This window comes from Crocodylus siamensis, chromosome 2, assembly GCF_052110815.1.
Source record: "Crocodylus siamensis isolate JL-2025a chromosome 2, ASM5211081v1, whole genome shotgun sequence".
Classification (NCBI taxonomy): Eukaryota; Metazoa; Chordata; order Crocodylia; family Crocodylidae; genus Crocodylus; species Crocodylus siamensis.
Genome location: NC_143396.1, coordinates 211,536,574 through 211,763,081, shown reverse-complemented (window position 1 = coordinate 211,763,081; position 226,508 = coordinate 211,536,574). Strand labels below are relative to the sequence as shown.

Sequence of the window (226,508 nt, the reverse complement as noted above, 5' to 3'; positions counted from 1 at the left end):
TGACATCAGTGTTGACACTACCCTTTTCAACAAGGCAGACTTAACATAACTCAGTCCCCGCAATTTCAAGGCTGCTGTTAAAGGCACGAGGAAACAGGCCTTTAGGAAAGATCGGGAGCTGGCTATTGCTATAATCGCTGAGCATTGCCTGATGAACGGAGTAAGTGCGTAGCTTTTTGTTAGTCCTGTGGCTACACACACCAAGGTAGTACACCTCCATGTAGATTGAAATAAACCACTCAACGGAAGGCTGGATTTTGCCACCGTTACCAGTACGAACTGCATTAGTTCCAGGATATAATCCTAATTAATGCAGTCAATGTTACCCAGCATTTGTAGGAATTTAATAATACTGTCCACAGTTACCTTACATTGCATTCAATCTGAATATACTTTAAGGAAATACTTACCTGCTCAGTTCACTCATGTTAAATTGTGAGGCAACTTGTAGTTGCACCACAGAGAAGCTGATGTAGACAACTGTGATATGGTAGCTAGAAACCAGCAAAAAAAAATTAAACCAAACGATTTTGCAGGGGATTATTTTCTTTTTTCTATTCATAAGCTATCTGTAGGTTGTAGCTTGCTTTACTGTGATTTTCAAAATGTTGTGTTAAATAATTTCTGTGGCTAATTCCTGGTCTACAGTTCATCCATAAATAATTTAAAATGCAAACTTGATCAAGCCCCATGGTATGTTTCCTTTCCCTGCCAGCACAAAGGAATTCTAACAGGACTGTTAGAATCAGGTTTCTGGTTTGAACAGTCACAATTATATATTCAATACTTGCTTTCCACGAATAACCTTCAGTATTCACCTTTTAGTGAGTATTCTTCCCATCTCCAGTACACCTCTTCTGCAATAGGTTCGCAGAGGAGAGACATTGTTACAGTTCTAATACATTTTTTTTAAATTCAGACAAAGCATCGTTGATTTTTGCAGTATTTTTCCCAGCTCTGGCACTGCAATAGAAATGTAATGTCTTACTTGGTTCTTAACTTAGCTGTCATAATATATTGCATTTTTTATTTCTAGATCTCAAAGCACTTTACAAAGCTGAGTGAACGTCACTATTGTACAGAAAGGAAAACAGAGGTGCAGGATTGACATGACTAACTAATAAGGTCACATAGCCAATTGGTTGTTGATTTAATCAAGCTGTCCCTGTTTAAGCAATGCCTCATGTGGTTTTATGTGTCTCTTTTTTCCAGATTCTGACCGTAAAATGAGCCAGTCACCTGACATCATGTCCCTACAGGTTATATCAACTGTTAATAATTCATCCTTGATTCAACCAGGCTTTTCTCTTCTGAATTTTGATGGGCAAGTCTTCTTTTTTGGACAGAAAGGCTGGCCAAAGAGATCCTGTCCCACAGGCATTTTCCTCCTTGATTTAAAAAAGAATGAGATGAAACTGAAGCCTGCTTTTTTTTCCAAGGAGTCATGCTACCTTCCCCCTCTTCGCTACCCTGCCACCTGCATTCTTGAAGGCAATGAAGAGTCTGAGAAATGTCAATACATCATCCATGGTGGGAAAACACCAAATAATGACCTTTCCAATAAGATCTATGTTATGAGTATAGTAAGTAAGTCCAGCAAGAAGTGCACTTTTAAATGCACTGAGAAAGAGTTAGTTGGGGATGTCCCTGAAGCTAGGTATGGCCATACAGTTAATATAGTTCATAGCCGAGGTAAAAGCATGACTGTTATATTTGGAGGAAGATCGTATGTCCCTTTTGAACAAAGGACCACTGAAAAATGGAATAGTGTGGTAGATTGTATGCCTCATGTGTTTTTGGTGGATTTGGGGTTTGGATGCTGTACCTCATATGTCCTTCCTGAGCTTCAGGATGGACTTTCTTTCCATGTTTCCATTACTAGAAATGATACTATCTATATCTTAGGAGGTCACTCCCTTGAAAATAACATTAGACCACCCAACCTGTACAGATTAAAAATTGACCTCCCACTGGGAAGCCCTGCTGTGAGCTGCACCATCTTGCCTGGGGGGATTTCTGTATCCAGTGCTATTGTTACACAGACAAGCAACAAAGAGTTTGTCATTGTCGGGGGCTACATGGCTGACAACCAGAAAAGGATGGTTTGCAACACAGTCACTGTAGAAGACAACAAAATAGAGATTGAGGAAAGGGAAGCCCCAGATTGGACACCAGATATTAAGCACTGCAAGATATGGTTTGGTAGTAATATGGGTAATGGGGCTATCTTGCTGGGCATACCAGGGGACAACAGGCAGCTGATTTCAGATGCAAACTACTTTTACATTTTGAGATATAAAGCAGAATGTGAGGAAGAGGAAGAACAGGCGGCACAAACTTTTAGCCAGACATCTACAGAAGACCCAGGGGACTCCACTCCATTTGAAGATTCAGAAGAGTTCTGTTTTAGCACTGAAGCCAACAGGTTTGATGATGATGATATTGACACCTACAATGAGGATGATGAAGATGATGAATCAGAAACAGGCTACTGGATAAACTGCTCTGCCAAATGTGATATAGACATTAACACCTGGGTGCCATTCTATTCAACTGAACTGAACAAACCAGCTATGATCCTCTGTTCCAATGGAGACGGCCACTGGGTCCATGCTCAGTGTATGGACCTGTCTGAAGACATGCTTTTACATCTTTCAGAAGCTAATATCAAGTACTTCTGCAATGAGCATGTGGATTTTGCTAAGGGGCTGCAAACCCCTAAGAAAGTGCTGCCTTTGAAAAAACAGCCCATGAAGCCATTACGGAGAAAAACAACCATGAGGATAACAGCACCAGTGAAAAAATCCTTTCTTCGGCGGTTATTTGAATAGATTTGCACCAATGATTAATGTTTCGTTCAGATGAAATAAGGTCACAGGCCAAAGATAGCCAATGATGGTTGCAAGTATATTGAATATTAGAGATCCTAGTAGTGTGCTCTTTATTATTATTTTTAATCGTAATTATTAGACAATTTCAATCTAATTTAAAAACTCGAGCTAATATATATTATAGTAGCATCCAGGGGTTACAATCAGAATTAAAGCTCCATTGTGCAGGAGCTATAAAAAACACAAAAGGCCAGATCCTAAAAGCCTTGCTCAATTTACATAACTTTAATCCACAATAACCCACTAACTTTAATAGAATTTGATAGAATGGAGAGTAAGGCCCTATCTGGTGTGAAGAATAGAGTTAGACTCTGGAACATGTTGTCACACGTTTAGTTTTGGCATCTCAGTCAGTGGAACTAGAAACACAAGGCATAAATTCCTGGCTTCATTACTTTAGTTTTATGCTAATCTATTGAACTACAATCAAATAAATTATGCTGGCATTAAACTGAACTGATGCAGTGGTGGCTCAGGTCTGTTGTATCAATTTAAGACATTTTCAAAAGGCCTCTAATTTGGGAATCCTTCATTTTAGGGTGCTTAATTTTGGTACCTGATCTTTGATTTTCAGAGGTGATGGGCAGCTGAAGTTAGGTTGCTTGTCCAAAAATCAGACTACCTATTTTGTTTTATTTCATTTTTAAAGGTGGTATTCATGGCTAACTCATGAAAAATTTCAATTAGCTCAACATGTAACTTGTTTGTGTCTGTTAAAGCATATACTGAATTAATAAAGTGTTAATAAAAAGAGCTTTCTATGTTTTTCCACCTACTCTGTTGATGATTAAATACTATAAATTGCAAGTTGGAAATAGCTGTCTTCATTTGCCTGCAAAGGCTAAAAGTTGTTTATAATGTCTATCAGATCTAATAAAGGGCCTGATTTAGCAGCTCCCTCATGCCTAGAATTCTCATTGACTTCAAAAGGATTTGTTTACTTTGAGCAGGACTTTCATAATTTCCTTTGAGTCCCATGCCACAGACTTATCTCATCCTTTAGGAAGGCCTTCAAACCATCTCTCACCCCATTCTCATTAAGAAATTAGGCAACTGTGGTGTTGATGCCTACACAGATGGGTCACAAATTGTCTGGAGGGCCGCACCCAGAGAGTGGTGGTGGACAGGTCATTTTCAACCTAGAGGGATGTGGGCAGTGGGGTTCCCCAGGGCTCAGTCCTCGGGGCTCGCACTGTTCAACATCTTCATCAGCTTGGACAAGGGGGTGAAAAGCACTTTGTTCAAATTTGCGGATGACACCGAGATGTGGGAGAAGTGGAGGAGAGAAACAGGCTACAACTAGATCTGGACAGGTTACAGGGGTGGGGAGATGAGAACAGGATGGGTTTTAATATGGACAAGTGAGAAGTATTGCACCTGGGGAGGAAGAACCAGCAGCATACCTACAGGCTGGGGAACTCCTTTCCCATCAGCACAGAGGCAGAGAAGGATCTTGGAGTCATTATTGACTCCAAGATGAACATGGGCCGGCAGTGTGGAGAGGCAGTTAGGAAGGCCAACCGCATCTTGTCATGCATTCACAGATGCATCACGAGCAGGTCCAAGGAGGTGATCCTCCCCCTGTATGTGACACTGGTCAGGCCGCAGCTGGACTACTGAGTCCAGTTCTGGGCGCTGCACTTCAGGAGGGATATGGACAACACGGAGAGGGTCCAGAGGAGGGCCACTCGCATGATCAGGAGGCAGCAGGGCAGTCCCTATGAGCGGAGGCTATGGGACCTGAACCTGTTCAGCCTCCACAAGAGAAGGCTGAGGGGGGGACCCGGTGGCCATCTACAAACTGGCCAAGGGGGACCAGCAGGCTATGGGAGAGTCCCTGTTCCTCCGAGCTCTACCAGGACTAACAAGGAATAACAGCCATAAGTTGACTGAGAGTAGATTCAGGCTAGACATCAGGAGGCACTACTTCACAGTCAGGGTGGCTCAGATCTGGATCCAGCTTCCAAGGGAAGTGGTGCTGGCTCCTACCCTGGGGGTCTTCAAAAGGAGGCTAGACAATCACCTAACATGGGTCGTTTGACCCCAGCATCCTTTCCTGCCCATGGCAGGGGGTTGGACTTGATGATCTACTTAGGTCCCTTCCGACCCTACCAACTATGAAACTATCCTCCCCACAGGTGACTCTGCAGCATTTGGAAAGCATTAAAATGTAAACTGCAGCTCAGACAAAGCAGAAAGAGAAGACTGAATTCAAACTGGAAAATACATGCTCAAAGTTAATTAGCACAATGTTTTACCAACTTTTTATAGTTTCTTTTATTTCAGTTTATACAAGTTCATAATTTATTTTTATTACTCTTCCAATCACTTTTAACAAAGCAAACTATCAGATCAACATTTGCAAGCCTAAAGTACTCAGAGAATAACCTTAACGTGGAGCTGGCATATGTGACCCTTATTACATAGGCCTCCACCACCACCTCCTTCAGTATGAGATAATAGTCAGAAGAATTACTAAATTAAAATTGGAAGACTAGTCCAAAACTCTCTTGCTACTCTGAACTATAGAGTATGGCAGCTGTGAAGAGGCTGCAATATGTTAAAAGAAGCCCTATGGCTTCTGTAACTTACACGGGGGGGATACATCACCACCCAGAGCAATCTAAAATATACATGAGTCCAGATCAGACAAGCCCTCTCTTAAGCCCCTTCTGACCCCAGCCACTCCTGAGCTGTGCCACCTAAGAAGAGCAGCTCAGAACCTGGCCTTCTCATTTTCCAGTCAAGGAATCCAGTCCATTGTGCTAATAAATGGTATATTGATGTGGAGCCTTTTGTAAATACTGTATACATTTAGTACCAAAAAAAAGAACAAGATTGCTTTGAGAACCATGAGCCAGCTTCCAAGTGAAAATCAGCATGATGGGTATTAAATCACAAGTCAAAGAGTACAGTTAATGTAGAAAAAGGAAGTGATGAGAGGTGTGAAACAATATCCTAAACAGACAAACAAAGAGATCAATGGTCATCAGTCATTATTGCGGAAATGCTCAATGTAGCTTTTAAGGTTAGACAACATAATGAATTGTGTTATCTCTCTCAGATGACACAGGGAGGCAGATGTGTATTGTGGGAAAGCATTGTTAGGCTCTGAAAGATGGCTAATCAATAGAAGATGTTCCTTTTTTATATAGGGTTGATCAAACAGATAAATGCAATAAATCTGTGTGTATAGGTGAATAAATCTCCCCTATATCTGCACCCATCTGACCTATAAGTTTTGTAGCCACAGTAGGCAATATTCTGGCCTCCAATCCCAATTTAGGAACATAGGGTGCTTGTAGATGCGTGGGGACGCTGTTCCAATGCACTGTAATTACAGCATGTCAGATAGGGTTGCCAACTCTGTTTGAACCTATTCTGGGAGGTTTCATTACCTGACATAATAGCATTAAAGCGGGGTGGGCAAAATGTGGCCTGGGGGCCAGATGCGGCCTGCCAGGCCATTCTATCTGGCCCATGGGCCCCCTAAAAAATTTAGAAAATTTATATTTATCTGTCCCCAGCTGCCTGTCATGAGGCCCTCAGTGGCTTCCCAAAACTCAATAAGCAGCTCTCCACCTGAAATAATTGCCCGTCCTTCCATTAAAGTTTTTACATCAGGAAGGAAAATGCACATTACTATTACATTTTAAAAACCCACTGGACTACTATATAAGTTGGATTCAACATTTAATATTTATTTTAATGGATTCCTTATCATTTATCTCCTGGGTGACTTTCAGCAGTATCCTGGAGATTTATATCTGATTTCTGGAGACTCCAGGGCAATCATCCTGGAGGTTTGGTAACCCTAGCACTGGAACAGATTTGATTAATCGAATCTGCTGAAGCATGTTAATTAGTGCACTGCAGCACCCTCTGCATCTTGTGTAAGCAGTGTCCCTGTGCTTCAGAATGGCAGTGGGAGCACTAACTAAAGCTCATTGAACAAGCTTTAAAGTGACCCTGCTGCCATTTTGAAGCATGGACTGCTGAATACATGAAATGCTGCGGGTGCTTTAAATAAATCGGCTCTTAGAGCCACTCTAATTAAAGCACCTCTGCAAAACCCCCAGAGCCCACTATGTTGTTTTTATTAAGAGAATTATTTACTGACTGTAGTGCTTGCAACAAGTGCCTGCAATATGAAGTGTCCTCTCTATCCACAGAACAGGCATAGCATAACAGTGACATTGGAGCCCTCCGACACATCTCCCTGCCAAGGTACCTCCATTCTTATATTTAAAAAATCAGTGTGCTACCAAAAAAAACCCTAAACCCACATTTTCCAAAATGACTAGCAATTCTGAGTGCTCTGATTTGGGGTGCTGAGCCTCAGAGAACTAAAAGGGGCCTGACTTCTGAGAACATACACAGCTGCTACCCTGTGAAAATCAGGTCCCATAAGGTGAACTTAAATTGGATGCTCCAAATGGAGCACCCAAAATCAATGCACACTTTTTGAAAAAAATACAATTGGTTAATAAACTGCCATCTCTTCCATGCATATATATGTATCTGTGGAAGGAGGAAACATTCTACTATGTAAATTAAACTTGTAGCAGTCATATATCCTTCACCCTCTTTGTGACCACTCATAAACAGCAAGCTATTTTGATAAACTGAGTTAAAGTGGTCACTTCTGGACTGATGTAGTAGTTCAAAATCTAAGCATCTTTGCTTCTTGGCCTCTGTCCTGAGATTGCTAACCAGGGAAGTTGTTTTGTGATAGAGCTTTGTATTATAGACAATGCTAACAAGAACTATGGTAATTTAGTCTAATGTCAAAGGTAAAAATCTGCCAAAGCTGTTGGGAGCTACAGATGCTCAAAGGCTTTGAAAAATTAAGCCAAATTGAATAACCTGCTGAATTTGAATCAATGGCATAGATATGATAGACACTGTACTTCATTACCAGCATCTGCTGGTTCCCCAGGATTCTGATGCTGTAAGGATATGCAGGAGAAGATACTCAGCCAAGATATTAAGCTAGTTCAAATTAACTAGGAGATTCTTTGAGCTACACATTTGTTTTTTGTTTTTAATGGGCTCTATTTTTGCACACACTATTTGGATTGTGTGCCCAAGTGTTAATTAAAAGTATAACATTGCATGTACAAAGTAGAGCATTTATATACTTGGTTACATGTCACCCAGGTAACTGAAATTATATAGCTATTGCTAACCCTGTAAATGGTCAACTTTGGTCCCAGTTGATTCCTCTGAATGTGCTTGAAATGTATATTTTTTACACCAAGATATCTTGGAGTCATCATTGATGCCAAGATGAACTTGGGCCGGCAGTGTGGGGATGCAGTCAGGAAGGCCAACCACACCTTGTCATGCATCCACAGATGTATCTCAAGCAGGTCCAAGGAGGTGATACTCCCCCTCTATGCAACACCGGTCAGGCCACAGCTGGAGTACTGCATCCAGTTCTGGGCACCGCACTTCAAGAGGGATGTGGACAACATGAAGAGGGTCCAGAGGAGGGCCACTCGTATGATCAGGGGACAGCAGGGCAGGCCCTATGAGGAGAGGCTACGGGACCTGAACCTGTTCAGCCTCCACAAGAGAAGTCTATGGGGAGATCTAGTGGCCTGTTACAAACTAGTCAGAGGGGACCAGCAGACATTGGGGAAGTCCCTGTTCCCCCGAGCACTACCAGGAGTGACCAGGAATAATGGTCACAAGCTGACAGAGGGTAGATTTAAGCTAGATATCAGGAGGCACCACTTCACAGTCAAGGCGGCTAGGATCTAGAACCAATTTCCAAGAGAAGTGGTGCTGGCTCCTACCATGGGGGTCTTTAAGAGGAGGGTAGATGTACACCTTGCTGGGGTTGTTTGACCCCAGTACTGTTTCCTGCCATGGCAGGGGGTCGGACTCGATGATCTGTTCAGGTCCCTTCCGACCCTAGAAACTATGAAACTATGAGGTAATGATATAGTGAAGGGGGCTCATGGGACTCCGGATGTAATTGTTATATGTAAGTGGCTGCCAGGATGAGGACTTCATCCAGACTGCAATCTATGGGCATCACTGTAGCATGAACACGGACAAATAATCATTTAGGGCTAGGGACAAAAATTACATATAAACTGGTATGAGTGATCAGAAACCAGTTCAAGTATGTAATGCAGAAGTTCAGTACACATAAATCACTTTCAAAGTGACAAAACCTATTTAAGATAAACCTGGATGGATGCAGGATCAGACTTAATTGTGTGGCAGGGCACCTTTGGTGCCTGCCACTTTAAGGGCTAAAACACACAGGACAGCAGCCTGCATGTGGCTGCACTACCAATCAGGAGTCACATGGCCAGCAGAAGGCCACCTGATTGGGAAGAGGGCACAGCTGCTAGTGATAAGAGCAGGCCCTGAATAGTGGAGCCAGCAGTTTGCTGCAGTCAGTTGGAGTAGGAATATTGCATAACATCTTGGAGGTGCAGTGCAGGAACGATGGGAATGGAGAAGGTTCCTGATCCTGGAGAATGACATCAAACTACACCCTGCTAGGGTAGGATGGTGTGGTGAGGCTGTCTGTGGTGGGGTGGTCTCCAGGAAATGCCACACCAGGTGCCTCCCTAGTGAAAAGTGAGTATGAAGTGGCTTATAGCCCCAACCCCCACAACCTGGTGGGTAACTCCATAGCACAGACAGGTTAAGGATCCAGACATGTCTACATTCACCTGAGTCCCATGGGGTGTAAGACCCCTTTGCCCCAGTGAAGAGGGACCAAGTAGTGGCCGCAGCCAGGAGGCAGAATAGTGGCCCTGGTGAGGGGGCAAAGAGTGCATAGTAGGCTGTGCAGAGGAGGGTCACGGGCGGCATGAAGGGCTGCACATGAGGGTGCAGAATAGGGCCCATGTAGGCAGGCCTAAAGGGCTGCACAGGGGCGCACCGAGTAGGGTCTCTGTGGCCTGAGGGACTGTGCACTGGCCAATCCCAAGAATTCAATAATATAAGGGGAGGCCCTAGTGAAAGGGGCATAAGTTGGAGGCCCCAGTGACAGGACAGGAGGCCCAGGCACAAAGTAAGTCTGAGGCAGAGTGTATACTTTTGATATAATTTGCGAGGCATGGGACACTGTATAGGGGAGGTTGGAACCATGTATAACACCTCAGGCATCAGGCCTTTATGGGCAGCTTCCTGCACTTTACGTCAGTTATTCATACATCAAGACATGGCAGGTGAATCAAGGCAGACTGCCCTAGACAGGTGGGCAGGCTGACTTGGTGACCAGCCTCATGACAGCACCCTATCAACAACAACTGTTTTAGATTAACTTGGTTTATTAAACTTCTGTCCCAGATCCCCTCCAGATTCAAGCTCACTCACAGTCCCCCAGCATCCCAGGATGCTTTCCACTTCCCCCACTACCCTTCCCCACTACAGGGTGAGTGGGCTAGCCTTGGCCCAAGCAGTCTGCTCCAGATGAGCAGGGAGGCATGCTCTAGCACCGCCCCTCCACCCCTGGCTTCTGGCCTGGGCCACTGCAGGCATGTAGCTGCATTTCTGAAATCAGAAGTGAATGTCTATTCACTCGCTTATCAGTTAAATATACATAGCTTTGACTAACCTTCAAAAACTGAATCAGTTCAACCTCAGGCTTTTTAACTGTCTGTACTTAGCCTATTGGAATGAAAAAGAAGGATGAGTGAAAACTATCCAAGAAACAGAAAGTCAGAAATGTAAATATTAATGAGAACTTTATTTAAATCAAATATTAAAAATAAAAAAAACTGGCATACAGTAAGTAAACATAAAATATTCTTGACAAATATTGTGTAACAATGCACTGAAAGCATCTTATCTGAGTCAGAAACTAGGTTGCTGAAACTACCAAGAGGCTGGCTCCAAACTCCTTTGCCACAAGGTAAATCAGGAATGATTACACTGAAGCCAGTGATAAAATGGTGCAGGAGCAGACTCCAACCCCCAGCATGCTACATATTTCACAGCAAAACTAAACATGCCTTTACTAAATTCTTATAAAAGACCTCAAATGAAACATGACTGACAAAAAACATCAGAAGTTCAGTACAATTTCTCAAGAAAAATATCTGCCATAAAGAAATCGCTGAGGTATTTATACCAGTTATTAGAGTAAAAAGAAAATATGATTTATGAAAAAACAAAATGAATACAAGTGTCTTCACTTATCTAAAGCCCCTTCAAAATCAAAGGGTTTAACAATAGGCTGAGTGAACACATGGTGCATCTCTCTGCAATCAAAAATTACTTGCATTCAGATGCATGCCTCTGTGGCTGTAATATTGTTTTTCTATTCCCTGTTTACAGAAGCTTCACTTGCAGGTGTTTAGCATTTGAATTCTATTTGTTTTAATGAGTTCAAAACTCTCCAGCCGAAAGTCTCTTGATTTAAATTAGATGACAACAACGGAAAAAGCTAAGAATAAATTCAAGTTTGTGTAAAAAAAATAAGAAAAATGACATTTGATTTTCATGTCATCCACACTCTCCAGATCTGTTATACATGTAGCGTGTCTTGCTGAGTGACTAGTGTGATTTCAACACTGATATATGACAGAAGGATGTGTTTGCATGCTATTGCACATCTAGGTCCCAGTCTGTATACTGTTCAGTGTACTGAATTATATTAGAGTCCCTTTCCTGCCTCCCCCCCAGGCTTATAAATCCTTAACTATGTAAGAAATCTTTACAATGAGGCCTCTTGAGACCTCATTGGATCAAATCCCATTTGCTTGCACATGAGCAGATTTTGAAGGAGCTTTGGGATTGGAGAATTTCAGGCAAATCAGTGAGATCACTTGTAAAAAAGGAACAGAATGTGGCCTGTTGACTTCAGAATTACCAAAGTAAGGACCACTTGTGGTTGAAACTTCTTCCTATGCAGAGGATCAGCCCAACCTCAATACAACACGCAAATCCCATTAAAGATTTAACTGACAGACTGCACAGAGGTGAATTTAACAATGTACAAGAAAGGATTGCTGGCTTGACCCTTGTGTTATTCAAACAAATTCAAGTAGAAAACATAGGATATATTACCATCACAGAAAATAAACATGCAGATGGGAAAAATGGATACAGCTATTTGCATACAGACATAATCCCCCAAAAAACAAAAACATATAAATGTGTTTATTTACAAAAATGTGACTCTATGTAAACCTGATATTTATGGTTCATGGGAAATACTTGTTACCATCAATAAGAATTAAAAGAGAGAGTTTGATCTGGGAAAAATAATAAAAAGTATCAAAATCAGCATTCCCATAAATCGAAAATCATGTTGTGAAATATATAAAAGGTATTATTCTGGGCAGTATTTATGGCAAATAATCTAGAAACAAGAAATTCTAAAAAGCTATTCATTATTGGCACTCAAAGTGCTGAGACTTCTAAAACACTGTTTCAAAACTATATTCAGCATTAAATCTAAATGATAAAATACTTTTTAAAATGAATATTCAGTTCAGCCAATATCACCAAATTATCCACATGTCTAAATTACCAACACTAGTTCTATGTATACATTGGCCATAAGTGATAAATACAAAATTCCTAAAGATATAATATACAAGCACAACAAACTACTACAAAAAAGCCAAAAACGAATCGGCTTCAATTATTCATTTCTACTTGGGAATCAACAACATATCAAAAACAGAAAACAAAAGCAGAATTTAATTTAAGGAAAATAGCATATGGTGTAAATATTTGTGCATTTAATCCTGTTCCAAAATTAATTTTCCAAACATTAAAATGCCTCAATAAATCATTAGGTATTAGGTGGTAAGAGTGAGAATTTAAAAACTGCATAAGTGATTTAGGAGCACAAGCCACAGTAACTTAGGAGTTTTCAATGATATTTCCTGATAAGTTATGGTATACATGTTATGATTTTCTAAAATGAATTAGTCACTGATTTTAAAAAAATCATAGTTATAAGTTCCAATCAACAAGTTTCTGGGTAATCACATTACGTACAATGAGACCAATCACATGCTTAAATTTAAGCATGTGCTTAAGAGTTTTGTTGAATCTCAAATTTAGACATTCATTCACTGAGTATGTTCAGGAATAACTGAAGTACCAAATCTCACAATACTGTTAAAACAAATTACTCAGTATTTCTAGTTGCCTCATGGTCATTATTAAAACTTGGGTATTTATAACCTGCAAGAATTAAATTTCCTGTATTATCTACTCAAATTCTCTTTCTTTATATAGCACGTATAGCTGTATCTATAGCTGCATGTAGCGATATCACTATGAAAGTAAATAATTCATACTAATGGTGCCTTCACTATAATGTAAACTGCTTCTCTGTGTTGACTAAATATTGAAGTAATACTACTTACCACATATAAAGCAGTTTAATTCCCAAAGACTATCAATATTAACTAATTCTCACAACGTGTCTTTGAGGTAGGTAATTGTTATATTCCCATTTTAGAGACATGGAAACTGAGGCAGAGAATGTAAGTGAGGTGTCCCAAGAGACAAAGAGGGCCAATATCAGAAGGAGAGTTAAAACACAGTAAAAGTGATCTGTGAAATATGTCCCTATCAGATAATGTAATGGAGCTGAGCAACCACAATAGACTGTCTATATGAAGCCCGTGTATATAAAGGAAACTCCATTAACATCAAGTGGTGAAATTCTAGTCTTTTTGAAAACAATGGGAGGCCAGGATTTAACCCAGAAAGGTTATATATACCCACCAGTTAGGATCTAACTCTAGAAATCTAGAATGAACAAACTTTTCCTTGTGGTTGCCAGCTGATAGCTAGGTTTATAGCATCACTTGAATGCAGACAGTGCATAGAAAAAAATATACTCTCTTGTAAAGTCTGATTTAGAAATACATGATCAAGCCTGATTTTTAGAACATATTGGCCTGTATTTTAGATATTATTCTAAAATTCTGGCTACTTTTCCTGTACTTAGATGTGCATCTAGGCACTATCACAAAATAAATGTTAATTAAAAAAACATTTAATTCAATAGGTAAGATCAACTTTTGGACCTTTAGTCAATTGTTTTATACAAAAATAACTGAGCCTTTATCTCAAAATGAATGTCTAAAAGCCTCCATGTTACATCCCTGTTTCTAAAAACCAAAGGTCCAATGATTAAAAAAGAAATAAAACCAGCTTATAAGTAGATAAAATGCAATAATGTAAATAAAAGAAACACCCATCCTAATCTTTTCAATCATCATAACTCTTCATAATTGTGTTCAGCCTGCATCACCTTGTCTAAAACCTTGTTCACTTTGGCTATGTATCAGACAAATATCTGAGACCAAAGAAGAACTTTTCTTTCCACTTTTACCTGACACAATGGCAGGTAAATAACACCAACACTGATGCATCATATTTTTCTGGCACCTATTTTCCAGAAAAGAATTGTGCCAAACTCCTCAAAGCAGGGACAGATTCCCTCAAATGCCCAGTGTAAAAGTGGAATTTGCAGACATTACTGCACCCCCTTAAAGGAAGACTTCATTGTTAACCAATTCCAAATGCTCATTGCATTTAGAATTCCATAGAATTCTTGGTTTCCAAAGAGTCTTCCAATTCCAGGGAGTCTTCTAAACTGTATTCTGGATCAACTGTGAAGCCCTGGCTTTTCAATGTTTTATGAGCATTCATGAACTTCTGCAGATACTTAGATGTATACAGCCAATGGTGCTTCAGGACATCCTCCATTTCATAGCATTTTGACTGCCTGGCATTCATTTTTCGAAAACGTCTAAACAATTTGTTCCCAGATTCATTTCCTTCACTTGCCCAGGCACCAATGGACCCATCTCTTTCTATGATTTCAGGAACATGAGCAAGAGTTTTATGAAAGTAATTTGTAATTTTGCCCTCATATCTATACTGGAACTTTGTGGATAGGAGCTCAGCAAAACGCTGTGAGTTGAAACTGTACTGGCATAACAGTTCTGGGCACTCCTTGGCAGGACATGAAGATCTCCACACTGGTTTCATCTTCAGGTAGAGATCCATCAATTCTTTGAGGGCTTCGTGCCTTTCCTCGCACTGGATTAATTCACAAACTGCTTCCACTGTCTCTTTAGTCATGAGCTTTCTAGCGAAGTTTCCATTCATCCTCATTATCGGTTTCAGGTTCATCTTCTTCCTCAGGTGCTTGTCAAGAGCTGATTGCCACCTCTTCCTCTCTTCTTTAGATGCATCAGGGTTCTTGTAGACTTCACCTATCTCAAACTGGAATATCTTGTAAAACTCAGCTGCATTGCCAATGTCACAGTGCAATGCATCTATAGAGGGAACAGTCTCAATAAATGGTTTTGCAGAAACACCCTTCACTCTATCACGGAGCTCATCAACGGACTCATGGTATGGGTTGGACCTCCATACCTCGTATCGCTCTAGATTTTCAGCATGACTCCTTGTTATGGAGTGGAAGACCAAATTCTGAGAGGCTTCCAGGCGGGTTGCATCACAGAGGGTACAAATGTAAGTGGAGCCAGAGGCTTCAAGGCCTTCCACCTCACGCACAAGTTTCTCATCATACCCCGTACCCCTAAAGATGAATTTGAATGTTCTGAGGATGCCTCCCATTTCAAGAAGTAGTACACTGTTTTTCATGGCCTCTCTTTCTGCTATGAGAGGGCTCAGGATGGCTGTCAGAGTCTCATGGTCTGACTCATCAGCCAACATAAGACACAATGGCTTGCAGCATAGCTCTGAATTGGGCTTGACTTCTTCAAAGATCCTTACATTTGCATTGCCATGAGTGATAGTGATGGTCATGACGGTGAAAGAAAAGCGAACTGCTTTTTCTGGGACTGCTGGTCCACATCCATGCTTCTCACTGACATCTCCCATCCCATCACAAGACTCCTTCACCACCACAGTGAAAGGACCATTCAAATAGTCATCCAGGTCATGTGCTTTCATGCCTTCCAAGATGTCTTCTTCCATATCCATTAAGGTAGAAACCAAGGCTGCATCATATCGAAACCTCTTTGCAATTGTGTCAATAGGGTAGTCATCAACTGAGTGTGGCAGGCCTGAAAGCCCATCTATAATTCCCACTTCTGTATTGGCAGACACATTTTTCAAAGGAGGCTTCCACTCAAATGGATGATAACCTGGGAGCAGGGCTTTCTCAGCAGTGCGAAGAGCATGCAATGGCTGGAAGATCTGCCTCCCAGTGACAGCTTTTACAGTTCTGTACATTTTATGGTACTGACTACAGCTGAGAAATGTATTGACTCGAATTGCCAAACAAACAGCTGGGTGAAGCCCTGAGCCCCTCCCTTGCATTATAGCTTCCAGCTCATCTGCTTGCCGGTGTTCATTTTTTGCTCTGAGAGCCAACAAAAACAAAGTCATGCAAACAGCCTTTATATCTCCCCCTTCTTCTTTCTCAGCAAATGTTTTGACTTGAAGCTTGAGTTCTCTCAGACGATGTTTTTGAGCTCTTCTGGTCAAGGACAGAAGGTGTTGTCTTGGTCGCCCCCCTTTATTTATGTGCGTGTAAATCTCTTTCCCTTCCATCTCCTTGTGGCTGGAGAGATGCTGACCATATTTCCCCAGCAAGATCTCTTCATCGCATTCTTTCACTGGGCATCTCAGAGTCAGAGAGTCAAGGATGTTTAGGAAGGATCTCACTGGGGTCACTAGGTCAGTAGGGAAGCAAGGGTACAGGCAGGAGGGGCAATAACTGCCCATAACTTTGAGACATTTAAGGATGCAGGTTCTGCAGAATAAGTGCCTACACGTTGTTTCCACTGGATCTGACAGAATATGCTCACAGATCTGACAAGAGATAGCCTTAATGAAATCTTACTGGATAGTCAACTGCAAGAAGCTTTGTGCTAAGATGTATCTTCTTGCAATTGGTAATCTTTTTCATGAGGTTCTTGTTGTTTAGCTTTCCTTGGTTCTTTCCACACCTGTTTTTTCGAGCACGTTCTGCAATGATCTTCAGTCGTTTTGCAAGCTGTAAGTTGGGCAGCTGCTTCTTTCTCTTGATCCCCCGACAGCTAGTGAGACAAACATCACAATTTGGGGAGTGAGGTTGCCATTCCATGGTGCTGTTCCTCGGGAAATACACTTCATATGGGGAACTGCTGAACTTTCTCTGAATGATACTCCAGCAATTGTGACAAAATCGAGTAGGGTGAATTGTGTCAATATCTCCTCGCACATCAATCTTAAAGATCTTGGCAATAAGATCTGGCCAAGATGTTGCTTTTTTCTCTTTCTTTCTCAAAAGCCCCTGAGTTTCATTGTCCACTGGTCCATGCACTGGATAACTTCTTCTGTAGCGGTCAGTTTTGAATGAAACTCCACAGATGCGGCAAAGCGCCTCCAGATTTGCTTGATGAGTTGCATTATCTTGCATCTTCAGATTGTTGGCATCTTTTTCAAGTGTCTGCTTAGTGCCGTTTAATTCTGCTTGTACCACAACTGGTTTATCCATCACTGGGATTACTACATCCATATGTACCACATTGCCTTTGTCCAAAGAGGATGCCTCTTCTGCTTTATCTTTATTTACCACTTGGCTATCCCCAGGAGGTGTCTTTTCAAATGATCTTACTTTAAACAGCTTGAATTTCCATTCTGAAAACTTAGTGTATGGATGCTGGATTTCTTCTGGCAGGTTCATGCTTGGTGGTGGTAACATCTCCATTCTTCCAGGAACTGGATCACCTGAAGAAAAGAAAGAGAGAGAAAAATAGAAAGAGAGGATTTAAGTAAGTGAAGTATTCAAGCATGAAAAATGATGCCAAGGTGTAAATCACATGGATTATAATTGGCATGTTCCTTCATACAATCTGACTTGCTGCTTTGAAGGTAAATTACCTCCTGAAGTATACCGTATTATTGTAGAAATAAATATAAAACGATGCGAATACAATGGAGACATGACAGTCATAAAAAGGGAATGTCAACCTGCACAGACAGTGGAAAATAACCTGTCCACAATATAGAGGCTAATTTAAGCAAGATCAAGAATTTAAAACAAGATTTAAGTGAGACAATGCTAACAACTGAAGAAGATTTATTTTAACTGAAGTGGTAGAGCCTAGATAGTTTAACAGAAAGATTCCAGTTTTACATGTAGCACCTTTTCTTCAAAAAATCTTAGTGGCCATACCCAGCAGCAAAATAACTTAATCCTTAGGTAACTCTGGATTTGTAGCTACAATTAAAAGATGCTGGGAGAAATACCCAATACTGGATGAGTTTGCAGGTGAGCACAGCAAATAACAGTTTTAGTGTAAACTGTCATTGGTTAAATATCACTAATGACGTGTAAAATTTAATGGTATTTAAGGGTAGTTACTAGCCATGTCAGGCTGGGATCAGGCAGAAGGTAGGGTAGACATGTACCTTATAGACTAACCAAAGATACATATAAAAAGCATAAGCCTTTGTCAACTTGAGCTCACTTCATCAGGTGTCATATATACCCAGATTATTTACTATGCAAGCCTGTATCAGAGGCATCCCTCACCTATGGAATGGAATCATTACTGTAGAAGAAGGTACACTGGCATATCTGTGTAAAGGAAGTTTGCCATGGGAGAGAACCTGAGCTGTGCTTTTAGTATTTCCCTCCAACCTCCAAACTTTTTAAAGCAGTTAACTCATTTTGCAGTGTAATAATGAATACACAATCATCATAACTAATATGAATTTTTTGTCCAGGAGACAGGGTTCAATCATTGTTAAATACACATAACAGGCACAAGATTGATAGCTGTGGAAATGGCAGCCACTCAGGTTCCTCACACAACCCTGTTATGTGCCTCAATCTGATGTAGCCCATTTGTCCCTAGAAACAGCATGGAACCACTTGCTCATTTTATATACAGTAGAGCAGCTAATACCTATTAGATAACAGCATTACACAATCTTTGCCACTCACTCCTGTACTACATGCTCACACGAGTTATTTTACTGAAATCAAGGGAATTCGTTTCTAAGTGAGGACTACAATAGTACGTGACTGGTCATCACTACTTAAACTGGGAGCTGAGAAATGGAAGTCTTCATGCCTTATACCATATTCTTTAAGTCATCAAAACAATCATTTCTATTTTATATGTTAGGCTCTGAACCTAAAATGGGATTGCTTGGCTGTAGTTTCTTAAAAGGGTTTTGCACAAGTTGAGTGATCCAAATGCTGAGTAACCATATCCTGATATGATATCTCCCAAAACCAATGCAGAGTCAGGATTTCCTCTTCCTGTTCAGCAAGACACTTAAATGCATTCTGAATTTAAAAAATAAAGTTAATGGGGTATATCCTCAGTTGTGACTTGAACAGAGCTCTGACAGTTTAGACTACCTGAAGATCTGACCCATAGGAACTATTCTTGTGCTTAAATTTGGGAAGCTGAGCTGGGTTATTTAGAAGAACTGAAAGTTGAAAATGTCTGGTCACATCTGGCTTCTATTTCGGGTTTTGGAAGAATAATCTTTTATCAACTATAACAGCAATATTGTTGCCATTAAAATATTGTATTTAATACACATGAATACAGAACTTTCAACATCCTTCTAGGGAAGGAGACCCTGAAAAGAAAATTGGCAAGAGAAACAGATTAGAAACAAAATTGAAAAGAACTAGCCCATTTTTCATTGCCCAGCCAGAGGAAGTGCAAAAAGTAAATAAAGAGCATAGTGAAGAGTAAGTTAGATTTGATCATTTATTTTGTTTTTAACAATTTAGGTCAATGTTAATAACAGAAGTGGGAAACTTTTTCTTCAAAATATATAATTTTCATTTGACATTACTATTTAAAAATGCTCTTTATTCACTTAGCTCCCATGCTCACTATCAGCCTAGATTCTGTGTCAGTTCCAAGGATGCTTTACATAAGAACACACTCCATTCAATGTCTGAAGTTTTGATCTGTCTTTCAGACAGTATTCTTCAAAGATTATCACCTTTAAAAAATTAAGATATAACCTTTCAACGGAGCAACATTTCAATGCAATCTTCCAAAGTCCAGCTGGAAAGGAGTACTTGCTTTGATTAAGTTCCAGATCCAGAGTGACATGTCATCCCACTCAGCTCACAACTTAAGAGCTGTGTTTAATTTCAAAATCCCCCGAGTGGACCTCAGCAAAAAAGTTAAGATTTGTTTTCTTCCCAGCTTCTCTTAATTCTATCCCGCTGAGAACAACTTGCCTGTATTGCTGTACCCATCTGCCTGCACTGCCATACCCAGCTGCCTGCAAGGCTGAATATCGCTGCCTGTATTGCCATCCCCTGCTGTTCTTTTCAGCTGCTGCCTGATGTCCTGCTTGCTTTTACTCTGCTGCCTACAAACTTATCCACTACTATCCTACACAGCTGTGCCCAGTTGTATAGAGAACTGTACCCACTGTCTTGATTCCCTGGCTTTACCATGCTCTGGACCCATCTGTGTTGAAACCTCCTGTTTACACAGCAGTATCTGGCTTGCCCCAGAAGCAAGATTATAGAATAGTACTCCAATGCCTGCAGGGTAACTGAAGAGCTTGTCTACACCTACCCTATACTCCTATGCAATGAACTACCTTCTCAGCATCTCCAGCAGCAACTTCAGTATATATCCAGCATGAGAGAGCAGCCAGCAAGCAACACCCCCTATAATCTACCCACACATTTATTACAATGAACCAGCCTGCAATGGGCATAGTTAAACCAAAACCTCCTCTCCTTGTCTAACCCTCCAACAATGTATCTTAGCTCCATACTTATCCCTAGGGTCATGGCCTAATGCTTGCTGTTATTCTGCAGCTCAAATGTATTAAACAGATTTTACCCACTGCTGAGGAAAAGTTCAAAAGTTCATTACTTCCTTTTGGCAAATACATCCTAAAAAGACAGACAGCAAACAAGCCCTCTTGGGTCATCTGACCACTCATTTTGCCAGCACAGAATTTTTGCCTACACTCTATTCATCAAACATTTGGTCTAGTTAACTTCTGCAGTTCCCAGGCAATTGGAAGACTTCCAGATACCTTAGGGTTAAGAATATAGTCCTCATATTCCATTTATTTTTGTTTTTTCTTTGCTTTTCTAATTGAGGCACATTAAACAACCCTCCTCCTCCTTGTTTACTCCTGTCAGGTCCTTGTCTGTTCTTGTCCCGAACACCACCCCCCAGCTGTCAGATACATTGATAATTAATTGGATCTAACAGCTGTATTTAATGTCACCTCTTTTTAGCTTGGAAAAAAATATTCCTCTTTTTACTATATCAGAAGATCTCAGTTACTTCTGAACAAGGATCAGATTACACTGCCTGTACTCACACCTGAGTATCACCTTACTCCAAGAGTAAACCCACTGAATGAATAGGGTTTTCAGTAGTAAGGAGGAACAGATGTAGTACAATCAATGATATGCATGTTCAAACAGGAAAATTAATCAGTTTTTGCAGGTCTCACAGGCAACTGGAATGCTGCCATTAAAACTGTCAGCCTACCTGTCACTCACTGCCAGTTTGTAGCGCCGTTTGTCCGTTCAGTTTGTTCCAAGATAGACAGATTGATCTCTCTCTCTCTCTTTCTCACTGTTCCCTCTGCTTTTTAAAGCTCACTGTGGGGCCGTTTATCTCACCCTTTCCCTGTCCCTCCCAGCTCCCAACACCGCCCTGGTGCTAACCACAAGCTACTGTCGGCCACATGCAACACAGAACTCTTGACTCCAGGTGGCACCTGGTAATTGATGAGGCTTAACCATGAAATTTATAAAAACGGAGTCCTCTTATGAGATACTCCAAGGCTCTGAGATGTGTATGCAGAGTAATTCCCCAGGGCATCTGCCCCATTACTTAGCTGAAGTTTTGTATTTGGATGATCTCTTTATTGCTGCAGAGCTAACTTCTTCACTCAGTTCTGAACTGGGTAGGAAAATCTGTGTCCTTTCTTCACAAAAGTAGCCCTATTGAAAGACTGGCTTGTATTTTCAGTCCTGTTTAAATCGTGTTTCCATTTGGCAAGTGCAATATGAAGCACAAAGTGGTGTCCTTTCTTTTTTTGCACCAGCATCCCATAACAGTGTCACTCTTTGACAGATAATAGCAAATGACCAGTGTCTTGTAAGTCGGCTTTCTTAGTCGAGGAGAAATTGATATTTAAAGACGAGGTATAATCACTATGTAACTTGTTTAATTTATACAATATAGCAGTGCTCAATAACACGCAGTCACAAACAGCATGCAGGGCAATCCCCTTTTTGAGAGCATCATCCCAACACAATTCCTGGCTTAAGGAACCTTTCTGCTTCAAGAATGAACTCTAAACAGAATGTAAAGTATGGAGAAAACTCTTCTTTTGGTCACACAACGTCTCCATGATCACTGCCTCTATACAGAACCTCATACAATAGACTCTAGCAACAACACAGCAAGTTTCCCAAAACAGGACATTTGTTCACAAGCCAAGAATGAGAACTTGGAAGACTAACAAAAAAGAAAAGCAAAATAAAACCTACGTCCCTTCACATGCAATGGCTCTTCCTCCAGGCAGAGGTATTCCACAGGATTCCAGTTTATCTTCACACTTGCCCACATCTTAGGGGCTAGTAAAAAACACAAGCTACAGTCCATTCCATTATTGCCTGAGGTCTCTGTTTATATTGACCCAACTTATGCAGTCAAGTGTCTCCCACAGGGCTTGGGAGCTAGTTGGCTGGACTTGTCCCCAGGACTCTCAGGCTGAGGGCTTGACAAGTGTTGGGGATGAGTTTGGAACAGACTCCCTAGACACGTCTACAGATTCAAAGAAGTTTAGGGCTGAAACGGACTCATGAGACCATCAGGTCCAGCCCCCCTGCTCTGGACAGGAAAGACTTCTGGGGTCAAATAACTGCTGGAGTCTAAACATTCAACATAGTTTCAGGACATTAAGTTTAGTACCTGTAATAACAGGCATTAATTTAATGCACCTCAATCAGCAGTACTGCGCATTAGCATAGATGAACACTTTTTAAGTGACGCTTAATGCCCATTGGACTAAAGCTACTGCACATTAACACAGATGAATGCTTTTTGTGTGACTCGTAAAGCCCATTGGATTAATCTATTGCACATTAGCGCATTAACGCGGTTTTTGCCAGTAACAATAATGCATAGTAGAAGTAGTCCAATGCAGACGTAGACAAAGCCACTGGCAAATGTTTGGCTCTGGAGTGCATCACCAGACAAGGGCAGGCAAGCATACCCAGACCTGTGATCTTTGAGATGTATGGCTGGTATGGTATAGACAAGCCCACTTGTGATCAAGACCAAAGAGTCCAAATTTGAGCCCAAATTTCCTAGGCTAGTTACTAACAGTACCTTGCTCTTTGTAGCAATTTTTATCCAAAGAACTGAAAGCACTTAAATCAAAGAAAATATTGTTATCTTCATTTTATCGAGAGGGAAAGTGAGATATGGAGAGATCAAGTCACTTGCCCAGATAAAGCAGACCACTGGCAGAGCCAAAGGGAGTCCTGGGTCACCCAGTTTGTATTTTCCAGCATTGCCTCTATTTCAAACTACAGTGTGCTCCCTAAGAGGGTATTTAAGACTTTTTATACAAGGCCAGAGAGCAACTTTCTTGTTACTAGAAAATTAGATAGGAAAGTTGCAAACTTCCCAGTTCCAATACCACAAAAGAGCATTTGCCTTTGGCTCTGCTAAATGGATGACACTTAGAGAAGTGTAGCTATTTCTGAGTAATCAGTTCAAATTGCACCATGTACCAGAGCAGATGGCAACTAAACAACCTTCAGCACCCCAGTAACTGGGCTCAATGAGCCACCCCCAAACAAATTATGCACAATGATGCAGACTGCATGCAGAGCCAAATCCTGGCCTCCCTACTCAAACTCTGACTGAGGCAAAATTCTCCCTGAAATGAGAATTAGCACTTGGTGATGCAAGTGCTATTATATCTCATGCTTGAGAGGCATGTGAATGGAAAAGTCAGGATTGGGTCCATAGCGAAAAAGAAAACACATAGATTCTTCGCAGACTAAGACAAACTATAGCAAGTGTCAGAAGGAAGTGAAATCTTGCAGCTGAGCTATTAACCTCTGAAAATGTTAGACCCTTCACCAGAATGGCTCTCCTGGGCCCTGCTGCCTTTCCTATCTCCCTTCTGTCTGGATTTCCTAACAACCTGACTGATACTATTCACCCACTAGCTCTTGCAGAGACCTTTTCAAAGGCTTTTCAAGACAGGCTGAAACAGCAGATATCAATCAAAATCTCTCTCCATAGACACAGGCTACACTCTCCAGGTTTATCTTGAAACAGCAGGTGCAGTTCACTGACAATGCAGATTGTTGGGTTGTGAGGAGTGGGGGGAGGTTGGTAAGTAGTTTAACCAATCTGTCCCTCTGAGGGGCTCACTCAGGACTTCGCTGATGTAGTTAGCTAACTGCTCCCTCTCCCTGAAGCCAGAGTTTTAGTGCCAGCCATAAAGCACTCTACAGCAACAATTTGTTTATCAAATAACCATTTGAGTTCCTATATGTGTAGCCAAACGCTTTACCTCCCAAGCACACATGAAATGACAGGTAGGGAAGCTGGCTCATGTGGATACTGGCCCCAAGTCAAGATTTTAATTCATCCTGAATTGCTAGAGCTTGGGCATCTACTGTGGTTAAATTCCAGCAAAAACATAACTGCTAAATTTGTGCAGGACTACTGCAACGTGGGTATCTGTTTTTCTCATGCAACTGGCACCACCAAGTGGCGAACATAGTTGCTGCGTCGCATTAGGTTACAGCATAAGCATTTAGCAGAGGTGTCAGCTTTCCATAACTCATTAGGAGCTCAAGATTGTAATGAATATGGTTATTCAAGCTAGATTCAGAATACAGTTTCAGATTAAGTTCTGATTTGGATTTTGTAATCAGTTCAGAATACAGATTATTCCCATTCTTGCAATGGATGCCTGCATTCCTATTAGCTTGCAGTTCGTCATAACAATAATAATATTTTTCCTATTTAGAGAGATTCTCATCTTAAGCCCTCAGAATGTTATACTAAGCTAGGTAAGGATCTTTATCTTCATTTACAGTTAGGGAAACTGAGGCACAACAACCAGAAATGACTTATCCAATGTCACACAGTGATGGAAACTGTTGTATTTTTGCTCTTTGCACAGCAAACAACCTGAAACAAACAGCCAGTCAGAACCAAACATATGTAGCTAGGTAAACCCTAGCTACATATACACACTGTTCTCTGACAGGGTCCTGGTGACTTTTGAAACACAGAGAACTATGAAGGTCATGAAAGGATGCAAAAGCTATGAAAGGGATAACGCTTACTGAGCGCATCTACACGTGCTGCTATGGTGCTGTTCTTACTCCGCCATGCATGCCGTGCATGGTTATTTTTAGGCACCATGTCGCTGTAGCAACATGCTATAATGAGGGAACACATTGCTATGGTGACATAACTGCATCGTCACGGGTTTTGTCCACGGACGTTACAGGTTTTGTTGCCATAGCGTATTGCTGCGCTGATATACAGTCACGTATAGATACGGCCATTATTTACTATTATTCATTATTTATGTGAATTAAGTGCTTACGAGTCTTTAGCACATTATTTATGTGGCTCCAGTGCTCCTGAGTTCCTCTTCTAACTCCTTGCTAATGCTGCCATTCATTTTGATGTAGGGTGCATGCTCACTCACCTCCTTTAAGCATCTGGTCTGGCCAAGATTAATTCTGATAGCTGCTGTGTATACTGCTATACTGCCTGTATAGTGTACAGGTACTATGGGAGGGTACTTCAGTAACAAGCATAAGATGATATTCAGGTTTGAGTTCCTGGAAGAACACATGAAACAGTTTGAAAAACTACTTGGGGATCTGGAACCAGAAGCTGAGCATCACTCACCTGAGACCATTGTTTTTCATTATTCCGTTCATGGGATGAAAATGTCTTTCCCACCAGCAAATGAAAGGCCATTTCTCAGTCATTCTACAGTACCATTTCTGTATACATGCAGCTCACACAGAAGTCAACAAGACCCTTTGTACAGATCCCCAAGGTATGTGGTTCAAATCATGCAGCTCAGTCATTTTTGGGGGACCAATTTCAGCCCTGGAGGAAGTGAGAACAACTGACTTCAGTGGAGCTATAAACCAGGTTGAATTATCCATAATGAGTATATTAACCTACTCATCACAATCAGGGCCATGGCAACATCTCACAAACTTATCCTAATTAATTGCATTAGCTTCACAATTGAGCATTGAGCTCAAACCCATTTACTGTCAATGATCAGCTAACAGATTTGAATTACAGATCAGGTACTAGGGTCACACCAACTTAACACTTAGCATAATATATATATCCTGCCTATGTACACTAGGGGAAACTGTTCTCAGTGTTTCACATGATCCTAGAATCATAGCAAAATAGAGCTGGAAGAAACCTCAAGAGGTCATCTAGTCCAACCCCTGGGTCCCTGTTTTTTGTTTGTTTGTTTGCTCTACGCTGGATTATTTCTTATCTGTCTACACCTTTCTTGAAATGTAGAGACCAAAAAAAGACACAGTACTCCAGGTAAAACCTCATGAGAGCTAAATAGAGTGGAACGAAATAGAGGAAAATCACTTCTTTGCAAGTGACACTCCTATTAATACAACCTAGTATGCTGTTGCCTTTTTTTTTTTTTTTTTGCAAGAAAAGCACAGTTTTGGCTTATATTCAGTTTATGGTCCACTGTAACCTCCAGGTCCTTTTTTTGCAGTTCTGCTACCTAGCCAGTCATTCGCCAGTTTAAGTTGTTCCATCGTAAGTACAGGACTTTGCACTTGTCCTTACTGAATTTCATCCAATTGATTTCAGATTATTTCTTCAGTGATCGTTTCCTGGAAGCATATAGGCCACTTAAAAAGCAAATGTCAATGTCTGGATTATTCTTTATTTTTTATCCCATTAAATGCAGCCCTAGAATGACAGTGATCATTTTTTCATTATTTGTCTATATACATCCACTCATGCATGTGCTCAGCAAAAGGGCCCTGGAGACTGAAGATTTTTCATCACAAACAGAAGTGGCAATGCAATCTTCTCAAAGGGCGCATCTACACAAGACACTTACTGCACATTAGCTAATAACACTGCACAGTAGTGTGGCGGTTAAAAACCATGCTAATAGCCTACTGTTCGGTGTTATTAGGCCAATGTACAGTAAGCATCACAAAATAACCGTGCACTGGTGCTACTGTGTAGTAACTGTAGTTACTGCACAATTAGTTAGTACTTTATTAAGCAAGTACTAAACTAAATGTGGAGTATCTGAGGTGCCTTAATGAATGTCTAGATGCATCTTAAGAGGCTGTTCCATTAATCTACCTCAGCTCTGCTGTGGAAGGCTCAGCTCTTTTACTTAAGGCATCAGACTTAAGTCAGTCAGATTCTCTCCCAAGCAAAGAGATATTGGGTGGGACTGAAACTAGTCTGGCACAGTACTAGTAGATATTGCAGATTCCAGACTTGCCAATGTAAATCCTGCATAGAGGAAAACCTTCTCTGATTAGCTGCCTGCTACATTTGTTCACTTCATAGGGTGTGCCCAGATCTGCCTGCACGTACCTCTTGCAATGTCTCAAACTCCCTTGAGAAGGCTGCAAGGGGCATGTGCAGGAAGAAGAAAATGTGCCCTGCGCTACAAATTTGCAGCTCGGGAGTAAAATTAGTCCCCTGGATACCCAGGGATCAAAAAACCCCACAGAGAAAAAAAGCCGTGCAGGGCAGGCAGCATAACGGAAGGGAGCTGGACCTAGGCTCCAGTGTGGTCGGGGGGCAGCTGGAGAAGGGGAGAGAGGACCATGGGGGAGGATCCCTGCCAGCCCTGCCAGCGCCCTCAGCCCTTGCCTGGCCCCATCCCCCGCCTCCCCCTCCCCACCACAGACTCCCCTATCACTGCCGCACCCAGTCCCTCTTCTCAGCCAGACTGGCTACCTGTTCCACCGGGCTTTAAACTAAGCCCGCTGGGGGACAGGGGGATTACCGCCACTTCTGGCCTGCTGAGCATCCCTTGCAAAGCCAGTGGGCCAAGGCACTTAAGGGAGCCCACCCCTGCCCCAGCCCCAGTACAATCTGTGGGCAAGGCAAGAGCCCCTAAGGGGACACTTGCCTGCCTGTACACAAATGCCAGGAGCTTGGGGAATAAGCAGGAGGAGCTCATCCTCCTGCTCAATGCAAAAAATTATGATGTCATAGGGATAACAGAAACCTGGTGGGACTCCACCCATGACTGGTCCATGGGTATAGATCGCCTGTACAGGAGCGATCAGGTAGATAAAAGGGGCGGGGGTGTAGCGCTCTATGTTAAGGAAAGCTACTCATCCCTGCAAGCTAATATTGGTGACCAGGGTGGATGACTGGAGACCCTCTGGGTTAAAATTCGTGGGGAACACAGAACAAGGGACACAATGGTGGGAGTCTACTACAGACTCCCACCCAAAGTCCTGAGCTTGACCAGGAGTTTGCCTGGGAACTGGCTGAGGTCGCATGGTCCATGGTTGTCATGGGTGATTTCAATTACCTGGACATCTCATGGGAGGATCACTCAGCAAAATCCGAGCAGTTACAAAGCTTCCTCTTGTGCATGGATGACCTCTACCTGACTCTAAAAGTCTACGGGCCAATGCGAGGCAAAGCACTGCTTGACCTGGTACTGGCTACTGGGGATGACTTAATCAACAACCTAGTGATCGATGGGAAGCTGGGTTACAGTGACCACAAGCTGATCACCTTCACCATCTGCCGTAAAGCTGGTAAGTCAGTCAGCAACACGGAAGTCCTTGACTTCAGGAAAGCCAACTTTGACAAGCTCAGGAAGCTTGTCATTGAGGCCCTAAGGGACCATGTCCCCAGGGGAGGGAGGTCCAGGAAGAGTGGTCACTCCTCAAGGGTGCAATCCTCAATGCACAAGCTAAGTCTATTCCATCTCGGAGGAAAGGCAGCAAGAGGGCACAGCAGCCCCTCTGGCTCTCCAGGGACCTATCAGACTTCCTGAGGCTAAAAAGAAAGGCCTACAAAGGATGGAGGATGGGATTCACCTCCAAGGAGGATTATTCTGCACTGGTCCAGTCCTGCAGGGAGCAAACTAGGAAAGCCAAGGCTGCAACTGAACTCCAAATAGCTTCGAGCATCAAGGACAAAAAAAAAGTCCTTTTTCAGATGTGTGGGGAGTCAGAGGAAAAGCAAGGGCAACATTGGACCCCTGCTGAACCAGATGGGGTAACTGACAACTGACGCCCAGGAAAAAGCCAACCTATTAAATGGGTACTTTGCATCGGTCTTTCATCAGTCCCATGGGACGCCCATGCCTGCTACGGGACAGGGAGGTTGGGTGAGGGAGATCCGGGTGAGGGAGATCCCCTGCCCTCCATTAATGCTGACCTCATGAAGGAACACCCTGAGAAGCTGGATACCTTCAAGTCAGCTGGCCCTGACAATCTACCCCCAGGGTACTCAAGGAGCTGGCGAGCACCATAGCCCAAGCTCCGGCACGGATCTTTGACAACTCCTGGTGCTCTGGTGTAGTACCCGAAGACTGGAAGAAGGCCAATGTGGTGCCTATCTTCAAGAAAGGGAGGTAGGTGGATCCGGCTAACTATAGGCCCATCAGCTTGACTTCTGTCCCAGGGAAGAGCTTAGAAAAGTTTATTAAAGAGGCCATCCTTAATGGACTGGCCGATGCCAACATCCTAAGGGATAGCCAGCACAGGTTTGTTGTGGGTAGGTCTTGCTTGACCGATCTCATTTCCTTGTACGACCAGGTGACCTATCACCTGGACAAGGGAGAAGAAATTGATGTCATATATCTTGACTTCAAAAAAGCATTCAATCTGGTATCCCATTGTAAGGGGGCCAGGACCCTGAGGGGCCCGGCCCGAGCGGGGAATCCCGGAGTTCCGCCCCGCTTCCGGGTCCGGGCCCGGAAGCCGGGCAGGGAAATTAAGGTTTCCCGGAACTGGAACCACGCCGACGCGGGACCGGCGCGGGGAGATAAAAAGGAACCACCTACCCTGAGCAGGGGAGGATGGAGGCTCCGGTGGGAGCCTGCCCCGGGAGCTGTGGAGCCGGGAGCTACGAGGACCGGAGCTGCGGAGCCGGGAGCTGCAGAGCCGGGAGCGGCGAGACCGGGAGCTGCGGAGCCGGGAGCGGCGGAGGCAGGTACAGCCGCGCCGCGTGCCATGCGGCGGGAGCCGGCAGCGGCGAGGCCAAGTGCCAGGGAGCCGGCGGCGGCGAAGCCAGGAGCCGGAGGTCCAGAGGCAGCTGGGCCGGGTGCGGTAAAGCCGGGAGCCAGGCGGCGAGGACCGGCGGCAGTGAGGCCGACTGCCGCGAAGCCAGGAGCGGCGCAGCACCAGCCAGCCAGGCCGGAGGCGGCGGAGCCAGGGGGCGCAGCAGGCCCCGAACGGACGGAGGTACAACAGGGACCGGTGGCCATTGCACCGGAGGAAGCCGGGAAGGGAGGCTGGGTCGGAGGGACCCTCCTCCGGCGGCTGCGGGCCGCTTGGCCGTGGGGAAGACCCGCAGGCAGTGGGGCAGAGTTGTAGAGTTCCCCCGGGTCGAGAGAGTGAGACCCTGAGTTAGAGACGCCTCAGGACGAGTGGAGCGATCAGCACCAGGGAGACTAGGTGCTGATAGGACTCCGGGGGAGGGCCCAGCGGTGTGGGGTACACCCCCCCACTGCGGAACTAAGACGAAGGCAAGGGAGCCCCAACGGAGGCTCCCCACCCGGAGGACCGGGCGAGGGTGTAAGGGAGGAGGAGCCCTCAGGACCCCTGGACCTTGGAGGTACTGTACCCCACGTGGACCGCCATCTTCCCGGCAAGGGTGAACCCCCATATTTCCATCAAGTCGTGGCAGGCGAGAGCGGCAAAGCGGAACGGTCCAATGCGTACCCCTCCTCTCCAGGGGACATCCGGGGATCGGGGTCCCACGGTAAGTGGCACACCCCCATCCCCTTACACCCATGATCACCTCTTGGCAAAACTGGCCAGTTGTGGTCTTGGGTCCACCACGATGTGCTGGCTGGAAAATTGGCTCCGTGGTCGGACTCAGAGGGTAGTAATTGATGGCAGCCACTCATCATGGTGTCCTGTGACCAGTGGGGTCCCCCAAGGCTCTGTCCTTGGACACATATTGTTCAACATCTTCATTAATGATGTGGACATTGGAGTCAGAAACGGACTAGCCAAGTTCACCGATGACACCAAATTTTGGGGCAAAGCATCCACACCAGAAGACAGGCAGGTCATCCAGGCTGACCTGGACAGGCTTAGCAAATGGTTGGATGAGAACCTGATGGTGTTTAACACAGAAAAATGCAAGGTTGTCCACCTTGGGAAGAAAAACCTCCAGCATCCTTATAGGCTCAGCAGTGCTACGCTGGCTAGCACTACAGAAGAAAGGGACTTGGGGGTCATCATTGACCACAATATGAACATGAGCCTGCAATGCGATGCTGCGGCTAGTAAAGCAACCAAAACGCTGGCTTCTAAAGCAAATCCTGGGACATCATTCTCCTTTTGTACTCATCCTTGGTGAGGCCACAGCTGGAGTACTGCATCCAGTTTTGGGCTCCTCAATTCAAAAAGGATGTGGAGAAGCTTGAGAGAGTCCAGAGAAGAGCCACGAGCATGATCAAAGGTCAGGAAAACAGATCTTACAATGACAGGCTGAGAGCCATGGGGCTCTTTAGCCTGGAAAAGCACAGACTCAGGGGTGATTGGATGGCCACCTATAAGTTTATCGGGGTGACCACCAGTATCTGGGGGAACATTTGTTCACCAGAGCACCCCAAGGGATGATGAGGTTGAACGGTCATAAACTACTACAAGACCGTTTCAGACTGGACATAAGGAAAATTTCTTTACTGTCCAAGCCCCCAAGGTCTGGAACAGCCTGCTATCGGAGGTGGTTCAAGCACCTACATTGAACACCTTCAAGAGCAAATTGGATTCTTATCTTGCTGGGATCCTATGACCCCAGCTGACTTCCTGCCCTTTGTGCAGGGGGGCTGGACTAGATGATCTTCCAAGGTCCCTTCCAGCCCTAATGTCTATGAAATCCCCCCAAGCCCCTTCCCCCAATCCCTGCCCCCCACCCCAGCATCCCAGGAAATTAAAAAATTAAAAAAAAAAACCCTGGAACTCACTGGCAGTTCCAGCAGCCCACCAGGGTCACTGGGGCCCCCCTGCACAGCGCAGAGTGGGGTGATAGCCCCAGCCTGGGCCCTGCTGCCCCCTGCTGTCCCGTGCTGCATGGGGGGGCTCTGCCAGGAGGCCCTGGAGCCCTCACAGCCCCTGCTCCTGCTGTAAGTAGAGCTTTTCTTTTTAAGTGCGTGGGGGCAACCATTTGGGGGCTGGGGGTGCAAGTTGGGAATGGGGCTAGGTGGGGTATGGGGCCAGGCTGGGCAGCAATCCAGGGGGATGGGGGAGCAAGCAGAAGGTGGTAGCCCCCCTGTGGGGGGGCTGTAAACCCTATGATGGAGTCATAGCCCCTGTGGGGGGGCTGTAACTCCTGTAGGGGTCTGTAGCCCCTGTGGGATGGCATAACCACTGGCGGGGGGGGCTGTAGCCCCTGGGGGGGGCAGCAAAACATATATTCATGTATTCATGAATTCATGAAACATGTATTTAGAATTCACGTTATTGTTATGATAGAGACACTGGTAGTCTTCCAAATTGCTTTAACACTGTAGATATAGCAACAAAACATTGCCCAACTGATCACTGTCTCTCTAGTGCTCTTTTGTTTTAATTGTGGAGGAACATCTATTTTGGGGTATTTTACAGAGTGACTTTGGGATTTTTTTATCAGGGCTTTTTCAGTTTTCCAACAGGGAACACCAGAATTCCTGCTAGGGAGGCCAGTGGCAGGACCCTGCCTGCTCAGAGCTGGCACCTTGGACCCAGCTGGAGGTGGCTGAACTCCTGGCCAGTTGGGGCCAGGAGGACATGCTTTGACAGTTCAAAGCACGCCACCATGCCAGGAACATTTTCCAGGCGATAGCTGCCCAGATGGCCGGGCAGGGGGCACATGTGGCAATAGTGCTTCACAAAGGCCAACTCCGCAGTCACAGCCCACTGGCAGCTGGCCCAGAGGGGCAGATGCCTCTACTGGCTCTGCAGTCCCCATCTGGGTCTGGCAGGTGGCAGCAGGCCACAGCCAGGCAGCCGCCCCCACTGCCAGACTGCTGCAGTGGGTAAGCAGTACAGGGAACTCTCCAGACTGCTTCAGCAATCCAGCTGGCACAAGGGGTAGTGTCCCCAGGTACCAGTTGGCTGGGCCCCAGAAGATCCTGAGAGCAAGTAGCCCTGAGCTACTTGACAAGGCAGCTTTTTGTACTGCTGGGGCCATCACAGGTGCTAGCCTTGGGCTCTAGCTTCCCCTGGCTGCGGATCCAGGAGGAGCCAGGCAGCTTTATTTTGCCCCAAGTGGCACAATTTGCCCCACACCAAAGTGCATGTCTGGACATGTGTGCTGAGGCAAAAAGCCCCGGCTCAAATTTGCACCACTTCTATTTGAACAGATGCAAGCACATATGCCTGCCTGTGTGGATGTGCCCATAGAGTAATTCAAACAGCCAAAGCTGCTACAGATAATAGGCAGAGCTCTTTTTCTCCCTCATATCAACAGCTGGCATTATTCTGGTAGGCAGAAAGGCTAGTGGGAAGGAGAGAATAGGAAAATCCAAGCAGCTCTAGGAGACTCCATCTCTTTCTTCCCTTTCCCCTCCTGTGAGGAACACAAATGACTTCTCTGCTCCTCCCCTTCCCTTTTCTTTCCCAATTCTCCTTGCAAGACCCAGTCTGAAAGGAGAAGGGGACCATGCTGCAGATGCTTTTCCTGGACCTTGGAGAGGGGCATAGAAAACCACATGTGAGGTTGAGGAACTAGGCATTAATTTGGTAACAGAGACAAAGGGTTACCAAATGGTTAGCAAATGTCTTAAACAAGGTCACCTAAGCCATTTGGGTTCAAGATGCATGCTGCAATTTGATAGAATAAACCCATTCTATGCCGTTTTTAAGGGTTTTATTAAAAAAAGATAAACAAGCACATTACTAAGCCACACTGTAGAATTTTCATTTGAACTCAATCAAGCTAAAACAATGCAGTGGTCAAATTGAGGTCATGACTAAGACTAAATCAATAAATCAGTTGGTTCAAATTTTCCAATCTCCAGATTAATACACTAGTTTATTAAGCCAAATTACAAGTTTAATATTTAAAAGAATTAAGTTATGCTAAACTTGTCTTGAGAGACATTACAGAGGATGCAGATTCCTTTCCATTTTAGATCTCAGCTGGGGCTGCAACTAATTCAGTGTCAACCTAAGTTGTTGGAAGATAGATAGTCATAGAACATAAATGTTCTTCAGGCCTAACAGCCAGTTTTTATTCTATCCCATACGTGTGCAAGTGGAGGTCAGAGCCTAAGTGTGATTCTATTCCACTCTGAAAAATGGTTAATGCAAAAGGCAGGTGGTCCTCCTCCTCACTGCTTTTTTCTGACTCAGCCTCATGAGTAACAAAAGTAGATGCATTAATGGATTTTCAGGGACTGGACATGGGTAGAATAGAATCAATTTAGGCACCAAAGTTCACTTAGACACCTAACAGGTAGAACAGAATCTAGACCTAAATGTCCATTCTGGTCTCAGACTTTTGTCAAGGAAGTTGTTCACTGCAGAGGAGTTTTACCTTCCCACTGAGGAGAGGCAATAGCCAGCACAAAATTCTACTTGATAGAAACATATGCAGCTGATAAGTGAACTTACCACCACATCTCTACCCATAACAGTGGATTTCTCTTCAGGAAGAACAGAACTATGAATGTTTGCAGAACTCTGCCTTTTCACTACCTCTTCAAATCTCTCTGTCCTTGCATGCTACTCAATGCTCTTCTTAACTACATTTCCCTCTTCAAATAACAGCCTTTTTTATCTACTTTAGCACAGAACTCTTGAATAGCATGCCTACTACTTACCCCCCAAAAAATGACTAGACCAGTGGTTCTCCATCTTTTTAGACTCAAGGGACCTTTCATGAGGCACCCCTTGGAAAATACCAGCTTTTACCTTTTGCTCAACTTTTACTTTTCATCCATTTTTTTGACTGAAAAACTAATAGGGCAATTCTGCCGCAAAGAACTCAAGACAACAGTTGGTTGGAATGTTATGGATATTATGGATGCCTCTTGTAAACTTCTGGGTTTATCTTACGAATCATATGCAGGAGTTTGTACATCTAACAGTGCTAATATTGCATAGTGACCTTGAGAGGATCTTGTGCTTGAGAATTGCTGTTCTTGACAAATTCACTGACAGTGTAGGATTTCTTCATAGGAAACTACTAAGGCTCCAACCTCCACCCATAACACACACACACAGAGTAATGAAAAATAACAAAAGTGTGACAGGCTAGCTGGCAGTGACTTAGCCCAGGGGTTTTGAAAGGGTAAAAGATGATTGGTGGGTTTGGGATTCCCTTTCCTCACCAATCAGGCCCCAGAGACTCATCCTCCATGTCCCCTGATTGGCTCCTTGGGTCACCTGGAAGGGAATAAAAGGGGCACCGTGGCCAACTCAGGGGAGACCAATGAGGGACTACAAGGAAGGAGCTTCAAAGAGCTGGCAAGAGCTGGGCCAGTGGGGTGGGAGCAGTTGCCCCAGAAGCACCTGAAGGACTGGGACCTGCAGGCAGCAGCTGGACCCTCAGCAGCATAGCATGCAGCTAGCAGGAAAGGCTCCCCGCTGGGCTCCAGGATCTCCTATGAGAGGGTGTGGGCAGCAGGAGAGGCTCCCTATCTCCAGCAAAGATCTTAGCAGCCACCTGAGAGGTTCCCAGCTCTGCTTCCAGCTCCCCCAGCAAGAGGCCAGGCAGCTCGATGTGAGGCAGGGGCTCCAGAAAAGCCAAGATCCCTTGCAGCTTGGCACAGTACCAGCAGTGGTGACTGTGTGGTAGAGTTTCTGCCTACCATGTGGAAGATCTGAATTCAAGTCCCATTTGGGGTAAGTGAAGTAACAGGGAGAAATTCTTGTTGCAGTGGAAAGGGGTTATTGTGTTTTCCCCCTTTCTCCTTCTCCAGGTATCTAGGCCCTATATTCCATGTTATTTGACATTTTGTATTTTGTGCCTTTTATATTTCACCAACCAGTATTGTTTGTTCTGCTCTTTGTGTTTTATATTTTGTTAACCCTGTCTTTTGTCAACTAGATGAATATGTGTATAATTTAAGTGTCTAACCTTTGTTGAATCCTACCCCCTCGGGGCGTTGTAGTGTCCCCTATACCCCCTGGTTTATACTGGTTATGTTCCCAGTACTGTTCTCTCATTAAAAGGTATATGGTTAAGTCCCCATTGGTGATCTGGCTCTGCTCTATAGGGGGAGAAGAGTCCCTACACCTGCCACAGTGCTTGTGCACCTGCTTTGATCCCTTCAATTGGAGAGGGGGTACCTCTTGGAGTACCACCCAGGTTATAAAAGAATTTGAAGTAAAAATGGCTTTGCCAAAGCAAAAGTAAAAATAAAGAATTTCAATATCTGCTTAAATTATTGGGGTCCCTGATGTGTATATTTGTAGTTATTATCTTGACCCAGACTTTGGTCTACATTCTATTATACCTAATATATGTTTAAGTCAACTTAGGTGCCTAAGTTAATGACTCTACCCCATTCCAGTCCCTGAAAATCCATTAATGCATCTGCTTTTGTTACTAATAAGCCTGAGTCACAAAAAAAAACAATGAGGAGAAGAGGACCACCCACCCCAGAGGGGTTTACATATGCCACGCCAAACCCTGCATCCTTGTACCCCAAACCCTGATACAGGGCAGGCAAGATCCAGAGCGTACTACCTTGGCATATGTCAGGAGGGGAAAAATTGACCTAAGCCCTCAAGATCTGATTTTTCAGACTGAATTTCAAGGACCTGCAACCAGGGAGAGGGTCCTTTGGGGGCCACAAGCAGCCACAAATACCCTGCTTATACCTATCAACCTCATACTCAGCCTCAGAGATGCTACTCAGGCCTGTACAGCTGCCCACTTATACCTGCTAGCTTACTCTTGCCAGCCTCATAGCCTCAGAGATGCTATCCAGGCCTGCACAGCTGCTGGCTTCTTACCTCCTAGGGCCTCCATGGTCTTGGCTGCCCCAAAATTAAAACAAGAAAGAGAAACGGATTTTCACCAGACCACTCAGTCATCCTCACAGACACTACCCGGGATCCAATCAAAGCACAGGCTACAATCTGGGGCTTTGTGTGGCATGCCAAAATCCCAAAGAGTTTTCCGCATGCCATGCCAAGCCCTGCAAAAGTCAGGTGAGCCCTGGGGTTTCTCACCTTCAAATGTGTCACAGGGTAAAAAAAAGAGGGCAGAGGCCTGAAGCACTTTTTTTCAGACTGAACAATAGGGCTCTCCAGCCACCTAGGAACTCTCAATCTTTTGGCCAATAGCTCAGAACCCACTGCCCTGAGCCGCACATCAGGTAGAGCATCAGCCTGTTGGCCAAAGTTCAAGTATACCTACCAATATATACACACCCTGCCCTCCACTGTGGGGTTTTGGCATGCCATGCCAAGGCCCAGATTGTGGCCTGTGCTTTGAGCAGAGCACTGGCAGTGTCTATGAGGATGAGCGAGTCAGTCTGGGCAAAACCCCTTTTTTCCCCTTGCTTTAATTTTGGGGCAGATAAGACAATGGAAGAAAGAAACCAGCAGCCCTGCAAGGCTGGGTAACATCTCTGAGGCTGAGCATGAGGCTGGCAGATATAAGCAGGGTGCCTGTGGCTCCTTGTGGGCTTTTTTTGCTAGACACAAGGCCCTGTCACAAGTTCTACAATTTTTTTTTTTTTTTTCATTCATGGGTTGTGTGTATGTATGCATGGCGGGGGTGAGGAGGAGGGAAGGATGGACATGCCATACCAAGCCCTGCATCTTTGCACCCCGCAGCCCTGAAACGTGGCAGGCAAGCTCTGGGGCTTCCCATCTTGGCATGTGCCATGGGGGAAAAAAGCATCCAGAGGCCTCTGTTTTCCCACACAGAACTAAAAAGCTCTCAAGCCAGTCTAGAGCTTGAATCCTTATGCCTTATAGTACAGAACCTACTATCCTAAGCCTCACAACAAGCCAAACCACTGGCCTGCCTACATCTTGTTGACCAAGCTACCCCCATACTGGTATATATGCCACCTTCCCCCCAAATATACACACAAATCCCACAAATGAAAAAAAATTAATAATTACGTAACCTGTGACAGGGCCCTGCCATGCCAAGCCCTGCATTGGCATGCCATGCCAAGCCCTACATCTTTCCAGTCCACAGCCCTGGCACACATCAAGTGAGCTCCAGGGCATCCCACCTTGGCAAGTGTCACAGTGAAAAAAAAGAGCCAGTGGCCTCAGGCACTGTTTTCCCAGACTGAACTGAAGCGCTCTCCATCCAGCCTGAAACTCTCAACCATCAAATGACCAGCTCAGGACTCACAACACAACAGACTAAATACACACCCTACCTACAACCTGTTGGCCAACCTACCCCCAGACCAGTATACACATCCCCTGTCCTACTCCATATACACGCGCATACCTCAAGAATGAAAAAAAGTAAAAATAACTACTATGTGAGGTGCTGTATCCAGCAGAAATGGCCCACAAGCAGCCACAAACACCCCGCTTATACCTGCAGCCTCATGCTCAGCCTCAGAAATGCTACCCAGGCCTACAAGGCTCCTAGCATCTTTCCTGCTAGGGCCTCTGTGGTTTTGGCTGCCCCAAAATTAAAAAAGGAAACAAAACGGGTTTTGGCAGGACTTGACTCACATGTCCTCAGAGACACTGACTGCCAGGGCTCCAATCACAGCACTGGCTACAATTTGGGACTCAGCATGCACAGCGTTCCCCTTCATCAGAGACACTTTGAGTGTTCTGATTGAATCTGGGACTCAGCATGGCAAGCTGAGTACTACAGCTTTCAGCCGTGGAGCCCCGGCACTGGTCCACTGGGTTCTGAAGCCCATTGCAGCTTCCCATGTGTCAGAGTGAAAAAAAAGTTTCCTTGTTCCCCTCCAAGGTCAGACATGTCACCTGATCCTCTAGGTGCAAACACACACTTGAAGAAACAAACTTCAGTAATCCAGCACACAAACTCCCCAACCACAAAACAGGACCAGCTGCCAAACATTCCTGACCTCCCTGCTCACAGTAGTGCCACACACACATAAAGACATATGAAATCCACTACCCCAAGACTTAAAAAAAAAAAAATCAGTGTCCTGAGGCCAGATGCTGTGCCCCACAGGCTGCTAGAGGCCACAGACAGCTAGAACCAGCCCCCCTTTCCCTGCCAGCATGATGCTAAGCCCCAGAGATACAACACAAGCCTCCAGGGATGCTGGCTTCCTCACTGCTCAAGCATCAGTTGTCTTGACTGCGCCAAAATTTTAAAAAATCAAATAAATTTTAGCCGCACTGACTTCCCCTTCCTGAGTTCCCCTTCCTTCCGTGTGCTCTTGCATGTGCCTAAATCTGGGGCTCTGCTTGGCATGCTGAAATGCTGAGCCCTTCAGCTTTTGCCTCCACAGCCCTGGCACTGGTTCAGTGGGTTCTGGAGCCCATTGCAGCTTCCCTTGTGTTTGGGTGGAAAAAAGGCTTTCTTGGGCCCACACCTCCAGGCTGAATCACTGGGTCCACTCCCAGATGGCTGTAAAAGCTTGGACTAAATTAAAAATAACAGTGCCTCTTGCACAAAAATGCAACACAGTGGCTGGGGCAAGACTGGGTTGTGGTGGCAAGTCTGCCACAAGAAAAATCAAGTCTCCGCTATGGTTGCAACCCATTAGGCATAAGAGAAAGTGGAGCTTGCGGCACCCAATACCAGACCCGTGCCATAAAATGATAGTAGTCATGATAACAGTCCTCAACCTTCTACCATACCTGCACCAAAAAAATTAAAATGATGGTTCAAATTATTGGCAGAGACCTGACACACTCATTACATGTATATAACAAGACTTGGAGATCAAGCTAGAAAGCCAAACAGCCTAGGAGGATCTACAAACTACATGTAAATCTCAATAGAGCTAAGTGTGAATAAAGGAAACAAAAGAACTACAATATCAACTTCAAAGCAAAGCCTTTAAGAGGCAAGAAGCCAAAGTGCACTGAAAACATGACAGTAAATATATCCTGGTTAATACATTTCCCCTTTGATTAAGGCATATTTCCCATAACAAACATCCAATATCCATCTAAAGTTTTACAAATGTCAAAATATTTATTATGCTGAACAAGTGTATTTTCCTGTATTCTCCTGAAACTCACACCTAGTGTATCCAATGGCCTCTGATCTTCACTATCCCCATAAGCCATTTGATGCAACTATTTATTAGGCACCATTGTTAAAATAAATACTGAAAGATAGTATTCTGTGATTAGCTTCCTAAAGATACTTCATTCAATCAATATCCATCCCATTTGATTCCAATTGATCAAAAGCTTGCAGACTTCACACACACACAAACAAGATACAATTGTAATATGTTAATTCTGACCTTGCCTGCTCTATTCGGACTTTGATTAACCAACTATCAGGAAGGTATACTTTGAAGCTATACAATTAAAACAGTATAAGAATAAGCAAGACAGAACTGCCAGCAAGGTGTGCAGTCCAGAGAAGATCAAAAAGCCATCCTGCATCCAGGCAAAAAATGAAGGAACCATACTCTGTGAAGCAGTACAGGAACCACTTCCTGCCTGCTTGGGTAAAAATCTCCTGCAGCTAAAATAATACAAGGACTGTAATAGCTCCTTTATTGAATATTAATAAGAAGTATTTTGTTTTTCTGTCATTCAGTTTCATAGCTTGATGGTAGTTATTAAAATAATAAATTAATCAAACAGGTGTTGTGTCAGTTCTTAAAGCACTAGGTTTAGAAATTCAGTTTCTAAGTGCAAAGAATTCACAACCCTCCTGCCGTGAGCCCAGCACACAAACGCATGAGGCATACAAGACCAGACCTGCTGCCTTCCCAAACTCTCTGCCACACCTGCACCACATTCATAGACATACGTATTGCACACTACTACCCCCACACTTTAAATAAATAAATAAATATTTCAGTGCCCTAAGGTAGGGCCCTCTACTTCCCAAGAAGAGGTCACAGGCAGCCACAAACCTCCCTCTTTTCCCTGCCAGCATGCTGCTCAGCCCTAGAGATACAAAAAAAGTGTCCTTGACCATCCTCACAGACACTGCCAGAGCTCCAATCAAAGTACATGCTACAATCTGGGTCCTGGTGGGGCATGCCAAGCCCTGCATCTTTCCAGCCCACAGCCTTAGCACACATCAGAAGAGCTCTGGGGCTTTGAACTTTGGCATGTGTCATGTGGGAAAAAATAGGTGGACTGCTGTTCTTGCTGACTGAACTACAGGGCTCTCCAGCCAGTCTGCAACTCTTAACCTTTTGTCTGACAGTTCAGAAACCAGTGCCCTGAGCCACACAACAAAGGATCTGCCCCCTACCTACAGCTGGTTGGCCAACCTACTGCCATACCAATATACATACCTACCCCAACCTCCGCACCCCACCCTACCCCATACATACACACACATTTCACAAAAAAAATTTTTTTTAAATGATGGAACCTGTCAGAGGGCCCTGTGTCCAGCAAAAAGGGCCCACAAACATCCAGAAACACCCTACTTATACCAGCTAGCCTTATGCTCAGCCTCAGAGATGCTACCCAGGCCTGCAGGGCTGCTGCCTTCTTTCCTCTTAGGGCCTCCATGGTCTTGGATGCTCCAAAATTAAAAATGGGGAAAAAACAATTTTGGTCAAACAGACTCGCCCATCCTCACAGACACTGCCAGGGCTCTGATTGAAGAACAGGCTACAATCTGGGGCTTGGTGTGGCATGCCAAGCCCTGCATCTTTCCACCCCACAGCCCTGGCCCACATCTTTCCACCATGCAGCCCTGGCACACACCCAGGCAAGCTCTGGCTCTCCACACTTTGGCATGTGCTGCGAGGGGGAGGGGGGAAGTTTGGAGGACTCAAGTGCTGTTTTTGGTGACTTAACTACAGGTCTCTCCAGTCAGTCTGCAACTCTCTACCTTCTGGCTAATCATTCAGAACCTACTGGCCTGAGCCGGACAACAAGCAGAACAACCACACTGCCGACAGGCTATTAGCCAGCCTACTCCCATACCAGTACACGTCGCCTTCCTACCAGCAGCCACAGGCACCCTGCTTATACCTGCCAGCCTCATGCTCAGCCTCAGAGATGCTACCCAGGCCTGCAGGGCTGCTGGCTCCTTACCTTCTAGGGTGTCCATGGTCTCAGCTTCCCCAAAATGAAAAAAAGAAAAGAAAAAGGGATTTTGGCTAGACCGACCCAGCCATCCTCAGACACTGCCAGGGCTCCTATCAAAGCACAGGCTATCATCAGGGGCTTGGCATGGCATGCCAAGCCCTGCAGCTTTCCACCCCGCAGCCCTGTCACATGTCAGGCAAGCTCTGGGGCTTTGCACCTTAGCATGTGTCACAGCAGAGGCCTCAAGCACTGTTTTCACTGGCTGAACTACAGGGCTCTTTAGGCAGTGTGCAACACTCAACCTTCTGGTTGACAGCTCAAAACCCACTGCCCTTAGCCAAACAACAGGCCAAGTCACCACCTGTTGGCCAACCCACAGCAGCATACACGCCACTCTCCCCCCTTCCCCCTTCCCTCAAGACACACAAACAAAAGAACATATTTTAAATTATAGGAGCTGTAACAGGGCCCTGTGTCCAGCAAAAATTTGAACATAGTGACAGGACTTGAGAAGAAGTAAAAAAAGTGACTAAAGATAGCTTCTCTGTGAGTTCTGTCAGCATTTCCCATGGCCGTTCCTCCTTCTGGCTCTTTGAACTGGGAAACAAGCATTTCCCCTAAGAACCAGAAGTTCCTAGAAAACTTTTATCCTCAAAAGACATCACTTAAATACCTTAAAATATTTCCTCATCTTTATTTCCCTATTTTGTTCTCGGGGAGCATGTGCATTGTTCAGGTTATTTGTTTCCCCCAGACAGACAACCTGTCTGACAATTTTTGGTGCTTTTTTTATCTTAATTATATTCAAAGAAGACAGCAATATACATATTCTCCTAGTCATATTTCCTCACCTGTTCCTTATTTTATTCAAGAGGGAGAGACATAGCCCCTTAGCATGAGATTTCCTCTTGCTTGAAACCTGATAGATGCTTTACCTTGGACATAGTGGCTACATGAGACGCTGACTGCGCAGTAGTCCGTGACTACTATGCAGTAAGGTCACATGGCAGGAACTGTAACATGCTGCTATTGTGCAGTAGTCATGAGTGTCACAAAAAAGCCATTCCTTGGTGCAACTGTACAGTAACTCCAGTTATTGCATAGTTATTTAGCACTTGTTTATACAGCAAAGAGAAGGGCTTAGGAATAGATGAGATTGTTATTAGAAATAGATAGATTGTTATTTGTTTTTTCCTTTGGAATGCAATCAGCTATTGTTTAAGGTTTAAGCTATTGTTTAACAGATATGCATGCTAAAATCATCTCTGGTATGCAGATAGCTATTGTCTAATGAGGACTGTTCTTGATACCTAATCAAGCCATAAATTCCCTACTGATCTTTTGACAAAGTCATATGACAAAATACAAACATACATTCATACCAAAAACCATGACTTATGCAAAAATGAACTTAGCTTGAAGATAGCTGTGAATAGAGACCAAACATTTTTGCACACATATTTTCCCAAATCCAATTTGGGAAAACACATGTATAATACGTCATACCCCGACAATGCTTCCCCCCTCCCCCAATTAATCACTCTATAAAGGATACCCATGACAGGGTCAAACATTATTTCAAAGCCCCCTGGCTGGAGAACTGTGAAGTCACTGCAAAGGCAAGCTCCCTAGCCAGGGGCCAATAGGGTCATAGGAAAGCAGAGCCAGAAGGAATCTCATACGATCATCTAGTTCAGCCCCGTGTTCAGGACAGAGCCATTCCTGACTGAACCATCGCAGTCAAGTGATTCACAACACAGCTAACTACCTCTCAGTTAGGGTGTTGCGGTGTCTTGAGATCCTTTCAAGGGGTGCCACAGGGTCCTACAAATTGTTGGTACAATTAAGTGTGCAAACATGATTCACAGGATAAACCCAGAAATATAAGCTCAGAATCCATAGTGTCAGAAACAGTCTGACCTAATGTGGTCTTTCTGAGTTCTTTGCAACAGAAAAATTGCTGTATTCCTTTTTACTCAGACAAAAATGAGTGAAAACAAAAAGCTTGTATTTTCTGTGGGGTGCCTTCAGTATAATGAGGGATGCCTGGAGTCTAAAAAGATTGAGAATCACTGGTCTAACCTTTCTAACCTGGTCCTGAAAATGTCCAGGGATAGAGATTCCACATCTTCTTTAGGTAGCCACCATCATCATAATGAAAGTATGTCACATACATGAAAAAAAGTTTGTTTTGAGCCCTGCAAAATAGAAACAATTTGAGCATTTCAAAAGTTCTTATGATATTCTTCTTCAAATATATTTCAACCAACTCTGTCCGTTTCCCCAAGTTCCCCAAAGATCTCCCTGGATAAGAAGGAAATATTAAATATTCATAGGTTATACTTATTCAGGTCAGAATCAGGGACTAGAGCCTAATGTCTACAACAGTTCCACACTTCCCTATATACTCCCATAAAGAGTTATCCTGCAAGGACAAAGAAAGTAACGTCACTTATATTAGATGACTGTAATTTTTTTAAAAATGAAATTTTCCATATTACCATTTCTGTTACCCTTGAAACTTCACATTTTGACAACACGGACAATTTTTTAAATAATATTTTTATTAAAACAAGGTTGTTGTTTTTCATCAGCTTGAATTTAATTGCTCTCCCCACAAGACCTGAAGAATGTCCTGCATTACAAAGCTTGTCTGACTCTGTTCCAACCATGCAGTTGGTTCAGTAAAAAATATCACCCTAAGAAAGACTTGACTCACACATTTGCCAAAAAAACGAAATCTTTGATTAAAATCTATGCAAAATCCCCAATCTACCACTAGATGGCACTAGAGACATGTAGAAGTGGCTGATGTGATTAAATGCTGGGGGTGTCAGGACAGCAGCTCTTAACTGAAGCTAGAGCATACTGGGTGCATCTATACATGCGCTTTAATGTGCATTAGCCTATTTTAATGCACATTAAAGCATCACTGAAGAAAGTGCTATTTAGTTAATGCACATTAAAATAGGCTAATGTGCATTAACAATCGCTTAAAAACTGTGCTCCTTAATGCACATTAAGATAGGCAAACTTATTTTCCTAGTACCTCACAATGGAGGGTGCCTATACATGAGCGCGGAGCCTGCTCTAACATGCTGGAGAAAACTTGATTAATCAAGTCTGCTGGAGCATGGCAATGTACCATGCTCCAGCAGCCTCCTGCACCTCATGTATCAGCATCCCTGTGCTTAAAAATGGCAGCAGGGGTGCTTGAACTAAAGCTCATCGAATGAGTTTAGTTCAAGCACCCCATCTGCCATTTTTAAGCATGGGGACGCTGATACATGAGACACGGCACTGCTTTAAATTAGAGCGGCTCTTAGAACTGCTCTAATAAAAGCAATGCTTCACATCACCCCCAGAGCATGTGTAAAAGCACTAGATCTAATGCACATCAAGTAAAGTGCATTAATGCATGTGTAAATGCATGTGTAGACACACCCACTGCCAGGCCACCAGAACAGCTGCGACAGGTCAGAATGTTTTTTTTAACTCTTATTTGAAAGCTCGGGGTTTACCTAGCAGGTCATGTTTACCCACCGAACAGTGGCAACCCTGCATGCCACCCTCACGAGGCTCTCAAGGCAGCCTAACAGAGGAGCCCTGTGCTAAGGGCAGGCTGAGTGACAGACAAGCAGGGCAGGAAGGGGGCTCAGGATCTCCTTGGCAGGATCATCCCTCTCTCAGCCCTTTGCAAACTAAGGCAGAAACCTTCTGCCTGTGGCCCCTTCTCCCTGAACCCTGGTGCTCCTTCCTCAGGGCTTCGGGAGGGGGGGCAGTGATGGCCCCCCCAACACACACACACACACACACACACACACACACACACTTGCAGTATTGCCAGGTTTCAAGATTTCTGGCATTTTTCTTAAAGCCTACGCTTCAGGAATGACACACTTAGCTTTTTCTTTTATATATATAAAAAAAATTAAGAATATATAGATATACAGATAGTTATATATAAAAGAAAGAGCTAAGTGTATCACATTTCCAAAGCGTAGACTTTAAGAACAATTCACGAGAGCTGGCAACACAAGCCAGGGAAGCCCCCAGGACCTCCCGGGCGCTGGGCGCAGACCTGCCCGCAGTCAGGCCGCGCGGGACGGGCTGCTGTGGCAGGGGAGCGCCGCGCACCTCCAGCCGCAGGGGGCGCTGCGCGCAGCCAGGAGGCTTTTTCTTGCTGTGAGCGGGGCCCTCTTGGTGCTGGTGCAGTTCCTCGTCCTGCGCCCAAGGCGGAAGTGGTGATCGGGGGGGGGGGCTCCGCACCGACGGCGGCGGTCTGGCCGGGTGAGTACCGGGCGGGACGGCGGGCGGGAGCGGGAGCGGGAGGGGAGCGGAGCGGCCGCGGGGGGAGGTGGGTCCCAGCCCCGGGCTCGGCTAAGGTTTCGCTTCCCCCGCGGGCCCGGCCCGGCCCGGCCCTGCCCTGCCGGGGGGCGCGCAACTTCCGTAGACCCCGCAGGCACAGCGCCGCGGCGGGTCGTGCCCGGCCTGAGGGAGCTTCGCCTCTGGGCTGCGCGGGAGGCTCCGGGTCGGGCCCGTCCTGTGTGCAATAGATCTCTCTATATCTATATCTATAGCTATAATAATGTATCTGTAATGTATAGCATATTAACATATAGGGTATATAATATATAGTGTGTATATAGTGTGTATGTGTATCTACATGTTGTACAGTATAATATCTATCTATAATGTGTGCGTGCATGTATCTATATATTGTATGTATACAGGGCATTCATAAAGTCCTTGTGCACTTCTAAACTTCAGTAACTTAGGTTGTAGGTATGATAAAGACAGTCCATAAACAGCATTTTAAAAGCAAATTTATTAAAGTTTTAGGACAACTAGAGTCCGCAGTGCTAGACTTCAACGTATTCACCATCCATCATGATACAGTGCTCAATCTGATCTTCCAACTCCTTGAAAACATTTCCCAGTTGCTCCTGAGTTACTGCACTAATTGCATTGGTGCAGAATGTGGTTTTGACAAGTAAACTACACTTTTAACTTGTCCCCATAAAAAGAAGTCCAATGGCAACAGGTCAAGTGAACAAGATGGCCAAGAAATTGGTCCACCTCTGCCTATCCATTTCTCTGGGAAAATGTCATTTAGGAACTGTCGTACATTCAGAGCATAGTGGCACTGAGCTCTCTCTTATTTAAGGATAAATTCATTATTACTGATGAAGTGTAGCATTGTGTATTCTAGTTGTCCTAAAACTTTAATAAATGTGCTTTTAAATGCTATTTACAGATTTGTTTCTATCATACCTACAACCTAAGTTATTAAGTTTAAAAGTCCATAAGAACTTTATAAAGACCCTGTACATATATGCCTAAATGTGACTTCACCTAGTGCTTAAGCTGCTTAAAGTAGTGTGAATATAGAGAAGAAACCACTAACAGTCATGTCTGAGCTAGGCACTGGGCAGTGTTTCTCAACCCATGGGTCACGGGTGGCACAAAGGTGGGTGGCAAGGGTACATGAAAGGCTTGTTGACAAACTTTAAAAATGGATTCTCTTTTAAAGGAGAAAAGTGTGGTTTTTCCCTTGCGTGCCCATCCCTGCTGCCCCATGCACTGGGGAGCTGGGGGTGGGGGGCAGTGGGTTGCGACTGAGGGGCACTGGGTCGGGACTGGCCACCAATGGGTCCTGGTACAAAAAAGCTGGAGAACTGCTGGACTAGACTAGACCTCTGGCGGTCCTCTCTGGAGTCCCTGCAGCGACCTCTTTCATTTGCAGGCAGCTGTGCTCCCTCTTTGTTTTTGCCCCATTTTTAGTTTCTGTTCTTTTGGTTGCCAGGACTCAGGCAGGCCACAGTGTGGCAGGGTGTTCCGAACACCCTGTGTTCATCTCTGACCTCTGGGGTGAGTTTGTGCACCAGTGCTGCCATTAGGTGGTGGTTGTGCAGCCAGAAAGCTGCCCCTCTGTTTTGAGGGCTGGGGTCTGCCAAGTCAGTCATTCTCAACCTTTTTCTCTTTTTTTATTTTTATAAGGCTCATGTTGAAGGCGAGTTTTGGTTGGTTTTCACCTTTTCTGACTACAGAGAAATGCTAAAGCCGTTCCTTTTGCTGCAAGGAACTTGGAAAGCCCTCTCCCGATCAGATTGTTTTTGACCAAGTTTAGATTATGGATTTGAACAGAAAGATTTGGATCAAGCTGAACATGCTTCAGGCAGGGGTTGGCTGCCCTAGATGACCTCTGGAGATCCCTTCCAGCTGGACTTCTCTGTGCTTCTCTGACACTGTAGATCCCTGTTTGAAAGCTGTGAGTTTATCTGGTCGCATGGCATGGCATGGCATGGCATGTTATGCTGGCATGGCATGGCATGGCATGGCATGTTATGCTGGCATGGCATGGCATGGCACCTTGCAGCAAAACAATCTCGAGGCTCATCAGCATGCCATTTCCCCCTGGCTGAGAACTGCTGTGATAAGGACTAGATTTGATTTTAAGCGGAGTTGAAATTTGTTGTAGATGTGGAGCCCCTTCTGGTGACTTCTGATGATTGACTTAAAAGCCGGTATGCTTTTGTAGGTGCGTAGAATATATGGGTGGTTAATGCAGCTAAATGGAGCATTTCAACAGGCCTTGTGCTGAAGGAATCAAATGACAATAGAAACAGTGATGAAGTATGTGAATTCAATATAAGTCGATTTTCACCTTTTATGCCAAAAAAAAAAAAGCATCGCAAGATGTAGTTTAATATACCGTAGAAAAAATTTGCATTTTTTTATCTTAGTGAAGCAATAGAATTTGTTTCCATGGCAGTCGGTGGAAAAAAAACAAAACTCTTGCCCATGCTACATCTGTGCTATGCCATAATATTGTAAACTAGCAATGCAGTATGCTCTCAAAAGTATGCTACAAACTGTTCAGATATATAAGTTCCAATCTGTGAAATGTCTGGAGGTAAGCGTAGTCTGCCTTCAGTTTTGTGAATTTCCATGAATCCAAGCTGTCCAGAAAATTACTTCAGTTGTAGCACAGTGGTAGGCAGTTGTCAAAGTTAATATCAGAACTTTATTGCTATAATAACCCGTATAAACACAATACAAGGCCAATAATGTTAAAACATGTCAAATAGAGAACAGAGACTGTTTAACAATGAATGCACAATACACCCCTTCATATTCAAGAGCCCAAAACATTTTACAAATACAAATTAAATTTTGAAACTACTGAATGAGGTAAACCATGACCCTGCTTTAGAGATGGCAATATGCATGTCCATAGCAGAGCTAAAAGTATAAGAGTCCTCATTTCAGCCCTAATTGTGCAGCATGCATATAGTTCAGTGAGACTACACACCGACTTACATTTAAGTCAGCAGCATTTGTTGTGCAAGTAAAGCTATCGCCTGCATATGCATCTGTGAATCAGTCTAACAGACTTGGCCCTTTCATTTCCTTGGTCCGTAGGATCTGTCTACTCCTGCTTTCTGCACTTCCTCAGTATTTATAGCATGCACATTACAGTAGTTTCTGAAAACCTCATGCTCTTTAAATCCTCACAAACCTTGTATTCGGTCTTCCTATTTTACAGAGGAGAGAGCTGAGGTTCAGGGAGAATCAGTCGTACAGGAAGTCTGTGGCAGAACAGAGGACTGAACCTAGCTGTTGTGTCCAAAGCTAGCAGTCCATGGCCTTTGATTACTATGTGCAGTCCATTTAATTGATACAGTTCTTAAAAGCATTCTTTGTGAAGCTAAGAAGTATTTCACCTTAATTATAATCTGTTGATCCTATGTTTAAAATTAAGTTATCAGATGTGGGTTTTTTTCTTTGTTATTTACTACCAATGTAATGCTCAAGGCAGTTTAAACTATATTCTGAAGAAGAGAAATACTCTTTCCTTCATATTCTGCTTTGGATACCAATTGCATTTTTCTTCATATTTTGCCTCCAGTTGAAAAAATGTTTCATGTGTAAGAAAAGCCCTGTGGTGGAATATTTTTTGAGATTAGTTGGAAGATGCAGTAGTTTGAACATCCAATAAAATTCAGCTCACTCTGATATGATAAACATAACTTAAGCCCACAAGGGAAAGAGTATGTGCATAACTGAGTGGCTCCTATCTTGTCTCTTAAGTAACACTAAGTACACAGTTACTTAATCATAAAAGTATGTCACCATTCTCTCCAAGCAAAAGAAACCAGCTAAAAAGCTTCAGAAATTCCCAAAGGCCTGTTATACCCAACACCAATGATTTATAGCTGCACTGAAGTGTTAAATACTTCATTATTATTATTATTGCTCTTTGATGGGTTTCATATTCAAAGCAGATACCTTTTCTCCATTTTCAGAGTCTCACGTTGATGAGATAATAAAATTACATCGTAGCTGTTGCCGAACAGACTTGGGAGATTTAGCAGGCATTGCTTATGGTTCAAGAAAATGTATGAACAAAAAATTACTGTCACTAATGGCATTACAAGAAAAATTAATAGTTTCTTGTAGTTTTAGCTCTGGTTGAATCTAATATTGCTTTTTGTTTCTCTAGCACCTTCCAGCTGAGGATCTCAAAGCATTCTAAAAATATGAGTGTAAACTTGCAACACCTTATCCTATTATCCCAAGATGAGGGAAATCTGAGACGCAGTGAATAAGCATCTGACCTTGACAACACTGCTGAGCACAGTGCTTATTAGTGGTGAGTATTCTCTTTGATTAATGGGCCTGGTAGTGAGTGTTTACCAGATTGAATTTTAAGTAAGTTGTTGGAAGTTGCACAATAAATCCATGTCAGATTCAGGAATTAGAATGGCATTTTCTGGATCCCCAATTCCACCTATGCACATAGGGCAAAATGCTGTTAAAAATTCTTCCCAGAAATAATTGTATTCCTTCCTTGCACTGATAAGGATGTCCCCTACTGAGAACACTCTAGATGAATGATTATCAACTTTGTCAGACTGTAGGTACTCCTTAGAAAATGCCAGTTGTTAGCTTTTGCTTGTTTTTTGACTACAGAAAAATAATAGAGTGGTTGTTCTTTTGCACAGAACTCAGATCATAACAGGTCAGAATGTTTTGGACACGATGAATTCCTATTTAAAATCTCTAGGTTTGCTTTACATGCCATGTGTAGGTGTTTGTAGATGCCTATAGCAGCTAATATTGCATGGCACCCTTTAAAAGATCTTGTGGCACCCCAGTTGAGAATTACAGCAGTAGATAGACTACTGTGATGAAAACAAAAGGGTAAAATTTTTGTTTTGTAACTACAAATAGGGAGACAGTGTTGTCAATAATCTGTATTGGTTTTCTTTTACTCCTGCTTTCCTTGTACACAAAGGGGATAAATAATGCTAAAACATCTCTTGATAATGTCTATTGCATTTAGTATTTAAGTTTAAATTTGTTATACTGTCTAATGCATTTTGTGTACTGTGTCTGTAGCCACACAAGTTGTCACCATTATGTAGGGACTGGCAATAAGCACTTTGATGTCCATGCCCAACAAGGTGTAGAATTAGAATTAATTGTTACTTCCATCTTTTTTTCTCCCCCTAGTCACTCTAAAGCAGGGGTGAGTAAAATATGACCCATAGGCCGGATCTGGCCTGCAGAGGAATTTTGCCCAACCCACGGCGGGTCCCTTGGTCCCACACAGCTCTGGTATGAGGGGCAGCCTGAGCCATTGCACCTGTGGCTGGTCCCACTGCCCCCCAGGCACACAGCAAGGTAGGGCTGACACAGTGGTAGGCCTCCATTTCCGGGCAGCTCCAGCAGCAGCATCTCCTTCCAGCTGCTGCTGCCAGACTCGGCCTTGCTGCCCAGACACTTGCCCACCCACCCCACACCAACCACTGGAGGCAGGACCCATGTGGACAGGACACTGGGCCAGGCACTTGAGATGGGGTCCTGGCCTCACCTGACCATCCCCCTCCCAAACACCACTCCCTGCCTGCCTGCAGCCCCTTCCCACATAAGGAGTTTTGGTGAGCTGTTATGTTGGGGTAGGGGGGAAGTGCTTACCTGGCCTGCAGCAGCTCAACAAAACTCCCTATGTGGCCTGCTTGCCCAAATAATTGTCCATCCCTGCTCTAAAGCACATTCAGATACTCTTTACATGTTTAGGCACTTATTTATGTTGACAGGATTCTGGGTGCAAAAGGAATCCCAGAATGCCTATGACATGTACATTAAAGTTGGAAAACTTAGCTTAACTTGGAGTTTTCTTTACTGTTTTACTTAAAGTTTTTTTTTTTTTACCAGGTTATGAAAGTATGCAGGTCAAAATACAGGTACAATAGCTAACATTGCCAGGTACAGTAGCTAACATTGTGATTAATTTGAATTTTAAATGGGATTATTTGAATCTTTATTGTTAAACATAAGGTCTGATGCTCACACTAGAGCCTGTTCTTCAGGTCTGACTGAGACCATCCTAAATTAACCTCATTGCTTCATAATGCAGAAGTAGAAACTGTTCCATGGCATCAAATTACCTAGTGCTTAAAATTTCTAATGCAGTTCGATCATAAATAGTGATGCCTCTTAGAGACCTTAACTATACCTTGGGCTTGCTTAGTTGCAGGGTGTTCCAGCATTGCATTTAGTAATTTTGGTATAAATTATGACAAGAAAGTTGTTAGAAAAATCCTGTCCTCCCATTCTACTTGGAAAACACCTCTTCATGTATTGTCACATAAACTGTCCCCTTGCACAGAGATGCCACCCCCAGGGCCAAAGTGGCTCACAGTTGGGCAAAATGAGTGCCTCAGTCTTGCATGCTAGTTAAAATCATTGAGTGCATCCACACATGCAAGCATGCAGGCTTGCAGCAGCTTAAATAGAAGCAGTGCAAATTTGAGCCAGGGTTTTTTGCCTCAGCACATGTGCCTGGACATGCACTTTGATGTGGGGCAAATTGTGCCACTTGGAGCAAAATAATCCTGCCTGCCTCCTCCTGCATCTGCAGCCAGGGGGAGGGAGCTAGAGCTCTAGGCCAGCACCTGTGTTGGCCCCAGCAGTACAAAAAGCTGCCCTGTCAAGTAGCTCAGGAGCTTCTGGGGCCCAGCCAACTGGCATCTGGAGAAACTAACCCAGAAGCAGCTGTGAGAGCTCCCTGCACCCTCTACCCACTGCAGCAGTGTGACAGTGGGGGCTGCTGCCTGCTATGACCTGCTGCCACCTGCAATAGTATGTGGCCCCAAGGCTGCACGCCTGCCAGACCTGGATGGAGACTGCACAGCCAGTAGAGGCACCTTCCCCTTTGTGCCAGTGGGTAGTGGCTGCACAGTAGCCTTTGTGCGGCACTACTGCCATGTGTGCCCCTGCCCAGCCACCTGTGCAGCTGTCACCCGGAAGATGTTCTCATGTAGTGGCCTGCTTCAAAGCTGGGTCCCAAGTGCCAGCCATGAGCAGGCTCTTCTGCATGGGTCCTGCCACTCATCTCACTAGTAGGAATTCCAGTGTTCCCTATTTAAAACCTGCAAAATCTCTGAAAAAAGTCCCAAATTAACTTTTTAAAATACCCCAAAATCTATGTTCTTCCACAATTAAAATGAGAGAGATGTATCAGCTGGACAATGTTTTATTAATATATTGACAATTGTAAAGCAACTTGGAAGCCTACCAGTGCCTCTATTTTCATAGTAAAATAAATTCTAATAATCTATACAGTTTGGCATTAACTTTGGGTTTCTCTGTTATGGAAAAATTAGAGCTGCCCCTACCACCTTCTCTCACCAGGATATGTGCTGTTGAGCAGCACTGATATACCACTGTCCTGCCCCAGCCCTCATTCTGAACCCACAGCTTACACCATGACCCATTTCCCTCATTCCTGCCCCACAGGGCCAGGAATGCGGGTGAGGAGTTTTTGGGGGTTTGTGGGCATGGAAGGGGCTACAAGTGGGGGCTGCTCAGGAGGGGTCAGTCCCCTGTCCCCCACAGGGTGTAGACCCCCTGCACACCTAATGGACTGCTCCCCCACAGTGGTCACATGCCCCTCACAGAAATCATAGCAGCTGGGGCCTGGGCTCTGTGCCAGGGAAGTAGGGGGTGGAGGTAAACTACTGAGGGTGCAAGAGACCGTGGGGAGGCAGCTTGGGAGGGGTGGGTCCACTGGCCGCCCCTCCCCCCCCGCATGGCTCTAGCTCCTCGCCCCCCCCCGACTTGCCCTGCAGCCGGTTGCGGCCCACTGCTTGCCTCCCTGCTCGACTATAACCCAACTCCCCACTGCGCTCCAGCCCCCTGCTCAGTCCATGGCTGGGTGCAGCCCTCCCCTCACTGCTCTGCCTGAGGCCAGGTACAGCCCCCCAACTTGCCTCCCTACTCAGGTACAACCCCCCAACTTGGCCTGTGCCTGGCTCAGCTCCAGCCCCGCCCCCCCCCTTGGCATGTGGCTGGGTGTGCAGCCTCCTCCTAGCCTCCCTGTTCAGATCTCTGCCCCTGCCACCAGGTATCCATTCAGCCTCTACCATAGCACACTGCTTTGGCCTGGCTCAGCACAGCGTGGGGCTGTGTGTTTTCAGGCAACTCTGGGCTGTCACCCAGGGCTGCTCATGGGGACCGCTGGCCACACCAGCCTGGGTCCTGCATGCACAGAAGCACCCTGGCTGGATGGTGGAGGGCTCATGCAGGCAGGACTCAGGCCGTATGGCTGGCAGTCCCCACAAGTGGCACACAGCCCAGGCTGACAGCCCAGAGCTATCCAAAAGCACACGGCCCCCTGAGCCAGACCACAGCAGTGCACTGTGGCAGAGGCTGCATGGATACCTGACGGATGGGGCGGAGCTGTGCCGCCCCCTGCTGTAAAGGGAGGCTGTGCCACAAGGCCAAGAATGTGGCTGCTGTTGCTGGTAAGCTGCAGGGGGGGAGGGTTGGAGCCAGCTGGGGGGGGGGGAGGGGACTGCAGCCAGGTGGGGAGCACACCGGGGGGTGGGGGGAGAGGGGACTGCAGCCAGGCTGGGGGGCTGGAGCTGAGCAGAGGGGCGAGCGGGGGGGGCTGGAGCCAAACAGGGAGGGAGGGAGGGGAGGAGGGCTGTACCTTGCCGCAGGGCAAGCAGGAAGGGCTGGAGCCATGCAGGGGTGTGGCTGGCAGACCCACCCAACCCAAGCTGCCGCCCCATGGTCCCCTGCATCCTCAGTAGTCCCCCTCCTCCAGCTTCCCCCACTCCCTGCTTACCTGGCACAGATCCCAGGTCCCCGTCGCTGCAGGAAAGGGCCAGCCACAGAGATGCTCTGGCAGGCTACCAGAGCATCTCTGTGGAGGACCAAGCCCCTGGTTGCCCCAGGGCATGGTCCAGGACCATGGTCTGCCCCACTTTTTTCTGCCGCTGTTTTTTTGTTTTGTTTTGGTTTTTTTGTGGGTTTTTTTGAGGACTTTGAGACACTGCAAGACGCACATGAGCACTCATGTGGATGCGCCCATTCTGCCCATCAGCAAGTCAGTGCTTAGAACTCAATGACTCGCAATGGCATGTTGCCATGGCACCCTAGAGTGATGTGAAATCCTTACAGGGGTGCCACAGGTTGCCACACAATGTTAACACTGTTAGATATGTTAACTCACAAAGTAAATCCAGAGATTTTAAATAGGAATCCATAGCATCAAAAACTTCCTGACTTGTTGGGGGGGTCTGAGTTCTTTGCAACATAAGAACTGCTCCATTATTTTTTTTAAAAACGAAACAGTGAAAACTAAAAGCTGGCATTTTCTGAGGAGTGCCTCAATTCTAAAAAGGTTGAGAGCATCTGTTCTAGCTTCTTGAAAGGGCTAATCAGGAAACATCATTAAATGTAATGTTTAGGTTTGTTCCAGTTCGGGTACTTCTACATGAACAAGGGAACAAGCTACTGTTTGGGTTTTTTTTACATGCAGATTTAATTTTCGATGTTTGGTTAATTGAGTAACGTGCATTATGAGCTGCTTAATTTGGCATTGCCTTTGTAGCTAAGCTGCCAGGCATAAGTGTTCTAAATGGCATAACTCTTCCGCATTATGAAAGATTGCAGAGATTCTGGTGCCTCTCATGTAGAGAAACGACAATAAATGTTCTTGGAAGAGTAACTCATCTTATTTTTAACTTCCATGCTTATGTCGTTATGAATAAGCACATTCCTTTGAACCTTTGCCGTAAGCAGTAACGCTGAGCCAAAGGAATTAAATGATTGGCAAATTATTCATAATGCCAAACTCTAGTTTGAAGTCTTACTGAACCAGGAGAAGAAGGGATATAACTCAAAGTAATTGAAGAAAAAATGGTCTGGTTTGCAATGTCTCTGGTTTTCCTAAATTTTGACTAATGTGTGAACTCTTAGTTAAGTGTAGAGACAAACAAATTAAACTGGGTATTGGGTCGAAAGTATCTTTCATTTTCAAATGCATCCCCTTTTCCTGGCCTATGGCTTATTTTAAGTTTATCTTTTGTGAGGAAATTTTCCAGGAACAAATCATACTGGTGCTTCTGGACTTGGATGCAGTACTTTTCCCAGGAAGATCGTAAATTCCAGTTAGTTTATTTAATTATCTCCTCAGCTGGTCCAAGACAGAAGCCTGTACCCTTCAGTGCAACAGAATAGGTGTCTGCTCACTAGGTACTTAGGTGTGCATTAGTAGAGGCACGGCCGCTGTTCCTTTGAAGGAGAAAACAGATGCAAAGATGGACTTAATATCAATAAATAACTAAAGGACTAAAAACTAGAGACTCCATTTAAAAAAAGTGAATTATTTTAAAATACAATGCAGTGATCTAATACGGGTTTTGGCTATTGTATAACAGTTCTACTAGACTTCAAGGCTCAGAAAGGTCTCCTATATCTGCCTTTTTTTAACGTGTCTAAACTTTCCAATTTATAAAATGGAGATAAATGTACTTGCCTTCCTTTTGTAAGCTTTTTGGAGATGTGCAGGTGAAAAGCTCTGGATAAAAGGGGACTGTTAGCATGTTGCAGAAGTACAGGATTTTTGATGGGACAATGACTGGTTGCTCTGACTCACCCATTGCAATGAATATATCTGGTGGTTGTTTTTTGTTTCCATGAACTAAGTGGTGCACAACTATTGTAGTTATAGGAACAATTCATAGTTTCATAGTTTCATAGATTCAAGATGGAACGGAATAAATTTTCTGTTTGTGCAGCACTTATAGCTGTTAAGTACTGTAAATATCAAACTATTAAGATTATATAGCAAGATGTGACCCTTTATTTAGTTAGATAGTACTTGCAATATCTTGCTGAAGTACTGCTGAACAAGGATTTTAAAAAAACAAACAGAAGATGGAGACCTTCCTTTAACTGTTGCTTCTCTCTGGAATATATGTGCTCATCAAACCTGACCTGTTTGTCTGGCTTGTTCCTGTTTTCTCTTGTGTGGCCATGTTGGGTGCTTCTTGGGCCTTGTGCCTTCATTCCTCTGGGAGTAGAATCACATAATTCTGTCATTCCTAGACTGGGCCCAGGGTTGCGGTGCCTCCAGCTTGGTTTCCTCTGTAGTTATTTCCCTTTAGGAGCTTCTTACCAGTGGATTAGTGAGAACCAGGGTGGATTTGATTTAAATCACTGGTCAGGAAGCCTCAATGTAATCCTTGTTTTCCACAAAAAGTGCATTCTTGCTGTTTGATATCCTTTATTCATTTAACTTCTTGAAATTTTGCATTTTAGAGAGAGGTAAGGACTTGACTGTGTACGCAGACCTGTAGAAAGACAATAGGGCTGATGGGTGGGTAATCAGGTCTGTTATCTCTGATCTGCATATACTGCTCTTAACGGGGATGTTATCTCTCAAGATGGCAAACTCTCCCTGTGCCTGAAGAAATGTGTTTGTATCCAAAAGCTTGCAAAGAAGAATTTTGCCAACTATTTAGTTAGTCTAATAAAAGATATCACATCTACCCAAAGAGCACTGTGTGCCTATGATTGCTGGAGACACAAATCCACAGTTTGAAAACTAAAACTAAGCATCATGAAGATGCTTAATGGGATCTTCTAGACTGAGCACTGAGTCCCATTGGGTAGAGTGATTTTTTTTTATTTTTTTTTTTTTTTCCTCCCCCTGTAATCTTTACTAATCTATAGAGGAGCCTCTGGGAACCCCATAAAATTGGACCCCTAATATAGTCATGGCCTCTTGTGAGCTATTTATAAAACTTCCAAAAGGTTATGCAAAATATATTGTCTCAAATATTATATAATTAGAAGTCATAATCCCTATTCCATGATATCTTTGAGCTTTAGCATATCTTAAAGTTAAAACTATCATTATATAAGTTTAATTTTTTTTTAAAAGCAGCTTAAAAAAATCAAAAAAATGATTAAATAAACTGGCTTAAATTTTAAAAATCAGATTTTTAAAAAATATTTTTTAAAAAAGAATTGATTTTTATCCACCCTGGTGAGAACATCTGCCCTAAAACAAAAGTATTTATTTGACAGTAAAGTCTTACCTTGAGTCTTAAAGGGTCTTACAATTAGAAAAAGCTTGCACAAGTCTACCTTCTTAAAGGCATACCACTTCTTGTTAGGACCACAGTAAGTATATCTTCATGTATCCCCATGCAGTATGCTCTGAGTTCTCAGTTTCAAATCTGTGCCCCACTAAGTGTGTGTCTGATTCTTCATTAACAGGGGAGTACTTGGTACTTGGGGAAACCTGTCTAGCTAATACAGTTGGGGGTCACTTCAGAGCACTAACATGAATGAATAGTTTTCTCATTGTTTTCCAAGCAGTTGCCAATAAACTGCTTGTTTATATATTGCTGTATTTGGGAGGCCTAGTTATATGAACCAGAACCCCATTGTGCCGAAGTACTTAAATATGCAAACCACTTCCTGCACTGAATTAAATGAAACCCAAATTAAAAATCTGACTAGAACAAGATGGTGCATCATATCTGTTAAGGTGTTAACATTTCAACATGTTGACTACAGCGCAAACATGAATATTGCACTCCCAGCTGAAAACTCATAAATGCTACAGATAGAATCCATGTGGTAATGGGAAGCCCTTTCTTCTTGATGGAAGGTATTTCTATAAGGTGTAACCCATGTAGGTGGTGGAAGGGGGGGCTAATGGGGCTTAGCCCCCCCAAAAAATGTGGGGCAGCAGTAGGGCTGCAAAGCAGCCTGCGTGTGGGCTTCCAGTGGCTGCAGCAGGGTGGGAAAGGGCACATGTGCAGCGGTGACAATGGGAGTGGGGCTGGGACTGAGGGAGGGACAGATGTTGCACAGCTGGGGTGGGGCAGGGTGCGGGACTGAGCAGTGAGTGGCCCATCTGGGGGCTGCGGCTCCTGCTACGCGCACTCCTGCAGCCATGGGGGGCAGTGTTCCTCCAGATCTGCTGGGGCCGGGGCTGCGCCGGGCTCCCCAGCGGAGGCAGGGCTGGGCCAGGCTGTGCTTGTGGTGGTGGTGTTGAAGGGGGGCTTCAGGTGGGGCTGGAGCCACCCCAGTATTTGCCATAGCCCCCCCAAATCCTTCCCCACCCTCAAGTGCTGCTGCTGCCTGCCCTGAGTGCAGCCCATCTCAGCCTCTGCAGGAAAGAGCTCAGCCCCAGCCTGCAGCAGCAGCCCACCCCATCCCATCCAGATCCAGGGGCACATGCCCTTCTAGGGCATGTGCAGTAACAGAGGAGCTGCCACCCCCTCCATGAGCCCCCCAAATGAGCCTCTCCTGGCTCTGTCCCATGCCCTGCCCCACCTATGCAGGACTTGCCTCAGCCCCACTCCCTCCCCCAACATGGCCTTTTCCCCTCCCCCCACCCCTTTCCCACAGACTTACCTGCTGGGGGTTGCGTGTGCGCACTCATTCCCCCCAAATAATTTTTTCTCCATCCACCTATGGTAACCCATCAGGATTATATCCAGTCTAAGATTAAGTGACCCAAACATTTCATTTCAGGTATTCCAGTCTAATAGATTTCATCATTGGATTTTTTTATTCATTATTGTTTTTAGTTTTGGGCCAAATATGACCATTTTATCCCATTATTATAGGCAGTGTCATCTGTTCTGCCTACAGTTAAGGTTGACTAAAATGCACTTCTGTGACAATATATTCAGTACATGGCTCCAGATTACTTCAGTTGCATATCTGAGTGCTCAATACTTCTGCAAATCTGCTCCCATACCTCGTACTGTATGCCCAGAAAATGAGGAACATGGGTAGTAACAGCCAGTGAATGTTTGGTTGAAGTGACTCATGGGACAACTCTGGCAAAGGCAGGGATAGAATCTGATTAATCAGGGTAACATTCAGTTTCCTTAATACCCTGGCTCGTTTAGCACTCACCTGCCAGCTTCTGCAATAAATAATACGTGTGGGTCTATAGGCAGACTTACTGCCCAACTCTGATTAAACTGCAAATTTCTGTCTTATGTTCTGAATGAGGTGGGGGAGCTGTAGCCAAATGGTATGAAGCCATGACATTTAATCCTCCATATCCATAATGCTTGTGGGTATGGATACCATTTTAATGTTACACAGGCAATCTGAAGTCTGCTATTCCCTAACAGTAAGTGCTCAGTTTTACAATGTTAACATAGTCACACTCCTTAGTGACTGCATACTTAAGTATATTTTGTATTGGAAGCAAACCACAAATGGATCCAAATAACTTCAGTATAAATACAGGCAGCAAAATTGGTCTTTGATATCATAAAGGACATCAGTAATGGAACAAAACTATTTTTAAACTTGTCAAATTATTGCTAAAAGGAATAGAGGGCTTTAAAGAAAGGTGTAAACTATGAATATTCCAGTTGCTGTTGAGTCCTTTTGGATAAATAGACTTTACCAGCTTTGTTGCTAAATGAGTTCTGTATGTTTGAGAGCAGTGTTTAAGAAATTGACTTTATTAGAAAATTCTGTCCTTTGCAGAAAGAGAGAATTCCCATTTCCTGTTTTAATATCATTTTTCCAGCTACATCAGAAGGTGGGACAGGAGATCAGGAAAGAATTTTGGAGTACTATTAGTATGTAGCTAGCTTTTCTAGCTTGTACTGCAGAAATGGAGCCCTTATCTCGTATTTTATAGAGTCTAACTAAATTGAAATTTTCTGTTGCCAATATGAGAAAATCTTATCAGCATTGTAATGTTTAACTCACATTTTGCAGCTCAGTATCTACTTTCTTCAAGTTATTTGAATTGCATTTTATTTGGAGGCATATGCCCAAAATTCTCTTATCAAATAAATTGAAACTTAAACCATGGGTCCTGCTTTACTAAAAATGTCAGGTGTGACGCATGGTAGCAAAGGAAATGTAAAGCAAGGGATGGATTGTAAGAAAACATTTTGGACAGCATTTTTTCATTTGAACAATCTTGAAATACTTTAGAAATACATAGTATGAAAACAAAAAAGGGGCATTCTTAATAGGCACAGCCAATGGGGAAAATAGGTTTTAACTAGAATTGGAGATAGAGCCAACATCATAAGGACTGCATTGGTGTTTGGTGTAGGATAACCCACCTTGCTGTTCCTCAGAGGCTGCATGATGATGATGATGATGAAGGATGGGAAAAAGAGAGAGCAAGAGTTCATAAACTAAAAAAAGAAAAAGAAATCTGTGAAAGATCTTACAGGTGCCATGATGTTTGTGTTTGGGGTGGGATTGATGTCTTGTTGGAAAGCAGAATCCTCAAATACTTAAATTAACACTTACTTTCTGCCTTGCAGAGCGCCTCCTTGGCACTGAGCCAGTTACTATGAGCTTGTTACAAAGTGATAACAGCTGCGGAGCCAGAGAACTGGAGAGTGGCTGCTGTGCAGCCATGGCCAGCACATGCAGCGCTGGAGCAAAAGAAGACAGTGCAAGTGTCAGCAGTGGGACTGGAAATGCACCAAATTCCTTCACGGAAGAGACCCAGGGATATGATGTGGAGTTTGATCCGCCCCTGGAAAGTAAATACGAGTGTCCTATCTGTTTGATGGCTCTTCGGGAACCAGTGCAGACACCATGTGGACACCGCTTTTGCAAAGGCTGCATTGTCAAATCAATAAGGTAAAGGAGTGCTTATGGTAATTGAATCTACAAAGAAAGTACATTTACCAATTTGAGTACAGCTGCTTAGGGGCAACTTAAGCACAACGCAACTTGTGAAGGCACATTACGTGTTTGTGTTGATGCTGCATAATGGATTATGACCTGTGAGAATCACCAAAAATACCCCAGAATTTTGTACTCGATCAATTATAGATGAGTAATATAGCTACATTAATGTATTTATATTGTAAATAGCAATCGTATTGATTTGTAAGGACTTCTTTGAGGTGACTTTGCTGGACTTTTTGAAGGGTTCTTGGCTGGAGTCTTCTCGGGAGTCTTGGCTGCAGATTTTTCTGGAGTCTTGTCTGTTTTCTTAAAGAAAGTGTCCAAGCAAGTTTGAACGGATGTTCTCCAGGGAGATGAGTGACACAGCAAACTTGCATCAGATCAAGCACTGTAAAGTCTAAACTGGTGTTGTAAAGTTGAAACAGGGTGTCAGTTTATAAATGTTGTAAGTTAAGGACTGCCTGTGCTGTATCATATGCAGAGCAGGTATATTTAGGTTGCTCCCTAAAACCACCTTTGCTTATAAATGCCAAACTTCAGCTGTTCAGGCCAAGTACCTGCCTCAAAATGAGCATATATTTTTTCTTTTTCCTTTGATAATTTTAGCATAAATAGTAGCTTCTTTTTCAGAACAAGGTTAGTGGAAAATAAGTTGTCAATCCATAGTTTAAATACAACTCTTTGGGTTCTGTTGTTGAGATGCTCTAGCGCCTTCCTGCTTAATAGTCTGATATATTCAAGGTGTTTTTCTCTGTGTTAAAGACAGCAAAGGTTTGAAATTTGGCTAAAAGATGGACAAACATAAAGGCTTCTGTAAATCTCTCTGGATGTGCACTGCAGAGATTTGTTCATCAGTTAAATTCTCCAGAGATTCTATCTGTGCTGATCATGCTCCAGGCCAAAGCTATGCAGGCCATTCACTGCAGTGGTTCTGGGTACCTGGAGACTACTATTATACTAGTTGCAGGAACAGCAGGTTTCCAGTTCTCCCCCTAATGATGTCCAGGCAGCAGGGAGTAAGCAAGGAGGCTGATCTGAGGAGAGTTACAGGGGATTACACTGATCCAAAGAGCTGGTAGAGGCTCTACCTGAAAAACCTGAGAGGGTGCAGAGGAACAGATGGGCTTGGCTAGGAAGAATGATGAGGAAGTTGGAGGTTATCCAACTACTAGACCACCCTTCTTTCAGAACCTAGAATCAACCTGTCAAACATGTGATATCACCCTGTAGCTCAGGAGCGAATTGTCCTCCTTTTATTTGTTAGAATCATAGAAAATTAGGGCTGTAAGGGACCTAAGGAGGTCATCTAGTCCAACCCTCTGCTCAAAGTAGGCCCATCCCCAGCTTTGTCCAGCTGGGTCTTAGAAACCTCCAAGGTTGGAGGTTCCACAAACTCTCTGGGTAACCTGTTCCTGTGTTTTACTACCCTTGTAGTGAGAACATTTTTTTTTTTTTCCTAATATCTAGCCTAAACTTCCCTTGCTGCAGCTTGAGACCATTGCTCATTGGTCTGTCATTTTCCCCCACTAAGAATAATCCAGTTTACTGTTTCTTAACCTGGGGATTACAACCCAAAAGTGGGTTGCAAGAATGTTTGCGACCCTTTCATACAAACTTTAAAAATGGATCAACACACTTTTTAAAAATGGATTCTGCTTTAAAAGAGAAAACCAGAAACCGTGGCTTTTCCCATGCAGGCTGGCAGAACTGCAGTCTACCAGGGGCTGCTTGGAGGCATGCCCCACACACCCGCCCCCCAACCTCGCACAGGGGGCCAGGGGTGGAAGGCGGTGGATGTTTACAAATGAGTCCCAGTACAAACAAGGATTAGAACCGCTGATCGAGCTGCTTGTTCCCTTCAAATAGAATTCTGCCATTTGGGCTTTAATCCAAAGGGTCCAACGCTGCTGACCCAGGTGGGACTCAATATGGTGCTACATGATGAAACCAATTTGTCTTAGTCTACTTTACAAAAAAAATTGGCCTTGGACATGGCATTCATAAAAGCGATATGGGTCACAGAGCTGTTCATTTGAAAGTAGAGAAACACCAGAATTGAGTTTAATGCAACCTTCCAATGTAATAGTTGTGAAAAAGTGTGCACATACCGTTTTCCCATAGGAACCTGTTTCACTTACAGCAAATGCTGTATAGTGCTGTTGATAAGCCTCTACCCTGTATTTTATTTCATCCTTATTGTTCAGTGTGTTGCCCACAAAATGCCTTATTTACTGCACATCATACAAACTCTTCTCTCAATATAAAATTTTATTCTCCGTGGTTTTTCTATGGCTGCCACTACTAATGTATAATGTACTAATACATTTATCTTCACAGTGCCCTTTTGAGTTGCATTAAATGAGGCAAGGGCCTGCAGAAATAAAAATCTGCACATATTTAAGTACTAGAACCAAATTAAGGTTGTACAGATAAAAGAAAATACCAGAACTGAGGTTAAGTGCTTGACTTTCCAACCTTAACTCTTTTATAATGTCGCTCTCTTACATAACTTCAAATATGTGCTTCTTCCTGTGTAATCTAACATGGGAGCAACTCTTAGTCTTTAAAACGAGACTTTAGCATTTCTATAGTAAGTCTGTGTAATATTAGTTGGATACATAGGAAACCAAGCCCCCTTGATATATTCCTACCAGACTTGCTTTGTGTACTGACACCAGTACCTATCCTCTGCTCACACGAACTTTGGGATTTTTATGATGAAATTTATGCAAAAAGTCAAAATTGTCTCTAGAGGACATAAGTTATTGGATCTTCCAAGCTGATAGCCTGGATGTTTGGTTATATGGAGCTTTAGAAATATCTTGGTCATCTAGCCAGTTCAAGAGAGAACTCTTTTATAAAAATACCCATCAGTAGGATTCTTCATCTTTCCTTTTGAGAGAATCTCCTAGTATGACCATCTTTTTTTAACTACTGTTTGTGACAATCTGCCAGTTCATAGAGATTTCCTATGGCAGTACTTAACGAGGAAGTAGGGGAGATGTGGTGTTCAAAACAACTACATTTTTCTGCCAAGTGGAGAAGCTTCCATTTTAAACCCCAGAGCCTGGGGAAACAGTTGCCTTTTCTTTTAACTGCAGTACAGATAGTCTGATAAGTGTCACCTATAAATGCTGTTAATAACTACAGGTTTTGATTCACAGCTGTGGAACTTCCTACTTCTGTCCTCTTTCAGTCTAGTATTCATTATTTCAGTGACTATAAAACACTTGCAGATGTGAGAAACTGTTGATCATTCCCATGATTTTCCAAGGGCTATCAGTAACTTTTTATTTCCTTCAGTCACATAGCCGAGACAGATTTCACATGGAGCGAGTATTAATGAAAGCAGAGAGTTTATAGTGCAGGTGTCCAACTCCTTCAGAGGAAAGTGCTGAATTCCTTGCTTAATTGTGATCCATAGGTTGGATTACACATGGTACCTACTGTTCACAGTGAGGAAGTAGGGACAATAAGAACCCCAGAAGGGGGAAATGACCATTGTGTAGTAACAAAATGTTCAGTAGACAGATGTTCAATGCAATTGTCACAAGCAGTGCTTAGTGTGGAAAATCTGCTCAACTTGAAAACTTCAATATCTACCTTTCTTTTCTCTTCCTTCCTGATCTCTCTTTCTTCCCTCTGCTTGTATGCATTAAAGTTGACACCAGATTGTCATCACTGAGCTTTAAAATTGATATTCCAGCAAGATTTAATAAGGAGCTAGTGAGTTCATATCTCTGAGTCACTGTTTCAAGGCACAAGCGAGTTCACACCTCTGAGTCATTGTTTCAGTCTGTTGGTAAACTTGGGTAGACCATGTTCCATTGGTTAGAACTGGTCCGTGTTTGGAAAACTGTCGTCATCCATGAGGTATCAAAAAATGTTAACTGAAATGTTAGGCTATGTCATGTAGGCTACACAGATAACATGGATGGGATCACAGTCAGCTAAGTTACTTCTTAAAAAGCTTTAGCCTTGTTGTAAGTAAAGGTAATAGCAGATGAGGTTGTGATCAGCAGTTGCAAGTTAACTGACTTTCTTAGGTGTCTGCTGGTGTTGGTTTTCAGCTTAGAGTAATTGCTTTTGCTTTGTTTTTGTTAACAAATTTTAGAAGTGAATCCCTAAACACAAATCCAATAACTAAAAAAAATAAGAACCCTATATCTCCTCTGGCCACAACATACATCAGGCTTGTAGTACATACCAAAAGTCAGAAAAATCTTTTTGCTAGGCCAGCAGAAGTATTACGTAGGAGGGTCTGAGTTCTGGAGTCATGCCCTTTATTGACACACCCACAAAAACTTTCTGTCCCGTTTCAGTTTGGGGAGACGAGCGCATTTTGGCTAATTAAAGGTGCTGTAATTTAATCTAAAGAGAGGCTATTTCTAATTGAACCAGTAGAGTTGGCTGAAAAGTGAGACTATCCTGATTACTCCAAATGTGGAGGTAATGCTAATAATATTAAGCAACCTGTAGTGCTGGGCAGTAGAAAAAACAGTGTCTGCAAACAATTCAGTTATCAGCTGAAAGGAAAAATGAGTCAAGCTGTTTGCCAACATTGTATCAGATGTAATGACCTTGCTCAGAAAGTATGTCTTAGACTGTGGCCAGAGGTAATTTCCAGGCACTTTAAAACGGAGCATTATGATGCAGCTATTACACTTGCATGCTCCTAGTACAAGTAAGCTACTCTATTTATTTGAATCCAGGATGAGGTTTTTTTCCCCATTCAACATAGAGGAAAAAAAAACCTGTCTTGGATTCAACTACAGGTGGGGGGCAGGAGAGCTGCTGCAGCTCCAGCTTTGGCCCCAACTCAGGATTGGAGTCAAAGCTGCAGCTGTTGCCTCTGTCCAGACCACCTGTCCGCCAACCTCTGCCCCATGCTGCCTTCCCACCCCACTACGACTTGCACTCCCCCCTACCTCCTTCCCATCCTCCCCACCTGCACCCTGCCATCTGTGCCCTGCCACTGCTTTCCCTATAACAGTGATAGGGGAGGGATGAATTTAAAATGATCCTCCAGTAATTTGATTCTAGACTTGGAAGATTATAACAAAATAATTGGCAGTGGAAGGGAGGGGGGAAAATCAAACTAGACCAAGTGTAACAATGCCATGCTGGAACAGCACCCTCCTCTCTCTCCCTTCCCCTCCCCCCTTGCCCATGTTCTGTTTAAAATGAAATTTTATGGGCAACTTTGGGGGTGGGAGGAGGGCTGCAGTTCTCACTAGTATAGCCTGTGGCTCTCACTAGTACAGCCCGTGACTACTTAGAAGTTGGACAGACCTATACTATAGCAACAATACTCGAACTTTTGAGAAGCTTATTATTTAGGAATCTGAATATTTAATACACACAATGTCCTCAAACAGTCTAAGAAGGGAGTAAATGCTTTTTGCCAGATTTCTTAAACTTACATAATTTTTTTTAAACATTTTTGGAGTAACTGTTTGAAGCAATAGCTTTTTACCATCCAAATAGACTAGTTCTCTTACTTTGCCTTCTTCCTTTATGCTTGTTGCATCCTTCCCAACCTACATACTCTGATAAGCATTTAAGATACAATGCACTTGATGACTTCGATTAAACAACAGCCTTGTTATTACACTTCTCAGACAAGCCGCCCCAAATGCTGTAGCATTGTGGGTCAGTTTTTTAGTGGTTCGGTGGTGGTGTGGCTTTCCTTTCCGCATCTGAATTTAGGTCACTAGTAAAGCTAGTTGAATGTTCTAAGAATACTTCCTAATGGATTTTTGCTCATGTTATGTGTAGAGACCTACCGAATTTGGGGTAGTTGCCTCCCAGTTTCGTGGTCTGAGCACAGTGCCAGTTGCTATTTTTGCAGCAGTGTGGCGGGCCCTCCATGCCTCTTACTGGACCAGGAGCCTTGAATGTCCTGGCCCTCTGGGGAGGGGTAGGACTTTCGGTGCCCTTTGGCCAGAGACATGCTTCTCCATGAAAATTCCCCCCACCCCCCATGCTTCAGGACACCAGGACTTTCTGCTATTTTCTGCTTATAGCTCTCCCCCCTTCCTCCACTGCTCCCAGCCCCCCCCCCCCCCCCACGCTGGCCTTTTTTGAAGTCCCTGTGCTTTTTCTCAGGGGGCCTACTGATTCTCATGGTTTCTGCAAAAATCACAAAATCGCAATTTCAGTAGGTCCCTAGTCATGTGCACCATCCAAGGTGATGTAACTTATCTTGTCGGGCAGTCATTTCTCAGAAAATCCACCAGACTTGAAAAACAAGAGGTTCAGATTAGTAGAGGAGTGTGTAAACTGAATTATGCAGGAAACTTGTGTGGTATCTTCCCAGTGTGAGTTTTTTTTTTCTTCTTTTTTTTCTCCTTGACATCCATGTTACATTCTTACTATGGTTTTTAAACACAATATACATTCCTGTAAATGCTTAGCATTTAGCTTGTCCTTGGCAGTCACTGATTAAAGAGTCATGTCTGGCTAAAATAGGCACGTGTGTATTATCCCCATTCTACAGTTGAGGCAGACCCCACTCCTCTGATTAATGTAAAAGTTAGAGACATAGATGTTGCTGCCTAGCATTAACTAACAATAAATTAAGCGTTAGCACAGTATAGCTTTTTACATCTGGAAACAGGCGGCTCACTTCTGAGGCCCTTCCCCACAAGTTGCCCATAAACTTCATTATAAACAGAGCATCGGCAGTGCATGACATTGCTATACCTGGTCTAACTGCTTTTTGCGTAAGAGGTCTGTTCAGTATTACAAGACGGCTCACTGTGTTGAGCAAGCTGTAAGATCTGAAATAGTATACCACTGCTTTGTTTTTCTGCTTGTTAAGGAGTACGAGAGCCTTTTGACAAGCCACCTCCTAAAAGCAAAACTCTCAAACAGGAAGTTCATAATCTCTTTCAAGCCTCAACTCTGCCCTACTTCCCCTAACAATAGTAGAGCTGCTGATCAGTGATTTCTTTATTCAGCAAGGAACAAAACCTTCATATCCTTTCCAGACCCCTAGGTCAGTAGTTCTCAACCTTTTTAGACTTGAGGCATCCCTTGTTCGATTTGAGGCACTCCTCAGAAGTGCCTGCTCATTGTTTTCACTCATTTTTTGGCTACGGAAAAATAATACAACATTTTTTCTGTTACAAACATCTTGGACCACAACAGGTCAGAATACTTTTAACACTATAGACTCCTATTTGAAGTCTCAGGATTTATCTTGTGAATTTTGTGTGCGTGCCTGACATTACATGGCACCTGTGAGAGGATCTAAAGGTACCCCTTTAGCATCCATGGTAAGAACCACTGCAGTAGGTCTCTGCTAGCAAGAATGTGAGAACTAAGACAATGGTATGGCCTTTGATCTTTGAACCACACATGCTCCTTGTCTTTAACCCAGTCATGTGCAACTGTGTGTGTTGTTATAGTAGCAGTATCTTTTAGTAGTATTACACTTCAGAAGCATTGATCACAATTGGCTATTTTACACATGTGTTTAGTTTATTCTTTGCTTACTCTTGGCTATTTAACTATATTACTTGTAAACGTGCTTAATTTATTCTTTAAATATGACAGTAGTTTCTCACTGATGTGTAAGAGGATTTTAAAATAAGGGCAAGAGAAGAATTATGAAATCTGCTGTTCTTTTACTTTATACAAAAATACCCTTTGTCCTCCTCTTATGGTAGAGATGCAGGTCACAAATGTCCAGTAGACAATGAAATTCTACTTGAAAATCAACTTTTCCCTGACAACTTTGCAAAGAGGGAAATCCTCTCGCTAACAGTGAGATGTCCCAACAAAGGGTGCCGTTTGAAGATGGAGCTGAGACATCTAGAGGTAGGAATCATTTTATAAATACAGATAAAGTGGTTTCTATTTCTAAAAGTTTCTTAAAATCCCTAAATGACTTCAGTTAAGCAATTTTCATCCTACTGATTTGTTGTTCAAATCCATTGCTGATTTTATTCAAGTCTGCTACTGTTTCTTTGAAAGTGGTTGATCTAAGTTTAAGTGACCCAAGTGTGTTTGGCATAGCTTATAGGCAATACTTTTTGCTACATAAATAATACTACTCTCTTAAGCACTCTGGTTGCAAGGTAGACTGTCTCTTGTGAGAGATGATTTTGATCAAGTTTTATCACGCATGTGGCAGTTTTCTATCTACAGGGTGCATCTACACGTGTAGTTAATATGATGCAATAAACTCCAGCACAGTTCACACTGGAGTCTACTGCTCCTGGGTGCAGCATTTACATGTATGCTAAGGACTACAGCATGTTGAGCCAGGTCATAACAGCCCCAGTTGGCAGAGAGGAGTCACTCACCTGCCAATCCAGGACTTGCTCCAATCTGACTTAACAAGATGCAGAGGGGCTGCTTGGGGCCACTGAAGCACCCTCGTGCCCCAACCAACCCCATCAACATCTACACGTGCATTGCAGTGCACTAAACAATGCCGCCATAGGATTGTACTTGTGTTGACAAATACTGACCTATGGCACCGTTGATTAGCTTATTGTTCCCTAACAGGGATTCACTGTAGATGCTGAGACTACTGTGGAGCTAATTAGTCAGCTGCTCAGTAAATGTCTTGTGTAGATGCACCCTCAGCATCCAAAATATCTGCTAGCAGCAATTTGCAACAGCTAAAATAATGGATGATTTTTTTTTTTAAATAATTCTTGAAGTTTGATAAACAGTGGCTTACGTAGTAATTATTTTATTGATTTGTATAAGTCCAGTGTTGAAACACTGTCTAGTCTTTTCAAACCCTAATTCTATTACCGTTTCCCTTCCTCCCCATTCTCCTCCCTTCCCCCCCTCCCCCCCCAAATGCTGGCTGTCATTAAAGTCAGTGGTGCCCTGCCAATGTGTATAAGTGTCTGTGTAGACCAGTCACTCTGTGGGCTGGTTGGGCAACAAAGAAAGGCCTAAAAGTGCTTTTCTATTATTTTCAAGGCTAATTAGAATGTGGTACCTGAATTTTTCATTTTGTTTTTAATACTATGTCCTCTTATTGCTGTTATATAGGAGCATCAGTTGCAGTGTAACTTCTCATGTGTGGAATGCCCGCAGTGCCTGGGCTCCTTCCAGAAGAATCAGATGAAAGAGCACATGACACAGGAATGTCCACGGCGGAAAGTCTGCTGTCCCAACTGTGCCACATCTATGGCTTATGAAGATAAAGAGGTGAGGATGGAATCAGTAAGGGATGTTTTTTAGTTTGCTTCAGAAAGAAAGCAGTTTCTTCTGCTGTGCTTACCATACAAAAGTTGTGGGCTCCTAATTGTCTTTAGGTGTTTGTACACATCGTGTTTTTTGCCCTTTCTTGCAGTGCAGTGGCATAACTTTGCACAAGCAGGTTTTCCAGTTGCTTTAAAAGTCTTTCTAGTGCATTAAACTGAAACCCCTTGGACATAGTTTAGTATGGTTTGCTGCGAATTAAAGCATTGTGTCCATGGATTTGTTGTGTGCAAATGCAAAGGCAATGAAAGACATGTAACGAGCCTCTTCGTCCACCAGGTGGTGATGTGGCTTTTTTGAAGTCCACCTCTTTGAATTACTGCCACTTCTTTTTTTTCTTGTGCCATGTACCAGCTCCCTGCTCCCACAGCTGCATAGCAGAGCCCAGGGTGAGGGTCCCTGGGCCAGGGAGGCAGCACAGGGCCATCCTACTCTCCTGCAGCGCCAATCAGGAACTGGGCTTAATTTGTTTGAAAATCTAATATGCACAAACTCTGATACGATGGTCCAAAATAAACAAGTTTAAATTTTATAAACCTATTTAAATTAATATGGATTAAACCCCATCATGAGTACAGGCGCCCTTCAAGGGTAGGTTAAAGAGTAGCCTTCTTTTGAAAAGGGTCATACTTATCTCACCATTCTTGGGGACTGTACAGTGCATAGATAGGTAAAAGTGTTTGCCTAAAAAGAAATCATCAACTTTTTTTTTTTTCAGCTTTACTAGGAGTTGCAACAATGTCACTATCCTACAGCAACCTTTTTAAAAAGACCTGAAATAACCAAAAGGCAAAAATCCTGATAGATATGTTTTCTTTTCCTGCGCTCACTCATGCACGCATGCTCACTCATGGCCTCGCTCTGTCTGCTCAAAATAAGCATGGTGCTGAGGGAGCTGTTCACCCATCTATAGATTTATCCTTAGCGTAAGAGACTAGAAATAGTTCTGTGTTATGTTCCTAGCTCTAAATCTAATGTTGGTGATCTAGGACACATTACCATTTTGGGGATCCAATTTCCTTACTTGTAAATGGGCCTGGCATTTTAGCCTTTTTGAAAAAAACAGATTTGAATGGAAGCTGCTATGTAAATGAATGTTATCACATTTGTGGTGTTTGTTGAGTAGTAAGACTTTTTTTTTATTAATTTAAAAACTAATTCTAATACAAGAACAGAATAAACCCCTGAAAGTGTGGATACTTGTATATTCAGGGAGAAGAAAATGAGGAAGGAAATCTGTTCAGTACCTTCCTATTTCCTGATTTAAAACTACCAAAATATAAAGCTTGCTTAAAAAACAATCAAGAATTGGTCATCTAGAGTACAGGGTACTCAGTAACAAATTCTTTTTAACTTTCTGTGTTTAACTAATTGGTTCTTATCTTCTTTCTCACCTCTTCAACAACTGAAGCATCATGAACAGCACTGTCCACTGGCAAATGTGTTTTGTGAATATTGTAATACTGTGCTCATTAGAGAACAGGTAAGTGGCTGTCTTTCTCCATATGTCCGTATTGACTCGGGAAGCAGTCCAAATATGAAATAAATACCTTAATGTCAAATGGAGGTAATGGCAAGAAACAGCCTATTAATTGGAAATGATTTAAGATTTTTACTTTCCCATTTAAATTTCTGACTTTATTATAGGTCAAATTGTTTGTGCATGTAAGTGTAACACCACTTTTGTTTGAAATTCAAGGAAAATGTAAATGTTGTGTTTTGGCAGCAAATTATGCTGTTCAGAAATCCTTCCTCCTGACAAGGCTAGTGAGTGTATTAATATTCAGGCCTGGCAATAATGGCAACAGAGTGAAGTGAAACAGGAATCCAAGTAGACCTTCATTTATCTACTGTTTATGGTTAAACCTGGAAGGACCAGTTGCTTCAAGGCTATAATAAGTCCTGCTGTCATGTGTGCGTTTTTGGCATTTGTACACATGCACGCACCACAGTGGCGAGTGCTTTGAGAAAGCACCTGGCGCTGTGATGCCTGCAGTTATATATGTAGTCATGTGCACGCCACCACTGAGAAAATGGTGGTAGAGCACTCTTGAACTAAAATATATCAGAGGCACTTGCATTCAAAAGCACACCGTCCCCACTTTCTGCACACTGACGTGCATTTCACCACTTATACAACTTGCACCACAGCACAGTGCACATCAGCTTGCGTGTGGAGCAGACTCAATTAATCCCTGCACAAAAATGTATGTGTTTGAATGCCCATTGTGTAGAAAGTGTTCATTGTCACTGTCATTGAAAATCTTCTGTCAGACCTTCTTGGTCAGCAGTTCATGCAAACAGTGACTAAGATGCAAGCTGGTATATGATAATGATTACCCTGTACTGTTAAAATCTCGTAAAGGATAGCCACCTGTTCAGGTTTTGATTCATGTTATCAGTTGCAAGAGTGTTCCACCAGTTGTCAGAAAGCTACGAGAGGGGCAAATACAATCCTAGGCATAACCTGAAAGAATTTGGCTTGCTTAGGCTTTTAGAATAGAGATTGAGAGAGGAGATGTTTGCTTTCTGTATATGTATCAGGGATGAATACAAGAGAGGAAGAGAAAGTATTTAAGCTAAAGAACAGTGCTGGCATAAAAACCATGTCTGTTAACTGACTGGGAATAAATTTATGTTTGGAATTATGAGGAATGAGATTTTGGAACAGTATTTCCATAAAAGGACTGGAGTAAAAATACCTAGCTAATTTGAAGGTGGAACTTTATCAGTTTATGAAAAGGGTTATAATGTTATGATGCTCTAGCCTAGGGGTGTCCAAACTTTTTGAATGTAGGGCCGGATCATGAATATTTTATCACCCAGAAGGCCAGCGAGCTACATTCAAAGACCGCACAAGAAGCAGTATCACCTCAGGAAGTGATGTCGCATGACCTTTGACACCAGTGAGGTTGCAGGAAGTGAAAATGAAATGTGGCTTAAAATCCAAATAAAAACAATATAAAAGCAACAATGAAACAATACCAAACACTTGACTAAAATAAACACTTCCGCTTCTACTCGCTTCTCAATGAATGAAAGAAGGAAGCGTAATGCAAGTCGACAGATCAGATGTGGAAAAGATATCAGCCAGAGTGGAAACTAATCAAAGCAACAAAATATGGGCATTTTTGAGAATAATCTTCAAGAAGATTTACTTTTATTGAATTAATAACTTGTTAGTAACACATCTTTAACAAGCAGTAGCAAGTTGAACCCCCAATCCTGCACAAAGAGAAATGGAAGCAAACACAATATGAACACTGGACAGTATTTTTACAAAGATTTTTACCTGCTCCAAATTTACGTTGGAGCCCAGATAATTCATGCTCTATTCTTGAGCATATTGTTCAGTCTTAAACGAGCATACAGCACAGTTGCAGGGGGCTTAACCACAGCTTTCCCCCCCTGTGCAGCCCAGGCAGCCCATCCCGTCCCCTATCAAGCAGTGGCTTCCCCATGTGCTGCTGCACTTCCCCCTACCTGCGCCAGCTGGTCCCAAAAGACAGGAGGCTCCACCATCGCTTCTGCTGGCCAGTGCCGACACAGCCGGATGTGCCCAGCAGCACGTGGGAAGCTAGCGTCAGCCGCATGCTGCTGTGGATGGGATGGGCCCAGCCAGGTTGGCACCAGCCAGGAAAAGCAGCATGCAGCTGAAGCCGGCTCCCCACATGCTGCTGGGGATGGGAGGAGGCTGGCCAGGTTGGCACCAGCCAGCAGAAGCAGCGGCAGAGCCGTGTGCCACTTGGGACTGATCTGCGCAGGTAGGGGGAAAGTGCAGCTGAGCCCCTACTGCCCCAGCTCATCCTGTCCCGAGAGGCACATGATTACTTCTCTTCCCACACGTACCGCGTCAGCTGTCAAGCTGATGCCGTGTATGTGGGAACCTTGTCCCTTCCCCAGCCCTTCGACAGCCATTAGGAATCTACTGAGGGGTTGAGGGAGGAACAAGGGGTGGGAACGAAAGTAAACAGTGTTTACTTTTCATTTCCCGTTGCAGCACCTTGGGCCTTGGAAAATGCCTTGGCGGTCACATGGCAGCCCATAGACCGTATGTTGGACAAGCCTGATCTAGCCTGAAACTGGATTCATTAACCCAGGAGATGCCTCCTAGTCGCATGTACTTAGTTGACATGTGGGTACTTCCACATGTCAGCTAAGGTAATCATATCTTTTCTGATATTAGAAAACTTTGATCTGAAGAAAATATAAGATTTTTAATGTGAGGTATTTTAACCTTAACTCTGACTTTGTTTTTAGATGCCAAATCATTATGATAATGACTGTCCTACAGCCCCAGTACCGTGTACTTACAGTGCCTTTGGATGTCCTGAAAAGGTAGGTCTATTCTTATTCCGCAGATGCAAGGAGCACGTTGCTCTCTTACCTGATGCTAGGTACAGTTGATCTTGGCTTGATTTTGAGTGGCATTGTGGAAAGGACCAAGTGGTGGCCTGACTTTGCTCCTGTAGAAATCAGTAAGGGCAGGGTAGGAACATTGACAGAAGGTTTTTGAGTGCTAAGTTGTGGTGATTTTTTTTTTTTCCTCACCTGTGTTGATTCATAAGTATATTTTGTACTTGTACAACTCCTGAAATATAAGGGAAAGAGAAATTTAATGATGTGAATCGCATCTCCATGATCCCCAAATTATTTTATTTCATTTTTGTGAAAATACTAATTTGCTAAAATATTCCCATGTTCTGTGGTCACCTTGCCTCCTTTTAATCATGTAATTTTTCTCTTCACCTTGCTGCTCCCTAGCTTTTTTGAGCATCTTCATATTTGGGTTTCCCATTACAGCAGTGCCATGTAGGGACTGTAGTGCTGCAGTATAAGAAAATATTAAATCCATTTGTCTGAAGGAGAAAAAATCACCAGCACACTTACAGGCTAGGGGAGGACCTTCTTAGCAGCACAGCAGCGGAAAGGGATCTCTGAGTCATTGTTGACACCAAGATGAACATAAGTCGTCAGTGTGACAAAGCAGTCAGTAAAGCTAACCATGCTTTATCATAGATTAGCAGGTGCATGACAAACAGGTCCAGGGAGGTGATACTTCCCCTCTATGCGGCATTGGTCAGGCCACAGCTGGAGTACTGCGTCCAGTTTTGAGTGCCACGCTTCAAGAGGCATGTGGACAACCTCGAAGGTTCAGAGGTTGTATGGTTAGAGGCCTGCAGGCAGAGTCCTACAAGGAGAGGTTGAGGGCCCTGGATCTCTTCAGCCTCCTCAAGAGAAGGCTGAGAGGTGATCTTGTGGCCACCTACACATTCATCGGGGGAGGGGGCAGCAGCAAGGAATAGGAGGTGCTCTGTTTACCAAGGCACCCCTTGGAGTAACTAGGAACAATAGCCACAAACTGACAGAGAGCAGATTTAGGTTAGACATCAGGAAGAACTTCTTTATGGTAAGGGTTGCCAGGATCTGGAATAAGCTTCAAAGGGAGGTGTTGCTCTCCCTTACCTTGGGGGTCTTTAAGAGGAAGTTAGACATGCACCTGGCTAAGGTAATCTAACCCCAGCACTCTTTCCTACCCAGGGTGCAGGGGGTCAGACTTGATCTTCTGATATCCCTTGCACCCCAAACATCTATCAGTTCTGCAACTTGTCTTCAGTTTCATTGCATCTGATAGTACTGACCACATTCCTATTATGTACAGCTGTTTGGTTTTTTTAAGCCAAATATTTGTGATTCAGTTGCATGAAATGTTGCCAATTCTTGTTATGTTCATAATGTCACATCTCTTTAAACTCTAGATGCAGAGAAATGAATTGGCACGCCACATGCAGGAATTTACTCAGGTTCACATGAGAATGATGGCTCAGACTCTCCTAAGTATCAGCGTGACTGCCGCAGTTCCTGTATCCTTCTCCAATGGCCCATCCTTTGAGCCAGGCCTCTTCTCCCACCCTTCGTCTTCCCCATATGAGTGCAACCCGGAAGTAGAGAACTTCAAGGAGACAATTCAGCAGTTGGAAGGTCGCTTGGTAAGACAAGATCACCAAATCAGAGAGCTGATTGCTAAAATGGAAACTCAGAGTAGTAACATGGTTGAGCTCAAACGTACTATCAGAAACCTAGAGGGGAAAATTGCTGAAATGGAGGCACAGCAATGTAATGGCATTTATATCTGGAAGATTGAGAATTTCTCTTCACTTCTGAAAGCCCAAGAAGAAGAAAGGCCTGTTGTGACACACAGCCCTGGCTTCTACACTGGAAAACCTGGCTACAAACTCTGTTTGCGTCTGCATATCCAGTTACCAAATGCTCAGCGTTGTGCTAACTTTATATCCCTTTTTGTCCATACTATGCAAGGGGAATATGATAGCTACCTGCCTTGGCCGTTCCAGGGCACCATACGGCTTTCTATTCTGGATCAGTCTGAAGGACCTGAAAGGCTGAATCATGAAGAAGTAATGGAAGCCAAACCTGAGCTGCTAGCCTTCCAGAGACCAACAGTCCACCGCAACCCAAAGGGTTTTGGTTACGTGACTTTCATGCACCTGCAAGCTCTGAAACAAAGAACCTTTGTAAAAGATGATACCCTTCTTGTGCGCTGTGAAGTTGTAACACGATTAGATTTTAACAGTCTCCGGAAGGAGGGATTTCAGCCTCGTAGTACTGATGGTGTAGTGTAGTCTGTACTTTAACCAGAAGAATCCTGCTTCCCTTCCACAACAGACTATAGGGACAAAATGTACGGTCAAAGAGATTTTCCGGTAATGTAAAAAAATTTCATGAGAAGACCTTATGACTGAAACAGCGTGTCTCTACAGAACAGTATGGTTGTTTTTTGACTCAATAGGACCTGTTTGACTTTGGTATAAGATTTCATTCCCACTACCCTCTTCATATGTTGTGTGTGTAAATACTCATAATTGTTCTTTATTAACCTATTAAGCTAACTGAATGGAGCAAGGATACATTTTCAAACTTAAAACTTCTGCAGAGGAATTTCATTAAAATGCTTTTTGCCATGAGGAAAATGGGTCTGCTTGGCTGGTGGTGGTGATAGTAGATGTACTTGTTCCTAGATGCCTAAGTGATACACTTTACATATACAGCCTATAGAGAGCGTCCTAAACTATTAAAGCCAGCCCTGTTTTGCTACAGACCTCAAGAGAGATTTTACCATGGAGTACAAACAGTTTCTAAATTGACATAAAATCTAAATGGCAAGAATAAAGGAAGGAAGCTGAAGTTTCAGCCTTTATAGTTTAGCAAGGGAATTGACTATGCTTTTCTTGGAATCTGGGGTGCAGTTAGTATTTGGCCCACACAGCATCTAGGTAAGACGAGAGAGATTTGCCTTCTCCATTCCTGGAAAATACCATTTAAAGTGTTTGGTGTAGATGCTTGGATTTCTGAGAAGCATTCTTATGCAGTACTGCCCTGGAGAAGAATAAGTGATTCTTGTTTCTGGTGGATGTTCTGAGCTCACTGAAGATATATCTGTAGAAAACAAGACTTTCAGACTTCCCTATAAGTCTCTTAGCCTTTTGTTAATTAGTTAATTTTGTCAGTCTTTTGTAAAAACATGGCTGACGTTCTTGTTCCAAGCTACTTTAAAGTGCTGATGGACAGGTTGGCTCACTAGGACTATAGGCCATTTTTCTGTGGTGTTAGGAGCTCATCCTAATGCCAAATGTGTTGTGTTTTGACTTGATGCATGAATGAAGAGGAGGGAGCTATATACTGAGTGGTTTACATTTTTTTTTTCTTTTGATCACACATGACATGCACCCAATTTAAACCAAAGACCTAAAATCATTCCTATGCAGGTGGCACGAAGTGCCTTAGTGAACATGTAATGGCTGGTTCATTCACTAGTTCTCAGCATATAGTTGCCCATTCAACAAGTAACAGTTGCATTTGACTCTGATTATACAGTGTTCCTGGGCGTAGTATCCAAGTCCTACTCGCTTCCCAAAAAAGAGGAGGTTTGTAGTCTCCTAATACTACTGTGTGGGGAAGCTTACTTGTTCACAAAATAAACTACCAAATTCTGGCTTCCATAGTAAAACATTTCATAAACACTAAGTTAATTAAAAGTCCCGAGATTTTTAAGGAAGTGTCCATTATCTAGGTTCAGTACTGATTTTCCTGAATCCTGTATAAATTATTTATCTTAAGCAGTCAACGTTTTTAAGTTCTCTGGTGCTAATGGAGTTTAACATTTTACAGAAACTTACCAGTTTCATAGTCTTAGTCTTGTTATCCATACATGCTTCTATAGGTTTAAGAAGAAAAACCCAAAAAACCCTTTTCTTTTCTTCTGAAGGCTGTGTAAACTGTTAGACAATATAAGGCAAAAGACAGACCTAAACTGCACCCAAACCTATATCTCCAATCAGCTCAGGATATACTTTTCCAAGTGCAGTCTGACCCAGTCACTCTTTGTGCAGATCCTGATAAGGGTAAGCTAAATATTGGGTCTTTTCTAAGCAACCCCCCACAAAAAGCCCACACTGGAAAGGAAGGTCAGTTAACGTACAATAACCCCAGTAGGGTAAGACGCACTATATTATCACAACTTATTTTTTGCCTGTTTGTCTAAGATCAGAATTGTGAAATGCCCTGGCAGAGCACTGAGTTCATGGTGTCTCAATGAAGTAAAACATGCTAGTAATTGGAGCCTACCAGTGGTAGGGGAACACTGGTGTAGCCACTCGGTGGCTGTACTCTTCAAACATAGACACTCTTGACAATGGGGGAATGCTGGTGACTTGTTTGAGTTGGTATTGAAGGGAGTGTGCTATTTAACTGTGTTTGTTTGTTTGTTATTTATGTAGGGGCCTCTTGTGTTCAAAAGGATGACCTCCCATTTTGAATCCCTTTTAAGAAGTTTGGCCGGGTAGAGTAATCGTGCCAAACTAGATAGATAGTATGTAAAGCAGCTGCATTATCACTTGCACAGTATTTTAAGACATATTAGTTCTCTCCTCTTAGAGCTGTCCTCCATGTCCCAGTACAGATTTCTCTCCCTTTTCCCAGCTATCATTTATAGAGTCATATATTTTTGGAGATGGGGAGAGAGGAAAATTTCGAACAGATTTTTGGTACCTTGTCCTTCCATTTTCCCCTCTGTTTGATAACCTTAGCTGTAATTTAAAGTATCAATGCCTGTGCCTCTTATTATAGTGGTCTTTATGGAGTTTGTTTAACACATCTATGAGTTCATAATCCATGGTCTTTAAAGTCTCCTTGCACTATCCTTTTAAATCTGGTGAGACAGTCTTACAAAAGTTCCTGTATTTACAAGTATAATAAGCTGATTTTTAAAATATTCTACTTTTTGACATAATTAAAATACAACTTGGTGATAGTTCTCTTAAATATGTAAGATTTTATTATTTAAATTGGAATAGGATTGTAAATGACAAAGCATAATAGAAGTAGGAAATATGGTGCGTGTGACGCATTATACTCTGCCTGTGGATCATTAACACTAGCTGCTGGTATTGTACTTTCTGCGTATTTAAAGTTTCTAATGTAGAGTTTGAACTCGGTACAGGACTGATGCAACCACAAAGAAAGCCTACATGGGAGACATTCAGAGCTGATACCCTTAAACATTGGTCAGATTACTTCTTTTAATCATCCTTAGTTGCTAATACAGAATTAACTCATCCGATTGACTTTTACAAATGCTCTAGCTGCAGTTCTAGAATTGTTTTTGCATGTCACGCGTGAGAATGTAAGTTCAGTTTGTGGAACGAAATGAATACAATTTAAGTGCTAGACTACTGAGTTGCCATCTCAGATATGTCTTGATTGTGAAATGTTAATTTAACTGTTTTGAAGTTGTTATTGTTGAAGAAGTGAGAACTCCGTGCTGAGGTATATAGTGTTTAAGTGTAACTGCTCCACCCTACCAGTCTAATTTTTCTTTTGAGAAATCATTTATGCTGTGATTAATAGAATCAAACATGAGAGATCCAGGACCAGAAGCAAAAGAGCTTGTGCACCGCAACTGCCACAAACTTCTAAAAAATTCTGAAATAAAGCTCATCTAAACCAAATGTGAAGCAACGTGTTCACTGCCCTAGTTTGCAGCTTCACACTTTGTTGCACAATGTCAATGTAGGCTTAGTACACAGTGTTCTCTATTTATGATTATCATGCCATTTTACAGTATTGTAAATACATCAGATCTTATGATTTTAGAAGCAGGTTTTAATTTCCTTTTCCTTTAAATGTCTGTTGTCTCTCTGGAGACCTGAAGTATATTTATAAATTCAAACAGCCTTAATGTGTGTTACATGCGTGTGCTTGCCACGTTGCTGCTGTCTGCATTTTCCGGTATAATGTATTGCAAGTGCAGCTTTCTTTTTGCCCCTCAAGGTGTCGCCCTGCAGGGCGGGAAGTAGTGGAGTTACCACTGCTATATATGTGTATATATGGTCATATCTGTAAGATGGAAAGACTCATTCCATTAGCTGCCTATAAACCCAATGGTCCTATTTCCTGAGGGATTTAAATTTGGTATTAAATAAAATGAGGGTAGCCTTTTGGTTTTGATTTTATTACATACTCTTTATCATAAAGTATACTGATACTCCGGTGCAAAACAATGGTTGGTGTTATGATCTGACATGTTTGAATGCAAATCATTATGTATGTGCTTCTGGTTTCCTAGAAGTGTTGATAGATTGATGTTTAATATATTTTATAACTAATGCACAGCCATATTTCTGACCAATATTTTTAAATAAACTAATTAAACTTTTGCAGTAGAAGTTGCATTTATATTCATACCTAAGACTACCTAGAGGAATTACTAGTTAAAGGATCTAGAATGAATTAGCATAGTAGTCTCCAAACTTGTGGATTGCAAAGCTCTTAAGGACTGGCTCGCTCGTATGGTGCATGATCTTCTTGATTACAACTATCAAAATCAAAAGATGCTGAAAAATAAATTTGAATAACCAGTGTCAGTAATTACCATAAACTAGTGGACTGAATTTGTCATCAGTGAGAGAAGAGGTGGTATGCATGATTGTGAATGGAAGGCAAGGTAGCCATGGGGAAAAAGAGACATTAGGAAGTGGTTTTTTGAGGGGCTAAATCTGCAATTTAGCACCACCTCCTCTGCATGCTTATTTATATTCACAGTACTACTCCAGTGGGTTTACCCACATCTCAGGCCCTTGAGCTCAGAGACCTTGGCGGGGGGAAGGGGAGGTCCTAGCAATACCTACGCAGCATGCATGTGACGTGTATCAAAGTTGTAAGGACAATACATTATGTTCTTGAGTTCTTCTTAACTGTCTCTGTCCATACTGTCATGTTCTTTCTAGTCTCACGAGGATGCATTTGTCTTACAGCCCTTCTTAAAGCCTTTTGTCTTAGAGGTCTGTTTGTTTCTTTTGCTGGAGGAAGCAATCTAACCTCTCTGTACTCAAAGCCATTTAGTGTTGTACAGTGAGGGGGGTTATGTTGAACATCTTTGGGACTCCTTATTCCTCTGAAATTCAGACACTTGTCAAAACAATCTTTTGTAAGTGTAAAGGGGGGTGGGAGGGGGAATTATGGTATGCAGAGGGGGGGAGACTACTTCCTGGGCAGCTCTAACCTAAAACTTGAATGCTTGAATCATGCTTGAAACCTTGAATCATTTTGATGCTCTTGCTAACCCATAAACCAATGTTTCTGAGCTGTTTTATGTGCAGTACAGCCAGAGAGGCTGGAGTTGATGCTCACCTACTAGTCGTGTGTTGCCAAAGTGAAGTCTTAATTGCTGTCCCAGAGTTTGCTGGTCTCTGCCATGAGTGGATTTAGCTCAATTTACATTTTCACTGATGCTTTCTTGCGTGCATACCGGCCTCTGGCTTCTTTACTATTCATTCCTTGCAGGAAGAGCACATATCAATTGCAGATGTCAGCCTGTCGAAGAGTTTTTAAACCTGGAAGCTTGCTAAAAGCCCGCTGCGCCCCCACTCCCCCGAAGCCCCCCAGACACCCCCTCAGCAGCTGCCAAGCCCCTTGCCGACCCCCAGCACAGCCAGAGGTAAGCGGGCTCGTGGTGGGAAGGGGTTAACTCCTCGCTTGCTGGGAGGAGGCTGCTGCCTGGTGCCAGGCCGGGTCAAGCCCCCGCCCAGGACCCTACTTGGCCCAGCCCCCCAGGGAGCCACGCGAACAGGCTGCGTAAACAGGCGCTTGAGTTAGCGCAGAGTTCGCGCAGGGGAGGGCGTGGGAGGGCACGAGACCCTGCCTGCGACCCGCCCCCGCCAGCCATAGCCAGCCCCAGCCGTAGCCAGCCTACCAGAGGCATGACACGGATGGGCATGTGCCGCACCCCGAGGGTCCCCTTGGGCTCTACAGCCCCTCCACTGGGCACCTCAGAGACGGCCACCCAGATGGAGCCCATGGTTCCGGGCTCCACGCAGACGGAGCCCCTGGCTCTTGGCTGCAGGGGCTGCCTGTCCCTTTTTCAGGCTCTGGGGCCCGGGAGCATGGCCACCTCCCCTCGTGGGGTCTGCTCCCTACTGGGGTCTCTGGCGCGCCAGCTGGAGGAGCTCCAGACCACAGTCCAGAGACTGCGTGCCATCAGGGACTGTGAGCAGGAGATAGACTCCTACTGCCAGGCCCTTCTCCCCCGGGAGCTGCAGAGGAGAGCTCCGTCTCCCTCCGCGACTAAGGAGGACTCTGGGACCTCCCGCTCTGCCCAGTCAGGGGCATGGACCAAGGTGGTCAAGGGCCCCAAGGCCTGCCGCACCAAGGCCCCTGCTCCGCCGGAGCTTAGCAACAGGTTCGCACCTCTTGCAGCCCCAGCAGAGCCCATGCAGTTGCCAGCTCCCGCAGGCAACCCAGGCTCGACCGCAGCTACTGGCCCCGCTCTCCCCAAGACAAAGCATAAGGTGTTTATTATGGGAGACTCCATCCTGCGGGGCACTGAGGGGGCAATCTGCCGCCCCGACCCCTTAGCCCGGGAAGTCTGCTGCTTCCCGGGGGCCCGCATCCGAGACATTGCGGAGAGGATCCCACAGCTCCTCCGGCCCATAGACCACTACCCCATGCTCCTTATTCATGTGGGCACCAATGACACGGCTCGGCGCACCCCCAGCCAGGTCATGAGGAGCTACAGGGAGTTGGGAGTGGGGCTTAGGGGTCTGGGAGCTCAGGTGGTGTTTTCGTCGATCCTCCCAGTCTTGGGCTATGGGCTGAGGAGGGAGAGGAGGATCCACGCGGTGAACCAAAGACTGCGGCGCTGGTGTTATCGGGAAGGCTTTGGCTTCCATGACCACAGCCCGCTCTTTGGAGAGAGAGGCAGCGAGCTGCTGGGAAGAGATGGCCTCCACCTCTCTCCCCTGGGGAGGAGGCTCTTCTCAGCCAGGCTGGCTGACCTGCTCCACCGGGCTTTAAACTAAGCCTGCTGGGGGATGGGGGGACTACTGCCCCTGCTGGCCCGCTGAACGGCCCTTGCAAAGCCAGTGGACCGGGGCACTTAAGGGAGCCCACCCCTGCCCCAGCCCTGGCACAATCTGTGGGCAAGGCAAGAGCCCCCAAGGGCACACTTGCCTGCCTGTACACTAATGCCAGGAGCCTGGGCAACAAGCAGGACGAGCTCGTCCTCCTGCTCAGTGCAAAGAAATATGATGTCATTGGGATAACGGAGACCTGGTGGGACTCCACCCATGACTGGACCACGGGTATAGAGGGCTATACCCTATACAGGAGGGATTGTGTTGACAAAAGGGGCGGGGGTGTAGCTCTCTATGTGAAGGAAAGCTACATGTCCCTGCAAGCTGATGCTGGCGACCGGCATGGACAGCTAGAGACTCTCTGGGTAAAAATTCGTGGGGAATTCGGCACGGGACACAACGGTGGGAGTCTACTACAGACCTCCCACTCAAAGTCCCGAGCTTGACCAGGAGTTCGCCCGGGAACTGACTGAGGCCACTTGCTCCAGGACCTTGGTTGTCATGGGTGACTTCAATTACCCGGACATCTCGTGGGAAGATCACTCAGCAAAATCCGAGCGGTCGCAAAGCTTTCTCTCATGCGTGGATGACCTCTACCTGACTCAAGAAGTCTATGGGCCAACGAGAGGCAAAGCGCTGCTTGACCTGGTACTGGCTACAGGGGACCTAATCGGCGACCTAGTGATTGATGGGAAGCTGGGTGACAGCGACCACGAGCTGATCACCTTCACCATCTGCCGTAAAGCTGGCAAGTCAGTCAGCAACACAGAAGTCCTTGACTTCAGAAAAGCCAACTTTGACAAGCTCAAGAGGCTAGTCAGTCAGGCCCTCAGGGACCGTGACCCCAGGGAGATGGGAGTTCAAGAAGAGTGGTTGCTTCTCAAGGAAGCGATCCTCAGTGCACAAGCTAAATCTATTCCAACACAGAGGAAAGGCAGCAAGAAGGCACAGCAGCCCCCCTGGCTCTCCAGGGACCTAGCAGCCTACTGTGGCTAAAAAGGAAAGCCTACAAAGGATGGAGGATGGGATTCACATCCAAAAAGGATTACTCGGGTCCTGCAGGGACCAAACCAGGAAAGCCAAGGCTGCAACTGAACTCCAACTAGCTTCAGGCATCAAGGACAACAAAAAGTCCTTTTTCAGATATGTGGGGAGCCGGAGGAAAAGCAAGGGCAATGTTGGACCAGATGGGGCAACTGACAACTGACGCCCAGGAAAAAGCCAACCTATTAAATAGGTACTTTGCGTCAGTCTTTCATCAGTCACACGGGATGCCCATGCCTGCTATGGGACAGGGAAATCTGGGTGAGGGGAATCCCCTACCCTCCATCAATGCTGACCTCGTGAAGGAACACCTTGAGAAGCTGGATACCTTCAAGTCAGCTGGCCCTGACAACCTGCACCCCAGGTTACTCAAGGAGCTGGCGAGCGTCATAGCCCAGCCCCTGGCACAGATCTTTGAAAACTCCTGGCGCTCTGGTGTAGTGCCCAAAGACTGGAAGAAGGCCAATGTGGTGCCGATCTTCAAGAAAGGGAGGAGAGTGGATCCGGCTAATTACAGGCCCATTAGCCTGACTTCTATCCTGGGGAAGATCTTAGAAAAGTTTATTAAGGAGGCCATCCTTGATGGACTGGCCCAGGCTAACATTCTAAGGGACAGCCAGCACGGGTTTGTTGCGGGTAGGTCTTGTTTGACCAATCTCATTTCCTTCTATGACCAGGTGACCTATCACCTGGACAAGGGAGAAGAGATTGATGTCATATATCTTGACTTCAAAAAAGCTTTTGATCTGGTATCCCATGATCACCTCTTGGCCAAACTGGCCAGTTGTGGCCTTGGCTCCACCACGATCCGCTGGCTGGGAAATTGGCTTTGTGGTCGGACCCAGAGGGTTGTGATTGATGGCAGTCACTCATCGTGGTGCCCTGTGACCAGTGGGGTCCCTCAAGGCTCTGTCCTGGGACCCTTACTGTTCAACATCTTCATTAACGATGTGGACACTGGAGTCAGGAGTGGACTGGCCAAGTTCGCCGATGACACCAAACATTGGGGCAAAGCATCCACGCCAGAAGATAGGCGGGTGATCCAGGCTGACCTGGACAAGCTCAGCAAATGGGCAGACGAGAACCTCATGGTGTTTCACACCGAAAAATGCAAGGTTCTCCACCTTAGGAGGAAAAACCTGCAGCACCCTTATAGGCTCGGCAGTGCTACGTTGGTTAGCACTACAGAAGAAAAAGACTTGGGGGTCATCATTGACCACAAGATGAACATGAGCCTGCAATGCGATGCTGCGGCTAGTAAAGCGACCAAAATGCTGGCGTGCATCCATAGATGCTTCTCGAGCAAATCCCGGGACGTCATTCTCCCCTTGTACTCGGCCTTGGTGAGGCCGCAGCTGGAGTACTGCGTCCAGTTTTGGGCTCCACAATTCAAAAAGGATGTGGAGAAGCTTGAGAGAGTCCAGAGGAGAGCCACGCGCATGATCAGAGGTCAGGAAAACAGATCTTACGATGACAGGCTGAGAGCCATGGGACTCTTTAGCCTGGAAAAGCGCAGGCTCAGGGGTGATCTGATGGCCACCTATAAGTTTCTCAGGGGTGACCACCAGGATCTGGGGGAACGTGTGTTCACCAGAGCGCCCCAAGGGATGACGAGGTCGAACGGTCACAAACTCCTGCAAGACCGTTTCGGGCTGGACATAAGGAAGAATTTCTTTACTGTCCGAGCCCCCAAGGTCTGGAACAGTCTGCCAGCGGAGGTGGTTCAAGCACCTACATTGAACACCTTCAAGAGTAAATTGGATGCTAATCTTGCTGGGATCCTATGACCCCAGCTGACTTCCTGCCCTTTGGGCAGGGGGCTGGACTCGATGATCTCCTGAGGTCCCTTCCAGCCCTAATGTCTATGAAATCTATGAGAGAGAATTTTTCCAACTATTTAAGTTGGTCTAATAAAAATATCAGATTTACCCAAAGAACCTTGTCTCCCTATGTCCTTAGACTAATATGGCTATAACCTGTACCCCTGGATCACATTAAAGAGTTTGATTATGGGCCTCAGTTCTTGTGCAATGGTTTGCTTTCTTATGAAACTGTTACAAGTTATAGTGTCTGTCTTTCAGCCAATTGCCAAAATGTTCACATATTACAAACTGATAGTACAGTTGCTAAACCCCAAATTAGTCCTGGGCAACTTTTTAAGCAGTGCAATATTGAAGAAGAGAGGACTGTTACCTGACTGAAAAAGCAGGGGCAACTTTAGATAATTTGATGATAAAGACCAAGGTGTTTAACCAAGCATTGATGTTAACATGCACAGCCCTCTTGCTGCTCTATTAAAGTTCTGTGCATGTAGTTAGTACTTTAGGACACAAATTCATAGTTTGTTGGTTGGTTGTCTGTTTGTTCTTGTTTTTTGTCATACAGAGTTTAAAATCTAGACAGAGCATCACCAATTTCTTTAGTGAGCTAGAGCATAAATTGTTTGATCCTTGAGAAATGCAGCTTCAATGTATCTGTTTCTGCAAAGCATGGAACTTGTTTCAGGAAAAGTAATGAGTTGCAACAGAATATTCCCTACTGCATGTGAATAACTGGATTTTTAATGATAATCTTAAGTGTTTGTAGGCCTCTAGATTTCTTTGAAAGTTGAAGGGTTCCTCTGAAGGCTTAGGGGGGCTTTTGCATTGGAATCTCTGCTCAGTTGTAACAGACATATACATGATTGGGGTGACACCTAAGGGGTGCGTGGGCACCCCCTACAAAAAGGGAGTCTGCGATTCCCCACTGGCCACCACCAATGCTGCAGGTGGTCACCGACCCTTGGTCAGCACTTGTCACCATCCCTCCCACCCCCAACCACCAGAGGCTTGCATCGTTCATGTACATGATATTACAAGTTGTCAGTCAGTTGAGGTTTTCCTCTGGAAAAAAATACTCAACTTCTATATTTGAAGTTCATATGCACATACATAAAAGAAGCTAAAGGTCCACATTCTGTTTCATCTTTCTATGTCTAAATGCTACTTATCCAATCCTAGGTATATAGGCTTCTGGAGTACTTGCAATACATCTCACTACCTTTCTACATGTATACCTACTCTTACCTTTCTGAGCATGTACCACCTATGCTTTGTGGCAGAACAGAAGTAAAGGAACTTTTTAGCCTAACGATTAGGGCATCCACAGAGAGTGGGACACCCGGGTTATAGGTCTGCCTTGCCTAAAAAGGGGTTGTAACCTGCAGCTCATTTTCCTGCTGTTAGAGTTCTTCCCAGGCCAGGGGCTACAATGCTGCCCACAGAGTTCTCCAGATGTCTTTGAAGTGACCCAATTGGGCAACCAAACAAGGAATATGTTGGGCCAGAAGGAAGGTAAAGCTGACGGCTGTGGCTCAGTAAGATAGATTCTTCTGCAGCAGGGTGAGACTATGGGTTGTAGTCTCTGTTTCCTCTGACCTGCCTGCATCTCAAACTTCAATTTCTTTGACTCAGAGCGTGTGCTTGTGCATGTACATGGGGGGGAAGCTGCTTTCTTCTAACCACTTTAACTCAATTCTCCAAAAAATAGACTTGGTCAATACTGAAAATTACAGATCTGGTAATCTTCACTATCCTTTGTCTGGTCTACCTTCCTATTGCTCCTGGGTTGGGTTTAGGGACCATCTATGGCATTCAAAGAATCATCTTTTGGATCTTCTTACCAGACTGAAAACCAAATTTGAGTTAGCAACCTAAGTGTCTTAGCAGGGTTTAGGGGCTGGATCCTAATTGCCCATTACAGGCTGCCTCAGGTGGCCAATCAAATACTGTGGGGGTTAGGTATCTAGGCTTCCTGTACAGTCACTAGGGAAAGCTTAGGTACTGCTTAAAGCTTATCAGATTATCCAGTTCCTCACGAGAGAAGATCCCAGAGTGAATCAATAGAAATGCATGGTATTAAGAGGAATGTCTAAGAACTCCTCTGCTTCCACAGAGCTTAGGGCTAGGGACAGACACTCAAAAAGCCTGAGCCTGAATTGATGCAATCTTTGCAGGTTAGTCTAATGTGCCTAAGCTATATCAGGTTTGTAACTGGACAGACATCCCAGAAATACAGTCACATGTCTGCAGTGGCTCAGGCTAGAAGTTGAGGGGCACTAGAGCAGCCCTCCCTCCCTTCCACAGCATGAAGCTGAGGGGGGCGTGGCCAGGCTCCAGCAGGAATTCTGATTTAGCCCAGCAGGAAATTGATAACTGTTTTATCACCCCATTAAGAAAACAACAGAAGGACATTACCAGCTACTTGTTAATTCAGCACAGATCATAGCCACCATGTGGTCTGCTAGCTAATGCACAGGCACCTCCTCTGGGGAGGGAGGAATTCCTGTTTAACAGGGAGTTGTGAGGGGAGGGGGGAAGCAGCTGGCAGTCTATAGGGAGCAGAGAGCCCCACCCAGTCCCGAGAGGACTCCAGGGACTGGGACAGACGTTGCATAAACCGGTTTGAGCCAAATCAGTTAAGTCTTGATACTACATTCAACCAGGTTCATCTCAAACCAGTTTCAACCAATCTCAAACTGGTTTTTGTGGACTGAACATCTGTTTTGTTACAGGTTTAAATCAGTTTCTGATCACCTAAACCAGTTTATGTGCAATGACTGTCTCTAGCCTAAGTGTCATAAACAGGGCTGCTTTAAAGACACTTTTATTGGATTGATGTCCTAACCACCCTTATTGACACCAGCATGTAGCTCAGTAATAAAGTACTGGAGGAGACATGGGCCCTAGAACCTGAAATTAAGAGCGTTTGCCCAGGAAACCAAAGACCTGTGTTCTAGGCCTTCCTCACCTGCAGAACATTTAAATTCATATCTCCCAGGCAAAAGTTATAGTCATCAAGCTCTGAACAATCAAGGCCACAGGTTTAGCATGGAAAGCTTTTCTATCTCTTCCAAAAGCTCAGCATTCAAGTTCTGATAGAAAGCACTGTGATGATCCACACTGCAAACTGAGTAGGTAGAGCAAGATTGTCAGGAGGTAGCTGACTATGGAACTGATACAGCACCAAATCAGTCTCACCGTAGTGCTACACATAAGAGCTGTTCAAAGTAACCTGGTACCCCAAACTCAGCAAGACATGCTTTGCTAGTTATGAATGGATTCTCAAAGACTGTCACTAAGGACCTCTTTAACCAAGAAGTGCTAGCCATTTTGTTCCTGAGGTGGCATGAGTCCAGACTGCCTTCCAGTGGACCAAAACATGATGTGCTTTCCTGTCAATCCTGTTTAAGCTTCCTTGTCTTCCGGAAAGTAAAACCAGATTAAAACCCACTAATACTGATAGCATCAGCTATGCAGATGCTATCAATATTAGTGCTATTATTCTTATTTGATATACACACACATACCAGCTGGGTAAGTATTATAGGCAGGAGCTGTTCTATACAAGTGCAAGATTGAAAGCAAGACTGATATTCAAATGTAAATCCAAATTTTTATTTCTGGAGTGGTCAATGTCATTTCAACTTTTAGAGGCATTTATCCTTGTAATCACGGATGATCAAATATGTCTTTCAAATATTCAGTCAGTTGTGTTATGGTTCATTTAGCAGTAGTAGTTGCCTGTCACCCTCCGAATTCATACTCTTGCATCCAGATGTATCTAAAATTCTCAAGGGTCTGTTTTATCTCATGTGCAATTTATTTTTTCCTCTCCTTGGCCATTCATTATTAATGCACTGTAATTGGCGCTACTGTACATCAGCACAGATGAACGGGTGTTTTTTTGGTGACACTACTGCACGTAAGACTAAATCTACTGTGCATTTCCCCACCATGCTAATGCACAGTAGAATTAGTCTTCTGCACCTTAAGCAACTTGTGTAGATGCATCCCTTGTTCTTTAAATATTGTAAACCTGGGCCTAATGAATCCCTCTTTGGGCTTTTAGCAGAATGCTTTTTAGATCACCTTTCTAACCCAGCATTTTTGGTGGGTGTCTTCATCAGGTGAAGGGGCAGCGAGAATTGAGTGGTAATGTCAGGATGTCTTTACATGCCTTTTCAAAAACAGAAAGCAACTCCCTAAGGCATTGATTTGAATAGATGTTCATTTCCTACTGTTCCCCCTGAACCAGGTGTTGGTAATTCATGGCCCACAGGCTGGATGCAGCCTGTGAAGAAACTGGATCCAACCCACGGCAGCTAAGGGAATTAGCAGTATGTGCCAGGCAGGGCAGTGGAGGTGACATCCCCAGAGTCCTACCAGCTGCTTCATTCAGTATTCTCTCCCTCCATAGCATCTGCTTCTTGGCAGCTAGGGGACAGTGCACAAAGATCTGTAGCCTGTAGCAGGGGCTGGGTTGGCAAAAAATTGCCAAGTCCTGTAACCTCATTCATTTCTTGGGGAACATCTACATGTGATGCTTTAATGTGCATTAGCCTAAGTTAATATACATTATGGGCACCTGTCTACATGTGTACACCCTTAACACTCATTAAACATGGCAAATGTGGGCTATTCATGCCTAAAAGTAATACCTGCAAATGCAAGTATCAATTTAGGCGCAACTAGTTAAAGGACACTAACAAACATGTAAATGTGTTAAAGTGTCAACTGACTTGGGACTAACTTTAGTCCCAGGTTGGGCCTTACACAGGGTTAATACACTTTAACACCTGCATGTGTAGAAGCCTGCTAATGCTCATTAAGCTAATACGCATTAAATTTATGTGCACTTAAATGCACGTGTAGACATGCCCTTAGAGGAGAAAACCTTGCACACTCAACTTTAGGACACTTTCCTCCTCCTTTCATAGAACAAAGCTCTTTTGCAAGTCCTAAGGGTTACTTGTAGTGTTTGTCAGCAGATGTAGAGGGTTAGCTGTTTTAACTCTCCATAAATATATCTGCTGACCAGCCAATGGAACAAGTACTCAAAGAAGGAACAATTATTTTACAGAGCCATCTACTTGCCACTTGGGTCCAATCACCTGCATTGCTTTTTCACTGCTGCAGCATCCTTTGGCTTGGAGATTTGTGTGGGCAAAGAAGCAGAAGTTGAACCTGGTTCACCCCTTGTTGCAAGGATGTGGTGATTAAAAGAATCTCTAACCCTTAACCAGCTCACAATTACACAGTAACTATTCTTTTACAGGGCACATTCTTCCCTGACCTCTTTATAGCCCCTTGCATTCAAAAATGAATGTTTAACTGTTGGGTGCCTGTTCCTAGTGTCAAAATTCCCTATTTTATAGATGTGCTGAGTACCCACAATATCTACTGATGCCACTAAGTACTGTGTAGTGTGCTGCTTTCTTCATTATGACTGTCCAAGCATCATTGAGGGCATAGGTTGGCTCTCCAGTGGGAACTAAGTTCATCCTGTGATGACAAAAATGATTTAGGAAGAATATCTTAAGACATACTACCCTCTGCCACTGTTTTGTGGAAAAGCGAGGAGGGAAAAACATTGAGGGGTCAGGTTCTGCAGCATGGTTAGACAGTATGATGGATTCATATTTGTAGGCACCTGGGTACAGGGACTGACATGAATGTTTGCAGATGGCTCCCTCTCTTTTCCAGAGAGGCAGTTGTTTTGTTCCTATTGGTGTCATCTTAATGAGGCTGCATTTTGATGGCTGGGCTGGGAGCGACAGGCATCTATTCGTGCCAATAGACTGAAAAAATAAATAAATAATAAAGCAAATGTGGCCTGACAAAACACTGGACATTATACAGTAGGGGACAGCTTCTTTTGACATGGGAATGATTAAATGACTAAGTTCTTTAATGGCTGTCAGTTTTTAATGACAGAATATTAAGGATGAGCCATTAAACCATTTTAACTAAGATGATCCTCACAGGCTTCTAGGCAGAGCAGCAAAAACTGCAACCTGCATCACCCAGCACACCAAAGTTAATGACTTTAATGTTAAATTTCAGCTTATTCATGGAGCTGCAAGGACTGCATCTGACTGCAGGGGGCAGCATCAGTCCAGCCCTCAAGCTTGGCCTACAAATACCGTATACCTGGGAGGTCTGCACAGCTATTGCTTTAGCAGTTTGTTTTACTTTATTCGGTGCAATTGTGTATACAAAATAAGCCAGGAAATTCTCCTAGAGTATGTGCTATGGCTTTTTAGCTATTTATTTTTATTTTTAATAGGTTTCTTCCTAATAACAGGTTTTTTGTATTATCCCCATTGATTATATCCAGAAAATGAACGGTCAAGTCTTTAACCGCAGATGGAGAATGTTTTGCAGCCAAGAGACAGTAGGCATTAAGTACACTGCCTGAGCAGTCATAGAGCACTCCCAGAAACGTTGTGTTCCTGTGTCAATAGGAATTTAATCCAGAAGGACTAACCACTGATCTTCTAGTAGAAGAGGTAACATAGCAGCCACATAGGGGCATTTTGCAAAAGAGAATGTCTCTGCTCGACTTTCAGGCCGGTGGTATGAGCAATGTTTGTGTTTTGTGCATGGGAGTAAATCATTAGCCCTACACGCTTCAGCTGGTCTAGATGCAAGGTGGGACTAATCTAAATGCGTTTTAGACTTAACTTTTGAATAGTGGCTTGAATTTTGGGTGCGTCAAATTCTCGGTGTCTAATTTTAGGCACTATGGCCTAGATCAGTGAGGACCAACCTTAGGTCTGCACCCTTCCCAAGTGCCACTCCAATCCCCTTCCTCTGCCTGCTCTGCTTTCTGCTTCCTGCCTTATCCCCTCTGTGCTGCCTGTCCCCTTTCCAGTCTCCCATGTGCCACCCACAGAGGCTGCCCATGCACTTGTGGCATGTGGGCCACATTAGCCTCTCCCCTAGCCTAGATGATGTACTCTATCTGCTTGACATACTACTCAGCTTAAAAGCAGCAGTGGAGCCAGTGTATGAAATTGCAAGAGGTTTGCTTGGTGCCCCTCTGACTCTGGGATGGGGTAACCAAAATACAAGTGCTGTGGGCAGTTTTGGGGCTTGCTTTAATAAAATCCCATTGCTCTTCAAGTGCTAACATTCCTTGAGCATAGAACGGTCCGTATGGGAAGTATGATCACAGCCGGAGGGTGCTACCTTTGAATTTGGGGCATCTAAAGTTAAATCTCTTGCTTGGCACAGACATCCTGTGTGACCTTGGGCCAATCCCTTAGTACAGTACCAATAAAAGGGCTTGGATGCTTCATTGCTTAACTTTCAAATGATTGGTCTCTGGAGTGGAAGTTATAATCCTGAGCAATGCTCTCTTCACAAGGCAGAGAGAAGTAGGCACCTCAGAATGTGATCCAAGAGTTCACAAACTGGATGGCCACTTGCCTGAAGTTAGATTAGGCAAAAGGGAACTACCCAAACCTGAAGACAGGGATAAAATTAAAATTTCACCTCTCAGGTGCCTCTTTCAGGACCGTGCATACCTCTCCTGCTGGCCTTTCAAGGAATTGAGCAGAGCTCACACTTTCTTTTCAACCCAGTTGGGTGAAGAGCTCCTTTTGTATGGCCTAGCAATTACTTCACTGCGAAACGTTGAAGACTTTTCTCTGCCTGAAGGGGAAGGTTCAAACCCATATCTCTAACCCCTTAGCAGACGTCTTGGTGGCCCAAACACCAAACTTTTAGATTACACTGCAATAAGAGTACTCTCCACTCCACCTCCAATGACTGTTTACAAATTAATATTCAATGTGTAATGTCAAATTGAGACGGTGAAAACCAGAAGCCATGTTTACCATTAGCAGGTGCAAATCATTTTAAATGCCATTTGATACTCAACATTCAGGAGTCACTTTCTGTTCCCTCAGCTAATATTGGCACTTCCATCCTGAGCAGTTCAGACATGACTTGTACTCTCTTTTAGGAATATGATCAGTTTGAACAGAATTTGAAACATCAGTCTTTAAGACGTAATGATACATTTTAGTGCTTCTTACAGTTGAGGAACACTTTTGAGAATGGCCCAATGCAGCTCTGAAAATTGTACGACGATTATAAACCTCCAGTCTTGAATATACTATAAACAGCCTATACGAATTACTACAGAAAAAGCTATAAACTTTACCCCATTCAGTATAATTAGGGGTTAATATTGAACTATAATGATATCAAAATGAAACTTCATTTTATTGGTGATAACTATAGATGTAGACTGTAGATAATTGTGGCAAGAATGGGAACTGCCCCTTTCAGATGAAACCACCCTGTTTCAGGGTGACAGGATCTTCTCTTTCCTGCCATTGTAGGAATGTGGGAAATGATATAGAGTTTATAATATAAACTATAGTTAATCCTTCGTAACAGTTATCTGGTCCTATGAAAAGGGATTCACGTGTTTACCTGAGTCAATATATGTATCCCGTCTTCCCAAGCAGACGGTTCAGAAAGGCAGAACATCATCATGCATAGCTAGTACCTTACCACTTCTAGATAGTAATTTTTTACCTCCTCTTACATCTCTGGTAAAATGGCAATGCTGCTTTATCCTCCCAAATTGTCTTAATGGTGTGAGAGCACAGCGACCCAGTGGGCACATCTACACATTCATTAATGTGCTGTGGTTACTGCGTATTAAGTTTAGTACCTGTAGTAACATGTAGTGCACAGTAACTGGTGCTACTGCACCATAGTGCCAGCGCACAGTTTTTTGTGACTAATTCTACTGCACATTTAGCATCTCAGGTAGTGGGCTGATGCAATTCTGGTAGTTAAGTAAGACTGTAGCTGGATGGAAGCAGGACACTTCCTGTGAGAGAAACTCCATGCAAGATGCACATATGCTCTAACTGATGCCTTTTACGGAATTTGGATGTAGATGCAAGTGGTTAGGAAGAAGCCAAATGCCGCAGTAGTTCTAACAGGTGAAGAGTAACAAAATATGTAGATCCTTTACTGTGAAAACCACATGGCTACTTTAGCATACCAAAGGAAAACAGCCTCGGAGAAATTGGGGCAACTGTTATTTAGTGCTGTAGGAGTCGACATCAGGTCTTAACCATGCCTTTCTGTAACACGTTATGGAACAGAAAATAGCCAGCCCCAGGTGGAAGGTGGCAGTTGCTTTATAAAGCACAATGTCAAATAAGCTAAAAAAACCCCAAACCACAGGGCACTAATTCTCTAACTCTGGACCACTGTGAGCCGGCTGGTCTCCAACTGTTAGCTGACTCTTGAAGAGAGCTGAAAAACCTGTTCCTGATACTATTTATTCAGCTAAAGCAATTGCTGCTCCCATTAGCACGGGGCTGCTACAATTGCAGATAGAAAGGTAGGTGCCCTGTGCAACCACTTATAAGAGGAGTGATGGTCCATGCACCACTGTACTCAAAGCTGTTTTTCAAAGTGCTAAAAAGGCTTAAGGCATCCTGCTTTCTCACTGAGGAGGTGGTAAAAATTTAAGGGTGTATTTACATAGCAAATGCAGAGCCACACACTGACATGCAAGCTAGCTCTAAACAGGTGAGCTCAGGCACTATTATAAGCAGTGCAGCTACATAGGAGAGCAGACTGCCAAAGTTAATTGGCTTTGCTGAGAAGCACGTTATATTGCCCAGGCAGAGCACTGTGCCAGCTCGGCTCTGCTGCTTGACCTCAGCTAGCTCGGGTATCTCCACACGCCGCCGTGTTATAGCCGCACTTGGATGAAGGCAGAAGCAGTGAGGTCAGAGGGTGGATTTTGAAAAGCACTCGGCTCCACCCCAACTCCGCTCACTTTGAATTACCAGTTAAAATTTCCACTAACTTTGAGAAGGAGGAGTAGTGCAAACCCTGAGCACTGAAATCCCATGTACTTGATGAAAGGGAAGCTGCCCTTTAGGAAATTCCCTGAATATTGTGGTAGTTGGGTGCTTTCCAGCAGCAACATGACTCAGTTGGTGACTTTAACTGTGTTAAGATCCAGTAGAAGTGTCAGACATGGTCCTCAAGGACCTCCTTTGTTAGAGTAAGGCTTGTTTTCCACTCACTCCGTCACACGGATCCTGATCTCTGCTGACAGGTTGTTTTTTTCTTCCACAGGAAGCGGCAATTACCAACAGGGCTCTAGCTTTTAAACAAACGCACCAAGGCAACAACAACAGACAGTTACAACATCTAAGATGCAACTCTAGAACAACACAGAGCAGATCCTCCTGCTGTTTTGATGCATACCAAACAGCTATACAGGCATACCTCGTTTTATTGCACTTCGCTTTATTGCGCTTCGCAGATATTGCGCTTTTACAAATTGAAGGTTTGTGGCAACCCTGCATCAAGCAAGTCTATCAGCGCCAGTTTTCCATCGGTGCCATTTGGCTCAGATGATGGTTAGCATTTTTTAGCAATAAAGTTTTTTTAATTAAGGTATGTACATTATTAAGTGTGCAATAGCATGATGTCTAAAAAACAGACTACAGTATGGTGTAAACATAACTTTTATATGCACTGGGAAACCAAAAAATTTGTGTGACTCGCTTTTATTGCGGTGGTCTGGAACCGAACCCGCAATATCTCCAAGGTATGCCTGTACATCTGGAGGGATGCAGGATCTTTACCCCCTGAAGCCTCCCAACCTTTCCAGGCCTCCACACTGAGCAGGCCAGCTGGACACCCCTCTCAACCATGAACACTGCTGCCTCATCAGAAAAGGCCTTGTTACTGAGTACTGGACCCATCCCCTGCCAGGACAGTATAGCCTTTCATGAGGACAGAAGAAAGCACTGATATTTGCCAGAGCAGAAACCACTTGAGGACACCAGATACAGAAAGTGTCTATGAAAACCTATATCTTTCTTTGCTTCTTGCTGTTGCTTTGAACTCAGATGCAGCTGGTACTGTTGTATTTTGGCCTTATTCCTCTCCCAAATCCTTCCTGTTCACCCACAGTCTGATACTGCATTTAAATTCCTCACCTTTCCTTTCTAATTTTACATCAGCCTCCACCTAGCCATGGTGTCATACTTCTCCATTTTTCTAAGGCATGAAATCTCCCCTATCCCCAATGTGTCAGGCACTCTCCATCTCCTCAATCTCATCCCCATAAGTACTTTCAAGACAAATATCTCCCCAACCCCTATGTTAGAAGGGGGAGGGAAAAGAAAGAAAACTACCATATTTAAAAAGAGCAAGATCCTCAGCTTGTGTCACGTCTGTTCATGTACTAAACTATGCTGATTTATACCACCTGATGTTCTGCTCCATGGTGAGGGTCTCTCTTCCTGGACCTCCCAGTGTATTTTCATCATTGTTGTATTTTTACATCCGTCTCTTCATCTGTGGAGGAGCTACTTCCCTTATGGACAATGAGTATATAATAAACAGGCTCTTCCTATATGTAGTCTATGGGCGTGTCTACACGTCACCCTATGTCACAGTAGGGACACACTGCGTCACCATACAATGTGCTACGGTGATGTAGCAATCACGTGCATCTACATGTGAATAGCAGCTACTTTGCCATAGTGCCTCCCCCCAATTTTAGCATGCCGCTACGGTGAAGCAGTGGCTAAAACTACATGGCACAGTACAGTTACCGTGCCGTGCTTTAGTACTTTTAAAAGGAAGTACTAAAGCACAGCACAGTAACAACATCAATGTAGGGCAACATGTAGATGCATCCTATATGTACCAGAAAGATCCAATAGTAGGGTAGCTTTAGGTGGGCCCATAGCAGGAGAAGGATCAGGGCCTGCTGTGCTGAGTAAGTTTCACTCCAAACATAGAGGGTGCAGTCCTGATTGTAGTGAAGCTAACGGTGGAGTTGTGCTATTAAGTTTCAGCAAGCATTAGGTTTTTACCTCTTAGAGAGACAAATTTGCCTTTGGGGGGTGAGGGAGGGAAGGGGAGAACCACAGGTCCCTTTGAGGCTGCAACCGAACTGCAAAATTAAATAGGTGTAAATAAATAATTGTAAATGTTACAGCCAAATGAAGACAAGCAATTAGCTAAAAAATTGAGAGAGAAAGCATTTTGCAAGCACACAAGTGGTTCATACAAACCAGAATATTCAGTCCATGGATTAAACATTTATTGCAACCATCACAAATGTTACTCCCAAAGAGATCCCAACCAGCAGGGAGTAGGACCTAAAGACAAATGCTACATGACAGACATTCCAAACTCTGACGCAGTTGTCACAATGTGACAATGACAATAGTGCATTAGTAGCGATGGCATTTCCTGGGTGCATTCAGATGCACAATTACAATTTAAATACAGGTTGCTGCCCATCCTGGCAGGGGATGGGGAGGAGCTAAGCTTGCTAGCACTAAAACCACACGGTTTGCCTCGTCAGGGAGGTAGTAAAAGAGCATGTTACACTAATATAAATTAGCTTTCCAATGGACACCCTTAAATAAGCCTATAGTACAGACTTCAGCACAGTTTGTATGGGCACACAAAAGTGACAAAAAACAAACCACTTCAGCCATCTTAAAATGAGAAGAATGTGGTAGTAAATCTTACAGGAGGAAGACAGAGGTAGTGAGGTGAGAAGTGACTTCATCTATAGCAGTGGTGTCCAACCTTTTTGGGTAGGAGATCATTTTTTGAATTAAAAAGCAACCCAAAAATCTACCGTGCGCTGCTGCCCTCCCCCCTGCAGGTCAGTCTGTGTGTGTGTGGGGGGGGCAGATCAAGGTGGAGGGAGAAAAAATTATTTGGGGTTGCACCTCCCCAGCAGGTAAGTCTGTGGTGGAAAGGGCAGGGCAAATCGAGGTGAGGGAGGGAACGGGGGCACAGGCAGAAGCAGGCGCTGGGAGGAGTGGGGCCCTGGCAGGGCTGGGTGGTGCGATAAGCAGAGGCCCAGGGGACACATGTCCCCAGGCCTCCACTTGTCCCCCACTCCCTGCAGCTCCTGTTCTTGCCTGTGCACCGCTCCCTCGCTTACCTCTGGGGCCTCAATCTACCCACGCCCCCAGCAGTGGGTGAGGGAATGGGGCTGGGCAGGCACTGCATAGCTGGGTGGTGAGCAGCTCCTCAAGGGGTGCAGGCACACAGTCTGGAAGGGCATTGTAGGCACGTGCCCCCCCCATTCTGTCCGCAGGGCAGGACAAGCTGCAGGCTGGGTCCAGGATGGCTCCAGGCTCTTCTCAGTGCAGGGGGTCGTGCTGGACAGCAGCCGAGGCGCTAGGAGTGGGTTGGTGGGGACTATGGTAAATTTTTGGGTGCCTACAGCCTTGCCTCCAGCTCTGCTTCCACTGCCTGGCCCAAACACCCATGCTGGGAAGAGCCTGGTGCTGCCCTGGCCCCAGCCTGCACATGGACAGATCTGGGGGCATGCGTCCCCCCCCATGCCCTCTCAGGCTGTGTGCCCTTCCTTGCCATGCCTCCTGGATGAGCTGCTCGTGGCTCCATCCTGTGCCGCACCCTGTGCAGCACCTGTGCCAGCCCCACCCCCTGCACTCACTGCTGCATACATGTCCCTCCCCACTCCTGCTGCAGCCACGGTGGCAGTGGGTGTGGAGGGGGATTGTCCCACTCACCCAACCCAGCCCTGGCAACAGGGCAGTGGCAATGCGTAGGGGGTCCATGGGGGTGCATATCCACCACTTGCAAGTGTTGGTGTATCCCCCCCCGACAGGCAGCTCTCCCTACTTCGGCGACGGGCAGCCGGGAGCACCAGTGCCCCTGTGCGAGCACCGAGTGAAGCGCTGCTGACATGTCCGGGATCACCACTCATGATTCCCAGCTAGCGCGATTGCTGCGGCGGGAACCCCCCACTCCGGTTGGTCCAACTGGCCACAGGGGTCCCCCTTCCCCCCCAGTTGCTGACTGGCATGTGCCCCCCCGCACCAATCACCCATGCAACAGGGGGTGAGGCTCAGCCCAGCCACATGCATCCTGCTGCTCCCAGACTGTGTCCCAGCCCCTCCCAAACATGAAGCCTCTGACAGTCGATCTCAGTCTGGGAGGGCTAGCCCCCGCATACTGAAATCGACTGTCAGGGGCTCCCCGATCGACCAGTCAATTGTAAATCGACCAGTTGGTGACTACTGATCTATAGATTAATCCAACAAGGGGATAATGTACAAGCTTTTGGGAATGGCAAGGGAAAGCCTTTCATAACCTGGCAGCAGCTTATGCAGAAGGCATGAATTAGAATGATAGGACACAGGAGGGAAAAAAGGACAATGCTCCTTTCCCTACAAGCTATGTCCATACCAGATTGTGAGTAGACAGGACCCATCTTGGACACTGTGGCATCAAAGTGGCCCTTTCTAGTAGCTCAGAACAAGCTAAAACATTGCATGCTGCTGGTCTAGGTTATCATCTGCACCTTTTACTCCCAAGGCTCCTTGCCCACAGTTAAAATAATCCTTCACTGAACAAGTAGAGGAAAACCCTTCTGGAGGCTACTGCCATGTCTAGAGACACCTATATGCTGTCACTCAATGAAATCCTCTTCTCTCAGATCAGTGCAAGTCACTCTAGAGCTTTTGGCAAGTCACATAAGCTGCTGACAAGGGATGTGGGCCCCTTTACTTCCAAACGCTTGTGTGTACTCAACATTTCTGGGGTGGCCCAATAAGTATCACTTTTCTCAATCCTTGTCTAGAGTTACTTAAGCCTCATGTTCTGTTTACATAACGGAAACAACAACTCACCTACCTTTAAAAAAAAAAAAAAAAAAAAATCAAACTACCTGGGAAGTGCATCAGTCACAGTGGCTAGGTGCAAATTGTTGCAAAGTAACACACACATTAAAAAAACCAAACAAAAAACAAAACAAACAAACCAACCAACCAAGCAACCAGACATGTTGGTACTTTAAAAAAAAAAAAAAAAAAAAAAAAATATTCAAGTTAAAATCAAGACTGGAGTTCATAATGCTCAAGCAATTCCTCCCCCTAGAGAGGGAATGGATGGTTATTCTGGAGTCTGATAGACAACAAAGTGACGTTTGTCGTTTTAGTTATATAAAGAGGATAACGCCCGCTACCAAAAAAAGTTTCCTGATATTTGCAGAATGGGGGAGGGGAGAGAGAAAGAAAGTGAAACATTATTAAAAAGTGATCTGAAATACTGTGGGGAGATGCACCTGATGATGCATATGGCTATAATAAAAAGCACCACAAGTGACCAGAGGATTCCTTCAGTGCAGGAGTAGCGCAGGGAACATTTAATCAGGCTTATGTTGCCACTTGTTCAAAGAGTTAGGGAACACATTAAGGTGGGAGGCATCTTTGCTGCACATGGCATCCTATGGAGGTTCTGGGCTCAGCCCCCAGCCTCCCTGAGAAAGCCATCTTAAATTACAATAACTACGAGGGCAATTTAAATTTATCCTGGAGAGTAGCCTGCCCCTGCCCCCCCGCTCCCCACAAGCCAGCCCAGAATTCAGCTAAAGTATAGTTGGCTTAAAGCCGCCTGTGCCCATCTCCCCCTTGTTCTCTACATTTTGTGGTATTCTTCTTGGCAGGTTCAGAACCCAGCTAAGTCCCTTGCTCTTCAAATAGCAAGGCTATGGTAATCAGAGCAAAAGCCCATAGCTAAATTCCAGTCTCCTTGACTAGGGGCAGGAACAGGCCATTGTCAAATATATCTACCTACATTTCTCAAACACAGGATGAAAAGCAGTCCTTTCATTTACAAAAAGTCTCAGGCTTAGGACTTGGCATTAGAATTTCTTGTGCTTCCAGTAGCCAGGGAAGAAATTCCATTTCCTCTACCCATCAAACCCCAGCTCTGAAAGATGGCAAGGAGACAACAGGAATGAAGGTATGTGCCAATTCTTGCAGAATCAGGTCTTACACAAGGTTATTAATTAATTATGGCATGATATACACAGAGCCCTGAATTCAAGTCCTGGCAAGTAAAAATACCTTTCAGTTCAGCATTGGGACAGATTTATTAAGAAATCTGTGTGTTACTGACTATTGGGGGAGGTTGTGGAGTTGCACTCCTTTTTCATGGAATTTGATATTTAAAGCAGTATATCAATTCCCCTTTATCATTACACATAGAATTTTATCAGCAAGACATCAGCAGAGTCTCTAGGGGGATTTCTTGAGCAGGCTGGCTCCACTCTCATGGAAGTGGCATTTGAGTACCAAATAATAGCTATTAAGTAGACAGAGGACTACTGTACTAGTATCTGTCTGCAAAACATTGTATCTCTTAAGAACTCAACCCAGTTTTAGCTTTCAATTTTTTTTAAATGGTACCTAGCTGCAAATTGGACAGACAAGGATTAAAAACAAAAAAGAGTCAGATCAGCCAGCTACAAAGGGAGGTCAGAAAAAAGTGGCATAGATTTGCCATTTGCAGCAAGAAGTTCCTGTCTCAAAGGCCAAATGATGCTCTTTGGTGTCATAAAATTTGCAAGATGGGATTCAAATGGGGGTTGTGTGTCAGCACTAGGGTAAGAAGTGTGGAGGCCTGGCCTTGAAAAAGCATTTGAAGCCACCTTCATGATGCAGATGTATACCCTCGGTTACCACAATGCCTCTTTCCTTTCCAACGCCACCAGTTTCAGTTTCTCCTTATGGTGGCACGCTAAAAATGCTGACATTCTTGACAGTACACATCCTGCCAAACCCCAAAAGCTTTAGGTAGATTCTGCCCAGAGTTTCACCCCATGTCTCAGTGGGTTTGCATAAAAGCTGAACCGGGCCCCTGACATCATATTCTACTCATGTGGATAGGCAACGGACTCTCGGTAGAAAAAGTCATCTGCCACTCCGGTTTGTTTGAATTCAGGCTATCAGAATAGACCCCTCCCCTATACGCAGAGGGAGCCAAGAGAAGAAAGAAGATCCCCTTCTCCCTTCAGAAACCACAAGACATCTGGGCTGAGTTCTCCGTGAGATGCAAGAAGTTTCATCCCTGAGTACAATAATATATAAAAACAAAAACGCAACCCCAGTCATTACCATCCCACAGTCCAAGGCAGGACCAAAAATGTTTTTAGCATAATCCCCTCTACTTGTTGCTGCACTCAGGGAGATAGAGCTCCATTTTATGAGTTAGACATGACAAGAAAGAGAGAAGGGGGTGGGGGGAAATGGAGGCAGAGAGAAAGAAGGGGATTCATTTCCTTCACAGAAAATAGAATGGTACCCGAGGCCAAAGCAGTGGAACACTGCACAAGAAAACCTTACAGAAGACAGAAAATGGCATTTAACAGCGACACCCTTGCAGCCCCATGTGCTGTGCTGAGAGCAATGTAGTACCTCCACTGACAACGGTTTTGGAAAGTAAAAGATCAAAAAAAAAAAATCTATGGAACATTTCCAAAGAGACAAGAGAACCCAGACCATTCCCATGGTATCAGCAAATCCATCCCCAAAGCCTGTGTTCTCCATTGTTCCCAGCAGCAGCATAACAACTATTGTCCAGTTTAGGGCACATGACTCTTCTCCCATGGAAGGATCCTTCCTAGCCGACAGATGTGCAGTTCAGTTCTGTAGACTCTTGCCTGTCTGTGGCTACCAGTCCTTCTGGCCCGTCAGCAATACTGGGCTCACTGGAGCACTGACGGTGGCTGAAGCTGGGCTGAAGGAGGAGACAGTTATCACTGCTATCTGATTCTTCTATTACCATCCCTGTGTGCATCATGGAGGCCATGGCCAGAAGTTGAATATCCGAGTGGGCATTGGCAACAGTATGGCGACGGATGCTGCCACATTTTTCCAGGTAAGCCTCACCCTCCTGTTCTGTGAGTGGTGTCAGAGCCGTTTCGCTGGGCTGCCGACCAGTCATCACGTGGGAGTTGTAGCTCAGCATACCGGCCTTAGCACGGGATCTGGAATATCGCCTCTCTAGAAGACAGAAAGGAAGCAGGAAAGGTAATCCCAGCATGGACAAACCCCCCTGCTGAATTTGCCAGGCCTGTCTCAAGGTCATGTGCAAGTGAAAGCAGCAGAGCTGTTGCCCCTGCTGGGGAAGTGGGGCTAAAACAGGTCTCAATGCTCCCCTCCCTTACAATTATCAGAGATAAATAGCTATGTTAGTCTGAAGTTAGGCAGAAGGCAAGGTAGAGGTGCACCTTATAGACTGACTGAATCAGAGATGCATAAGCTTTTGAGTCAAAGCTAACTTCATCAGAATCTGTGACCCTTCTGCCAGGCATGGGTGGGGGTCATCCCTTTGCTCTAGAAAATGCTCTGCCATGAGAAGTCAGTGGAAAGCATCCTACACTTGCACATGTCCTTGCCCTTGCCTCTGCTTGTGGTGTAAGGAAGAAACTATTTCCCCAGGTGTTACATGCCCCTGTGGTGCCAGAACTATCCTAGTGCATGTTATACCATACTTGCCCACTATCAAAATGTATCCACTTCTGCAGCAGGGATCAGAAAGCATCCAACACTCCATAACAACACTGAACAACAGGTTAAAACAGGAGGTAAAGAAGGATACTGCGTGTGTTTAGAACTGCTGGGGCAATTTAGCAAGACAGGATGGTATTACTGGCCTGGACTCAGGTTCAAAGCCTGCAAAATAATCAAGGAGTACTTCATTACCAAAATGCACCCCCCAGCAGTTTGGGGCACTGATTCAAAACTGACTCAGCTACTTTTAGGACAAGCAGGGATCTTAACTTGTGTCCTGGCTCATTGCCATTCAGGTAATATCATACTGCATTAACTACATTCCTTCAGCAAGTCTAAGTGAACCCAGTGTTATTCTTCACCTCCTACCCTTAACTGTTGTGCAATGGTGCTGTGTACGTATTGAACACCCGTTGTTTCCTACAGCTATTCCCTGTAATTTTCTTACCCTTTCCTTTGAGTGCTGAGGAGCAAGGATCCGTTAATATTTAGAAAGTGCTTTTGAGACGTTATAAAATCCTCCCACCTGAAAATAGCAAAGCATGAGGCAAAGAATAACAAAATGCAAAGCACTGATGGCTATGAAACACTCTTGGAAGCTTGCACTAGTAAGACAGGCAGAAAACAAACTCTATATTGTTACGAGGAGGGATGGATGAGCAGCCAAAAATCCATAACTGGCAGCAGCCAGGTTATGACAACACTTTACCCTGCTGCTGCCAGTAACACATTCATTTGGAAAGGTTCATTTTGTGCTTAAAAGAATGTTCAAATTCATTTTGGGCATGTTATGGGCAAATAAGTGTGTTTTTTTTAGAAGCCGGCTCCAGCTAGCCCCACAGCAAGCTATGTTCCAAGTAAGGGAGGAAAGAAAAAAATATTTAAAGGTGTACCCCCACTGGATCTTTTGCCCTGAAGCATCCCAGTATTGCTACCCATACATGTAGCTTGTTGAGGGTAACCAGAGGTGGGAGCACTAGAGTAGACAGACCGCTGCACCTTAACCATTGTATCATCTAACCCTGTTCAGAGTGCTGCAGCACTGCTGCTTGTCACTGCTGGGTTTGCACTAGCACTCCCCCAAATGGAGGATGGGAGATTTTATTTGAAGAAAAGTTGATCTACCATAGGCATAACCTAAAGGACACAGTGGTAATTAACAACAGCTGCCCCTTCACCATCCTAGTATTCACAAGGGCTTCTGCTTTTCTGACTGAAGAACTGCAACCCAAGGGCTGACACAGTGGGAGAGAAAAGCCAGTGCAGAAGTCCCTCAGTTTAGTAACAAGTACTAATACTTAAATACCTGGACCTACCACTCCCATTGACTTCAATGGAATTCAAGCTTCTAAGCATCTCTAAAGGGCCTTAGATATTACTAAGTGTTAAGCCTCTCCTGTCAGAAGTCTTCAGCTCAAGAGAAGATATGGCTCGGTTGATTTTTAGAAAGTAAGCTAATCTCCACCTCTAAGTTTACTGCAGAACTACAGAGGGTAGGTGTACATTGCAGTCATCGTGGTTTGTGTAGGGATACCCTGGGTGGCTTTAAACTAGTTAGTTGCTGTTCTGCTAGCAGTCTAGAAGTGGCAGCATGGAGCAGGCTGGCTGCTCAAGTATCTATACAGCTTCTCAGTATTTTGTAGCCCGGGCTGAGCTCTGCACTGCTGTGGTTACACAACACAGTACCTCTGCTGAGATCTAGTCACAGCTCACAAATTAAACAGTGCCAGGCCTGATCAGAATTTGAGCAGGGAGTCCTTAAAAAAACCCCTACAGATACTGCAGGTTTGAGGGTAATTTAACAGATCGTGCTTTTCTCTCTCAGCACTCTAGTGCTGAAGCTAGTATGGGAACATGACTACTTTGCAGCTGTCTTTAGGGCAAGAAAAGAACCAGAAGAACCAGATTAAATAGCTAGCTCAGGGACAGCAGTCTACTTGCCACAGCACAGCTCAGAGCCTGAGAAGTTGGGGCAATAGCCCAAGCTGAGCTCCAAGGCCGCTGCAGTCACCCTACTACTAGCACCCACATGTAAGGTCCACTCAGGCTACACTGTCACACTGCAGTCACAGCACACTGAGGTGGAGATATTCCCTTTATCATCATTCCCTGTGGTGTGTTTTTTAGGCACATGGTGGCCAAATTTCTCCTGTGCCTGAAAGTCAAATTTTATGAACTCCCCCTGGCTAAGAGTTGTGGTGTAATGCTGCTGGCACAAATAAGCTGCTGCATGCTAATCCTGGAGAACCATAGCTCACCAATTCTTTCTTGCTGTCCTCAGTGCTTTAGACTGCAAGGTGATGCTCAAGCTGGTGTTAAGTGTCAAATGCAGTAGAATGCTACAAAATGGGGAGGGGATGACAGCAGAAGAGAGACCCAAGCAAAATAGGCTTTTACAGAAACAAACAGCTTCAAAAACTTACCAAACCAAGTGTCTCATTCTGCTGGAATTTGCTGGGGCTGTCTAAACTGTAGATTATTTATTTCCGTCAGCTGGGATGAGGAAGGAGCTGAATGGCAGCATTCTGTTGGGCCAGCATATGATTCCACTTTTCTAAATTAGATTTTGCAGTGGCTTCATGTGTGTCTCATTTTTTTAGTGATCTGCATTCTATACCTTCAATTACCCTTTGCAGCTGCTAGTTTGTAAGAACAGCAACAAAGGCAGATAGAAAACTTCTGTTATTTCAGAGTGGTGAGGAGGCCCCAAAGAGATCTCTTCAACTCCCATTCCTGCAAGCAGACAATTTGGCCAGATGGAATCAGGTGAAGATCTCTCTTGGGACAAGCAGAGAGGCAAAAAAGAAAGATGATCCAGTGTTCAGGACACTAGTATAACCTCTAGGAAACAGTGGTTTGCTTCTCCACTGTGCCTTCGCCATCCTTTGTGACCTTGAGGGAGTCACTCATGGCTAGCTTCTCCAACGTGCTCAGTACTGCAACACTATCCCCTAGGCTCCTGACAGCCCCAAGGAACCCTGAGCCCCTGGCAGGTGTCTAAGCTCATCACAATATATGGTAACAATTCAGCAACTAAAGAATGGGAAACCAGCTCAATACAAAGCTGCCTAAATTAGCCAAGAGTGATATGCAGGGAAAAAAGAATGAGAGTTAAATGCCTGAGAGGCAGAGTGGACAGTGGCATAGAGTCACCTCATTGATGAACTTCCAGTTCTAGTGCGCAAATCAGGCATGGACAGATGTGTACAGTTCTGTCCTCTCTGGGACTGGCTGCTGCAGGCACACAGAGAAGCTCCATGAAGTGGTCAGACATTGGGATGATGGTAAGATACAAGTGCCTTAGCTAGCTAGGAAGAAAGGATTAGAATTGATCTTCTGGGTCACCAGATCCACTCTCCTGCTATCATAGCAAGTAGTCCATACAATCCCTTTCATAAATGAATATATGGGATCACAGTGTAGCATCAACCAGAAAGGAATCAGCTCCAGATTTCTGCTACACTGAAAGAGCCTAGAATAATTCTTTGCCCTTGCTTGTATCAGTACATGTTTGGCAGCAAATTACAGCTATGAATGAAAAAGAGAGAAGCAATCTCATCTGAGCAGATAACATATGGTCCTTTGGTAGAAGAAAGTACTAAAAACAGAGGGAAGGGAGTTTGGGAGCCATTAACTGGAGTATATGATCTGCCAGGCTGAGGAACACACGTGGCTTTCAGCTTCAGGATTTGCTAATCTAGAGCAAAACAAAGATCCATTAAATACGGTATTTTTTCACCAGCAGGAATGACTGAAGCTCTTCTGCCTATTATACTTGGTTCTCCTTGCAGACATCATGCAATGTACCACTGCCAGGCTCAAATCCATATGCTACAAGCCAGTGCCAACTGGGATGTACCAATAAATCTTTAAGTCCATCATGCAGAGAGGCAGGGTACAAGAGACCTTCCTTCTGATCCTTAGAGGGGAGAATATGAGAAGGGCATATGTAAAAGCAGAGATGCTCTGCCACATGGGACACCACAGTCAATCAACTCTTTTCTCACTTAAAAATCTTCCCCAGATAGGCCTCTGGAGAAGAAAGTTGTCCTGGGTTCTCCATTTCTGAAACCCAGTCAGCTGAGGTTACAGCCAAGAGCTTAAAGCCAAGACACTCCTGGACGGAAATCCACCACAGCCAGCTTGCTGCATGGAAAGCAAAGGGAATGCTGGCTCTGAATATGGACAGCATTACTCATGGATTTATAGGAAACGATTCAAACCAAAAACCAGGCTACATCTTGTATCATCCCAGCAGCCACACAAGATGCAGCCCTCAGGAAACTATTGTGAATAGTTTAGCTAGGATTTTAGATCAACCATGGTTTGTTAAAAATGAAATAGGAACATAAATAGAAAAATTTTGAGGGAGACCCTTGTATGCAAACACAGATCAACAGCAAAGCTCGTGTCAAACACACTCTTTGCCTGTTGGGGCAGGCATGCAGTTCTAGCTGGGGAGCAGGGAAGGTGTGGTGGAAGTATCTCCTTCCCCATTTATAGCTTAAACATTTGGTTTCTGAGACAGCTGGGTGTCACCAGCATACTGCCTTTTCCTGGAGCAGGCTGTGGCTGATTTATGTGGGGCAGAGTTAAAAACAGGAAGGATGGTAGTAGAGAAGACGAGAGTGTTATAGAGAAAGAGGGAGCTTGAAAAATTGTGGAGGCTAATCCTGAACATCTTTAAAGCCATGGCCAAAACCCAGCCTCATTCACAATGGCATGCTGCTGTGAGAAAGGGTAGAAGTAAAACAGCACATAATAATAAAGGGCATAGTCCCTTCTCAGCCTGTGATTAAGATTTCTTACTGAGCACCCCAAGCTGGCTTTGCAAAATGTCACCCTAGGCATTCTAATACTTCACTCCTTCTAATGTTCCTAATACTCACTCTTCAGCCTCCCCTTCACCTATGTTCCCACTATATTCCTTTCTTTTAAACCAAGTTTAAGGTGGAGTAATGTGGCTGGCTGACAACGCTGCAAGCTAAAGTCCTTTCTTTATCCATAGCAAAGAAGGGAATCCCATTTCTCCTCCTATATTATATAATGCTGAGCGACCAGCACTAGAGGGAGACGTCCTGATAACAATCAAGTCACTGGTCAAAGGACATGGTGCCATCCTACAAAAGTGAAATGTGGCAGGGTCCCTTTATTACTCTGTATATCTCTTAGCTTTCCAGAACCAGAGACAGACAGACAGAGAAGGCTGCAGATTAGAAAAGGTATTTTGCAAAATATGTGTGTGCTTTTGAAATGCCAACACTATCTGGGGAAAAGTTCTGCTCTGTTGCCAGCATTGTGTAATGCAAACAGAAGTTCTCCCTTCTTCCCCCTTTCCTCGTGCTCAATAAAGACAAGGGCTGGGGCTAAAGGCCACATGGGAAAAAACACACACAAATAAACAGCAGCTAAATCAAATCAAATGCAATAATTTTAAATCCCATAAAACTTTACAAGGCCAGACTATATGCAATGGTTTTTTGACACTAACTCTTTGTTTGGTTTGCAGAGAACAGTATGGCCCAGAATTTTCCACGGCTCTGTTGACTGTTTCAAATACTTTCAGTAGCATGTGTACTCCCATAAATGGCCAAACACACAAACTTGTTAGGGTTGACCTGACTCTCTCACTGTGAAGCAAGGTACATGGGTTTATCATGTGGGATGAGCAGTCAGGTTTTCACTCAGATGTGCAGACTAACCACTTCTAGTCGCACAGATTGCTCCTTGTCCTCCCCTGGAGCACCCTAGTGAGTAGTTTTTCTCCCAGCTCCCAATATTCACCCCCTACATACTACTTATAGACAGTCACCAACTCCCCCCTCACTCTTCTCTTCCCCAGAGTGTTAGTGGATGGGTCTGTATCATTTTGGTGGAAGGTGGCCAGTGGTGCCCACAGGGTTCAGTTCTTGGCCCAGTGCTGTTCAACATCTTTATCAATGATTTAGATGAGTCTCTGGAAAGCATGCTGGCCAAGTTAGCAGATGATACTAAGTTATAGGGAAAAGCAGTTTTGCTAGGGAATAGGACACGGATCCAAGTGGACCTGGATAAGCTGAAAGGTGGGCAGAGCAGAATCAGCAGCAGTTCAATAAGGATAAATGCAGAGTGCTTCATCTGGCAAGAAGTAACTTGCAGCATGAATACAGGTTAGGAGATGTCCTGGCTAGCACAGTGGTTGAAAGGGACCTCATGGTTATGGTTGATCATAGGATAATTTGAGGCACCAGTGTGATGTTGTAGTCAACAGAGCTAATAGCATACTGGGATGCATTAGTCAATGTTTCACAAGCAGGGCTAAGGAAGTGATACTTCCTCTCTACTAGGCATAGTGAAACTCCAGTTGGAGTGCTGTGTCCAGTTCAGGGCCCCACACTTCAAAAAAGTTGTGGAGAATCTTGAAAGCGTCCAGAAAAGGGCCACAAGAATGATTAAGGGCCTGGAGGACAAACCTTATAAGAAAAAACTAAGGAATATGGAACAGTTCAGCCTGAGAAAGAGAAGACTGAAGGGGAACTTGGTGGTCATCTATGAATATGTTAATGGTGAATACTGGGAGCTGGGAGAAAAACTGCTCACTAGGGCACCCTGGGGAGGACAAGAAGCAATGGCCATAAACTGTTAGAATATGGTTTCATGTTGGATGTAAGGAAAAACTTCTTTATGGTAAGAATCTGGAATCTGGAATAGACTTCCCAAAAAGGTGGTGCAGTCCCCAACCGTGGAAGTCTTCAAGAGGAGACCAGACAGACACCTTGCTGGGATCATTTGATCTCAGCAGTATTCCTGCCCAGAGCAGCAGAGTTGGACTTGATCTTTTGAGGTCCCTTCTAGCCCTTAATTTCTATCGTTCTATGAAACAGATACAACAGTTATGTCAATTTTGATTTTGGAGAGTGATTTTGGAGAGTGAGTAGTTCTTAGCACTTCCACAGAAAATATTAGGTACTTTATTTGACCAATAGCTGTACTTTATTAAGAAAGAATAAAATGCCTCAGAAATAACTTGACCAGAGGCCATATAATGAATTTATGGTAGAGCCAGGATACATAACCATCTTGCATGATACTGGTCTCCTGCTTTCCCTGCCTTTTTGTTAAGCTCCTAAAATAAGGCAGCTTTCTGGTTCAAGGGGTTTTGCCTGTAACAGAACATCTCCTAGAGTCACACAAAGTGTGGTGCCCTGTGTAACAAGCTGAGTCATATGAGTCTAAATCCTATTGACCTATAAGTCGACGTGTAGCTTCCCTCAACAATTGTGATCTAATGGTAGAAGGAAGTCTCTGTATGAGTAATGTAGTCCTTGAGAAAAAACACCAGGAAACTCATTGCCAGTTCACATTTCCTTGTCTGACATTACATTCCATTACATTGCATTAACCAGTGGAGGTGTCTGAGCAAGAGCTGCAACAACTTCAGCGCGGTGGGTCTTACCAAGCGCACAGGTGCTACCAGGGAAGCTGTGATCCTCACACAAACCCAGGTATGGTGAAACCACCTGCTTAACCAGCTCCTCCAGCTGCATGTAGCCCTCACTGGGACCCGTAGGTTCATGGACACTCTGAAATTCAAGCATTGAAGCAAACATTTCACCTACAGTTTCAAATCATATAATTCTATATTTCTAGAAGCCAAAAGAACTGGAAGGGAGACATAAGGGAATACTTCCTGGACCTGGACCAGGAAATGGCTACAACATAACTCCAACACTACCAATAATGATGGCTGGAAAACTAAGAATTCATCTGCAGAACACAAGCTTCACCACTTTCCACAGTGCCTTCCTTCAGAAAGGAAAATCAAAATCCATGGAAACTAAAATGTGGGGAAATACAAACTAGAGGGGTCTAGGGCTAGGCAAGGGTTTGGAACATGGATCTTTTCTATGGTTTTCATTTCAGATGATACAAGAGCTAATATGCTTCACTGTATGCTTGGATCATGGTGTATGCATGAGGGCCACCCAGACCTTTGATACATATGCCTGGGCGGAAATTTTTTGCAAAGTGGAGGCTGCCCAGACCTTCCATCCTCCCTTTAGGCCACTGAGACAGAATCTAAAGACCAGACTGGGTCCAGATGTCTGGTGCCTCCATGGCTGTAGTTGTATAAGTGTCTGGGAATTGAACCCAGGTCTCCTGTCAGGTAGACAAGGATTCTATCACTGAACCACAGGGGACTCACTGTATAAGTAACACTTGGAAACTACTTCTCTGTCCCCTTGAGGTCTAGATTTGAAGGGTGGTCCCCTTCAAAAGTCTATGCTGCTTGGGAAATGTCCTTGAAAGATCTACTGCCAGAGGTGTTTGTCCCCTCACAAAGCTGGACCCCAGCTGAACTCCCTTCTTAGTTGAGGCAATCTGTATTAAAGACTGTGTTAGTAGCCAGTGTTCATCTGATTTCATGAACTCCTCTGAGGCAAACCATCCCTGCCACTATAAAGCTGTTGAAACAGATGACCTGGCATATGACATTGCAAGTATGAGAAATGAGATCATTTAGGGATGCTAGAAGATGATGATTGGTTAAGTGAAACAAAAGCACTGAGATAACTCATGGCTGTGAAGATCATATACCAAGGAAAACATGCCAAGATCAAACCCGGAAGGATAGTTTAGACCCACCCTTCTCTCTGCTCAGGAAAATTCAAGTGACAAGGTTTAATGGTCAGTTTAGCTCTATTTTCATATGAAATGTCCCCAAGTGAATACATACAACTCCCTCCTCTCCTCCTTGTCCTCTATCCAGGGACAATATGAATTAGGTAATTGTGTGCTTATGTGGTGTCTTTGAAAGAAAGAAAAAAGGCTTTTCCCCACCTGTAGAATTAGCAGCATCTGGACAATGGAAGCTGGGATCTTTGTCTGGACCAGGGGAAGAATTTCTTCCAACTTCACTTTTAACAGGACCAAGTCTCTGAAACCAAGTAGGGCAATTTGGCGGATGGTCAATTCCTGACCCTGAAAAAAAAATAAAACACAGTGGAAAACATGTGCACAGTATGTATATAGCACAAGTACACACACACGGGCAGCCTGTCTTGCAAGTTACTGTAATGGTAGAGCACTCGTTAGGGAATTTCTAGTGCTCCTCAATAGCTTATCTGAGTATCACTGCCTTACTCTATGTCTGATCTAGGTGGCAAAACCTCAGAGCTCCGGCTTCAATCCAAATCTAGTGGGAGTCAAGCAAAAGTGAGCCACAATCTCAGCAAGAGGTGTAATGGTTGCAGTTAGGGTGGGCAATGTGAAGTCAAGGGCTACTAAAGCAGTTGTGCTGCCCCTCAGTTGTGTGGGGTAACTTTGCATATAGTGTACCTGAATTATGCCTATTTCTGATCTGTGTCAGATCTCATATTTAATTCAACTTTTAACTTTGGAAATTGCCAATGAAAACACAATTTAATTAATTACTTAGTTATCTCTTCAGTTTGGCCAGACCATCCCGCCCAACTCTGTCCATCAGGATGAAGAAAGCAGTGGCTTTGGTTTTCCAACATAAATATTTTTTCTTCCCAATATTATTTTTTTGCATTAATGAGCTGTTAAACCTTTTTCATGTGCACCATCAAGATGTCAAAATATTTCACAGTACATTTCTCACACAACAAGTTAACCTAATCCAACACTGATGTTATTGTTAGCCTGCGCTAGGCCTGGCACACAGCTGCTAATCTCCTGCACCATCAAATCAGCTGCAGCAAAGGTTTAACTGCTGATATTTTTCCCCCCTCCTTTATCCTGTCCTATGTGGAGACTCTCCAGCTCTCTACTGCAAGTTAACCTCTGCTCTATGTTCTGCTGTGGGATCATTTTACAACCTCCATCACACACCCAGTGAAGCAAATATGACTGGTGGGAATAAATGCCAGTTAATCATTAATTCATAATGGGTTTAATGCTGCAATTAGCAATTACATCAATATTCAAGTAAGACCTATAGCCGATGGCATCAAGTTTGGCCTGGCCATTAAACAACTGCTTTGCTCTTTTAAAACATCAGAGTGTTTATTTGGAAATGCCAGGGTGTTGAGAGCAGCACAAAGGACTGAATTGTATTTTTGCAGTAACAGGACACTTTTTCCTATTTATTTCAGTTTAATACCTCTATTTAAAGTCAAAGCACCACAAGATACCAAGGAAGAAAGGTGATGCCTTCTTTTTCTGCCCTTGCCTAGTACAGCAGTCAATTTGACCTTAGTATCTCAGTGGAAGGCAATGACCTCTTTAAACTGTTTTCATCTATATGGGAAAGTTAGGTCTCCGCGTGGTTTAAGTTCATATCACAAAAGCCATAATTATATCCCCATAGAGGCAAGGAAATCACAGCCTAGTGATGTATCAAAACTGACTGAACCCTCTCAACAACAAAAGGCAGCTCCTGCAGACCCGTATGAAGCAACTGTGTTGAGGAAAATTTGCAGTCCAATCATCAATGTAGTACCAGATACGGGGACAAGTACAGTTTATTTGTGTAGGAAAGGCACTGGAGTGGGATACAGCTGATCAGGATTCAGTTTCCAGCTCTGCCACAATTTTTTTTGTGTGACCCTGGGCAGGTCACTTAGGCCCAGATTGCTAAAGGTACTTAGGTGCTTAGATTTCACCGTTTTCAATGGCAGTTATACACCTAAAGAACCTGGCCCTTCCGTTTCTCTGTTCTCCTTCCATTACTTCCTTAGCTTGTAGGATCTTTTATGAGCAGCTCAGATAATGGTGCTCCAAAGAAACACTAAAGGAAAGTCTATAAATAAATTTAGAAAAGGTTGTCAATATTTTAATCTTGATAACATCTTACTTTAAGAAGCCACACAGCACTGCAGAGACTTTGGCTCAATTTCTCTCTAGAGAGAGAAACCCATTCTGCTGGTAGGATGCCAAAGCCCATAGGGTCAGTAAATGTCACTGCTCAAGGAACCAAGGTATCTCTACACTACACTAAAGTCTTCAGTGGACAGACACATCCTTACCCTGTTAGGGTAGGCAACTCCAGGCCTCCAAATTAAGCACAACAGAAGAAGTGCAGACCTTTCCGTTGCACACTTTCCCCTAGCTCCACCCTTGTCCCCTTCCCCACAAGCTCCTCTCCCACACATGTGCACATACCTTCTAGCATCTGCAGCAAGGAAACAATAAAAACAAATATATCAGAGAAGTTTCTTTATACAAATCCTTAGTCCTTTTAGGAAATGCCAGCTTTACTAGGATAACAGGAAAGGGCAGCCTTCAAGTCTTACCTGCTGACTTTCAAGTGATAAAAGAAAAAAAAGGCAAATGTATCTACTCCTGGAAAGACCATCTCTGGCTACAAGCCAAAAAGGAAGGGTAATATTGCATTTTCCTTTCTTCCCCTACCGCAGTTAAGGCACTGTCTGTGCCAGTTAGAGTTTAAAAATGTCAGGTTGTGGCTTGGACTAAATGGACTTCTAATACAAGTAGTCCATACAGTGTTGACTGTTATAAAATAGGTACCCTGGGGTAGACCACAGTGTCTTGACTTCAGTTTGATTCAATAAGACCTGTGGATTTCTCAGCCACTGGGGTGCCTCTGGCTCTATCCGGGGCTCTGCCTTTGGCACTTCACTGACTCTGCAACTTCAGCGACTGGTCACCAAAGGCTGGTTGGCATTAGGGTAAATCCAAGTCTAGTAAATCCAGGAAAGCATTATCAAAGGAACAAATGAAGGTATGTAACTTCCACTGCTTTTAATTTTGGAAATGGGACCTTCAAAAATCTTCCATGGCACCTCAGATGTTTTATTAGTAAGGGGCCACATAAATAGGGAGAAATCAATGATGCCACTTTAGACCTATTTACAAGTACTCAGCAGCTGAGTTTAAAAATGAAGCATCCTTCAGAAGTGCATATAAATTTGTTTTGCTGAGTTTTTAGCATCAGAAATTCAACTGAGGAACTCTAAATGAACATATTTAGCACTTTTCTCCAATCATGAGAAATTGGAAAATGTCCAAGAAGTTAAAAAAAAAATGCCTCTTTTGGTTAAAGTGATTTTTTTTTACATTTTGTTACATTACCTCTTCTCCCTGCCCTCAGGTTGTATGTTAAACCAGTTTACCTGGACTGGGTAGAATATCGCTTGGAGCGTAGGAAGGGTCTCGGTGAAGAAGTGATCCCAGATCTGAGAGAGGAGATCAATGCGATCTTCACCTAAATGTCAGGAATTTGGACAGAGAAAGTCCTTTTAGCCACCAGGTTAATGTCTCCAGGCTCTTTGCCCTTCCAAGTAAGTCCTGTTAGGCTCAAACTCCAAAACAGCTAGCTTCAGCTAAATTTTTCTTTGAATGACAGAGACAAAAGCCAGTGGCCAGAAACTGCTGAGATGTTCACAGTCCTAAGAGCAGTTCTGCCCAAAACATTAAACAGGGCCAAAGTATCTCCTTAGACTTAGGGTCTAGATTCACAGGCAAAGAACTTTTCAGTTTTGCATCTAATAACCAGAAGCTAATGTCCCATTATGGTCCCACTGCAGCAGCTGGGAAGAAACAGCAGGAGCCAGCCACTACTGTGTGTTTTGCAGAGGCTGAGTCAGGAGACTGTGCTGTATGGGTGGCTCTTTGAAGAGCAACATCAGTTCTGATATTTTTGCTGTCCCAAACATGGAGCCATAAGTCACAGACCCCTTGTGCACATAAACATCCATGGATGTGTGGCAAACTAGAAAGCCATACAAATGAGAATGTCTCTTCTACCAGAGTTTTTCGTCAGACACCTGGCAACTCAGATTTCCAATTGAAACTTGTTCAGTTGTATCAATCCGGACACAACAAAAGCCCCTAATATTGGATCATTAAAACTACAGACTGAAAGCCATGCTACCCAGAAACCTCCTCACAAGAACGTAACTTGACCACCAGGGGCCATAAGGTGATACATCAGCAGTCATACAGCTGGTGAATGTAGTAGTGTAGGGTTTGGGGGGGGGGTTCAGTTATGAGAATACAGAATTTACAGCACTGCTCATGTTTCCAAATACTTAAGCTGTGATCTCCAAGCTACTTAGGATAAGAGTTGACAACCTGCAGCTCACAGGCCAGATCCAGTCCACCAAGGCATTGGATCTAACCTGCAGAGCTGGGGCCTCAGCAGCAGTCAGCAGCAGGGGGCTTTGCCCACATTGTGCCATGGCTGGGCAGCAAAGAGAAGCAGCAGCAGCAACCAGATCCTAGTGCTGGCCTGTCTCAGACCCGAGCTGGGGCATGCTGCTGGAAAACATTGCTGATGCTGATTGCTGACTTAGGGGAGTGGCACTAAATCTTTTGGCCCCGCAAGACAGGTAGTCCGTCTGTGGGCTGGACTGGGCCCTGTGTGCAAGATTGGAGCCCATGCTGCCCCTGCACGCTCCAGTTAGGGCTCGTGGTGCCTTGGTCCAATCTCACATGCCAGGATCAGCCCTGCCCTGCCCTGCCCAGCCAAGCTACAAAGCTATGTGGACATATGGCTTTATGGCAGACTATGTGGAACATGGGAGCGGCAATTAATGGTGCCACTGCTCCCCTGCTGCCAAATATTCAGACCTGGGGGTAGGCCTACAGGTCAGATTACATGGCTCTACAGCTTTGGAAACTCAGCCTTAAGCCTGTATGTAGCAGCAGTATCAGTTCATGGTACAGAGACTTTAATATAAGCTGCATTTCCTTGGAGTGTTGCCGATTAGCACCCAAATGTTTTCACAAATAAAGGGAAGTTTTACAAAGAGTCTGTTTGTGCTTTTATGTTTCCCATAGATTGTTCCCCTGGCACACCTGTAGCACAGCACCCTTGCAAAACAGGACTTACAGAAGAGAAACTACAACAGTCTAACTTAACTCTGCAAACAGGATTTAAAGGCCACGTCCAGATGAGCATGGATATTTGGTTCCCCAGGGACAACCAGCAGTGGGACATCTTGTGCCACTGCTAGTTGTCTCCGGGGAAAGCCCATGCCATGCACCATTTGGCATACGTTAAGTAACCCTGGGTGGGGTAGAGGAGGCTGGGACCAGCACAGTTGCTGGTCCCAGCAGCCTTATCCCAGGTCCTGGGGCCCAGGGAAGCTACAGCCAGGTAGCTTCTGCAGCTTGGACCCTGCCCGACAGCTGGAGTGTGGCTCCAGTTTTGGGTGGCTTGGCTCCAGTTTTGGGTGGCCTGCACTGTCCCCACATGAGCTGCCCTGCTTTTTTACTGCACAGGGTTTTTTGACCCCTGAATCTCCAGGGGTCACCCCCTCAGACCGCAGCGAAAGGCAGCAGCATTGGAAACACCTGAATGTGTATGGCTGCGCTCATCTTGGACACGGCCACAAGGAGTAAAGGTCCTATTGACTTCAACAAGATTGTGAGGTAGGGTTTATGGAATCAAGCCTTAATCTGCTTTTTAACCACAGTGAAAGGGATATAGCCTACCCGCCCATCCGCCTCTGAGCCAGTAACATATTTAGCAGCACTGGCTACTGAGTAAAAAGAGAAAGATGGAAATGTATGTGGTTGAGTTTCAGGATTTCCTCCTCCCTCACACCCACTCCCTAGAACTATGCTCTTGCTTTGTGGGGGGGCTAGAATTAAATGCTCCAGAATACTTTCTCTTACAAGAGAGGGAAATGATGTATTTGTTTTAGAAGTCATAAATCCCACTGAAATTAAATGGAAAGTTTTTAAGACTGTGTCTAGGAAAACAAGGTAAAACTGGAAGTTCTGATTACAGAAAACATGCGCTGAACTAAGAATGGTGCCATATCCATAGCACAGGCGTTACTTCATCATCTCCAAACTGGCCCAAGAGGTCCCTTTGTGGAATCAAAACTTACAGTGAAGTGTGCACAAGCAGTGACAAGAAGCCAGATTCCCTGGAATAAGAATTTGGATAGTTTTATAAAAGATATATCCATTTAAAAAAAATCTATGGGAAGAAAACAAGAAAAAAAAATCCATAAATGATCTGAGTCCTAACTGCGGCGCAGAGATCATAATGTACCACGTCTACAATACTATTTCAGACACAGGCCATATAAGGGAGCATATTTGCATCGTTAGGTAGGAGGGGTTGCTATCAAACTAGAACAGAAGCAACCATCACTCTTCCCAAGTCATTCCAGCTGGATCTTCACTTGTACGTGAAGTTGGGTAACTCATGAATGTGTGATAGACTGGGGCTTAGCTTTTTAAATCTGAATCACAAATTGCAACAGCTTTACATAGAGGCATTAGGATTTGGTCGGTTGGTTTGTTAAATGATCAATGTTTGTTGAGGAACTGGTAGCTAAAATAAATGCCCTTTTTAGGACACTGAACAGAATTTCACATTTAGTTTTAAGATACAGTCATGTGAACAATTTAATGCGAAGAGAAAAAAAAAGGTGGGGGGGGTGATAGCTGTCCATGTACATAATCTTATCCCATGGGAAATGGAAGCAGTTTAGCTCTCAATGACAGAGCCTGGGGAAACAAAAGCATTATAACAAATTCAGAGGGATTGGAGCCATATCCAGGTGTCTGCTGTTACACTTTGGTAAGTGAAACCAGGACAGCTTAAACCTGAAAGAAACAGGGCTCAGCTACTGCAGTTTAGCTTTCACTTACAATAGGATAAGACCAGGCACATTGACAGTAACCATAGAGCAATAAAACTCCAGCCCTATTCACACCACAGTAAATTGTTCGTATGTCCATAACCATACTTTGCATATTCCATTCCTTCCTTCCCGTCCCGTCCCCTCCCCTCATCCAAAGAGGCAAGCAGTACATTAAGGACACTTAACTGACTGCTTCTTATGAAGCACATCGGACCCTGGGAAAGGGGCAACTCATGCTGTAGCTCATGCATTGGATTGCAACTGCTCAAGTCCCATGAGTTCCTTGTCAAGCTGAGAAATCAGCTTAAAAGAGAAGTACCAACAGTGATGTGAGAGTATGTGAATTCACTAGTGTTTAATGACCTACACAGAGCGGGTTAGTGGGGAGGCTGACTTGTGATCCAGTGTTGTGTCCTCTGACTGGCAAGTGGCAGTCTAGTTTTCAAGAAGAGCTGTCCATACCAGTCTGATTGAGCAAACCTATAATAAACATGACTTATCACCACAGACCAACCCCGATGGTTGCTCTGCCACTGCCGTTCCCCCACCAGACATCTAGATGCCACAGTCCTGATTAGGAACTAGTGCCAGCAGCTAACAGAGCCACCTGCTCCTCGCATATGGAAATATCAGTCCCCACTGAATTTTCATCCTCTTCCAGGTGCAACACACATTCCTCTACATTTGCACAATGCCTAGTAGTTAAGCATTCAAAAGAAAGGACACAAAATCACTGGCACCAGAGTTACAGTCAGAGATATCCCTTGGCCTTACAACAAATATTTTCAAACCATCTCAAGGTATTAGGCAAGAGCCTGAGAAGCTTAGTACTCTGTTTGAAAGAAGTACCCACATCAAAAAGCTTTAGTAATTGGGTTCCAAACTGCATTTCAGAATGATATTTGAACCCGGTGAAGAAAAGGGCTAATGGCAGAGTCTTGTATGTACCTCTGATTCAACATAGTCTGACATCTGCCAAGCAATGTAAATGATTCACTGCAACCTCACTCCCAAAGGGGAGTGTGGACATCCTGTCCAGATAGGATTTTAAATCTTCCAGCCACATGAGTACTGTGGAGATGGTATTTTTTCCCCCAAGACATGCATCTCAGCTGTCCAAACATCAAAGGGTGACTCACAAGGGCCCATCAGGACCAAAGCAGTCTCTCAGTACTTGCCTTCACACAGTTTAACCTTCTCCTCTATAAACAGCAAGCCCTTCACAAGGAGCTGGTTCTGCCAAGAGAGAAGAAAGAGACATGCATTTGCCTTTTCCAAGACTTAAAATAAACATTCAAGACCGTGCATGGTTATGCATGGTATTTACTTTACATGCAGGAACCTAAAAATTAGTCATAGCCTCCCAGTGCTGCCATCTGAGTGGGTCACATAATAAAGCTCACACAGGCTAACTTGCTTGTCAACTGCAGATATTTCTGAGCAACAGAACAGGTGTAGAAAAAAATCATGGTATTTATAACACTATCACACTTTACCATATTAGGAGGAAGAATGATTTTGGGTTTAGGCTGCAAGACTAGGAGTCAATGAGAAGTCTTCTGTAAGAAAAATAAATCACTAAAGGCTAGATTTATGAAGTCATACGTGCATCTTCAGGCATCTAAATATCTTTGTACATCTCACCCATATGTCTCTATATTGTCTTGGTTCCCCATTTGTAAAAAGGGATTTATAGTATTTATCTATCTCTTAGTGCTATTGGGGGAAGAAAAATTAGTTATTCTGAAATGCTCTGACCATCTCAGATGGAAATAGCAGAGAACCATAAATAACTGTTAGCATTTCAGAAAAGCTGGGCCCCACCACAGCCATCACATGGTGTTTTTCGGGCTCTTTGGAAATGCTGCAATATCAGAGCAGCCCTGAATACTCAGGGACATGCTTTTCATGATGAAATTATGTCGCTCACTGGTTTTATTTGTTCTTTTCTAAATGGCATGATATCCCTGCGACCTGGTACAGAGGTCACAACTGTGCAGAGGTCACAACCTTCGTCCCCAATTCTTCTTTTACCAGTCTTAATGCGCAGTACACAATATTCTGCCACAGAGAGACAGACCTCACACCAGCTGGAGCCAATGGCCTCCCTACCACATACTCAGATCCACACCGTCACTCTGGATGCCAGAAATGCTTTTGCGGTTATCTAATAGGGTGCGCTGGATCATGAGGTAAGCAAAAGGTTACAGCATGAATCAGCTCAAGCTAGGAAGAGAACAGCATGTCTCTGCATCTTCCAAAGCCAAGAACAAAAAAAAAACAATAGAGGACTGTAGTATTGCTGATCATGTCTGTTGCTTTGTGACCCTTTCCTTAGTGCCCTGTTTCTACAGTAAGACAGGCTTGCAGAACAAAGTCCTATATTTTAGTCTAGGGCAGGACAGCCCTTGAGGAGTGAAGTTGAAACCCATGAGCTCCTGCTCAACCACTGCTCCTGCTGTACCAACAGCTGGGGGCTGCAGACTCCTCCTTCCTCTTCCTGCCTCTGCCCCAAAGGGTGGCACAGCATTGCAAAGCATGGGAGGGCATGTGGTACAGCAGTGTGGAAAGGTGCCCACATAGGCACATGGTGCAGCAGTGGGAGGGGTACTGAACAGACGTGTGGTGTAGTAGAGTGAACGCTAGTGCAGCCCACAGGGTGTACAGCCCCTGACCACTTGCAAGTTGGACAGCCCTAGTCTAGGGCATCATGAGGGAAGGAGGGCATCATTTTTGTAATGTTAATAAAATAAGTTCCACAAGTCTTCAGCAAAACAGATTGAGACTAAGGGTGTGAAGAAAGATCTGCATCTCTTATTAATAAGGCAATGTCTGTGTGCACTAGCCTAGACAGGCGGGAGTGGGGAGGGGAATTTATTCTTCACAATGCTCTCAAGGTAGCAATAGCGTGAAGTGCTCCAGTAAGTAAATACTTTTTTAAATTCAGTACAGCAAACAGCTACTTTTGCTCCTGATGAAAAAGTCACATTTCCCCCTCGACATCTTTGCCAAGATTTCAGACTGAAGCAATGACCCACTGAAAGACCAACAGTTCATAACTTGCATACGAGGAGGCCTCAAACCGCTCCATGCAACAGGAATTTGCCCCAAATAAACAGTCAAATGTTGTTCTCAAGACAATGAGGCTGCATGGGATACAGATCAAGACATAATTTACCTCCAAAATATATACATGCCAGGAAAAGCTTGTTAGAAGAATCATATTTAGATACAAGTCCAGTTAATGCAGTTTACTTCACAAACGTGACCTAGAGACCAATGCTTTAATGCACATCCAAATGGGAAAAACACAGGTGGAGTGTATACAGCCCTCATACTTTATTATTAATAACACAGTAGTAGTGTCTAAGGCAACAGTTCCCAATCTTGGGGTTGCGATCCCATCTGGGGTTGTAACAATAAAAAAATGGGGTTGCAAAGACAATCACAGATTTTCTCTTTTAAAGGAGAAAAGAGCAGAAAATGGTGGGTTTCCCCTCGCTGGATGGCAGAGTTCCAGTCTGCAAGGTGCTGCTTGGGGCTGGGAAGAGCAGGAGGACAGTGATCAGGCAGGGGGGTGCCACATGTATATGCACACACACACACACATACACACATGCACGTGGCTGCCAGGAAGCATGAAGAGCAGCTCTGGCAGCTCCTTCCAGGTAAGTCTATGGTTGCAGGGCAAAATTGAGGCCCCCATGGTGAAGGAAGGAGGAAGGGAGTGGGGCAGGGCTGGGGCTGGGTTAGTATATGGGACCTGGGGCCAGGGTGGGAATGTGGGGCCTGGCTGGGGAGCAGGATGGAGCCATGGGAGGCTCATCTGGGGGGCATCAGGGCGGCTGGCTCCTTGCTGCTGCATGCACTCCTGGGGAGGCATGGGGGGGCATGCGCCCCCCCCAGATTTGTGCACAGGGCACAGGTGAATGTGAGATGTCTGTTGCAGGCTTGGGACTCCCCACCCTGCTGCCCTCCCCGCAGGGCCTCCACAGCAGAGCGGGGCAGGAAGGCTCAGTACCACTGCTGGGAGGCTCACACTGGCCACACTGCCATGGTGAGGCACCCCCTGCCCACCCAGTAGCTGCAGCGGGTGCAACTCTGCACTGCCACCACCGCTGCCACTGCAGGCAGTGCCTCACCCTGGTGGCACAGCTGCCATGGGGCTCATGGCAGCAACACCAAGCCCTGCTGCCCTCCCACACTACGTCCCACCTGCTGGGTCATGGAGAGGGCAGCAAGGCAGGGAGCCCCGAGCCTGCATCAGGCAGGCCACATCCACCCCCACCCATGGGCTCTCTTCCAGCCATGCCGTCCATGGGGGAGGGGGCAGGGCACTGGCAGGGTCAGGGCCTGCAGGTGGACAGCCAAGGGCACCTAGAGGGTGGGAGGCTGTGGATTGGGAGTGAGGGTCCATGCTGAGGAAATGGGGTCATGCTGAGGAAAAGACTGGGAAGCACTGGCCTAAGGTTTGGCTTTTGCTACTGGACACTCACAGTAGTTTCCGTGGACCAGCCTTTGCTACCACCTAGTCCCCTCCTGGTGTGAACTGTAACATATGCATCAAAACTGACCAGGGTAGTTCTGCTGGTTTGTTCCAGGGACTTGAAATTGTTGATATACATAGGGGTGAGCATGTGAGGAATGGAGCCCTAAGGAGTTTTTGCAATTGAATTTTTCATCTATTTGCAAATGAAGCACAAATGACTGTCGTTAACGTTAGTTAAAAAGTTCCAAATGCCGATAAGAGAAAACAATTCTATAGCTAGCAGAACCATGGTTCTTATGCCTCCGGTGGTTCATAGCTTTCAGCTTAAGAGTATTTGACTTTCTCAATGCTACTGATATTCTTTACCCTCTGTAAACCACCAGTTCACACCAAAACTGGCAACGTTAGGAGAAACTCATGACAAATGTATTTTTAAGCACTAGAATAGCCAGATGTGCTTTGAGCAATCAGATAATATCATGCTTAAATGACAGTCTGCACCCATTCATAGTGTAGCATGCAAGATTGCTAACCAGAATCTGTTAAAAATCTTCCCCTAAAACACTTTTTGAAAACCCAACACTTTCTGTCCAACTAGGCTGAATTTTTCATTGGAAGTACTTGCTTTCTGCTTCTTTTTTTCAACAACAACAGAGATTTCCACGAAAAAAGAATTCAATTTTTTGCCTTGCTCTATTCTTAAGAATCAGGAGAGATGAACATTAACAGCTGCAGGGAAAGCTGTTCAAATTTTCTCTTCTAGGAAGGACACTATCATTGTGTTGTTGCATTTTTACCAAGTTTCCCTAGAAGGAGGACATGACCTTGGAGACAATGTGTTGGCTTGTTGGGATGCAACGTTCAGTTTGGACTCATTTAGCAGAATAGGTAAAATTGTCTGTTGCTTAGGTCTAGGAGAGAGTTTATTTCACTGCCAAAAGATACCAACAAGCCCTTCCAAGCACTCCCTTCTCCAGATCGTGCACTCAGCCAGGTATATATGAACTAATACTCTATAATTTGCTGAACAAATCCATACAACCTAATAAACACAGAGTGAAGGTTTGCAACAGACTGCTTACACATCTTGATCCTGCTTTTTCCCTGGTTGCTACAGGCAATATAGCAAGACATAGCCTGAGGAAAAAAGCAATCTAATACAGTTACAAGCATGACCAAATAAAGATCTATACCTAGGGACATCACTTGAAGGACACTGCTTTATATGAAAGGGAACTTAGCTGTCTTCTAATGTCCCTTTGCTACTACAGCAGGATTGTGTGCTAGCATAAGAGATAATTTCCCTTCCCAAGACAGCTTTCTCTTCAGCCCCACAGTGAGGACTTAACCCTGTAGTTAGGATGCCACAGGCTGTTATGGCTGTAGTGATGGAGGACAAATATGGCATTATGACTTCATTGTGGAAAGAAGAGACTGACTGGAAAGGACCAAGGCCTTGAGTTTACCCCCACCTTTTCCAAGCACTTAGAGAGTTAAGCAGGTTTTTCTTCTCAAGAAAAATCAGCTGGGCACCATGTGTTTTCCTCCATATTGGGTGCATCTACACAAGCAATTAACTCAGAGCAATAAACTCTGGCACAGTTTGCACCAGAGAAATTTGCTCCCAAGTCCAGTATTTACATGTGTGGCTGTGATCACAGCAATACGAGCTGAGGGGGAGCAGCCCTGGACTGGTAGTGGCACTGGGAGGTCAGTCCTGGGCTCTGGGTCACAGCATCAGGTGGCGGAGGGGCTGGCTGGGGTACGGGAGTGCTGCAGTGCAGGGCTAGCCACTTGGCAGCCCTTGCACCATTGCACCCTCATGCTTCAGCCAACCCATTCAGTTTACTTGTGCATTGCAGCACGTGTTACCACTCCACCATAAGATAGTACTGTCCTGGACAATCCTATCCTATTGCAGAGTTAATTAACTTACTGCGCCCTAATACTGATTCACATCTAGACTGTGGCACTTTACTGCAGAGTTGACACTTTACTGCACAGCTAATTAGTCGACTCTGCAGTAAAGTGCATGTGTAGATGCACCCATCATGTCTGTGGAGGGAGCTCGTTTTTGTAAGATCTCTACCATTAAGTCTTCTCTGATCTGCTTGGAAGATATTCATATAAAAAAGGATCCAAAAGTGAGTCATGTGCCAATGTGTAAAAAACAGCCACTCTGCAGGTGACAACATCTTTCGCCTAGCAACAAGACACAGACTTTTTTTGTTGCTGTTTGTTGGGTTTTTTTCCGCCTTCCATGAGGGGAAATGAAGCAAGCTTCTCCAATTGTATCTGCACAAGGAATTTGAAGTTGGCAGATTGCCACTGCCTAAACTGGAAATTGGCTAGGATGTGACATTTAACACCCAGAAACTTACAAAAAGTGTCAGGGGAATCTTTAGATACCACAATCAGTTTCAGATCTTGTCCAGTAGACATGCCTATGCCCATATCCCTGAAATGTAGGTAGATATGGAGGAGTTTTCTAATTAACCAAAGAAAGAAACAACCTTTCTCCAATGTACACTTGAATGATTTCAGGAACAAAAAAAAAATTCCTTTCAGCACTGGACATGACAGTTATTTCTATTAATCAGATTGAGATAGGCATAAAACATATTTGTTAAAAACAAAAACTGTTCAAAATACAAGTCTCTTTTTTTTCCCAGCAAACTCAAAAATCTTGGTTTCTTTGCTGGAGGAAAACAAAAGAAATATTTCACAATTTCTGAAGTCCAAACTGGGCTCCATTTCTGACCAAAACCAGGTTTCAAAATTCAGTGCTAAGCATATGATTTTACAGATTTTTGTAGCAAACTTTTAACAAATGCATGAACTTTTGCAGAAAGCAATTCTAGTGCCACTCAAAATTGTTTGCCTAGGATTTTTCAGCAAGATGATTTCTGGTTTCAAACAGTTCTAGGCTGAAGCTTGTAGAGATGCTTTAAAGCTTCAATTAGGCTGGTGAGGAGGGCAGGAAATAGGTGCTTTTATTGTCCCAATAAAGCAGACCACATTCAGAATCAGGAGAGAGATGCCAACAATCACAAAGGGGCTCATTTAATGCAAGGAAATCAGAGAGTGAAAGTAACCAAATGTAGGTAAAAGAAAAAAGCGTGCCAGGCAGGATAAATACACTTCTCTGAGGGGGCATCACGATAAGAATCTAGACCACAATCTTTCAGGTCTGCAAAAACTGCAGGAAAACTCAACAACACTCTAGCCCACACAACTGCAGTTAAGAGTAAAATGACTGGGCAGGTCTCACATGTCACGAAATTTCACATTTAGTTTTAGTGGTAACCACCACCCACAATCCAGAGCCCAATGGTATATTCATCAAACCCACAAACCAGCCTTCTGCCAGTGTTAAAGCGATAAGCACTCTTTACTTTTATCTGCACCAGGCAGTATTAAGCCTTCTATTAGATTCACATCCCAAATGCAGCTTACTGGGGCTGATCTGCCTATTGAAACTCTTTACCTTAACAGACCTGGACAGCTGCTAACATCTCTGGAGAAGCAGCCTTAAAAGAACTCAGTTGCAAAAAGTACCAGATGGAGGGGACCTGGATCTACATGAACAGGACTAACTTGGGATCCTGGCCAACCCACATAAAACTGCAATAATAAAGACCAGTCTGCCCCAATAGGCCACTGCAGCTACACAGCTGAACTCTGTTAGAGAAAATGGTGAATTCTTCCCTTTTTAAGTGACCTAACTACTCCATCCAATAGCGGCCCTAGCATTTGATCAAGATAATGGTCAGCTATATCTTTATCTGCTTGGAACATGCACATCTACACAACCAAACAATCACTTCCCTTCTTCAAGGTAATAGGCAAAACAGAGCACGTAAAGGAAAGCAGTATAGACATCTACATTTTGCAATGTGAACAAAAACAAAACACAGGACAAAAGACTATTTCTGCTACTAGCAAGGCTTTACAAAGGCAAACATTGCTTGAGAAGGGATCACAGAAGGAAAACAGATAGTTGGAGAGACTGTAAATAGGATAGGGAACCTTCTGCTTCTACTGCTGGTTACTAGGACAGACCTATTCCAGGGCCTTTATAGTTTATTAGTATTCTTATTCAGCACCTCAAGATTTTAGCTTTGTGTGGTATTAATTTATCTAGCTGGGTGTATGGTACAAAAGAGCTGAAACACATCAGATTAAGAGCTACAGAAAGTTTAAGCCAACAATATTTTTTTTTCCTTTACAATACATGAGCCTGGGAAAGAGGGGGCAAGACCTCCTTTTTTTGAACAGCTCCATTTTGCACCTGTCTTTTTTCTTTAGCGACCTGTACACTTTAATGGACACTTTATTATCTTGTACATTGGTTATCCACAAGACCCTGCAACACATCACAGGAGACTAAACTTAAGATTTGGAGCAAGGTCCCTGCTGCTGTATTCCTAGTGTGACAGACTGGAAACTTTGCAGCAGCTTCATCTGAATTTTAAGCAACTTAGATTTTCATTAAATTAAATATGAAACTATAAATCATAGAGCATGTGTCCGTTCTTGATACCAGCATATTTGGCTCAGTGTTGTCAGTGCACCACACTTACTGTACTAATGACATATAGCTAAAGATAATTGTTTGGGTTTCAGCATCTCAGGAGGAGCCAGTTGGGACAAGCACACTACTGGCTGGCTCTTTCTACTAACATGATCAGCAGTGAAATTGTTAACATTTATGTTTTCATTTTTAGGTTTCAAAGTTAACTACCCATTGGACATGAATAGGGAAAGTCCCCCCCCAGCAAAGCCATCAGTTCAGGCTATCTGAAGACTCAAAAAGAAAAGGTATTGATATATCAATTTGCAGCAAGTTCATATTTTAAAGGCTTTCTTCAAAACCAAAAGGGCTAGAGGGATTATAACTGAAATATAATCTGAAGCCTTCAGAGTGACAGAGAACATGAAGTACATCCATAGCTGCAGAATACAGAATACCAATTACAGTATTTAGTTTTTATATTCATAAGTCACTGTCAATGTTGTGGCTTACAGCTCTGCTACTATTGCTAAGGAACCAGATTTGTAACACATACTTCCTTCAGAATCAAACATTTGAGTTTCCACTGGGCTCTTTATAGAAGTGGGTGTAGATCTATTGTACTTCCATTTAACTACAAAACAGAGTAACACAGAGGACCTGGGGCTTTGGTAACAGAGATAAAAATCCTCCTAGAGTCTATGAAAATAATCTGAGAATTATGAAGAAACCCAGTAGCTCGTTCTATTCTTGAAATTTAGAACTGGTCATTCCAAGAGCGCTGGTATAAAATTACTTCTGAGCAATGAATTCAAGTGAATCACAAAGTTAGCTTTGTCTTTGAATGTGAAGTCTGTTCCATGGAAAAGTTCTTAACCTTCAGTGGTTAGAACAATTCTTTACAAAATAATGTAAGAGCCAGTACTCTTAACTCTGGAAAATGTGATTCGAAAGTTATCTTAGCACTTACTAATGGGAGCCTGTATTCCGTAAGAAGACGGTAAAATAATAAAAATAGCTTAAACATTTCAAGCATTGGTAGATTCAGTGAGTTGTTCTACTTGCTACTAGAAAAGCATCCACTTTGCACGTGAGAACCTTGGGAGAAAATGGGTCTGTCCTTAGGGAAAGAAGAGGTCGGAGAATAAATGGTGTCTTGCATTTGAAGAAAAATAGCAATGTTAGTTCAAAGATTAATAAAGCTGTCTTCTTTCTGTCTTCCGTATTCCCCATTCCTGTGCCTCCATGCTTCTTGTTCAGGGATCTATAAAAAGTACTGTCAACTTTTCAGAGCATACAAGTGCATATTGCCGAATTTCATTAATACAATATTTCAGTACAAAGTGGGAGAAAGACCTCTTATAATAGCCCACGTCTCATACCACTTATCCCCTTACAGCAGGGGTGGAAAAAATATGGCCCGCAGGCCAGATCCAACTAGATCTGGCCTGTAGGCAGGCACCCACCAATTAATTGTATTTCACCCAACTGGCAGCTGCTCCTGCTGTGCTCCTTATACGGCTGAGTTCCACCCACCCTGTCTGGGGTGGTACATGCTGCACTCCCAGCCTCCCCAGCCCTGGCCAGCGGGCATAGCTTCCAAGCAGGGCTACTCCTGCAGCTACCTGGGGAACTGCTGGGCTCCCCCAAGCTCCCGCACTCCGGGCAGCACATAGAGAGGGGAAGAAGTTGTGGCATTGAAGAGAGTGGGACAGGGGGCATACTCTGCTGGCAGCTTGCTTTGGTCCTGCACCTGAGCCAGGGGGCGCACAGATGAAGGTAAGGGTGTGAAGGAACTCAGCTGCTTGCAAAGCCCTGCTGGGCAGGCACGGTACAGGCAGGAAGGGTGGGAGCAGCAGCAGCAACAGCAGCAGCAGCAGCAGCAGAAGCCAGCGTGGGCTTGGCTGTAGCCCCAAGGCATGGGACAGGCAAGTGGGATGGGAGCAGCAGAAGCAGGAGTCAACATAGGCTCAGCTGCAGCCCTGCCAGGCGGGCCTGGGACAAAGGCCAAGAGAGCTGGCAGTGCTAGGCTTGGCTCCCCCCACCTACCCTCCTGAGGGCTTCCCTTGCTGCCTGCTGGTGCCAGCTGCTTTCCTGCCCCATTAAAGCATTCTGCAAGCCAGACAGGCAGGGCTGATCCCTTGTCCCCACCTCTGCCTAAGGAGGGGGTGGGCTCAGCCATGTCATAAACAGCAGGTAAGGAGAAGCCCCCCCACACGCACACACCCAACCTACCCACACCCCAGCCACACACACCCACACCTCCCATCCCCACCACATCCACACACATACACACACAAAACCCTCCTATATGCACCACACCCCATCCGCACACCCCAACCCTCACCATACCCACATACACATGCAACAGCCTCCCTCATACACCCCACCCACACACACCCCTCCCCACCCTGGTTCTAGGTAGGAAGACAACTGGGGAACGGGGGTTAGGTGACCCCAGAGAGGTATCACAGTATCATAGTAGCTAGGGTCAGGAGGGACCTGATCAGACCATCTACCCTGCCACAGGCAGGAATGAATGCTGAGTTCACAAGACCCCAGACAGGTGATCACCTAACCTTTTTTCGAATTTGCCCAAGGTAGAGGCAAGAACCACTTCCCTAGGAAGTTGGTTCCAGATTCTGGCCACCCTAACTGTAAAATATTGCCTCCTGATCTCTAACCTAAACCTATTCTCCATCAGCTTATTACTGCTGTTCCTTGTCACCCCAGGTGGTGCTGGGGAGAATAGGGCTCTTCCTATTTGCTGATGATCTCCCCTGATGAGTTTGTAGGCAGTCACCAGGTCCCCCCTCAGCCTCCTCTTGATGAGGCTGAACAGGTTCAGGTCCCTCAGTCTCTCCTCACAGGGCCTGTCCTGCTGCCCTCTCACCAAGTGGGTGGCCCTCCTCTGAACCCTCTCCAGGCTGGCCACATCCTTTTTAAAGTACGGCGCCCAGTACTGGACGCCGTACTCCAATTGCAGCCTGACCAATGTCACATAGAGGAGGAGTATCACCTCTCTGGACTGGCTTGAGATGCATGACAAGGTATGGCTGGCCTTGCTGGCTGCGATCTGGCATTGGTGGCTCATGTTCATCTTAGAGTCAATAATGACTCCAAGATGCCTTTCCGCCTCTGTGCTTTCAAGAGGGGAACTCCCCAGCCTGTATGTATGCTGTGGATTCCTTCTCCCAACATGCAGCACTCTGCATTTGTCTACGCTGAACTCCATCCTGTTCTCCTCTGCCCACTTTTGTAGTCTGTCTAAATCTAGTTGCAGCCTCTCTCTTCCTTCAAGTGCGTCCACCTTGCCCCACATCTTAGTGTCATCAGCAAACTTGAACAGCATGCTTCCCACCCCCTCCTCCAAGTCGCTGATGAAGATGTTAAATAGTGCGGGCCCAAGGACTGAGCCCTGGGGGACCCCACTGCTCACATCTCACCAAGTTAAGTACGACCTGTCCACCACTACTCTCTGGGTGCACCCCATCAGCCAATTTTTTACCCATCCAACTGTGTAGGTATCAATGCCACAGTTGCCTAATTTATTGATGAGAATGGGGTGAGAGACAGTGTCAAAGGCCTTCTTAAAGTCTAGAAAGACTACATCCACGGCAACACCATCATCCAAGGATTTAGTTACTTGGTCATAAAAGACAACCAAGTTGGTCAGGCAGGACCTGCCTTTGATGAACCCATGCTGGTTGCCCCTGAGCATGATCTCCCCTGCTGGACCCCCAAAGATGTGCTCTTTGATGATTCTCTCCAAGATCATCCCAAGGACCAAGGTGAGGATTACGGGCTTATAGTTACTTGGGTCCTCCTTCCTCCCTTTCTTAAAAATTTGGACCACATTAGCTAGTTTCCAATCCCCCAGCACCTGGCCAGATGACCACAAACGCTCATACAGCTGGGCCAAGGGCTCCGCGATGACCCCTGCCAGGTCCCTCAACACCCTTGGGTGGAGGGCATCTGGACCTGCAGATTTAAAAATGTCCAGCCCTTCCAGAAGATCCCTAACTACATCTGCACTGACTGAAGGCCTGACAGAGCTAACCCTGAGATTGTCCCTACCTCTGGTAGGAGGGATGTCCCAGTCCCTGTTGAAGAAAACAGAGGCAAAGAAACTGTTAAAAATATCAGCTTTCTCATCTGGCATAACCACAAGATTACCATTTGAGTCTTGCAGGGGCCCTACATTGCCTGGTGCCCTCTTCTTCCTCCCCATGTACTTGAAAAAGGACTTTTTGTTGTCCTTAATCCTGGACACTAGCCTGAGTTCCATCTCTGCCTTGGCCTTCCTAATAGGCTTCCTACACTCATGGGCCGAGGCAAAGTACTTCTCCTTGGTGACAGCTCCTCCCTTCCACTGATTGTATGCCCCACTTTTAGTCCTCAGGCATTCCTGAATGCCCCTGCTGAGCCAAGGGGGTTTCTGAGCACTGTTACGCCCCTGGGTGACCATCTAGTTTTGAGACAAGGGCCATTGCTTCCTCTGTATTAAAACATATGAAGTGCCAATTCTGACAGTGGCTTTCAAGTGAAATATCTGTCACCAAGCTCTGCTATTACAATAAGATATTGCACACTTTTGTTTGAATTCCAGGTTTATTGACTGATAGCCCTGGTACCAGATTCCCTGAACTGCATACAGGATAGGCAAGGTTCTCTCTGCTTGCTAATAGCTTAGTCCTGATCTGGATGTCCAACCTACAAGGATGAGAGGGTCCATTAAGCATTTGTTCTACTATCAAGATGCCCAGTGAGTGTCAACTAATAGCACTGGTGTATATCTGAGCCTACAACCTGGAAGAGGAAAGCTGCATATCCTGTTAATAACCCTGCAAGTCATTGACTTCCAGGACTTTTCCACTTGGTTCACATAATACTAGTGTAGCTTGTTAAGAGTCAAACAGAAAACTAGCCACTTCCAGAACAATTTGCCTTTGAATATTGTACCTTCCAATCAGTGCTCATATACTACTTTACACTGCAGTTTCTAGCATGCTTTATTGTTTGTAACGTTAAAAAAAAGCCACCTCCAGTTACACTAGGTTTCCATTCAGACTAACCACTTTATACTATAAGCTCAGTTTCACTAAGCATTAGTTTCACAGTTGCTAGACTCTTAGCTCACGTTCTAGGAAATGCCCTGCCATTAAGTGAAGGAAAGGGCTTTCTTCTTCCAGTAAATTAACTGTATAGATGTGGTCTGACAAGGTGGAACATTGCATTGGCGTTCATTTCTCACTCAATAACACAGCATGGGGTTTTTGGTTTGTTTTTTGGGAGGAGGTTTGTTGTTGTTTCTTTTTAAAGTCTTGCAATCTACTACCAATAGGAAATGAGACCGGTCGGTTATTTTTCTACTGCTGGCACAGTACACGGGCTGCTTCAGTCACCTCAGGAAGTATTGCAATTTTCCTCTCTCTTTTATTGGTAGATAATAAAACCAACACTGAAATCCCTGTTGCTTTCAACAGCTTTATTTACTTATTTTTGTAATGCTGCCACTGAGTGACTGTGGTACTAAAATCCAGCGGCATTCTCCTGGAATCATCTAAAACATGCTTTTATGTGAGTATCTGAACCACAAGGTATAGGGATATTATTAGCCAATGGTAATTACAATTATTCACATTTGTGACTAATCATCTGTTCCCCACGCTTTACATTTTTGATCCTCCACAAACTGGAGTTATTTTCTGGGAGCCAAACAGAAACTATGACCAGACTGATTTTTGCTGATAGAAGAGTATTTCTGCCATGCCATTTGAGCTCAGAGAGAGACTTGCAGCCACTATTCCCAGTTTATTTTTAATAATGTTACACACACAAAAACTGAGCATGTGTCTTGGAGAGAAAATTGACAGCATACATTTATTTAATCCAGTATTGATCATGATAATGATGGTTAGCCTTTACGTAGCTCTTTTCATCTGGGAATAATTAATAAACAGTAGTAGTTAAGAATCAGTTCTATTTTGCTGAGAGAGGGATGATCTCTCTTCTATCTTGCTAGGATCCTATGACCCCAGTTGACTTCCTGCCCTTCAGGCAGGAGGCTAGACTCGATGATCTTCTGAGGTCCCTTCCAACCCTGATGTCTATGAAATCTATGAAATCTATCAAATTGTATATAGCAAGTAAAAGAGCCAGGAGTGTATCCCCTTTTCTCCCCTACTGCAAAACCTCCAGTCCACTCCTTTCCGTACTAAACTGCTAACCCAAATCCAAAGTGCAGCATAAACAAAAGCCCAGTCTTATATTGGGGAGGTTGTGAAGGGTATTCCTTTCTCAGCCCAGCAGGTAAACTGCCTGTTGCACAAAAACACAAGAGCTGATAATCCTTAAATTAGCGCATATATATATGAATTTTATTGAACCTGTGGCGACCTTATTTTAAAAAATCCACTGATATATTTTCCTGGAAGAAAACACTGCATGCCAGCTACCTGCTTTTAGGTAGAAATTCTCTGCTTTTTTGCATACCAAGAAGTTTAAGAGAACAAAGAGAAAGAAAAAGATTGGAACATTTAACAAGCTGTGAAGGAACAGATGCAGTACCTTACCTGGAAATAATCTGTGATGAAGGATCCAAGTTCACTCTTCAACAGACGCCTGAAGAGAGAGAGAACACACCCTATGAACTAAAGGTTTTGCTGGTCATCTCTCACAGATCTATTTGCACTTCAATCACCCCCTGCAGTTATATCAAAGATGTAAGGATAGGTATACCAGAAGGAAAAGAAATCAATCTGCTCACAGCAAGATTCCTTTCACATTGATTCATACCTTCTTCAACACCAACAGAGTCTAGGTCTGGGTCAGCAAGAACATTATACTCCCTACAAGTCGGTTTATGTGAATCTTAGTAACAAAGCTGATGGAAATTTTGGCTCCCAAAAAAGATTTCAAAAGAATTAACTAATTAGTTGAAAGCGTATTTTCATTTCATTTGAATTAAATAAATATTTGTAAAACAAAGGATTTTTCCTCCCCCCTCTACTCACCAACCATGACATTTCAATTTACTATACTTCTCCATCCTTTCCAGTACAAAAGAAGTTGAAGAATGAGGTACACAATGAAAGTAAAATAAGAGAAAAAGTCCCATTTTTTTCCAGCAGGAAAACAAGAGAGGTTTTTGTTTGCTTGTTTGTTTTCCCTCAACATGATTACCTCCAAAACCAACAGATTTTTAAGATGGACAGTAGAGTACACAAATTATTGTTATCATTATTGAAACTTGCAAAATGGATTTAAAAAAACAAAACTTTTGAGCATCCTAATAATAATTAAAATGCCAGCTATCACCCAGCTACATTAATACTTGCGTATTAATGAGCAGTGCTGATAGCTTTCCTTCTACGTAAGGTTACCCGACACTTTCCATTATAAGTTCTTGTTTCCTATTACTATATTTACTCAAATCTAAGATGAGGTGCTCCCCCCTAGCAGTATAGTGGGAAAAGCCCCTTGTCTTCCATTCACATACAAAGCAGAGAGAGTGGGAGGCAGGCGGCTGCTGCAGCTCTTACTCTGGCCCTGAACCTGGGTTGGAGCCAGAGTGAGACCCACAGTGGCCTCTTGCCCCCCACCCCCATGGGCAGGGAGGAGGGGGAGAGGAAGAAGCAGAGACTGTGGAGGGGACATGGAAGGGCAGAGGCTATGGGGCTCTGGAGGTGGGAGGTGCCCATAGCAGTGGAAGAGGCAGAAAGGCTATAGGGGGAAGATGTGGGAGGGCAGAAGTCGAGGACCAGCATGGGTTTGTTGCAGGTAGGTCTTGCCTGATCAATCTCATTTCCTTTTATGACTAGGTGACTTATTACCTGGCCAAGGGGGAAGAGATTGACGCTGTATATCTTGACTTTAAAAAAGCCTTTGATCTGGTATCCCACAATCACCTCTTGGCTAAACTGGCTATTTGTGGCTTCAATCTCACTACGATCCACTGCTTGGGGAATTGGCTCCGCAGTAGCACCCAGAGGGTGATGGTTGACGGAAGTCAATCATCTTGGTGAGCTGTGATCAGTGGGGTCCCACAAGGCTCTGTCCTAGGACCCATACTATTTAACATCTTCATCAGAGTCAGAAGCCGGCTGGCCAAGTTTGCCGATGACACCAAACTCTGGGGTAAAGCATCCATACCTGAGGACATGAGGGTGCTTCAGGCGGATCTTGACAGGCTCAGAAAATGGGCAGATGAGAACCTGATGGTGTTTAACATTGAAAATGCAAGGTTCTCCACCTTAGGAGGAGAAACCTGAAGCATGCTTATAGGCTCGGCAGTGCTATGTTGGATAGCACTATGGAAGAAAGAGACTTGGGGGTCATCATTGACCACAAGATGAACATGAGCCTGCAATGTGATGCTGCAGCTAGTAAAGTGAGCAAAACACTGGCTTGCATCCATAGATGCTTCTCAAGCAGATCCCAGGACGTCATTCTCCTGCTGTACTCAGCCTTGGTGAGGCCACAGCTGGAGTACCATGTCCAGTTTTGGGCTCCATAATTCAAAAAGGATGTGGAGAAGCTTGAGAGAGTCCAGAGGAGAGCCATGCACATGATCAGAGGTCAGGAAAACAGACCTTATGATGAGAGGCTGAGAGCCATGGGACTCTTCAGCCTGGAAAAGCGCAGGCTCAGGGGTGATCTGGTGGCCACCTATAAATTTATCAGGGGTGCTTATCAGGATCTGGAGAACGTCTGTTCACCAGAGCCCCCCAAGGGATGACAAGATCGAATGGTCACAAACTCTGTTGTGACCGATTCAGGCTGGTCATAAGAAAGAACTTCTTCACTGTCCAAACCCCCAAGGTTTGGAATAGCCTGCCACCAGAGGCAGTTCAAGCGCCCACTTTGAACGCCTTCAAGACACATTTGGATGCTTATCTTGCTGGGATCCTATGACCCCAGCTGACTTCCTGCCCCTGGGGCAGGGGGCTGGACTCAGTGATCCTCCGGGGTCCCTTTCAGGCCAAATGTCTATGATATCTATGATACCCTTCCCCCTCACCCCCAACTTGCAGCTATGGGAGGGAAAAATTCCAGACAACCCTCTGATTATTCGAATCTATACCTGGAAAATTATCACAAATTCATACATTTTCCATATATAGAATCTAATTATTGGGAAGGTCATCTTAAATTCAGGGTCAACTTCTATTTGAGTAAATATGGTAGAGAGACAATTGTCAGGCTCAAAATTCCTCTGCCAGGTCTCCACCTCAAGGGTGAATTTTTCTTGAAAAGTTTTGTTTAGTTCAGCAGTATCCAACAGCAAGACGGGGGAAATGTGCAATTTTGCCTTAATGTGAACTGTACTGTTGAAACAGTGCAATATTTCGGTGCTTTGGAGCAAGGAGCCTAGAATTTGGTGACAGTGAAGGGAGATCAGAAAGATGTGGTTTTTTGCTGTTCCTATAAAAATTAACCTCAAAGCCAAATTGAATACCTCTAAAAACATCACAGTTGTTCATGTTCAGTAGAGACTTGTTAGAGTTTGACAATTGAATTCTCTGCCCTGAGTATGCTGCATCCCAGAGCTACAGATGCATGCAGGAAGGCGGAAGACCTGTGAGAACCCAGTATCACAGGAAAGGCTTTGCAGGCAGGAGATGCCCATGCCAGGCTTGAACTGTACAATGAGGACATACCCACAGAGATGTAGAACGACTGTCTCAGAATTAGCACAGAGAGATTGTGATGGGACTGATATTAGAGCCAGCGAGAGGTCCAATCCCGAGGCCCATGTTCTAACTAGCTGATGACACCACTACAGATTTTTTTCCTAGTCTTCATTCAAAGTAGATTCTCATGATAAAATATTTCTTTCATAAAAATTGAGCTATTGGTGCTTGAATTCCTTCTGAACACTCGTATAGATCCCTCCCAGGACCATATGCATTATGCAAAGATTTCAGTCTAAATTGTGTGTCGGGAGGGTGGTTTGGTGGGGGAAAAGAGGGGAAAGAGGAGGGAAAGAGCACAATGACAAGAGCAGTGTTGTGACAGCAATCCAGAGCAAAGTGTTTAGTAATCACTTGTGTCGTAATTCAGTCATCACTACCCTAGTCGGAAAGTCCCCCCTGCATTCCCAGAATCATGTAAATAAGATCTGTGGAGAATCCAGGGGATGTCCTTTGTACATTTTTTTCAAATCATGCACATTAGGTGGGTTATGAATGAGGAAAGGCTGCCAGTTCAAACTCAAGAAACACAAGAGTTGGCTTTTCCACAGGTTTGCTTTTTCGCCAGGTCTCAGCTCCTCATGCAGGCAGAGCTGACACTGCTGCAGTAGCATAACGTTGGATGGGCAAGTGGGGTACATGCCCTGGGTGCTGCCAAAGGGGAGGAGGGGTGCAGAAGGATGGAGAGACTGTACCTCACTCTCCCATCTCATATTGCACCTACATGGAGGGCTGAAGGAAGCAGTTGGTGCAGGCAGTGTATATCGTAGAGCACAAGGCATTCTGGGCATCAGAGTTTTTTTGTAGAGTGGCTGGTGGGGGAAAGAACTGAGGTCTATTTTTCCCGCTGAAATCAGCATTTTTTTCTGCCTTCTTCACATGGACTTCTGCAGCAAAGAAAATGAGGTGGAAGTTTGCCCCTAGCGGCAACAAACTCTATTGCCACTATAGAGAAATACAGTTCCCAGAAAATCATGCACTCCATCACACGTTGCCTGATCATTGCTCCTGCCTCCTGCCCTGTGCTGAAGTGAGAGGCAGTGCAAAGGATGAGAAAGTACTGAGGCACATTCTGCCAATGTTACATCTCTGGTTTGTTGAACAATAGATGGAGAGTCACAGGTGCCAAACTTCAAAGCTGTTTGCGTACATGCCTGCAGATGCAAATCTGTTGCTTCCCTAAGTTGAAATGAATGTACTGTAATTTTTAAAGCTGTTTATTTAGGAGCTGACACTTTGAGACATAACCATCATTTGAGGCACCTGCTCAGATCGTCAGTCATTTATCTCTAGACATGTGCTTTGTCTGTATATACAGGAACACGCTCCCTGCTAAATCTGAGCAGACAATTTCTGGATTTCACAAAAAAAAAAAAAATTCTGTTCTTCAACCAGCTCTTTACCATCTATAAAACTTCAGCAAATGAAAATGAGGTCACCATGAACTATGCTATTCAGAAAGACTTATTTTTAAACAATATTTCTTCATTTAGTAATGACGGCAGCTTATCTACTGGAGGACTAAATTTCTGGCAAGCATTAAAAAAATGAAGTTGAGTTCTTACTCCAGTAGCAGCACATGAAGCAGTCATTAGAGGCATGAAAGGAATTGTCTAACTCAATGGAATTGCTTAAACTTTTACCTTTGGGCTGTGATTAGGTCAGAGAAGTTTCATGATCTCTAAATTGTATTTCTTTGGAAAGTGGAGAAAGGGGTAGTTAGACTGTTGAAAATAAGAGCTAGAGCTGGAACAGCTACCTGAACTTTAACCTATACCAGTGCACAGCAGAACTACAATAGGGTCTTATGATTCATATTTTATACTAATTTAACTTTCCCTTCTCTGAAAATGTTCAAAGTGAATGAACATGGGTGTGGTGATAAAGAAGGAAAAATGAGATCACACTTTTCATGACCTCTGTGGACATCTGCCCCTGAGAAAGTATCTTAAACCAGTCTCATCAGGTGCTGGGGCAAGAATAAAATGGTCTTTGTGAGGCAGACAAAGACTCGTTTAGAATGCACTCCTACCTTCCTATATTAGGAAGTTCACCTACTACTGAAAAGAGTTTTCAAGTAATAGATCCAGTTGCAAAGGCCTGTCTACATAAGGGAAACTTTCCTAACAACTGGAACCTATTTTAAAACCAGTTCAGAGAAACCAATTTTAAAAACAGCTGGAGTTATAATACAGCCCATGCTTCTGGCAGCTAGAACCTTTTCTACTGAACCCATTCCAAATCTGTAATCAGTAAGTTTTGAAACAGGATTTTTTCTTCGGTGTTGGCCAGGCAATGAAATGAAAGGGTAACTAGGTTTTACCTTTATTCTCTAGTAGAGTCAAGATGCAGTCTCATCTTTTGAAACAATTATTGAAAATAGTTCTGTTCAGACCCCATAAGCAAATAAACCATAAGCAAAGAGATCACATTCAGCAAAGATTCTGCCTGCTTAAGAGAGGGTTTCAAGATGCCTTTGATAAGGCTGTCTTAACAACATCTATACTGCCAACTTCAACTTTTCAAGCACCCGTGAATAAGTCCAACCAAAACCATACCATTTTGCTTTACAGATGCTTGAGAGAAGGTTAGGTCTTCTTATTATTTGCCTTCCAGGTTTTGAACCTTTAGGGCTTTTATTTCCTAAGTTTTACTCAACATTCACAAGGTCCAGCAACATGTTTTGTTCATGAAACTGGAGAAACTGATGTAATCTTACATCTGTAGGAGCCTGGGCTTTAGGGAAAAACACCAATCGTTACAAGGTTCACAGCACAATTGCAAAATCGCTGCAAGGCTGCATTAGTATCCAAAGGGGAGACAAACTCCTCCAGAGAACAGAAATTCCCTTCTACCCAAATCAGCACAAATCGTGCCCTATACCCAGGCAAGCTAGAGGAGGAGATCCTAGAGCTTAGAGCTACAGGACACTTTTACGCATGCTCAGACGTGTTCTCATTAGAACGCGTCAGAGCAGGCTCAATTAATCGAACAAGCTTTCGTTAAAGAGTCCCTGCCACCATTTTGAAATGCAGGACACTGAATACACAAGACGCTGCAGGCGTTTTAATTAGAGTGGCTCCCAAGAGCTGCTCTCACTAAATTTCCCCCGCACCCCCATCCCAGAGTATGTGTGTAGCCCCTCTTAATGCCTATTTCTTCCCAACCAATGGCAGAGGGGAAAAAAGAGTTAAAATACAGTTTATGCACTTAAGAGCCAGATCATTGTCTCTCACCCACCAATCCCCCCACCTGACCCAAAAGTCCCATTCTGCTACCTGTGCTGTAGATAAAACGCTGTTCAGCGCACAATTCGACATACCTGATGTTTTCATTGAGGGCGTAAAGTTCGTTGTTTTGCAAGCCTCCCCCTTTGAACACATTTATCACTGCTGTTTGAACACTGCCAAAAAGAAATGAGACAGTATTACAACCATAAATAACACGTGTCAGGATGATTTAGTACATGGAGCAATCTGAACCAGCAGCCAAGAGCCAAGTGGATATAATGGGGTGGGAAGGTTAATTGCACTTAGATACTTCCACTTTTTCTCCCCTGGAAATCATCACTCTTGTTTGCCTATGTCTCTCATGGGAGACAGAGCAGAACAAATGTAGCCTGTGTTTACAGTAGGTGAAGGAAAGCCATTATAGGCACCCAGAATACATCATAAAACCAAGGCTGCATGTGAGCTCCCGAACTGCTGCCGGACCTTTCCCACAGTACCCAGGATAAGGTGTCGTTAAACTCAGTTCTTTACAATAAAATGGTACTGGGAGTACAGGCTAAATCTCTGCAACATTTCTGGGGCAAGTTATGTAGGTCAAGGATGTCAAATTCATCTGGCTTTGTAGTCTGGATAAGTCACATAGGGTTGATCCACAAGCCAGATCCAGAACCATGTCATCAGGCCCACAAGGGCTGCTTGTGGGACTGGAAATTTGGCAGTGGAAGCGTCAAATCCCGCAGCTTCTCAAACCACAGCAACCGCCACTTTTCCCATCGCCAGATTTCTGGGAGCTGTAATAATTAATGCTGCCATCATTCATCCAGCCACCTTACGCTGGCCCCATGAGAAGCTCTGCAGGCCTAATGCCATGGCTCTGTGAGCCATATCTGTTTATATCTCTGCTGTAGATAATAACAGTTCAGTCAGATCCAGCCTTCTGCCATGTATTGCAGTCACTGCTTGTAAAATGTTTGCTAGTGTGCGCTCAAAAGTAGTCTCTTAATTAATATTTCATTTGCCTACTGTAGACAAGGTCTTTCCAGTATCTTCTGCTTTATGACATGCACTGGAGATGCTTGATTATTAGGGAATACTAGGATAAGTCACATACAGCTTCATGACACCAACAGACAACTTTACCAGCTTTAGAAACCACCCCAAAAGGCTAAAGATTTCTCTAGGCATTTGAAAACTGACCTTTTGTTGACATTGTTTGCCAGCCATGGGTCCTCCTGAACTCCTGCCAAAATGGCTTAACTGTTAGTGCATATGGACACAGTCTCTCTCAACACACTCACAGAAAGCATGGTCAGATCAACCAGTCTCCAATCTGTATCGATGATGGGTCAGTCCCACAAATGTAGACAAAACTGGAAAAGTTCTAGAAATTCATTCAAGCCTACTACCAGACTAGCTAAGGTGTAAAAGCCTTTAAGTACCACATTTCAGACCCACAAGGTCAATACCTAGAGACCTTCACAAACCAAGCCACGTTTGGCCTAGGCCCACTGGACCCTCCTCACCTGTTCCATGCAGAGTTGGAGCAGAGCTGCAAAGCCTGCCGTGCTGCTTGAAACCGTGGCAAGTCACTGAGCACTGGAGAGCTCATGAAGCGAGGCCTGGGTCTTCGAAATGAACCCATCTTCTGGAATGGGAAAGCAAAGGGTGGGACTAGGGTGGAGCCCCCAGTCATAGATTCAGATGGAGTAGAAGCAGGTTGGCTGGGAGCTGTCTTCTTCTGAAGGTCAGACTAAGGAGGGTGCAAAGGACACAACTGCGCTGGCACAGACTGGGTCCCCGTTCTTCAAACCCAAGGGTTCAAACTGCAGCAAAAGCAAAAGCAAGTCTTCAAATAAGTGTTTCCCAAAACACAGGTTGGGGACTAGTGTAATCCTGGGCTTTAAAAATGAAGACAGATAAAGGGCAGAGAGGGGGAGGAAGAAAAACTATTTAAAGCCTTAATCACCATTCCCATAATGAATAAGGCAAAGCTGATAGCTCTTCAACAGCATTGCCCTCTTGTCTTGCCCCTGCAGTAGCCAGTCTTAAAAACAAGCCATGGTAGAAACCTGCAGGCTTAAGCAGCTCCTTTCCTCTTCCTTCAATTTAGCCTGGTGTTTCTCCTCTCCTCCCACTTCAATTTAGATCATCTTTCTAAAGTACAAGAGGGACTTTAGAAATGCCTTAATTATAGTGCTATATATTCATATGCCTGCCCTAGGGAGCATGAAGTTGGGAGGGGAAACTGCAGAGACTACAAACAAAAAAGGAAAAAGATGCATACCAAGGGAAAGGGACAATAAACAATGGAAGCTGTTCTGTGGCAAGAACATGGTGAGAAGGAAATAAAGGTACCCAAACATGAGTCTATAATGAGTAAGAAAATAAGGGGCTTCTACAAAAGATGCTAGGGAACCAGTGATTTAATTAAAAGGCACATTGGGTTTTTGATCCATATAGACTAGCAGTTGCTTCTGTCTATCTACAAAGCATACAACTCTTCCCTTTGATTATCATCTTCATACAGATGAACAAGTAGCCCTCGGTAAACCAGTTAAATGTCAGAGGTTAAGCTGGGTTTGGATAAACCCATAGAAATTCAGAGTTGAGCCAGAGCTCCTGTTGTATTTGGCTGGATAGTATTTTAGGAGTTTGCAGTGGGGGGCCACTGAGCTAGGTACTTAGGAGACAGAAGGCAAACAGCTCTTTCTTTTCTATTACCATCAAGAGAAAACCAGGAAAAATAAATAAATTAGGATGCCTATGGTAAAACAACAACATTCCCACTCAATGATTATCCCCTGAGGGCACGATTCATTTCTAGCAGCTTTGGGAAGCTTTATTGCCCCCTCTGCCCCCAACCCACACATTCATTTCTTGAATGTCAGGCTTGGCAGGTTTCTCCCTACTGAGCTAGTCCCATTAGGACCGAGCCCTTCTCCCTACTCCCATCCTTGACGTCCATTCGCTAGATTCTGACCAATTGCTCTAAAACTAGCATGCACTCTGCAGTTTGCCCCAGATCATATTATCCCAGACTCTAAGGAAGCGTGAGAAACTAAAAAGAACTAGAAAACCCAACGATTTATGTTGGGCCTCCCTCAAAATCCCCTTTTCCAATCAGCCTTACATTGTATTACAAGGGTATCGGGATCTTGTGCTTTGACCAGAAATTACTGAAACAGACCTCATTTATGAAGCACTGACAATACGTTCAAAGGAATAAAATCACCAAGACATCATCCCAAAGCCCTACAATCTGTAACCCTGTCCACAAAACTCCAGGTACGTTATTTAGACACATTTAACTTAATTTGGATAAGCTCTTTCTGGTGCAAACAGTGATGCTCAAATCCATTTTTTCTGACCTGAATCTGTTAACGAAGCAAATCCCCTGATAATCTGCTGAATGTTGGCATGATAGGGTGTATTGGGATAAAGTGCCTCTAGCTGGATGTGTTGCTAAAAACAAGGAAAAAAGTTAGCAGTGAGAGAGTTAACTGTGCTGACATTTTTCATCTTTAGATTTAAAAACTAACAACTCAAAGAAGTGAATAAACACAGTTCATACCTCTCAGAGGTATGACAATATAAAGGCTAGGTAAAGGGACAATATAAAGGCTTGAAGGGAAAATACATATTTTTTTTCAGAACCAATGCAATGCCATTAGTTTAGACCAGTGTAGGAAATAGGAAAGTTAGGCGAAAACTTGTGTCGCTCTGCATGACTTCATATCATTAGTAGCATCCCACCTACCTAACAAAAGAATGCCCATGTGTATTTAACACAACTAAATCACAGCATGTCATTAGGCCATGTTCAGTTGACATTTTTAATGGTTTTCTTTGCAGTCAAGAGTGCTAAAACAACTAAATGAAATCTTAGATCCTGGAGCACAAATCTGTGAAGAGAGATCTGCTAGTGTGAATTTCTTTGGCTGGATTCTACAGATTTTTAAAGCCACGGGGGATCTTTATGATCCCCTGGCCCTACTTCCTGCAAATTCATTAGCTAGATTCCCCAGCAAATTCCACAGCTGCAGATTCATGAGATAGACAGGGTCCTGTGACAAACTTCCTGAATGGCTGTTATTAAAAGAATATGCTTGCTCTTGCTCACGGAGACTTAGGTGCTGTTTTGCTTAACCTTCTGTCAAAAAAAAGTCACCCAGACAGATAGTACATGTTCTCATCTAAGTCCAGAAGATAAATACATTCCCTTCGCCCACAGCCATCACTACAGGTCACCATCAAGAACTGAACATAAGACATGCAGCATGAAGGGCCTGATCCAATGATCTCATAGATCAGTGGGAGCCTTTGCATTGCTTTAGGACTCAAATACATGAGGACTTAAAACACTTTGGCTAAGAGAATTAGTAAGCTGTTTTCGGCATATGGCCCATCCACTAGGAGGCATTACAAATCATTGGCAGTGCATTGGCCATTTCCGACTGGGAGTGCTAACAATTACTTCTGCCTCCAGCCTCTCCCCACTGCCTTCTTTTGCTATGTTCAGGCCATCAAAAAGCAACAGACAACTCACAAGAAAGCGTATTTTTGCTAGAGCAAATGTTAATTTTGCAGACCTAATTTATATCAGTGATTCTCAACCACGGTCCCTCAAAATCTTTTCAAGGGTGCCCCAAGGTGCCGTGCAATGTTTCCATGGTTAGGTGTGCAAACATGACTCCGAGATTTCAAGCAGGAATCCACAGTATTAAAAACACTCTCACCTGTTGTGATCTTTCCAAGTTCTTCGCAAATGAGAAACTGCTTTATTATTTCCCCATAATCAAAAAATAAGAGACAGCTAAGAGCTAGCATTTTCCAAGGAGTGTCTCAAGTCTAATGAAGTTGAGAACCACTGAGCTATAAATCAAGCATCCAAGTGAGGCCCCTAGCTCCTCCTTATTGCTCTGCAACATCTGCCAAAAGCCATGAGACCCAATTTTTCCTTCCACAGTAACTACTTTATACCCAGATATCTTAAGACAAGGTTCCCTTGTAAACACTATCTCATTTTCACAGGCATATTTTGTTAGTATTTTATTGGTTGTGTCTCTTTTATGTGTTCCATAATGTGCAATTTGTAGAGGGTTTTTTGCTGAGAGAGGCTATCTTTGCGGTTGGAGAGGCATCAATGTAGTTATAGGTTTGTAAGGAGTCTTCATGACATTCTGGCTAATTTTGGCTACCAGGAATGCGGAGTATGTAACAAATTGCTGAGTATGACAAGTTTATAACTGTTCCCCCTCCATTTTCTATGAAATCTAGTAAAGAATTATACACACACACACAAAGCATTTCAGGAAAAGCCATTCACTTCTGATATTCCTTCAATCTTCTCCAAACATGTCCTCTTTCCTCCTCCTTCTTCAGCAATCCCTTACAGTCAAGGATGATTGTCCTCTGTTATTATCTTATCTGTGTGCCCAAAGATGGCTGATCAGGCCTATCCAGGATTGACAGCCTCTACTGCAACTTGGGCATGTGTTTCCGTATGGGTTGGGTCGTGCTGGATTCTTGATTTGATGTGCAACACACTAGTTTTATTGTTCAAACACTTCCATCTCCTGTTGTTGTGAGGTTTCAAAGTACTGAGATCCCTGCAACAAACTCTTCCTCCATTTGGGGTGGTCTTGGGTAATGACCTCCCATGAGTTGATACTGATGTTGCATTTTTTTAAGGTGACCTCAAGGACATCCTTGAAGTGCTTTCTCTGGCCTCCTGTTGAGTGGACATGTTGACTGAACTGGAAGAATAAAACTTGTTTCAGGAGTCTGGAGTCGGACATTTGGCTAACATGGCTGGCCCAATGAAGTTGATGTCAGATGATCTCACCTCAATGCTCATAGTGTTTGCTTGCAGGAGGAGGCTAATGTTGGTGCATCTGTCTTCCCACTGGATTTGAAGGGTCTTCCACAGGCAGTGTTGATGATGGTACTTCTCCAAAAACTTTAGATGTCTCCTGTACACTGTCCATGTCTCAGGTCTGTACAGCAAGATGGGGATCATGAATGCTCGATAAATCATGAGCTTGGTTTCAGATCTGATGTTGTGATCTTCAAACACGCATTTCTTCAGGCATCCAAAGTCTACACTTGCACATTTAGGCAATGTTGGATTTCTTCATTGATGTCAACCTTCTGCAAAAGATGGCTTCTGAGATACGGGAAATATTCAATGTTCTGTACAGTCTCACCATGGATCTGGATTAATGGAACTGGGGACTGTTTATTAGGAGCTTGTTGGTGGAAGACCTTAGTCTTCTGAATGTTAAGCATCCATCCCATTTTCTTCCATGCTTCAGTAAAGATGTCAACAATTATCTGAAGGTCTGCTTCTGAGTGAATACATGCTACAGCATCATCAGTGTACTGGAACTCAGTGATTGAGGTCATGGTGGTCTTGGTTTTGGCTCAGAGTTGGCTGAGGTTAAACAGCTTGCCATCCATTCGGTAGTTTAGTTCCACTGCAGCTGGAAGTTTGTTGGTGGTCAGATGTGACATCACGGCAAGGAATATTAAGAAGAATGTTGGACCGATGAGACAGCCTTACTTAACTCCCCCCATTTTAACCTCAAAGGGATCTGTGATAGATCCATTACTGAGAACCACCGCTCACATACCATCATGGAGCAGGCAGAGAATGGTGACAAATTTTGGTGGGTATTCATACTTCAGAAAGATCCTCCACAACCCTTCTTGGCTGACAAGAGTCAAGAGCTTTCATGAGGCCATAGAAGGCCATGTATAGAGGCTTAGGCTGTTCCCAGCATTTCTCCTGCAGCTGGAAAGATCATGTGAGTTGTGCCTCTTGATGCCCTAAATCCACACTGAGATTCCAGGAGGAGCTCTTCAGCAAGTGGAAGGAATGGCTCAGGAGGGTTTTCACAATGTTCTTTCCTGTGGCGGACAGAAAGGTGATCCCTCTGTAGTTTCCACAGTCAGACTTGTGTCCTTTCTTGAAGACTGTCACAACTGTGGCATCCCTGAGGTAGGCTGGGATGTCCTCATCATTCCAGATCCTTAAGATGGGGGCAAGAATCTGTGATGTGAGCTCCTCTCCCTCCTGCTTGAAGATGCCACCAGGGATTCCCATCCACTCCAGATGCCTTGTTCCTCATCTGCTTGATGGCTTTCCTCGCCTCATCCAGGGTTGGAGGATTCTGAAATCAGCTCTGACTGGGTGTTGTGGGACGGAGCTGAGAACCCTCTTGTCAACAACAGACTTGATTGAGAAGATCTTCAAAATGTTCATTCCAATGCGCATTGGTGGCTCCTCTTTCCTTGATCAGGTTTATCTCATCCTTGGAGGAAGCCATCTATGGTCCAAACACTCAGGGACCAAACCTTTCTCCATCAGGTTTCCTCCATCCTTCCTCTATTGGCAGTGGGGTTGGTCCTTGAGTGCTTTGGGTTGGTCCCTTAGTGCACAGACCATAGATGGCTTTGGTGGCAATGAAGAAACCACACATATCATGGATATCAGCAAGACATAACAATATTACATTTATGTTTACAACAATAATGCCCAGCTGTAATAATACTTACCACTTGTTATGCATGGAACCCAAAATACTTTACAAAGGAGAGAAGCATTGCTATCCTTTCAAATGAGGGCTAGCAGATGAAGTAGCTTAGCCAAGGTCACCCAGCACATCAGTAATAAAACTAAAAAAAGAGCTCAGATGTCCTGAATGACTAGTATTCTAGTCACTCAACTATGTTGTCTTATTTTTGCTAATGTCCACATCTGAGTACTGACTGCAATACAAGGACAGCACTGGTCAGCAGAAGTGTGTGCCACATGGTCCAGTCCTGCAGAACACCTCCAAGTGCAACAGAATAATTCAGCCTTCATACCAATTCCATCATTGTCTTCCCCAACCAGATTCCCCATCCACCCATCTAACAGTACTTCAGACAGGAAGCTTGCTGAAGATCAAGGAGATGTGATATTGTGTTCCACTCTACCCCCCACCCATTGCCCAACACCTGAACTTATCAACTAGTCCCAAAAGACAAGCTTAGTAACCTATATGCAAAAAGCCTCCAGAGCCCAAACAAAGCAGATTTGCCTTGTATGTACAGTCAAGACAGTCAGATTTTTGTTGTCTTCAATTGGTCTCCGACTGTCTGAACGGAGGAAATGCATATAAACTAGCAACAGTGTAATTGCATCCGTCTGCAGGAAGTTACACGTGAGAAAAAACTTCCATGAGAGATCTAAAAGAACATAGGACGTAGGAAAACAGGCAGCTCCTGGACCATCCTCTGAATTTCAAAGCAAACATTTCCTGAAGGAATCCTCAAATCACCACTGACCATGAGCAAGATCAGGAACCTCTCAGGAAACAACCGCATATATACTGGTATATCTCTTAGGATCTGGTTTTTTAGTTTGTTTTGTTTTTACCTTTTCTTAAAATTTAAAAAAGATAGCCTCTCCCCATAAGCAAACCATATCAGTGCTCCAAGTTTATAGTTGATGGTTTACAAAGCAAACAAAAGATAAGGAACTGATTATATAACTATTTTAGCAAAAGGCATCCCTTCAACAGACAAAAATACATTTGACTGCCTAGAAGATTAGCAAGATCAGCCAAAATAGTTGTTCCTTATGGGAAATGGTGTCCAAGAGATAGAGACTGGCAACACTTTGTCAAAAATATGCATTTTTTTGACGATCCAGGGTTCATTTTAAAAAATGGCAGGTCAACAAATACTTAACAAGAGTACAGACTCTTTGAATCTTGAGTAATGTCAAATTTCCCTTGATTTTTTTCTCTACAAGATCCAGGGAAGGGGCCAATATGCACTGGAATCAAGTTATTTGGCAAAGGTAATGCGAGTATTGGAAGAGCTGCCAGTGGGAACGCTGGGGTAGCAATAAGGACTGAGGGGCTTGCGATAGGGTAACTGGCACCACTTGTGTTTGTCAAGACCATAAGCAAATTCACACCAAATTGCCACTAGACAAAAATCAACTTTAAACCCAATGCAGAAAAATCAAAAAAATAAAATCAAAGGAGCCTTATTCACTCAACCAAAGCTTCACATCACTCCTCAAAACTAGCCAACACAACCCAGATACTGTAAGTCACACTTTGCACTTTATGTCACTCAAGAAATAAAATAATGAAGACATTCAACTTTTTAATGTGATTCTTGTAAGCAAGAGATCTCCTTCATTCTCCTTCTCACTTTATATACTTTTGTGCCACTGTAGGATAAGGTTAAACTTAGTACTGGAAAAGACATGACGTGCCAGAAGAGTTTAGGACTTTTCCATAAAGCTCTAGGAAACATAAATAATCATTTAAAAGAGAACGTCCCACTGTCCTAGATTTACAAATCCACATTTGGATCTCTTTAGTAAAAACGTAGCTCTGTTCCATGCAGTCAGTCTATTTAGATATGAAAAGGTATAGAAAAAATATCTATCAGCTGCTCCTCATTCAAGCCCAGTAAATCTTTAACAGAATGTGTGATCAGTAAATCCTTGATCTGCGTTCAACAGATAAGGTTCAAAGATGGTTTTATTTCTGAATCACGCTTCTTTAAATAATTTACTGACAGATGTGAGCAGTTCACAGAATTGTACCATTCAAAACGGTGTGCTTGTGCATGGGTGTAGTTCACATGTTTCAAGTGAATGCAGATCGAGTCTGCTACTGTTAAGTTAACAATCCAACTTCCATTCTTTTTTCCAAATTATTCAGTTTCCTCAAGAAAAATCTGTAAGAGGTTTTAAGTTATGAAGGGTTGGAACAATGGAGGAATGATAATTAACTTAGGATGTAGTCACATAATTATTAAAACCCCACTCTGAAATTGGTTCAGATGAGAAAATGTGCCTTAATTCAAGGATAGCTGAAAATAGTAACTTTGAAGTTTAAAATCTAAATCAGGAGGAGTCTTCCGGTGACTTCTACAGGATTTGAAGTATGATTACAGGAGCAGATTGATAAAGGTATTTAGACACTCCAAACTTTTGGTGTTTTCAAAATCCCCAAATCCCTCTAGGTACCCACAGGACCACAGAAATTTGGCACCTAGATGCTTCTGAAAATCCCCCTTGGATGCTTTACCTACACCTTACACAGTTCACTTTTGAAATGCTGACTCATTAAAATGTTGGGCTTGGTCCAACAGCCCTGCAAAGAAATGGGCACCTTACCATGCATCTCAACCTGCTTGAACCAAAGCAAGACAAGAACATTTACTCATGTAATCAGTGTTATTCACTTAAACAGGACTTCTCATGCCAAAAAAGGATTACTCATTATTTATTTACTGTCACATGCTATTTCCAAATATTGAAGAAAGACAGCCCATGGACAGAGGCACTTCAAATCCATGGGTGTGAATAAGAATGGTGAGGACTAAACTACAAGGCTAAATAAACACCTTTGATCAGATTGTCAAATCACGCGCATCAAAAGAAAGTATCTTCTGTGAGTACGTTAAAACTTTGTTTACTCTGAAAATCTCAGTGGCAAAAAAAAAGAAGAAAAAGAAAAACTTGTAAATTCTGCAAGCAGAAACTCCAGACGAAGGAACTAGACTTCACTTAGGACACCAGACTATGAACTTAACAAGTATTTGAGATTTCAATCCCCCAAAACAGAACCTGAGTCAGAAAAACTACTCCACATACGTTCAGCTTCACTCTTCACCAGGGTTGCTCTAGCCCCTGGAAGTCATAAACCTATGCCTAGCTGACTTTTTCAGTGCCAGTAGCAATTTGCAAATAAGAGGACTTCGACCAGCCCACAAGTGCAAATCCCATCTCCGCCATGAAGCTCCTGCCTCTGATAATCACCAGCTTCCCACCAATGCCTACAGTATAAGCCAGTAAATGGCATTTCTTAAGGGGCACAGATTTTTTTTAGCCTAGACCCTGAATGTAGGAGCATGTGGCATAGCAGCATCTCTTTCTCTTTAGCATTAGAAAGGGAGTTGAATTTTTCAATCGCTTGTCAAAAATCATCTTGTAAAAATGCGTGTAAGGAAATTTGCATGATCAGAAAATTATGTATTATTGTATTATAAGGAAAATATGTAGGACTATATTATATTTGTATTACTATTCTTTGTATTAAAACCTAAGGAAATATTTGTATTATCAGAAAAATCAAAAAGCAAAACTTGCTTTCACAAGTTGCTATCACTTATGTCCCCCCACCGCCCCCTCCCCATTTAAATTAAAGCAGACGACAGCTCTAAGCGCAGGCTGACCTTGCCACTATATTTTCTTTGAAAATGTTTTTGCAGCAGCTAACAGCCACAGCACCAACCCTTCCTCCCCTTGATTCTGATCTGCTTTCATGTAGACAGTCATTCAAAAAGCCCCAAACTGAGACAAGTTGAGATATAAGCTTCAGCTTCAGCAGGTCTTCATTTGGGTAATACCTACACCCCCTACACAGACATGCTGATAAAACCCTCCGACCTGCAATGAAAAGCAATGCCCAAACTGGATGGCATGTAGGAGTTGCCTCAAGGGCTGGTAAAGTTAGTGTCTACCCAGTGGTGCTACACTGCCAACCAGCAGTGGCATAAAAAAACCACACAGCCCCAACGGCTGCAGAAAAAAGTGTCCAAGGTGCAAAAGCTAGGGGTGCAGATTTATGGATAAGATGGGCTGGAAGGGGCCTCCAGAGGTCATCTAGTCCAACCCGCTACCTGAGGCAGGATCATCCCTATTCAAACCTTCCCATACACTCCATCATCTAAACTCTACATAACACTACTGTCAACCCTGACACAACACAGACATAACACCCTAACCTGCCATAGGTGAACCACGGCAGCCGATGTCCTGCTTCTACAATAGAGTCATAGACTCAAAGGGTGCATGTAGATGGAACGAGGCCCCTAAATTGAAGCAGTGGATTTTTAAAAACACCACTTTAATTTAGGGCCAATTAAAGCCCCATGTCTTGTGCACACTCAACTTACCTGCCTCTCCGGTGGTGAGGAGGGGAGGGCAAGGTGCTGGCGGGGCTGCAGAGGAGGTCCCTGGGCTGCAGAGGAGGCTGGTGCCTCCCTCCACGGAAGTGGGGCCTGCCCTCCCCCCCCAGGTAGGCTCCGGGGCAGGGGAGAAAAAAAGATCAGGCTCGCTGCTTTTCTTGGGCAGAGCCTACCTTCCTGGGCTGCTGCCAGGCTGCCTGCAGGGCTTCCTGCAGAGCCACGGAGTTGCACGGAGCCCGGTGCTTTGCTCTGCGCCTGTAGCGGCAGCAAACTTTCTGTGCCCCAAATCATTTAAGGTGCATTACGCCGCCAAATTTCCTACAGCGGCTGGAATTAATGCACCATACGCAGCCAAGGCGTGGAAACACTTACACCATTAAGGCAGTGCAAAAGCATTTAGCCTACTTTAAAGTGTTGTGCACACACGTCCCTTGTTTTGTCTACACGTGGCCAAAGACTCCCCTTCTGGAGCCGGTTCCTGCAGGTCTCGTACCTCTGATCATAGTACCTGATACCCAGACATCTGCTCACTAAATGGGCACAGCACTAACTGCTACCTGCAGTGTCACAGCTGTGGGGAGGAGGAGGGCTAAGAGAGAAATGGGATTCCCCCTCCCAGCAGCCCTCCCTTTGGCTGCCCCCAGACCCTGTAGCCTGAACTTGCTGCTCCAGCAACTCTTACATCCAAAATCAGGGAAGGACTAAGACAAAGTGAGTGTAACAGAGCAGTGTTATGTGGGTGCTCAGACAGCTCTGTTCATTCTCAGTACTTTCATCTAGGGATCTCCTAGCATTTTATGAAAGAAAGCAAGGATCCTTATCTCAAGATTACAGATATGGAAATGCAGTCAGAAAGCCAATGACTCATCCAGATGAATAAGTATGAGTTGGGCACAGAACCCTTCTCTTAATCCAAGGCCATATTCACTGGACAAAGCCACATCTCCAAGTGTTCCTAATGAGGCTATCCCTCTGGGCGTGTCCAGAGAAGCACACACGTGTGGTTTGCAGCACTGCAAGCCTGTTTATAGCACTGCAAACCACACATGGTGAGTGTGCAACCATGTACTGCACTGTAGATTAGCAGCGTGGTGCCAAAATTCGACAGCGGCATGTCCTGGTATAAAAAAAAACAAAACCACTGCAAAGAGTAGTGTAGCACATGCAACAGCAGGGTGCACTGGCCATCCAGAGCCTGGCCAACTAAGCCTGGCCATCCACAGCCACACTCTCGCTGTCAGCCGGGCTCCATGATGCTGGGTCAGCAATGCTGCTACCCAGGACCCCAGGTAAGACTGCTGGGGCTAGCACAGGTGCTGGCCCCAGTCTCCCTTACTCCACCCAGGACAATTTAGCATGCACTGGAGCATGCGTGCAGGGGCATGCCCTGGGGCACAAAGCAGTGATATCTGGAGACGTGCCCTCTGAGGCTAAGTACAAACAATCAAAAGACCCAAGGCTGAATCAATTCAATCTTCACAGGTTAGTCAAAGCTGCATACATAGAACTGATGAGCAAGGGAACACACCTTCACTTTTGATTCCAGAAATGCAGCCGCAGGCCTATAGTGGCCCAGGCCAGAAGCCGGAGGGTGCTAGAGTATGCCTCCCTGCTTGGCTGGAACAAACAACTTGGTGTAAGGCTAGCCCGCCCACCCTGCTGGGGTGGAGGCGGGGAGGGGTGTTACAAGGGAGGTTCAAAGCAACCTGGGATGCTGGGGGACTGGGTTAACTTGAATCTGGAGGGGATCTAGGACAGAAGTTCAAGAAGCCAATTTACCCTAAATCAGTTAAGTCTGATACTACAGCCATCCAGCCTTATCCTAAACCGGTTGTGGCCATTTTGAAAGCAGATTAAGCATGCTGAACTTCTGTTACAGATTTGAACCAGTTTCCGATCACTTGTACCAGTCGATGGGTAATTTCTGTCCCCAGCCTGAGAGATTTCATTGTCAACGCTGAGACGGTTCAGTAGAAGTTCTGGATCCTAGGCCCATGTGATGAAACACATGCACACAACGTGCTCATGCATACACCCACAATTTACAGAGAAACTCAGGGGCATCAAATCAGCAAGAAGCTGGGTAAGTGTGGTAAGGAAATGTGTAAGAACAGAAGTGAAAAACCTTTGCATTTGACCCACTGCGATTTGATGCTTCCCACTATATTTCAGAGACCACATCTGCCTCTGAAGTATATGGTATTAAATAGGTACACTTCACAGACATGCTGCACTACTGGCAATAACATTCCTTATGAAAAGTCTAAGAAAATAGTTACCATGCGGTAGCCAGTTAGTTTAATTTTGAGTGAGAGATAGTGAAACATGCTATCAAGCTTACAGAGAAAGAACTACTTTGTAATGAATGCATGAAATTACTACACAGGAGAACTAGCTTCTGTTCGTGTGTGTCACCAATTGCGAACAATACCTTTGGCAAATTACTTAATCCTCTACTTCAGTTTCTGCACCTGAAAAACGGAAAATATTGCCTACTTTTCACAGGTGTGAAAAGGGTTAAATTGCTTTTATAACATTGTGAAGTGTGTGAATGGAACATGCAATAAAAGAACAACTCAATCATTTGGTCAGGTTATCATTTTTAATTAAATTTATTAAAACCACTAAATTGATTTCAAGTGATTTAAGGCAAACTAAATTTCCCGCATAAGCAGCAACCACACTACAAGACAGGTTACAGCCTGTAGCAAAACGATACAGCATTGTTTTTAAACACATATATTAACAGACCTGATAGCAAGGCTTGAAAACTCACTGCAGCATTTGCAAATGCCAAGTAAGAAATTTCTCCTAGTGAAATAGCATGGGGGGGGGGGGAAGAAAAGCAGGAATACTAAACCATTAATTTCTGCAGAATTTAGTTTTAATTAAAAAAATAATAATTATAAAAAGTAGTTCCCTTCCAAAGGCACCCAAATCCTCTATTGTGTTTGACTGCAGAAAGTATTGCAATCTCTTTTCTAAGAGGTTTACCAAGCAGTAAATTTATCTGCAACCAGCTATTAGAAGTTCACCTGTCAAGATGTAGGTAACTGAACAGGGTTATAATGTTGACTTTGACTATTTACACTGCGGTAAAAATTACCAATACCTTGTCTCTGCTGGGGGTGGGGGTTCTTTTTTTTTTTTTTTTTTTACAGGAAGATCACTCACTTGAGCTATTTCGATGTAAAATCACACCCTTCGAGGCAGTGAAAACACATAAAACATCTTAGTAATCACTCAAATTCTCCTCCAGCCAGACTCTATGCATGGAAATTCAGTGCAGCTAACATACATTGTAGGCTTAGCCTACACTTGAAAGTCACAACTGTTCTGGTTATGGGAATTATTTTGTATCAATATAGCATAAGTATCAGCGTAATGTATTAGTAATAAATTAATGCCTTTGAACTCATAAAGCAAGGTGAATTTTCAGTTGCTTTAACTCGTTTTCAGTCTCTCTTCAACAATACTAGTAGCATCCACAAGACACATTTTTATTTGTTAATTTAGACAAAGTGTACTGTCCTAGGCACAAAATAATTTCTGCAGATGAAAACAGGTTTGTTCTGACTACAGAGAAAATTATTTTTTGAGAAAACAAGAAATGTACGGAGGTGCTCAGTAAGTCAGCTACAAAGTAATTCATTACAAAAAACCCCAACACAGATGCAAAACAAAGGAAGCCATGTCAGTTAAATTTAAGAGCATGATTAAATCCCTATGAGATGGTAATGAGAGAGCACCAAAGATCTTTTTAGACATGATCTAATTCAGTTTAAATAACCACAAATCTTTTAGGAGTAAATCACAGGGTTGGAAGGGACCTTGAGGGATATGTAGTTCCACCTCTTGCACAAATGCAGGATGCATGTTTAATATAGTAGAAGTGGTCCAACATGGTTGGGCCGTCTCTGCTCTACATCCTTTATTAACATGTCCCACTGTTGCACCCACTCTTTCACTGGCAGTAAAGAAGAGTGGACATGCTAGCAAGGACCAGTGACCAGCATTTTAACCACTCTGGGCTAGAAAATGTAGTGGCTAAAATACTCATGGCTGCATGAGACCTATTTACCTATTGAATCCCCATATGTGTTTTCAGCGAGAACTTCACACGGCTCATTTGAACCAAGGATAACCCCTTAACATATAGAGGCAGTAAGTTTTTATCCCTTACTGGACAAGGAGCAAATCATGGCATACATTTTGCTACTGTGCTAAAGCTAGATTTGCACACCCTCAGTGATGAATCATAGAAATTAAGGGCTGGAAGGGACCTTAAAAGATCACCTGGTAAGAAAATACACTTAATATTGACAGGTTAACCCGAGTTTAACCAGAATTTATGGTTAACACAGACACCAGCCCTAAACCATGCTCAATCATGATTATCACAAAATTGGCCAAAAATGTTGAATTTGGTGGGTTTTTTAAAAATATATATATATGTATATATTTGTTCTTTTGAGTTGCCTGCTGGCTTTCTTAGCCTTGAGCATAGACTTGGGTCATGTTCTCAAGCTTTTTTTCTTATACAAGAAGAGCCATAAACTTTTTCTGTCCTCTCCCTCAAATTAAAACTGCAATCCTCACCTACCTTTGGGAGATAGAAGTTCAAGAAAACCTCCATATAGCACAAGAGCGGACAACACTGAATCAGGGACTTGCCTGTGCCAGTGCTTCTTTTTACTTTTAGTGTAACTGAGTGTTTCAGTTTTGAAAACAAACCTTGAAAGCCTTATCATTGATCAAAATTGACACAGCAGACTTGATAAATATTATACAACACGATTAGATGGGCCTCTATCTTGAAGGGCAAAGTGCAATCAAGATAGATGCACTGGCTGTTATTTTAACTACACTGTAAAATAAGTAGAAGAAAATATCCATGCTTCTGCTACATTTACATGTTTAAGCAAGGAAAGTCTCTCTAATGGGTTTTGTTGCCTGATACTACAGGAAAAGCTCTTTTAGGAACTCCACAGCAAAACCCCAACTGAAAATATTCATCACTGAATAAGTAAATAAACAGAATTCACGAAAATACAACTAACCCATGATCTCTCTAGTCAAGTGTCTCATCCCTAATAACAACCAGAATCAATTGCTTCTAATCAAGGTACAAAATACTCCCAAATTATGGCATATTCTCTCCATGGTGAAGTTCCTTCCCAGTCTCAGCTAGTGTTTGGCCTCTGATCCGACTACAAGAGTTTATATTCCAGAAACACATTATAGCCCATCTGTACATGTCGAATCCCTTTTGAAACCCTACTAGGAATGTTGCCACAGTAGCATCCTGCAGCAATGAATCTCACAGATTAATTATAATGCATGCTGTGGGTGGGAAAAAAAGTTTTCTTTGATCATTTTTAAATCTCAAGTCTTCTTTTTCTGGTGTTATGGGAAAGGAGAGCCCAACTCACCATGTTCTGATGAGCAGTATTTTAAGAATTAAAGGAGAAAAAAAGAAATCAATTGATGTCTTTATAAAAACAATACTATCCCTAAACCCCAAACTGTCTAACTAACATGCTAACCAAAGGATTAGCATGCAGCCCCACGCTTAACCACCACTCTTCCCTGAGTTTCTTTGGCCCAGTGGCCAAGAGGGGCTGGAGCGCCCAAGCACTTGGTGCAAAGAAGGCAGCTGGGCAGCCCACTCCGGTGAATGGTGCATGCAGTCAGAAGGGGGGCACAGGGGGGTGTGGGGAAGGTGGGCTGCCTGTGCAGGGAAGGGACTGGCCAAGTGGCATGTGCAGCTGGGAGAGGAGGGAGTCAGCCTGCCCAAGCCATGCCAGCAGCCAAGGGGGCGCGATGGGCACTCCAGAAGCAGGGAGCCAGGGGACACCCACCCATGCAGCAACCAAGTCTGCAGACCATGTTAGCACAACACCGCCCAGCTACCTGGAAGTTAGACAACTCTGCCTACCACAAAGAAATAGGCTTAATACAAGAACTAAGTGAGCTCCTATGGCTCATGTTATGCAGGAAGTCAGTCTAGATCACAGTGGTTTCTTGCCTCAAAATATATAAACAGAATTAATGAAAGAAAGAGATCCCAGCTTCCACCCGCCCAAAAAAGTAGAAGTGTTTTTTGTCTTGTGTGAGTTAAAAAAGCTAATGTAATTCCGACTTTCTGTCTTACATTCTGCTATCCCATTTGAAATCCTACTGAACCAGCTGGTGTGTGTGCTGTTTCCACTGCAGCAGAAAAGGCAGATTTCCCTGCAGCTCATTAGGGGGTAGGTGCTTATGGACCAAAAAGATCAGAGTTCTGCCCCTGCTGTAGCTGAGGTTCCCATAAACCAAGGTGTGCAGCATATCAACAGCCATAAACTCATAGATGGCCATGGAGTTTTTGCAATTTATTTCACCCTGGTCTTTTATAGCTCTTGTCCAAGGGTTACTTTATAGCCAACATGCTGGACACCTGTGATGAGGCCATGCAGTACAAAAATAGAACAGGAAAAGCATCCACATTTTAAGCAATTCCTAATAGGAAGGATAAGCATAATTATATTGACATGGGAAAAACCTATTTAGCCACAAAAGCAGCCTAACAAGCCCATGCAAATAAGCCTATAAAAGCTATACCTGGAGTCCTCATTGATAGTAGTTAATGCAGGAAGAAGCAACATTTTCTCCAACCCAAGCAGGCTAATTTTAATTTGGATAACTTATTCCATCTGCTCTAGAATGGCACAAACAATTTATAACCATAGCACATAGCTCATTAGAAAGAGACAAGCTAAAAGTAAAGTCCATTGTGGAGGAAGAGATCTCACCTCCGAAACCTACAGCCAGCATTCTCAGGGGAAAATATTATTTGGTGATAAAGACAGAAAACCAGGACATGAGCAAAACAAACCAAAATTAAATAAATGAGGGATCCAAAAAGGTTTTCATGCCACTTTTTCCAGGAAAAGAGGAAAACACTGCTTATTGTTCTTGTGAGTTTTTTTAAGCCAGTGCCACCCTTCTTTCCACCGCTGGTGACGTTACAAATCCTTCTCTGGCAGAAGTCACTAACACTGTCCAGATTACCAGAAATTTACCATTGCTGAGGGCCATTGAGGTTAAATGGGTGCTGAACACGAGTTTGCTGAAAGTATTAGGCGCTGCATCTTTGTTGCTGTGCAGTCAGCAGCAAATCATCCCCCATGCTGTAGGTAAAGTTAATGAAACCAACAGCACAAATTTCCCCACAACTCATAAACCTAGACTGTCTTTGCAGAAAGACTTTGCATGCATATTAGACCAGGGGTAAGCAACGTTTTTTGGCCGGCGTGCCAAAAAAAACACAATATCTACCTTGGAAGGTGCCCGGGTGCCGACACGCTGGAGCCCAGAGCAGCTGTTTCCAGCCTCTTGGCTACAGCCGGCTCATGGAGCCGGGTCTCCTCGCAGCAGGACTTGCAGCCTCCCAACCGCCTGCTGGGACCAGCCTGGGCTTCGTGGCTGGCGGCAGCTGCTTAGAGCCCAGGCTGGCAGTGGTGTGCTGAGCAAAATGGCCTTGCATGCCATGCTTGGCACGCGTGCATGGGGTTGCTGACCCCTGTATTAGACCAAGACAGACATCAAACTAGCAGTACCTTCTGCTATCATGGCCTGCTGCCGTTTCAATGTGGCTTCTGGAACTGGTAGGGGTAAAAAACCATGTGTGATTGCACACCGTCCAGTTGAAGCCACACTACACATTTTAAGGATTTAATAGCAGTCAGCTACCTGAAGGGTGGTTCCAAAGAGGATGGAGCTAGACTGTTCTCAGTGGTGGCAGATGGCAGAACAAGGAGCCATCAAGTTGCAGCAAGGAAAGTTTCCATTAGATATTAAGAAAAACTCTCTCACTAGGATGGTGGTGAAGCACTGGAATGGGTTACCCAGAGAGGTGGCAGACTCTCCATCCTTGGAGGCTTTTAAGACCCGGCTAGACAAAGCCTCGGCTGGGATGATCTAGTTGGGAATGATCGTGCTTTGAGCAGGGGAGTTGGACTAGATGACCTCCTGAGGTCCCTTCCAGCCCTAACTTTCCATGATTCTATGAAAGATACATACACGCTGTAAATGCAAGATTCAGACACGTTGCCAGTTGAACCATGTACTGGTGAATAAAACCTTTCACACCACAAAGTTGCACCATGGTCTGTTAATATTCTCAGCACTTGGCATTGACCAACACACCACATAAAATCAGAGGACATGTACAGATCTGGCATATGACTGAAGGGACAGAAGGGAGGAAAACACTAGGATCTTCTTTTCAATCTAGACACTTATGAACTGCCCCACACCCAAAGTTTGCATACAGACATTTGCATTTCTACCCACCCGGGCAAGTGATAAGAGTTGCAAATGCTGGGGGATTTCACAGTCGGGGGGAGAAAGGGGGTTGGATTCTCTCTACTCATGGAAACTCTGAAGGGTCAGATGACAGATGTGTCTACTAGGTAACCAAGTCTCAGCTCTGAATATTTTTCCCAGTCATTGTAGCTTATTAGGGAAGGACGAGTCGCGCAGCTCCATTCACAAAACGATCAGACAAGTGCACGACCATGGGGGAGCGGGACAGGGGAAGGCTGCTCAGCCTCTTCCAACACACCTCTGCCACTGCCATGGTTTCGGTCAGGCTCCAGGCTGATTACATTCATTTAGGGAACTTGGAGAGCAAAAATGCCCCCCCCCCCATACATACACCGCCCCCTCCAAGTTTCAGCCTGCTGGTGTCTCCAGGGGAAGGGTTAGCATGAGGCATTCTGCTTTGCAAATGACTCACTCTTCAAAAGCGTCTATTTTGGTTTCTTTTTGTATAGAGGGAACTTAATTGGGTTGTTTTTTGTTTTGACTCAGAGCGGCTCCGCTCTCAGCACACGCACTGCCCGGTAAAGAGCAACCGAGATGCCAAGGGTCCGGCTGAGCAACCAAGCCCCCCCTCCCCCCCCCGTAGGAGCTGGGGCACAGCTTGCTTTTGCTCTCCCGGCCCCCAGCTCCAGATCCATGTCTCTTCAACACAACAAAGCCCGTTTTCAATGGCAACAACCTTGCGAGGATGGCCTCTGCCCGCAAGACGGAGCCCCCTGAAATGGGGGTGATGGCAGAAGGCGGGGCGGGCACCCCTGCCACCGACCCGATCGCCCCCCCTCCCCTCCCCTCCCCTCCCGTCTCTGCAGCCGGAGTGAGCCAAACCTACCTTAGATCGCTACTTGAAAGACCAAAAAAAGAAGTGCACTTTCCACTCACCCTCTCTGGATTTTAAGTTAGGGCTGCCTCGAGGTTTGGGGTTTGGTTTTTTGTGGGGGGGCGGGGGTTTGGAGGAAAAAACCCCATTCAGACAAACAGGAGGTGGAGCAGACTGCTTAGCCCTGCTTGCCCAGCTCCCCCCACACTGCTCGCGCCAGGGAGGGGACTCGCTATTTATCCACCGCGATCTGGCCCCAGTTGCCACCAGCTCGAGTTTTACACCCCCTGGCTCCAGTCCAGTTGTGGTCGGCACAATGTGTCTTTGACTGGCTCCTCCCAGGAGAGACAAAAGGGGCAGGGGGAGCCCCGTAAAGAGAGGGAGGGAGGGAGACTCCTGGCTGCTCTGCCGGCTGCGGAGCCTTTCCTGAGCGGCTGCTTTCTGCCTCTGGGGGTAGGAAGAAAAAAACTCCGCTCCGATCCACTCCAACAATTTCAGGAAGTTGAAGATCTTTGACCTTAAAAAGAGGAGGCAGAGAAGGATGCCGGAGTTTGGATTGCGTTGAGCCTCCCGTGCGTGCAGCGCGGCGGGGGGGACTGCCGGGAGGCGAAACTCCGTGTCTGTGTCTTTAAGAAGGGGGGAGGATCCTTAGCGAGCTGCTGCTTGGATGCTTTTCCTTTGAAAAACCAAAATGACATCCAAAAAGAGCTTCTCCCCACCGAGGGGAAAGGTCCTGCTACAGACAGAGCCCAAGCTCCCTGCAAACCTAAGTGGAGAGTCTGTAGCACTTGCTATTGGAAAAGAGATCACTGACCTATGGATCAAGGGACTGGCTAATGAAGGGACTGATCGCCTGGCGCACAGCGTTTCCCAGGTCGCCACCCAAAGCAGGTGGTAAGAATATATGAAAGGGTCACAAACAGACTTTAGAAATGGATTCTCCTTTCAAGGAGAAAAAACGTGGGAAACAGCGGACTTTCCCTTGCAGGCTGGCAGAGCTCCACACCCACCCCTGGGGTGCCCCACATGCTAGGGGGCTGGAGCCAGAGGGCAAGGGGCACTGGGTCAGGACTGACCATTGATGTTTAGGTACAAAAAAGGTTGAGAACCACTGTCCTAATGCACCTTGCAAAAAAGAGTTTGGCTGAAAAGATATGGAGCTTTGCAGCTCACTTGAAGTGAGGGTGCCATGAAGCTAGACCTATTTTTCATCTTTAAAAGCTAGACCTATTTTTCCGATTGCTGCAGGTTCATCTGCAGTCTTTTTAAATTCAGCTGTAGTAATCTTAAACTGGGATCAGGCAGGAAGCTGATGAATTGTCACTCGCCTGTGCAACAAGGGTCTGAAAGCGAGGCAGAAAAGCCACAATCACACCCGATTCTGCAGACACTTACATGCCTGGATGACTATGCACTGAACTACTCAGGCTGGGCTGTGCAGATACTCATGTGGTTCAAGTTACTCAGATGGCCAAGTATTTTCAGAACTGACCCCAAAGTTTGTAAATACGGAGCATCTTGGTTTGTTATTGTTTCATATATATTATGAGACATAGCTAAAATGATCACGTACTTCAAATACAGAGTCCGGCTTAGGGAAGGCACTGGATGCTGGGACTCTGAAACTGAGTTGGCCCAGATATTGCAATCTAATGAAGCAAAAACCCAAATCCCTGTCAGAGTATCTGGATGTCAGACAGGGAGCTGTGTACCAGTGAAGCAAGTCCCATGAGACACAAACCCGTTCCACCACAGATGTTAAGAATTTATTTCAGTGGATCAGGACTAGGCTTCTAATATCTCCATTTACCTAGTAAATAGAAATATGAATGTGCTTAACTTACCTCATTTACTTAAGAAGTATAATTAAGGACCCTCTTACATGAGTATTAGGAATTTTATTTCATTCCCCTTCTGACTTTGCAATGAAAGGTGTTCAATAAATGTTCTGTAATACTATAATCCACATTTCTGTATCTAGCAGGCTGCTATTACAGCGTATAGCTGAAATCATACAGCTGGTCCCTGATCCTCCCCAAAGTTTCTTTACTATTATTTCCTACTACATACCTGATGACGATGATGATGATGATGATGATTTAGCACTACAGGCCCTAGGCTGCCTCCTCTATCTTCATCCATTCCTGTCTGCTACCCACATAGGATTTTATAATATTATAAAATCCTAAGTGGCCACAGCCCATGCTCAGAATTTTATTATGAGCTATATGAATGTATAGAGATATCTTTTGCATCTCAACAGAATTAACAGCTTATGATAACATCTGACACACAAAAGGTGAAGAATACAATCAAATATACACAATGTTATATCCTTCTGTATTTGTTAATTATTGCAAGGAGATATAGTGTCACCTAGATTTCATTTGCCCTTCAAACCAACTATTCTTCATGGCAGAACTGGGTGTGAAGAAATTTGGATTTGAAGGAGAAGCGAGTATTGATCTAACATACCAGGTCAGGAAGAACATCTTGTGCAAGGAGGAGTCCAGCGGAAGATGCAGAAAAGCTTGTGCAAAGAACGGGCAAACAGTTGGACAAAGCTGGCACAGGGCCAAATGAAATCTTAGCCATGTCTAGGGTCCTAGTAGTTTCTGGAGGATAGTTTCTGGAATTGTGAATATTTCAGAATCACAGTTTTTATTTTAAAAAGTTAAAAAAAAACCCAGTATTTTAGCCCACATGGTTATGAAAAATCCTTCAAAATGTGACTTGAATGTGGCTGCAGTGATAAATACTAGTCCCTTGAGAACCTGAAACAATAGCTCTGCAGGGGGTAGACTGCCACAGATAGCTGTCAGGTGCTAACTCCAAGAACAACTGTAAGGGAGGGTCTGAGCCACGCTGCAGCAGTGGCCTAAATATCAATGTTGGTAAGTTAAATACTTGGGGAGGGGGCTTTGCCTGTTTGGGAGCAGCTAAAGAGGGTCCTTTTTATCACTTCTAAGGAAAAATAAGTACCCTCTTGCTTCTCATACTGGGAGATGCAGGGGCATCCCTTGTGACTGGCAGTCCAAGTCAGCATGAGATCACAGTGCAAGGGACTGGGCCCAAGTGGCTATTGTCACTCCGGGCTGGAGCTCTATAATCGCCTTAATCCAATATGAAAGGCTTGGAAATGGAAGACAAGAAATTTAAATTTGAGTGAAATGGGAGCCAGTAGCATAATGATGGGTGGCAGAGGGGAGCAGGAGCCCCAGGCACTGCCTAAGGGGAGCACTCACCCCCTCCGCCCCCCACCTTGCATCTTTCCTGCAGTGGCTCTGGCTCCAGCTGCAGCACAGGCAAAGAAAGGGCTAATAGGTCACTGGTAGGGGAGATGTCACCAAAAAAAAAAAAAAAGGTATTTTTTGGCCAAAAAGGAAGGTGCGTGGGTCAGATCAGTTAGCAACAGGATGATCACCTATCCCTAATTGGGTGGAATGGTCTCAAAACATGAATATGAAGTCCCAGTCCCAGGCTGAATGACTCTAGGACAGTGTTTGTCCCAGATTCCCCTGTATACAGTCAACTATCATGCCAGTAACATGTGCGGGAACCCGGCTTTCCATTCTCTGCAAGAAAACCATGGGAAACCCTGGGTTTTCCTTTGCAGGCTGCAGAGACTGCAGAGTTCCAGCCTCCAAGGGGCTGCTTGGGACTGGAGGGAGTGGGATGCAGGGGGTGCCACATGCTTGTGTGCACGTGCACACATGTATGTAGCTGAGAATACAGCCCCAGGCAGCGGTGAAAAGCAGCTCCCCCAGATGCCTGCAGGTAAGTGCCTGCAGCTGCCTACAGGTAAGGAGGGTATGGGGCAGGATTGGTGGCTGGGGCTGGGATTGCTGTCCAGCCAAGGCGGTGCATGTGGCCCAGGGCCAGGATGGAAATGCACAGCTGCAGGGCCCAGATGGGGAGTGGGACAGAGCCACGGGCAGCTCATCCAGAGAGTAGCAAGGGGGAGGCATCGTGAAAATGTGGTCACCCTAGCTAGCAAGGATCATCTTAGCAGCTTCATTTTCCCTTTGGGGGTTGGTTATAGACGAAGGATACTGCTCCTAGTGAAAACTTCTTACTGTGCACATAAAAACAATCATCTGGGCCAGGTACAGACATCATACTTTTACCGGTATAAGTGATCTGAAACCAGCTTATACCCAAAACACAAGTTTGGCACACACAGACTGGTTTAAAAATGGTGAAACCTGGCCTAAGATTTGCCTCCCCCGCCCCACCAAAAAGCAAATGTACGTTCTGCTCGCTATTGAGCTAAACTCCTCTGCTTACAGAAAACCACATAACTTGGATCAATTCTGCCTTGGCCTTTTTGAATGTCTGTTCATAGCCTTAAAGATGATTACTCTTAGCACACAGTCAAACCGCATGATACAAAACAGACTACAGTCCAACCTTTTGGACAGAGAAGTTTAATTTTCCTCAGGTCCAGTTGAAAACATTATTAAAAGATTTGAAGACTAGCAAATCAATGGTGGCAAAGGTGGTGTTGCAGACCTTCCCATAGCGAACAACTACACTTGAGCTGGCTGCAACAGAAAGTTTATTTTCTTATTTCTTGACTTTATGCCATGTGCCTTCCCCACCAATGCAACTGCTTTAGTAAGTCAGCCCTCACACACACAGATGTCCCGCTCTCATTCAGGCAGTTGTTCTAAAGACAGCAAAACCACAAGTGTTGTGACTAACAAACATGACCTTTAATTGTTTTCTTTTATTATGCATTTTCAGTTAGGTCTCAGAAAGGATCCATGTGGATGTCAATCTTCATTTCTGATGTTTCATCCAACAGGTCGTCTGAATCAGAGGCTTCCCAGAAATCACCTCTATAGACAGTGCCACAATGGAGTCCAAGAATTCAGGCAATGAATAAGAGGTCACAATTTCCAAGTATTGTTTCTAGTCCTGCCACTGATTTTCTGCATGAAGTATGGAAGTCACTTAAGATTTCAGTTTCCCCCTACTCCTACATACGTGTAATAAGACTGACTTGTACCAAAGGAGTGTTAGGAGGTGTCTTGCAAAGGGGGAAGAAAGGGGGTTTTGTATCTTCTTGTGGGATATTTTCTATTATAGCAACACTGGTGTTCAAGGCCAGGGAGCCATCATTAATGGCTGGGTATGTTTTTTCAGGCAAGGAGCATTGCAAGTCAAAATTCTGGCACACAATGAGATTTAGGAAACAAAATATAATTTCACGTGGCAAAATGCAATTTTATTATGTCTGGTGAAAAACAACCCAAATTGCAGCTATTCACTGGGCAGGGGGATTCTGAGAAAGAGTAATGCTGAAGGAGATCCAAAGTAGCCGGACTAGACAGCAAACAAGACATGCTTGTAATGTGAGAAAACAGCAAAAAGACCACTGGGACTGCAAGCTGCCTAAGCAGAAATTATGTAACAGAGTGAATAATAGTCCCTCTCTGTCTAGCTCTGGTGTAAACACTGCTGGAATACTGCCTTCAGTTCTAAGCACCCTGTTAAGAGGGAGTTCATAGAAAAGCGACCAAAAATGCTTATGGATTTGGAGATACTAACCTCTAAAGTGAAAAATTAGATCTGGCTAGGGATTACGATAAGAATCTGGAAAAGTGGGGACTGGCGCAGCAGCCCCTTCCAATCCTACATCCCTAAGCATTTGAAAGGGGTAAAAAGGCAAGGATGCAAAGGAATTATTTACAACTGCACAAGGGGATGCTGAAATTAGCCAAAAGCTTAGGAGGAGTAACATAAAAATGATGTGGCTATTAAATCAAGTACTGTAAAAATAATCCTCCTGTCTGAGTCATTTAAAATGACCACAGACTAGTAATAAGCAGTAAGGTGCAATCTAGCATTGTCTGATGGTATGCAATTAGGACTACCTCAGTGTTATACAACTTATCCAGCCCCGGGGGCTGAATAAGCGGCATGAAGCTGGTCCAGAAGTCAGATCCAGAGTACGGGGCCATGTGTCATCTGGCTTGCGGGGCTGGAATTGCTGTGGCAACCACTGCTCTTTCCACCACCAAATTTCCAGCCCTGGCCAGGTGACACAACTCTTTACTCCAGATATGGCCTGCGGGGCTCCCCATGCATCCAAATTTGACAACAGGTTGAGAGGCACCCAGGTTAATTGCTCTGGGAGCCATGGCAAATAACACTCCCACTGCTTACTATGACACATTTCCAGACCTATGAGGAGCCCTATTTAAGTAGTATAACTGGGGGAGGGGGGAAGGGGCATGAGCAGGGCACTCACCCTGAGCACCAACTTAAAGGGTGCCTAAATCACCCCTGGGTGTCTTTGTAGTAGCATATCTATGGTTGGGGGAGCAGTGGCAGGTAAGACAGTCCCCAAGAGACAGAATAATGTAAAGCGGCTAAGAACACAGACTAACATTTGTTTCCCCACGCAAGGGAATAACTGCTGACTATTCAGTGCTTTAATCTGTCCCATTTTTTAAAATAAAATCAACTTCGCGTGATTTCACTAGTCCCTCCAAATACCACGCGGTTTCCCTTCTCCCTTTCATCTTGAAGCTCCCGAGATGTTTTAGATGTTCAGGTGGGACACCGTAAACACTCATCAGTAACAGACATCGTGCAGGCAAGATCGGAGTTCTCTCGGGCTAGGATTTCACTAGGTTTGGGTGAGGAAGGGGTCTGCAGCAGGGGTGGGCAAAATATGGCCTCTGGGTTGGATTCGACCCATGAAAGGATTTTATCCTCCCTGCAGCAGGTCCCTCCCACCCAGCCCAGGCACAGGGGGTAGCCCGGGCTGTGACATGTGTGGCTGGTCCTGCCCCCCTGGGCATGTGTTGGGAAGGGGGTGGCACAGCAGCCCAATTTAGCTTCCTGGCAGCCCCCATGGCAGCATTGGTTTCCTCTATGCAGCTGCTGCTGCCAGTGTCTCCACTGCTGCTGCCAGCCCTGGCCCCCACTGCCTGGGTACCCCAATCCCTCTGCCCTGCACCTACTGGTGGGGGCACTGAGTGGAGCAGGTGAGTGGGCAGGGTCTCCAGGGAGATAGGCTTTGGACTGCTGCAGGCAAGGCACACTCGGCTAAGCAGATGGGAGGAGGTGCAAGCAGGTGGGGAGTGGCATCTGGGAGAAGGACAGGTGCGCAAGGGCCAGACGGGATCAATTGCACCCCACCCTTTCCCCCACCTGCAACAGCTCGCCAAAACTCCTTAAATGGCCCTCCAGCCCAAATAATTGCCCATTCCTGGTCTACAGCACGTATTCAGACTGTGAAACCCATTGCCACAGGAAATTGTGGAAAACATAAGGGTTAATAAAGAAGAAATTAAGTACCTGTAACAAGGATATCAAGCATTATAAAAAGTTAATGCCAACAAACTATGAAAGGAATATTAATCCTCGTATTTTGGAGTCCAACCAGTACCTAGTTTTTCAAATTGGGTTGCTATAGCTCCAACAAAAAGCAGAATAAAAACACATTATTTTGTATGTGACTGATCCCACACAGCCTTCTGCTCTCAGTCAAAGAGGATTGCATCGCACGTGTGCACGTATTCCCATTCCTCAAACAAGGCTGCTATACAACACCCAGGCTCTTCCCAGTGCCTTTCCATCCATGGCTAAGAAGAGTTTCCACAGGCCATTTTTGTTCCTTCATGTTTCTATTTAATACTTCAAAACTGGTGAAAGACACACCTCTGATGAGAGCCCAGGGGACTGTGCCCCCAGTGCAACTGAAAGCAGTCAGCAACCATTCTCCACAATCCCTGCCTGCCAGGCTAGGAACAGACATTACACATAAACCAGTTTAAGTGATCAGAAACAGGTTTAAGCCTGTAACTGCACATGTTCAGTGCATATAAACCAGTTTGAAAATGACTGAAACCAGTTTGAGATAAATCTGGTTGAATGTAGTATCAGACTTAACTGATTTGGCTCAAACCGGTTTATGCAATGTCTGTCCCAGACCCCCCTCTGTTTTAAGATAAATCAGAGTCCCCCAGCATGCTCTCTGGGCTGGGCCGGGTGCTCTGTTCCCCCCCGCTTCTAGCCTGAGTCACTGCAGGCATGTGCCTGAATTTCCTCAGTCCAGAGAGAACGTCTGTCCAGTTACAAACCAGTTCGGCCTAGCCCGGTTAGACTAACCTGCAATGATTGAATCAATTCAGGCTTTTTGAATGTCTGTCCATAGCCCCAGTGTACCTCAACTCTGCTGTAAAACGAATAACCCCAATAACAAGCGGGTTGTTTAGGCCTCTTTAAAGCAATTGGGAGTTTGGTGCTTAGCACATTATGCACCACTTGGGGCATAATGCAGTAAGCATTTTTGTCATGTAGACTGAGGCCTGTGTCATGACCCAAACTGTCTGCTGGTAACAATTTTTGCTCACTGTGTTTTATTCTTTCCTTTTAAAACTATCTATGTACAGGAAAATGGCTTTGGATCCAGCTTAAATGAGATGATTCAATTCTCCAGATGAGCAGGGTAACTGACTTAGTGGGAGTTAGATGACTCTAACTGACAAATGAATATTAAATCACCCTGTGTCATAACACCCTCATCAGTACAAATAGCCCCCAAATTACCTTTCCTTACTCTCAGTGCCATGATGTGATTTATTTGCACTTCTGTGCCTAGAGATGACTTCGACCATACAATGGCTGCTTTGCTTTTGTAGGTGGAATTGCTTGTATCTAGTCCTGAAACAGTATTTTGCAGCAACAAAAACAGTAATTCTGCCTTCGGTGCAAGTGATTTCCCCTTGTCTGAAACTCAAATTTTCTTAAGTGAAAACGATCTATGTGAAGCAAGTAATATCTGTTTGTTGAAGTTTTAGGACCAGCTGAAACAGGCAAGGATGTGTGTGTGGACTACAAGGCCATATTCACCTCTGAGCTAAACAGCACAAAATGTTCATTTAGTCCAAGACAATGATAAACAGTGTGTCATACTGGAAATGATCACAGTGTCCCCGGCTAGATTTTATTCAAACCAAGCTGGGTTAGTGACTCAAGTTCACTGGCCTTTGCACTGTCAGCAGGATGATTAGCAAGCACTTATTTCCTACCTGAAGCAGGCTTCTCCTTTGTTATCACATTGCACAGACAGCAATGCTGGCACCTCTACCCAGATACATTAGCTTTACTTCCCTGAAATGAATGGCTTTTCTGATCAGAATAAGTCAGTACAAAAAAAAAATGTAGGCAGCTAGTTCAACCCAATTATAAGAGACATTAATTCACTGGAACAAAATATTTATCAGGCCTGCAAAAAACAAAACTCTTGCCTAAACCATGGTTGCTAAGAGCAGGTCAATTCCACCAGATTTAGCAACATTAGATCCCATCTGCAGCCAAGAGAAGCTGCCGCTTCTTTATGCCCCTTATCTAAACATTGATATGCCGAGACTATATATTCACTGGCAATGGAAGTAAGCACTATAACACAGGCAGCTGAAAAGTGGAGCCATTGCAACTCTATGGTTACTAAAGACATCCATGGTTGCTGTACATTTCAGAACTGAACAGGAGTAATATTTGTACTTCCCCTCATCTGCTCTTTAGTGGTTTAATAACTCAACTTTTCTTTACCTAGGTGGGAAGCAGGTGGTGGGGTGAGGAAGGAAACCTCAGTCACTTAGGCCCTGTCTGCATGGGGAAGTTGATAAGCTGAAACACTGTGTTATAACTAGGGCTGCCTAGCTCTGTTCCTTAGTGGATATTCTACTCTGAAATAAAAGTGATATTTTTTTCAGTAAAACATATTACTTTGCAAGTAGCTGTATTCTGAGGTGACCTTTTTGATAGAGTAGTCACATGGGACATTATATTGGTGTAACAACTGTTATACAACTGTACACTATAGCGCTTCTGGTCAATTTTCCCTTTTGGCAAGCTTTTCTTCATGGAAAGGTGGAAAAGCTATCCATAGAACTCTAAAGAAATGGGTCTTAAAACTTTGTGTTTATGTGTTATTTTTCAATAAAGTTAAAGACCATATCATGAAAAATATGCGGAAAGGACAGGATAGAGTTCAGATTAAGAGAGCATTCCTTCTCAGCTAAGCATTTCCAATGACTGTTGTATTTGCACAGGGGGGATTGTTTGGTTTCTAGGGGGGGTTGGGGTTTTTTTTTTGGGGGGGGGGGTCTCTTTAGCTGTTTTTTGCCTGGAATTTCTTTGGTTTAGAGGGGGGAAATGTGGAAAGACCCCAGGAGGAGGGAGACAAGGCTGAGCTATTCAATGAGTTTTTTGCCTCAGCGTTCCTGAACAGGGCTCAAGATAAGCCTCCTAATGGATTCTTAGATGGGCACCAGAGAGACACCAGCCCACCAACTATTGACGCTGACTTGGTGAGGAGTCACTTGGATGGACTGGAGATGTTCAGGTAGCAGGCCCGGATGAGCTGCATCCGAGGGTACTGAAGGAATTGGCTGGTGTCATAGCAGAACCACTGGCACGGCTGTTTGAGCACTTGTGGCGCTCAGGTCAGGTCCCGGAGGACTGGAAACGGGCCAGCGTGGAAAGATTATGAAGGATCGTATTTGTGGGAGTCCAACAGGAAAAATAATGCAGCAGGGAAACCAGCATGGATTTGTGGCAGGTAGATCATGCCTGACCAATCTGGTTTTGTTTTATGACAGGGTCACAAAATGCTTAGACACAGGAGTTGAGGTGGATGTCATTTTCTTGCATTTTATCAAGGCCTTCAATATGGTATCTTATCCTATTCTCATAAATAAATTAAGAGGCTGTGACATAGATGTTTACATGGTCTGGCAGGTGGCAAATTAGCTTAGCGGTCATACCCAGAGAGTGGTAGTAGACAGGTTATTATTGACCTGGAAGGATGTGGATAGTGGGGTCCCACAGGCTTTGGTCCATGGGCCTGTACTCTTCAATATTTACATCAGTAACTTGGATGTGGGTGTGAAGTGTACTCTGTCCAAGTTTGTGGATGATACTAAACTGTGGGGTGAAGTGCACAGTCCGGAGGGTAGGGAACAATTGCAGCCAGACCTGGACAGGTTCGAAAAGTGGGCAGTACACAACAGGATGCAGTACAACAAGGAAAAGTGCAGAGTGCTGCACCCAGGGTGCAAAAATATCCAGCACACGTACTGGCTAGGAAGTGACCCTCTCAGCAGCACAGAAGCTGAAAGTGTTCTTGGGGTCATAGTGGACTCCAAGATAAACATGAGTTGTCAGTGTGATGAAACATGAGTTGTCAGTGTGATGAAATCATCAGCAAAGCTAAGCACACTTTATCATGCATCAGCAGATGCATGACAAACAGGTCCAGGGAGGTGATACTTCCCCTCTATGAGGCATTGGTCAGACCACAGTTAGAGTACTGCGTCCAGTTTTGGGCACTGCACTACAAGAAGGATTTGATAGATTCGAGAGGGTCCAGAGGCGGGCCACTCGTATGGTATGGGGCTTACAGGACAAGCCCTATGAGGAGACTGAGGGACCTGGACCTCTTCAGCCTCCACAAGAGAAGGCTGAGAGGTGATCTTGTGGCCACCTACAAATTCATTAGGGGGATGCAACACGGGATCAGAGATGCTCTGCTCACCAGAGTGCCTCTTGGGGTAACAAGGAACAATGGTCAAAAACTGACAGAGAGCAGATTTAGGCTAGATATCAGGAAAAGTTTCTTCACGGTAAGGATGGCCAAAATTTGGAATGGACTTCCAAGGGAGGTGGTGCTCTCCCTATGTTGGGGGTCTTTAAGGGAAGGCTGGATAGGCATCTGGCCAGGGTCATCTGACCCCAGCACTCTTTCCTGCCTAGGCAGTGGGTCGGACTCAATAATCTTTTGAGGTCCCTTCCAACCCTAGCATCTATGAATCTATGAGGGGCACACTGGCAATAACCATAAAAGCCTCTTAGAAAAACAGGTGGATACAAGGAAAGGGAGTGTTGAAGCTGCTTTAACATGGATGGTGGCAGAGTAGGGGAGGCACACCAATGACATAAGACCACCTTTGTTCCCAGCCCACACCTAAGATCTTGAAGTGGTCAGCATGTAGAAACATCAATGAATCAGGCCTAAGAGGTCCCCTGAAAGCATATGCCTGAGATGGTGCATTTCAGTTTGAGGATAAGTATGACTCTTTGGTGCACGGTGGGTCTATACAGGTGAGCAGAATCTGTATACCTAAACATGTATACCTGGGATGCAGGTGTTGTCGTGGATGTTGTCTTTCTGGACTTCAGCAAGGCCTTTGACACTGTCTCCCATCCCATCCTCATTAAAAAATTGGGCAACTGTGGCACTGATGCCTACACAGTTAGATGGATTGCAGATTGGCTGAAGGGTCGCACTCAGAGGATGGTGGTGGATGGGTCATATTCGACCTGGGGAGAAGTGGGCAGTGGAGTCCCCCAGGGCTCGGTCCTTGGGCCCGCACTGTTCAATCTCTTTATCAGTGATTTGGATGATAGGGTGAAAAGCACCCTGTTTAAATTTGCTGATAATACCAAAATTTGGGGTGAGGTGAGCACGCTAGTAGGGAGGGAAAGACTGCAGCAGGACTTGGATAGATTACAGGGGTGGGCTAGCAAAAACAGGACACATTTCAATACTGACAAGTGCAGGGTGCTGCACTTGGGCAGTAGTAACCAGCGGCACACTTATAAGATGGGAAATGCCCTTCTTGGGAGCATGGAGGCAGAAAGGGATCTTGGAGTCATTGCTGACTCCAAGATGAACATGGGCCGACAATGCGAGGTCATGGTTGGCAGGGCTAGCCGGACCTTGTCGTGCATCTACAGGTGCATCTCAAGTAGAGCCAAGGAGGTGATCCTCCCCCTCTATGCAACACTGGTCAGACCACAGCTGGAGTACTGCGTCCAGTTCTGGGCGCCAACATTGAACAACATTGAAAGGGTCCAGAGGAGGGCCACCCGCATGATCCGGGGACAACAGGGCAGGCCCTACAATGAGAGCCTGTGGGACCTGAACCTGTTCAGCCTTCACAAGAGAAGGCTGAGGAGGTACCTGATGGCCTTCTATAAACTCACTAGGGGGGACCAGAAGGGTTTGGGAGAGACCTTGTTTCCCCTAGCACCCCTTGGCATAACAAGGAATAATGGCCACAAGTTGTTGGAGAGTAGGTTTAGATTAGATATCCATAAGAACTACTTCACAGTTAGGGCGGCTAGGATCTGGAACCAACTTCCAAGGGAAGTGGTGCTGGCTCCTACCCTGGGGGTCTTTAAGAGGAGGCTTGATGCCTACCTAGCTGGGATCATTTGAGCCCAGTTTTTTCTCCTGCCCTGGCGGGGGGTCGGACTTGAAGATCTACAAGGTCCCTCCTGACCCTACTTCTATGATTCTATGATTCTATGATGATTCTATGTAATTCAGCCTGTGATTGACCAAGATTTTTAATTAATTAGGGAGCACTCCTTCTTTATGCAAACTGTTTTCATGGGGATGCATGTGTTGTTTGAGCAACCGTATAAATGTGCCGTCTTTTAGGAGAGTCAGTGTGAATGTGCTGATACTACTTGTGGAATCTGTGTCTGGGAGCATGTCTTTGTGTTGGAGGACTTAGTCATCTAACTACCATCATAGACTAATACAGTGATTTTTGTCACGCCTCCAAATCTGCACTAGTGACTAATATTTCAAACCATGAACACCCAACAGAAATAGTCTCTTAGAATTATTGTTTAAAACTCTCCAAAATGACCATTTCTCCATAGGAACTACTTACTGCCAAGCAAATCTGACATTTTCAGTCACTTGTAAGGGAAATCCAAGAAACACTTTAATTTTTAATACCAGCCAAACTTAAAACAGACAAGTTATTAATGTTCTTCTCAGGCTTGGAAGAAAAACAACAAAAGAAAATGAAAAACAAAACAAAACACTTTTCTGGTGTACCCAAATGTGAAGTCAGAGGGCAAATGGAATTGGCAGAGAAAATGTCACGCAAGATAAAATAGTAATTTATACTAGATTATCATTCATAACATTTAGAGATTAATGCAACCAGGCCCTAAGAACATGTACTCCTCACTGCCTCCAATCAGAGGTGTAACCAGTAAGGTCAGGACTGACTTTTTTCTCTCTAAGGTAAACCATTACTTCTTAGCATGCCACAGAAAAGTGATGAAAATATTGTAACCCCTAAGCGACTGCTCTGCTTAAAAATGAGTTGCCTGTCTATTGTAGATGTCTGTCAGGCAACCTTAATTAGTCATCCATATCCTTCTCATTTTAAAAGTCTTCGAGGTAACTGAAAGCCCAAGTTTCTTTTAATCTTTTATGCTTCCGACTAAACATGTACATTAATGGTGGTTCTCACAACAGGATTGAGATCTCACGAGGGTGGGTACTTTCCAAACATAAGAAAGAGATAATCATTTCCCTGAAGGGCTTACAATCTGCAGAGACGAAGTGCAGAGGCTATGTATCTAACATTTTTATCTGGTAAAGTATGCAAATTCACCAGCTACGGTATTGGCATGGCTTTGTTACATAAATGCAGAGCCATCCCTAGGGGTGTGCAGGGTCTATGCAAGGCTGTGGGGGTCATGAATGGCTGGAGCACAGCGGCCATGGCAGGGCCTGTAATGGCCCTCTCTGCAGGGCCCCCCAAAGCATGGGGCCCAGGGTGGTCGCCCCGATTCGCCCCATGTTAGGATGGCCCTACATACATGTATTGGATACTTAGAGGAGAAACTACTAAGTGTGTGTTAAATATTGCTCACTCTGAGTCCACACTCTTTTTAGTAAGTGCTTTAATATTGTTGCATATTTTAACCCAAACTTCAGTACAAACTGTTAAACTCATGCTCACAAAACTGTGGCCTCTAGTCAGACATTATTGTGCCAGAGAGAACAGCTTTGATACACCCTACTAATAGTCTAGAAGTACCTAATTTTTCCAGCCTACATAAATAAACTTACGTTGGTACTTCATATGCCATCAACATGAGCTCTCTGTCCTGTACTATGGACCAAGTAGGACCTGAGGAAGAAGATGTCCTGAATCTCCCTCCGTTGTTTTGGTACCATACTCCTACCATAAGTGTATATTCTTGATCAGACTAAAAGCCAGACAGGTTTTTGACTCTGCAGTGGATAATTTTGTTCTCTGGTACTACTGTAAATCGTATCTTTTCTGATTTATTTACTGGTTTAGTTCTCCTATTCTTGAAGTGGGGATAAATTTATTACTGTAATCCCTGAATCTTGCCTATTTACTCAAGTTTGTGTACTAGGGTTCAATTTAGAATTAATAAATACCCATTTGTTTTCAGCCCAATTATCTTCTGCTGTAACACTGTTACTTGTTCCTATGAAGAACACCTTACAACTGGTGCTTTTGTCATCCTGCTATGCACAGTTTGCTTGGGCTTGCATCTTTTTTCCAGATACGAGGCACTACTATTTATTTAGTATGTTGTTTTCTACATAAGGATCTGTTTTCTGGGGCCTCTGACTGAATTATGCATATTTATCTACCACAGCTCTCCAAGTCTCCATGCAGTATTTTGGATTCACTATCATGTCACAGCGGTGTCAGAGCAGTGTCCATACTCCATCTTCCATGATCTTCAGTCTGAACCTGGGGACTGCAGGGTCTAGCAATTGTTTGCTTTTTTTTGTTTAATTTTCACAATTAGCCCCCTCAGCTTGAGTTAACCCAAAATCATTTAAATTATAAGGGCTAGGGACAAATATTCAAAAAGCCTGAGCTTGAACTGATTCAATCTTGCAGATTAGTCTAACCTGGCTAGGCTAAATCACCTTGTAACTGTACAGACATCCCAGACATGCAGGCACATGCTTGCCATGGCTCAGGCTAGAAGCCAGGGGGCAGTGGAGCAGCCCTCCCTTCCCTTCCACAGAGCTGAGCTGTGGGGGTGTGGCCAGGCCCCAAAAGGATTGGGGAGGGGTTCTTCCCACTTGATAACAGAGCATTTATCAGCTCTGCTATCAGCATTTATCATTACATCAGAAAACAAACAGTCTCTCTCATTAGTTTAAGCTCTTCTTAAACAAAGAAGGAATGGAGGGAAATTACCAGCTGAGATGTTAATTAGCTCCAAAAAGACCTAAGCCAGTGGCATACCAATGGGGAGGGGGGGCCCTCGGGCACCAGCCTGGAGAGGGGCACTGGCTGGAAAGGCGGCAGCACCTCCCGCGTTTGGTGTGTAGTCCGCCCACCCAGTGGATTGTAATTTCCTTTAGCTGTTCTGGCTGGAAATTCTGGCCGCTGCCCCTCCCCCCGCATCTGGTGTGCCACGCTGTTATTTTTGCCGTGGAAGTGCCATGGGATGGGAGAGGGGACCCTGCACAGGCTGATTTGCCCTGGGTCCCACACCCTGCTTGGGTTGTCCTGGGATGAGGGGAGGACACAAATGCAAGCATTGGCTCCTGGGCACCAGAGACCCATGGTACGCCGCTGCCCTAAGCCAACACTGCTGTCTGCCACAGCACAGACCGTAGCCAGCTACCTGATGCTGAGGTGTCTGTGCAAGGCAGAGGGGATGGGGGATCCCTGCTTAGCAGGGAGTGGTGAGGGGAGGAGGAAAGCCAGGCAGACTCTGCTGTGCCCGCAAGTCTCTGCCAGAGCTGCAGGCAGGGAGCAAAGGGGAGGGCCCAGCCCTGCTGTGGAGCAGAGAGCCCCGCCCAGCCCAGACAGCATGCTGGGAGGCTGGGGGACTCTGGTTTATCTTAAACCAGCAAGGGGTCTGGGACAGACGTTGTATAAACCAGTTCGAGCCAAATCAGTTAAATCTGATACTACATTCAACCAGGTTTATCTCAAACCGGTTTCAGCCATTTTCAAACTGGTTCATGTGCACTGAACATCTGCTCTGTTACAGGTTTAAACCAGTTTCTGATCACTTAAACCAGTCTGCCTCTAGCCTAAGTGTTTCAAAACCAGGTGTTACCAGGAAATGGGCTGCTGTCCAGTTGTCTTCCTTTTTGCTGGCACCATCACTTCCAGATACAGCGCATCCCTATTTAAATCTTACCCAGTCCTCCATAACTCTCCAGAGAGTTAAAGTATGGGTGTGGTATTTCCTTAGTTCATTTTACTCTTGGTACTATGTGTGGTTCAGCAATCACTTGGAGCCAAAGTCTGACAGAGTTCTACTTCCTTCAGCATCTAATTTCTTGCTAATCAGCACTGTTTAACCAAAGCCATTACATAATAATAGCAAATGATTCCTAGAACCTCTTAAAAGTGCAGTTCCCCACAGACATCACAGTAATGTGTAGTCTTTTGCTACCTAATATTGCATGCTTTTTGAGTTCAGTATGCACAAGAACTGGCCACATCAGCACACTAGGGTATTTATTTTCAGATGTTTGTGTCTCTGTATTTCTCAACTGCAAAGTCTAACAGAAGCATGGATATGTACCATTGCACTAGCTTTAATTTAGCTAGCACGTATTACTGAAAATGTAGCAGCATGGGTTAGTGATCCAAGTACATCCTCAGGTCCCCTAGCAGGCTTGCCTTTGGGTTATTAGACAAGAGAAGCACCTTTGCTGTCGGCACCTTTGCACCTTCACTGCTTTTCCTATAAGTACTAAAGCCACTGATCTACACTATACTTACACTTTCACTACAGTCAGCGTGAGTACATCTTCTCCCATTTCTCCAGCTTCGTTTTCTCTGGTTTGAGAAACACACACCCCCTCACATTTCCCTACAAAGTTTGCATTGCAAAGCTCAGACCGTTTAGAACTATCTGCAAGGCGCCAAATGCCAGCCAGGCTTTTTATTACTCCTGTTTATTTAAATTTAGCTTAGAGAAAATGGGCCAGTTCCTGAATTTTACTACACGCTGGGCTCTTAAGGCATAAACTCCCTGCTAGCTATTATGCTATTTTATAATACTGATTTATATCGGCCTTCCCCCCCACCCTCCCCCACATCAGAAGCAACCAAAACATCTTCCTGTAACTTTTCTTATGCATAGAAAAAGCATACACAAGCACAATAGCAGAGAGGCAAGCATGGAAAATTCCAGCCCACAAAGGAGACTCTTTAAAATAGTTAGGAGAAAATAAAAATGGGTCTTTGACCAACAAGAAAAAACATTTTTACTACCTTAAGGACAGGTTTTCTACTGGCAAAACTTCCATTACATAGTTGTGTAGACAGGGAATAAAAGCATGTAAATACATAAGTTCTTGTAGGAGCCTGGCAAAAAGGAGAAATAGTACAGAAAGAAGTAGGAGTACTAGATGATGCCAGGAAGAAGAGGAAACCCATAGCTGCAGTGCATTTATTACAGCTGCAGTGAGTTGCCTCTGTTTACTGTGTACACAAGGAGTAGCATGCAAGAAGATGGCCAGTCTGGATAAATAAACAGAAACGGCCAGGGTCCAAGTTTGGCTGAACAATAGCTTGGGGAGAATGCAAGCCACTCTCTGACTAGACTTCCCTCCAGGAAACCCAAGTCGTAATGAAGTTCTCCTGTTTCCTGTCCCTTAGTCCAAGGGCACTGGCTCTGTTCCAGCCTATCATATAGATCACATACATAGTTAACACCATTCTAAAAATGTTTCAGGCTGCAGGGGCAGGGAGTGAGGTAGCCTCAGTATATTGGGGAGAACGGACCTGTGAAAAATTGTTCTCATTCATGCTGCCCACATATCACCGACCCTCTCCTTAACCCTGTCACTGCCCATAGAAAACATGTTAAAGGACTGAAATACTCTGTCTCCAGCAGAACTGCACTTTTTTCAAAATAACTACTCCAACCCTGACCTCTCAGTCTTTGCCCTTAAAGGAAACACACAATATGCAGGCCAGGGACCAGCAATGCATAACTTTGCTGGAGCCTAAACACCATGGACTTAGAGATATTTGTTTTATGATTTATTTTAACTTACCTTTTAACACCTCTCTCTACAAATGTTTCTTTGCTCCTCGGTCATAATTGCTCAGTTCCAGTGATCAAATCCATCAACAAAAGCAGGTTAAACTAAAGCAACTATACTAATTCATATTTACCTTGCACCACAACTGCTTCTTTTCCAAACCCGATACAGAGTACTTGATGCCTGAGAGCTTGTCTGACATCTCTGCCAGCTATGCAAGCTGATCCAATGTAAGATATCACCTCACTTCACAAGTCTTACTTCTCTCCTATCCCTGGACCTTCATGGCCAGCAGCAACAAACACTGCCACCCACAGGGGTCAGCCTAAAACGTTTGATTTCTTCTTGCCCCCACAAGAAGCAATGTAAAGGCTACTTATTTAGCATCCGTTTACATTTACCAGTCTTGGAGAAGCGTTTTGCAAGGGGCATTTATATAAAAAGGGAGAATTCTAGGACTTGTCCTGCAGAAGACAAACCCCACCCCCCACACATATACTATACTGTACTATACTGTACTTGATCTGAGCCTTCAAGAGGCCGAGAAGTGATACTATACTATACACCAGAGGTGGGCAAAATATGGCCTGTGGCCAGACCCAGCCTGCCAATTAATTATATCTGGAGCCCACGGTTGCCCCGTAGTACTCCACATAGGGCTAATCCCTGCCCGCTCCTAGCTGAGGCAGTCTGCACCATGCTCCTGCCCACACCTGCCAACAGTCCCGGCCCTGGCCAACATGTTCAGCCAGGCAGGGCTGCTCCTGGTGCAGCTCTGTCCCAGGTAGCTCCTGTCCCAGCATGTGGGACTCCAGCTCCAGCTCCCAGCCATCTTCCACCCATCTAGGAGCTGGAACTGGAGCCCTGTGCACTGGGGCAGGAGCCACCTGGCTGTAGTTTCACACCCACCTGGCTGGGCGTGTGGGGCCTGGTACACATCCCCATGGCTACTGCCACCACTTCCCTGCACTACCTACTACCTGGAGCAGCACAGACAGGCAGGAGGAGAAGGAGGATCTGCTGGAGGTGGTGTGACCTGAGCAGTACCTAGGCAGCTGCAGCAGCACGAGGAACAACCCCAGTGGAAAGCTATGCATGCTGGCTGGTGCTCGGGCCATTGGAGGGTGTAGGTGGGAGCATGGTGTGGGCTGACCTGAGTGGGAGTGGGCAGAGCACTGCAGGGACAGCCATGGGCCAGATGGTGTGCAAGGGTGGACTGTACCACACTGGCTGGGCAAACTCTGCTGCATGTGGCCCTGCCCCCTTTCCTTCCTCCCACCCCTGACTGGCTCCCAGACCTAGCATGCATGCACCCCTCCAGATGCATGTACACCCCTCCACATACACAATATACAAGAGTAATATTTTATTGTGAGCTATTATCCAATCACTAGGGCTGTGCTAAATTTCACCCAGTGTTTCGTTTCGAAGTGTTTTGAACTGAAAATAGCAAAACTGAAATGAAACAAAAGCCTTTGAAACAGCTTTGAAATGAAACAAGGGCACTTGAAACATTCTGAAACATTCAAAAAGTTTCGAGTTGCAAAGCCAGGCTTACTTGGCTTCAGAGCTGGTCCCAGGCAGCAGCACCAACCTCCTGTCATCCGGCAAGCAGATCAGGAGCTGCCTGCACCCCTGGGAGGGCTGCGGGGCTGTGCCAGACTCTTTGTGGGGGTGCGTGCCCCGATCTGCCTACTAGATGACAGGAGGATGGTGCTGTCAGCTGGGGCCAGCAGCAGCACCAATCTTCCTGGCGCTGGATGCGGGCTGTGCCCAGCACCATCCCAGGCGGCAGGAGCAACCTCCTGTGATCTGGCAGGCTGATCGGAGCCCCCCATACCTCCAGGAGGTCTGCAGGGCTCTCCCAACTCCTCCTGGGGATGCGGGGGGGGTCCCCAATCTGCTGCCAGCAGCACCAGCCTCCATCATCCGGCAGGCAGGTCGGGGGCCTACACACTGGGGAAGGCTGCGGGGCTCTGCCAGACTCCACCTGGGGGTGTGGGCCCTCGATCTGCCTGCTGGATGACAGGGGGCTAGTGCTGCAGGCTGGGGCCAGCAGCGCCACTGATCTTCCCAGCACTGGGTGGCTGAAATGTTGAAACAGCATCAAAGCAGCAAAACAGTTTCAATGAAACCAAATGGAACTGTGCTTTCGAAAATAAACAAAACTTGAAACGAAACACTGCCCCATTGAAACGTCAAAACAAAAGTCAAAGCAGAACGGTGCTGTTTCACACAGACCTACCAATCACCTCTATATACACTACTCAAAAAATCACAAATCAGGACAAACACTATTTTTTAAATAAAATTAAAGTATATTAGATGTTTGATTTTTAGTATAAGATTTTTTTTAATCTGTAATTTGTTAAAATGATATCTTCTGAAAGATTTTGTGTGTAGCCCTCGACAGCTCACCAAAACTCATTAAGTAACCCACCAGCCAGAATAATTGCCCACCCCTGTTATGCCCAAATGCATACACATATAAAAATAAATGCACTACATACTTATTCTGGAAAGTTTTGGACTTATGGTGGTTTACGTTATCTTTCATGACCTTTCTACAGATGGGCCAGCAAGGATCGAAAGGCTAAGGCCCATCTCTCAAACTGGCACCCAAAAATCAGAGGGCAACTTTTGAGATAACTGAGTTCTGACTTTGAAAGTTCGTATTGGTGTTGTCAAAGCAAGCTGGATTTGCAAGTGAAAATGAGCCACAGGTCAGACAGCCCAAAATTTAGAAGCCAGAGAGAGTGAGAGAGTGTCAGGCTCAAAGCTAGAGTCCAAACCCGTCTCTTGTTCTTGCTCACATGGAAACCAGTTTGGATGAAGGCTCTGTATGCCTTAATCTCTTCCCCATATGGCACTTAAAAAGGAACAAATGAGCATGTTTATATCTGAAACTGATTAGTCCACAATGCTTTCACATGGAGAGCATTGACATTTGAAATCTTTTTCTTTCGAAAAAGAAGTAGTCTTGAGATAAAAAGTAGTTTTATTCTTACCTCCCACTGTCCCTATTTTTACATTTCCTGTCCCAGGAAGGAAAGAATTTTTTTTTTAATTACAGGCTTTGCCTTCCTGGGTTGAATCAAACCAGAATTGATGTTGAGCCTTGAAGAATTATGCATCTGAACTTCTGCTGCAGCAACGAAAAAACTTCCCTGCTTCAATAAGCCGCATATTTCTCTGTGATCCATTAACAGCCACTTCCTCCATGCTAACCTTTTACCTGTTAATGTAAAGACCTTATGTTGACCACTATGTCAAATGATCATTTGTTTCTTATGGAGAGCCATAAAAGCAAAATATCAAAGACAATATGATTATCTCCTTTCCCACTTCAGAGACCTCTCACTAGTAGACGTTTTCTTCCCTATTTTTAATGAGAGATTTTTTAGATAATCTATTTTTCAATCAATTATAAAAAACAGCATCCTGACTCTCTAAAGGCATATTGGCACCCCTTTTTCATAATGCTGACAAACTGGCCAAATTCCAGTTTAGATTGTTATATTCATTCTTTTTGGATAGGGCATTGTTCTTTGCTTCTCATCTTACACACAATTGCACAGTTACCTCTATGTGCTGATAAGTTCCACTTCAGAAGAGGTTCCATGTCACTAATGTGTGAAATACTTAGAAGTTTGTCACTTATATACAAACATCTAGAACTCCTAGTTCAGAAATGATACCTTTTATTAGACCAACTAGGAAATTGCAAAAAAAAATATATCCTTTCTGCAAGCTTTCAGGCTCAAAGGCCCTTCATCAGGCTCAGGGAAAATTAAAGATTAGAAGACCCTGTAGGTAGGAAATGTCTCTAGTGCGTTATGGAATAAAGAAAGATCCCACATAATTTACTGATTCATTTGATGTGCCTGGCTGGGGAAGTATTTGGTTGATTGCATGACTTCACAATGATTTTACACTTAATTCATACAACACAATTTAATTTTAAAGTTCCTTGCTACACATATAACACTGCTTAGCTTTAAGAAATCCTTCCCAAACAATGCTATAAGAATTAGTATTACAAAAACAACTACAATTACAAGTAAAGGTTATTTCTCATGGTATACTTACAATCCTAGAATTCCTAGAACCCAAATCCCCAGCTATACTTTCATTCTTTAGTTATGGTTTTAGGGTTGGTCTCAGCAGTGATAGAAACAACTCCCCTTCCTTCGATCCCCCTAGGCTTCAGCATGAACGGGAGTTCTTGTTCACGGAGACGGTGGTTCAGGTGATCAGTCTGATCCGGCCTACACTTGCAATTCTTCCTTCAGTGTTCTGCAAGTGAGGTTACCTCCAAATTACCCGTACCTACATTACCTGTACCTACGTTACAGTTTTTATTGGGTGAGTTGCCATCTTGGGCCCCTCCTACCCAAACCTGTCACTACTCCCAAATTTGGGCTCGGATCTTTTACCCAACAGATTCCTTTCTTGGGTTGTCTTTGGGAAATTTTCCACACCACTGCTGTGACCTCTTTTGCCAACCCCTTTCCAAAAGCCCCTAGGTTTCAATCTCTCAGAATGTTTGCCCAAGGGTCACTTTTAGGTTAACTTTTTTAAAGGCCTCTAGAGATAAAATTCAAAAACCAAGGCATTCAGCACGTTCGCTGCAAGGCCTCTAAAGATAAAATTCAGAATCAAGACATTCAACACGTAGGCAGAAACAAGCAATGGTCCTAGATAAAAAGATGAACCTTGCCTTTTTTCTAAACTGGCTAATGGGTATTTATTACAAAAATTCAAACTATTACATTCAATATGACAAGAAATAAACTTCGTTTTTGCCCAGAGGAAGCTGGAAATCTGTCCCCCTGGGTCCATGAGAGTGTCTTCATGAGTTGTTCAGATTAAGAGTTTCTGATACTTCACCCCAGGCTCAGTCCACTAAATTGTGCAGTTCTTTCACATATTATATCTACAAAGTCATCAGGTTTAAAGAGAGCAGCTCTCATAGCCTTAGGATTTTTACTTTTCAGGATTTTTTTTCAGAACAAAGAAACTGTACCCACACTAAAAGTACCACAGAAACTGTGGTAGGCTGTGTTCAAAGATACAACAAGTTTTGAATTGTTTTTTTAAACCCAACATAACCAATGACAGAGATGACTTAACACAAAAAATCTGTGTACATCTTAATTTAAGCTTGAGTTTTTTAGAAACATAAGATGGGAGGGAACCAAGGATCATCTCTTCCAACCCCTGCACAAATGCAAGATTCACAGTTCCTAAATCATCCCAGGCAGATGATTCTTAAAAACCGTTAAAAAAATTCCACAATAACCACAAGACGTTTGTTTCATTGTTCTGCTCTTCTTACAGTCAGGAAACGTTTTCTGAAATTTGATTTAAATATGCTTTGCTGTAGTTTATGCTCTTGGAAATAGAATAATAGCCATGGCGTGGCACTATCATGTTTGTGTCACTGCATAACAACATTATATCACAACATTGCACTGTCTTTTAATGACTCAACACCACAAGGTAAAGATGTAGCCTGTGGTCTTCCCTTGTAGTACTGCATCAAGAGAAAAGGAGAAATACAAGGCACTACAGAGATTTGTTGACAGAGGGTGCATCTACATGTGCATTAATGTGCCGTAGTTACTGGCATTAAGTTTAGTACCAGTAATAACAGGTAGTAATTCAATGCACAACCAGCACTAATGCATAGTAGTGTCAGCGCATGCCTTTTTAGTGATGCTTGTGTTGTAGATTCATTATACTGCGCATTAGCACAGCTTTTGCCGTGACACGCTAACACACAGTAGAATTAGTCTACTGTGTATTTAGGCTAGGTACAGACATTACACATAAACTAGTTTAAGTGATTAGAAACTCGTTTAAACCTCTAGCAGAGCAGATGTTCAGTGCACATGAACCAGTCTGAAAATGACTGAAACCGGTTTGAGATAAGCCTCATTGAATGTAGTATCAGACTTAACTGATTTGGGTCAAACTGGTTTATGCAACATCTGTCCCAGAGCCCTTGCTAATTTAAGATAAATCTGACTCCCCAGCATCCTGGCATGCTGTCTGGGCTGGGCTGGGCTGGGCTGGGCGGGGCTCTGCTCCACAGCAGGGCTGGCCCTTCCCCTCTGCTCCCTGGCTGCAGCTCAGGCAGCTGCTCTCCCACCCTTTCACCACTCCCTGCTAAGCAGGAATTACCCCCTCCCCTCTCCATTACTGAGAGGTGTCTGTGTTTTAGCTAGTAGACCACATGCTGGCTACGGTCCATGCTGTAGCAGACAGGACAAAGGGAGAATCAACAGGTCATATCTCTCTGTTGTTTTCTTACTGGGGTGATAAGCACCGAGTTAAGAGAGATAAACACTGTTATCAATTCCCTGCTGGTCTGGTCAGAAGATGGGGAAACCTAATCAGAGCATCCTGACAAGCCTGAGCACACACCCCTCAGCTCAACACTATGTGAGGGAAGGGAGGGCTGCTCTAGCACCCCCTGGCTTCTAGCCTGAGCCACTGCAGGCATGTGCCTGTATTTCTGGGATGTCTGTGAGGTTACAAACTGATTTAGCCTAGCCAGGTTAAACTAAACTGCAAAGATTGAATCAATTCAAGCTCAGTCTTTTTGAATATCTCTTCCTAGCCTTACAGTCTCATGTAGACATGGCCAGAGTTGCCTTTTGTCACAACAGGCTTGGATGTGTCCGTATGCAAATCTGATGAGAACTGGCAAAAACTAGCCTTCTGTTTCTGCTAAAACTACATACCCAAAATACAAACAAGCCCTAAAGCTAGTCCATTGCCACTGGTGTAATCCCAGTAGGTGTGCTCCAGTGATATAGCTATCTCGGCAGCTGTAAGCCCTGGTTGGACATGACAATGTTGTGGTAGTGCGTGATGTTATAGTTGTGACGGTCCAGGACTTATGCAAGGTGCAAGGATGTTTTGTAACATACTATGATTCCTACACATGCCTTTCCCAAAATGTGATATACCTGATCTAATACACCAAGTGCCCTTATGGCAACCACGTGGGTAAAACTAAAGAGCAACTATACACCAGAATGAATTCTCAAAGAAAAAAATATAAAGGATAGAGACCTGTGCACACCATTAAGAGAACATTTCTTATGGAACAACTACTCCCTGTCTGACCTCACTATCCTCATGCTCAAGGGAAATCTACCCAACACTTTTAAAAGGCGAACTTGGGAACAAAAATTCATAAACTGACTGGACACTAGACAATGATACTGGTGTTATAGACATTATATTTATCTGACTCCTGAATTCTTTCCATACATGAAAGGTAAGAATGATCTTTCTCCCTTTTGATAGGCCTTGATCTCCCCGTAATCAGCTTCTTTTCTTCTGCTAGTTCTGTGTCTGTTACACCTGGGAAATTCTCTTACCCCATCCCACTGCTGTTCTTTACTACGCTTTGCCTGGTTCTTATGAGCAGGTCTGAGGAAGATTGTCTTGGGCTCCTGACAGATGTTAAAGTAAAGGCATGATGGGATCCAGTGCAGGATCTCAACAATCCTGCTTCCTACCATGACAGAAGGCACAATTGTACGATCCTGCATCAGATACTTTTGTGCCATATTGTTGGTGCAGAGGAGACTGATCCTGGGCTCTCCTTGTGCCATCAAGAAGTAAGATTGTTTCAGAACTGGGGGACTGCACCATGCCCTCCCCTGGCTGGAAGCCCCAGTTATCTGGGTGCAGTCCCTAGCTGTGAACCCCAATCACTGGAGGGGCCTCGTAGCCGCTGGAGCACCCAAAAGTCTTAAAAGTTTCTGGTATGCTTCGAAGGCTGGGCACTGGCTCCATGTTCAGTTAAAGATGGATTAGGAACCAAGGAACCCATCACAAAGTATGCATGTTCTGTGTAATAACTTTGTGGCTTGCTCCTTGTTTTATCACACCATTACGTGATTGAACATGCGGCCAGGTTACCACTTAAGACACAATTAACCACTTTATCATGTTTTAAGTGCAATGTCTGTCAGGAACCTTGCATCTGAAAGCTTGTCTAACTATCTCCATTAAATAGTTGGTCCAATAAAAGATATCACTTTTTACATCTGCCTCTTGCATCCCCTGACAACAGTCTCTTGCAGTGAAGATAAAAATTAGCAAATGCAGCCACGTGGACACATATCCAGAGATATAGCATTATCAGCAATTGTGAGCTGACAAAAATCTACAGTACTATAGAGAGTTTTACTGCCAGGATGTGGGATAAGGCATACTCATGATAACTGTACTGAATGTCTTGAGTAGAGGCAGGTGATGGCTCTATCTCTGAATTATGTTTAAATCTTCTAGGCTGGATAATGATGATGAAGGGTGTTAACAAACTGAAACTTTTTTAGGGTATAGAGACAAATTCTGTAGCTAAGAATACCATTTTTAATGCTGTGCCATTCCTCCTTTTGATTCAAGCTCTGGTACCATGAGGTGTGATTCCCACTGCTGAACAATGACTTGTGTCTGCACTCTTTGTATAATGCTCCCTTTGTGAAAACTGGGAACGAAGTCTGCTTGTTTGCCTGATGTGTCAGCCAGAGGAAAAAAAACAAGTGTTCTAGTGCTCAGGTGCTCCATTCGCAAGTCAGAGAATCAAACTGATAGATCAAGATATATGTGCATGTATTTCTGAGGCATCAGGATTAGAAGTCAATCTTCTGTAAATGCTTTTTGTCCTTTTTGCTCAGTAAGTCCCCTAACTGAAAAGGACTGCAAAGGCCCATCAGCCATAAACTCTTGTGAGGGCAGTTTGGTATTTTATCATTTAAACTGAGATAACCCCAATGTAGTCAATGGCTTGAAACTAATTCAATCCAAAGAAAATGAGCATCAAATATAGCCACAAACAGAGGTGAAAGCACTCCTTGTGATATTAGTCCTGGACATTACACAGTCCTACCAATATACATCACTCATTTCCCAAAGCCCCCAGTTCCAACAGAGCTCTTCCTCCCCACTACCCCATGTATGCATCTCATTCTTGGTCCTCATTATCTGCAGCTGTTACAACACTGGGTCCCACATGCCTCAGACTGCATCAGACAGTTAGATTCTTGCCTACTACCATTTAATTTTCCTTGGGATCTAGTTCATTTCTAATTGCTCAATATAGGGGGCAGCAAAATAAACAGCTGAGACTGCAGCTGAGACTGTTTGCAGAGTGGAGGCCTTGCCCAGGTAATGAAGGGAAGCGACAGCACTGCCTGAAGAATTGATGACTGGTGGCTCTGGCTCCAGCTCCCATGGTAGCAGTGTGGGCCAAGTTGGAAGTGGCCTGTGCTTAGAACCAAGCTCAAATGGCTCCTCCACTGCAAAATATTGCTGATCTACCATAGACTAGATCTACCATAGACCATTTAATTCCTGTCCTAATCTAGAGTTGAACTTGTTTTTCAAAATCATACTTTTTAGAGTTTAAAAGACACAGGCCTGGGATAAAAACCATTGGAGTTTTATTCCCAGCAATGCCAACAACTTTCTCTGTCTTTGGGAAAGTCATTTCATTTCTCTGTACTTCTTTTCTTGTTTGTATAACCAGAGACAACCGAGTAGGGTGTGGGTCCCCACCTGCAGACGTGAGGAAGCTGGCAGTGGATTCGGTGGCGAGGGGGGAGTTAAGCAGCCACACGCAAAGCTGGCAGCAGCACGGAGTCCCGCGGCTGCTTCGCCCATTCTGCAGGGCCCCACAAAGTGCAGAACCCAGGGTGGTCACCCCAATTTATACCCCCCTAGGGACGGCCCTGCGTATAACAATACCCATCCCAGATGAATGTTTCAAAGGCTAACTACCCTCTGAAACCCTTACCCCGTCACACTACACTCTAACCTTCCCAAAGAAGACAGCACTGACTGGCCCATCCTTCAAGACATCCTTCTGTTCAAAGTGTTTCTGGGATATTCCATTTGAGTACATCCTGTAGCAGAGCAGTCACTGTAAACTCCAACCTCCATTCCCCTAATGCAAACGAAACATATGCAGAAGAAAAGTGGGTTCAGGGCTTCAGTGGGCATGTGTACACATTCACTAATGTGCCATAGTTACTGCACATTAAGTTTAGTATTTGGTTAACTAAGAACTAAATCAATGTGCAGCATAGGCGACACACAGGGAGGGCACGGGGGGGGGGGGCATGTGCCCCCTCCTGACAGAGCTGCCACCGACACTGCCAGCAATGTCTGTGGGCGCCCCCGCCCCTAGACTCAGGAAGCACCAGTCACCGATGATGCACAGTAACGTGCTACTGAGCACATAGTTATTTAGGGATGCTTACTGTGTGGTAGCCTAATACTACTGAGCAGTGGTGTATTAGCACGGTTTTTGCCTGGCATGCTACTGTGCAGTGTTATTAGGCTACTGCACAGTTAGCATCTTGTGTAGATGTGCCCAGTGTGTTCAAATGAAGCTCATGACATTCATATCCAAACCACTGTTTTGGTAATGGGAGGTGTGGTAGATAATTAATTCATAGACAGTGGTTATAGGTACCTCTTCTGGAGAAAATGCTGTGGTATTAATTTCTATTACACATGCTTCATTTACTATGTAATGGACCGTGCAGAGTGGGGGGTGGGGAGGGGAAGTATGTATTCATGCATCTTGTGTACTCCGCTTGAACAGCTTCCTTTAGAAGAGAATTAATTGTTTCATATGGTATCATATTCCAACCTTGTACTATTGCTAGAAGGCCAACAGAGATTTAGATGGATTTGATTTGTTTGTTGCCTAATGTTTCAGGCATTCTTAGTCTGAGGTCTTAATAAAATTAATTAATTTCCACTATTCTGAGCTAACCAGAAATATGCAGACTGAACTAGCTCAGAAAGCGTGCTTGGTGCCAACTGTGGAAATCCCATGAGGTAAGGATATAAAATATGCTGAAATATAGGTAGGAGCAAAGTCAGGCTGCAGCTTCATGCTGACTTAGAGAAGGCTTCATTTTAGTTTGCTTGTTGTGTTGTACCAATGTTTCACATACCTAAATTCCTTGGCTGTAGAAGATGCACAGCTCTGAACTCCCCAAGTTGCCCCAGTATAATTGGATAAGAGAAACTACCGTTGCAGAACAGATCACTGGTCCACATAGTTCATCAGTCCGACTCTGACAGTCCTCGGTAGTACCAGCTGCTTTAGAGGAGAGCTGTTACTGTCACAGCCCTTCGGCTGCAAGGACTTGGGTTTGGCAGTCCCTAGGCTCCCACACAGCTGCTGTTCCCTACATCACTCCAGTGCAGTAGCAGCAGCGAGTGACTCTAGGCTTCCCCTCCCTCTGGTTTCTGCTTCCTGTGCCACCCCTGTTTTAGAGGAATGTATACAATACAGCACAAAAGGCAGGGACAGAAAAGGTAAATCACAAGCCCAAAGCAAAAGTTTCTTCATAACTCACATTAACTGGCAGTTGTTCTTGAAGTGACAGATGGAGAAATACAACTGTATTGATGCTAATTCTTGAAAATGAAACTTTTAAAAATATGTATGTCTGTGTATGTACATATAAACTCCCAATGAAGAGGCACTGCCCATGGCCCAGAAAGTGAAAAGAAAAAACCATCAGGTAAATAATGATAACTCGATGATATTATAAAGAGCTCTTTGAGTTTTAATGATATATGAGGCTGTTAGTAATACAGGGATGGACCTGTTTCTAAACATAATTTTTTAAAATTATCTTGACACTTTCCCCCTTCAGAGATTTGCTAAATTAAGTCATTCAGCATGATGGATTGGAGAAAGAGAGACAGCAGGATTTTTTTTTATATATTACAAGTTCTAGCCCTATAGAAACCCTACTTACCTTCTGCTTTAAAGAACTGTTACAGAAACTTTCTGAACACTCAGGGCATGCCTCACTTTCCCTGTTTATTCACATCTTTTTGCCTGCATTTTAATTCAACCAGAATTGGGGACAGACATGGCTTTTGTTTGATTTTCAGAATCACATGCCTGCTCCAGCATTATGAAATAAATGGAAGCTTTCCCGCTTACTTTATTATTTTTTTTTATTGGTACTGTCGTATTATTCTCCTTTGTACTAGTTACAGCACAAATCAAAAACAGATCAAAAAAGGCAATCCTTGCTACAAACAGGTGCACAATCAAGCCCTTAGTAAAGATAATCTGGGAACTACGGGTGGGGCTGGATAACTGTCTGTGGGATGTGGATCCTTTCGCCTCAGCAATCAGATGGCACTTCCTTAAATCCAATTTAGGTTGGGGGTTACCAAGAGATTTTATGTTGTCTTTTTAGTAATATATGACAATGAAATGTTGGGAGTGTGTTCTGATGTCCAAGCTACAACACCACAACTACATCTGCCATTAGCTTGCACCACTTGAGACAGCAAGAAAAGAGAGGTTAAAAACAAAATGAATGCAGATGCTGTGATGTCTATTGCTCATCCAGATTAAGGCGGGCACTTGAAGGATCTGTCAAGCCAGCACCTTGTACCTTCCACCTTCCAATTAAACTAGCGACATAATTAACTACAGAAACCAAACACATCTAAAAGGAGTAGGTGGAAACTAGCCTCATATAACATTGTTTCCTTGACATCTGCTGTATGAATGTAACACATATGTAAAGAATTCAACAGTTTATAGCAGATCTACCTAGACCGCACATTCCCATTACATTAAGAAGCACTGGTACTTATTGGGTTCCTGGAGCATGACACAATGACACCTAGTGGTTAAAGCACAGCAGTGCAGAGAATGTTAAGTGAGGCTGGGTCACTTGGCAGAGAGGAAAAGTGCAAGAAAAATCAGTTCAGTTGACTGACAACAGGTATTTTAAATGCCCATAGGTCATGTCAGATAGCTTGGGCCTGAAATCTGGAGGCTAAGATGTTGCAAGGAACTGTAGGGTGGCAAGCTCTTGTAATGAAAACAAGACACGTGATTGGCTGCTGTCTCTGAAGTCCGTTCACTGTCAGTATCCACCACACTCCTTACAGATGCCAATACAAGGTTTTACTCAATCCTTGCACTGGTGATTATAAAGGAAGGCAAAGGGGAAGTTAACAAGTGCTTTCAGCTCTTTTGAGATACTGGACTTTTTTTTTTTTTACAAAAAGAAGGAAGTTACATTTTCAGTGAGCTCGAAACATTTCATTTACTGTTACCAGTTAGGCTTCTTGTTTATTTTTCACTTCTGTCTTCACAAGGAAGACGAAGGACTTCTGTCCTTAGACTCTTGCCCTTTCTGCCACTCCAGCAGCAACTTGCTCCAAGGTCTGGGCTGCAAACAAAGAAGGGAAATGTTTAAATACGAACAAAATTCACCTTTGCAAAAAATGGAAACATTTCTCTTGATCCAAGCTGTATTATGCTGAATGTTCTCACAGGAGTTGTGCAGTTGTTAAAGTCAGGATGAGATCTTGGATAGAGGCTTTGAAACCTAGCAATAGCTAAAAATAAAACCTGCGCTTTGTCTGTTTTTGCTTGACACCTTGCAACTACGACAAATTTATAGTCCAGTGTGGAATGGCCTGACCTGCCAATCACATTTTAAATAGGCCATTTGCAAGAGTTCAGTGGGGCCAGGGGAAGGTACATTGTATTGAACAAGCCATTAACTTGTAACGTCTGCTTCACAGTGACATTAAGTTGATCATTTCCCAGGTACAATTGCAATAACCCTGGGCAGTGTTATATAGCTCAGACACTTACTGACATCTGGGAGCACCACTGGAGTCTTATAGGTCATCACCAGATATATTAGCACTCCCTCTGTAACAGCTTCAACTGTCAGCAATTGAAATGGAAAAAGGCAACAGTTGTTTTATCTGAGAGGCCAGAGGAAGAGGGTTAAAGATAAGATAGGTTTTAAATGGGTACAAAAGCAAACAAGCCACAGTTTGGGCCCTTGCCTATATAGAAAGGATTTTAGGATGGGATCATTCAGGGATTAGATGGGCCCAAGCTTTACCCCAGAGAAGGTCTAGAGAGCATCAAGCGTGATTTTTCACTGTTTAGCTAGTTATGTATTCCCTTGCTTAACTAGTTGTACTAATGCAAAGCACAAGCAGAATTCTGTCCTCCTCACTCCGCAGCATTTTATACCCATTATGCGTTTGTGTAAGGCTAGGGACAGACATTTAAAAAGCTGGAGCCTGAATTGATTCAGTCTTTGCAGGTTAGTCTAACTTGCCTAGATCGAACCAATTTGCAAGTGTACAGGCATTCCCTCTAGACTGAGGAAATGCAGGCATGTACCTGCAGGCACTCAAGGCAGGAGCTGGGGAGTGGAAGAGCATGTCTTCAGCTGCAGAGAAGCTGTGCTGGGTTGGGGGAGGGGGTGGCATGGCCAGCCCTGGCAGTAGCCTGAAGTAAAGTATCTAGTGAGGGGGTTTAATTCCCTCCTCCCTCTCCCATGGACCTGAGCTAGGGTCTGCCTAGTGCTCCCCACTCACTCCTGTAGCAGCAGGTGCATAACCAGACGTTGGCCAGCATAGCCCCTTGAGGAAGAGGGGGCAAAGAAGGGGGAATAACCTCCCTTCCTACCTCCTCTGCTCCCAGGGGACCACAGCCGGGGTCTGCACACCCCAACTGCCACCACTGCCATTTGCTTCCTGTACAAGGCAAGCGGCAGGAAGACCCTCCTGCCCCCTCCACCAGACGGTAGATGCCAGAGAGATAGCCTCTCTGGCTGCACCCCCACCACTGGTGCAGCAAGGTGGGGAGGGTGACCATGATGAGGGCTGTAGCCCATGTCACGGTGTCCCAGAGCACGAGCCTCTTCCTGGTAGTGGCGGCCATGCTGTGGGGTGCAGAAAGCTGCCACAGACTCTGTGGCGTGAGCAGCAGCGGTGTTGTGGGGGCTTGCTACAACCACCACTCTGCGTCCTGGTGCTACCGCTCACCCCACCCAGTCTGCAGCAGCTGTGAACCTCTGCTTGTGGCCCCCCATCGGGAAAAGGTTCACGGTCCCTGGACACCATGACAGGGGGTGCTGCTCCCCTCAAGGGCCCCGCCCCCTCACCAGCAGCAGGGCAGGGGCATGGCCAGAGGCTAGCCAGCATGGCCAATTAGGTGAGGGGGATTATTCCCCCACTCTCTCTCACATCCCATGATCACCTCTTGGGGAAACTGGCCAATTGTGGCCTTGGATCCACCATGACCCGCTGACTGGGAAATCGGCTCCGTGATTGGACTCAGAGGGCAGTAATTGATGGCAGCCACTCATCATGGTGTCCTGTGACCAGTGGGGTCCCCCGAGGCTCTGTCCTTGGACCCACATTGTTCAACATCTTCATTAATGATGTGGATATTGGAGTCAGGAGTGGATTGGCCAAGTTTGCTGATGACACCAAACTTTGGGGCAAAGCATCCACACCAGAAGATAGGCGGGCAATCCAGCCTGACCTGGACAGGCTCAGCAAATGGGCGGACGAGAACCTGATGGTGTTTAACACTGAAGAAGGTTGGGAAGAAAAACCTGCAGCATCCTTATATGCTTGGCAGTGCTACGCTGGCTAGCACTACAAAAGAAAGAGACTTGGGGTTCATCATTGACCACAAGATGAACATGAGCCTCCAATGCGATGCTGCAGCTAATAAAGTGACCAAAATGCTGGCTTGCATCCATAGATGCTTCTCGAGCAAATCCCGGGACGTCATTCTCCCTTTGTACTCGGCCTTGGTGAGGCCGCAGCTGGAGTACTGCGTCCAGTTTTGGGTTCCACAATTCAAAAAGGATGTGGAGAAGCTTGAGAGAGTCCAGAGAAGAGCCACACACATGATCAGAGGTCAGGAAAACAGACCTTATGATGACAGGCTGAGAGCCACGTGGCTCTTTATCCTGGAAAAGCGCAGGTTCAGGGGCGACCTGATGGCCACCTATGTTTATTGGGATGACCATCAGTATCTGGGGAATGTTTGTTCACCAGAGCGCCCCAAGGGATGACGAGGTCGAACGGTCATAAACTACTGTGAAACCGTTTCAGGCTGGACATAAGGAAGAATTTCTTTACTGTCCGAGCCCCCAAGGTCTGGAACAGCCTGCCATCGGAGGTGGTTCAAGCACCTACATTGAACACCTCCGAAAGCAAATTGGATGCTTATCTTGCCAGGATCCTATGATCCCAGCTGACTTCCTGCCCTTTGGGCAGGGGGGCTAGACTCGATGATCTTCCGAGGTCCTTTAGCCCTAATGTCTATGAAATCTATGAAATATGAAAATCTGGTGGAGAGGCAGAGAGGGGGCTTATCTCACCACTTGCCCCACGCAGGGAGCAATTGGTGGTGGTGGTGGTGGCAGTCGGGGCAGGCAGACCTCATCTGCAGTCCCAGGGGCAGAGGAAGAATCCCCACTTCCTGCCCCCTTTGCCTCAGGGCACCATGCTGGCCAGTGTTTGGTCATGCCCTCACCCCTGCAGCAGCAAGGGGTGAGCACCTGATAGACTCTGGTTTGGGTTCATGCCAGTTGGACAGGGAGGAGGGAATTAAACACCCTCCCTGACCAGTTCACTCCAGGCTACCGCTGGGGCTGGCCACACATCTGCTGCTGAAGCAGCCAGTGGAGAAATGCGGGTCCATGCTGGTGGGACAGGAGAGGGTGGGGGAATAAACCTCTTCCCCGATTTCTTCTGGGGCCAGCGTTCGCCCAGGCCCCTGCCCCTCTGCCCCTGCCTGTCCCTGCTCCAGCTACGGAGCAGAGAGGCAGGGCCAGCCCTGCTCAGCTGAAGCAGAGACCCAAGCCCAGAGAGCTGGCCAGGATGCTGAGGGACTCTGGTTTAACTTAAACCAGGAAGGGGTCCGGGGACAGACGTTGTGTAAACCGGTTTGAGCAAATCAGTTAAGTCTGATACTATATTCAACCAGGTTTATCTCAAACCAGTTTCAGCCATTTTGCAAGTGGTTTACGTGCACTGAACATATGTTCTGTTACATGTTTAAGCCAGTTTCTGATTACTTAAACTAGTTTGTGTGTAACTTCTGTCCCTAGGCTAAATGACTAAACAAAGAGCAGTGCAAGGGAGAGTTGGGTTCTGACATCACAATGACCAGTGGAACTGTACCAACAGAAACAACTGTGGGAAACTTTAGCAGGAGCGGGGTAGAGGGGGCAAGGAAGAGTCTGGTATGGACAAATTCTTGAGCCAAGGATTATCTGTCAGCTACTGTAATCAATAGGGAAGCTTTCCTGAGTCACGCGATCCCAACCAATGAGTGTGCATTACAGTAACAAGAACTCAGGTGTCAAGATGTTAAATACAAGAGCTTTGTTTTTGTGCCTGCAAGGATCTTTGAATCGATACACGTTCAAAGTCTACTGTCAAGTAGTCTTACTAGTAGAGATTTTCAATATTTTTAACTTCTTCATGGCTTACTGAATAATACTTAGAAGTTTTCAGTACACTTCCCAAGTTTAGATTTAAAAATTTAAAAATGCTCTGCAAAAGGTGGATAAGCATCTTTGTCCTTTGTCCTAGCTAAGCACCTTTTGTCCTGAGAATTTAGAGGCATGGCCTTTGTGACTTGAATTGTAGAATTCTATGCCTGTAGTCACAGAAGCTCCCCTTGGCTTTAGTGGTCTCCAAGATTGTTCTGCCTAAACTGCACATGGGCAGCAAACTAGAGTCTAAACCATCTGAAAGGTTAACTTTAATTAGAATGAATTAAATGAGGGCCAGGGCACAGAGAAGTGGAAAACTGTTCTTTCATTAATGGATCCAGACACAATCTTTCAACAACAATGATGATCTATCCCCCATCCCTTTCCCCAAAGCTGACATGCTAGAATACGCTGGAAGCCACATTTTCAGAATAGATACATCAGAGGACCTCTTCACTTCATTGTAACTGGGATCTGAAGAAAGATGCTGAGATTTCAGAAGCAACCTTTTGGGTGTGATACCTGCAACACAGGCATGCAAGTTGATGCCATACAACTCCTAGACATCGTATGTCTCTATGCATGGGCAGATTCAGGATTTTGGAAAGGGGGGTTGTGGGAGCAGCAACCTGTGCTACAAGTGTAGCTGCACCCCTGCTCCCAGCCCTCCCTCACTACACACACCAGGGCAGGTAGGCCACAAGGCAGCAGCAAGTCCCTCAAGAAGATAGGAATCTTCCCTCCCCCCCTCCCTTCTGTGTTCAGGAGAACCATTCCTCCCTGCCCCTCCTATTCCTCCCCACCCCAGCTCCTGGCTTGGAGACTGGGAAAGGAGGAGGGACCTGCCTGCTACTTCCACTGTCCTTGGCTGAGCCTGGCTCCACATGGAGCCCAGCTGGAGTGGGCAGGAGCAGCTTTGGAGTGCTTCCCCTAACCCTCCCCGGGCAGCTGGAAACAGCAGTGGGTGGAAAGGACTGGGAGGTGCTCCTGGGTATTGAGCAGAAGAGAGTGGGGATTCTTACTTGCTTCTGGCACTTCAAAAAAAGTCCCTGGCAACTGCTTCCATGACATGATTGACTGGAAGGGGGTTCATCCACACCACTGCACTCCTCTGCCCCACATCCACCGCAGCCTCTATACAGACTTCCTTCCTACAACTCCACTTGCCACCCTATACCATTTACAGCTGATAGCTCATCCTTTGCCGAGACAAGGAATACAAACAAACGTCCTCTTTTTAAGATCAGAATCAATTATTCAGGAGGAAGGCAACGAGAACAGCACGGCTTTTTCTTTCAGCAGGGAAGCCACACGCAGCATGGTGCAGCTAAACAGTACAATCCTGACTTGCAGCAGAAGGTATGTAAAGAAGAGACCATTCCTCCCAAATGCAGACTCCAGTGCACACACGAAGGAGGGCAACTTCTTCCCAAGAGTCTTAAAAAAAAAAAAAAAACCAAACCCTTAACGTCTTGTGAATTTCTCTCAGTAAGCCTCTAGTTCCCAGCTGCATCTTCCAAGAGGAGCCTCAGCAGCAGGCTCCTCTCCCAAAAATGGCAAAAATTAAAGTGTGTCCACACAGTATTTTAAAAAAAAAAAGTAATATTTTTCCTTCATACTTCTGATGAAGAAAGACAGACTAAGAATTTTTTCTTTAGAAGTTACTACATACTTGTTTTTAACTGCTCCTATTTTTAAACCTTAGACATATTAGGAAGAGCAAAATGTCCGGTCCCCATGCTCTTTCCTGTGGACCTCTTGACTCTCAGATGTGTTTATTATGAGCTCACACCTTGTTCCTGGGGCTGGAATGCTGAATTTGTAACAAAGATGACATTTCCCGAAATGTGTTTGTTAGTCATTGGGGTGATATTATTACATACAATATTAAACATGGAAATATTTACACATTCTGATTAGAATGATTTCTCCCCTCAATTATTCAGCTTTCAGTCTTTAAATTTTGTGGTGTCAAGTTCACTAGTAACAGTACTTGCCTACAATTTCAAGTAACAATTGTCTCCTGTGCTAGAGAAGTTATAACTTTCTAACATATAATACACATACTATGTATGACAAAATGCCTCCAGGCCTTCTTTATCTATTATTAAGAAGCATAAAGGGGACTAAGTCCAGTTTTACTTTGCAGGAACATACTGGACTCTACTATTGAATTCCTTGTCGCTATGTTTACTAATGATTTAGATGCTGGCACAGGAAGCTTCTTGAGCAAGTTCGTGGACAACACAAAGCTGGAAAAGACTAGAAACGTGTTGGAGGTTGTGAGCACAATTCAGAAAGATTGGGAAGCTGAGCTAGAGCTAACAGGATGAAGTCCAGTGCAACAAATGCAAGGTGCTACCCCTCAGGAAGAATAATCAAAAACAAATATGAAATGGGTGACAGCTGGATGGATGGCAGCACTATGGAAAAGGACTTGGGAATCTTGGTAGACCACTGACTCAATACGAGTTTGCAGCATGATGCATCTGCACAAAAGGCAAATGCAGTTTTGGGCTGTATCAATAGAAGCATTAGGTACAACACACAGGAAGTGACAGTGCCTCTACTCAGCACTGGTTAGGCCTCACCTGCAGCACTGTGTGCAGTTCTGGGCTCCACATTTAAAAAAAAACATGGAGAAGTTAGAGCGGGTCCAGAGGCAGGCAACAAAGATGATAGAGAGCTTGAAAAGCAAGTCATACGAGGAGAGGCTGAAGGAGCTATGCAAGTTCAGCTTGTAGAAAAGGTGATGGGGTGAGGGGACATGATGGTGCTTGACATAACAATACTTGAAGGACTTCAATAAAGAAGAGAACCAGCAGCTTTTCTCTCTTACTGCAGAGAGAAGGATACTGATCAGAGTACTGATCAGAAGTTGCAGCAAAGTAAGTTTAGATTGGATAGCCAGAAAAATATCCTCATTGTTAGAACAGTGAGGCAGTGGAACAGACCGCCCAGGGAAGTTGTGGATGCGCTGGAGGTGTTCAAGAAGAGGTCGGACAGCCACTAGTCAGGGATGATCTAGGCATAGCCATGCCTGTGCTCTTCCATGGGTATTTCCCATGCTTCTAGACTTTGCTGGCTGCCCCCTCACCCCCTTTTCTGCTATGTGTCAGGGTGTTTGTAAGACTTCCCAGAGGCATTGGTTGTTGGCTACAGCCAAGGCTGAAGGCTTTGACTGAGCCGTGCCAATGCTCCTGCTGGGACCAAAGCTGGAGGTATCTGGCTAGAGAGTCTTGCCCCCCCTCTCAGTCAGGCCAATCATCATATTTGGGGTCAGGAAGGAATTTTAACTCAGGGTCAGATTGATATAGACTGTGAGGGATTTTGCCTTTCTCTGTACCAGGGGGCATGGGCCTCTACTCAGGGCCTCTTAAGCATACATTGACAACATCTTACAGAAGCAGGACATTGGCTGTCATGGTTCCTCCGCTTTACCTGTGGCAGGTCAGGGTGTTAGGTCTATGTTGTGTCAGGGATGACAGTAGTCCTAGGTAGTTTAGAAGTTTGTATGGGATGGTTTGGATAGGGATCATCTTGCCTCAGGCAGGGGGTTGGACTAGATGACCTCTGGAGGTCCCTTCCAGCCCTACTGCTCTATGAGTCTATGATTTCACATTAAGTCCCCAGTCCTCGAAAAGATCTCCAGGGAGGTACCTCACTAACTTCAAGAGGGTAAATCTGGCAGAGAGTTTTAATTCCCTCATGATCCCACTGAGAACAAGATACGTACAACCCAACCCACAGTCAATTTCATATGGCTAGTAGTTGCCCAATGCAATTACCCATATTGCACTATAACTATAGGTAGGGATCTACCCAACTCGAGGAGGCAGCTGGCTGATTTTATGGATAGATCACTGGGCCAGATGCCATTTTCGAAGGCATATTGTGGCTGTCCCTCCTCCCACGCCTCTGATTGGCTGAGGGACCCTAGTGGCCTTGCCTCTTGCCACTGATTGGTTGCAAGGGCTGGTCATCATGTGGACCCACCCTTCCTCATTGATTAGTGAAGAGAAGCAGAGCCACACGACAGGCAGATCTCAGCCAACCAGCGGCAAGGGGAGGGGCAGCTACCATCTTGGGCTCCCTGTGTACCGGCAGGCCCTCCTTCCCCCTTCCTCCCTGGCAGGCTGTGTGGCCGAGTGTAACAGGGCCCTGCTCGGGGCTGCTTTCCCAGCGGCCTGCCCACCTCTTCCTGGGCTGACCACCCGCATTCTCTCCTGCCACACCTTGATGTTAATAATTAATTAATTGATACTAATTAGCGGGAAGCTGCCCATTTACTGCCCCAATGCCAGGGGGCACTATCTGCGGCTCCATTCCTCCCCTACGCCGCAGCCCAAGCCTCGCAGATGGCATCGAGGTGTTCTCGTCATCACCGGCCCCCAAACTGGGCCCCAGAATCCTTCTATCAGGACCCCTCCATGATCCCTTCATTCAGGCGGACTACCCCGCCTTCATTCAAGCTATCTAGCTTCTCTCAGGTGTGGTCCCCCCTGGGACCTTTGGCTACCAGCCCTGGCTCACCTCCAGGCAAGTCAGGACCCCAGGCCCTCGGCTCTTGGGCATCCCTTGCGGTGGGCCCCTGGCCCTTTTGACCGTCCTCGTCCTGGCCACAACATGGGCCAGTTGAGGGTACTCTCTCCATCAGGTCCGAGTCTCTAGCCCGTCTCTTTCTCGGGGTCTGACCTCCAGGCCCTACAAACAAAGGGATTATCCACCTGGTCATGGGGGCTAGGGGTTAAAGTGCCCTGACCTGCCTTTCACCGAGGTGGTAACTTGCCTCGCATTTCCTGGGGGCTCCTGTGCCACTGGGAGCCCCACCAGGCCACCCACTCCTGGCAGGGTGCAGTTTTAGGTCGTATCCAGGACCAGAAGCCTCCTGTCCATCCCCTACAGCTCCTCCCTTACCTCCAGATGACAACTAGTAGCTCTCCAGCCAGGCGATGTTGTTGCCTGGCCTCTAGCAGCCGAACTGCGCTGTTTATATTGGCAGCCCCTGATCCCAAAATGACTGTCCTCATCAGGCACCTGGCAGCTGCAAGCTCCAGGGCCTTAAAGTGGCAGGCACACACAGTGCCCTGCCACACCGAGCCACAGTGCCATGAGGACGCTGGAACGTGCATGTGAACAACCCAGAGTCACACTTCTCGTGTGGACATAAATCTCATAGCTAACACAGGTTAGCTACAGAAATCTCGGCCAGCCTTGTACTTAATGAAAACAACCGGCTTTTCCTAAATTCCTACAAGAAAAATCCCTCCATGAAAATCAGTAGCTGCTACCCATTGTTCCTGTGCCTACAATCAATGAACTCTGTACTATACGTTCCATTTACATGAAATTAAACCATTCAGAAACATGCTTATTATTCCCAACTTGTTGCTTCTTTCTTAGATTATAGCAACTATTGGTAACCATCCATCATATCCAGTAAGTGCATGAGTTGCTTAAGTGCACAAGAACAGCAAAAAGGCCCATTCCAGCCCATGTGCTTAGAGCATGCTGGACATTGACAACAACTGAGTTAAGCTCCAAGCACAGAAACCTGAGGAAGTATGAAGCCAGGAATACAAAATTCCGGGACTGGAGAGAGATAAAGCAGGAATGCCCAGGAGTCTGTTACAAAAGGGGTTGTAGTCTTTTCTAGCAGTAGTTGGGAGGTGAGAAATGTGGGTTTGAATCATTTCAGGCCATGGAAGGGCTAGAAATCAATTGCACGCTTCCAAGAAGAATGCTTTAACAATGTTTTTAGGTCAAAGGCAATCACTTTACCACTTCCACCGTCTTCCTCCAGTGGTGGTTGCCAGTTAGTGGATGGAGATACTCCTCTTGAATCCAGACACCAGTGAGGGTGAGGGAGGTCAGAACACCCCTTAGTTGGTTAGCTCTCTATGGTTCCCCAATCAAGGTGCAGGTTTTTGAGGTGTTTAATTGCTTGGAAGCCTAAATCCTCTAGTCTGACATCCTTTCAAGAGATGAGACGCCTAGAAGCTAGGCACAGTGGCACCTAACATTAAAGGTGCATGCATCCTTTTTTTGGATTTTATTGGTGCTCATAAGGAAGTCAGTGCTGGAGCAGGGAATCAATCCAAATTGCTAACCCTAGAACCACTGAATTGCCTTTCCCGAAGAAGACAAGTCTTGATCATTGAACTAATTCTGAACTATTTCATAGAAAAAAAAATAGATTTTAGATTGTTGTTTGCTGAGAGCAGCTGGAAAGAGAAAGTACCGAAAATAATCAGGAGCCAGTCCACCCAAACTGAAGCAGCTTTTGCCAGAGGCTTTTCAATCATCTCCAAGCAACGGACAAAGCATTTCGATTTAGATATTAAATCAATGGTGTTATTATTTCTCCATAATTAGAAGGTTCCTACAGTGAGGAAATAATGACAACAGGAGGTGGGTTGGAATATGCATTCAGTACAAGGCCAGCTGTGCTTACTGGCAGGCAGATTCTTTGTTCTGAATATGCGACTCAAAAGTAAATGTTCTCTTTTGTCATACACTCATTAATGCCAATGGTAGTCATCTGACCCCTCTTTCTATTGCTCAGCCTCTCCTCCTGTTTGTCTAACTGGAAAATACTTTGTGTAGTACTAGTTAACTCCTTAGTCCAGTGATGTGTTTGCCTGGTTTCTGTGTCAGGGAAATCCTTAAAACAGGGAAACAGAAACAGTCCTATGTCATGCATTTCTTAGAAGAGCTCTGCCAAAAGACAGCAGCTCTTCTTTCCTGTTGGGTACAGAGGGGTTTTTTTTCAGAAGTTTGAGATACCTAAATATTTCACTTATCTACAGTTGCAGAAAAGCAGAGTTTTAGAAGTTCTGAAACAGAATAATACAGCACTCTATAGGAAGCCTGAAAAGAAGTGTATGTTCAGCTTGCTAGCACAGTGACAGCAGTAATATTTTCCTCTTTTATAATGCCTTTATAAAAATTTTATTCATGCCTTCAGGAGCTCCACGCTGTTTAGCAATATTAATTAATGAAGGCTCACAATACCTGTATTTGTGTGTGGGACAGAAGTATTTTCATCACCTGCACACACACGACAAAAGCGAGGCACAACATCACTTCCAAGGCACCAACAGAGCCAAGAATGAATTCCTAATAGCCTGCCTTTAGCTACTAATTCCTGCTTCCTTTTTAATGTCATTACTCAGCTTCTTAACTCTTCATATTTCAGATGCTGGAAAATAGTTTAGGGCCTACCTAACAATTTTTTTCCTTCAGAATTGGTCCAGTGTATAATTTGCAAGTGCCACTAGCATGACTGCACATGGAAAATAACAGTCTGGGTGCTGGCAAATGCAATTCCTTTCCCAAAAAGTTTCCTAGACATTTCCACTTGTGGAGGAATAAATGATGTGGCAGTTCATCTAAGTCCGTTCTGACTCACTAGTGCTCCCTTTCTGATCAGGGCAGCTATATGGATTGGGCTGTATAATTTGAGTTTCCATCTGGGCAACTGTCAGTAAGAAAAGTTGTGTGTCTGCACATTGCCACAGCTGCACAGCAGCAGACTAGTACTCTATGCAGAATCCGTCCACCGTGGTAGATATGCACAGCAGACCAACTGCTTCACATGATAAACAAAATACCTACAGTGGGTTAATTTAATGGTAATGCAGTACTTAAGAAACTGGCACGACTAATACAGCAGCTCTCCAAACTGATCAATCATACTAATTAACTTCAAGAGGCCACAGATGGTAAATTCACACACTGAAATAGTTCCATATACACCCCCACCCCAAGAGCCTCATTTCCTGTTGCTCATGAAAAATGACAGAAAATAAAACCATCTCCCCTAAGATTCCCCTGCCCTTGAAGGATTCCCAGCACATGAAAGTGAAATCAGTTCCTCTAATAAGAGTGGAAGTTCCTTTCCCTTGCCAAGCGTTCTCCATCACAGTGCGAACAACACTGGCACACCTTACAACTTATAATTTTTATTTACAGGAGAACAGCACAAACAAAAACTGAAGTGGCAGTCAGTGTTTGGGCAGAGATGTAGAAATGAGGGAAGTCCTTGGATTATGCAAAAAAAACCTGATACCAAATGTGTGAATCGTGCAGGACAAAAAAGAAAGACTGCTTTTACTTGAGAGGAAATGTATTTAAAATTACCCTTACAAGAAAAAACACACAATAAGCCAAAGTAATGGCCTATGCCACTGCAACAGCAGTATGGTCAATCCAGTGCCCCCTCTATGTGGGAAATGACAGTCTGAACACTGACCAAAGCAATTCCTTTGCCAAGTCCCGCAGATATTTCCACTTGGGCAGCAATAAATGGTATGGCATTTTCTCTCATTTTATTCTGAATAGCTAGTGTTCCCTTTTCAGTCAGGGTAGGTCTATCCATTGGGCTGTATAGTGAAAGTGTCTGAGCAACTGGATATAGGCAATGGAAATTCCACATTTCCCAGGATCAAGGTCTTATAGAATCATCAAAAAGTGGGGCTGGAAGGGTCCTCAGGAGGTCATCTCATCCAACCAATCTGGTCAAGGCAGGACCATCCCAATCAGGGGTCTAATGTGTTTTTAAGAACTTTAGGAACAAGCCTCACATACAGCAACCAGGCATAATGCCCAAAACATCAAAAACATGTGTAGCCCAGGTAACTCAGGTATATACTCCCATTCTCCAACTGAAGGGGATTGTTAGCTGGCAGGTGCGCTGTGGGGGAACTACAGACCGCTCAGTTTCTCTCCGTCCCTATAGAACCAGGCCAGGACAGTTAGGGGACTTAACTATATACAAATTTATTTACATTAACTTATCACAAGGAAAAGAAACATGGATATAAACATATGTACAATATATATTTATAGGATATCTAAACAATTAACAAACAATACCCTCCAAGTAAATGCTATAAAACCTTACACCAGTGCTCCAGATACCAGTAAGCATCTGATCTGGAACTGATAAACCTCAAAATAAACATAGATAGCCAACAGCTAAACTACAGATAAGTATGGGTGAACAACAAATAAGCCACAAATAAATACAAATAAACAACAGGTGAAATAATAGCAACAGGGGTCCCAGCAGAGCCCTAGGATTCTACTCATCTACAAACATGAGAGTTCAGAAAATATAAGGGATGACATCACACCACTTATGGCACAAGAACCCCAAAGATAAACTTAATCCCAACAGGAAACCCCAATGTCCTGGGACTTTTCCCAAGCTCTACAAGGAAGCTGCTAACTTTCGGGCAGAGGTGTCCAACTTTTTTAAATGTGGGGCCGGTTCACAAACTTTTTATCACCCAGTGGGCCAGTGACCCATATTCAAATACATCACAGGAAGTGCTATCACATCAGGAAGTGATGTCATGTGACCTTTGACAACAGTGAAGTTGCAGGGGTTGACATGGTGCTGGTTGACATGGCATGCATGCCCGGGGTTGACATTGTGCTACAGGAGCCTCTTGGTTACAACCGGGTTGACCTGGTGCTGGAGAAGCCGTGGGGACAGGCCAGGGTTAACCTGGGGCCTGCCAGTGCCATTCCCGGGTTGACATGGTGCTGCAGGACCCGCCTGGGCAGAACCGGGTTGGCACCAGCCAGGAAAAGCAGCATGCAGCTGAAGCCGGCTTCCCATGTGCTGCTGGGGATGGGAGGAGGCCAGCCAGGTCTGCACCAGCCAGCAGAAGCGGCGGTGGAGCTGTGTGCCACTCAGGACTGACCAGTGCACGCTCGTCCCATCCTGAGCAGCACACAGCTCCTGCGTGGCTTCTGCTGGCCGGTGCAAACCCAGCCGGGCTCCTCCTGTCCCCAGCAGCACGAGAAGCAGCCCCCTCGGAGCCTCGCGCACGGATGGCCAGGCCCGGAGAGCCGCAGCGCCCAGGGGGAGACTGGCCAGGGGAGCAGGCACCGCCTTGCTATGGGGCAGGGCAGGGCAGGGCAATGGGGCTGGCTTGAAGTAGGCACGTGGGTGAGGAGGCAGGCGTGGACTGGCAGTGCCAGTGGCCACTGTTTGGCCTCCCGTATGGGGCCACTCCAGCAGTGCACAGCACGGGCACCGGCAACCACACACCCCGCAACCCTGGCCCAGCCCAGCGCCTCCAGCTGTGCGTGGGAACTTACCTCTGTCTACCACGTGCCTCCACCTGCCACGTACGCGGGCAGGGCACAGGCCATGCTGCAGCTCCCCTGGTCATGCGCTGGAGCAAGGGGTGGAGTCAAGGAACAAGCTGCACATGCTGTCCCCATTGGTGGCAGGACCCGGCTCACTGATGAGCCGTCGCTGTCCCCTGGAACAGGGCTCTACTATGCAGGGCTTCTGGGGCCTCTGGCTCAGACCTGTCTGCTGGCTCAGTAGCCCGGGCACTGTCTGGCTCCCTAGACTCAACCTTTTGCTATGGGTTGGAGACCTAGGCTGCCTTGCGCAGCACCAGGCTCAGTCTGCTCCTGGACCCTCCATGCAGCGTCTCCTGCACTGAGCTCCCAGCCTCGTCCCGGGGGTTGAGGACCTGAGCTGCCCAAGCACTCCAAAGATCACGCACCGATCTCTGCACTGTGTCTCTGGCTGCATGCAGAGGTTGCAGACCGAAGCTGCCACATGCAGCTCCTAGGGTCTGGACACTGTGTGCTGTGCTGGAGCTGTCTGCCATTCCCCACTGATGGAAGTCATCAGGGGCGCTTCTGGGCTACTGTTTTGCCCCACTGAGCAGCTCTCCTCAGCTTTTCTAACCCCGCTCTTCTCTGCCCTGGATGTGCTCCCCTCATGCTGGGCACGCAGCTCTTTTTGTGCACTCCAGGGCTCTGCCACTGAAATCTGCCAACCTGAGTGTTGCAGTCTTCAATCAGGTCGGAGAGCTCCTCTCGCCCTCCCCTCAGGAAAGGGGTGTGACTCAACTCCTCTTGCTGCCTCCTGATTGGTGGATGGGCTCCACCAATCAAAACAGCAAGATTTCTCCACCAATCAAAACAGCAAGATTTCAAGCCTGGGGCTCAACCCAAGCTCTGAAAGGCAAGTGAGCTACACATGCTTCAAGTTAACACATGTAAAGCAGGGGGACAAGGGTGCTGTCAATGTCTTACCACTGCTAGGACAGCAAGTTTTTTGTTAAAATACTGATATTAGCTCTCTCTAAGCTATGCATCTCATAGAGAGAAGATGCCTGGATCTTTAGGAATGGGAGTAGCCTGGCAATTAGATCAGAAAACTAGGAGTCAAGATTTCTGAAGCTCAGTCTGTTTCTTGTTCTGCCCTTAACTCGCTGTGAAACCATGGTCAAGTCCCAGTGCCTGGATATTCATCTGTAAAATGGCCACATTATGAAAATGAACATGTGTTAATGATTTTGTCCTGATGTTCCCCTTTCTCGAAAGAGCATTACATTGCTTAAAATAAGTTAACAGCTATAAGGCACTTTGTAACTCATGGATACAGGGCAAAGATACATGCAAAATACTGTACTGAGGCTCACACTATACTAACCTAGATTCAGAGGAAGGGGTGGGTTAGCGGGGGAAACAGATGCAGAAGATAGTGTGCATGTAGAAAGGCCAATGAAAAGCAACGAAGACACTTTCACTCCTGTTTGGTTTGGTTTAAATTTCACTTTTAGGCCCTGAGTGCGGTGACCCCTGGGTGCCAAACTCATTTCAGCAACTGCTTGTGTTACTTGTTTTTTTCAGTTGTAGACCTATGCGAATTGGCAACAGCAAAGCTTTGAGTCCAATTTAAGATGACCACGTCTATAAAAAGGGGTGGCCCCAGCCCCGCAAACATACACACGCATGAGGATCTTTACTTACGTGAGCAATACCGTGGACTTCAGTGGGATTACTCACCGGGGTAAAGCTGCTCCTGCACAGGACTGCTTTCAGGATGGAGGCTCCCGGAACAAACCCTGCCTGGAGTGCCATGCCACGGCAAACAAACAAAACCCGGTGATCATTTTCCTATAACACCAGGCTTGACGTGACCGCCAGGCTGCACGGAGAACTACAGCGTCCACAATGCAAAGCAGCAGCAGCAGGGCCCATCATGTGATTGACCCTCCACCTCTTATGCTGGTTAGTTCCTGTGGTCACGTGCTGGGGTGAAGATGGCCGCAGTGACAGAAGAGCAGTTTGCAGCCCTGCAGATCTTACTGAAGGTGAATGCCGAGTCTCACAGGTTGCCGTCCTTTGCATGATACCGCTTCCTTTTTTAAAATCTGTGTATGGCAAGACAGCTGCTGAAGCGTGTCCAATGCCTGCATGTGTTCTGCAAAGTGTATAGAGAGCAAATAGCGTGCGGGGTTCATTAATAGTGAGAGCGAGAAGTAAAGCTCTCCATTCCCCTTCTCTTTCCTGAAATCACTTTGAGAGCTGCGGCTCTCGGAGGAGAGCTGAATGCAGGTACTTCCCTGAGCTTGGGGAAACAAGGCAGATGAGATGTTTAAAGTGGAGAGGGTTTAGAAAGGTGCCACCTGCTTAGCACAAGTGCTCTGCAGCCATATTCATATCACAGAGCTCTATCAATCTCATAACGTCCTAGCAAGCATCCGCAAACTATATGAACAGAGGGCGTCGCCCTCATTTTTTTTTCCAACTGGCTTCATGCTCTGCAAAACAAGACTTGCTATCCTGCTTTGTGGGTCTTAACAGCAAAGGGCCAAGGCTTGAAAGGCAGCATGCAGGGGGAATGGGACCACGCAGCATGTTCTGACTTCTAAACCCCCTGCTGGTACTGACTCTATGCGGCCTCATGCAAATCACTTCATTTCTCTGCTTTCAAAGTCAGGCTGATACCAAGCTGCAGGATAGGCAGACCACACAGATTTAGCAGTTCAGTGCTTTGAAGCACTACCTGAGTACTCTGCTGGTTTTATAAGCAATGATTTCTTAACACCCTCTTTTCTCCCCTTGTTATTTTGCAGGCTTCCTCAAAGGATGTAGTTAGACAGCTGTGCCAGGAGTGCTTTTCTAGTTCAATAAGTGGCTCAGACAGGTTAATTGACAGCACCTGTTCCAGTCTGTCTGTAACGCCAGAAGAAGCAGCTCAAGTAAGAATGCTATGACATTTAGTGGATGATAATGCTGTCCTACTGATGAAGGCCTGATATAACAAACAGGTGCTTCTCCCTTCATCTCTCTTCAAACACTGAGGAGAAGCCAATTGCTTCACCTCACTGGCTAATGAGTTTGTCCAGAGGCTTCAATGCTGTAGTCTGGCTTGTCTAGAACGTGTGCGCGTACCAGTCTCTGAGGCCAAAAAAATAAATACAGCATATGGTTATCAGTACACAAAATGGGAATTACTGCTCTCCAAATACAAGCAAAGTAGATGCACATTCAGTATACACTAGAGAGAGTAACATTCACTTGCCTTGCCGCAGGGGTGGTGAGAATATAAGCAAAGTGCTTTGAAGATGTAAGGTATAATGAAGCAATTGCTATGTTTAAGAATAAACATTTAAACACTTTGAAATACACCTCAAAATTATTTCCTGTGGTAAGCTCAGAAAGCACCTGGTACAATCAGGGTTTTTTTTTTTTTTCACCCCAGGCTTCATAGCAAAGGCTTTAATAAATTGTGTGTCTTTTGAAGTAAATCATTGCCCATTAAACATACTTTTCAAGTTAAACTGCAGCCCAGGGCTGAGCTCCAATCCTACATCAGAATCACCTAGAACAGCTCTATGCCCTACTGGACCATAACTCATGGATTTATATCTTTCAAGCTTGGGTTAAAATTTTCCACAGCGCTGAAGTAACTTAAGACCTTCAGTCCCATTGATTTTTTTTTTTTTTTCTTCAATAGTCAAATATTGAATAATTATTATACAGTGCACATAGGGATATTCTGTAGGAAGCAAAGCTCCCATAGAAGAATGGGCCAAGGTACCTAATGGGTGTATTATATTTCACGGATTTCATAGACACTAGGGCTGGAAGGGACCTCGAAAGATCTTTGAGTCCAGCCCCTGCCCGAGGGGCAGAAAGAAAAAAATATATTTATACTTTTTATAATTTCCTGTTCTAATCCATAATTTCCTGTTCTAATCCATTTAGCTTTTTCTGTAAAAAAATAAAAAAAAACCATGACTCATTTGAACCTGACTTTCAACCAACTTAGATTGAAGCCTACTGGCTCAATCTGCAGATGCTCAGCAGCTCTGAAAATCAGGGCTTTAGTGTTTTAAAAGGTTTTTAGGTTGTATAGTTATAATACCTAGTAAAAAGAACTGTTTGTTGGATGATATAACCCAGAATCTTTAACAAGAAGCTGGAAATTTGATGGGTACAAATTGAAGCACAGTGGATATATGAGCAGCATATATCAAGGTGTTTGTCCTTCTTTACATAAAAAGAAATACTTTGACTGCCATCCTGTAGATGGATCCACAGGGCTTTTCTGTGCTGATCTGAGTGCAGAAGGGTGTACATTATCCTGTCCCCCATCTGGTTACCCAAGTTAAGTCACTTCCTGTGCAACATGTGGTGCTGTTCTTCACTGCAGCTTCCTTACTATTATTGGTTCCTGTCTCCTTTTCCTGCAGCTAATCTGCTCTTTGCACAGCCTCACCAGGCATGTTGTATATCGAGGCTTGACGTCACCAGAAGAAATTCTCCCTCTTTTCCCAGGAAATTTCCACCAGAATTTAAAAAACCTCTTAACCAAGATAATCTTGGAAAACATGTAAGTGTCAACACCTGCTTTTCAGTTGATTTTACTTGAGGACATAGAACTGGAGTTTATCTACCCATTCCGATACATATGTGGCTGGAAAGTAGCAGCAGATATTAAGTTAGCAAAGGGAGACTTTGTCACAGTTTCTGAGCACCTCATCATGGGCAGGTGTAATGTGGTACTGAGCTTTTGCCTGAGAGTTCAGAAGATGTCTTAAAAGATCCTCCAACCCTTGCACATAACTAGATCCCCTGACCATGTTCTTTGAATCCCTTACAGTCACTAATGTTTTTATTTTTACAACTTGTCCCTTGGACAGAAGAGGGTTTTCTCCATTTTACAGATGGTTATCAGATGCAGCAGGTTAGATTCATAGAGAGATTCAGAGATTAGCACTGAATTATCTAGCCATCAAAAGGCATCTAGCCTGCCTTTTGAAATTCACAGCACTGAGTTAGGCACCTCCACTCCTTGACAATGCATGGAGAGAATCGGGCAGATAAGAATGGGTTCATGAAAACCAGTAGGCTGAGTGGAAAATCACTTTGGGTGTTAGTATGAAATAACTAGACAGTATGTGAGCACAAGAATGACTAGTGGCCTAACTAATGTTCTGCAGACCCATACTCACTCTTTCACTCCCTGGTCCAGCAAATATTTTACTGTTCTGTATAGAGGAGCAGCTTCAGCAGAAAGAGTTAAAAGTACCCCACAGAATCCCCTACTTGTGAGAGCCTCCTGGAAAGTGGGAGGTATGCCCTATCTCCTCAGGCAGGAGGGATTTGAACCTTGCTTCTCCATTCTGCATGGGGGATCTGACTACTGAGTTTTGAGGGGATGCCATTTCTGCCTCTTCTTGTTATAGTTATTTTGGATTATGTGGTTCATATGTGTGTTCTGAGAAACTAGGAAGCAGGCATAAGTGGAGAAAAGGCTGGCTTGTGGATGGTAGCATGAGCTGTGTGCCAAGCTGCTCAGGACTGTTTAGACTTGAGTGTTGTTGGACACAATACAGGTAAAACTTTAAGCACTATTGGTAAAAACTTTAACCCTGCACTTTACAGACATCTCCAGGATTAGGCATTACATTTTCAGAATCTACACTGAGGACTTGGGTACCTCTCTTCTGGGCTAGATTCATAAAGGAACTAAGCAATAGATCTGCAAAAGGATTAGGGTGCTGTAGCACACAGCATTGCAGCATCTAAACTGCGAGTATGTTGTCACCCAGTGAACTTTGCTGTCACGAGGGAAGTGCCCAGGAAAGGCAGGCACCTGAAGAAAGGATCTGCAAAAGACAGCCGCACAGCAGAACTTGCCTATGGAGAGGGTAAAACTGAAACACTGCCCCTTTTGGGGATTTTGGTGCCTCCAGCTAGGTTGCAGGGAGGAGCTGTCCACTGAAGAGGCTTCACAACCCACTGGAGTTGGGGTGCATTTAGGTACTCTTCTCATGGGTTAGAGCCAGGAAGTAGAGATGATAGCAATACTCTCCATTTATTTTAATATTGGAGCATTTAGCTGTGGGAGACCCAAATTCCAACACTCCTGTCTAGCAACACTCCTGCCCTTTGAGCAGCCAGCAGGGAGAATCCTGAGACTGTGCATGCAGATGTCCCTAATCAAAGCATCCTGCTGGAGCCTGGCCAAGCCCCCTCTCAGCTGAGCTCTGTGCAAGGGAAGGGAGGGCTGCTCTAGCACCCCCCAGCTTTTAGCCTAAGCCACTGCAGGCATGCACCTGAATTTTCTCAGTCCAGAGAGAATGTCCTGTTACAGACCAGTTTGGCCTAGTCAGGTTAGATGAACCTGCAAAGATTACATCAATTCAGGCTCAGGCTTTGTGAATGTCTGTCTCTAGCCTTAGTGGTTCTATGCCTGATCTTACAAACCAGCATTGTTTTTGTCAGGGGATCAGCTGTGCCAGGATATCTTGGCCCAGCCGATCAAATTAATTAGCAGGTACAGATGTCATTGGAACTGTTGTTTGGCAGGATTGGACTCCTGCCATTCCTGGGGCATCAGGGGCTTGATCTTGGGGCACAATGGCCCCAAGTGCCTGGCCCCATTCTGGGGCACACATCTACAAATGCACAGTGATGCACCCCATGGAGTCTCTTGCTCTGAAGCATGAAACACACTCTGGAATCCTCTGTCCAGGGTGGCTGGAGAGCATGGACATCTCTGGGCTGTGAGGACTATGCCATAACTGAACATACCTCTGCAGTGATAAAGCAACACAAAATATTAATGGGAATTGTTGCATTCCATTTTTTGGACATTTGAGGTGTGACAAAGGGCAAAGACATCTGTTCGCTCATGTTTTGCAGTTCTGTGGAACAACAAGGGTGACATCAGTTTGCAGATGTGACCTGTCCAGGGTCAGTCAAGATGTTTGGCAGAAATTAAATTGGAACCCAGTTATCCTGAATTTCAGGCTGGTATCCTAAGCAAAGAACCATCCTGCCTTCAATCAGAATATCTCAAAATTTGGGAGAAAGTATTGTGTTTTACATGTTAGTTTTTATTTTTCTTGGTTGTCAGTTTCCAGGAGGAGCCTGAGGAGAAATATATATCATCCATCTATTGCGCTGATGTGCTGATGGCATACCTGTATTAATTCTGAGTACCATGGGCCAGCATTCCTGTTTTATAGCGCATTCACCCCATGGACCTCTTTCAGGTGCAGCAACAGAGCTGCTATCTACTACAGTGTGTAGTCTCACTGGCACCTTCCTGCTGACCTAGTGGAGACAGTTCTTTACTGCTGATGAGTTGTTGTTTTTTTCCCTCTCTCTCTCTCCATTCCACAGCTCTGCCTGGAGGAATGAAGCTCAAGCAAATCAGAGTAAGTTGTTAATCGCATTTTGTAGCAATTTAATATTCCTAAAATGGTTTACAAGGACTTGGAATTTAGAACAGTGAGTTGCATTAAGACAATATGACCTTGACTACTGAAGCATAGTGTAGAGAAACTTAAGTTTAGCTTTACAGTGATTTAGCTAACATACCAGAAATGCATTAACCCACATGGAGCTCCATGGAACTAGCTTGCTTCTGGGTACACAGCTAGCTCATTTTAAAGCAAGCTCCTCTACCCCATGTTGCAGGCTACAGTGGAGACGCACCAAGTGTTTTCCCCACTTGTCTCTTGCTGCTTCTTTTAGGAAAATTAAACCATGCTGCCATCTTGCAACCTTCCCAGGGGTTGCTAAGGGACTCGGTGTAAGCATTTCCCTCAGATACCTCTTCTGGGAAGTGGCACTGTAGGCGACTTAAAAAAAAATACAGTTGTTCTCCTTTCATACATGTTTTGATCTTTCACACAGTTAACAATAGCAACACTGCAAGTCCAATCCATTTTAAGGAGGCACACAAAAGCCATTTGTTCTAACTCTATACAACCTCAAGGAGATGTAATATGGATGCAGGCACTTGGTTCACTATTTTAGTTTGATTGACAACCTTAACAGCTTTTATTCTGGAGAACTGTTTGGGTTCTCTGAGGATACTACTGGCCCCTTACTGCCTCCCTGCAAGCAGATAAGCCAAAATTTTTGGTCAAACTGGAAGAAGAAAATTTCCTGGAAAGAAAATCTCACTTAGAAAATCTTAAAAAGGGGGAGTCTTTCACAGCTGCAGAATCTTAATGGCAATTACAGCAATTGCTTGCAGGGAACAGTAATGTCAGGACAATAGTTAATGTAGCCTTAACACTGCAATGGGATCTAGAAAATGAGGAAGAGAGCCAACATGATGTAACTAATCCACTTTCCAGGGGCTCTGGACTGATGGTGACTCTTGGACCATGTTCAGGAACCTCTGCTCTAAGGTTTCTGGGTTTTATTTCAACTAGTGCTAATTGGTGAAAAGAATATTTCACCGTGTCTGAAAGGGGATTATTTTATGGGAAAGAGTGGATTACTTTAGCACTATATTTATGAAGCAGCTGTCATGCCTTACATAGGGGCAGATAATGATTTAAATAGCGGGCGTTGCAAAATGATCAATCAACATAGCCATAAAATTTGGACAGTTTTCTGCCCTTCCAAAGGCGCCAGCAATGAAGCCTTGCAAATTAAAACACAAGATTTAACAGATGCATTTTGTGTTGTGCTGTGAGCACTGCCAAATGCTGGCTCTGGTGGACCGTACATGGGAGCTGGTTCCAGTCGTGGGCACTTGTCAGCCAAGGCTGTGCTGCCCCTGGAGGTTAGCTCTGGGGAGAGATGGAAAACACCACTGTAATGATACAAGGAACAATTTCTCCTTGAAGCATCAGTAAGCAATCTATCAGTTGGAGTCAGAGCAGGGAGGATGGCTATATATAGGCAGAGTCTTCCAGTCTTGTGAGGGAACCGAGGAACATTACACTAGAGCCTCTATACAAGTAATCGGAGTATTAAAAGCCACCTCTGCTTATGCAGCATTTGAGAGAGTTAGGTATTGTGTGAAAATCCTGGTCACTGTGGGAGGAAAGTAGTGCTTTGCGAGTAGGCCTGGTGCCATTAGTTTTTGTGTCTCCAATTCTTTCCAGTGCCTTCTGTTTGTTGGGGAATCTGGAAACCAGAACTCATAAAACTCTGAAAAAAATCACTATGTATGAAAGCTGTACAGTAGCAAAACCCTAAGATCATTAAGGATAGGACTTTAAAAGAGCCTCAGTGCAGTTCCCACTGCAGTTCAACGAGAGTTGCATCCTTATGTCCTTTGTAGGTTCCTTTGAAAATCCTCAGTCAGAGTCAATAAGGACAGAAATTCACTTGGAAACACAAAATGAGTGGTTCCAATCTAAATAATAGAGAGGAAAAATAGAGGTTAGTAAAATTATCATTGTTTCTATGCATCTGATACAGTGAGAGCTGCCATTTCTCCAGGAAGAAGTCCTGATGATGATGATGTAGTTTGGAGCATAGGACATAATGGCCAGTGTTTGTGAGAAAAGGGATTGAAAAGTTCTAAGTGAAGTTGTATTTCCTATAAATATAACCATGGCAAAATGTGCCATTGAATAGTCTAGCTTTATCCATTTATTTAAAATTGGAACTTACCTGATATCAGTGTTGCCAGTCTCCTGGACTCTAGTGCTGAATTGCCTTTCTTGTATCAGGCAGACAAGTAGGCAGCATCTTTATCTCTTACCTTCTATTTAAAACCGGTTTCATGCTGTCTTAGCATTCTGCTTCTTGGGGTGAGATATAGCGAGCAGCATTTCATGATTTACTGAAGTTTTCCTCTATTTGTAAAGATGGATTATAGCACAGCAAGGCTGATGCCATGCACCCCAGATGGGGAAGTCTGTTTATCCATTATTGGCATTTTGTTATATAAGAAACCATAACCAATTCAAAGACATTGCAGCAGTACCTGCCCAAACAATGTACTGTATGCAGAGTCTCAGTCTAGCTGCTGATAGTGGATGCAGTCGCGGGTGTGCGTGTGGAGGGGTTCTGTTTGCAAGAGTAGGAATATAATCGGTTTGGGTAATAATCTCCCCACCTAAACCCCCTTTGTACTTTCTTTTGGATAGCCTAATGGTTTTAGCAATATTGAAAAATTGTCCTTGATTATCACATTGAAAGATATTATAGAAAATGCATAATGGTACTGTGAGCTAATGGGGCATTTGTGTTCAGGTGGTTGTATCTCTTTGGTAGACTTCTCTGTGTCAATTTGTATAAAGCTTTTGCATTTTTCTGGATGATATGGATATACCATATTGTTTTCACTCTTACCCTCCTAGCTGCATCTCTGAAAAACAGTAGCACTCCTGTTACATAAACTATTCCCACCTCTTCTTTCTCCTACCAATCCACTCTGGATCACAGTTTTTTTGTGGCTATCTGAGGGCAGCTGGTAGTTACTATATTTCTAAGACTTCCCACAAATCTGTAGGTTTTCATCATGAACACCAGATCACTTTTTGTGCCATTATAGGCTTGTTGTATCATTGATGGTTTTGAGCTCTGCTAGCCCCTGGCTTCTCAACAACCTTGATGGAAAAAAGACACCACCAGGTGACACAATCGCCACCTTTTTTTTTTTTTTAATTTCTCTTAGGTGAAATACAGTTATACAAATAGCTTGATAAATCAAGCAGGTTCAGAGAGCCTCAATCTCCTGAAAGGTTTATGGCATTTCAGGTCTCTTAAGCACTTATGTCGGTGTTGCACTACACTGTTGAATTCATTAGATGCAGTCCAATAGAAATAAGGTCAGGCTGACATCCATTAGTCATTCATCAAATGGAAGTGTCTCAGTGGTTTTAATGAATTGGCAAGGATCACAGAGGTTGCAAGCCCCTTGCACACATGCATTGCCCTGGCATTCCTTTGTTAGCAACCATGGGAGCTGAAATCATGTACTTCACACTGGTTGGTTTTCAGATTGTTCTTACGTGATTTATCTTCAGCTGCAGGATGAAGTGACATATGCTGTAGGTCCCAAACCAGGTTGGGCTGAAATGCTGCCTGCTACAGGGATAGTAGGATAGGAGTACAGCTTAGTAGGATGGCTTGATGCTGGGCTGCCTTTGGTGGGTGGATAGCAGAGAGTTAATGAGCTCTGCTGGTCCCCTCCCCAGATGTTAATATTCTTTCCTAGGGCTGTAGTGTGTCTTGTCATTCTTGCCTGTGGTGGTGGAAGAGCCCTTTGGTGCCATGGGAAGGGACAGCCAGCTGTCTGCAACTTGCTTGTGGAGGAGAGCAGAACTAGTCCCAGCAGATGGGAACAAGAGGGCAAATTGTTTCTATTAAAATTATGAACCTTTTGAAGGGGTTTGTGCAATTTGTCATCAGGGAATGTGGATCTCTCTCGTGTAGAAAAGCCAGAGATTACTGCAGGTCAGCAAGCCTGGCTGAATCAACAGTGCATGTCACTAAATTAAAAAATGTGTAACTCTTAATCCTGCAGTCTCCTTACCTCGACTGGTTGATATGGACTGGAGAGTGGACATCAAGACTTCTTCGGACAGCATCAGCAGAATAGCAGTCCCTACCTGCCTGCTACAGTTGAAGGTAATGTTAATTTACACCTACGTTAGAGTCTGGGTTACAGCATTTAAGTGACTGAGTTAGTGGCAGTGAAGAATTGTTCAGTGATAATGGTAAGAGTGATCAAAATGGCTGTGCTTTTTCAGGGCATGTTTAGAAATCCTATAGCTGAGGTCTATATCAGTAGCGATAGACTCTTTGCTTTAAGAAAGAGTGCTTTACTATTACAATAAGGAGCCAGCTGACTAGGCCCTGGGTCAACTTGAGTTGTCTGAAATATGGGGACAGGATAAGGACAGTAAATCACAAGAAGCCATCTGCTCATTTTTCAAAGTCGGTCAATTCAGTAGCTTCTTTACTAGACTTGTGTTACTCAGGATGCAGGGTTTGGCTACCAGTGTACTGGCAAAAAGGCTTCTCTCACATACTCACATACCTCTGTCAGGTTTGGGAAGGAAATGGCTGGACTCCTTGGACCCAACTACAAATAGAGTGGGATTTGAACCTTCCGTTTTGCACAAGCACTGAAGTTGGGTTTGGGTTGAGTCAGCTCTTTTTTTGTAGAAGAGAAGAGTTGAGGTAAATGTAATTGCTGTGTAGACGTTAACTATCCCATGCTATTTCTAGTGACAGGATGCTAGTAGCAGATGAGATGCTTATTAGAGATGAGGTTTGTCCTGGTGTTACTCAGAACTTCTCCCTTGCCCCTTGTGTTGTTTACTGTTTGTGTTGGAAGAAGCTGCATTGCTTTGGTTTAGAAAATACTGTATTGCTCTTCAGGATAAAAAAATTACCCTACAAAGTCATGGATGTGTTTGTTTTTTTTGTTGTTGTTGTTATTTAGTCAATGCCTTGCTTTTCCATTCAACCTTGATTTGCTGCTGGGGGCTGTGTGTGTGTGGATTTCTCATGTGATTTCAACCCATGTTTCTATTTCAGATTCAGGAAGATGCTGCCTTGTGTGGGAATAACCCGATAATCTCTGCAGTGACTGTGGAGCTGAGTAAAGAAACCCTGGACACTATGTTAGAGGGCCTGGGAAGGATCCGGGACCAGCTCTCTGCCGTTGCAAACAAATGAATGCCTGGGGTGTACATTTCAGCTGCCACTCAAACCTGGAAAGGACCTCTCCTCCATCTCAATTCCAGCTCTCTTACTTTCTGGGATCTTGCTCTCTTTGTTAACCAAAAATTTTTTTTAATGAATTGTTTTGCTGATAACACAGCTTTTCCCAGGCAAACACTTAAACGTGCCCTTGGTCCAGTGCCAAATGTATTTACTAATGTTGAATGAAAACTGGTCTGTATTTCAAGGAAGGATTTACAACCTCAGAGTCTGACTTTAATCACGAGGGCTGGAACGGGAATAACAAACACCAGCAACCAGTGGAGCGAATTTATCTCCCTGCTCTGAAATAAGGGACTTAAAAAGCTCAGGCTGGCTAATGGGCTAGCTTCCAGCATTAGCAGACATTGAGGGTGCTTCTCTCTTGACTATGCGTGTATGGAGGTGGATGCTGTACGAATATTTTTCTCTCTCCCTCTCAATGAGGCACAGCCATGCCGCAGATTGTTATTACAGGATAATGCTTTGAAATAAGGCAATTATGCTGCAGTGCATTCCCTTCTGATCAGCTCTGTATCACCATTTGCAAAATGACTAATCTGAACTCCTCAGTCTAAGTAACTGAGTTGGAACATCTTTAGCAGCATGTAATTTCTTCCTTCCATTTAAAAGGAAAAGGGGGGTTTGATCACAGGCGTTGGATTTATTAGACTTAAGCTTTGTCTTCTGCAAAAAAAAAAAATAGAAGTGAAGACAGAAGGTAAAGGATCAATAGCAACTGTCTGTACCACAAAAAGCCTTTGTGTGGCAATCAGTGCCTGTACTCCCCGACATGTCAAGTTATATGTTTGTGTAAAACAAATCTTTTAATAAAAGACACAATTAAACTGCTGCTTGGTTGAATAAACTCTCTCTTGTCCAAGAGACATTGCTGTAGCCTGTCTCCCCTAGTCTCTAGCTTGTTTCCTCCTTTGTCCCACTCCATTTCCCTTGCCATTTCAAGTCAGTCATCTTTACTGTGGGCTCCAGCCCTGTGCATTATCATGGATATAGCCGGGCATTGTCTGAGTCAAGACCTTTCAGGCATGTTTTTTGTAAGGGCAAAACGTATGGCTTCAAACAGGTCTTTTATATTTCTATATTGTAAATGGGATTCAGCCCCACTCTGACCTCTGCAGCTGGGACCCAGTGTACCTTTCCTTTAGCAAGGTCTCAAAGTCATTACAAGCGTTATTTCATTCAAGGAAGTAAGTGCAATGATAGTACAGGAAAATGCAGGCTTTCTTAATAATATATGTCTGTAGGCAGGGTACCGGGGTGTGTCTGCTCCTTTATGGGAGCAAGCAGCCCAAGACGCTGCTTGCAGGTGGGGAGGAGGACTAACGAGAGACTCACCTGACCAGAAAAGGGATCAGGCTGGAGCTATGTAAGTCCAGAGCCTGAACCAGTCAGGCAGTCTTTCCCTGGCAAACGTGAAATGAGGCGCTCTTGGCAGCAGAGCTCCTGCAGGGACCTGGATTTATCTAAACAAGTCTGCAGGCCTGGGGAGGCAAGTTCTTTGGGTAGAGAAAGACTGGGTTTTATAGGCAAGTGGCCTTTGTTTTATGTTAAACTGCTGGAGAGTTTGAGGTGTCTGCCTCAAGGCTGGCTAGAGGGCTGAGATGCTTTTTGCTTATTTATGGTGTGGCATGTTGCAGGGGAGGAACAGAGCCATGTATTGAACTCTTAAGGCTAGGGGGGCCCTGAAAGGGCACAAATGCACACAGCCCTTGGAGCTGCGGGGGCCCTGCAGGGGCGCAGGCCAGCCAAAAGGGCCTACTGAACTTAAGGGTTGAATCAAGGTTGTTGGAGATCCAAGAGAAACCCAGTGGTACTGCAACTGGACTAAGGATCACTCTAAGTCCCACGGGCAACCTCCCTTATCCAACCTCTAGTTAAAAAAATGGTGGGGCAGGCAAGCAATTAAGGCAGGGCTGCAATAGGGACTGAGCCTGATGGGAGTCGCACAGCCACCAGGGGGCACCACTGCAAAAATCAGAGGCATCTAGCATTCTGTAACAGATTCCTTGTGGCTGAGAAAGGACAGCTGCCAAAACACTGAAAAAGTTCAGACCATGCTATTTTAAATAAGAAATAACTGTTTTTAACAATGGTGTCTGTGTCTTTACTAATATATAAATATATATTATACAACAAGGTACTCGGCAATAAAGAAGCTGGTACCACTGGGTGGAAAGTTGGGAATTCAGCATGGAAATCTTGAAGCTGAAAAAACCCAGAATTACGCTAATTAACTGCATGATTGGCAATTGCACAGAAAGCTTTGAATGTGAATCCATACTAACCTTCCCACTGAACTGTACAGAATAATCTACCAGTTGTACGGAGGTTCAGCTGTTTTGTGTTATACTGTTATCCTCTGGATGATGGACCCAGCAAACCAGTCAAATGACTCTATAATGAATTTTTAGACAAAGACAAAAGACTTCCAGGAGCGCAAAGAGATTCATTCCAACTTCCAACATCCCACCTGTCAGTATTAGCTGCCTGCTAAAAGCACAGAGATGCATAAAGTAGATGAAAGTACACCAGAGATGACAACCTATACTAACAAGTTCTGACTGGAATTAAGTACAACAAAATTTCCTTTTTGCCTCAGTCTTCACAGGGCGGGTCAGCTCCCAGACTACTGCACTGGGCAGCACAGTTTAGGGAAGAGGTGAGCAGCCCTCTGGTGAAAGAACAAGTTAGGGACCACGTAGAAAAGCCGGACACGTACAAGTCTATGGGGCCAGGTGGGATGCACCCGAGGGTGCTGAGGGAGTTGGCTGATGTGA

At 44.5% G+C, this 226,508-nt stretch overlaps 5 protein-coding genes across 12 annotated transcripts; 3 read left to right on the top strand and 2 right to left on the bottom strand.

Moving 5' to 3' along the window:
- The first annotated feature begins 1,226 nt into the window (after window positions 1-1,226).
- Window positions 1,227-3,566, top strand: RAG2 (recombination activating 2). The gene has a single exon (XM_090032955.1). It carries the CDS (start codon window positions 1,227-1,229, stop codon window positions 2,829-2,831), a length of 1,605 nt encoding a protein of 534 aa, XP_089889081.1. The 3' UTR covers window positions 2,832-3,566.
- A 10,860-nt stretch (window positions 3,567-14,426) lies between these two features.
- On the bottom strand, window positions 14,427-17,538 carry RAG1 (recombination activating 1). Its single transcript, XM_090034632.1, is given in 2 exon segments — window positions 14,427-16,709; window positions 16,711-17,538. Coding segments are annotated over 2 exon segments (3,111 nt in total).
- A 28,897-nt stretch (window positions 17,539-46,435) lies between these two features.
- Window positions 46,436-82,199, top strand: TRAF6 (TNF receptor associated factor 6). Of its 3 annotated transcripts, none has more exons than XM_090032954.1 (9): window positions 46,436-46,518; window positions 50,735-50,884; window positions 52,453-52,503; window positions 61,860-62,184; window positions 69,909-70,059; window positions 71,254-71,412; window positions 72,878-72,949; window positions 75,727-75,804; window positions 77,226-82,199. In XM_090032954.1, the coding sequence occupies exons 4-9, from the start codon at window positions 61,889-61,891 to the stop codon at window positions 78,105-78,107; spliced, it is 1,638 nt and encodes a 545-aa protein (XP_089889080.1). In that variant the 5' UTR covers window positions 46,436-46,518; window positions 50,735-50,884; window positions 52,453-52,503; window positions 61,860-61,888; the 3' UTR covers window positions 78,108-82,199. The 3 variants fall into 3 exon arrangements, with proteins under 3 accessions (XP_089889080.1, XP_089889077.1, XP_089889079.1); XM_090032953.1 differs by lacking the exon at window positions 52,453-52,503 and adding an exon at window positions 48,229-48,499 and having other exon boundaries at window positions 46,457-46,518; XM_090032951.1 differs by lacking the exon at window positions 52,453-52,503.
- Window positions 82,200-99,844: 17,645 nt separating this feature from the next.
- PRR5L (proline rich 5 like) lies at window positions 99,845-212,942 on the bottom strand. Of its 6 annotated transcripts, none has more exons than XM_090032947.1 (10): window positions 164,785-165,463; window positions 146,975-147,068; window positions 145,130-145,429; window positions 143,699-143,779; window positions 137,257-137,305; window positions 122,858-122,915; window positions 118,188-118,279; window positions 114,931-115,071; window positions 113,546-113,672; window positions 99,845-105,600 (listed from the first exon to the last, which is right to left on the bottom strand). In XM_090032947.1, exons 3-10 carry the CDS (start codon window positions 145,297-145,299, stop codon window positions 105,218-105,220), a joined length of 1,101 nt encoding a protein of 366 aa, XP_089889073.1. In that variant the 5' UTR covers window positions 145,300-145,429; window positions 146,975-147,068; window positions 164,785-165,463; the 3' UTR covers window positions 99,845-105,217. The 6 variants fall into 6 exon arrangements, with proteins under 6 accessions (XP_089889073.1, XP_089889074.1, XP_089889075.1 ...); XM_090032948.1 differs by having other exon boundaries at window positions 164,835-165,463; XM_090032949.1 differs by lacking the exons at window positions 146,975-147,068; window positions 164,785-165,463 and adding an exon at window positions 212,791-212,942.
- A 62-nt stretch (window positions 212,943-213,004) lies between these two features.
- On the top strand, window positions 213,005-224,561 carry COMMD9 (COMM domain containing 9). Its single transcript, XM_090032944.1, has 6 exons — window positions 213,005-213,098; window positions 213,864-213,989; window positions 215,487-215,626; window positions 218,428-218,462; window positions 222,527-222,630; window positions 223,546-224,561. The coding sequence occupies exons 1-6, from the start codon at window positions 213,048-213,050 to the stop codon at window positions 223,684-223,686; spliced, it is 597 nt and encodes a 198-aa protein (XP_089889070.1). The 5' UTR covers window positions 213,005-213,047; the 3' UTR covers window positions 223,687-224,561.
- Window positions 224,562-226,508: the final 1,947 nt, after the last annotated feature.

Excerpts from the sequence above, each read along its gene's own strand:
- RAG2 (XM_090032955.1), top strand. The coding sequence starts at position 1,227 with ATGAGCCAGTCACCTGACATCATGTCCCTACAGGTTATATCAACTGTT.
- TRAF6 (XM_090032951.1), top strand. The coding sequence starts at position 61,889 with ATGAGCTTGTTACAAAGTGATAACAGCTGCGGAGCCAGAGAACTGGAG. Across the intron at positions 62,185-69,908 it reads TGCATTGTCAAATCAATAAG|AGATGCAGGTCACAAATGTC; the intron begins GTAAAGGAGTGC and ends CTCTTATGGTAG. Across the intron at positions 70,060-71,253 it reads TGGAGCTGAGACATCTAGAG|GAGCATCAGTTGCAGTGTAA; the intron begins GTAGGAATCATT and ends GCTGTTATATAG.
- PRR5L (XM_090032949.1), bottom strand. The coding sequence starts at position 145,299 with ATGACTGGGGGCTCCACCCTAGTCCCACCCTTTGCTTTCCCATTCCAG. Across the intron at positions 137,306-143,698 it reads GCCCTCAATGAAAACATCAG|GCGTCTGTTGAAGAGTGAAC; the intron begins GTATGTCGAATT and ends CTCTCTCTTCAG. Across the intron at positions 118,280-122,857 it reads GAAGGTTAAACTGTGTGAAG|GTGAAGATCGCATTGATCTC; the intron begins GCAAGTACTGAG and ends CCTGACATTTAG.
- COMMD9 (XM_090032944.1), top strand. The coding sequence starts at position 213,048 with ATGGCCGCAGTGACAGAAGAGCAGTTTGCAGCCCTGCAGATCTTACTG. Across the intron at positions 213,990-215,486 it reads CGCCAGAAGAAGCAGCTCAA|CTAATCTGCTCTTTGCACAG; the intron begins GTAAGAATGCTA and ends CTTTTCCTGCAG. Across the intron at positions 222,631-223,545 it reads CCTGCCTGCTACAGTTGAAG|ATTCAGGAAGATGCTGCCTT; the intron begins GTAATGTTAATT and ends TTTCTATTTCAG.